The 288358-nt window shown below is 42.3% G+C and overlaps 2 protein-coding genes across 9 annotated transcripts; one reads left to right on the forward strand and one right to left on the reverse strand.

The window, feature by feature from the left end:
* Positions 1-30447: 30447 nt before the first annotated feature.
* Positions 30448-158012, reverse strand: CD109 (CD109 molecule). Of its 4 annotated transcripts, XM_050950611.1 has the most exons (33): positions 157592-158006; positions 151535-151695; positions 113805-113833; positions 107803-108033; positions 107560-107685; positions 90560-90599; positions 89438-89522; positions 86423-86519; positions 84302-84440; positions 83789-83898; positions 81581-81820; positions 79930-80031; positions 79766-79828; positions 78817-78993; positions 75902-76054; positions 75085-75159; positions 74464-74524; positions 72780-72912; positions 71905-72022; positions 69979-70092; positions 69271-69489; positions 67335-67479; positions 66280-66456; positions 63088-63169; positions 57999-58227; positions 57211-57376; positions 56288-56478; positions 51244-51399; positions 51090-51155; positions 45159-45301; positions 39576-39732; positions 39056-39158; positions 30448-35538 (listed from the first exon to the last, which is right to left on the reverse strand). In XM_050950611.1, exons 1-33 carry the CDS (start codon positions 157690-157692, stop codon positions 35333-35335), a joined length of 4395 nt encoding a protein of 1464 aa, XP_050806568.1. In that variant the 5' UTR covers positions 157693-158006; the 3' UTR covers positions 30448-35332. The 4 variants fall into 4 exon arrangements, with proteins under 4 accessions (XP_050806568.1, XP_050806570.1, XP_050806571.1 ...); XM_050950613.1 differs by lacking the exons at positions 113805-113833; positions 157592-158006 and having other exon boundaries at positions 151535-151628; XM_050950614.1 differs by lacking the exons at positions 30448-35538; positions 39056-39158; positions 45159-45301 and having other exon boundaries at positions 39593-39732; positions 157592-158008.
* A 64158-nt stretch (positions 158013-222170) lies between these two features.
* On the forward strand, positions 222171-263939 carry SLC17A5 (solute carrier family 17 member 5). 5 transcript variants are annotated; one of them, XM_050950824.1, is made up of 13 exons: positions 222171-222331; positions 226764-226771; positions 228105-228216; positions 229194-229390; positions 230927-231160; positions 231779-231866; positions 233621-233707; positions 235308-235426; positions 239319-239477; positions 244289-244421; positions 248378-248525; positions 259647-259737; positions 262248-263939. In XM_050950824.1, the coding sequence occupies exons 1-13, from the start codon at positions 222247-222249 to the stop codon at positions 262383-262385; spliced, it is 1599 nt and encodes a 532-aa protein (XP_050806781.1). In that variant the 5' UTR covers positions 222171-222246; the 3' UTR covers positions 262386-263939. The 5 variants fall into 5 exon arrangements, with proteins under 5 accessions (XP_050806781.1, XP_050806778.1, XP_050806779.1 ...); XM_050950821.1 differs by lacking the exons at positions 226764-226771; positions 228105-228216 and having other exon boundaries at positions 222172-222331; XM_050950822.1 differs by lacking the exons at positions 222171-222331; positions 226764-226771; positions 228105-228216 and adding an exon at positions 223265-224060.
* The last annotated feature ends 24419 nt before the right edge of the window (positions 263940-288358 follow it).

Genomic DNA, 288358 nt, shown 5'->3' on the forward strand with positions numbered 1-288358 from the left:
CCCTGGCAAAGATGTCTGTTAGGGCCAGGCACACAGTGTTAGCCCTGGTGTTGCCTAGAGCGACTGCTTCTGGCCATCGGGTAGCAAAGTCCACTAAAGTCAGTACGTACTGCTTTCCTCTGGGCGTCTTTTTTGGGAAAGGGCCCAGAATATCCACAGCTACTCGCTGAAATGGGACCTCAATTATGGGGAGTGGCTGGAGAGGGGCCTTGACCTGGTCTTGAGGCTTTCCCACTCTTTGGCATACCTCACAAGACCGGACATACTTGGCAACGTCCTTGCCCATCCCCTCCCAGTGGAAGGACTTCCCCAACCGGTCTTTGGTTCTGTTCACCCCAGCATGGCCACTTGGATGATCATGGGCTAAGCTTAAGAGCTTCCCCCGGTACTTAGTTGGAACCACCAACTGTTTTTGCGGCTGCCATTCTTCCCGGTGTCCACCAGAAAGAATTTCCTTGTATAAAAGTCCTTGGTCTATAACAAACCGGGATCGATTAGAAGAGCTGAGAGGCGGTGGGGTGCTCCGTGCCGCCGCCCAAGCTTTCTGAAGGCTGTCATCTGCTTCCTGCTCAGTCTGGAACTGTTCCCTTGAGGCTGGGGTCACCAGTTCTTCCTCAGACTGTGGACTTGGGCTTGGTCCCTCTGGAAGCGATGTAGGTGATGGGGTTGTTTCCGTTGCTGGTGAACCGCTCTCCGCTGGTGCACCTGAGGGTATTTCAGGCTCTGGCTGAGCCTTTTGGGTATGGCTGTCTGTTGCTTCTGCCAGTTTTGGCTCGCTGGCGCCCTCTGGCGTTGAGTTTGAAGATGTAGTTGCACTTGCTGGTGCTGGTTGCTGTTCCAGTTCCGGGCCTGGGACTGGAGATGCTGTGGCTGTTTCAGTGGTAGGCATGGAATCCGGGTCCACTACCTCTGTCTGGGTCTCTGGTAACACAGACGGGGCCTCTGTGGACGGCTCAGGAACAGGAATGGGTCTGGAAGCTTGCCTGGTTTGGCTACGTGTAACCATTCCCACTCTCTTGGCCCGCCTCACCTGGTTGGCCAAGTCTTCCCCCAGTAGCATGGGGATAGGATAATTGTCATAGACTGCAAAAGTCCACATTCCTGACCAGCCTTTGTACTGGACAGGCAGTTGAGCTGTAGGCAAGTCTACAGCTTGTGACATGAAGGGGTAAATTGTAACTTTGGCCTTTGGGTTGATGAATTTGGGGTCAACGAAGGATTGGTGGATAGCTGACACTTGTGCCCCCGTGTCTCTCCATGCAGTAACCTTCTTTCCGCCCACTCTCAAATTTTCCCTTCGCTCCAAGGGTATTTGAGAGGCATCCGGGCCTGGGGATCTTTGGTGTGATGGTGGTGTAATGAATTGCACTCGCATGGTGTTCTTGGGACAGTTGGCCTTGATATGTCCCAGTTCATTACACTTAAAGCACCTTCCATCTGATGGATCACTGGGCCGAGGTGAGTTACTGGAGATTGGTGAGGTTGAAGGGTAGGGTATCTGTGGCTTTACTTGGGTGGTATGTGGGGTTTTTGGCTGTCCTCGGTTGTAGGGTTTATGGTCTGTGTGCCCCCTGGGGTAATCGTTCCCCTTGACAGTAGCTTTCTTGCTTTCTGCCAGTTCCATCCATTTGGCTCCAATCTCCCCCGCCTCAGCGATATTCTTGGGTTTTCCATCTTGTATGTACCGTGTGATGTCTTCAGGAACACCATCCAAGAACTGCTCCATTTGTATGAGGAGGTTCAGTTCTTCCAAGGTTTGAATGTTGTTTCCTGTTAGCCAGGCCTCATAGTTTTTTGCAATGTAGTAGGCGTGTTTGGGAAATGACACCTCGGGTTTCCACTTTTGGGTTCTGAAGCGCCGACGGGCATGATCTGGGGTTATCCCCATCCTGTATCTGGCCTTGGTTAGGAAAAGTTTATAGTCATTCATTTGGTGCTTAGGCATTTCAGCTGCCACCTCTGCTAAAGGTCCACTGAGCTGTGACCTCAATTCTACCATGTACTGGTCTTCGGGAATGCTGTACCCAAGACAGGCTCTTTCAAAATTTTCCAAGAAGGCCTCGGTGTCATCACCTGCCTTGTAGGTGGGAAATTTCCTGTGCTGTGGAGCAATAATGGGCGCCGGGTTGTTAGGGTTGGCTGGCACATGCAGCCCAGCTTTTGCCAACTCCAGTTCATGTTTTCTCTGTTTTTCCTTCTCTTCATTCTCTTTTTGTTGTTTTTTCCATTTCTTTTTGTTGTTTTTTCCATTTCTTTTTGGTGCTTTTCCATTTCTCGGCAGTGGGCCAACTCTTCTTCTGCTTGTTTCCTTCGGTAGGCCACCTCTTCTTCTTCTAGTTTTCTTTTGTGTGCTGCCTCCTTGGCTGCCTCTTTGGCTGCCTGTTCTCTTTGGTAGGCTGCCTGTTCTCTTTGGTAGGCTGCCTCTTTGATCTGTTCTTCTCTTTCTTTCATCTCCATCTCTTTTTGTTTTATTTCCAGTTGTCGCCTGTGTTCAGCTTCTTTGATTTGTTCTTCGGCCTCAATTTTTGCCTTAGAAGTCATGGCTCCTGTTTTCTTGTGTTGGGGTGCCCTCCGGTGTTTATCTTCTGAACTGCAGGCTCTGTTCCCTCCTGGAGTCTGCCTAGCAACAGTGCTTTTTTCTTTTTCTCTCTCTAGCTAATGTTCAATGAAGGGAAACCAGAAAAACCACTTTATTTGCATGCATATAAGTGCCGGTACTTGCCTCCTAATGGGAGGGCTATTGCATGACAAAAGACCCTTAACATGCAAGCCACAAACTGCGAGAGAGAGCAGAAAAAAAAAATTCTCTCTGGTTCCCTTTTAAAACCAACCGTTTCTCTCTGCTAAAAAGCCCTTAGCAGAGAAAAGAAAAATATAATATTCCTACTGGCTTCTGGATTCTGTCTATATCCCACCAGCTGCACACCATGACATAACCTTATTCCCAGATTTGGACCTTAGCGTCCAAAATATGGGGGTTAGTATGAAAAACCTCCAAGCTTAGTTACCAGCTTGGACCTGGTACCTGCTGCCACCACCCAAAAAATTAGAGTGTTTTGGGGCACTCTGGTCCCTCTGAAAAACCTTCCCTGGGGACCCCAAGACCCAAATCCCTTGAGTCTCACAACAAAGGGAAATAATCCTTTTTCCCTTCCCCGCTCCAGGTGCTCCTGGAGAGATACACAGACACAAGCTCTGTGAAACTACACAGAGGGAATCTCCCTCTCTGTTCCCAATCCTGGAAACAAAAGTACTTTCCTATTTCCCCAGAGGGAATGCAAAATCAGGCTAGCGATCCAACACACAAATCTCCCCTTGATTTCTTCCTCCCACCAATTCCCTGGTGAGTACAGACTCAATTTCCCTGAAGTAAAGAAAAACTCCAACAGGTCTTAAAAGAAAGCTTTATATAAAAAGAAAGAAAAATAAGTACAAATGTTCTCTCTGTATTAAGATGATACAACACAGGGTCAATTGCTTAAAAGAATATTGAATAAACAGCCTTATTCAAAAAGAATACAAATCAAAGCACTCCAGCACTTATATTCATGCAAATACCAAAGAAAAGAAACCATATAACTTACTATCTGATCTCTTTGTCCTTACACTTAGAAACAGAAGACTAGAAAGTAGAACTACTTCTCCAAAGCTCAGAGAAAGCAGGCAGCCAGAAAACAAAGACTCAGAGACACAATTCCCTCCACCCAAAGTTGAAAAAATCCGGTTTCCTGATTGGTCCTCTGGTCAGGTGCTTCAGGTGAAAGAGACATTAACCCTTAGCTATCTGTTTATGACAAAGTCCATAGAATGAAAGATCTCGGTTAGAAATGGGTCAGTGGCCTCAGGCAAAACTTGTGCTTTTCAGTCTTGAAGGTGTTGTACTTACGTAGTAGCTAGTAAATGTATTTCCACACAGGAGGAATTAGAGCCTTTTATTAACCTTCACTCCCTCAGGAATCAACACACCAACATTTCTCACTCCATCTGAAGCTTATAAATGTCTCTTTTCCACAATTTGTATATAATATTTTATTGACAGGAAGTTGACAGCATTTATGGTTCTAACTATTGTGTGCATTATAATGCAATTCCAATATTAAATACAATAAGAGATCTAAAAGGAAGAAAAAAAATCTCCCTTTCTAACCATGGCAGATTGCTGCTGTCTTCTACCTGGCTGACTGGTGGCTTTTTAAATTTTTACATGAGGGAAATATAAGGAATTAGTCCTGCAATTCTTAAGTAATAAAAGGCCAAAGTGAGAGAAATGAACCTTTGGTTCCATGCCAACCCAGTATTTTCTCCATGGCAACCCAAGCTAGTCTAGCTGCTCAGTAATTCAGCAAAGAAAAGTTACCGCCTTTACAGAATGAAAATTGTAACATCTTCAGGAAGACCTAATGTTTTATCATCTTGCTACTCTAGATGGGTAGCATGATACTGTGGAGACAGGAAAAAATGATGGACATGTATATTGACCTAGAGGGCAGCACAACAGCTGTCTTCTACATCCAGCACATCACTGAATCAGCCTGCAAATAGATTAGATTGTTCTGCAGTGGCACAGATCAAAAGTTTACTCTACAAGAGTCCTACTCTTCAAGGTTCTGAGTTCTTGTAACTCCAGTTGATGTTGCTTGCAGTTGGGGTTGCTTAGCACCTTTCAGAATCAAACCTTCAAGTACAGTAGCATTTAGCTTCATCTTCCCTTGGAGGAAGTACTGGTAGCTTGGTTAAAAGACAAATGCAGCCGGTCTGATATTTAACATGCTGGGACCAGCTGATCTGTTGTGCAAGTTTTATTGCTAGATGCTTTTTAAAGAAAAAAAAATCTGTGAGGCAAAGACTTTCTGTTGTGAGGGTAGTGAAACATTTCAAATGCAGTAAGAAAAAGTAAGAAAGAGGGTGGTTGGCTGACATAACATAGTAGCGTTAACAGATTGGTTTGTACCTCAAAGCTACAAACCATTTATATAATCAAATCTGTGTACAGAAGCCTGAAATACAGACATCGGCATTCAAGCATGATATTTGCTGCCACTGGCATTATATTTAAACATTCTTGATTACTTCATGGTTGCCTTGACCAAGAGAAGTGAGTTACTAGCTTTTATTTTCCAGTGCATACTATCCTGCCTAGGTCTATGTTTTAATCTATAAACTCCTCACAGCAGGTGTCATGTGCATTGTCAACACTTAACAAATGATAAATAATGATGCAGGGATAAGTGAGAGATTCTGCTTTGCCTAAGAAAATACAAGCTGGAGCCAAATTTCCTTAGCTGAATCCTTAGGACCTGCCTTGAAACATGAACTAAGGAATCTTAACATATCCATGAGTCATTGGCTTGGGTGTCTGCTCCACAGCACAAGGGAATTCACTGTCTGGGAATAAGGGTACAAGACTAATCCAGCAAACAAGTAGCTGATTCCTTCTGCAGTAACCTTATTGACAATTGTCTTTCATCAGAATCTACAATTTTACCTGAATTAAAGTGCTTGCTCTTGTAATCTTAACCTGATACTTGTCTTAATCTTTATTAATTAAATTTCCTTGAGGTTTTTAAGGACAAAAGAAAAGCTGTTGGTAACCATGAAGCACCACTTCCAAGCTTTTTTGGCTAGTTAATGGTGGTAACCAGCTAACACCTAGGGCCAGCTCCACAGTTGCTATGAATTGGCATAGCACCGTTAACTTGAATCGGTGCTATGTCGGTAAGGCGTTTGCTGGTGTTAATTACATAGGCACAGAGGGCCTGATCCTGAGAACAAATGAGCACCATCAATGCTTTTGACACTGTGGGCTTTGAGGAGGTGGATTTTGACATCTCCAAAATCAGAGACCTTCTATGTAAGCAATTATCAAGACATTTTGTTTATTCCCATATGTGTGAAGCACAAATTTTCACATATTTCTCTGGTGTCTGATATTATAGAACTCATTTTTTGTGCTATGGAACTAGTGTCCCAAAGAGGAAGCCAGAAAATTACTGGATGTGATTTGTACAGAATAGTTAGTCTGCATATGTGATATCATTCTTCTCTTTGGGGCAATTACTTGTTTATTGTTCCTAGTTAGGTGCCCAGACACCAGCTACACTCTTTATTGGTCATTTCTTCTTACTGAATACTTTTGAAAACATCTTATTGTCTTTTCTTTATTCTCCTGCACCCTCAGGTGCACAAGGTGTCCACCAGATTGTGCAACTTATTTTGGTCTTGTGTTGGCCTATTCAGGCTTCTGAATGTCATGCTGATGGAATTAGCTGGTTTCTCTAGACTGCCCACTTTTTCTCTTTCCAGGTGATGTCCATGTTACCCTTTGAAGTCAGGTTGGTAGTGTGACAATCATGCTACTTTTCCAAATCTTTTCAAGTTTTTGAAAGTTATTTGCTGCTGTTGATATTCATTGCTCGACATCTAGCATGGTGTCACTGTCAGTGCACATCTCACTCCCTAGGTAGGTAAAATGGTTTACTTCTAGTATTTCTCCACCTACTCTTACGGTTGCTTTGAGGACATTGATAGCTATGTGTTTTGTCTTCCCTTTGTTAATGAACAAACAAACTTATTCTGTGGTGTCTGCCAAACCTGGGGCTTTTCTTCCAGTAAGTGATGTGTTGAACTAAGCAGGACAATGCCATAATCAAAAACAAGGTAATCAGATTGTGATTTATTGTTTGTCCATAAAATCCCTTGGTTGCTCTCTGGAGTTTCTTTCCTCATTACATAATCAATAAACAGTGCAAACAATAGAGGGGACATAATACACCCTTGTCCTATCCAATGTTACTGCAAACCATTGGCTGATGGTGTCCCCATCTCTGACTGAATATTTAGCATGATCCTATAGGAAACATATTGATAGACTATTATTGGCATGTTTTTCCTCATTAGCCATCTCCCATTGAGGTCTATTCACAAACAAGTCATACTTGTCTCAGCCTGCAAGTGATTTTTTTTTTAAGAATACCCAGTAAGAAGATACAAATAATACTAAACAATAATATCCTCTCCTATGTAACCCTCTGCAAAATTATGAAATTAACATGTCTTTTGTTGTCATCATCATATGCACACTGCTTGTTATACCTCTTCCCCCCACTCTGTGTCTATCCCGTCTATTTAGATTGCAAGCTCTTTGGGGCTACGGCCATTTACTACTGTCTTTGTACAGTACCTAGCACAATGAGACCCCATTCTTAGGGGGTCCTTAAGCATTACAGTAATAAGCATGGTTAATGTAATAGTCTATGGGCACCTAAACTAGGAGCACCTAGCAGTATGACAGGACATATGCAGGGGACAACTGTCTAACTTAGGTTTCACTTTATCACTGTACTGCTGCTGAACACATCCAAGATCTGAAACACATTGTCCAGAGTGAATTCTGCTCCTCACCTTTCCCAAGTTCTAAGAGTTCTTCTAGGCCTGTGTTCAGTTATTTTAATCTCCCCATGATGTTATTTCTCCATCTTTCATTGAAGTCAGTAAGCCTACTCATTTGTTTAAAATTAAGCAAAGGAGTAGGCCTTTGATGTATTGGGGCAGAGTGCTCATCGCAAAACACTGTTTCCACATCAGATAATGAATTTTCTTCAATATCAGCTGGCAGAGAAGTGGGAGGAACATGGTCCTTTCCATATATGGGGATAAATCGAATTTCTCTATAATCACTTGCATAAAAGTCCCCTATTTTGAAGATTATATCATTTATCTGTTTTCTTGCTTTCCCAGAAGATTAATGCAATGATTACAGAAGACAGCTTCTCTTCACTCCCCTCAGGGAGGGTCACTCCTTTAGAAACTATTTAAAATATTGGTGAAAACTAGAGAGGTGCTGTAAATTTAAGATCCAGAACTGAAGTCAAACCTATCCAAAGTTTGGAGCCTGGGTTTCTGCTTAGGCCAATCCTGAGTTAAAGCAAAAAAGTATTTCTAAACATTTGAAAGCAAAGATGGTCTTCTGGTTATGACATTGCATAGTGAATCTGTGAGGTGAGTTCAATTCCCAGCTGTGACCTTGGGCAAATCACTTAAACAGTGGTGCAAACCCCCGGTGTATATGCACTGTACCAGTGTTAAAAGTGACTTGTACTGAGGCAGCTTTACCCTGGTTTGAAACCAAAAGCCCAAAGATAGACAAGGCCTTAACCTCTCTGTCCTTTAGTTCCCAATTGGCAAAATACTCCCTATCTCCCATGCTTTGACTGTCTTGTCTCCTAAAAGTCAGAGACTGTCTCTTGCTATGCCTACCACAATGGGGCTCTGACCTTAACTGGGGGCTCAAAAAACTTCCGTAATAAAAATAACCCAGGTCCTTCTTTTCTCACAGAAGCATCAGAGTAGTTGAGAGACACTTAAAGATGACCCCCACCCCACCCAAAGTGACAACCAAAACTTCCTAAAGATGCTTCAAAAACTGAATGACTATTGGATTTAAGAGTTTTATTAACTCAGGCTAGGATAATCATTTAGGAAAAATGATCACTGCTCAATGATTCTGGAATGTTTTAATCAAACCCGAACTTTATTATTAAAAGTTCCAACCTTCAGCTGGGTAAGCCAATAAAACCAAAGGTTCTACAATTTATGCATTTTCTGATATTTTCCCTAACTTTATAACAATGTACAGCTTTTACAGAATGAAATCATTGTCATAGAGTACTCTATGATGACACAACAAAGAAATGTAATGCAGTGAAATATTGTCAAAATGGAAACTTTTTAACACTAGTTACATTTGAAAGTTCAGGCTCAGCATCAAAGGTGGAGAAAGAGAGAGAAAGAGAGAGAGAGCTGAAGCTTTTTAGACAAAGGAAACGCAATGCATCTAATTTACCTCGATTTCAGTAAGGCATTTGATACGGTTTCACATGGGGAATTATTAGCTAAATTGGAAAAGATGGGGATCAATATGAAAATTGAAAGGTGGATAAGGAACTGGTTAAAGGGGAGACTACAATGGGTCGTACTGAAAGGTGAACTGTCAGGCTGGAGGGAGGTTACTAGTGGAGTTCTCAGAGGTCGGTTTTGGTGCAGGCTCTGACCCAAGTGTACTTACTAAGTTGTTTACTCTGTTTATTAGCTCAATGGCTTTGTTCACCTTTGTAATTGTACTTTCATTGTCCTGTGCCTGTAATCAAGCCAGTCAGACAGGCAAATTCATATTTCTTTCTCTAGGCTTGGTCAGGCTGGGTGTACTCACTGCCTCACAAACACATTTTAGGGACATATTTCCAGCACACATGCATAACTCTTTGTACCCAACCCAGACAATGATTTTCAGGACTAGTGTGTTACCAGTTTACAAATGATACCTTACAGGACACCTTATAGATACATATTATAACAACAGTTTGCTAGGGGTGACCAGACTGTCAGACTTAGTATGTTTTACAGTATGGTGGGCCGTTTACCAATTGGGATTAAGGGGCTCTTAGGGTCACAGCCAGATAAAATAAAAGGAGTGGATACAGAGTTTTGAATAAATGGTCAGTTTTATATAGATCTTTCTTACCTATAACCAGATGTACTCTTCATCCAGACCCATACATTTCCCAGTATAGTTGGCTGACACAAAGATTTTCCCAGCCCTAAAACACACTTTGTTTCCCAAACCCTTGCAATGAAGTCAATCTCCTGAAGGTATAAAACTGCTGGCATTAATACAGTAGTCAGCAGCTTGTGTGCCTGGGAGCTCCTTAGAATTGACTCTGAATGGAGCTGCTTTACTATCCCTCCCAATGCTGTGAAAAGTCAAGTATTAAACCACTAGAGGAAGTGTACAACACTGACAGAAACTCGGAAACTTTAATGACATTCAGGTTTGATTCAGATGTTCCAATGTTATTAAATCCTGGAATCCTCTCTCTCTTTTTCCCCAAATAGTTCTCTTGGCCCTAGTCTGTTTCTGAATTACCTTTTGCATAGCAGAATGATGCCAAAAGCTAATGGTAATCCATTCTATATATGAGCTGCACACACAGCATTTGCTGAACAGGAAACAGAGCCAACAATTTTAGGGTGTTTTTAATTTCTTTCATTTCTTTGTTTTGTGTCTTGCTTTTCTGCTGAACAGTTCTCCTCATAGAAGGTGGATTAGCAGTCATCTGAAAAGGGAGGAGAGCTAAATGGAAGAGTAGCCATTTTACTTAATCAGCTTATTAAAAGGCACAATGAATACAGCTGCAGATCTTTTACCATGTTATTAAATTAAAAGTATATTATTTTCCTTAGAAAAAAATGAGTAAGATGAAATTTCTCCTGTGGTCAAAATTCCTTTTTGAATATATATTTAATTATTTTATTTACAGAATTAGTTCAGTTCCATGAACAAGTAATACAACAAAGGAAGAAAAGAATTTAAAAATAATCAAACAATCTGGCACCAAACACTCACAACCATTTACAAACTTAAACCATATTTAAATCCAAGATGATTCCTTCCTGAGGGATGATTCCCATCCTTTAAGGGCCCAACTCAAGTCAATTTCAATATTCTTCTATGTGTTTTTAAATTCTGAGGGCCAAATTCATTCCAGTTGCTTTGCACTGCTCCAGCAATGTAAAGCGGCCATAGACCCAGTTTAAACACGCAGTTAAGAAAGGTTTTTGACCACTTTGCTGCCTGGTTAAACTAGGTCACTGAAGTGATGCAAAAGAATGCATCACACTGGTGAATCTGGCCCTGAATTGTTATGTACGCTTGGAGCTTATGACAGACATGTTGCAGAACATACCAAGGCCCTAAACTAAAAAATAATCTCAAAAATGCAACAGGCAAAATTACCGACAAGGCTTTTTAATAATTTACAAGCATGACGCTAAAATTTGAGTAAAAACGTCCCTGAAAACTCATATTTGGAGAAAATAAGAAATGTTGACCTCAAAGGTCTTGATGTTCTCCATTACTCTCCTGCTTAAATAAAAAAAATAAAGGTTAATGAATAATTTAGGCTGGTATACATGATACATGCATACATACATACTGAATTTTGATACTGAAATATAAAGATGAGGAATTGTTTGTTAAAAACAAGGGTTTTGTTATTTTAATCTAATAGTTCATAATTACGGATAGTGAATGAGTTTGGAAAGGATAATACTTGTGCCAGACTTTGGCCTAGCTATTGCCTCACATGAGTGTTGTCTTGCCAATCTTTTTTTCTTATATGGACTAATTTAAATAACACTTAAAGCCGACAGGACAGAGTGATATTTTGTTATTGTACTGGAGGATTGAGAAAAGAGGAAGTTAATTAGTATAATAAAATACACAGAATGTCGTGCTAAAAATCCATATATTGGTAAAAACAGGCGAAAGGTACCATGAAGACATAATGACATGAAAACAGTGTAGACAGCAAAAGTTATGTAAATTAAAGTTTGCACATTCGGACTATACAGGTTACGTAACACTCAATGCTTAACACTGATTGGAAAAAAAGCAAATGAATATATAATATGAAAAGGTATAAAACCTAGTGAAGAAAGGGGCCAACTCAGAGAAATACTGGATCTGAAACTAAAGGAACAAGACTCTAGGACACGATCAAAGACAGAAGCTGAACTGACCCTCATAAAGTGAAGAAGAGCTTCCCTGGAACTTGGCAACCCTACCTGTTCCCTCTTATCTGTTTATTGTCTGGCATAAACATATGTTCAGAAACTGTGTAACAATGATTTTGTTTAAAATTTTAAAAATAAAGGTACAAATTAATTAAGCCCAAATTGGGTGGACTCATAACTCAGTTTCCCACCTTAAAGGTACATACTGGAAATCAAAAGCCATAATTTGATTTTCTCATAGTACTTATTGCATTGTTTCCTTATACTCCCCCATCAGTCTGTCTGTATCCATCTTATGTGTCTCTAGTCTTATGTGCAAGTCTTCACTAGCTACGTTAAAGTGCTTCCACAGCTCTCCCAATGCTATAAAAAAATCACCTCCATGAGGGGAGAAGCTTCCAGCACTGGGAGTGCAGCTCCCAGCACTGTGCACTGTCTATACTGGCACTTTACAGCACTGAAATTTGCAGTGCTCGGGGGGATGTTTTTTTGGGTAGGGACCATCTTTTTGTTCTGTGTTTGTACAGCACCTAGCACTATGGGGATCCTGTCCCTCACGGGGGCTCTTAGGTACTATCATAATACAAATGAATAATAATAATATAATATATGGACCACATCCTGAGATAGATAGAGCCCACGCAACTGCCATTTGTCATTCACTCTACACCTACATATTAAGGAAGTAGATGTGCAGTAAGATCAGATACAAACCTGAGTGAGTGGAGAGATTCTATGACTGGAGTTAGACAAGAGTGTGTGTTATCACCAGCCCTCTTTGCATTAATAACAGACTGGATAATGAAGCAACAAAAGACATCATGTGTGATGTAAAACGGGTTAGCAGAGATGAATTACGTGAGCTTGCCTTTGCTGATGACATTGCTTTACTAAGTATGACATAGACTGGAATGATTTTCCTTACATCAGAAGTAGAACAGGATGCTGTGAAAATTGGATTGAAAGTAAATGAGAAAGTAAAAGAGAAAACCATGATTTTGAAGGTAGGAAACTGGATAACATATGCAAAGGTGTACGTGGATGCAAAAGAAATTAAACAGATAGAAGAGTTCTGCCATGTGAGCACATTTGAAGATGGCTGCAATAAAGATATTCATATAAGATTAGGAAAAGCAATCACCCCTTTTGGAAGATTGAACAACATCTGGTCAAGTAGAGATCTCCCCACCAAACTAAAAAGTCTCTGTACAATCAGATTATACCATGTGATTGTACAGAGCATGATGTTGTATAGAGCAGAGACTTGGCCATGGGCAGTGTCTAACAAAAAAGAAATAGGAGGCTGCTCATAACAGATGGTTGAGGAAGATATTACACATTTCATGGAGAGACCAAATAAGTGCGAGAGCGAGGGAAGTGACAAAGCAGAACATATTAGAAAATATCATCAAGGAAAGAAGGCTCAAGTAGTTTGGACATGTACACTGCATGAAAGATGGGAAACATGCTAAATAAGCATTATATTGGGTACCCAAGGGAGGAAAGAGACAGCAAGGAAGGCATGGAAAAGCCAGTAGAAGACAGTGACAGAGGATACTGAATGTGCTGGCATCACTTGGGAAGAAGTATCACAATTAGTGACTGTAATCAAAGGAGGAACTAGAGTGCCAGATGGGTCAGCAGCACAGGAGGAACTAATGCTGAAGCCGAAGCCTGCGCCTTGCTGCCTAGGGCTGAAGCCCTCAGGCTTTGGCTTCGACCACAGATGGTGGGGCTCTGGCTTCAGCTTCAGCCCCGAGCCAGAGCAAGTCTAACACCAGCTTGGTGACCCCTGCAGCCCACTTTGGGGTCCCAACTCACAGTTTGAGAACCCCTGGTCTAAGGTGCAGGAGTGGGGTCCAGCAGAGGTAATGGTTCTTTTCAGAAAATCTGTACTAAAGACCATCTTGGAAGAGATTTCCACAGGCACAAATGGCAATTGGATACCCATTCACTTCCAGTGTTAGTGAGGGACCAAACTGCTGTTTGTGTCTTTGAAAATATCCTTCTTTAGAAGGTTTTATTGAAATACTAGGAGCACTTGCTGATCTTGCTCTCCACTACCAGCTACCAACAGTATTTATAGCTGCCTTTAAAAGTACAAAACTATATACTACAGTCCTGTCAATGTGACTTTTCGGACAGCTGAATCTCATAAGCATTTTTTTTTAATTCAAGCATCTCCATTTGTTTTCACTTGCCTGCAGGATAATTATTGAAAAACTGGTAGATCATTAGGAACTTGGGGAAAATTTGGTAAATTCCTGTGTGTAGTGGATTTGAGACTCTGTTGCTGGAGGGATTATGGATCCAACAAAAAGGAATCATGAGGTCTATAGATCTAAGTGAAATTTCACATCAAAGCTAAGAAGCAACATGTTCAATCACTAACCACACCTACACCTCTTCTTCCTGATCATCTGCATCATTCACAAAATATTACAGTACACCAGTTTCATTTACTCATCTGTAAGTCATAAAAGGGAAATCAAGCATCATCAAGTATAAATGAAACCTTCTGTGTCCTTTATCTGCTGTGCTTAAATTCCCGTATATTTAGCTCATACAAACAACTAACTAACCACTCCAACTGTCCCCAGGTAATGGCCAGATAAAATCAAGAACACTGCTCCACTGCTTAAAAATAGATTTGCAGCATGCTATTTGTTGGAATCAGGAGAAAGCTGACAAAAACTTTTGGAATCTGGCTGCCAGATTCTTTAAGGGCTCATTTTATGCTGGCCAACCTATATCAATAACTTATGTCTAAATTCTTGTATGGGCCATGATTGTTGTCTAAACTTTTCAAACTTGAGCACGTAAAGTTAGACTACTAAAGCCTTATTTAGGCAGCTATATAGCAGTGGGCTAACTTTCAAAGGAGCAGAACATATATAGCTCTCTGACTCCAGGATTTTCCGAAAAGGGGGCCTGAAGTCAGGCTTCTATGGAGCCTCACTCATCTGTAAAAATTTCATTCTAAATTCTGAAGTATACACACCTAAATCAGGTGGCATGCATCCAGCTGTTTGCTTCATACACCCACATTTGGAAATGTCTGTCTTGATGCCCCAATTTAAAATATTTCCCAGGACAAGCAAAGAAATTCCAAAGCTGGCTTTGTAGACACTCTTTTACTTACAAAGTGGACAGCTTGCTATTTTTCCACAGAAAATTAAAATGAATAAGCAACCCTGATGTTTTTTTTAAAATGTATGTAATCAAACTTTTCCCAGCTTTCAGAAGGTTAAAATGGCTCCAGGGCAGTAACTCCTCTGGCATGTTCTCTAGCTTATGTTTCTTTCAAGGGCATCTGCATCCCAGAACAGTGACAATAAAAAAAATGTAATTGATGAGTTCCCACAACTCATCAAAGCTCATTGGAGCTGCAGCCAGAATACAGAACCCAGAACCATCTGTCATTTCATTTCACTCATGTGGGCTCGGAACAATCTCAAGTGTAAAGTCAGTGTTTATCCATGCAGCTGCAAGCTGTAGCACACAAAAACAACACACTGCTGTGGTGATGTGAAAGCCTCACAGATATGGATATGCATTACTACTGGTAATTTGCAGAGGGCCCAAAGCTTTCCATACAGCTATTGCTGTCAGTGTGTAAGTATGCTGATGTGCTCAGAAAGCGTGGTCTGGATGCTTAGATGCAGTTCAACCCAGCCACAGAATATTCTGAATTATATACCTCCTCTCTCTTTTGCATGGTCTGGAAATGGTATTAACAGGAGCTCATTATACACAGCCTCAGCAAGTTGCTGCGTATCTTCACTTCCCATTATGATTTATGGACTGGCTTTTTCAGATACCCAGAACACTTTCAGGAACTAAAGGGTTTACCTGGAGGTGTTAGCCCAGGGACTCTATCCTTGCTCTGTCTCTCTCTAGGAGAAATGGCTGCAGTATCTGAGATTAAAGTGTTAATTTCAAACATAATTGTAAGGCAATCAGTACACGATGTTGACAGGATCATCCTTATTCACATGCTTGTTCACCTCCTCAAAGAGTTTTAATAGACTGGTGAGGTTTGCTTCCCTTTACAAAAATCATGTTGAATTGTTCCCAACAAATCATGTTTAATTATGTGTCTAATAGTTCTTTACTATAGTTCCTGCCAATTTGCCCACTACTGAATTTAGACTCACCAGCTTGTAATTGCCAGGGTTGCCTCGGGAGCTCTTTTTAAAAATTAGTATTTCATTAGCTACCTTCCAGACATCTGGTTCAGAGGCTGTTTTCAGTGGTAGGTTGCATACTGCAGTTAGTTGCTCTTTACTTTCATTTTTGAGTTTCTTCAGAACTCTTGAGTGAATACCATTTGGTCCTGGTGACTTATTGCAGTTTAGTTTACCAATGTGTTCTAAAAACTCTTCTATTGACTGATCAGACTGGAACAGTACTTCAGATTTGTTGTCCAAAAATAATACATCTGATGAGGGTATCTCCCCCATATCCTCTGCAGTGAAGACTGATGCAAATAATTCATTTAACTTTTTTGCAATGGTCTTGTCTTCCTTGAGTGCTCCTTTAACACCTTCCTGGAAATGGGTGACTTAGCAATCACAAGCTTGTTCGATTATTGTCATTTGTGCACAGTATACACTGTATTATTTTTCTATTGTTGTATATACACCTCTACCCCGATATAATGCAACTCGATATAACACAAATTCAGATATGACGTGTAAACCAGTACTCAGGGGGGAGGAGGTGGGGCGGGACTGCACACTCCAGTGGATCAAAGCAAGTTCGATATAACGCGGTTTGACCTATAACGCGGTAAGATTGTTTGGCTCCCAAGGACATCGTTATATTGGGGCAGATGTACAGTAATCCTCCAGATTTACTCTTGAAAAATAAATCTTGAAAAATCTTGAGTTGTTGGGGAGGAGGAACAGAAAGCGGGAGTGCAGAATGCTTACTAATAACAAAGTTTGGCACGTAGCTGAAAGCCACTAATAAGAATACCCACTGTGCAGTCTGTCCGTACTATGAGTGGCTATTCTGCAGACTGTAATCTCACAGCACAAATATAACCAGCAAGGCCACAAGAGATCATTCAAACAAAGGCATGATGGGGAACTGAACTTTACAGCAATATATGATGTGATTTGCCTTGGTCCTACATATAACCTGGCATCTGGTATATGTTTATATAACTCAGAAAAAGGCTGCACACATTTAAATTGCACACAAATATTCAGTAGGAATGGGTGAACATTGAAAGATTCAGAAAGTCTGTTTGGTTCAGGTCATGCCCTTAGGCGGGTTTCTTATAAGATTTCTGGTACGTCAGGCCTTCTCAGTAATGATTAGATCATTCTTCAAATACTGTGAGACTCTTCACAAACCAGAGTTTGGAAATCTGGTCCAATAATGATTTAAAGAACCAGAACTCATTTACCTTGGGAACCTGAGCCCGATTCGTCTTTCATTTAAACCAGTTTTACCCCGGTGTAACTCCACTGACTTCAGAGGAGTTACTTAACACTTACATCAGTGCAAATCACAGGAGTTTAGGATATGTATGTCTCCTTTAAATATAGCTTTATGTTTTGTTCCTGCAGCAAAGACCATTGACATCTTCAATCTTTATAGGCTTAAACATATACCATACAGCTCTCAAACTTCCAAGAACCAGATGTATGATGCAATGAGAAACCCAATAAACTAATATGAGTGTTGCAGATATATGGGTTTATTTTTTTAACAGACATATACTTTCTATGACAGGGATTGGGAACCTTTGGCACACAGCCCATCAGGGAAATCTGCTGGTGGGCCAGGATGGTTTGTTTACCTGCAGCGTTCACAGATTCAGCCGATTGCAGCTCCTACTGCCCGCAGTTCGCTGTTCCAGGCCAATGGGGGCTGCGAGAAGTGGTGGCCAGCACATCCCTTGGACCACGCCACTTCCTGCAGCCTCCATTGGCCTGGAACGGATATCAGTTTGGATATCAGTTTCCAAATTCAACACTGTTGATAGATAATACAATATATGCGTGAGACAGAGACAAATATTCTTCTGGAGCACAGGATTGGGAGTTGGGTTTTATTCCCAAATTGATATTGATTTGTGTGCCATCTTGTACAAATCATTTAACTTCTTTGTGCCTCATTTTCACTGTCTTTAAACTGGGGACAATATATACTGAACAAGTCATTAGAAACTGATCATTTGCCAACAGTTACCACAAAAGTATTATAGATATTTTCCATTGTATGTTTAGGGGAAACTGTAGTAATTTCAGAAATGTGGCACTCTAACTGTGACTAATACTGATTTTTTAATGGTGCTCCCAGAGTGCTTGAGAATTCAGGCAATAACATTTGTGGAATTTTGACATCTTAGAAGCACATTCAAATATGTGATCACCTACCAGATCAATATTCATAAGATACACTCATTGTGTATTAGTTCCCAAATAAGAAGCAAACTATGATAGAAAATACTTTATTGTCTGTTTCATTCTATGGGTCCATATACAGGAGTGAAGTAGATGCTATCACTTTCCTCCTCAATAAGTGGAAAAGAAGAAAACATCATCTTTGGGGAGCAGCTGAGAAGTATGTACTCTGTCCTGGTGAGTCACCAATATAGAACTAGAGAAACCTTGAGACTGACCTCAAAAAGAAAGTAAATCTGAAAGATAAGTGCAGAATTACACTGATTTTTCTAGACCTAAAAACTTAAACAAATTCCTTTTTTGACTAAATCAGAAAAATAATGTACTATATGAAAAGTGAATCTCATTAACTGATGAACCCAGGAAATTTGGACACACAACTGATATCTGCTGAATTGAAAAACAGAAACAAAGCAACTCTGGAAACAAAAATGACACATGAAGTGTAACATTGGTGCTGTGTATTTATTAATGTCACTGCACTTCTATTTTTTGTAATGTTATATTACTAATGTCACTGTTTAAAATGAACTGAAAAAAGATTGAAAATGGGGAAAAAAGGAGTGATGTATGTAGCTTTTTAACTATGATTTTTTTCAGTGTATTGCCTCTTTAAATTTCTAAACCTCTCCAAGTTAAAGGTGCCATTTTGTGATTCAGAGTTGATGCATCATATTACTGAAGCTGCCTACACTGTACTCTGTTCTAGAACCTTACATTTGGACTTCTTTGTTTTATTGTTTCCTATATCCCATAATAAAAGTCATTCAGACTGATAGCATGTGGTTGCTCTTTGTGTACAGGAAAACACTAGAAAAACTCATAAAAAATCCAGCACCCATTTCTGACTAGAATGAGCAAAATTTTCAATGGCATATTTACTCCTTGCAAAACTCTTTACAACTCACTGATATGTTCAGTCAACCCTTAACATAATTTAATGTCATACTAATGATAAAAAAAATCATGCTTTTTATTTTTCCAAGTTTAACTGAAATCCAATTAAACATAAACTAGAAGAAACAATAGTCTTAAGCTGGAAGTGAAGAGGAAGGCTCATTAATCATAAATGACGCTCAGTTAAAAGTCAGTCAACACATTCTTATTTAATATAATTACCATTACAGCGAATTTAAAATCATATCTGAAATCAAATTACAAAATATAAACTGGAAATCATATGACATCTCAGTTATACATATTTTGTGAGTGTGTTTTCACTGCCAAAAAAAGGGGGGGGGGGGCGTTAGCTAATTCAGTGGTTCTCAAGCAGGAGGTACATCATCTTATCTAGATATTTGCCTCATTTTACAACAGGCTACATAAAAAGCCCTAGCGAAGTCAGTATAAACTAAAATTTCATACAGACAATGGCTTTTCTATACTGCTTTATACAGTGAAATGTAAGTACAATATTTATATTCCAACTGATTTATTTTACAACTGTATGGTAAAAATGAGAAAGTCAGCAATTTTTCAGTAATAGGGTGCCATGACACCTTTTTTTTCATTTTTATGTTTGATTTTGTAAGGAAGTGTTTTTTAAGTGAGATGAAACTTGGGGAAATGCAAGAAAAATCAGACCTCTGAAAGGGGTGCAGTAGCCTGGAAAGGTTGAGAGCCATTGAGCTATCCCACTTTAGCTAACTCAAGTTAAAATAGCAGTGAAAACAAAGTAACGCAGAATTTATTGCTGGTTAGCAGTTTGAGTTCAAGTTTATAAGGAAGCCTGAGGTTGAGCTGACAACCCAAGTTGCCATACCCTCACTGCTATTTTAGCTCACACGGGTTAAAAATACATCTTTATTATGGCAGTGACGCCATCCCCTGATATTGAACCTGAGAACACAATGTACTGTAAAACTTATGGCTTCATTACTATCCCGCTGAGCTAAGGGTGGCTGCCATCTTTTTCCTCATGCAAAACCACAGAGATTTTTCAGTACATTACTTCCACATGTGCACATACTACTATCCTTTCCCTTTTAACTAGATTTTTAACAAGCATTTCTTGGTAAGATATCTATCCTTTTGCATAAAAGTGTCTCTGAACCTGATCCTCCTTTCACACCAGTGTACACCAGTACTGCCTCTGAAGTCACTGAAGTTCCACTTGTGTAAAGTTGTGAATCAGAACAAAATCAGACCCTTTTCCTTAATTTGTTGGTTACCAGATATACAAAGTTCCATTTTCCTCCTCAGTGGTTAATGCCCTTTCTGTCCTAAATAGCAATGACTATTATAGGCCTATTTTCAGGGTATGAGTATTCTGATTGGGTGTGAGGCATGTATGTATTTGTGTGATAAAGGAACAAAGATCATCAGACCTAAAAGTGATTATCACTTAAATTAATTTGATTTGATATAATCTGCAAGTTGTAACAGATCAGAAAGGTGTCATAGATCAAGAAGAATATTGATAGGGAGATTTCTGTCTGTCCTATAGATGAAGGAAATTACTACCACAGTGGATAGTGGGTGAAGATCCCAATACATCATCTTGCCAAAATTACAATCAAACTCCTCCATATATAGATGGTCACCCTGGGAACCGCTGAAGCAAAATCAGGAAGTGTCTTCTAAATAAAATCCATTACCTCTTCAGATGAATTTTATGCCTTATTTTCAATTTTTAAAAAATGGTGGATTTAGTTTGAGCACTGCTTAAAAGGAGCTAGTACCAAATGCCTTCTAGGAAGATGTAAAACTTCCATAATGGAATCTAACACTGTTCAGTGGCTGGAAGAGGAGAGATTAAGAAGACTGGGGCCTGTTCATCTTAAAAAAGATATAACTAAGTGGGGATATGATAGAGGTCTATCTATGCTGTGGAGAAAGTGAATAGGGAAGTGTTATTTACCCGTTCACAAAACAAAATAACTAAGGGTCACCCAATGAAATTTATAGACAACAGGTTTAAAAAAAACATAAGGAAACATTTCTGTACACAACACACCATCAACCTGTGGAACTCATTGCCATGGGATATTGTGAAGGCCAAAAGTACACGGGGTTCAAAAAAGAATTACATAAGTTAATGGAAGATAGGTTCATCAATGGCTAGAGATGCAACCCCATTCTCTAGGCTTCCTGGACTAAACCAGAAGATTGGACTAGATGACAGGGGGTGAATCACTCAAAATTGCTGTGTTCTGTTCATTCTCTCTGAAGCATCTCGCATTGGCCACTGTTAGAGACAGGATACTGAGCTAGATGGACCATTGGTCTGACCTATTATGGTTGTTTTTATGTTCTAATAAATAAATAAGTCATGAGCATAGATGGCATAATGCACCCAGTTCTAGCCTTTTTAATAAACATGCAACAAAAAGGACTTTTTTGGATGGATTGATGGAAGAGCAAAACGTGTCCCATTTTGGAGACATTAGATGGGTCCTACTAACATTTTCTTAATGTGGATCCCATTTAAACAGAGTGCTTATCTTGTGGAATATTCATCTCACCTCCTATTCATGGTCAAACAATTTTTGTGGCAACTATAGTAACTGCTTATATGGAAAAATATTCCTACCTCTTCTTCTGACACCACTGTTCATTCTGATACCAGTGTCACCTCTTTTGCTGAATGATAGCAGATATCCGGGGCCTTGCAAGTTGCTTTCTCAGTGGAAGAGAAATCAGTGATGTTGAGTATGAGAATATTTTTATGTGTACCTTCCTTCATTTACACCCAAACACCAGTCCTGTAATGAGATGATCAAACAGCATGCAGGTCAATCTGTTAGGAATTTCAGCCCAGCACCAATGCCAGGCTCCCAGGAAGCAATTGTGCTTCAACTTGGACTCTGATCGGAACAGAAGAGAGACAACAAGCACTTATGCTGCTCACAGAGCTCCCTTTCTTCCCAGGCTGCTTAGTCTAGATAAAAATCTTGCATAATCCAAAACCAACCACAACGCAGCATGAACGTCTTCTTGAGAGTCAAAATTGGCTCACTCATTAAGAAAAAGGATTTTGAAGACCATATGTAACAGCACCACTACTGATGTACGCAGTAATAGTATGTAGAAATATTTATGCATTTTAAGCTATCTTTTCATGCAATTTAACTGATGGAAATGAAGAGAAGTCAGCACCATGTGACCAGCCAGCTGTCCAGGGAACATAGAGTCTCCAATCACAAATTCTTTCCATTCACTGTTTTCTATGTTTTATTTAATGCATTTTGAAAGAGAATGGTATGGAAATCTCTGTAAAATTGAAAATGAAGGTTACCTGCAAAATAGATACCATAGATATGTTGTTTTAAAGGTGAAAATGGCACCTTGATGTACTTGGAAAATAATGTTTACATAATGGAAGCCATCTCACGGTAGTAATGAAATCTAACCACAACCCCACTCTGCTGCAGAACAACAATCATGTGCAATAACAATAGTGTTTCATTTTTAACACATGTAAGACTTTAAACATTTGACATGTTTGCACTTTGTACTTTAAATGTCCAGAGTTAAAAATGAACCAACGGCAACAGCTGCTGTTTCAGTCCTCTCCTCCAGCCAAGCACAACAACCACTGTGTGAAAAGTAAAGTACTGTGCAGTACTACTCCTGTTCCCACTAAAGCCAATGGGTGAGATCAGGCCCACAGCTGGGAACAAATTGAAAACAAGCCAATGGACATAGTGGTTTCTGAGGGGACCTACTGTGCTCACAATAGAGATTTGAATTGGAATTTGGATTCATCCGGAGGAATTCCCTTTTCTTCTGCTGAATTTTTCCTCAGCCAAAGTCATCGCAACTTGATAGTGGTACGTGCTTTGCTGTAGTGTGATTGGTTTCCCTGTGGGTTTTAGCTACAGAAGTGCAGTAACAGTTTAAAACACTGCACAATCAAGGGCTGTGTCGTGGTGTTGGTGAGCTATGGTTGCATTTTCATGCAAAAATAATAGAACTCCAAGTAATATGGAAGCAGCACTTCAACTCAATAGCAGCTATTTATAGTCTTTCCATTTTCACAATCAAGCTCCACTGGCAATTATGGCATAATCAGTCATTTATAATAATAATAAAATAATAAAATAATAATAATAATATCTTATATTTATATCATGTGACTAATCCAAAGGATTGAAAACCAGGCTAGCAATGTAAACTTTGTGTTGCCGGCTGTACCGGATAGGAGACACTTGAGATGGTTTTAATCAGGCTGCAACTTTATTATTAGATGTCTGGGACTAGCACAGAAAACCCTGTAGAGTGCAGGTAATTCCAAGTTCAGTCAACAGCTAGCCAGGGAGCTTCTGCTAGCCTCTCCTCACATGCATTTTTCCATCCATTTCCCCCAGCCAACCCATTGCTGGGACCTTACCATCCCCCCCATATGAAGGTTGAAGGGGGGCTATAAGGAAGGGGCATTGGCTCACTGCCATGCCAGTCATAGGAGCCCTAACCACTAGCCCCGTTCTGCTCCTTTAACCAACACCTCCTTTTTAAGTCGTTTGCCAAGCAATTTATCTGGTCAGTGTACCCCTTCTCTATGGCATACCTGCCCTGGGTATCCTCCCCACACTTACATAACAAGCTGCGACACCATAGTCTAACTCCCTTTCCTACTCACCATAACAACCCCCATGCTTAAGGGTGCGATGCAGTCATTTATGTTACTAGGAATCTGTTTTCTATGTGTGTCATCCTTAAATGCAAGAAGTGAATACGTTCAAGATGGCAAGAAACACTGTTACTGAATTAGTAACACACAACTTTTGTTTGTTCTCCTTGAGTTCTTTGCTTTTTGTTGCCCACATTCTGAAATGTAAGCCATCCAGGCTGAAAGTATATGTTTTGTTTTGTGTCTGCAATACAAATGAAACTTTACTTTTATCATAACCTAGTCCCAGATTTGGACCTTAGCGTCCAAAATATGGGGGTTAGCATGAAAACCTCCAAGCTTAGTTACCAGCTTGGACCTGGTAAAGCTGCCACCACCCAAAAATTAGAGTGTTTTGGGGCACTCTGGTCCCCCCAAACCTTCCCTGGGGACCCCAAGATCCAAATCCCTTGAGTCTCACAACAAAGGGAAATAAACCTTTTCCCTTCCCCCCTCCAGGTGTTTCTGGAGAGACACACAGAAGCAAGCTCCGTGAATCTAAACAGAGGGATTCCACCCTCCCCGTTTCCAGCCTTGGAAAACAGAAGTATCGAGAGCTAATCTCTCTTTCCCCCTCACCCAGAGGGAATGCAAAGTCAGGCTAGTAAATCTAACACACACAGATTTCCCCCTGACTTCTTCCTCCCACCAATTCCCTGGTGAGCACAGACTCAATTCCCTGGAGTTCCCCACTAAAGAAAAACTCCAACAGGTCTTAAAAAGAAAGCTTTATATAAAAAGAAAGAAAAATACATAAAAATGGTCTCTCTGTATTAAGGTGACAAATACAGGGTCAATTGCTTAAAAGAAATATGAATAAACAGCCTTATTCAAAAAGAATACAATTCAAAGCATTCCAGCAACTATACCATGTAAATACAAAAGAAAAAAACAATAACCCCTATTGTATTATGATCTCTGTACTCACAACTTGGAAACAGAAGATTAGAAAGCAGGAAATAGAGAAATCCTTCCCATAGCCGAGAGGGAGATAGGCACAAGACAAAGAACTCAGACACAACCTTCCCTCCACCCAGACCTGAAAAGTCTTGTTTCCTGATTGGTCCTCTGGTCAGGTGTTTCAGATTACTTCTTTCCAGGTGAAAGAGACGTTAACCCTTAGCTATCTGTTTATGACAACTTTAAAAACTCTTCATTGTACAGCAGTGTGTCTCCAACTTTTGCAAGACGAACCCATCTTGAGGAAAATGATTCCAATCATGCCCCTTCTCAGCCTGCCATATGTTGTTATTTGCACCTCATTTCTAGTCTTCATTTGTCTAGATAAATTTTCCAGCTATTGGCTTTTGTTATGCCTTTGTTTACTAGACTGAAGAGCCGCCCTCTATCTTCTTCCCATGTAAGTACTTATAGACTGTGTGGAACAAGTCATCTGTTACCCCTCTTGTGGCTAAGCTAAATGAGCTTCTTCAGTTGCTCACTGTAAGACCGGTCTTTTAGACTTCAAATCATTCTTGTAGCTCTTTCTTGACTTGTGTCATATTAGGTAACACCCTTTTTAAAGTGTGGATACCAGATCTGGACACAGTATTCCAGTAATGGTTTCACTAATGCTGAATGCAGTATTAATACCATTTCCTTACTTTATTTGATATTCCCGTTTATACATCCAAGGATCGTGTTTGCTCTCTTAGCTACCACATTGCACTGGGGCTCAGGTCTCAGTTGGTTATCCACCTAAGTCTCTTCCACAATCACTGCTTCCCAAAATACAGTCCCCTTCCTGAAAGGGCTGGCCTACATTCAATATGCCTAGATGTCTGGCCTTGCTTTTGGGTCTATGAAAACACATGTTGTTCGAGTGAGCCCAATCACATCAGCCATTTTCAGGTCACCTGAAAATGCTACCAGACATGATTTTATATCTGTGTTCAATCAGGTTATGACAGCTGTATTGAGTTTTTAATAATGGTAAGAAAACATTGTGGCCTAAAGGATACATATTGATATGCTACATAACTTAACCTGGTCAAACATAGCTGAGAGTTTTGATGATATACTGCCATATGAAGTAACCTGTGGATTGCTTTCTCCTGTACAAGTGCCCCCTATATTCAATCACATTCTCTATCCCTTGATGCACACTCAGTTCCAGGAAAAAAGTGACATAGGTCACCAGGAAAACATTGTTTGGTCTGAATATTCCAACCATAGATATTTAGAATTACACTTTCTTAAATGAACACAGCTCTCCACAAAGTACTCAGTCACTGGCCTCAGATCCAACAGTTTAGGGCTGTGAGTTACTTTTAAAGCAGGCTGTGAAATCATATAAAAGTGTTACATAATGGTACAGAGATACTGCCAGTAATGTGTCCTAACTCATGAAGTAGGGGCCCAGTAATTGTAAATATGAGATTATTTACAGCAGTTTCATAAGATGTAAATTGATTAGCAGCTCTCTAATTATTATTTACAGTACCAAAAGTACACTCCCTCCAATACAAGGACACACATAAGTATATGCTTAACTTTAATAGACTAGGAGGGGGAGCTGAGAGAGGGCCTGTTTACCAATGTGGTGAACACATATTTCTTAGGAAAAACATACATTGTTTTCCATTTTTATCTTTCTAATTAGACTGGTATTTTTCTGAGCTGGAAAGTCCATTAAAAGGAAAGGGGACAAGCAAAACACAGACGGATTTAAAAACAGAAAGGGTGATTTATTATTGAATTAGAAACATATAAACAGGGTTAGTCACTCTGATCCTCATACAGATGCAGGCTTGTTTACAAACCCAGAGTGCTGGTTGAAAATATACCAAAAATGGCTGCAGAAAGCTGGCATGCTGGCAGAATAAAACAGGGCTCTTCTGTTGGCTCCTGCGGCAACCACAGGCACTTATTTTAAACCACAAGCCCGTCAACAAAAACAAAGCAAAGGGTCAGAATATGACTTGAAGGCAAAGGCCTGCAATGGGGACGGTGCAGCGATACCTTCTTGCAGATCCTGCTGGGGTGCAATGTGGGCAATAGCTCAAATGCATACAGGAGATTAGAAGTGTGTGCAGCACACATCTCCCTTCTGCAGCCAGCCACCAATCCTGGCCAGCCCAGAGGGGATGAGGCTAAGCCTACAAGATCTCCTTACCATCTCTGGGCTGGTCAGAGCCCCAGTGCAATCCTTCTACTCAAAGGGACTTTAATTCTGCCTGGCTCCTTATACCCTCCTTCCCCATTTCTGCACTGTGCAATGGCCGGGCACATAAGCCCCAATGCTCCTTGTTCTGGAGCACCAAGCTGAGAAGCAATATCTGCTCTAGATTTTTAGGGTACCTTTCACAAATATAATTGCAATTTACAATGGAAAGCAGTGAAGTCTAACGGTTAAAGTCTGATGCAAGGCATCTGGGGCTCTATTTTGGCCCTGCCACTCGCTCGCTCTCTTATCTGGGTCATCTTTCTTTACCTCAGCTTGCTCATCTGTGAAGTAGGTATAGTTATATGGTACAGGAGTGAAATGAGGCATAATAGAACTAATAACAGAACTACAACTAACTAGAATATTAAATCCTTGAAGTCAAACTTGGAAGGAACTAAAAGAATCAGCAATATAGATTTCATAGGTGAGTTAAATTAAACAAAGTGAAGTCAAATGAGGAAAAAACTAGATTCCAAATGCAGCATGCGGTATGTAAAATACAAGATACAAATTAGAAACAAAATGTAAATTGCAAGCATGAACATAAACACAAAGCAAGTTCTGTATATAAATAAATATATATTCCACATTGCCACTGTTTGATCAAATGCTGGCTCTGGCCTGGACCAATGAAATCATACCCAAATATCATGGAATCAGAGGGACTGATGAAAAAAACCTCCTGGGTTTCCTCATGCAGAACTGTCCTCTATTGTCATGGACAGAAGGGATAGTTATGATCAGCTATGTTGACTTTCTGCAAAACTCAGATCAGAGAATTTCACTCCGTAATTTCTGCAGTATAAAAACATAGGCTTTGCCATTTTGGATCAGACTAAAGAACCATGGAGCCCATTTTCTCTGATAGTGGCCAGTACCAGATGCTTCAAAGGGAGATACAGAAACATTCTTCCCCCCACGTTAAATTTTCTCCTGATCTCTGTTAGAGCTTGATTTGGCGCATGAGGTTTAATATCCATTTAATAACATTTGCTATAATTAATTATGATTCACTTGATGGTATGATCAAACCCAGTAACATGTGGTTAAATTAGAGCACATCCTTATGAAAGTCCTGCCTCAGTGTACGGGGCTGGACTTGATGATTTCTCAAGGGCCTTTCCACCTCTGCATTTCCATGATTCTATGAAAAATTCAAAAATTGTCTGTTAGTCTAGAAGGTGCCACAGGATTCTTTGCTGCTTTTACAGATCCAGACTAACACGGCTACCCCTCTGATACATGAAAAATTCACTCTATTTTCTTAGTTCCTTTAATTGTGCATTTGACAGTTTTTTTGTGTATAATCAGTTTCACTGTTTTGTCCTCTATTTTGTGAGTCTTGCATACAGCAATTGGGGAAAGAAAAACATTAAATCAGAACATGCCCATTGTGGCTGCTTTGATAGATACAGCCTGTTTACATGGCTCAACTTTCCTGTTTCTGAAGGCTAAGGGGAAGATTTCCCTAGTGTGGGCACTGTAGAAGACAGCCATAAGTCTGCCTCCTTAGATCCCCAGGTAAGCTCACTGTAGGGTTGTACCATTGTCAAGGTAGGGGCATGTCAAGGGCCAGGGCCACAGCATGCAGCTATGTAGAGATTCCAGGCAGCCCTCGGCCCAGAGGTCAATCCAGGGAGGCTGCCATAATTTATACCATCCCTCAGGACTGTCTAAGCTATACTGAGAGCCTCTCCAGAGTTTGTCTACACTGCAATAATTGCTACGAGGTTCGAAAGCCCAGACTCCAACCTCAGCTATAATATCTAAGCAGCAGTTTTACAGCCCCACGAGCCCAAGTCTGCGGACGTGGGTCAGATACAGGTGTTTAATTGCACTGTAGACACAACCTTTAAGTCAGTTCAGCTCTTCCACCCTCTTCCTCCATTTTACAAGGGTAGCACGGAATGCAGGTCTGCACATTCTAAGTTCTTGTGCCCACACAGTACATGGTGCTTGATAACAAGAAGATCAAAGGCAGTATTCCAAGGAAAAGCTTTTGAATGCTAGTCTTTGGCTCTGAATAGAATGGCAACAAGTTGGAATCCAATGGTGTGATGATGGCATAGGATTAGCAAATGCCTTTAATTATATGTGATCATCTCCCATTGCCCATAAACTGTAGCTGATCAATTAGGCCTTTGTCCTACATGTTGCAGTAGTCATTAGACTATTCTGTTCATGCTAGGATCAAAGCAGTACAACACAGACAGAGAACAAAATCAAAATTACGGGTACACAAACTAAAACAGGAAAAAGATGATTTGCAGAACATGCAGTTTAATGCATAAATATGGTATCCACTGTTTTTATTATTAGAAAATAAACATTCCACAAATTCTTAGATCACTGTCTGCTAAATTTCTCATTGACCTTAAAAATTACCACTGTTTACTTCCCAAAGTACTAGTAATGAGGAATATTTAGGCGGGAGTGGTGGGGGAACTCAAAAGACAGACATTTGGCATTAGAAGGATAGAAAAATACTGTAAAGACAATGGTTCTCTTGGGTTTGATAAAAAAATACTTTTAGGAAACAGAAAACTATGAAACCATCTCCCACTCTGGGGATGTTTCTCTCTGTCATAAGAAACAAATTGGTAAGCATAAGTTATGTGTTAAGGATAAGAACACAACTAAAAAACACATGGGGAAAGGATTAAGCACAATATTTTAATTACTTTATTATTAACTTTCTCATACTGGATGAAAATATCTTCAGCCCTGCAACATTTATACACATGGGATGAAAATGCAAGAAATAATTTTGACATATTCTGAGTTTCTCTAGTCATCTACTGCCATCTGGTGGTAAGTATGTTTTCAGTAAATTGTTAATTATCCCGGTTAATGCTCCAGGCATTGTTTTAAAACCAGCACTCAGGGCCGGCGCTACCATTTAGGCAGCCTAGGCAATGGCCTAGGGCGCCTGGATTATTGAAGGGGCGGCATTTTGCTGGGGGGGCGGCAGGCGGCTCCAGCTGACCTGCCGCAGGCATGCCTGCGGATGGTCAACTGCTCCTGCGGCTCCGGTGGACCTCCCGCAGGCCTGCCTGCAGCAGCTCCACCAGAGCCACAGACCAACGGACCCACCGCAGGAATGCCTGCGGCAGCTGCACCGGAACTGCGGGATCTGCACGGGGGGCAGCGAAATGGCCGTGCGCCTAGGGCGCGAGAAACCCTGGCACCGGTCCTGCCAGCACTGTGTTTTTGAAAGCTTTGAACTGATCTGGTGGATTCACTGATTTTTACCTTCAGTACATTTCAACTTTAACAACCTGAAGTTTTAACTACTTTCAAAACTAAGGACTGTAGTTGTAATTCCCCATGAAAAAAAAATGTTTTCTAAAGCATGGGAAATCTGAAAATTCAGCTGAATTTATTCAATTATTGTTTCATAAAACACTGCAGTACAGTGTAAGGACTGAATTGTGTTCCCTTGCTGCCAGCTTAAGTCTCAGTCTGCAATAAACTCTACATGGGAAAGTCCCTGAACCTACTCAAAGAAATAGTGTCATTCATGAGGCTCATTATGAGCACTTAGATCCATGCATGTGGGTCTGTTTCTATTGAAGACAATGGCAACACTCCCACTAATTTCAGTGTGAGCATGATCACATCCTTGTTGAATCATGTCACCCTACCAGAATGTCTTTGGTTAGAATAATTAGGCAAACAACTTGTCAAAAATTAATGTAATCTTTAATAGAATTTCCAACGGGCATCACAATTTGTATCTGCATAAAAATAAAGCAATTTTAAAATTCTTACATAGACTAGACAATATTTAATCCCTTAACATTCACCATGAAGAACGTATACATTTCAAAACCCAATTGGCCGCAGTCTTTGCACAATAGTTAAAAAAAAGCAAAGATTTTCTTTTAGAAATCTATGATTTAATTAGAAGTGAAAATATGCACATGACCTCAGTCTAGATCAAAGCAGATACTTCCCATATCTCAAAGCAACAAGAATTCTGGAACAATTGGCTATGGCCTCAATACCTAAATCAGTAGAGATGCAATAGACCAGGACTGATGTGTAGTAACAAAGCTGTGAAGAAAAGTATAGTACATCTGCCTATACTCTGCTGCTCTTTATAGTTCCTATAGTGCTTTTATAGTTTCTTATTTACATTAGCATCACTCATCTAAAATATTACAAACCACAATAAAAACTGATCCATAAAAAAATGCCTGACATGAGATCTGAGCATTGTTAATTAAGATTTTGTGAAAGTACTCAGAAATACAGAAATAAATGCATTATGTAAAACTAAAGAGAATTCTTCATTCAGCATCTCTGGTTATACATATATGGTACTCTACAATACAGTTACAAATTAACACTTTACACATCAGAAATCAAATAGCGACAACAAGAAAGAATAAGATATTTGGAATAGTCAGATACACTAAAGTTCTCAGACTTCATTGCATAAAATATTAGTGCAATGATGTTGCAAAATGGCATACAAACTCAGAATAAATTTGCTCTAAGAAATACTGTTGAAATCAAACATATGGAGTCTAATAGCTTTTTTACCCAGGGAGGAACTAACAAGAGAATGGATCAAGTAGACAATAACTGCTGTTGTATTCTCATCCATAAATTACTGGAGATATATAGTCCTTGAAAACTTTGAAATCAGGGCTATGGGTAAATGCTATGTAATTTAATAGGGATTAAAACAATAGGCTTCTATAGAAATTATAAATCTACACAATTAAATTGACGGGCAAGTAAAATCCTTTCCATATGTTTTTGGACCATCCTATATAAATTCTTTAATAGGATATAATTCTCAATTAAATTCTATAGCTTCAAAATGATTATAAGAAGGTCATTATTTTCTTTTAAATTCTATAGCAATTTTCCATAATGCTGTAGTCAATATTATTCTTCTACCATGTTCCAAAACAGGCAGGAGAAAAACATTAACAGTCCCCTGTATAAAGGGAGATGGTATCTACAGAAAATGTAAGGGCTACATCAGAAAAGGATAAATTAGTATGATGGCCAAATTAAACACAATGCAACAAGGGTGCACTTGACCTCTCTCCTCAGTTTGAGATAGAAAAGGGAGCAAAGTAGCCATCAATGACCTTGGTGATTTTAGTTTTTTAGCCAGTGAACCCTTTTCAAACTTAGCTCTCATTTTATGAATTCTGCAAATTAAACCTATTAATATATTACATATTCTTAACAGACTATTCTTTCTACACTGTATTGTAGTTACACTGTATACACATACAGAGTGCTTGGACCTGTTTAAATCCATTTAAGTCAATGGGTTTTGGAACATGCTCCAAGAGCAGAATTTTGAAAAGTGTCTAAAAATGACTGAGGCGGATAAGCTCCATTTTCATAAGTCACTCAGGAGCAAGTCCCATTGGAAGTCAGTTGTAGTTAGGCACTTTTCAAAATTGTACCTTTCAGCTAGATCTCTCTCATGCTATGCATGGTTATGCCCCCTTCAATATGCTTTAGTGTGGAGACAGCTTTGGATTTTTTTTAATGATGTCCCTGCTGTACATAAAAAAGGACTGTCCACTGATCATGCACTTTTCATGACAGAATGCAGCATGACTGATGCTTCTTAGTGTTGTTCATTAGACAGCCAAGAACTGTTTAAAATGTGCATTGTTTCTGAGAAAACAAAGTGAAGTGAACACTAATCCAAGCTATGCTGCACAAAAGTTAGACAAAAGCAATCTGAACCTGTGTTTCTGGGCAGTATTTGGGAAGTTATGATTATCTGCAAAAAATTCAGGGATTTTTTTCCCCACCATCTACTGATAGAAAGTAGTAGTTCATCTCCAGTGCATTTCCACTGGAAAACAAGCCTCTTTCTCATAATACTAACCACATATCAATTTCCTTCTTGACAGCGTTATGTACAGTACAAGCCAAAAGTAGCCTCTTGTGTTCTGGAAATTTAGAATAAATCCGAGGAATATGATCTGTCAACAGTCCTGATGGCTGTCCACCAGAACCAGAGGTGAAAGAAGAAGTGTTCTCAAAGTTCACCAACAAGTCAGTATCTTCTGATACAAAGTGAAAAAATAACTTCCACAGCATACGTTATTTGTGACTGCCTGGGCTCTATACATGGGACCAAAGAACTCACTGATAAACTGGACTTGGTAGGCATGAGAGGAGGAAGGATATCTATAGTGGGGTCTTGGTTTCCTTTTAATTTTGGGCCCCACTAAACCAATGGAACTACTCCCAGAGGGGCAGATTCCAGACCTTTATCCAGGAGCATGGTATTGTATTCAGAAGGAGCCTCACTGATTTTAATAGGTAAGAGACAAGTGAGACACAATCCAGCTCTGAGTAAAATACTGTTCAACTACTCAGTGAGCCAGACACAATACACATCAAAATCAATGGGAAGGCACACCCTGACTACAATGGGCATGCGATCAGACCCAAAATGAGACCCCACATTTATGAAAAAAGATTAAAAAGTTAACTCTCTATATATATTTCTAGATATATCTAGATACACACATACACATGCTTTAGGCAATTTTTGAATATACCTAAGCTACATTTTTATTTTAAAAAAAGAAAAGAAAAACTCTCAGCAGGCAATACCCTGTGCATAAAGTCCTTATATCCCTCTACACAACGTGGCTCTGAACTAATCTCTTTTCTTTAAAAAATATTACAAAAATATACATTTCAAGCAATAGCAAAGCTGGATCAAAACAATACTCAAGAAAGGCAGAATGACTTTGTTAATTAATTATACACACAGAGACAATACACAGGAGTGTGTATGAAGGGCAAATAATAGCAGTAACTTTAACATTTTGTCGTGTCTCTGTTTCTGTCACAACTGCAGTTGCTCTATATTTACAGTAACTGTCATCATTTTGGTTGCTTTAAAAAAACAGTCAAATTCAATACTATGGGCAATTTTAGTAAGGATAGGATGGGAGCATAACTATCCAGCAAACAGGTGCTCACAGTCATTGCAAAAGCAGAAACAGCTCCCGATCCTATCCTCCAACTCTGGCAGAACTTTCAAAGACTACACACTGGATTCTACCTGAGTGTGGAGTGCAGGTTTAGGCCTAAATGCAGGTCCATAATCTGGAATAAGGAGTGGAGTCCCAATCTAATAAAGAACTAAAGCATGGTCTCATATATTTAAAGACAAGCATACACACACACACTCACTCCACTTAATCTATTCCTACAAGCCCTTCCTGCAATCAATAATAGGAATTGTGGTTTACAGGATTAGATCCTAAAACTGTGCAGCAGCATATGTTTCTTTGCATAGCTGCTGCCGACTAAGGATGCCTATATCGTTATCATAAGGAACACAGCTCTGAACCCCCCCACCCCCCGTTCAGTTCACCAATGCTTCCTGTAACTGAGGTCCTCCAGAGTGGCTTTTCTACAAGGCTCCAGGACACCAGAACTGGGTCAAGCCAACTTTGATCCTGGACTCCTGCTGCTAGCCGCAGGTTTGCCAGTCGGCACCTGTGTATCAATCACATTTCTTTGCCGCTTAGAATCATAGAAGATTAGGGTTGGAAGGGACCTCAGGAGGTCATCTAGTCCAACCCCCTGCTCAAAGCAGGACCAATCCCTAACTAAATTCCCAAATCCCTAAATGGCCCCCTCAAGGATTGAATTCACAACCCTGGGTTTAGCAGGCCAATGCTTTCCCAGAGTTCAGTGGCTAGATGATTCACTATGAGGAGGGAAGTTGTGTTTATTATTATTTTTTTAGGATATCCAGAAATAAAGTCCCAGGGATAGAGTCCCTGCTTGCCAAATTTCACTGTAGGAATCAAAGCCATCTTTCAATGTAAAGAGTATTAAAAATTTCTGAAACCTTTGAACAGCTTATTTTTAAAAAATATGTAACTTACAAACTGGCAAAAGCTCACTTCTTTGTAACGATAAAAAGATATGATTTTTTTTATTATCATCCACTTGTGAATGCATCACTTCCTAGCTCCCATAACTGCTTTGAAGTTAGCTCCATTTACTTTTCCTGTTGTCCAATCATGAACGTGTACAATGGAGTTCAGTATTAATGTTAAATAGCCTTAGGTATGCAGAGCAGAACTGAGCAAGGTACTGATACAAACCCACAGTTATACTTACTGAAAGTCAAATAAAAAGGTAGATAATTTTTCAGAATAATTCCATAAACTAACATTATTCCTTAATTTTTAATACCCATCCATAAACCATAAGCAAAACAAAAATAAGGCTGAAAGGAGAAAAAGAACCTTTGGAAAATAGAAAATTAGTCTTAATTGTTTTCTCACTTAATCTAATTCTGTATTTCTTTAGAAAATGTAAATAACTATAGCATGAAAAAAGCATTTAAGAAGTTGTTAAATTTGTCCAGTAGAAATACACAAAATTTTTCTGACCCAACGAGTTAGCCTATAGGCCCAATCCTGCTTCTACTGAACACAATGGGAGGCTAGTCTCGGATATCTCCGGGTGATGTTTCAGCCCTTATTAATATAAAACTTTCTTGGGTGATTTATGGAAATCTCAGAACTGCTACATAAATGTGTCTTCTTACACCATCAAACTCTGCAGCAAACCTGTCTGGATTACAAACAAGAAGCAGAACAGGGAAATCGCTGAAAAGTGCTGGTGCAATCCTGGAGAGCCATCACTGGAGTCTGTGTCTCTTTTGCAAAGACTGCAGTCATTTTCACAGAAGACGCAAGATGACAAGCCTTGCATCACTTCTGAATTGTAGCTTCTCACTGCTCTTCTCCCTGTTCAAAGAGGTTAGTAAACATCAGTTTCTGATCTTAATGGAAATCATTGTCAAACAAACAAACATTTAGTCTACATTTTCACAACCGTTTGAGATATTTTGTTCATGTTTCTTAAAATAAATACTTGGGACGAACCAAGCCACTGAAATGCTATGACTTCTAGTGGAATCTAGAATTCAAGAGGAAAACAATGCTTTTAATTCAAATCCATCACCAGCAGTTGGCCAATGCTTCAGAAAAAAATAATGACTTGCAGCTGTATATTGCAGCTACAAACAATAACAGCAAAAAGATTATTTAATGTCATAGAGAAAATATTTTTGAAAGGATACAACCAAACACTAATGCAGACTGGGGCAAATACTGCAAAAATTAGACATGAATCTTTGCCCCTTTTTATGTTCACTATCTGCCATCCCTGAAGTTTTTGCAACATACTTGCATGAACACTTACAAAAAGGTAGTTTGAATTGCACATGTTCAGGTATCTACAGTCACTGAGAAAACTAGGGTTGACTGCACATCTTCTGAATGAATATTTTTCCATTGGAAAGTGCCAATTTATCAACATTGACACATTCTCCCAGAATGTGTTGATTCCGAGGCAACCCACCTAGCAGGCCACTGAGCTCACAAGCAGGAGCCTCAAAGCCCCAGGACCCCAGCTCCCAAGCGCTCTGGCTCCTTGGCAGCTCTCCTGCTGGGCTGCCAGGCTGCAACCCATGTGATGGGGAGCTTGGGAACCAGGGTTCCCAGGCTCCTTTGCAGCCCATCAGAGCCAGGTCTCACAGGCTCCCGGGGAGCCCAAGGTGCACATTTTGTTTTGAAGACAGCAAACTGTACCTGCTGTGGAACCATTTCAGTAATTCTGAAATGAAATGCTGCAGGATTTCAAGTTTGCAGAAAATGTCAAGGTTTTGTCTTTTCATCCTGATTCAGGATGGAAATTTTTCCAAAGCCTCAAAAAAAATTTTGCAGAAAGGAAATGTAGTTTCATGGCCAGCTGTAGATAAAACACTGCTTGACACAGCCAGGAGATAAGAGCTCTCCAAACTCCTCATCAGAGCCCTGGCATAGAGACAGTTAATCAGATTAGACAAGGTTCTGCTCATACCCTTACAACCAACATGCACATCCAACTTTTTTCTCTCAGCAACTGTGGGTGATGACAGAAAATTCCAGATCACTGATTATTAACACAGCAGGGGGAAAGATTCACAAAACCCCTTGCCAGAGTCCGGGCACAGAGGCCATTGCACTGCCTAAGATACTTGATTAATGAACACTGTGGACAATATTACTTTGATTGTAATTACATGCATGGGCAAAATTTCTGCTTCACTGATTTATATTAGCTATCCTACATAGCACTCAAAATGGCCTGCTTGTAAAATAATATGTGAAGCAATCTTTTTCTTTATTTAGGGTTACAACTATGGAGTATTTGTGTTATATAAAAACTACAGTATAAACCAGCACAAGATGTAATTGCACATTACACCGTCACTTTTTACGCCTCTAAGTGATGCTTTGTTAAACAGTGTGTTCAAACCTAGACTAGAGGATAATAAGCGAAGTAATAGCCAACGTGGATTTGTCAAGAACAAAGCATGGCAAACCAACCTAATTTCCTTCTTTGACAGGGTTACCACATAGGAGGGCAGCAGTAGACATGATACATTTGGGTTTTGTCAAGGTTTTTGACATAGTCCCACATGACATTCATACAAGTAACCTAGGAAAATACAGTGTAGATGACATCAATATAAGGTGGGCACACAGCTGGCTCAAAGGACATATTCAAAGAGCAATTATCAGTGCTATGCTGTCAAACTGGTCAGTCATATCAAATAGGGTCTTGCAGGGCACTGGTCTGTAATATTTCCATTAACAACCTGGAGGACAGAATGGAGAGTATGCTTATGAAATCTGCAGATGACACCAAGATGGGAGGGATTGCAAGCATGTTAAAGAACAGGATTGGGATTCAAAATGATCTTCATAAATTGCAGAACTGGTCTGAAATCAGTAAATACAAGTGCAAAGTATTGCACTTAGGAAGGACAATCAAACGCACAAACATAAAATGAGGAATAACTGGCTAGGAAGCAGTACTGCTGAAAAGGATAGGGATGTGATAGTGGATCACAAATTGAATATGTGTCAACTATGTGATGATGTGGCAAAAAAAGCTAATGTTATTCTGGGACATATTAACAAGAGTGGCATCTGAAGACACAGAAGGTAATTGTTCCACTGAGCATTGGTGAGTCATCAGCTGGAATACTGTGTCCAGTTTGGGGCACCACACTTTAAAAAAGATGTGAACAAACTGGAGTCCAGAGGAAGCAACAAAAAACAGTTTTCGAAAATCTGATCTGTGAAGAAAGGTTCAAGGAATTGGGCATGTTTACTCTGTGGAAGAGAAAGCTGAGATGGACATAACAGAATTCAAATATGTATAAGGTTGTTATAAAGAGAATGGTAATCAATTCTCCATGTTCACTAAGCATAGAAAAAGAAGTTATCAGCTTAGTTTGCAGCAAAGGAGATTTAGGTTAGATATTACGGAAAACATTCTAACTGTAAGGATAGTTAAGCACTGAAACAGGTTACCTAGAGAGGTTTTGGAATCACTGTTATTGCAGGGGTTTAAGAACAGGTTAGACAAACACCTGTCAGGGATGGTCTAGACATACATAATCCTTCCCCAGCATGGGTGGGCAAGAAGCCTTGACATCCTGTTGAGTTGTCATTCAGCCCTACATTTGTATAAGTCTACAATTTATTTATGCATTGCTCTACCATGGAGTATTTGGATTTCCTATGTGTCTACTAAGGGATAGACAATAAAAACTGGATACAATAACTGGCTCAACCTTTTCACCCATTCCTCAAAACAAACCCAAATCTTTATTAATTGTAATAGGAGGACCCAGCCCTCTGCCATGTTCTCTGGCCTATCTTAACCTCTTCTCCCCGTCCCCCTCCCTCTTCCCACCCCCAATGATTCCCCACTGCCTCCAACTTTACCCAAGAGTTTCATACATTGCTGAATTTCTTCAAAACACATGCCACACGAAAAACAGAACCTGGGAAATATTTCTGCATGTACATCTTTTACATAACTATTGTAATCAAAATATTGGCACTCTCCCCTCTAAAGAACTCTGACCTTAAATAAGAAACAGATGGAAGGGCCACCTGAAAGATAACATTAACTTGGTAACTGGTAGTTTTGGAAACACACTAGGCCAGATTTTCAGCTGGTATAAATTGGCTTCAATAAGAGTTATGCTGATCTACACCATCTGAGAACTGCGCCATTAAGACTAAAAGAGAGAACAGTAATTCATTATAACCCTTGACGCATTTTGCAGGTTACTGGACAGTAACCTATGGCATTTATCAAGTGGCTTTTTCTTGATCTTCACATCTCTGCTTTCATGAATACAATAATTGCATATTTTAGCTTGTGAATCACAGTGATCTATCAAGAATGACTGACACTTACTGGGTTCATAGTAATCCACTATAGTCACGGAGGCGCTTTGAGTATTTGCTACTTTGAAGTCTCTCACAGCAGGAATATCCACACAAACCTGTGTTTCATTTAGCTAGAAAAATACAAAAAAAACATTCAGAGAATTCTAGATAGGATTTTGTGAGGGGCAGGATGGGGACTAGATGGTTGGCTAATGTTCTAAAAATTCACCTCTGAAGACCAGAGTTTGAATTTAGGTCATTAAACTGATCTCTTTAGTGGAAATTTAGCCAAATCACAGACCATTTAAGTAAGCAAACAGTTTACTAAGGCTCAATCCAGCAAACCCATACTGATTTAAATAGTCTTTACCTATACATGCAGTCCCATTGACAACAGTATTGTGAGAAATGGTTTAGCCTTACTGACTCCCCAAAGGATGTAATTATGATTTTTATAAAGGTGTCCTTCTGAATTTAACTCAAATAACTGGTGAGTTGAGTTTAGCACCTGCCATTACAAATGTATTTTCTTGGTTTTTTCAACTTACAGAGTCTAAGTATAGGTTGACTTTCCCATTATCCTTTTCCACCTTCTTAACTGGATCATCTAATAAAATGAATTCTGGTGATACAGAAAAGCCACTAAGTAAGTCAACCTCCATGAGGGCCATACCACTCTTGGAAGATGCACCGGACCCCAAGTACCTTTTAAAAAAATGGAGACAGGAAAAATTTTAATAGAAATCAAATATTCTAACACTGAGATAAAATACTCTGCTATTTACATTCCACATTATAATATAGAAAGTATAGTATCTGGGAAATGAAGGAAATAAGATATATTTGAGAACAGATGTTGAATTTCTAAGGTTTTAAGTGAATCATTTAACATACTCTGAAAATTAACGACTTAGACAAACATTTATATCTCAATTCCCCCTAGCAACCTCATGGCCAAGGAGTAGATTTACTTCTGAGCAAAGAAAAGTATTGCAGTTATTTGCAATATACAGGAGCCTAATTCTGATCCCACTGAAGCCAAAGGGAGTTTTGCCATTGGCTGCAGTAAGAGTAGACATGGGCCCCAAAAATGCAGAGTAGTAATATAATTATGTGCAAATTTGAAAGGGGGCCTGCATGAAAAAACAGATTGTACATTTCTAGGATTCTAAAACTATATCATTTGGTGCTACCATTTTCTGGTATTTTTGTGTAAATTTATAGATTGAAGAGTCTATTGAGCTTCCTCCCTATTTCTCCAATAAGGGTCCATAATTCACTTAATGGAATCACTTGATTACCTCTCCAACCTCCAATACAATTTTAAAATGCTCATTCCTTCTGGTTTTGGAAAGGGAAAGTTTAGCAAGTTGAATTTTTCCATTTTTCCCCCCAATATTGCTTATTATAGCATCTTCTGCCAGTTTGAGACTCACACGCTGGATGTGAAAGCTTTTCTCTACAGCAGGACTCTAACATACTGTGGTCCACAATGGAACTATCAAAATATTTGTATGGCTTTATCTTCTACATGTAACACTTCCATGCCCAGCCAAGATGCTTCTTTAAATAAAGTAGGTGGCACAGGTTGTTTCCTTGGGACTGAGGCTAAACCACCATTGTTATCGGGGATGGAACGTGTCTCTAATCTGCATTTTGAATGCCTGACAGTAGTTGAAAGTTACTGAATAAAACTATATCTTTGTAGATTTGGACAGTTTAAAAAAGGAGAAGACTTTCTTTTCAAAGCAATGCTATTAAGCCTGACAGCACGGCTGATTGAACACAGATATGACTGTGAAAGAAATACAGCACCACTGCTGACTTTGGTTGGCTCATGAGATTAGAAACAAATGAAACCATCTGTTGGATGAGGCACTGTGCCAAAGTAGCTGCTATTGAAAACAAATAACTGAATTGGAACTGGATGTAATTAGGTCTGTGTTTATAACTACAGCTGAGAGGATATAGAAACATCCAAGCCATCTAACTAGCCTGGGTACCACTAAAATAACAATGGGTAAACCAACCAACCTGGTACTACCCCCCAAAAAAGTGAGTCAGATCTACCCCCTAACAATTATACATGCACCTTCCTCCAAAAAACAGGAAGGGGCAGGGGATAGTCCCAGCTATTGTCTCCTCTGCAACATGGGCCCTTAAAAAACCACACACACACATATACACAGCTAAGAAAATGGCTAGTGATATAAGGAAAGAAGTGAGAAGAAAAACTTGTCTCTAAATTGAGTTAAGGAGACCCTGAGCTGGAACTTTGGGTTATGAGATCATTTCTCCAGCAGTCTAGAAGCTGTTGCTCTCCTCTGCATCATGCAGCACAGGGCAGCAAATGAGCACAGACATCAAGCATATGTAGCCAATAAGCACAGAGGGCAGAGTGAATAGAGCTAATGGAGCATGCCTTCCTATTCCTTAGAGACAGTAGAAATCCCACTGCATGCTAGGGTGACCAGATGTCCCGATTTATAGGGACAGTCACGATTTTTGGGTCTTTTTCTTATATAGGCTCCTATTACCTCCCACCCCCATCCCGATTTTTCACACTTGCTATCTGGACACCCTACTGCATGCAGAGGCAAGACCATCCAGAATTAGAAACAACTGCACATGCTCATCTACCAATCTTGCAGGTTTTCTAACCAAAAATCCATCATGCTGCTGTCAGAGTTCAGGAAAGCTGCACCTGTATGGTCAAACAAAGGCATCTAATCTCAGGCTTCCGTCACCCCTCTGGGGTGGAGACACAGTTCTCTTTCCTTTCGGACCTGGAGATTGCCAGGCTGAACAGTTTCCTGCCATCACTGTGTTATTCCCAGCAGAGGCAGGCTGCCCAAGGAGGCCTGCTTGCTGTCTATTAAGGGATGGTTAACTGTGGGACTGCCCATATTTATATTTACCATGTGAGCCTATTTTGTTCTTAAGGTAGAAGGACTACAGAAAAAACATATTACAATGAAAGAATCTACACACATGCTAATACAGTTTACCAGAGATCACACAGCACTAACATGGGCTCTGTCAGGAGCAGTCCTTCAACATCCCACCCGCAGGGTTTCCTTGTGGTTACCTATTCATCTCAGCTTCAGCTCAGAACAAGCATCCAGTCTTATGGGGCCTCAGTGGACCCAGTCTTTCCAACTGTTCCCTAAGGATTGGGGCCCTCTGTGGACCACTGTCCATTTGCTGGATTAGAAAGAAGGCAATGAGCCTGTGTAAAACAGGCTATTTATCCAAAAATCCTTTCTTTGTCTCTTGGTCCCTGAGGAATCTACTTTGAACTAATATATGGGCACCCCTCCAGAAGGTGGCTTGAAAGAGTCTGGTAACTGAAAGAATTACATTAGCATCTCTCTCCTCCTTGAGGAGTTACATACAGTGCCATAATAACAGATGCAGTAGCATTTTGAGTACAATAGGCCCTAAAATTTTTGAACCTAATTCAATAAGGTTTAACTTATTTCAATAATTTATCTTAATTCTGTACAGTTAGTCCAGGAGGTTGCAGGATATTGTCAGTCTGGCACAATTTCCACTAGGAGATTTTGTGAGACATCAGAGGCTCAAAGACCAACAGCTTGCAGATGATACATGGTGGGTAAATGTTATTCTGTTAACCTAGTGCTTTTGGCCAATGTCGGCTCAAGAGCTGGTAGAAGCAAGACAGAATTTCTGCTGGTTGGTATTGGAAAAAACTTTGAGGTGTTTGCAGCCGTTGGCCAAAGATGCATACCGGTAACTACTCAAACCAGTCCACAGTTTAGGAATGCTCCTGAACTAACAACCTGCATCTTGCTATTATTTCTAGATTATGCTGAAATGGAAAATCACATCATGTTGTATGGATTCCAAAATGACTAACAGTAAAATTATTCAGGCATTCAGCACGTGTGGCATGAACGTGTCCCATTAATCAGAGAAAAATAGTATGATTATCAGATCCAGGCACAGTTCTATTACTCTAAGGGTTAAATCCTGCCCAAAGTGCATTGGCACTGAGCCACCAGGACTCATGTGGACAACCTTAGGCTCCAGACTGATTGAGCTTGGTCCTGAATGACCATGTACCATTCTGAAGTGACTACACAGAGTAAGATGTCAAAAGTGGCAGTGCCTCTCAGCATCCCAGAAGAGAGGAGAGATGGAGTCCCTCCAGGCTATATCATTGGCCAAAAGCTCTGAATCAGATATGTCAGCCGGAGAAAGAAAATGGGGACATCTAGCTAAGATTACCCTCAAGCCAGAGGTGTAATTTAGCACAGAATTTGTCGCTGAAGTGTCTACAATTTGTGCTGAAGTTCATTTCACAGAAAATTTTGAAAAACATCCTGTTTATAGCCAGCTCTGCTTATACGCTGCAGTGTCCCTGACCCCTATCTGTATCACTGGGGTTTTTACCAGAGACATATACATGTAATCAGGACTTTTGTTTTCAAGATTTTATATGCTCCTGTTGGTTATTACCCAATGAAGTCAGTCGTCTATGCACTGACCTCACATCTGGACATATATATATAATTATTAATTATTATTATTTTATTTGTATTATGGTGAAGAAAGAAGTTCCAACTGTGATCAGGGCCCCATTGTGCTAGGCACTGTACAAACATAGTGACACACAGACATTGCCCTGAAGAGTCTACAGTTTAAATAAATAATATACAAAGGGTGTACGGAGAAGAGATATAAAAAATAAGGAGCGTGAACAATGTGATGGTTTGCAAAGGTCATATTTGCATGGAAATGATTATAATGTCACAAGAAGGGAGCTGCAATTTCAAGGAAGGAAATATTCAACAGGAACAGATAAGCTCTTAAAGACTGTTTTTCTCCCAGTGTCCTTGGTAGTAAAGCACAGAAAAAAAAGGAAAAATGTAAATATATAATATACAAGCACAATGTCCTTCAGGGTTTTCTGTGAAGTATCCGGTACTCTTTAACCACAACAGGATGTGTCTAATGAGAAAACGGCTACAGAAAGATGTTTTCTTAAACGCTTCCCTTTAATATATATATTCAATGTCATTCCAAGTAACAAAGAAAGCCAGCAAAGGAATTAACAACACAATTCTGTTGTCTGACTGGATGGGTCAGAGGTAACTAATGAGATATGGACGTTCTATGTCACCTGTTCACTGCTAATCCAAATATAAAAGCTGATAATATCCAAAGGCTATTCAGTGGCCTATAGGAACGGAGTTTGGTGATCTCAGTCCACTTCTAGCGGACATGTATTCACATCACAAAAAACACAGTCACAGCTGGTACCCTTTGTTCCATATTGGAATGAAAACAAAACCTTTTGATTGTTTTTCCAAGAACAATGTTCATTTTCACACTGGAACCAGAGCACTTTTCAAAATGTGAAGGGGCTGTGTGTGCATCAGTCATGCTCTACAGCCTGGTAGTTAGGGCACTGGACTGTGATGTGGGAGACCTGGGTTTACGTCCTTTCTCTGTCTGACTCAGAGCAGAGAGTTTTTCATCGCAGATCACTCTGAATCAGGCAGAGCAGAGCAGAGACTATTGGGTCTCAGACATATGAGGCTACAGAATATGACAGCCTTGTTCTCCCCTCACCTAACAAAGTTTTTCTCAAAACCAGTCTCCACAAAATGTTTCAGTTTCAACAAAACAGCATATTGTGACGAAATTTCATCCAGTCAAAAATGTTCTGCACCAGCTGTACTTATTCACAAATTGCTCGGTGATAAAACCTGCAGACCTTCTATTGCTGAGCAGCACAGATAACCAGAAACCTTTGAAACGTCAAATGATATTGTTGTGCATATAAACACTTCCATAGATCTCTAACCTTTATGAAACCCTCATACTTAGAAAAAATGAGATGACAAATGGCAGCTTTGCTTTTTATAATTATGTCAGATCTATTATTATATCTGTTCAGATCCAATAAGCTCTCTCTCTTTGGTGGTTTAAATATTTGCTTCTGAATTTAATAATTGGTTCCTTCTATGAAGTCATTCATTTATTTTGTAGTAGATATACATTTAAATCACAGGCATTAAAGAATACATACTTCACACCTCTTAAATAGTATCAATACTGTACAGATCAAGATAAGCAGCAAAATCATCAAATGAGTTACTTACCTTGTACATACATTTACGGTAAAATGGTTTATGTCATTTTTGTCATCTTTTACGACAACATCTAAGTCAAAAGCTTCTTGACTTTGGATAGATCTGCGCTTTCTACCAGTGACTGAATGTTTCACATTGTAAATAATGTTGAGCTATGGAAGTACAAACACAAAACACAGATGACATCTGTACAGCAAAAATGAGTTCAATAAGACATTTGGCTTGATCTCAAAGTCTATAATGGTAGAACTCCAGAGAACAGATCATATTAAGTGTAGCTATTGTCTAAAATCTGGATTCTCAAAAATTCTCTGTTTGTGGTCCAATGTCAGCCATCAGTAGCCACTGAATACCTTTTGTTGACAGATCAGTATGTAATATTCAAAGGAATACAGAATGTGTCAGAAAACTACAAGTGCAACACTCTGAATGTCTTATGATACAGTACCATCCACTAAAACTTTTGCAGAGCCTGACTGAGGAAAATGTGTGAGCTCTGTGAAACGTAGGAATTCTCTAACTAGCTTCCACTGTTTGATAATGAGCACTGCTGCAGATATTCCCTCTCAATTCTGAAATGCAATGAAAGAAAACTCTGGACAATGACACTAACAGAGTTAGAAAGGAAAAACATTCATGTACATGGGAATATGGAAGGAGAGCAAATAGGAATTTTTACTCACAAAATAGTTTTATTTATGGAATTTACCTTGATCCTGTGTGTGAGGTGTGATATATTATAGCAATTCTACATTCAAAATAGATTATGGTTAGCATTTTACTCTAAGCTCAGTACAATAGAGAGAGATATTTATTTAAACCTTAATTATCACATCAGCTAGTTCAGTAACAAAAAGACACCATGACAGTCATCAGCTAAACTCAAATCAGAAATATCAGTGACTGAGCTTTCATCTGCCTGTTCAACAAATGCAGGCCTCTGCCAGATGATCCACACAAGGAAATGTGACAGTGTGTCTAGCAGAGGACAGTGGTATACATATAAAACAAACCAATACACTAGACACCACGGCAGAGGATTCCTGATTTATTTAGTGTTGGAGATGTGCATCAGCAGCTTTAAACACCTGGAGAAGGGTTGTAGAACAAGAATTTCTTCAGGAAGGTCTGACTAATTAGATGATGATCTGATTATCAGAACATTTTAGGAAAGTATAAACGTGAACAGCCAAACCCAAGATGCTGAGGTCAGGATTAAACAACCATGAGCACTTTCTTGTGCCAGTCATTAGAGAACATTCACCAAGGAAGGGAAGCAGCTGGTGTGGCGTAGTGGACCAAACATGCCAGACACAAAGCATTTAGAAGTTGCTGAGAGATAGACATAAATTTCAGAAGCCTTAAGACTGAGAAACTTGCCATGTGATATTGAATTATAATGGCAATATCTTCCCACCGAAACACAGTACACAAGTATGACTGGGTATCTGGAAAGGGACCAGAGGAAGAGTTTATAATTCAGCACCTCAAGGAGAAGAGCTCGTGATACAATGAAAAGCTCAACTCTGAAATTCCTAGAATGACAAAAACAACAACAACAAAAAACTACAAGATGGTGAGAAAATTTACTATTAAGTGCTAATAAACATTGGTTTGACAGACTTATGATTATACCTAACAAAAGGAAAGTCAGCTTTTAGACAGTTTTCATATACAAATCAATACTCCCTCCCTGTCTTCTTAGCCTTTCAGATAAATCTCTGGGGACAGCAGAGAGAACTTTACTTTCTGCTTATTATATGAAAATAGCAGAGAGTTAGTTGTATTTGAAAAGATGAACAAACTGCCATACATCACTATATACCTCACTACAACAGTACAATAGGAGAGGATGTAGGAAATTGTACTCCACTGCCATACAATCATTTAGCATGGTGCCAGGCAAAGAAAATATGTTAGTCTAAATTCAAAGGTACCACAAAGCGTGGTACAAGTAAATCAGTAAAAGCAGAAGACCCTTTAATTTTATGTGAGCTGCTTTTCCTGCTGTATCTTCTGACCCCTTGTGTAAGTTACACCACGTACTCCAACTTACAGATGTTTACTCCTGTCACTCTGTATAGCGCCTCTGAATTTAGCACTCAAGTATAGAGATGGCAAACCACCAATGGCTCCGAAACGAAAACTTCTCTTGAACGATAACGTGTCCCGAGCCAACTGAACAAGTTCAGGAATAACACAGAGGATAGAGTGGTCAGTTTACTGGAGACGTTGTAAGTTTGGTATAATCAAGCTGGAACCCACAAAGCAATTTGTCAGCACAGGAACAAGTTGTTTTAGCTTTTGCCAGGAAAAACAAATGCATGAGAATTTACCACCAGCACATGGACATCTGAAGCAACATACTGAACAGGTCAGTTAGCAAATATTTTACTGGAATGAGTTACTGCTGCTAAGGTCTGACTTTCCCTTCCTCCCTTCTCATGGGTGAGGGGAGTTTCGCACAGGAATGGAAACAGTTCTTAATATAAAAAGGTTAACCAAAGCCACCTTCCTTGGTGCAGACTAACTAAATAGCAGAGAATCAGTTAAAGGCAGATTTGTCCACTCTTCTTGTAACACAGGAATACCAGAGAGAGGCAGGGAGAGGAAACTGAAATGTAATATTCTGCATCCAAAAGAACTTTAAGGAAATAACTTCAATGGTATCACATCCAAAAAATGTGAATTATTTTGAAGGTCTCCATAAAGTCAAGGACAACTTCCTTCCTTTCTTATTCTTAAACTATCACCATAATAAACATGTATTTGGCTGAGGGCATTTGCTGAAGGACGTATTTGCAGCATTTTCTATCTCCAATTAATTTTTTCTCTCTTTTAATTATTTATTATCCTTGGTGAAAACGTGTTGGGAAAATGCACATCTTCAGACAGATCCTCAACTGGTGTAAATCACTGTGGCTCCATTTCAATGGAGATAGGCTGATTTACATCAACTGGGGATCTGGCCCTTTGTCCAAAAGGCTTAAGGAGAGGAAAGATCAATTTCTTTAGGACACGCACACTGTCTGCCCATACCAGGCCAGAGCTACCTTCCTTTTCAAAATGTAGGGATGGACTAATCCTGCTCCTCTCCAAGCCTGGACAATAGCTTGCTATGCAAGTTTATCAACTGCAAGACCAAGAAACTACAAGAAAAATGTCAGCCTCTGCAACTTTCATGGCAACCTAGAGGGTTTGGAGAAGAGCCAGCTGAAACTCATTTACAGCCCATTTAGACCAATGTCAGAGAAGGTTACAAACTAACTAGCAAAGTCATCAAGAATTACACAGTTTTTTCTGAGAAGCTATCTTGTGGAGAACTAAGGCTCTTCCAAGAATGGTCAGCCCTTGAGATCCCAACAGGAGACGGCATAGTACTTTCTGGCATTTAAATGAATCAGTGTGTGACATGCTACATCTGGAGGTAAAGTCAGATCCGCGGAATAGAGTGTCTGACTACTGAACTCGGATAAGGTCTAGGACAGTGGAACCCAGCTGAAGAAATAAGATCATGCTGTCATATGCTATCTGATTTAGCAGAAAAGATCCAGTTCCTGCTAGCAGCTGGGAAAAAGAGAAATCTGATTTGAACAATATCAGAGCTCCTTCCTGAAAAGCAACCCCACCAAGGGAAGCAAGAGGAAAGAGGTGATCCCACCTAAGAATAGTTTTATTTGATGAAATGCCTTACTCCAATGCCTAGTCTTTGCTCTGCCAAGCTGCAAGAAGAAAGGGTAAGGATAAAATTGCAGCATCTCTGCCTCTAAGCTACAAGAAGAAATACAACCAAAGAGTGATTTAGATCAGTGGTTCTCAGCCAGGGGTCCAGGGCCCCCTGGGGAGCCACAAGCAGGTTCCATGGGGTCCGCTAAGCAGGGTCAGAGTTAGATTCACTGGGGCCCAGGGCAGAAAGCTGAAGTCCCACTGCATGGGGCTGAAGCCTGGGGCCCTGAGCAACTTAGCTTTGTAGGAGCCCTGTGGCTTGGGATGCCAGGCAACTGCACTGCTTGCTACCTCCTAACGCTGGCCCTGGCTTTTATATGCAGAAAACCAGTTGTGGCACAGCTGGGCCGTGGAGTTTTTATATCATGTTGAGGGAGACTCAGAAAAAAAAGGGTTGAGAACCCCTGATTTAGATGAAGCAGATGAACTGGATTTAGTAGTGTAGACCGTTGTGCATCTGTTTTGATTTTTAACTTTAGTTATCATAATAGTCTATTAAAAATGTACATTATACAGTATTTCTCATTAATGGTGAAAGTTAAGTAATATCATTGCTTTTGGAAACCATCTCTGCTAAGTTCCCCTCCCCCAGCCCTTTTGATATGATGGATGAGCAAATGTTACCCCACTGAGATATTCATTCTCATCTTGGCCCACTGTGTGGAATCTAAAATTATTCTCTAACATATTGGAACTTTGTTGTAAACACAACTAGCATTTATGTAAATGCATAAAAAAGACTGATGATTTATGAGTCTGCAGTCATTGGAGCTTGATGCTGAATGAACAACATACATATCTTTAACTGCTGTTCATTTGATAATGTCCAGTCATACAAATTTATTTGTAAATGTCACTTATCCAAATATTTATCATTTTAAAAGAACAAGCTCTAAGTTCTCTTTCTTGGTCTCCCAGCTGTGTCAGGACATCAAAGAGAAGGTCAAACAGATTATAAGAAACTGGAATTGGAATTTTTAATGACTTAAAACTTATGGCCAGGATAGATTAAGCTCAATTTTCCTTGAGTAGGCATAGTAATGGTGGAAGCCTTTTCAAGCATTGTGGTAAAATAGGCTATAACTACCAGATATACAGTGATCTCCATTTTTAAATAAAGAATGGGCTTAATCCCAATGCTAGATAAGATCTAGCTTTTCCATACTGTCTGCTACAGGGCTTCTTGCTCCTTCCTCTGAAGCATCTCGCAGTGACTACCATCATCTAAGATACTGGACTAGATGGATGGGAGGCCTGATTCAGAATGGCAATTCCTATATTCCTACTTTTCCCTACATAAATTGCCTCTGAAATTTCACTGAACATAATGAACAAGATTCCCTTTGGCAGCTTGGCTCTGCTAGCTAGGAGACTGAGAAGCATAAGGGAGCCAGTTACTGGTTCCTCTGAGGACCAATTGGTGCCAGCCCTAGTTTAAGACAGAGAAGACAAAAATTAAGTTAGGGCTGCTTGAATTCATACCATAAGGTCCTCTGGATCCGAGCAGAGGTTTGGCAAAGTGAAGTTCTGCTACACTTCTTTTCCTTCCCTCCTCCTCCCTCATATTTCCATTATTCTGGGGTATGGGTGGTTGGTGCAAAGAATTCCCTACTGGCAGATTGCAGGCAGATTCTGACCTCTGTGTTGTCAGAGTAGCACAAAATGGCTAAATCCTGCTAAAGAGAACTTGGCCTTCTTTACAACTGTTTAGGGCAGAAAGGGAAGTGTTGCTGTACAGTATTTAAATAACTGTGACAGTTCAGAAGTGGGAAAGGTAATCTATAAATTACTAAGAGTGTACCCATGTTCTGCACTGATTTACAACCTATCCAATCACACTGGATTCAGAGATTGTGCAGGGGAAAAGTCTGCACAGAATTTGACCCACATCATTTTGGCAATTAGTAGAGTGCCTTGGAGTTCATTTAAGGGGCTATATAAATACAAGTTGTGTGCAATGTTGTTTTGTGCAGTTATATTGGTCCCAGGATATGAGAGAGACACCGTAGGTGAAGTAATGTATTTTATTGGACCAACTTCTGTTGATGAGAGACACAAGTATTACTTCACCTGCTTTGTCTCTTGTCATATAAATACAAAATTCTTCTTATTTATCTAGTTTTAAGAAATTTCCTATTAACATTCTTTCTTCAAAAACCACGTTTAAAAAGGACCTTAAAAAAAAGAGTAAGTATAAAATATCTTCCTGCGTACCTGAAAGATGGCAAACCCGACACCCACTGCTGAAACTGAAATGGCCGTCGGTTGCATAGGTGCAATCTGAAAGAACGACATGGTGATTTAAACATATTAAAAAAACCTTCAAGTGACAGGATTGATTAGAATTCTTCCTCATTTTCTACAGTACCTCTTTGGTCTGAAGAAGAAAACGGTTTTGAGTTTCAACTGAAAATGTTACTGGAGCTTCCAGACCAGGTCCAGTCACTGTTAGATCAATTTCTGTTTTTCTGGAAGTAATAAGAGCTGCAAATATACTCAAGGCTTGCAGGGCCATGATGGTGTCCTGTTGAGAGAAACAAATGCTTTTATATTAAATATAAAAGCCTGCAAACTAGGTGAGTGCCAGGATCTGCCAAACTTTGTCTATACCCAAAAGTTGCATTAAATTAAATGCGACCTCTTAGCATGGACACTCTTAACCTGATTTAAGAGTATATACATAAGGGTTGTATCAATTTAACAAAATAATCAGTTCCTAACTAATTCAGTTAAGTCAGTATGTAGGCTAGGTCTTAGATAATTGGGGCTTTCTGACCCTTACTGTGTAGACCGCACTGTCCATCTAGCTGACAGTTTGTTAATGACAACCATTTCTGCTGGAATATTACTATTGCTTCCTCCACAGATAAAATGAGATATTAGTGATAGTTACAATGGGCCACATCCCAAAGTACTTACTCAGGGCCAGATCAATCCCTCCCATAGTAAACCCAGGAAAGAGGAAAGTCCTGTGAGGATTACCTCACAGTTACTGCAGCAAAGAATCCTGTGGCACCTTATAGACTAACAGACGTTTTGGAGCATGAGCTTTCGTGGGTGAATACCCACTTACTCAAGTGGGTATTCACCCACGAAAGCTCATGCTCCAAAACGTCTGTTAGTCTATAAGGTGCCACAGGATTCTTTGCTGCTTTTACAGATCCAGACTAACACGGCTACCCCTCTGATACTTCACAGTTACTGCCACATCATTTCATCATGGGGGTTGAGATTTCCCCCCCAACTCCAGATCCCCTGAGATATGCAGATAGCCAGGGTCATCCATGGGGAGATCCTGTATTTCTGCTTGGGTTGTAGGTCCCTGGTGCTCCCCTGCCATGTTCTCTGGCATCACAGCTCTACTGAAAGGCCTGATTCCCATCAGATCAAGGGGAGGAGGATCATAATAAAGGCAATTCAGCCCCAGATACTTCTGGAACTTTCTTCTGGGGCTGTCTCTGGACTGCAGTTTGATTTTTTATTTGCAGATGCCATGAAGGTCTGTGGCGTTTTGAACCGTGCTCACATCTTTATAAAGGCCTTGGCCAGTAGGAGGACAAGTTAAGGAGGAAATGAGCCAGCCACAATCTAGCCTAACCAGAAATAATTGTAAATATCAGACATTCTACAGCATTTTTCCACAGTGGCTTGATCAAAAAGCTGTACCTCTGAGAAACTGCAGATGTAAAAAACAAAAAATGTAAAAATAATTTTTGCCCAGTCTTACAGCCAACTTTTCAAAGAGAATTCCCCTCAGCTTCTACAACCAGCATCTACAGACCTTTGGCTCCCAACATTTTGTGCAATCATCTGAACCCAAAAACACAGTATGTGTTTGTACATCAGTATTCTGCAGGCACACAAATTCTCCTTTTTTTGCTTGTGCAAAATATCTGGGTGTGCAAAAGTACACGCCTAAGTTAAAAGGCAGTTTTTCGAAATTTGGCCCTCTTGAGTTTAGTATGGGATCTGAACAAGACAACGACTTAATTTGAGTCTTCACATTGTCACATAATGGATTAAGTTTAAAGCATTTGCTTTTCTCTTTGCAATTACTGCAACAATAACAGATTCATGAACTGTAATGTCCTGTTCTCACTATCATTGTGTCATGATTATTTATGTATTTCTTTGACCTTTTCATAATTCAGTTATTTGATTTATTGTTTATTCTTAGCTGTTGGTAATAGAAACATCGGGCTCTGCGGGTTTGGCACACAGAGGTTTTAATTATTCAGTCTTAGGTCACCTTCTAGTAATAGAAAAATAGTAATATGATAGCAAACATTCATTAACAATGCAAACTCTGACTGTGCCAGTCATAAATATAATAGTACATGCTGACTAGTCAATCAGGTACATCAGAAATCTATATCTTTTTTTGGTCCTAGCCATGTTCTCAAATTATTTACTTCACTGATTCCTTAAAATCTGGAAAATCCAGGCTGAGTGGTGAAGTTGCTGAAGTTCACAGAGGACTGAATCACTACCACTTGGAATTCCAGCCTGAGGACTTAAATGAAATGGTATGGTAGAGAAGATGTAAATTATTCACTACAGAAGAAAATCAATGGTAGGTTGCAACTGGCAGACATTTCTCTGGAGAGGACCAAGATTTACCCTACAAGAATACTGTCTGGTATCTCATACTTAGAGATGATGGTCCCTTTATAGCAGGAGAGAAATCGATAACAAAAAATGAGATAACTGTCACCACTCTATTCAAATTTCAGGTGTTTGGGAATCTGATTGAAGGCCAGATCTTACAAGACCTCTCTCATACTGAAGTGAATGGAACTGCACATCATATTAAGGACTAGAGGATCAAGCCCATAAACTCCATCCTGAATGCAACTGCAAACACATTGTTACTCAAACAAGCCCTCATGTCAACATGGATGAACTGTTATTGTGATGCCTTGCAGATTGAACAAGGATATGAAATATTTGAGGTTACTTGTAAGCAAATGGCTAGGGAAAATAATAGAAGAGAATATTATTCCCTTAACAGAATTTCAGCAATTCATATATCAAACCTGGAGCATGATGTCCACGAGGGATGTTATGAATATATTATTCTTTGGTTGAATTGAGCATTATTCTTTTATAAAATTGTCCACAATACTCTTTAAACACACAAATTAAAAATGTTTTAAAATAAAACTTTCTGATACTTTATGTATTGCAGACATACAAATTAGAAAGTAGTTTATGATATTTTAAGTTAGAAAAGTATGACACAGACAGCCAACAGCTGTTTAACCTCACTGTTTGATAATGACGCAAACTCTCCAATATGGAAATCTCTTACAAGTCAGGGAAACGCTCTAGATAATATAAAATAATTCACTCTTTAAATGTAACAAAGATGCTTTGGGGTCACACATAAAAATTAAGTAAGAACAAACTATAAAAACATTATTTTCTTTGGAGAAATGTCAAAATTAAAATAGATGAATCTAACCTTTATTGTGAGAAACAGTAGATAAAAGGATGGATGAAATTCATTGGTGAGCTTTACCATGATGGTACTACAGTGACATGCTGCTAGATTTTCAAACTCCAAAATAAAAATACCATCTGGAAAATAATCTGAAAGCTATTTGCAACTGAGATATTGCGTTAATCAGTCTTTCAATTAATAATAATAGAAGTAATGTGTTACAAAGAACATCCTGGAATCTGTGGGAAACTGTACTGGTTTCACAAATTTATTCTTTATTTAACAGAACTAATCTCTCTCACATTACTGTCAACATTTGAAAAAATGAATTGAATATGAACCTTGGTAAAAGGCAATGAGAATGACATAAGACATTGTACTTGACTGAAACCACATCTTACAATAAACAGCTAGCTTAAACTAATGCATTCTCAAGTACTATATAGATCCTGTTGGATGCCAACACAACTTGGGTGATGTGATCTCAGTAAAATGGATACCTGCTGGAGGTACAGAAGATCTTCCATATTTACTGGGCATTCAGAAATTCTGACAATACTGGGTATGTACTACAGATGCAGTTGAGAACAACTGTAATTTGACAATGACAACCGGCTATTCTTCGTGACTATTCATTGACTCCAAACATAGTAACAATTTTCAAAGAGAGTTTGGCAGTTGCACTAGTGTGAAATGTCCCTTACTGTTGCTAGTAATTGATAAAAACAATAAAGGATCAGACCATGTCACATTGATTTATACATAAAGTGAGCCCTGCCAGTGGAAAGGTAGAGTCAGCTGATTACCCGGCACCATCTCCTCTGGCCTATTTCCACAGATACCCTGTCCAAGGGTCCAGGACCCCACATACAGAGAGGGGAAGACCAAGGGAGGAAGTATCAGGAGCAAGGTTAAGGTAGACATTCATCAAATCACCCCACAAACCTTGGGGAATCTGCAGGATAGCAAAAGCCACTAGATGCCATACTTTTCAGCAACATTCAAGGGCCAACCCCTTCTCACCATTCAGTGGGCAAATCTCACTTCTATCCCTAAGACGAATACAGAGGAAACCCTGGAAGGGGAGCCTCCATGGGCTCTCCCACATCTTCCCCCCAACTCTCCTCTGTGGCTTTTTCAGTAGGAGGGTTGACCTGGCCTAAAAGCGACCTCTTGCATTTAGAGAACATCTTCCATCTGAGGGTCTCAAACACTTCAATTGAGTTCAGCCTCACAACAACCCTGTGAAATAGGGGAATACTACAATGACCAAAAGAGAGAGATCTCAAAGATGTTACCAACAAAATAGGGTGCAGATATGGTGTGAGATGCAGAATGCAGCACAATATGCAATCATTTAATAAAATAACAGATTTTGTTTCAATATCATCCTCAATAGGAAAGATATATAAATGCAGGTGAGATTTTTTTGTTAGCTGAAAATATCACTTCCTCCCCTTAATTTCAGTTCTTGTTGCTTTCTTTTTAATATTTTCCCTTTAAAAATATTTGAACTGCTCTTCTTTTTCTTTGTTTAATATGTTTATTAGATAAAATGTATAGTCTGCATTTAAGACCTAAGCCAGCAGAGACTTTAAGCGTGTGCTTAATGAGAACTATTCGTTACAGAATAAGAAACAATCAATATATGCTATAGAAACGTTTAAAAACAATTAAAAGTGAAGACCCAGATGTTTAAAGGTATTTAGATGTTGCCATTCTCACGTTGCAGTGACTAACTGAGGCTCCTAAGACTCATTTTCAAAAGTGATTTAGGCACTTCAATCTAAATCCCACTGGCCATCAATGGCATTTAGGATCCTAAGTGCCTAAATCACTTTTGAAATCAGACTTAAGCATTAAAATGCTGAGTGTAGCAACACCTAAACACCTTTAAACATGTGGGAAAGTACGTGTATATTAGGAAAGTACATTTATATATAGCAGAGCATCAAGATGACTGTCTGACCTGAGTCGATGAATAACCTCCAAGATGGTTTCTTTGCTGGCTTAACCATTTCATAATAGGGATCCCCTCGGATAATCTATCTTGCTGAAAGTGAGAAAGCAGAGCATAAGCTGCAAGTTCAATGTCTACGGAGCGTGGCTGCCATGAGTCAGACAGCTGAGGGGCTGGAGACGTCCAGAATCGAATGTCTCCTGGAAAAGAGAACATCACTGATGTCAGAGCCGAAGACATGAATAAATGCTCAAAAGCTGAGGAAAAACCTGCCTGTTTATGTTTACCTGTAGGATCCAGCAAGGCACTTCAGAACATGGTTCAAATTAAGCATGTGCTTAAATGCTTGGCTGAACGCCAGATACAAAACCCACCAAAGTCCACACAATGACTCCTACTGACTTCAAGGGATTTTGGATCAGCCCTTTACGTACAATTACAGAAGGACCCAATTCAGAGAACTCTTACTAAAGAGGCATAGTGCTTAGTACCAGAAAGAATCCCACTGAAGTGAATGGGACTCATCATAGTAGTAAGCATTACGCTTGGTAATAAGAATTTGCTGGGCCAGGCTTTTTTGAGGCTTATCTTCAAAATAATTGACCTGGCTTGACCCTGTTTAGCTAGTGAGATCTGACAGGCACTCATAACAAGGTGGGAAGGCGGAAAGCTCATATTCTGCAATAATATAATCACACTGCACACTACTGAACTCTGTCATTAAGGCTGAAACCCCACCTTCAAAATAAACTTCTATTCAGTTGCATATAGTTTTCATAAGGATTATTGCCCTTTAGGAGTCTATTTTATTCTAAATAGATCCCTATGCTGCACTAACAACCTATGTCTGTATGCAGCCAAATAGGGATTTCTTTTTTTTAAGCTGCAAGAAAATCCATTCATACTACTGCATAAAGAGCTTCTTACAGTACCTTGCCGCTCTGATCTCTGGTTCAGTACATCCAGGGCTTCTTTTGCTTTTGTACTCTTTACCAATGACAATGCATATGTCACAAGTGTCAGTGTATAGTTATCTGAAATTCCTTCTTCTAATTTAGTTTCCAAGAAGTTTGCAGCATTTGCTACAGCAAGGGCATTCTGGGAATAAAGATTGTATTGAACGATGTTAATTTAAAACTACCATGAATTTAAAAAAGCAGTTCACAAAAGAATGAATGTAGACTACAGCAACATTAAATTGCAATATTAGAATGTATAAGAAATATGTATTAAGGAAGAGAAATAACATGTTTTTAATGTAAAAGAAAATACAGAAAATCTCTTTCAGGGTCACAGACATGACCACTAGAGGCATTAAAGCCTCAGCCAACAAAGCACTTACTTAATTTGAAACATGTGAGCCCTCCTGTTGAAGTCATTGGGACTGCTCACACCCTTAAAGTTAAGCACATGCTTATCTGCTGTGAAGGATCTGGGGCCTCAACTATGATATATTTGCCACTTTTCCCCAAACTCTGTTAAGTTTTTGGAAAGGTCAAGTGAGACTGGATGTTCCACAGTTTTAATACAACTCCTAACTACCAGCAGACAGGAAAGATGCCATCAGGCCAAAGTGTAGCAAAGTTTAACCAAATCATGTGTTATTGTCCTTGTTATGATATCCCTCAATTCCTTTAAAAACTGCAAAATGATTAAGAATTAATGTGATAGTTTAGGAGGTATTTTATTAACTACAAACAAAACCAAAGTATTGTAATACCTCATCATTTTGGTACCCAAACAGAGTTGTCATAATGTAAGCTGTGAGAGTGATTGGGCTACTACTGCCTCCTTGAAGTTCACTGTGTATCACTCTTCCAGGTTCCCAGAATTCACCGTTAGGTTTCTGATGTTTGACAATCCAATCAGCTGTTTTCTTCAGTACGTATGGATCAATATCAATGAATGGATGAGCTTGCAGGAAACATCGTAATACAAAAGCTGATAACCTTGGGGGAAAGGTTAACCACATACAAAGAATTAATGATATATTACAACTTCTTCTATTAAACATGTTTTATTATTCAGATTGCTGTAGTGCCCTAAGTGTGCCAAACACTTTCCAAATACAGAGGAAGAAACATACCCTGAAGAGTAAGCATTAATCGGCAAGAAACAGCTAAGAACCACTAACCAAAGAAAAATATAGTTATTTTTCCTGTCCATAAAACAACAACACTTTATCTCTTCAGCATTTCAAAACTAAATACATATTAGAGGCTCCAATTCTGCCAGCACATGCTAACCTTTAGGCAGTTGTTGCTCATAAATTAAACGTATGTACATGTTTGCAGGATTGGGGCCTAAGTTTGTCAAGGAACTTTATAACTATATTATATGATGTAGAACAGCAATACATGTGATTTTAACAAAACACCCTTCCCACAGAATCATAATGTCAGAACAACCTTCTGTGGCTTAACTGTGAACATTTTGAAACTTTTCATTGACCTCTTCTTATGCTATATGTACATCCTGATACTGCACTATTTATGTACCAAGGTTCACAGTCTTGATAGCACCATGCAGATAATCTTATTTTCTCCATTCTATTAATATTAAACCTGATCCAAAGCTCACTGAAATCAGTGAAAAGACTGACTGACTTCAGGGAGTTTTGGATCAGGCCAGTAATTTAAATCATTCTTATTTAGATGACTTAGACTGATAGTGACTGCTTCATGCAGCTCATCTATCAAGGTACTTGTACAGAACCCATCATCTTAGTAGCCAAGCACTTCAAGAGGAAATTCAGTCCCTTGAAGAGGGCTAGAACAAGGCCTATGTACCACTTCAATCCCATTTAAGACCTCAAGAGATAACTGGGATCTAAGTGGATGAGATACGTTGCTGTTAGCAGCTATCAAGAGAGCATTTGGAAGCCAGCACCCTCATCACTTAGCGTATGCAAGGTACAGGGTGTGGTTAGAGCAAGAGTGGGTTTGGTAGGAGAGAAGGGATCACTCACACCTGTAGAGAACCCGATGAGCTAATAAAGTATTTAGCTCCCCAGATGGCTAGCTTGGAGAAGAAGGCAAGCAGTATAAAAGGCTGAGCCCTGGAGCAGGATGGGGGAGGTTCTGGTGGTGGTATACCTGGAGCACAAAGCAGAAAAAAAGTTAAAAAAAAAAAAAACCCCACAAACAATACACAACAACAACCACCTGGTGGGCTGTGTGTGCTCTTTGGTTTGTTCAGATGGGTTACCAGCTAGGGCTTCCAAGTGCTGAAGGGGGCATCTGTTTACAAGCAGGGGCTTGTCTGGAATCTGCTGGTCAGCCAGAGCCAGGAAGGTTGACAGGCAGCCTATGTGAGGATAGGCTGAATCTGGGGGGCAAATGGAGATGCTAATGCTGTGACTGAACAAAAAAAAGGAGAAGCAGAAGATGCTGCAGACATTTCAGCAGACAAAGAAACAACCTCTGTTGGGATGGCAGGTGGAGCAACAGTGAGTGTTTCAGGTATAGTAGCAGTTAGCACACAGTGTGATAAGTCCTGCCACAAGGCATGGAAGTCAAGGGGCTGGGACACTGTAAAATGGGCCCCAAGGATAATCCTGATGCAGTCTTACTGATTTTTGAAAGAACTGCTAATGGTGTAGGCCTCTAATCCTTTATCCTAGCCACAGTTTAGCACCTTATCTGGCAGGAGAAGCCCAAGCCACTTATACAGTATTGAACAAAGAGCAGGCCAAGAATTATGAGATATTAAAAGCTGTTATGCAGGATCAGGTAGGCTTGTCAGCTGAAAAATACAGACAGAAATTTAAGATGGCCAGGTGGACTGCTGAGGTACAGCCCAGAACAGTCATGCAGAAGGCCAAGGGGCAAGATATGGCAGTGGTAATGGAGGTGTGATATTAGAGCAGTTTTTGCAGAACCTCCCAGGTACCACTCAAGTCTGGGTGAGGAGACACCAACCAGAGACAATGGAGGCAGCAGTAAAACCGGCCAAGTGCGTTGAAGCAGATTTTTTTTTTAAAAAAGCGGCATGTCCAACAAAGGTAGGAGAAGGAGGGTAATCATGTGAGATTGCTTAGGCAATAAGACCTGCAGGTGCAAGACAGGATGAAAGGAAGGTCATTTCAGCCAGCCAGGATATCACTTGCTGCCAATGAGACAGAAAAGGACTGCCTGTATTTGGAATGGAGGAATATTGCAGCTGGACTGGGGTGATCTGAAGCTCTCAGAAGGGAGTAAAAACAATTCCTGTGAGCATTAGCCAAAGACCAAAGATGGGTATTTTTGATTTGGCAGCTGACTGCTTGCTCCTGCAGAGCAGGCTAGTTAAATCACAGTATGTTCAGGCAGGGAATGCTCTAGGCATAGAGTGCACACATGGTGGTGCTAGTCCCATTAGAGGTACATGAGAAGTTCTGATGGAAAAGGGTCAGAGTAGGGGGAACTCTGCCTGTAGTCCTAGGGATGGATTGGAACCCATTCCCTTTAAGTAGAAGAAAGGCCCAGGGGAAGGAACCTCATTGGATGGTAGGAAAAAGGGGACCCCAGGCCCACAAGGGCGGATAAGAGTAAACCCTAGATGGGAACCAACAAGACAAGAAAATGGGATCAAGGTAGGAAATACTGGAGTAGAGGAGCAGCAGGAAAAGGGGATGGAGGAGCAGGGCTCACCTGTACCAGGACAACCTAAAGAAAGAGTGGGAGATGAATCCAATGTACCCCAGAGAAAGGGAAGATCCCTGAGAGTTTAACAACTAAGGGGGAGGAGAGGCCATCAGACAGTGGGGTGATGGTGGGGGAGGATGACTGAGAATGCTCTACAAAGGATGGGACAGATCCAGGGCCAAAGTCTGAGTTCATCCCTGTTGCAATGACCTGTGGGATGAAATGGAATTGTGGGGTACACCCCCAGCTAAGGAGTTCTTATTCTGTGGATGGAGAATCCTCACAGCTGGCCCACAGAAAGTCAGACTAAGAGAACTCCAGGGGCAATGAGGCAGAGGCAATCACCCCCATAAGGAACATCAAACATGTCAGAGAGAAAACTGATTACCACTGGAAAAGGCGGCCCTAACTAAGCTAGGAGAAATAAAGGGGGAAGTGTGTGATATGGTGCCATTAGCAGCTATAAAGAGAACTTTTAAAAGCTAGAACCTGGGTCACTTATAACAACCACTGGTGTAATTAGAGTAAGAGCAGGTTTGGATGGTGGAGAAAGAATCACTTGCACTTATAGACAGCCTGATGAGCAAATGCAGTAATTAGTTCACTGGCTGGATAGCTGGGAGAAGGCAAATAGTATAAAAGGCTGAGCCAAGGGGCTGGAACTGCTGCTATGTTGGTGGGACCTGGAACACAAGGCAGAAGACAATAATAAAGACACTTCGTGAAGGTACCCTGGTGAACTGTGTGTGCTGTTCGGTTTGCCCAGAGGGCTTACCAGCAGGGGTCTCCAAGAGCTGAGAGGGGGACCTGTTCACAGTGGGGCATAGCCCTTGTGCTGGCCCTCTGCGCAGGGTCTAATTTCACCCTCAGAGAGACTGTTCATCCTATGGGTCTTCAGTAAAGAAAGATTTAAAAGCTGTTCAGAACTTTGATGACAAATACTCCTAAATGTATCCGAACAGCTTCAAGGCTGATGAGTCACTCAACAGCACAGCTATGATTTATTTGCTGAGCATGGACAGAACAATGCTCAGAGCTAGCCTTAATTTTTGTAATAGCATGAAATTATCTTTACCACAAGACTTTGGGAGGGATTCTCCCTCCTGCTCCAGTTCTTATACACAGCTGCAGGAGCAAACAGGGATCCTAAAAACACTTCAGCCTGCTGGGGTGAACCTCCTCCCCCCAAAGCAAAGGCACTGTGAAGGACAACAGGCTGCAGTGCCCCTCACAAGCCCTGGAGCAGCACTTCTCAACATGTGGGCCGCAGATCACACTGCTGTGGCTCAGATGTGTGCTAATGGTCTGGGTTCCCAGCTGCCTGTCCGCCTCACATGGCAGCCCACAATGATAAATAGGTTGAGAACCATGGCCCTGGAGTATGGCACATATTGGGAATGGAAGAGGGTGGCACCATGGCACGCAGCATTACAGCCATTCTGAACAGCTGTAATTACCAAACAGCTCCTCAGTGTCAGCCCAGTCAGGTCTGCCATAATTTAAAACAGCTCCCTAAATTATGCTGGGGGTTAATCTAGCCCCAAAGCAGCCTGGAACTGAGAGGACGCAATGGTGTCTTTAAGGTCGAGGAAACTCTGGGTTTCACAGCACAAAATTTCACCCTTTGTGTTGTGTCTAGCAGTCAAATGTGCAGTGTACTTCATTGGTTCCATTATAAAATGCTTTCTGTTCTAGTGAGCTATTCTCTGGGATAGAAGAATAACCTCCAAGCATTTCATTCAACAAATCCTCTGATGAAAGTGATTCACTACTCATCTTTTGTGAAGCTAAAAAACTCTGTCCTAATAATGGCCTTAGATCACCTAAGCTAAAAAGACAGTAAATTCTGTCTGGCATGCATCCGATGAAGTGAGTATTCACCCACGAAAGCTTGTGCTCCAATACGTCTGTTAGTCTATAAGGTGCCACAGGACTCTTTGCTGCTCTTTCAGTAAATTCTGTATAAGCTTGAAAGTTTGTCTCTTTCACCAATAAAAGATATTACCTCACCCACCTAGTCTCTTAGAGAATCTTACAAGTTGGCCTAAATACATATCAAAAACCAGACTGAAACCATATCTGGGCATTTTTACCAGTTTCACAAATGTTTTAGTCACAGTGAAATATGCAAATATTTGACAAAATTCCAAACGGAGCATTTTCTTTTCTGGCAAAATTACTTACCATGTGCTCCCAGAGGAGTCACTGTTGCCAAAGGCACTGAAAGAGCCATCATCCCTTTGGTAGTGAAGCTCTCTTTGGTAGCCTGAAGAGACCAAAGCAAAGACAGGTATTGTATAAATTACTCTTGAGTAGATTCAAACTGGAATTTCTTTCTGGGGGCTTCAGGAAAGGAGCTGTCAGACAGCAGAGAAAGAGAAGTCAGACTGCTTCAGCAGAATATATTTATGGAGATTTTAAATCTCATGTTTCAAAATATTTCTGCCAAATGTGCAGGAGTAAATATGAGTGAGAGAATACAAAAAACAAACAAATTAGGTAGCAGTAACATGAAGGATCTGTTTATGGAAACTGAGGAGCATGGCTCCCACCCCATCTTTAATCCTCCTGTCATCAAGGGACGTTAGATTGGTACACAACTGTACATTTTCACATAACTCCACTGCTGCAGTACCTAAACCTAAGAATGAATTCAAGGCACAGTGAGATGTACCATCTTCTGAATAATAGGAAAAAAGAAAAGCAGAAAGGAAAATACCTATCAGCTAGAAAGGCAGAAGATGCAGCAAAAAGTAGTCATAGCTGCTATATAGCTACGTTAGAGCTGCAGCTGCTCGTCTCTGCCAAATTTAAAGGACCAGCTAGCTGTCAGAAAAGCATACTGGAAAAAGTGGTCCTACAATGAGGTGGGTCAGCAGTGACCAGCCAGCCATGAAGAGACGTGCTTCAGAGCAGGGGTTCTCAACCTTTTTCTTTCTGAGGCCCCCGCAACATCCTATAAAATCTCTACGGCCCACCTGAGCCACAACTGTTTTTCTACATGTAAAAGTCAGAGGCAGTGTTAGGGGTAGCAAGCAGGGCAGCTGCCCGGAGCCCCACACCCAGGGAGTCCTGCAAAGCTAAGTTGGTCAGGCTTTGGCTTCAGCTCCAGGTGGCGGGGCTCAGAGCCTCGCGCCTGGGCCTCATTGACTCTAATGTGGTCCTGCTTGGCGGACCCCCTGAAATCTGCTTGCGGCCCCCCAGGAGGCCCCAAACCCCTGGTTGAGAACTGCTGTTTTAGAGGAAGACTCTGGTTGAAAGACATCCCTAGGTTTTCCAAGATATTTCCTGGTGTTTGACACATATATGTCTTTTTGTTGATAATATGTATCTTTAATAAAAACTCAGGTATAGTTTGATATCAACCACTTACTGAGTTTAGTCTACTATCACAACCACTAATAGCAGTACAACATCCTTTTCTTCATATTTTAACTACAATGCAAAATCAATTTACATAGATTTTTTAAAATGAAACGAGTCTTTTAGTTGAACTGTTTTGCTCTCCACTGACCCTTTAGTGTCTCTGAAACCTTTTGTCCTAGATTTCACATGCTAGGAACATTATGCAAAACCCCATCCTGGCTGTCTGCATAGCCACATCAATAATAATATTTATTGCACAGTAAGATTAATAAAAATATGTTATGTTATTGTCACTGCTGCAAATATCTTCCAGAGTTTTGCAAAGAACACAATGGACTGGCACAGTTCTTTCAATGGCACCATGACAACATATATTGTATACAGAGGTCTGGATTCATATATTGGTTCCATTGGGATATGTCCATCAGCTTGAATACATGCTTGGTGAGCTAGCCAAGTATGATATGGTTAGTAAACTATAATATTGACAGCACAATTTTAATAACCAGAAAATAAAACTACCCTCATGGAATACTGCATTTTCTCCAGTGGTGTTCTACAGATTTAAAAATTACTGTGGTGTTTTTTATCACTACCTGTCCATTGACTTAGTGTACGACCTTCAGGAAATCATTTAACCTCCTTTATCCTATCTGTAAAATGGATATAACAGTGCCTCCTTTTCTCTTAGCCCTCTCTGTGGACACTTTTATCCACTATAAGAGTGCCTTTTTCTGTTTTTTGTTTGTTTGTTTGTTTTTAAGAGCACTTCAGGAAATTGCTTACGAACTTGAGAATAGCTGTTAAAATGACAGCTCTCTCTCTTTTCTCCCTCTTCCCCCTCTTATTTTGCAACCAAACTATGTAGTAGAGCTGGTTGAAAATTTTCAATCCAACTTTTGTTTGACAGAAAATTGGGTTTTTAAGAAAACAAAATGTATTGTGAAAAGTGTACTTTCCATGGAAAACTTTCAACTTTTTCATTAAAAAATTGAACACTGGAAAACCACAGAATTTTGGCCAAACACACACACAAAAACAATTACATTTGGAAATGCCACCATGATGCCTTAAGGGAGCTGTAGTACCTCATGCCCCTATTATCCTCTATAGGCCAGGTTCCCCAGGCAGACTACATCTCCCATGATGCACTACAGTGGTTAAACAAGTGAGGACACTGTGGTGCATCCTAGGAGTTGTAACCTGAGCCACAGAGCAGAATGGGAGCATGAGGCACCCAGAGTACAACTTTCACTGCAGTAGCATTTCCAAATTAAAATTATTGGTTTTCAGCTAAAATTTCTCAGTTTTCAATTTAAAAACAAAAACAAAAAAAAGTCCATGAAAAATTTTGCTAAAAACAAAAAACAAACACAAGACTGTCTTCATCTAAACTTTCTGCAGGAAAGAATACTTCTGACAAGCTCTGCTGTGTAGCTCTGGGGTGACCAAAGTCTAATCATCAGGCCAAGAAGAACTCCTGGAAACTACACCGTTGAGAATATTTCTATTCACAGGATTATTTCTCCCTCTAGGGGAGATCAGTCTAGGAAGCAAGATGAAATTCAGACCTGGTATCTACTGTAGTCCAAGGAGTTCTATCAGGGATTAATCTGTGTTTCTAACTAACTTGGAACCCTTTATGATGCAAGGAGCAGTTAGAAAGACTCAGACTTGTACTGCTTTATTGGCAAAAGATAACCAGCTCCAAAAATGATGATATGGGTCACCTTTTACAGGGCAATTTTACCCTGGAAAGTTACTATACACAAATGGCATCTTCATACTCAGCAGATCTTACTTTAGGGACAAATGTAAAATTATCTGACTTTTTAATACTGTCAGCCCTGGAGAACCAACACAGCTACAAATAAGTGGGCTCCTTGTCTAGCTCACATATCATCAAAAGAATAGTGAATCAAATTCCAAATGCAGGGCCACAAATAAAGTATTTTCTACCAGTATGATATTTTTTTTAAAATCTAGGATCTTTCCTGAAAGTTTACAGACCTTCTCTCATAAATGATGTAGCCTTCAGTTTAATATCTTCCTTCAATTGCCTTGTATTGGTCAGGTATTCCAAAACATAAATATTAGGAGCAAAATTTATCATGTTCTGTTCACCACAGCCATAAGGCATCTTAATCAGTGATTCCAAGCCATTGATAGAAGGCCCAAGAATATCACCTGAAAGATAAAATTAAAGTTCAGTGCATATAAATGTATGCATACCACATAGAGGGTGGGGTTACTTACACTGTGGAAGCATGAGATATGTTGCGTTTTTCATGTCCCTTTAGCCATCACATCTGCACACTGCCCACTCACCTATCTGCCCAGGGACTTATTCTAAGATTTCAAACTGCTCAGCAGTCACTATTTTCAAAAACAAAATAGAATCTCCCTCCTGTTTCATTAATTGTACACATTTGCAATTTCTGTCTCAGAATTATACTGGCCTAGAGCTTTCTTATTAAAAGCTGGATTTCTAACCATATAAAAGAGACCCCTACATGACGAAAACACTAACCACCATAATATCCAAGTAAGGTTCAAATTCCTCTGTCTTAAACAGGCTCCACAGAAACCTCATTCTTAGCCCAGTGGATGATGGGAGAGGACTTTGGGAGTTAACCAGGGCAGTATCCATCCCAACAGTCTAACACTAAAATTAAGCCAATATGAGTATAAACACGGTGTCATTAAAACCACAAATCAGCAACCACCTGGGACCAAATCTTGTTCACGTTACTCACACTGACCTCCACATTGGTTTCAGTGAGATTAACCATGTGAGGCAGGAGAGCAGACCTGGGCCAAAGGAAGAACTCTGCTATATGGAGAACCCCTCTGCTAGTTCTGTAGGGGAATTGGGTAGACTGGCATCTCAAAAGCAGTTGTTTGTAATGACACAGTGTCACACCATACCATATCTTGGAAACTATTTGAGTTGACTGTAAATCCAACACAAGCCCAGCAAACAGTTTTATATTTACAGTCTGAAAAGCGTAAGACAGATTGCCAGAAAATAAATGAAGGTGTAAATAGGATAAAATAATCCTTACCAATAACAGTGACTTGTACTCTTTCACTGCCACTTACTACATCAGGAGGGAAGGTGAAATCCAAAGTTTCTGATACTGTTGGTGGGTTATTCCCAGTCAAATCTAAAAGACGTGTCTGTGAATAAGACTGTTCCAGTCCCTCAGCCTATCAAAATAAACAAAAAGGATCACTTTAATCTCAAAAACTTTATGTGCTGTCTTTAGATTTCTCTTTGTGCTAGTACAAAAGTATCTGTCGGACCGCGAGATCTAAACTGCTGCTAACAAATGTTTTCTGCTACTTGCTAACACAGCAAGAAGTAGAGTATTGACTCATCTGAGCTGATGCACATGTATGTGTTTCTTAAAAACAGCAGGCACTTCCCCCTGTAGTAATGGCTTATCTAGACGAATTGTTAATAACAAACAATAATATACAGAGCTTGATACAAAGTCCACAAAAGTCAGTGAGAATCTTTCCATTGACTTCAAAGGGTTTTGGATCAGGACCATGGAGCAGAGCATTCTAGGACAAAGGTTTGTTCTTTCACACAAATGCAACACTGTAATGCTCAAAGAATGAAATTTTGCTCTCAGGGGTAAACTCACCCTGTGTGAAGGACAAAGTAGTGGAAGGAAGGAAAGGAATGGTCCAAGGGTTAAGGAGATGGCCACAGATGCAGGTTCAAGTCCACTACAGACTTCCTATGTGACCTTGGGCAAGTTGTCTAGCCTCTCTGTGCCTCAGTTTCTCACCTGTAAAATGGGGATAATAGTACTCCCCTACCTCTCAGGGTGGTGTGAGGATAAATACATTAAATACTGTGAGGTGCTCAGACATTACAGTAATGGGGGTCATACAAGTACCTTCAGGTACGTCTACACTGCAGTTGCAAGCATGCCTCCCAAACAGACTTGCACTACGTCTGCTCAAGCTACTGCACTAAAAATGGCAATGTGCATGTAGCTGCATGACTGGTGTCACAGGCAAGAGACCTGAGCTTAGACTCAGATGATCAGACAGGCCCAGACTCAAGTGGCTAGTTCCAGCCACTGCTATTTTTAGCATGCAAGTCTGCTTGAGCTAGCATGAGTCTGTCTATCTGGGCTGTGAGGCTGGCTCCCAGCTGCAATGTAGACATATCCTTAGTGCCAGCACAAGTCTGTTTAGAGGATGAAGTGTTTGTCCTCTACATAGCGGTACATTTCACCCTTAGAGTCCAAGTATGAATCCTTACTAAATTTCACTGAATTTAAAGAGACTACTCTTGAGAGCAAACGATATAGGATTGGGCCCTTATACCTAACTTAAATAGAGTCACACTGGTGTAAAACACAGAATTTGGATGGGAATTTTAGTTTCTTTAATTTATTTACAAATAACTTTTGGCTAACTTTCTCTAGGGTGACCAGATGTCCCGATTTTATAGGGACAGTCCCGATTTTTGGGTCTTTTTCTTATATAGGCTCCTATTACCCCTTACCCTCATCCCTATTTTTCACATTTGCTGTCCAGTCACCCTAACTTTCTACCACTCCCACAATTTGTCATATTAAAGCTGTGTTGAAATAAAGTCAATTGTGCAGTTAAACCCATTAAACTTTTTCTCACAACACTATTATTTTACTTTCTTTGGCTGGATTATAATATAGTTGTAGCATCCATGGACCCAGTCCTGAAAACCCACGCTCACCCATGTTCACCCAGTCACACGATCAAGGGTTTGTAAAATTTAGCAATTTTTTTGTTTATATTTCTTAAAAGGCAGTCTAAAACATATTAATGAAGGAGTTCTTTAAAAGATAAACTTTCTGCTAACATTCACCCATTCTGAAAGCTTCAGGTCAAAACAGAAATAAATAAACATTCCTTTGGTTTGCCTTTTCACAACATTCTCCTTTTTAAGGGGATACCATCTCTGAATGCTTGAAACGACCTATGTCTTTGAATATTTACCTTCACTAAAACTTTCTGGAGGATGGCATCAGAAGCAGTGGGCGATATTGCTGTCACTTTAATAGAAATCGCTCCCAGTTGTTTCGGTTTGATTGGGAAATTAACAGTCTTTGCATCTTCACTTGGTACAAACACAGATTGCTGGTTTCCTGTAGCATTTATTTCATTAGATGTGATAAGAATTTCAAATGTGTCACTGAGATCAAGAGTCACCATAACCTATAAAAAGATTGTGATTAATATTTTTAACTGGAAAAAGGGTGTTATTCAAGAATCTCAAGTAGATGTGATCACTATAGTATGTGTAAGCCCTGCAATGTCTGGGCAACATCCAAGAATCAGAGCAAGAAAACATGGACAAGAGGCAAAGAAAGAACTGGAAGTAGATGGGAACTGAAGATCTCAGCACTTCACAGGAACTGCCATTCACCAAATGGTAGGGCTCAGGAACACATTATATGTCATACCAGATCCAACCATCAAACCCAGAATCCTATTTTTGGCCAATCCCATTCAGAGGAAGCCAAAAATATATAGTCCGTTTGACTAATTTGGGTGCAATGATTTACATGTAGGAAACTAGATTTTCCTGACTCCTGTAGCATATAGTTCATATATTAAAAACTGCCTCTAGAAGAGCTGACAAACTTCAGAGCATAGCAAAATGGTAAGGGAAAAATACTAACAAAAAAGTTTGCCTATATTTACCTTGGTTGCTTCTTTCAAATAATTGAAGATGTTTACTTCCAAAATAAACTGCTCTCCTCTGGTAACCGAGTAAGGAAGGTTCAAGGAAATGAAAAAGGGTTGAAAAGCTTCTAACTGGAAAACAAAATCATTATACAACAGTGAACCCCTGTGGTCATATATTAGCTATTAAATTTGCTACAGACAGTTTAGATTCAGATTTGTTCTAATTAGACTTTCCCATTGATAAACCTGGATTAGAGAACAAGGTTACTTGTATTGGACAATTAGCATTAGGGCGATATGCATTGTTTCTGATTTTTGGTTTTAACAAATAAACACCAATAAAACACACAATAAAAAATGAAAACAGTGTTTATCCAAAAATCTCCAGACAAACACCAGAAATAGTTAATTGTAGTTAATGGCTTGTCTATGCAGAGCAGTAATGTGGACTACAGGGGCTTGATTTCTAAAACACACTAATGGGTTTCACATTAATTGGTCTGTGTAGATCCTGCTGATGCACATTAAAGATTCTCTAGTGAGCTTTAACATAGCACTGTTTGAAACAGTGTGACACTACAGCACACTAGGGAACATTACAAAGAGATTACTCAGTACAGTACAAAGAGAGAGCCCCAGAAAAACCCAGTTTTTAGATATCTACATAGAATTCAAAAATTGCTAAAAATAAACCTCAAAAAATGAAATTAACAAACCCAGAAAAACAGAAGCCCTAGTAATATGATAGGACTGAAGCATGAGCTAAAGCAACTATTAGCACAGGGGTTCTCAAACTGGGGGTCAGGACCCCTCAAGGGGTCACGAGGTTATTACATGAGGAGTCATGAGCTGTCAGACTCCACCCCAAGCTCCACTTTGCCTCCAGCATTTATAATAGTGTTAAATATATAAAAAGGTGTTTTTAATTTATAAGGAGGATTCACACACAGAGGCTTGCTATGTGAAAGGTGTCACCAGTACAAAAGTTTGAGAACCACTGTTCAGTACAATAGCAAATGCCTTTTTCTGAGGACTCTCTGGGTATGTTTACACTGCAATAAAACACTGTGGCTAGCCGATGTCAGCTGACTCGGGCTCCCAGGCTCAGGTTGCAGGGCTATAAAATTGCAGTGTAGATGTTCAGGCTCAGGCTAGAGTCTTAGCTCAGACCAGCCACAGGTGTTTTACTGCAGCATAGACATGCTCTCTAGCCTGGTTCACATGCGAGGAGCTGGGCTCTTGGCACTTTTGAAAAGAAAGGCACTTCATATCTTAGGTGCCTAGAATGATTTAAAAGTTTAACTTCAGACATCCAGGTTTGAAAGCTTTGACCTTTCCCATCATTTGGGATCCTGTTAAATAATGATTTTCAACTGTTTTAGATGCTTAAGTAATGGATGATTTTAAAATGTGTCTCTCCATGGCCCTATCTTCATACCAATGGTGAAGGATATAATAAAATGCAAAATAATGGACTCGTTTAATAATCTATTTTTTCTTTTTTATGTATTGCTTTCTGAAAGTGCTGTAATTAGAGGTTTGTATTTTTAAGAATTATCTATATTAGGTATATTTTTGAAAATACAACATATTTTGAACTAAAGCTGTGAAATAAAGAAACAAAAGCAGGCAGCAAGCAGATGCACTTGTATTCCAACAAAGACAGACACCCAAAGGCACAGAATCACTGTATATCATTATGCAGTATTAAAGTTATTATGCATACAGGAGAAGGAGGGATACGGTACCACAGATTTTAAAGGAGAACTCCCCACTGATTTCAGTGTGCAACTCTGCTTAAAATTTGATAGTATTTAATAAGTCTTGTTTTCCTTATTAAAATAATCAGGTTGCTACTGTTCTTTTTACAATATAAAACTGAAAATAATAACCTGGGGTGTTACCGCTAACATAAACTGGAACTATATTGTACTATGTTACCTCAACAGGAGCAGTTGTAATTCCAAGTCCAAGGTTCTCAGATATTACAAAAGCACTGGCTACCCAAGAAGTGATGGTATCAGGTACAGTAACTTCCATTGTTGTGTCTCTGTTGGATCTAATAATAGAAAAGCACATCCGAATTTCAAAAGTGCTAATTTAATGCTCAGTTAATGAAATATTTAAGATAGATCATAAATGTAGTCTGAATTCTTAACAGGAAAGATTGTTGTTTACCTTTTCTTCTTCTCCTAACTTTCTGTAACTATGTTTTTGTTAGGCCCCAAAGTAATAATTAAATGGTGAATTAGAAATTACTCACTGTAAGACAATAAATCCCTGTATATTCTATAGAAATACCCTCCAGATGTCAGCTGTTTTCCTAAAGTTCCTGATACTGATTCTTAGTTAAATGAGTAGCATGTACTGAAGCACAATACAGGTCAGATTGTGCCACCAATTTAGCAATTTTGGATGGTAGCATGGTTAAGACACTGGACTAGGGATCAGTAAAGTAGGATTTAATTTCTGCGTCTACCACAGATTTTAGTGTCACCTGAGGTAAATCATCTAATCTCCCTGTGCCTCATTTACCTATCTGTATAAGGGACATAATACTACTTCCCTTTCCCCAACCTTTCTCTGTGTTGTTTATTTAGATTGTAAGATCTTCAGGCAGTGATTGTCTCTTAAAATGTATTTGTACAATGCCTAGCACAGTGGACCTCCAACCTTAGTAACTGCCTCTAGGTGGTACTGTAATATAAATAGTAATAGGAATCAATGCAGAATACTATTTAGAATGTAATAGTGCAACATGCCCCTAGAAAATAATTAAAATATGTCAGAAATCCAGAGCAAGTAAGTGCATTTACCTAGTGTTGGTGTCAATCCAAAGCCAAGTCTCCGGGAAATTTTTCCTTACATGTGGACTACTGAAAGCAGGAAATCCAGCTGCAGAATCTAGATAGTCAGTGAAATCTGCACTGTGGGGTATCATCTCATCATCTACAAAGTCAAAATTATTGTCAATTATCAGAAAACTCTACATAGCGAAAAAAAATAAAATTAGCAGCTTGTTTTGTGTATAATTATTCACAAACTCACGAGAAGTTTGGTAAGAGTACACATGGTATTTCTGAATTGAATTTAGTGTTATTGCACTGTTATTTTCACTTAAAAACACAAAAGCATTGCACACGAAATTTAAGTTTGGCAGGTCTCTATGTCTATACAGCATTTTGGAGCAAACAGGAGCAAGCCTCCCAGCTAGGTCATCAGACTTGGGCTAGCAGGTCTTGTGCTACACTCCAAACATAGCTGTATAGACAGTACTTTGAAGCTGCAGCTTGGGCTGGCACTCAGGCTCTGAAGTCTAGGGAGGGGGGTCTTCAGACCTCAAGCTCCACTCAAGCCACAACCTCAAAGCGCTGTTTAGAGCACTAGTGTGAGCCCCTCTAGCCCAAGGGCTCACTTCCACTTGCTTCCAAATGCTGTGTAGACATACTCTACTCTTTGGGGGTATATATATACTCCATAGTGTATGAATAGCGCTGTGCCAGGACTGCTGAGCCATTGCTGTTTAAGCCAATGGGAGTTGCAAACACAAAGCACCTCTCAGGTCCAGGCCCCTTACAGCCACTTCATGTCAAGACAGCAGTAGCATGGACAGAAACCAGAGTCCATGGGGGAAAAATGCAAAATAGCCTAAGTCCCATGTTCAGACCAACCTAAGCTGATCAGGAGCCTAAGTCCCATCAACTGATTTAAGTACTTATGAAAGTGTTACCCCATATTTATACCCCAAACTCTCCAAGCATCTCAGGTTGCAATCCTGCAAACACCTATTCATGAGGGTAGTCATTAGGGATGAAGCCAATGGGCCTTGTCACAGTGGTTAAGACTGCTCATGTCAATAAGCATTTACAAGATCAGACTCTTATGGTTTAATCTTGAGCCCAGAATCTGATTTAGCCAGGCTGGGTGCAGCGTAAATGACAGGAATTCTTCTCCCTAGACTGTAAAGTAGCTGCAGAGGTGCTCCACAGAGATTATTCAGTCATATGAAGTAAGGTTTTATGTACCCACACACATAAGACAGAGGGCGAAAGGATCTGTTTAATAGCCCTGCAGGCTCGATGCAATGAGCTCATGAAGAGTGCAACTCACCTCCAGTACATTGCACACAAATCTAGTCACCCAAGGTGCACAGCTGAACCACACTGGTTCTGCTGGATAGGAACCCTCTCCAGCTCTAGAGGAAGGGTCTGTATTTGAAATATCTATTTCAGAATTTGTCTTCAAGCCCCGATGGATCTTTTGTCACCTCAGACAATAACATAATCCTGACAAATACGCAAAATACACAAAGATAAAACATGTAGGCCAAATTCTCCCATATTATACCAGCTTACATACAGGTAAGTCTATGACTTCTGTGGAATGACTCTGGGTTTTTCCTGGTGTAACTAACCAGAATTTGTCCCTGTTTGTTTATCTTTAACTCTCCTGGATCTAGCAGATAACAACGTTTTGGCTATGCCAATTTTTATTACTTACAGAGAACATCATTCTTGTCTTCTGGAAGATTTGCATCAGTCAATACCCAGAGGTTGCACTTCTGGTTAAAAAATAACAAAACAAACGTACAGTCTATCTCAGTACAGGACATGCAAAGTACTCAATATCTTATTTTTTGTTTCTTTCATTCTTTTTAAATTTCTTTCTTTCTTTTTTAAATGCAAGTCAATTTTTAGCAAGTCAAATGCCTGCCACAACAAATGCTATTTTCTGACTTTGAATCCTTACCACACCATCAGACATCACTTAGGGTGGCATGACATTTTAGCGTAAAGAAAAAAAGAATTAAGTACAAAGACTTCAGTGGACTGATAGTTCATCTGCATGCTTTCATTTTGAAATGGGCATATAGTGATGAATTTCACTATTATCTATTAAAATTCTGTGAATACTTTCATTTTTAGACTTTTCTAAAACAAAATTAAATTCTCCCCAAAAACAACTTGATCCCCTCTTGACAAACACAGTAGAAACCATGAAAACAGTGCATTGTCTACAGCTTTCAAACTTTACTAGGAGTATTTAATATATTTTCCTTCTGCAGAGGATGTACAAACAATTAAAGAGAAAAAATCCAACTTCAAGATTTAAAAATGATACCTGAAAGACACTGAGAGGACTTCTCACTGAGTCAAAATATTGTGCTGTGTTGTACAAATGTAGTTCATGGAGCACCTAAGAAAAAGAAGATAATGCAAATTGTTAAAGCAGGATGCAATTCTTTACATAAAATATACTGTACAGGATGTTAATTTGCAGAGCTATCCCTCAAACAGTAGATCTCTTGGCTCTGGAATATTGGAGTTACCAGATGAATGGGGTTAGACAATAATGGCTTATACCAGTGGTGGGTAACCTGCGGCCCATGGGCCACGTGCGGCCCATCAGGGTAAGCTGATTGCAGGCCACGAGACACTTTGTGGACATTGACCGTCCGCAGGCATGGCCCCCGCAGCTTCCAGTGGCCGTTCTCAGGCAATGGGAGCTGCGGGAAGTAGCGGACATGTGTGAAGAGCTTTCCTACGTTATTTGGTTCTAAACAAAAAATTATTTGACTGTGAAAACTGAGCAGTTTGATGGACAAAGTTCAACGTGTTGGAAAAAAATGCTGAGTGGAATATTAGTCCTCTAGCATATCTAAGGAATGATAATTTACAGGACAGAACAAGTAGAATTCCAAATAAAGGGTCTCAACTTACAAATAGTATACTCATAAGCAGCTCACTAATGTTGGTAGACTACTTGAATGAGTAAGAATTGTTCACATAAGTAAAGGTTGCAAGATCAGTCCCAAAGTTGCATTTTATATGTCTATGTAAATATGTCTATGTAAAATAAAACATAAAAACTGTTACGTTTCCATAACCTTATTCTTTTCAGAAATACACTGCATGCAAAGCTTTTTTCTTTTACTTACACTGTCTTCTGTAATGTCATTACTTTCTCCCAGGAGCTTTGTACTTTTGTCAACAACTGAAAGTCCAATTACAGATCTGGGTTCGGTTGCACTGATTTTAAGGGAGACTTTCTCAGATGGATTGACTTTATCTTTATTCCAAGATATTTTGATCTAAGAAAAAGAAGAAAATTATGTTGGTTTAAATTATATAGTAATATTTCAGGGTCAGCCAAGAGCTTTCAATCATGAGCTTTTTATTTTAATTAGTTGTAGCTGAGAATCTGGTTTCACTGGGGAAGGCATGGTTCCCACCAACTCTTGGAAGGGACTAAGGGTTTACATGCTGCTCCCTTAACCCTCAGATTCCTTAGATCTGTAGTTGGTAAGCACCAGCATCCCCATGAACATCCTTTGTTTCTGTGATGGCCACTATCTTGGCCAATAATGAGTACTGAAGGGACCACTAGAGCTAAAAGGACAAGTCTGAGCTAAAGCACCAGGTTCTGTAGCTGAAGCAGTCACACTTACATCTTCTGTGGGTTGGGCACAGAGGGGGTTGTGTAACACACTCTGACCAGTGGGTTATACTTTCAATCTGCAAACCAGCCCCATAGGTTCCAAATGGCCCTTCCACAGCTATTCTCGTACTTGCATAAGGGGTTGAGGAACAGATGCCAGTTCAGTACTCCTGTTTCAGATTAATAATTTTGCCCTTTTCTTAATTAGAAAACCAAATTTTACTCTAAACTCTTGACTGGAAAAATGAATTGAAGGAGAGAAACAGGTCTTCACAGCACTACATTCATTGTGAAAAGTCTGGGCCAGTGGCAAACATACTATCAATGGCTAAAGTAAATGTGATTATCACTGCTTATTATGCTGTAAATAAGACAACAGACTGATTCATGAAAAGAGTTGGGTTTGGATTAAATGACATTTAAAACACAGTTGCTGAGTTATTTATTGAAATAAAAAGCAAGAACAGGCTATAAATTACTCCCAAAAGTAACCAATTACGTTTCTGTTGCACATAGGAAATTTGAATAGCTACTCCTCACAAAGAGAAGTAGAAATAGCCTGGAATTTTTGTAGCTTTGAAGAAGATCAATTCTTTCATTATATCCCATTGGTTTCCAAATCTGAAGGTTTCAGTGGCTCAAATCATGAGGCTAATATTTAATTCCCATTAATTCTTCTTCCCAATTTTCCATTATCTCTGTATTTAAGATTGCCTGGTTTTCTCATCTTTAAATTGCACTTTAATTATATATTTATATTTTGGCCTGTTCCCACAAACCCATGCTCACAAGACTAGTCCTTACTCAAAAGTTTGCAAGAACAGGCCCTAGCTCTGTAATATAAAGTATACTGTAATCTTCACTAGGACCCTAATACAGCACCACTGAAGTCAATGGAAAGATATGCTTTCTTGTTACAAATATCTTCTCCTGTTTCTGATCTTAAACTTCTGAGTTTTAGCTCTCAGCTACGTTACCTTTACTGATTGTTATTTTTAATTTATTGACCTTCTAAAAACACAGATATGCAACACAGCAGGAATGTGTCACATATGGGGTATGAACTGCAGCTTTCTGACCCCCTTGCCACACAACCTGTATATAACACCACAAAAAATCCTCAGCTCCCAAGGATGGTTCCAATGAAAATTGTTCAGCATATTCATAGATTCCAAGGCCAGAAGGGACTATTGTGATCATCTATAACACAGGGCATGGAACTTCCACAGAATAAATTCTAGGACATATCTTTGAGAAAAACATCCAATTCTAATTTTTAAATTGCCAATTTTAAAATTACAACTCTTGATAAAGTATTCCAATGGTTAATTAACCTCATTGTTAAAAATGTACACCTTATTTCAGGTATGAATTTGTCTGGCTTCATCTTCCAGCCGTTGGATTGTATCCTACCTTTATCTACTAGATTGAAGAGCCCATTATCAGATATTTGTTCCCCATGTAGGTACTTACAGATTGTAATTAAGTCATGCCTAAACCTTCTTTTTGTAAGCTAAATATATTGAGCTCCTATGAGGCATGTTTTCTAATCTTTTAATCATTCCCATAGCTCTTCTCTGCCCCTCTACAACATCCTTCTTGAATTCTGGACAACGAACTGGATGCAGTATTCCAAAAGTGGTTGCACCAATGCCAAATACAGAGGTACAATATCCTCCCTACTCCTACTAGAGTTTCTCCCGTTCAAACATCCAAGTATCACATTATCAGAGGAGTAGCCATGTTAGTCTGGATCTGTAAAAAGCAACAAAGAGTCCTGTGGCACCTTATAGACTAACAGATGTATTGGAGCATAAGGATCACATTTTAAGGATCACATTAGCCCTTTTAGCCATAATGCGTTTGACTCCATTGAACAGGAGAAAAATTCCCACTGGCCAACCTTGTCCCAGATGCCACTGCTGTATTGCCACAAAGAGAACTGGCAGTACTCATGGAGAGAGGGATAAACAGTCCCTCTATGCAGTCTCTCCACAGTTCGGTTCCTCTCCACACAGCAGAAACGTCTTCATTTCACTGTGTTTTCTGCCTTCCAGATTCATATCACAGCTGGGAGTATTTCTCCTCTGAGAGGACAACACTTGTATTTTCTGAGTAGGGCCCTTCTGAATCTTTCTCTAGTCCAGTTCTGGGGGAATCATAGTTGAAGAAATTCTCTCCTGGTTTTCTATGATACCAGTATCTTCCCAATGTCTCCTCAAACAGTCTTTCACATACGGCCGGAACCAACTGCCAGTGAAGTCAGTGCAAGTCTTTCCACTGAATTCCGTGAGCTTTGAATCAGACCTACATTGAGGAGGATTTTTATATCTGCAAATCTTCCATTCTAAACTATTACTTGGCATGTAAGACATATAAAGAAAGTCATTGCAAACTCAGTCTTTGATTTACTACCTTGTTTTCAAGAACAGGCTGAATAGACAGAGTCAGGGCATCATTTACAACTTCCCCATTCTCATCAATATAAAAGATACTTATACAAGCCACAGGAGCCCAGGAATTTTCTGGTTTTAAAGTGAACGTTGTCAAAGCCTCTGTGCCTACAGCCACAATCTGTTCTTTAGCTACCACCTGAAAGGGAAAATAAAATGTCCACGTTATAATAAGATACTAATTGTATTGCAATCACAAATTGACACCATTCTTCACTTCAGTGCCGAGAAAGATCACCGAATATACATTTCAGACCTCCAATCCCAACAAAACCAACAAAAGACCATACTTAACATTCTTGTTATTCCTAAGATATAAAAAACAAGGAGAACCACCAGACTTCCAAACTGTTCATTTTTTTCAAAAAAGCAGTCTTCCTTTACATTATAAAAAAGAAAAAAATAGATCTGTGCCCTATTTCAGGTCAAATGTAAGATTCTAAGGTCACACTTGGTCAGCTTGCTGTTAATAGAAATCTATCCATCTAACAGCAAGCATCTTGATCATCAGGGTTAGAATGTGCTGTGACCCCATGTGGCTTCTTGGGGTGGAGGGGTTGGAAATGCACCCCTGCCCAGTAGATGAGCACAATCTAATTGGTGAGAGCTGGCACTGCTGCTAAGGCTCAATAGCTAACAGAGCTGGCCTGACATAGAGAGGAACACACTCCTCCCTTTAAAAGAATGGCAGAGCGGCCTCTCCCATACAGCTCCAAGGGGACAGTGGGACTCCCTCTGAGTAAGGACTGAGCAAATACAAAGTAAGAATTGGATCCACTGTGTTTACCAAGCAAATCAATAATAATCAAATCTCTTAAATATTGAATCACATTTTTTTTTTACTCATTTGACTTTATCTCAGGTTGGTAACAATCACCTCAAGTCATACACATGTAAAATTGGTACGTTACCAAATAACTGATCTCCTTTATTATCTTGTTGCTTGCAACATTCAGCTCAAAAGGAATCCCAGCCTGGAGAAATAACATGATGATAGGACTAAATAGTTGTCCATGATGAATACCTGACAGTAATGTTTTATTGGCAAGTATAGCTTCATATGAACATGTGTTACCTTTACATCTTGTCTTGGTTTTTTTATCTGGAGGTAAGTCATGCTGGGGGAGTTGAATACACCGTGAACTGCTATGTTACTTTCACTATCAAGGAAACTAGCCTGTAAGACAATACAAAAAAGGCTGTTGCTAGAATTATAAAAATCTATTTAATGCTCATGTATATGCTATCATTATATACTGTATGACACAGACTAAAAATGTTATATACATATGGTTTCAACATAGGGTGACCAGATTATCCAAGTGAAAAAACAAGACATGCGGCATGTGGATGGGTGAGTTCATGGTGAAGAGCGTGGGCAGGAAGGTATACTTGGGACTGGCTTGGCAGATTAGAGAGAGGGCATGTAGCAGCTCAGTAGAGCTTGGCACAGCTCTGAAGCAAGTTTACGAAACGGGGAAAGATTTTTTGACAACCTTACTGCAAGCCTAGAACAACCTTAAGAAACCGGGAAATTCCTGATTTTTGGGGACAACCAACCTAAAGTGGTGGGAAGGGGAAAGTGGCATCATGAGACTGGCCTGACATGCATTGATCCATGATCCCCATATGTGCTGTCATTCTCGTCAGTCCAGCTGCCCACAGGCTCTGACTAGGTGGTCAGGTTTTGCAAGGGGGTTACATAACACCATTTTTTTTCACCAAAATTTCAAGGACCCTAGGAACGCCCTTGAAAAAGGACATTTAGGGCCATGTGGTTGCCATTCTCATAGTACTCATGTCTGGCATGTCACTTAAAGTCAATGAGCAACTGAGTGGAGATTAGTTTTCAGATATTTTTAAGGCACTATCATTAATAACATTAGTAATTCCTTGGTTGGTCATATCTCCCATTAGTTTATATCAACTACAGTTATTCTCATTGTGGTCTGTTTCTATTCAGTTCTACTGGTATAAAATCCAGAGCAACTCTACTGAAGCCAATAGAATTATTCTAGATTTACACTGATATGATTTAGAGAGGAACCTGGCCCCATGAATTTCATCTAGAAACAGCAACAGCTGGTGAGAGAGCTCAAACTCAAACCAATAAAATTACAATTTTCCAAAGATCTCAGAATCTTGTCACTACTCATGGCCTTGAACTGAATATGAAACCCACTTCTTATTTTAACCTCCTGTTCTCCCTTACCCTCCTCAGAGGGGATAGCATTCACTGTGCCATTCATCAAGTGAGCTATGAAAACAGACAGGGAATCACCTGAAGTACAACTAGAGTTATACCTTCCCTATTCTTCTTCTAGGGCTAATCATCAATATCTTCAAGCTCCCACATGAGGACCAGAATTCTGACAGCACAGATGAGTAGATAAGGCACTACCCTGCACAACAGAAGACCTGGTTTCTATTTCTGGTTCTGCCACTGACCTAGTGTGTGACACTGGGTGAGCCATTTCAGTTTTCTGTGCTTCTGTTTCCTTTCCCATCCATTGTCTGCCTTGTATACTTAGTGTCAGGCAGTCTCTCTCGCTATGTGGTGTCTAGGACAATGGCCTGGGTGCTACTGTAATGCAAACAAGAAATAATTGCTTCTCACACCAGCTGTTGCATAAGTCAGAGGCAATGTACTGTTGAAAAGCCACTACAGTCTCATTCTTTGAATTGTGCTGGATTAATGCTTTGAGTTTTCATGATGTAAACAATACCTTAATGAGCAGACTCATCGTATTAGTCAGAACCGGGACCTCAAGGTGAATGATTCCATTTTCTGGGACAGTATAATTTAGGATATGCACTGTCTCATTTCTCTGCTGCACAGCTCCATTTTCGTATACAGAGAACACAGCATGGTGAGGAACTGTGTCTGACTGTTCTGCAGTGACTGTGACATAATTTTGTCTCTCTTCGGCCGTCAGCTGATTTTTGTCAGAACGTGTTACTTTTAGCTAATAAGAAAAAACAAGGAAGTAGTCATAAGACAGGCCACAACATAAATCCAGGATTCATGAGATGTAACTATACATTCGTTTTTATGACATGATTATATTTTTCAAACAGCAGTTATCTTCAGGTTTGTAATATGTCTGTCATGACACCTCAATTCCTGCATGTGACACCTCAACATGCAGCAGTGGTTTCACAAGAACACTAGTAATCTTCACAGTTGGAAAGGGGAAGGTTTCCCATTGTGCCTGCTTTGTCTTGCTTCCCATTCCATTTACCAGTCAGAGTCAGTATCATAGAATTGTAGAAACACTGGAAGGGACCTAGAGAAGTCCTCTAATCCAACCCCCTGCCTCAGCACAGGGGTTGGACTAGAAGACTTCTCTAGGTCTCTCCCAGTGTTTCTACAATTCTATGTTACTGACTCTGACTGGTAAATGGAATGGGAAGCAAGACAAAGCAGGCACAATGGGAAACCTTCCCCTTTCCAACTGTGAAGATTACTAGTGTTCTTGTGAAACCACTACAGCATGCCACAGCTAAGTATGCGCATTGAGCACGAGTAGCAACAAGGGTTAGTCCAATGTCTAAGTCACGTGTAGGAGGAACAGAACTGATTCAGACATGGGCTCATCAAAAAGCCTGAGGAAAAGTCCCAAAATGAGCAACCTCCAGTACACAACTTCTCCACTTCAAATCCCTCAGTTACCTTCACAGATTATATCAGTTCTCACATTTCATTAATCCCTTCCCCCGTACCATATCCAGTCTCCTCTCTATCTCACACTCCATAAATTCACCCCCTACACAATTCATCTCTCTCCTTCCCTAATCTAAAGTCTACCCCTTCCACCAGACTGTTAATTCTCCCTCACCCCTCAGTCCACTAATTTGCCTTCTTCTATGTGTATCTCATATTCAGAGCTCCACTTATCAGTAGATGTTCCATATGTGTGGATAGCTGACAATCCCTCTCTTCGCTTGTCAGCTGCTCAACACTGGTACCAGCTTCCTCCAATACCTCCCACTGTGTCTTGCTTTGGAGGATAAAGTGGATGAGGATAAAGAGGGAGCAAGTTGAGAGGACAGCAAGGGAAGGGAGAAGAACCAAAAGCCAAAGACACCAGTTGTGAGGCCACAGTCTTCAGCTAAATGGTAAGGTTAGGCTGGCCTGCTGTGAATGCTCATATTCAGCACTTGCCATTTATCTGTCTGGATCCAAGTTTTTCACAGCATCAGCACACAAAAATTTCACTTGGCTCATTTCAACAGGGTTTTAAGTGTTTCCCTTTTACATGGCGCAATTGTGATTGCCTGTTAAATGATGACATTGTCATAGAGTAGAAACCCTTTTATCTGTCTAAAATTGGGAACATGAGATTTAGTTAGATGACAGGGTTTTAGGTAAAAGGAAAAGGAAAAACACAGAGGACATAACCCATTTTCAAAAACCAGAGGTTTTTACATAAGGTGGTTTTGGATAAACAAGTTTTACAGGATTCTAGAAAACAGCTAAGTAATAAGTGTATGTTAGTAAAAGCACGAGATTCATTAGCTAACAGAGTTATTTAAAAGATCCAGACTAGCTATAGAGTGTTCTGACTGAACAAAAATATGGTATCAAAATGGAAAATAATCAGCCCCGATGCAAATCCTAAAGACTCTGTGAAAAATCTCTTTTCCTCAAGAGCCTTCACCAACCATCTCCAAATATATCCCATGTACCTGAGCCAATATCCATTCTACAACATTTCCCATCGTTTTATAATTTTCTAGTGCTAATGACACTCGTGCTAAAATTGCTGGCACAAATACAATGAAATAAGAGGTGTCCTTAGAATAAATTTGTAAATTCCCCCTAACCCTCAGCAGACATTTTTAGCTAAGCAGAACCAAAAAGGAACACTGATTATTTTTCTTACACAAGAACTATCTTGATGAACAAACCATAATTAAATAGAAGAACTTACAGTAGCTGTGAAGTTCAGAGAAGGCTTTAGAGTTCTAGCATAGTCATAAAAGTCAATGATGTAGTCATTCTGCTTTGGAAATACAGTGGTGCTTGCATTCTGAGTGATTCCTGTTGGAGTAATCATGAGTGTTCAGAAGACATGATTTCATATATAATCCTTTCAAAAGGCTTCTCTCAGCTCTTCACAACACTGAGGAAACTCTCTTGTATTTCAAACATTAATTCCAACCACCCCCATTTCTACTGTTGTCAATATCCTTCCCAGTGGGGACTCCAGTGCCCCGACAATCCAGGCATACGCACTGGTACCCTTTCCCTCAGCACCAGATCCCTGAGGCTGTACAGTGCTTCCATGTGTTACACTGCTCCACTCCACACATTGCCATCCTCCCTATTCTCTCCCATGATTTGAAGGGTACAGCCTTCTGAGCCCTTCTGCATATAAACAAACTGCTAGGATATGGCTCAATCATTTGTTCTCTATAGCAACATCACATTGTAAGTAACATACCTGTAAGTGATTCTGTAACTACAGCTATAATTTCTGTTGGCCCTCTGTAAACTATATCACGCTGATACTGTGCATGTTGGACAGCAGTTACATTTTCAAACTCCAAGTAATTAAAAGTGAAGTTCACAGATCCATTGATCTATAACGAGAAAACAAAGATTTTAATTTGTTTGACTGGATTTTTTCCAATGGAGTCATCGAAACTCAAAGCAGTTAAAATCCGGACAACTTTTTTTATCCATTATTTCTAGTTAAATCAGATAGTTCCCTCAATAAAAAACTACAATTACAGTTCATGAATTAAGATATTAATACTTTGTTTTTGCAATCATCATTCTTGTTTACTATCACTCTATCATCAATAACAGTATTTTAACTGTAAGCAACAATAGGGTCTGATCCTGGCAAATTTTGATGTTTTATTATGAATATTCATTATCTATACACTGCCAGAATATTAGTGCATGGTGTTCTATAGTGAAATACCAAGTCCCTGCCCAGGAAGCTTAGAAGTGGAGAATATGATCCTGTAAAAGGATGTGGTTAATTCTCCATCACTTTAAGTCTTTAAATCAAGACTGGATGTCTTTCTAAAATATATGACCCAGCTCAGCCTGATGCAAGAATTACTAGGTCAAATACTTGTCCTATGTTATACAAGAGGTCGGACTAGATTACTATAATGGTCCCTTCTTGCCTCAAAATCTGTGAATAAAGTACTGAGCATCTACTGAGACATAGCATAGTGAGAGATTATAGTAAACAAAAAGTGAGCAGAGATTACCAGAATGACAAAGGTTAAATTGTGAAAGACTGAGATATGCTTATTAGTTATTAATATCTGTATGATGGAAGTACCTAGCTGTAGGATTATGGCTGGGGCCCCGATGTGCTGGCTGCTGCACATAACGTAATTGACACAAGATACATACATTTTGTTAGTCCCATATAAGGGTGAGGATGTTTCTGTTGGCTTTTTCTTTTCAATTTATTGAATGCATTAAAATGTTGGATGAAAAACAGGCAGGTATGGACACCAGCAATGGAAGATTAACAGGAAGAAGTGAGTTTAGATGAAAGGTGTGAAGAAAAATGTGAGTGATTGGCTTAGAGTCAGGGAAGATGCTTCAAGTACAGAGGGTGATATGAGTGGCTTACCAGAAGAGAACAAGAGAATCAACGAAGAGCAGTGTGTGAGCAACACAATAGGAGGCAACAGAAAAAAAGATTCCCAATGGGGATAGAACAAAGAGTACTTGTGGCATCTTACAGACTAACAAATTTATTTGAGCATAAGCTTTCATCGGCTAAAACCCACTTCATCGGATCCATACAGTGGAAAATACAGTAGGAAGATATATATACACAGAGGACATGAAAAAATGGGTGTTGCCATACTAGCTATAACAATAAATGGACACAAATCAGACATCAAGAATGATAACATTCAAAAACCCGTCAGAGAACACTTCAGCCTCCCTGGTCACTCAATTACAGACCTCAAAGTCACAATACTCCAACAAAAAAACTTCAAAAACAGACTGCAACAAGAAACTGCAGAATCGGAATTAATTTGCAAACTAGACACCGTTAAATTAGGCTTGAATAAAGACTGGGAGAGGATGAGTCATTACACAAAGTAAAACCTATTTCCCCATGTTAATTTTTTCCCCTACTGTTACTCACATCTTCTTGTCAACTGTTGATAATCAGGGATGGCCCATTTCCACTACAAAAGCTTTTTTTTTTCTCCTGCTGATAACAGCCCACCTTAATTGATTACTCTCATTATAGTTAGTATGGCAATACTCATTTTTTCATGTCCTCTGTGTATATATATTTTCCTACTGTATTTTCCACTGCATGCATCCGATGAAGTGGGTTTTAATCCATGAAAGCTTATGCTCAAATAAATTTGTTAGTCTCTAAGGTGTCACAAGTGCTCATCGGTCTTTTTGTTGATACAGACTAACATGGCTGCTACTTTGAAATGGGGATAGAATGTGTGTTTATAATTGTTGATGAGGGTTTATTCTGATAGTTCATCTTGGCAGTGAAGTGGATGCAAAAGTAAAGTTCTTACATTCATAAAGACTCTACAAATTCTCAACAAAGACCCACCTCCAATGTTTTAGTAACATTTCTCCTGCTCCCCCAGTAGGATATAGGAATGCAAGTGACTATTACACTTCCTCTCACTGGCTTTCCATAAGTATACCTGAAACATGACAAGTGAGATCATATGAACCATTATCACATGGCTTTGGATTTCTGAAGAATTTACAAGACCGAAGAATAAATAAAAAATATATCTGATGGCATTCAATAAAACTACGGCACATTTGTACTTTGAAACGATGAGAAGCTTTTAAAGCTGGCATCAGTTGAAATTCATCAAGGGCATGAGCCCACACATTGCAGGTGGGGAATGTGCACAGAAGTGGAAAGTGCTGCTCTTTTCCCCCACAGCCACTCGGAAGTCCATTATTATTATAAAACACTGTTCATCCATCACAAGGTGCTGTACAATCAATATCAAAATAACTGCAGAAAAACAATAATTGGTCAGACTTATTACATTTTATCATTTCATAATAATTATGACATTGACTCACAAGAAATAAGAAAATGTCAAACTTTTAAAATGCTATTGAACAAAATGTGAATGTAGCACAATTTTAGTGCAGTAGAGTTTAAAGGCTGTGAGAGAGGAACTTGTGTGTCCTTTGAGGATTGCACTAATCTTACCAGATGGAGCTAATACAGACCAGGAGACCCCAATTTATTCAGACCTAATTTTTAAAATATGCCTGGCAGAGTACCCATAAAGTAATAAACTGATCTAGCATTCTTCCAAAAAAAAAGGCCCCAGGCATCCTACAATGCAAACATAATTAAAAACAGTAAATAAATCTTTTCAATTTTAATCTGAAAGTTAGAACAAATTCAGGTTTCTGAATGTCATTAGGAAGCTTAGTCCAATTATTGTGAAGCACAGATACTAAACTGTTTTGCGCAAATGCTTCCAGATTATGTTTAAGGAAAACCAATAGCTCATCAGACTCAGACCTCAAACAACAGCAAGGGAAATTAAAAAGAGCAAATCAAAGAGTGACTCTGGACCAATATTGTTAGTAAGCCTGCAAGTAAGCACTTTAAATACTGTACAATTAATATGGAATTACACTGGCAACTGTTACAGAGATTTTAAAACAGAGACACCGGAAAAATATCATCAAATATCTTAGTTCCAGGAAAAACTTTCACAACAGCATTCTGCAGCAACTGCAGTCTTTTAGAGGACAGGCTGGAAGACCTAAAAATACAAGTTACATTAATCAGCTATAATTAAGGCTAAGATTTTGTTATGATTATTTTTAGTAAAAGTCACAGACAGGTAACGAGAAATAAACAAAAATTCACGGAAGCCATGCCCTGTCTGTGACTTTTGCGACTGCAGCTCCCTGATTTCCCCCACCACCATGGTGGCTGGGAGCTGTGGGGTTCCCCTTTCACCCGTGGCAGCTGGAAGTTGCTGAGGGGGTGGCCTCCACCCACAGCAGCTGGGAGCTGCAGAGTGAACATATTTCCCAAAGAGAAAATGGGACACCCCCAGCCGCTTGCCCAAAGCATCCCCACTGCAAGACTGTCACCCGTGGCTGGAACCCTGAGGAGGGCTCCCTCAGGAGTCTGTTCCTGTCGCTGGAACATTGCAGGGAGGGCCCTGTTGCTGCTGTAGCCTGCCACTGGAGCCCTGCCAGGGCTGGCTGTCAGCTCCAGAATCCGCAGCTCCTGGGGCTGAAGCAGAGAATGTCACGGAGGTCTCTGGGAGTCACGGATTCCGTGACTTCCATGACCTCCGTGACATAAACACAGCCTTCGCTATAATCAGTCCTAGAAATTACCAAGTTATTGGCAACATCCCTGTGTCTTTCATATCTCAATCTGGTAATATTACAAACATGATAAAAAGAAACACTGACAAATCTGAAGATAGTGTAAATCTCAATGCTTTTTTATCCAAAGACAGTATACTTGAATTATCATAAAAATATTACTGAGGGGTAAGCCATGCCCAGTATACCAAAAAACTTCAGAACTGCAAGGGATTCAAATTCACAGAATCCTATGACATCCAAACCTGATTGCCTTGCAACCATCAGTCATAACTGTAACCATTCAATCATAGTTAAATGGAAGAGTTAAGTAAACCTATATGCATAACACTGAACCCCAACTCACACTGGCAAATTCTAGACACCAAAGAATCTTTGCCATCTTTCTTATGGGTTTCTAAGTCCACTCAGCTCCGTAGTATGAGAGTGCCTTCCATGTAACATAGACTGGCAACAGCAAAGTCCCTTGTAAACTTCATGGACTCTCTGGTTCATCTGCCTTTGGGGACTGCAGAAAGCTCTATTGGGGATGTTTTAGTATGAGGGTTTTTGAGAGAGATGGGAGGACTAGATATTTTCACTCCCACAGCCCAGTGACACTATCACAGATCAGTGAAAGAGCCTGTCACAGTGCGTAATTGTCCTGGGCTGCCCAACAGTGCACTGTAACAGATTTAAAATAATGAATAATAATAATAACACACACTGCTAAATGCTCTAAAGTAATTAAAAGAGAATCAGCTGCAATTAATAAAACTTTTTAACCTTTAATAGTGACAATACTTAGCACTAATGTAGCAACATGCATCTAAGAATTTCAAAATGCTTTACAAATGTTAATTACATTTCAGTTCCTCCCCGATCACTTGCAATTTTAGTTCTCTTGAAATCCAGACTGAACTGTTTCAAATAAAATGGAGCTATACATGAACATTATTCCTCCTTTAGTCTCCATTTCCCACCATCTTTGGAGAACTAATCTGCCATTTTTAAAAGTAGGTTCTAAATTCTAAATTCTCTGGTCATACACCATGTTTGTGCCACACTAAGCACACTCTCATGTTCAATAAATAATAATATCTAAATTAGAAATGGGATGAAACACTCATTTGTCACCTTTAAAAATCCATATTATGATTGATTTATAATTTTGTAACTACTTTAGAACATAAAGTAACATGAATATATATGAATTATATTAATCCAGTGAGAAAGTTGTGTAAATTTATGATTTACTTACTTTGCAGTGACAATACCAGTAAAGTCCTTGTCTTTCAAAGGATAATATAATGATGCTGTTAGAGTAACTTCAAATTTTGGTAATACTACAAAACAATCAAAAGCTAACATTAAAACATGTCAGAAGTATTACATTCATACTCAGGAGAACAAGTGTCAATCTTAAGTAATAGGAGTATTTCACTGTAATGATGATGGATTCTCCCACCACTCTGATGGACAAGTGATTTCACTGTAATACAGATTGCATTACTACAGCTTCCTAAAGGACGTGAGGTAGGACACATTTAACCAAAACTGGTGTGAATCTAAGGCTGATACTGCACTGGGAACCACACACAGACTGCTGTACCCGTACAGAGTCAAACTGATGAGTCTCCAAGCACACATGGAGGTCCATTTGTGCAGAGACACTTGCAGGACTGAGAACTAATATATCATTCCTTTCTCTCTCAGGTCAGACCAGAAAAAGTAAAACTACTCAATCAATTCAGTCTTTACTATCAGTGAACTTAAAAGACTACACAGATGATGGGGCTTCATTTGCTCTAGTTCAATTCACACTGATCATCATTTCAAAGTTAAGAATGCCTCCTCGCGGCATACTAGTAGTGACTTCAGTTAGAGTTACTGCCTTCGTTCACAGCACAGAGCAGGAATTGTCCATTTAGATAACCAGGGAACATCCCGCACAAACTATATCCTCTAATTGCTGTTGGTGAGATACTGGCAAACCGAAGTCCTCACTGTTTTTTCTACCACTTTTCTAGTTTTATCCAAAATATCATTGATTAAACTGCTAAATGACATCCTGATCCTGCAAGTTGTGGGTCAGTCTCAGAGAGGTAGGAGATTCAAGTGGGGTTTCATGTCCATATGTCTTCAAGTAATTGTTTATCTCCAAGAGTTTAATGCCAGATATTGATACCTGAAGAATCGAATGACTCTCTTCCACAGAAATCAATTTGAAGTATGTGAATTATTGTGATGTGCACTTAAAAAAGACATCCATCAATGTAGTTTTTGAGCTGCATTGTCATCTTGACACAGTATAACACTTTCCCATTCCCAGAAAAGAAGGATTACAATTTTCTGTGTCTGAGTGCACATGGAACTCACTTACCATATTCCGTGACGGTAAATCTTTGATAATGAGTTTGATCCTACAGAAAAACAGAACAAGGTATATAAAATTGTGCTTAGATTACTTGGTTCATTATATCTACTCTGGCCCAGTTCCACACTCAGCTAAGTCAAAAGAAAGCTAGATTTCTGCCTACAAGTTAAGTTATAGTCCTTGAAATTATGTCATTTTAAATAATGACATAACAAAGAACTAAATATTGATTTATTATATCAGTGAAGATAAGTATTATTTATTTATTTACCACAGAGAGACCACCAGTCAAGGATCACAAGCTCCATTACACTAGACCAGGGATCGGCAACTTTTGGCACACGGCTCACCAGGGTAAGCCCCCTGGCGGGCTGGACCAGTTTGTATACCTGCCGCAACGGCAGGTTTGGCCAATCACGGCTCCCATTGGCCATAGTTTGCCACTCCGGGCCAATGGGGGCTGCGGGAAGCGGCGGCCAGCACATGCCTTGGCCCGCGCCGCTTCCCGCAGTCCCCATTGGCCCACAGTGGCAAACTATTGCCAGTGGGAGCTGTGATCAGCCGAACCTGCCAAAGCAGAAGGTAAACAAACTTGGTCAGCCCCCAAGGGGGCTTACCCTGGTGGGCTGCATGCCAAAAGTTGCCAATCCCCGCACTAGACACTGTAAATACACATAATGAAAAGATTATCCCTGCCCCAAAGAGTTTATAAGACAAGACAGCAGAGGTATACAAGTAATCTTAAAGTTCTTCATTAACTCAGTAAATCTGCAAGATTCTGTTAGCCTTGTGTATCCTGAACTGCTTAGTTTCCTTAATAAATAATAATACTTAGATCTTGTATAGCACTGTTCATATTTTGGATCGCAAAGCACTTTACAAAGTAGACCAGTATCATTTTACATCTCCACTGGCTTCAATGGAGATACATCAGGGCTGAACTTAGCTCAATTACTTTTGGTTATTGGATTAAAACAAATGGATGGAAGAACTAAGTTTTCTATAGAATATATAAAATTGCTCAAGGCCTCTTCTTTGTATTTCCCGTCTTTCTAATTCCATCTGTTGCTTCCTGATTTTCTCCAGAATCACAGTTTTAAAAAGTAACCCTTATGTGGCACATTTAGCTATGTGACTGTAATGTTTCAGTTTTCTGTGTACTGCACTTTTAAACTTCTGTTCTGGTATTCAGAATTCAAAAGCCATTTTTGTTCTCACAGACTGGGGCAGACTGTCCAAAGAGACACACAGTCTGTGCTCTCCCTCTGAGACTTTACTTTTGATTTCTTTTATTCTATTGTTCTCTTAATCTAAAATGAAAGTCATTGTGGCTGATAGTACAATGTCTGTTGCCTCTTTGTGCACATAACCCTTAATGGAACTTTTTACTTGTGCACTGTTACGCTAAAAGACACTGCCAACATTGCAATGTCTGACTGCTGATTTACTGCTGGTGACAATCTATAAAGTTCAGGATGACCTGCAAACAAACACGTGGAATAACATGACTAAACTTTCCTTTAAAGCAGATGCATTAATCACTCATATTTCTGTTTGCTCCTTTCTAAACCATATGGGATACATTAATGAGCATTCTTTGGTGACAAACAGCAGATCAATTAAAGAAACATTAAAACAATTGTTACGTTAATATGTCTTGTAGCCTGGATCTCACTGATCCATTAGGCTTACCAGAGCCAATAAACAGATGCAATTGTGGAAGGAGGCTTAAAACATGATGTGTGAAATGAAATATTCCTAATTTGTCTTATCTGAAGCAAAAGTATACCAAAAAGCCATTGGTTAATATACAATAGTAATGCCAGAGTTCATCTGAAAATGTAAAACAAATGTACGTATTTGTTCTGTCCAACTAATTGTCCAAGGCTTGGCTTTGATGGCTTTGAAGTAAGATTTCAAGATAATGTTGATGCCTTATATGAAATCTCAAGAGTCAGTCTCACAGATTCTGAAGCTTAGTTGGAGTTGGAGCCTATCTGAATGGATTCCACAGCGCTTGTCATTTGGTGGAATCTAAAAAGGAAGGTCAGATCTGGACAGAATGGAGCAGTGGTCCCAACAGCTACATGAGTTCCTGCATTCATCTAGAAGTAGTTCACTAAATCCTCATTGTCTGATGGAATATGGGTGAAGATATTGGGCCACAGCAGAGTGGCTGCCTCAAAAGTCTCAAATGCTAAGTAGAGCAGGGGAGGGGACAACTAAAAGGCTCACCTCCAACAGTTTACAGGACTCCATGTGGAAAATCTCGGCTGGGCTGAGGTGGAAGGGTGACAAAAGGAGTTTCCAGCTCTCAATATGGAGGATGGAGGGGACCTGATTTAAAGATCTTACACTCCTACTGCTTAATAGATTCCAGGTGAAATCATGTTATCTTATTGTTAATTTCTTTGTTAATAAAGCCAAGCCCCAGCAAGGAGCAAGCGTCTGGTGTATCTTTATATATAAATACTTACTTTTCCTAGCGAGTTATTTCTAGCACAAGGTAAACTCAGATTGTCTGAATTCTGAGCAATCAATCTTATGTTCAGAGCAATGACCAGTGGAATAATTGCCTTATATCTTACTAACACTCCATGTAAATTTGAAAAGGTACTATCACAGCCTACGATTTCCACTGTATTAGGTAAAGAAGTGATAGATACTGCATTTTACTGTATGTCCGATCTACGTTTATTAAAGGCTCATTCCTATTCTAGGAATTAAATTATATTTTACACAAAAACAGTCCATTTGCTGAGCTAAGCATTAGCAGTTCACTGCTTTCATAGCTGGGAAAGGGGAGGTATTTTCCTTCTTGAAATAAGTTTTCTGTGCACTCCATTGCACGGGACTGAAAGAGTTATTTGCAGCAGAAGACATAGACTAAACTGAATTCAGAGCTTTTGGCAGCAATTTTTTTAAGTTGACAACTTCCCCGGCAATATGAAAAAGTCATAGATTCATAGACTCATGGAATGAAAAAGACCCTACTAGGTCATCTAGTCCATCTGTCTGTCAAAGCAGGATTGTTCCCTAGTGTGCATTTACTAGTGATTTGTCCAATCTAGTTTTAAATATGCCATGCAAAGGCACTTCCATCATTTTCCTTGGGAGACTATTTCATAAACTAATAAAACTTACTGTCAGGAAATTTTCCTCATAATCACATGCATTTTCTCTTAATCTCGCTATTTTACTCCTAGCTAAAACACCTTAAACTATGCTAAAAATTCCTATTCCTTTTTTTATGTTTATGCCTTTTAAATATATCGTATTTAGTAATGCTAGTATAATCTTTCTTTCCAGCCCCAAACCTACTGACTAAAGGATTCCATCCAGCCCACTAGGGATATTTTTAACTCTTCTTCGAATTCCTTCATATTTAATTTGTTTCTAGTAATCAGATGTACAAAAATAAACAATATTCCAGGTGTACTCTCAGCATGGCTAGAGAGAGAAATTATTACTTCCCTCACCCAAAACTGCTTGCCTTGTGCATGCAACCCAAAACTGCATTGGTTTTTTTTTTCTCCCATACCATATTGCAGGCTCATATCTTGTAAATTGTTCAGGGCAAGAACTATCACTTTTGACATATATTTATAGTGTGCCTAGAACAATGGGGCCCTGGACTCTAGGCACTACTATAATACAAATAAATAACAAAACAATCATAGTAATGATGCACTACCAACTGTCATCCCTACTTCTCTTTCAGCATTACAACTTTCAGGTTATTTCGTTCTTCATTGCATAGCTATGTTTTGCTGGAAAACATGCAAGCTAATACATATTGGGAAATATAATTCAAAGTTGAATTCCATTTTGTTATTCTCTGCCTGCAATAGGCTGGCAGTGTTGGCAAGGAATGAACAGGCTAAAGAGAGGTTAAATAAATTAGAGCTGACTGCTAGTGTACCTGATATAAGGGTACACCCCTCAGATAGAGGAAGCCAGGGATTAGAGATCTGTTTAGTGGTAAGGTATTCTCTATACAACCCTAAGGAAAAGTTTCAGGCTGGAAGGGTTTCCTGTAAGTACTGTGGGTTAAATCCTGGCTTCTCTGAAATCAATGAGAGTTTTGACATTGATTTCAATGGTGTCAGGATTTCACTTTGCATGTTGTGCACCAGACTGTAACAGGGATGACTTTACTTTGAGACTGTAGTAGTTGTGTTAAACAAGACTCAGGAGGGCTGAACTGTTTGGATTGGGGTAGGAAAACAGCACCTTACAGCTTGTTTCTAAGTAGGTCCTTTTCTATTATCTGTAGTGTCTGCATCTCCTTTCAATTCAGTAATATCTCCAAATGTCATTAACATTATGTCTGCTCACTTTTCTTGATCATTCATATCTTATTTAATAGGACAGGGCCTAACACAGAACCCTACAGTTCCCTGCTAATCACCTCCTTCCAACCCAATATTTTGCTATTTATCCTAATCCTTATTGTGTGGTCCCTCAGATAGTTTTCTATTTATTATAAAGTGCATATCTTATTTAGATTGAAATAAGTGAGAACATGATTTCAGAAGACAGTATTTCAACTGCTTTGCTGATATCCAATATTACATCTATGGGTTTCCACTAAATTTTTATTCTGTTCCCATACAATTTGTTTTTGTTTTTTTTAATTTATGCTTCTTACTACTGTTCATGTTTGTGTTCCATTGTTTTACTTGAGATAGAAGTTAGAATTGTGGGGAAATAAATGCCAAACATTCTTCTTTTTTTTTTAAACGATGTAACACTTGCCTTTCTCTAATCTTCTGGTGCTTTGGTCACCATTTTAAACTTAGCATTGACCAAAAGTAAAAACTGAATTACTACAGTTATAATCCTTCTCTGAGTAACAATTGTTACACCTCAGAAACCATTATGTGATAACTCTTAGTAAATGTCCTGAGAATTTATAATCTAATTTGAGATAAGATGTAATGAGAGAGTGATAATAAGAGGGAAGGAGGGAGAGAAGTCATCAGTTCTCAAACTGTAGGATGTGTAGCACTAGGAATGTGTAGCACTAGGACTAGCACTAGGAATGTGTAGCACTAGCACTAGGAATGTGTAGCACTAGGAATGTGCAGCCCACAATGAGATGGTACAAGTGTCAATTAAAAGTATAGTGTCAAAACAAGAATCCATTATAACTACATTGATTAAAACCACAAAGATTGGGCACCAAGTACTTTTGAGTCTTAGAGACAGTAGGCTTGGTCTTGAAATCTGAAAACCTCTATTCTAATGGGTAATTTTTGTTAATGGGAGGGGCAGCAGTGGTGGTAAAAAACAACAATAATGTCGGCAGCTATGGCATGCAGGTTCACTCAGGCACCAGGACACCAGCCTGATCTGGACCCTAGAGACTTTTGTTCTTCTGATTGTATGTTTGGTGGTGCTGAGATAAGGGCCTTGTGAACTTCAATAAGATGCTCCTTTCCCAACCTAACACCTAAGAGAAAGGAAGAAAGCCTGCTTGCCTCCTAATGACAATGAAAGATCTAGGCTCTCTGCCAGGTGGAATCAGTTTGGAAGCCTCCTTGAATGGGACATGGATTATTATATTTTCTAAATTTTGGTTTTGGTATTCTCCTTCCATATCCTCTCCACAGATCTTTGACCCATAGCATCTGAGTGGGACTGGGAAATAAAGATTAGTCTTTTCATACAGATCAGTATCCACTAACTCAAGTAGCTATTGTGGCATCACACTCCCACCTCTCTTTCTTAAATCAAATGCAAATCAAACATTAGCCAAAGATAATTAGAATAAAATAATACCACTAATTAATAACATACACAGAAACATCTAGGATATAGGGCATGGTAGAAAATCTGAACACCTATCAGAGAAGACAGCACTGCAGGACTAAAGTGAAATCTAGGTGATTAATTAATTTCTTGATAGATTTTGGCATTAAAAACTTAGAACAAATTTAGGGAAACATGAATAGTTTGACAGCAATGTAATATTTGACTAGACTCCAGAGCGTCGTATTGAAAGGTGAACTGTCGGGCTGGAAGGAGGTCACCAGTGGAGTCCCTCAAGGATCGGTTTTGGGACCGATCTTATTTAACCTTTTTATTACTGACCTTGGCACAAAGAGCGGGAATGTGCTAATAAAGTTCGCGGATGACACGAAGCTGCGGGGTATTGCTAACACGGAGAAGGACAGGGATGCTATTCAGGAAGATCTGAACCACCTTGTAAACTGGAGTAATAGAAATAGGATGAAATACAATAGTGAAAAGTGCAAGGTCATGCATTTAGGAATTAATAATAAGAATTTTGGATATACGTTGGGCGCGCATCAGTTGGAAGCGATGGAGGAAGAGAAGGACCTTGGGGTACTGGTTGATAGCAGGATGACTATGAGTCGCCAATGTGATACGGCTGTTAAAAAAGCAAATGCGATTTTGGGATGCATCAGGCGGGGTATTTCCTGCAAGGATAAGGAGGTGTTAGTACCGTTGTATACGGCGTTGGTGAGACCCCATCTGGAATACTGTGTGCAGTTCTGGTGTCCCATGTTCAAGAAGGATGAATTCAAACTGGAACAGGTTCAGAGACGGGCTACGAGGATGATCCGAGGAATGGAAAAACTGCCTTATGAAAGGAGACTCAAAGAGCTTGGCTTGTTTAGCCTGGCCAAAAGAAGGCTGAGGGGGGATATGCTCGCCCTATATAAATATATCAAGGGGGTTAACGTTAGGGAGGGAGAGGAATTATTTAAGTTTAGTACTAATGTAGCCACGAGGACGAATGGGTATAAACTGGATATTAGGAAGTTTAGACTTGAAATTAGACGAAGGTTTCTGACCATTAGGGGAGTGAAGTTCTGGAATAGCCTTCCGAGGGAAGTAGTAGGGGCAAAAGACTTTCCTGGCTTTAAGACAAAGCTTGATAAGTATATGGAGGGGATGTTATGATAGGATCGTTAATTTGGGCAATTGATCTTGAATTACCACCAGACAGGTCTGCTCAATGGTCTGTGGGGTGATGTTGCATGCGATGGGTACTGAGTTGCTGCGGAGAACTCCTTCTTGGGTGCTGGCTGGTGACTCTTGCCCACATGCTCAGGGTTTAGCTGATCGCCATATTTGGGGTCGGGAAGGAATTTTCCTCCAGGGCGGATTGGCAGGTGCCCTGGAGGTTTTTCACCTTCCCCTGCAGCGTGGGGCACGGGTCGCTTGCTGGTGGTGTCTCTGCAGCTTGAGGTCTTCAAACCATTTTTGAGGATTTCAATAACTCGGTCCTGGGATAGGGGTTGTACAAAATTGGATGGGTGGGGTTCTGTGGCCTGCCTTGTGCAGGAGGTCAGACTAGATGATCAGATTGGTCCCTTCTGACCTATGAGTCTATGAGTCTATGAGACTGTAGATACTGAAGCCAGACGAATGTAATTATACAAACTGTCAGGCATACAAGAGCCTACAACAAAACACAGCAGAATGCCTAGCTGTTCGAAAAGCTTTTTCAGTTAGAAAATGCCATTTCATAACATTGGAGGCCAGAAGGGACCACCAGATTATCTAGTCTGCCCTTCTGTATATCGAGGTCACCAACACCACTCAGTACCTACACACTAAACCCAGCAACCAAAATTAGACCAAAGTATTACAGCCCACAGGTAAACAATAGAAGGGACTGAGGCCCCTACAATCGCAGGGAAATGATTAAGTGAGATATTCCCAGATAATCCTGGGAAGTGGCCCATACCCATACACTGCAGGGGAAGGGGAAAAAAACAACGTTACAGCCAGTCTGTCCTGGGGGGGAAATTCCTCCCCAGCCCACATACAAGAATTAGTTAGGGACCCTGAGCATGTGAGCAAGAACCAGCCAGCCAAGCACCTGAGAGAATACTCAGCCACCTCATAGCCCTGGCCTTCCCTACCCAATGTTTTATCACCACCCATGGCCACAGGCACCAATATTTTTTTTTCTCCAGTGGGTGCCCGTGTCCCCAGCCCTGGCCCCGGCCCCGCCCCAACTCCACCCTGCCCCAAAGTCCCTGCTCTAACTCCACCCCACCCCTCTCCAAATCTCCATCCTGGCCCCACCTCCTCCCCCAAGCATGCTGCGTTCCCTCTCTTCCCCCATCTCTCCCAGGCTTGCCACATGAAACAGCTGTTTTGTGGCACAAGCGCTGGGCAGGGGAGAAGCAGGACATGGCAGCGCGATCAGGGGAGAAGATGGAGCAGAGGCGAGCTAGAACGGAGGGGCGGGGCACGGAGCTGCCCATCGGTTCTCCAGCCTCGGAGCACTCATGGAGTCGGCGCCTATGCCCATGGCCATCCCGGATGCTTCAGAGGAAGGAGATAAAAAATATACCCTCCGAGAACACACTGGGGGGAAGCCCTTTAAGACCCCTGCAAGTGGCCAGCTGAAACTCTGAAGCATGAGGTTTACGAACATAAAACATAATCCAAAAGTTAGCCCCAGGACTGCTGAGCCCTGTCCCCTACCATCACAAGCAACCCCATCATACAACTGCACTCATAAATCTGTCCCGCTCTCTCTCTTAAAACTAATTACGTTGTTTGCCCCCACAACTCCTATTGGGAGGCTGTTACAGAACCTCATCCCTCTCTCCAATGATTAGAATTTGATTTCTAATCAGGCTCTAATTTCCAGCCTTTGTTCATGGCCAGTTTATATCTATTTGTTCTTGTGCCAACATTGTTCTTTAGCCATATCCCCTCTCAGCCTTCTTTTTGCTAAACTAAACAAACCAAACTCTTTCAGTCTCCTCTCATAAGACAGGCCCTCCATTCCCCTGATCATCCTAGCTGCTCTTGTTCCAGTTTAAACTCATCTTTCTTGAATATGGGTGCCCAGAATTGTACATAGTATTCCAAACGAGGTCTTACCAGTGCCTTGTACAATGGCATTAATGCTACGCTATCTCTACCGGAAATACCTCATCTGATACATCTTAGTATCACATTTGCCTTTTTCACAGCCACATGACACTGGTGGCCCGTAGTCATCCTGTGATCAAATCACACACCCTGATCTCTCTTCTCCTTTGCCACTTCCAGCTGATGAGCCCCCAGCTTGTGGCAGAAATTGTTATTATTAATCCTAAATGCATTACTTTGCACTCCTGTACTATTGAATTTCACCCCATTTCTGTCACTCTAGTCTTCAAGGTCATCCGGCTTCTCCAGTATAATATTCTGATCCTCCTCTGTACTGATGATGCTTCCCAACTGTGTATCATCAGCAAACTTCATTAGAACACTCCTACTTTTTGTGTCATGGTCTTTAATAAAAATATTGACTCAGATTGGTCCCAAGACCGATCCTTGAGGAACTCCACTAGTAACCTACCTCCAATGTGATAATTCACCTTTCAGCACAACCCATTGCCTTGTCCCCTTTAGCCAGTTCCTTATTCACCTTACAATGCTTGTACTGATCCCCATCTTCCCTAATTTAATTACTAATTTCCCATGTGGTATTGTGTCAAATGCTTTACTGAAGTCCAAGTATATAAAATCTACTACATGCAATTCCCTTATCTGAAAAAATTAGTTATTTTCTCAAAGAAGGAAATCAGGTTAACCTCACATGATCTACCTCTGGTAAACCCATGGTGCATTACATCGCCTTTACCATTTACCTCTCTGAATATAATTATTCATTCCTTCACAATTTGTTCTAAAACCTTGCATACTGCTGAGGTCAGACTAATGGCTCTGTAATTGCCCAGGTCACTTTTCTTCTCTTTCTTAAATATACGTACAAAGTTAGTTATTTTCCAGTCATATGGTGCTACCCATAAATAGATAGATTTATTAAATATCCTTGCTACCAAATTAGCAATCTTATGTGCTAGCTCTTTCAGTATTCTGGGATAGAAATTACTAAACCCCCCAATTTGAGCGCACTGAACTGAAAGTTTTTCTTTCACCTTGGATGTGCTAATTTCCATTTCTAGATACCCATTCCATCAGTCGTACTGCCAAGGAAAAGTATTCATCTAGGTTTTGGGCCATACGTAGACTATCTTTAATCTCCTTCCCATCTACACTGCCCAATTGCCCATCCTCATCCTTCCGTGTTCTCTTTTTATTTACATAACTAAAAAAACTATTTATTTTAGTTTCCTTGGCAAGAGTTAATTCAGCTTGACTTTTAGCATTTTTCACTTTATTCCTACATTTTCTAACCTACACAATGTAGCTTTTTTGCGGATCAACCCTTTTTTCCATTCCTCATAGGTGCTTTGCTTACTCCTGTTAATATTTTTTTTGAGATAATTATTCATCCAGCTGGGTCCGGAGCTCTTCTCTACCAATTTTTTCCTGTTGCTGGAGATGCAAATTTCAGATAGTTTTTGTATAACTGATTTGAAGAAATTCCAAGCATCTTCCACATTCACATCCTTGAGCTCTTCAGTCTAGTTGATTTAACTAATTTCTTTAAATTTCCCAAAGTCTGCCCTTTAGAAATCAAAAACCATAATTAACTAACTGGTTTGATTATCCTTCATTTAATTTAAACTGAATCATTTAATTGAAATCAAAAATTCCCATGGGAACGTGTTGATTTTGACAATTTCATTTAGAAAAAATAGAAACTAAGCATTTTGGATATGGTTGAAATGTTCTGTTTTGACCTTATTGGAATGGAATGTTTCAACTTTAATGAACATTTCATTTTGATTTTGTTTCTAACCAAATTTCATCAGAATTGACAGGTTCCCGCAGAAATTCAGTTTCAGTAAAGGAGCATTTTCAACGGAAAAATATTTTGCTGAAAAATTTTCAAATCAGCACTATAAGTAAATGAATACAAAATACAATAAATTTGTATATTGTTTCTCCCTGCGGGAATCAAATGTACCCTTAAAATTTTGTCTCTGCTGTCAAGGAGAAATAATGCTAAAGCCCTGCATTAGTGCAAAGAACATCATAGAACTTTTCTGTTGCAATGCCTAAAGCATGCAGGTTTCAGTGATGCTTAGTGCTTTTACCCTAGTTTTGTATTAAGCCTTTTCCTTGGTTTCACTGACATCTAGTGGGCAACATTTTTTTTTAAAAAAGTCCCCTTCTTTTGCATTGCAACTGACTATCCAGCATTTATCTAGACTGAAAAAAGAACAGGAGTACTTGTGGCACCTTAGAGACAGGGCCGACTCCAGGGTTTTTGCTGCACCAAGCAGCGCGCAAAAAAAAAAAAAAAAGCCACGATTGTGATCTGCGGCAGCTCTATCACCGCTGCTTTATTCTTTGGCAACAATTGGGTGGCAGGTCCTTTGCTCCGAGCGGGACTGAGGGACCCACTGCTGAAGAGCCGGACATGCTGCCCCTCTCCATTGGCTGCCCCAAGCACCTGCTTACTGAGCTGGTGCCTAGAACCGGTCCTACTTAGAGACTAACAAATTTATTTGAGCATAAGCTTTCGTGGGATACAGCCCACTTCACTGGATGCATAGTCTGGAACACATAGCAAGAAGATATTTATACATACAGAGAACATGAAAAGGAGAAAGTTGTCATACCAACTGTAAGAGGCCAATCAATTGGGATGAGCTATCATCAGCAGGAGAGAAAAAAAATAAAACCTTTGAAGTGATAATCGAGATGACCCATAGAAGGTGTGAGGATACTTAACATGGGGAAATAGATTAAATTAGTGTAATGGCCCAACCATTCCCAGTCTCTGTTCAAACCTAAGTTAATTGTATCTAATTTGTATATTAATTCAAGTTCAGCAGTCTCTCTTTGGAGTCTGTTTTTGAAGTGTTTTGTTGTAAAATTGCCACCTTCAAGTCTGTCACTGAGTGGTTAGAGAGGTTGAAGTGTTTTCCCATTGGTTTTTGAATGTTATGATTCCTGATGTCAGATTTGTGTCCATTTATTCTTTTGCATAGAGACTGTCCGGTTTGGCCAATGTATATGGCAGAGGGGCATTGCTGGCACATGATGGCATATATCATGTTGGTAGATGTGCAGGTGAATGAGCCCCTGATGGCGTGGCTGATGTGATTAGGTCCTATGATGGTGTCACTTGAATAGATAGGTGGACAGAGTTGGCATCGGGCTTTGTTGCAAGGATAGGTTCCTGGGTTAGTTTTTATGTTGTATGGTGTGCGGTTGCTGGTGAGTATTTGCTTCAGGTTTGGGAGCTGTCTGTAAGCAAGGACTGGTCTGTCTCCCAAGATCTGTGAGAGCGAGAGATGATCTTTCAGGATAGGTTGTAGATCCTTGATGATGCGCTGGAGAGGTTTTAGTTGGGGGCTGTAGGTGATGGCTAGTGGCGTTCTGTTATTTTCTTTGTTGGGCCTGTCCTGTAGTAGGTGACTTCTGGGTACTCTTCTGGCTCTGACAATCTGTTTTTTCACTTCAGCAGCTGGGTATTATAGCTTTTAGAATGCTTGATAGAGATCTTATAGGTGTTTGTCTCTGTCTGAAGGATTGGAGCAAATGCAATTGTATCTTAGGGTACGTCTAGACTACGGGATTATTCCAATTTTACATAAACCGGTTTTGTAAAACAGATTGTATAAAGTCAAGTTCACGTGGCCACACTAAGCACATTAATTCGGCGGTGTGCGTCCATGGTCCGAGGCTAGCATCGATTTCTGGAGCGTTGCACTGTGGGTAGCTATTCCGTAGCTATCCCATAGTTCCTGCAGTCTCCCCCGCCCCTTGGAATTGTGGGTTGAGATCCCAGTGCCTGATGGGGCAAAAATCATTGTCGCGGGTGGTTCTGGGTAAATGTCATCACTCATTCCTTCCTCCTGGAAAACAACGGCAGACAATCATTTCGCGCCCTTTTTCCCTGGATTGCCCTGGCAGACGCCATAGCACGGCAACCATGGAACCCGTTCAGCTTTTTTTTTACTGTCACCGTATGTGTACTGGATGCCGCTGACAGAGGCGTTACTGCAGCGCTACACAGCAGCATACGTTTGCTTTTGCATGATAGCAGAGACGGTTATCAGTTGTTCTGTGCCATCTGCTGTCATTGTAAATTGGCAATAAGATGACCGTTATCTGTCGTTCTGTACTGTCTGCTGCTATCATGGGTGCCACTGGCTGAAGCTGGCCAGGGGCGCAAAGGCAAAACTGGGAATCACTCCCCGAGTCAATCCCTCCTTTATGGTTTCTAAAAATAGTCAGTCCTGTCTAGAATATGGGGCAAGTATACTAGAGAACCAGCGTACCAGAGAGCACAGTTGCTCCGTGTCAGATCCCACAGAAATGACGAGCTGCATGCCATTCACAGGGGTTGCCCCTGCAACAACCCCACCCATTGCTTCCCTCCTCCCCAACCTTCCTGGGCTATCGTGGCAGTGTCCCCCACATTTGTGTCATGAAATTATAAAGAATTCAGGAATAAGAAACAGTGACTTGTTAGTGAGATAAAATGAGGGGGAGGCAGCCTCCCGCTGCTATGACAGTCCAGGTAGAACATTAAGCGGTGCGGGGGAGAGGAGCCCAGCATCCCACTGCTATGATAGTCCAGGCAGTACAGAAGCTTTTCTTTACACAGGAAAGGGAGGGGGCTGATGGAGCTCAGCCCCCAGTTGCTGTGATGAGGATGGTTACCAGCCGTTCTGTACCATCTACTGGGAATGACCAGGAATCATTCCTATTTTTACCCAGGCGCCCCCGGCCAGCCTCACCTGAGGCCAGCCAGGAGCACTCACAGGCTGATGGTGACGACGGATAGCAGTCATATTGTACTGTCTGCCACCGGGGAGGGGAGAAGAGCGGATACTGCTCTTCACTGCTGCAGCATCGCGTCTACCACCAGCATTCAGTAGACGTAGGGTGACACTGAAAAAAGTCAAGAAACGATTTCTTTCCCTTTTCTTTCACATGGTAGAGGGAGGGAGTAAATTGACAAGCTATACCCTGAACCATGCCGGACAGTGTGTTTGAACCTACAGGCACTGGGAGCTCAGCCAAGAATGCAAATAGTTTTTGGAGACTGCTGTGGACTGTGGGATAGCTGGAGCCCTCAGTACCGCCCCCCTCCCTCCATGAGCGTCCATTTGATTCTTTGGCTTTCCATTACGCTTGTCACGCAGCATTGTGTAGCCTGGAGATTTTTTTCAAATGCTTTGGCTTTTCGTCTTCTGTAACGGAGCTCTGATAGAACAGATTTGTCTCCCCATACAGCGATCAGATCCAGTATCTCCCGTACAGTCAATGCTGGAGCTCTTTTTGGATTTGGGACTGCATCGCCACCCGTGCTGATCAGAGCTCCATGCTGGGCAAACAGGAAATGTAATTAAAAAGTTCGCGGGGCTTTTCCTGTTTACCTGGCCCCTGCATCCGAGTACAGATTGCTGTCCAGAGCGGTCACAGTGGTGCACTGTGGGATACCGCCTGGAGGCCAATACCGTTGATTTGCGGCCACACTAACCCTAATCCGATATGGTAATACCGATTTTATCGCTATTCCTCTCGTTGGAGAGGAGTACAGAAACTGATTTAAAGAGCCCTTTATATCGATATAAAGGGCCTCATAGTATGGACGGGTGCACCGTTAAATTGTTTTAACGCTGCTAAAATCAGTTTAAACGTGTAGTGTAGACCAGGCCTTAGAGATTGGCTGTAGATAATGGATCATGTGGTATGTCCTGGATGGAAGCTGGAGGCATGTAGTAAGCATAGTGGTGAGTAGGTTTCCATATAGGGGGGTGGTGTTTATGTGACCATCGTTTATTAGCACAGTAGTGTCTAGGAAATGGACCGCTTGAGTGGATTGGTCTAGGCTGAAGTTGATGGTGGCATGGAAATTGTTAAAATCATGGTGGAATTCTTTGAGGGCTTCTTTTCCATGGGTCCAGATGATGATGTCATCAATGTAGCGCAAGTACAGTAGGGGTGTTAGGGGACGAGAGCTAAGGAAGCATTGTTCTAAGTCAGTCATAAAAATGTTGGTATACTGTGGGGCCATGCAGGTACCCATAGCAGTGCCGCTGACTTGAAGGTATATATTGTCCCCAAATGTGAAATAGTTGTGGGTGAGGACAAAGTCACAAAGTTCAGCCACCAGGTTTGCCATAATATTATTGGGGATACTATTCCTGATGGCTTGTAGTCCATCTTTGTGTGGAATGTTGGTGTTGAGGGCTTCTGCATCCATAGTGGCTAGGATGGTGTTTTCTGGAAGATCACTGATGGATTGTAGTTTCCTCAGGAAGTCAGTGGTGTCTTGAAGATAGCTGGGAGTGCTGGTAGTGTAGGGCCTGAGGAGGGCGTCCACATAGCCAGACAATCCTGCTGTTAGAATGCCAATGCTTGAGATGATGGGGCAGCCAAGATTTCCAGCTTTATGGATCTTGGGTAGAAAACAGAATACCCCTGGTCAGGGTTCTAGGCATGAGTCTGTACAGATCTGTTCCTGTGCTTTTTCAGGGAGTTTCTTGAGCAGATGGTGTAGTTTCTTTTAGTAATCATCAGTGGGATCAGAGGATAATGGCCTGTAGAATATGGAGTTAGAGAGCTGCCTAGCAGCCTCTTGTTCATATTCCAAATTATTCATGATGACAACAGCACCTCCTTTGTCAGCCTTTTTTATTATGGTGTCAGAGTTGTTCCGGAGGCTGTTGATGGCATTGTGTTCAGCACGGCTGAGGTTATGGGGCAAGTGATTCCACTTTTCCACAATTTCAGCCCATGCACGTCGATGGAACCAATCTATGTAGAAGTAGATAGAAGTCTAGTCTGTTGTTTCGACCTTCAGGAGGAGTCCACACAGAATGGGTCATCTCAATTATCACTTCAAAAGTTTTTTTTTATTATTCTTGCTGATGATAGCTATCTCAATTGATTGGCCTCTTACAGTTGGTATGGCTTCCACCACTTCCACCTTTTCATGTTTTCTGTATTTATACATATCTTCTTGATGTATGTTCCAGTCTATGCATCCAATGAAGTGGGCTCTGGCCCACAAAAGCTTATGCTCAAATAAATTTGTTAGTCTCTAAGGTGCCACAAGTACTCCTGTTCTTTTCGCGGATACAGGCTAACACGACTGCTACTCTGAAACCTATCTAGACTGAGTGAATTTATAGTAACATTTTATGATTTTGTAAAGAATCATTTTTGTTTTTATTATAATTATGAAGTATATATTCTCTTAAAGGTGTACTGTAGAAGCTCCCAATCCTGCACTAGAAGCTGCTAGGGGATGAACCCCTGCAGTCATACAGAGTCCTATTAATAGGGCCCTATGAAAATCAACATTTCATGGACTGTGCAGAAATATCGTAAACAGTTAGAAACTCTTATAAATTACAACTTACCAACTAAACAAAGTTTAGTGATACATTTTGAGATGCCTTATCATTGCTTTATTACTCACGTATTTGCTATTGTGCATAACTCAGTCATTTTAATGGCTCTCCCAGTCACTACTGTAAATTTCTGAGCTTCTGATGTAATAAAACTATCCATCCCTTTTTAAAATTATAGCTCCAGTGTTTGAGTCTATGGCCTCTTGAGCCAGAGACTGGCTGCATACCATGTTGATTTTTTGTAAACTTGCCTGTCATTAATAAATTTAAGTGTGCCTCTTTTCAAGACACCAGAACAGTCTGCTTGCAATCTCCCATTACTTCTTTCTTTCATAAAGAAATATTTCTAAAAACCTAAATAATTTTAAACAACGTTAACTGTTGTAAGTTGTAACATTAACTGTGAAAACCAAAACTCAAAGCTCAGGATGAAATATGCACCATAATTTAGAATGTCCAGAATTCTAGTTTGCTACAAAACCATATACTATTAAAACCTTTACCTAGGTTTTGTTCGTTTTCCCAGCCTATAGCCTCAGTCCTGCAATGAGCTCTGTACAGGCAGACTCACACTGGCTTCAAGAAGCCTCAGCCTCATTGCAGAATCAGGGCTTATACTTGTTTCTATTTTGTCTCTTCATTGAAAACTTAAATTTCATTCTTAAACTGTGGAGAATTCCACTATCTGGCAGGAGGAACTAATCTTCTATACAATTCAACAGTGTTAATACTCACATTGACTTGTACTTGTATGGACCAGTCTCCAAGTAGAGGGCTTGTTGATAATTGAAATCTTCTGGAAACCATACCCAAATCACCTTTCTCTGCCAACCACTGCTGAATCAAATTCCCTCGAGGGTCCTAAAGTAAAACCCATGCTGCATGTTAAATGTGAGCATACTCAGGAGCATGACTTGACTGGAAATTCAAATGTCAAGCTGATTCCAGTTTACTGCTACATTTCCAACGTGTACTCACCCGGATGTATATGCTTAGAGAAGTTTTGAAAGGTTTGAGATCAGGATCAACAGTGACAATCCGAAACTTCACTTCTTGGCCTGGTTTATATAGAGACTTGTCAGTCTGGATGAAGACAGAGATACTCTTGTGCTCAAATAACAGGCTGGTGCTGTTAGAGAATAACAGCCGGCCCTCAGCATGGCCTTTCACCAGTAACTCATAACTGCCAGCCCTGCTGTTCAAAGGCAGCTGAAAGAAAAAAAGAGTATCTCTGTTACAGTCTCATGTACTGCAGTTTGTAAACATGAAGGGAAGCTTGTTTCATAAATACATGTCATGTATACCCTGACACCGTCAGGAGCAAGTCAATTGATTTAGTTCACAAAAAGAGAAACATGTTTTTAATGTGAAAACTGTACCATTCTTGTGAATATGTACTTCTCTGAGAGGCCTCCTGTTTTTGGATAGTTTTGCTAGGTGCATTTCCACCCAGATAGTTTGGTCTTTAAATATATCATTTTGGAGAAATCTGCAACAAATGACCCACACCAGGAGAAAGCAACTTGCTCAGTAAGTAGCTCTGCAGATTGCCTGGGATATGCAGCCACTTATACTACTTCTGATTGCACAGAGGTACTTTTCCATTGTGAGCAAAATCATGACATGATGGTGATGAGCACTCTACCGTCATCCCCATCTCTGTGATCTTTCCTCCCCATATGGAAATCCTTAGCTGTTTGGACGCAGAGTTGGTTGTTGGACTTCCATAACAAGCCAACCTATTTCCTGAGTAGCTTGGCCTGTTATGGAACCAACACTCATAGTTTTCCATAAACATGCCCCAGCAGGATGAAGAAACATTGCACTTGGTAGCTAGGAGTCTGACTCTAAAAGTGTCATTCCTGCAATTACCCGCTAGTTGTCTGAGAACTTTCATTCAGATGTGCCTTTCTGAAACATTTTCATCTTATTCCTGCCTATAATCAGACTCACCAAAATGTAAGCAGGGGAGTTTCTATGTATGCACATATATAACTGGAGCACAGAGAAAAATGTATAGTTAAAATTTGCCTAAGTATTTCCACTTAACTTGCCCCACCCTCCTTTTTTTTAATTCAGTTATTTAGCAATTTTGGCAATTTTCACTTTGGGGGCTGAAATTTTCCTGACGTGGTCACTGTCTGCTAATAAATTTTCCTCGAAAGTTTGAACAAAAGGCCTGATAAGGAGAGTACGCAGGATTGGATGGGGGAGGGGGATTAGGCACTTAAATACCTTTGAGGAACTGAGCCATCACTCTAGGAAGAGTGCCTTTCAGGGAAAACTGGGTTTGATTTGGCCATGTTACAGTGGCTTAAGAGTTTGTAAGCAGTGCACACACTATAATTTTTCTAATAATACTTTTCAAAATAATTATCTCCCTCCAGTACTTCAACGAAAAACAATAATAAATGTGAATTTCCAGGCTCTGTCCCCAACTGGCCACCATCATAGCTTTCTACGTGGGTCCAGTGCAGAAAACCTTTCAGCAGTGCCTAGCAGGTATGCAGGCCCTATACAGGGCCTGAGTAGTGTAGAGAGTCAGGTGGTACATAGGGGAGTTTCACCCTGAATAAGACACTGGTGCATACTAAGTGAGCCTGTGGAGTGGGTACTGTGGATCCTTGACCCATGCTAACCCTAATTCTGGGTCGTGTTGTGCCATCAGATTTTTAAACAAAACACCCAGCTGATTTCTGCTAAAAAAAAAAATGATGATGTGACATGGCCTTCTGTTTGCAGTTAGAATGGTGCAAATCTGGAGTAAATCCTCTGAAATCATATCAACTTAAATGCAATAGGTAGACATTTTTCAGTAAAACACATAGGAAATTAAGCACACATCTCAAACTGGTAATGAGAATTGCATCTGTTAATTCACCAGGCCCAGCGCTGAAAAATATTGTACCATATTCTGTAAATAAACTCTCTCTTGCTTTTAAAATTTGTTTTAAGGTCATACAAGTGGATGGAATTTCCAGAGTGGGAAAAATGCCATACAATTACTATACAGATTAAATCATATGTCTATTCAGAATGTGTACTTATACATGTATGCACACAGAAATCAGTGAGAATTTTTATTCTCCTTTGTAAATTTTCTATTTATATAAGCAAGTGAAAAAAGTGAAAATCATTAGTACAGCATACAGGAAAATATCTTAAAATATACAGAAGAACCTCAGAGTTACGAACACCTCGGGAATGGAGGTTGTTCGCAACTCTGAAATGTTGGTAACTAAAAAAAACATTACGGTGGTTCTTTCAAAAGTTTACAGCTGAACATTGACTTAATACACCTTTGAAACTTTACTACGCAGAAGAAAAATGCTGCTTTCCCCTGTTTGTTTGTTTTTTAAGTAGTTCACATTTAACACAGTGCTGTACTGTATTTGCTTTCTCTCTCCCCTCTCTCTCTCTCTTTCTCTCTCTCTCTGCTGCTGCTGCCTATTATGTACTTATGCTTCCAAATGAGGTGTGTGGTTGACTGGTCAGTTCATAATTCTAGTGTTCGTAACTCCGAGGTTCTACTGTCTTCTCTTTTCTCTCTCTAGTTATATCTTTATGTTTCCTATGCCAAATGCACATTTATCACAGAAACCAAGACCATCATTCAAATTAGGACTTACCAAACTAAATCTTTGAGGAGGAATGCCACACTAAACTTGGTGATTTTTATTTAAACTGGAGTCTTTAGTAGAGACACTGCCAAGAACATATGATTCATGTCTTCTAAGCCTGTCACACTTCATGGCTAAATATTCTAGAAAATGTTAACTAAAGGGACACAGCCCCACTTATAACTTCTGTCAAAAAATTTGCTCAATATGTAAAAAAAAATGTAAGTTAAAATTATGAACATTTTAATGTATTTAATTATATGGTATTAGTTGTGGAAACAGCCAACATTCCCTATCAAAAAATCCAAGAAATATTAAGAGCCTTCAAAACAACAGATAAAACAAATAAAGAACTTGTTCCTTTTGATTACAGCAATGGAAAACATTCCTAATAATTATTATATGAGCACACTTGCAAGGATTTGGTTTGATTTTTTTTATGAAAAATCCACATTGATTATTTGCAGTTCTCGAATATACTTTTCATAGATTTTTATTATTATTAATAATGGCAGCCAAAATGGGTTACTCTATCACTTTTTGACTTCCTAATAATGCTAACACGTCCTGAAAAAAAATATTTTGTTCTTCCTGTCACTACTCTGGCTATTTCATCCTTCTTGATGCTGATGTCGGAAATTATCAGGCATGTGAAGTCAGCAATAGGGAAACGAGGCAGCATAACTGTTTTACTAAAAGTAACTTGCATGCTTGCTTACATTTCTCAGCTGACAGAGACCACAAGCTCAGGAAGTCACGGCTAAAATAATGATAGCAATTCACTCCAACTCCTCAGCCCCATTAAAAAAATACTCTAAAAAGGGCATTTCCGGACCAAATAGGAGTTAGTCAACTCTTGAGTGGTGTCTAGTAGGAGCTTATTATGTGCTTTCCCACTTACGCTCTCCATCTTTTTTCATTACTCTCTTCTCCCCCAGCCATGACAAAAATCATTCTCGCTCACAATGGTATTCTTGCCCTCGCTTTCTTTTTCTTAACAATAACAGTAATAATAATAGTTGGGCTATGAATAAAAGAAGTACAGCTGTAAACCACATCAGTTACTGTCGTGAGCTCTCACCTCAGCCCAGGAAAATATGACAACCAAAAATAGTAACTCACAGTAACACTTTATGTAGATTGCATTACCAGACAATTACACTGTAGCCATGCTAATGAAAAAAAAATTCCCCTTGAAAGAATGAATTAGTTATCATTAAGGATACAACTTAGTCATGGAGGTCATGGCAGTCACGGATTCCATGACTTTTCCGGACCTCCGTGACTACCACGCTTCAGGAGGCAGAGGTGAAACTATGCGCCCCTGCCCTGCAACTGAGGCTAGCTGGAACCAGGACCCTGCAGCCTCAGCCTTGCAGCTTCTGCTGGGGGCTGCAGCCAGGGCCACATGCCACAATCGGGACCACATACCCTAGCCCCGCAGCTTCCACCAAGGGCTGCAGCCAGGGCTATGTGCCCCTGCCCAGTGGCTTCTGCTGGGTGCATGTGCTCTAGCCTCACAGCGTCCCAGGCTTGGTGGGGCTGCAGCCAGGGCCACATGCCTCCTTCACAGCTTCCCAGGGCTGTGCATCCCTCTCCGGCTGTGACCAGGGCTTGGCAGGAGCTTCAGTTGGATCTACACATCCCTGTCCCGCAGTTGCGGTCAGCTCTGGAGCATGGGCTGTGTGCCCCCCATGGCTGTGCCCCCCACTGCGGCCGCTGTAGCCGAGCTCGGCCTGTCAGTCCCACCATGGGACTCCAGTCCTGCCCCCATCTAGCCCTGTCCCCTGGTTATTTTTAGCAAAGTCACGAACAGGTCTCGGGTGCCATTAATTTTTGGTTTATTGCCCATGATCTACCCCTGACTTTTATTAAAAATAACTATGACAACAAATTTAGCCTTAGTTATCATAGCTTCAGATAGTAATTAAAAACACTATAAGCTGAACTCTACAGACTCCTCAGGTTGCATCAGAGCCACCTTTAGATCTAACGCTTCCTGGAACTGGCCAGTATACAATTTCAGTCTTCATCACAAATTAGCACAGCCTCGGGGCTGCTCTAAATTGTGCAGGCTTGTACTAGTCTCCTAGAGGCCACTATGGTGGGTGAGGATCACAAGGAACTGATGCGTGCTCTGGTCACATTCGTATCTCCCCCAACAAAACCCAAGCTTCAGCAATAGAGCTTGGAAGGGGCACCCTAGAGTTGCTGTAGGGATTCCCTCACCAGGAAAGACTCCCACTGGTCTGTTAGAACAGCACTGGAGCATCACAAAGCTGCCTTTTCATAGGCAGAATCTGGCTCAAAATCAGTTTTCATCCCTTGCTTTATGTGGTTATTCACTATGTATTAAAATACGTTAGTAATCACAGCAACTACCTCCTTTCAAAGGTTGTGGGAAATAATGGTGTTTAAGATGGGAGTGGTTCTTTAAGAACTGAGCAAATAATTCATAATAATTGATATTAACAGTGAATTAAACTCTTTTCTGTTCATGCAGTATCCATGAATGGGCTGCAATTCTTAGTCTGTTTGCTGAATGAATGTTTTGTGCAAATATATTGCAACCTATGGATTTCTTAAAATTCACAAACTGTTCACTCTGAGTGTTGCTTCAAATATTTTATATTTGTCAGTCCCATTCAATTGTTTTGACTGAATACACGCATTATTTGGAGTCTGAATTTTAAAGATGCTTAGTATCTGCATCTCCCATTGATTTCATTTGGAGTTGCTGATGCTCAGAACCTTTGAAAACTAGCCCTTGGTAAAATGTGTTCCTTGATAGGATAGCATAACTCTTAAGATCAGGTTTCCAATGTGAATACTTATTATTACAAATTCAGAATTCACTTTCCACATACATTCTGCAATATCTGATTAACATATTGTTTTAAATTGGAAAATCTGTTTGCTAGAGAATGCAATTCCAAAAGAGTATTGTGTATGAACACCATCAAGGTGAAATTGTTTAAAATTTTGATCTAATATTTGTGGATGGGGGTTTTGTCACTATTCATCTAGTGTGTTGGGAAGAATGATGTCTACCAATCATAAACTAAGCAGTGTAAAGGCTGTTCAGATGTTAGAGTCCTATGCCAGCTGATGCTGGGACTTGCCTTCTAAACCCTTCAATTATTCTGTAACAAGCTACAAATCATTTGGATTTGGATCTCCCTGGCTCACTGGTCAGCTGGGGCATCCATTCTATGAGTATGAAAATAATTTACATTTTGCACAACACTAAAATATATTGTGTCATCAACCTAAGTCAGTAAAAGAAGCATTGAGAGACTGCAGTCATCCAACATAAACATCTGCTATGAATGTCAAGTAGCACCAGAAAATAATACTTACTGCTGGAAGAACAAGAGTTCCAAAGGAACCTAAATTAAGAAGGGAAGAGAAAAATAAAATAAAGTTCTGCCAGCAAGCCTCATTTTATCAAAAACATCAACATTAAAAAGACTGTAGCTCTTAGTGAGTTGCATTCTCAGCAACAATTAACTAACAATCCTCACAGAGCTTTCACATTCCTGCAGTTCTTACCCCTGAGCCTGACCCGGAATAGGTGGCATTCCAGGCTGGGGAGAAGACGTGTCAGAGTTTGAAGGGGCAGGACCACAAAACCATGCACTGGCCAGTAAAGCAGCTGATTGGGGGCCTATATCTACTATTGCAAGTTAGAGCAGCTTTGTGCCAAGCCAAGTTCAGGCCCTCATAAGTCCCAGGACCAAGAGAGCAGAAAGGTGGCATGTAACCCCCTCTCTTCTCTCCAGATGTTCTGACCACGGCTCTAGCACACCAACGGCTATTGGCCAATATTCTTTCTTCCAAATGCTTCATTTCTTTATTTAGTTCTTGTCTATCAGTTTGGAAAAAAATTGAAAAATTGAACAGCTATTAGTAGGGACAGCCATAGGGTGGTCTAAGAGGCACAAAATCTTACTCTTGGTGTTGCGCTAAATGCGTAGTGCACTTCATTAGTTCCATTACAAAAGTATTTTAAATGCTTTCTATATTGGTGAGCTCTCTCGGATAGAAGAATCGCCTCCAAGCATTTCATTCAACTGATCCCATCATGAAACTAACTTACTACTCATCTTTTGCAAAGCTAAAAAGCTCTGTCCTAATAATGGCCATAGATCATTGAAACTAATAAGACAGTGAGCTCCTTGTAATTTCACAAGCTTGTCTCTCCCACCAACAGAAGTTGGTTCAATAAAAGATATTACATCACCCACTTTGTCTCTCTAACAAAAAGCAAATTAGAGAAACCAACAAATAAAAAACAAATTGCCCAAACTGAGGAGTTGACACATCTTGTCTGCTAAAAAGTAAGCAAAGAAGCATGCTAGTTAAGGGCTAACACACAAAAGGAGGGAAAGGCAGGACGAGATTCCCACCCACATGAACTGTTAGGTAGCATCCCTCTCTAGCATACAGGAATGCACTCAGTGGTACACCAACCTAAGGGGCCATGGCCAGCAGTTCAGAGAACATCAGCATCTAATAAGCATGCACCATGATCCTGCTCAGTGGAGCATCAAAGTGACCCTTACAGAGCATCACCTTGGCCTGGATCCTGGGGAATCCTGCTCCGTCTTGCAGTGGCAGGATTCCTGTGGAAGAGAGTGCAGCAGGAATACCTCTCTGCACCCTCATTGATTCAGCCATTGGTTTGGACCTAAAGCAGTCACAGAGCTTATTGAATTCATCAGATAACAGAGCTCGCTATTTTCTCCCACATTATCATCACCATCTTGTAGTCTCATTACTGCATGGAAATACAGAAGATGATGGAAAGGACTGAGGTCCATCAGCAGCACTCCCTGTAACTTAATTATATAGCACAGGCAAGTCTGAGGAAAATGAGTACAGTTTTGCTTTACGTGATGTGAACAGAACTGGTGTTACCCGCACAAAATTCTGTGTTACTCACACACTCTAGGGGCACCCACCCTTACCCTGTCCCTAAGGCTCAGGAGTACCCCTGTCAATTCAGTTACCCACCCTCACCCTTCTGTGGGCTCAAGCGTAACCTTACACTCTGCAGGTTTGCGGGGTCTTTTACCAGTGAAAGACCCTTACACAATAATATCCTATATAACCTCTATATATTAACAATCACCAAAAAGAGAATGCACATACCACACATACAATGCTCACCACTCCAAATGAAACAGATGAATTTCTCCCTGCTGGCCAGTCAGGATCAAGTCCATCTGGGGGGACTCCCGTTTCTGCACGGTGTCATTGGCAGAGTGTTGAGATCTGGCAACTCTGATCTTTGGGGCTGTGTCCTGGAGTTAGTTCCCAAAGAACTCTCTTTTGGACCCAGTTTATACAGTGAAACTCCAGCCTTGCTTAGCTATACCTTAACCAATCATTATACTAAAATTTTACTAACCAATGCTAACATATTAAAACAAAATTCTCTAACCAATCCTACCCGACCACCTTAATTAATTTACACTTAGCAAAATTAATTATGTAACAGACAGAAATAATCAAAGAACCAGACAGAGATCACACAGCCAAACAATAGAGAAACAGGGATCATAATGACAAAACAATAAAGAAATGAGGGTTTCACAACCACACCTATTGATAAGTGATTTCTTGCAAGACAGGATGCTATTAAACTAAGTTTTCTTTAACCATCTTAAGATCTGTTTCTTTATCTGGTGATAGTGAGTGCTATTAGGACGGGGTCTCCTTCTTAGCAGCCTGATATTACATTGTTTTAATGGAATTTAGATGGAATATTAGGATGTGACTTCCTGCTTCTCAGCTAATGGCTGCTGCTCAGCTGCTCTTTTAATCTGGCTGCAAACAAAAGCCTTAGGCTTTAGGCCTTACAATATGGCTGCAGACAAAGGCCTTCTCCTTACATTGGAGCAGGATTATATCTGTCAAAGATGAACATGCAGTATTTCATTCTAGTCCATTCATGTTTTGTTACACACAGTCCTCTAGGGAGTGTCCCAAATGCACATAATTCTCATGAATGCTAGATTTTTCATTTAGATCTCTAATTTAGTTGACAGATGCACAATGGCACGTGAAGCCAGGCCCCTCCCTAGTGACTAAACAGCTGCAAAAGCTGAACGTTATTTAAGGTAAAGAAACAATTAACTTATGCTTAAAATGATCTCACCAGATCTACTTTTTTCTAATGAAATAACACAATTTAGGACTAGTTCAATCACCTGTGCATTAAAAGGTGCATGTAGCAGAAATCAGCACCAATGTTTCCTAACCAGTAAGGGGGCAGAAATTGCAACTGACTTTTCCCTTAAGTTATTTCTGGATGTATCCCACTAAGTATAATTAAACATGCACCCTGTTACCAAACAGGACTGCTATGACTTATTTAGAACTGCATAATGCATAAATTGTGCTAAAAATAAGGGAATCCCTCCCCCCAAAAGTTTACAGTCTAAAGAATAGCAATTACTGGTCAATCTCTTGATGCTGCATTTTAACCGATTATTATCCTGTCTGTGTTCTTCTCTTTATTTGACACATTTATAGAAAAGCTGAGGTAAAGCCACTTTGGCATCACCTGGAGCCCTCAGATTTCCTGGATCCTTGTCAGTCAGGTTTTAGGCCCAGCTAAGGTATGAAGTCTTCCCTGGTCTTACTACTGATTTCCTTCTGGCAGACAAAAATCAAATGTCCAAGGTAATCTCTCAGCTGCCTTTGATATCACTGAAAATGAGCTACTGTTGAATGACAAGTGTCATTTGGTGGACAATCTCCTTCTAGTGATGGTCAAATCCAGTATTCATATGATACTTTTAGATAACTTAGATGCCATGGTGAGGGTGCCATATAAGAATTTAAACCAGTACACCAACACTATGTCATGGCTGGGTCATGAGCAGCCAGGCCTAGTGGTCAGAGCCAGAGCCCTCAGTCACAAGACAGGAGTTGAGAGTCAGCTGGGTCAGGACACTGGGACATCAGAAGCAAGAGACAAACTTGGGATCAGAACCACAAGTCAGTAACCAAAGTCAGGCCACTCAGTATACCAAGGTCACAGGCAAGAATCAAACGAGATCGGTACCACAAGTCAGACGCCAGGAGTCAAGCCAGGTCAGGATGCCAGGAAGTCAAGGCAGAGGAGTGGGAGCAGGTTGGATCCCAGTTGCTTGGACAGCTTCCCATTCTTGCTGATGGCTTAACTAGGGCCAGTGGGCCAACCAGCTGCCAATAGGACCTCCAGGGAAGAGCCTCAAACTGGATGTACTGAGATGTTCCAAATGTACCAGCCAGATGTGATTAGTTGAGAACTAAACTTCTAAAATTCAGCTTTTGTGCACTGATAAAATAAAAGGCATTTTCATATATACACACACACACACAGAGAGACTTCTGTTTTAGCAGAGATTCTATTTTTACTTCTAGTGCATGAAGTAAGGTATTGGAATGTTTCATGCATACTAGAAAAGAAACATTTAACAAATATGACCTGAAGTGAAACACTGAGCTTCCGGAATTATTGGTGTTCATGTTGCCAGCCAGTATGTGTGTGTTGGGGTCTCCCTGAGACTCTTCCACTCAGTTCCCCAAGAACTCAGTTTGACTCCAGTCTCATCACTCAGTTTCCTTTATTTGGCATACAGCAAAGCTACTCTGAGCTGATTAGACTAAAGCATGGGGAGGCATACCACACATCCAAAGTTACACAGCAGACCTCTCCCTTCCACATACATTTACACATCTCATTGCATTCAGGATACACTGCATAACACATTTTGTGATTGGCTTAGTTACTTTGTAAGAACCAATCCCTGTACAACATGCTCTGTACAGTTCTGCCTCTTATTTTACTAATCTATTTACTTATCTTAGCGCAAATACTCCATTTTCAGCCTGCTAATTAATTTACCCCCGTATTCCTGTCTTCCAAGAAATAAGGCCTCCCCCATGTTTAGTTCAGTCAGTCTACATTCCTACAATGTGTTAGGCATAGTAAACACAACATTAATAGGTACTACATGCATGGTATTAATATAATATACATTATACCCCTAAAGTGTTGGGAAGTTATGCTAAATTAATGTATTATGCTCTTCTCACAATTCCATTCACCATATCCCACTACACTTTGCAAAGCTGAAGTCAGCTTTGGCATTAGAATCATAGAAGTGTAGGACTGGAAGGAACCTTGAGAGGTCATCTAGTCCAGGAACAGAAGGAATGCCTGGTCAAAAAGGGACCTTAGTGGCTCCAGTCGACACTGCCAACCAGGCCATTAAAAGTCCAGCCGGTGGCACAGCAGGGGCCCGGGGCTAGGGCAGGCTCCCAACCTTCCCTGGCTCAGCGCTGCTCCCGGAAGCAGCTGCCAGGTCCCTGCAGCCCCAAGGCACTAGGGCAGCCAAGGACTGGGAGACTCCACATGCTGCCCCTGCACCAAGTACTGTCCCCCACAGACCCCATTGGCTGGGAACCGCAACCAATGGGAGCTGCAAGGCGGGGACAGTGCCTGCAGGCGCAAAGGCAGTGCACACCACGCAGAGCCACCTGGCTGCCCATGCACCTAGAGGCTGAAGGGACCTGGTGGCCACTTCCTTGGAGCCACGGTAAGCACCGCAGGGACTCTGCTCCCCTTCGGACTCCAATCCCCTGGCCCAGCCCAGAGCCCCCTCCTGCACCCCAAATCCCTTATCCCTGGCCCCACCCTAGTGAGAGCCCTCATCCCCCCACACCCCAACCCCCTTCCCCAGACCCCTCCTACACTCCAAACCCCTCATCCAAACCCCACCCCAGTAAGAGTGAGTGAGGGTGAGGAAGAGTGAACGACGGAGGGGGGATGGAGTGAGCAGGGCGGGGCCTCTGCGAAGGCGTGGGAAATGGGCAGGGCCTCAGAGAAGGAGCGTGACAGGAGTGTTCGGTTTTGTGTGATTATAACATTGGCAACACGCTCCGGTCCCCTGCACTCGAAGCAGGACTATGTAATAACTAGACCATTCCTAACAGGTGTATGTCTAACCTGTTCTTAAAAACATCCAATGACAGCAATTCCACAACCACCCTCAGCAATTTGTTCCAGTGCTTAACTACCCTGACAGGAATGTTTTCCTAATGTCTATCCTAAACCTCCCTTGCTGCAGTTTAAGCTCATTGCTTCTTGTCTTATTGTCAGAGTTTAACAGGAACAATATTTCACCCTCCTCCCTGTAACAACCTTTTATGTACTTGAAAACTATCATGTCCCACCTCAATCTTCTCTTCTCCAGATTAAATAAACCAATTTATTTCAAACTTTCCTCATAGTTCATTTTTTCTAGACCTTTTATCATTTTTATTGCTCTCCTCTGGACTTTCTCAAATTTGCCCACATCTTTCCTGAAATGTGGCATCCAGAACTGGACATAATACTGAGACCTTATCAGGAATACTAGCAGGAAACTTGTCAAATCAAAGATGCATGAATTTTTTGCACCAAGTAGAGTTAAGAAGTACTTTATGGCTCATCAACACTTGGAATGTAGTATTCAAAATGAAATATGGGAAAGGGATAGGAAGGTACCCAGGACAAAACTGGCACAAACTAGTGGCTTAAACTTAAAGTTTCAAGAAATATAAACAGAAGTGGATTTGAGTGTGCATCTTTGAAGTACATCTTTAGTGTAAGCTGAACATACTGTGAGATTGTCATAAACAGATAGCTAAGGGTTAATGTCTCTTTCACCTGGAAAGGGGTAACAAACAACACCTGACCAGAGGACCAATCAGGAAACAAGACTTTTTCAAATCTGGGTGGAGGGAAGTTTTGGGTGTGAGTTCTTTGTTCTTTGTCTTGGGTCTGACCCTCTTGGCTCTGAGAGTGATTTTTCTATCTCCTGGCTTTCTAATCTTCTGTTTCCAAGTTGTAAGTACAAGGATAGTAAGACAATAGGTTTATATTGTTTTCTTTTGTATTTACATGTGTGTAGTTGCTGGAATGTTTTAAATTGTATTCTTTTTGGATAAGGCTGTTTATTCATTTTTTTCCTTTAAGCAACTGACCCTGTATATTGTCACCGTAATACAGAGACTATATTTAATGTCTTTTTCTTTCTTTTTTATATAAAGCTTTCTTTTTAAGACCTGTTGGAGTTTTTCTTTAGTGGGGACTCCAGGGAATTGAGTCTGCAGCTCACCAGGGAATTGGTGGGAGGAAGAAGTCAGGGGGAAAATCTCTTTGTGTTAGATTTACTAAGCCTGACTTTGCATACTCTCTGGGTGAGGGGGAAGAGAGATTAGATCTCTCGGTACTTGTGTTTCCAGGACTGGAAGCAGGGAATCTCCTAGGGTCGTCCAGGGAGGGGAGCCTGGGAGGAGGTAACAAGGAAACAAAGGGAGGGAGTTATTTCCCTTTGTTGTAAGACTCAAGGCATCTGAGTCTGGGGGTCCCCCAGGGAAAGTTTTGGGGAGACCACAGTGAGCTAGGCACTGTATAATTCCTAGCTGGTGGCAGCGATACCAGGTCCAAGCTGGTAACTAAGCTTGGAGGTTTTCATGCTAACACCCATATTTTGGACACTAAGGTCCAGATCTGGGAAGAAATGTTATGACAGAGATAAGAATTAGTTCCCAGAAAGAGGGCATGTATGTCTCTTTTCCATATTCTACTGTTTTGTATTTAGGGAATACATTTGGCTAAACTTAGTTAGCTGGTTTCTTGAACATTCTAAATAACAAACCACAAGTGTAGTTCAAAATTGGCTACACTTTTCAACAACAATGTTGAAGTTATGCAAAATATACAGATTTTTAAAAAGTTCTAATTTTTTTTAAATCACATTTGCTTATATGAAAATAATGAAGTCAAAAAAAAATTTATCAGCTTTTGACTAAACAATTTGGTCTATTGGCTTATACTTCACTCTGCATTATTTTTCTTTTTTACACCAAATCACAAGGGGGTATAATAACAAGATTACTTCAGAGGACCAGGGATCTAACACAATCAAGTTGTTGGTCCAGATTCATTGCAGGCTCCTGGCAGCACAAACTCTACCAGGAATAACAACAAAACAGTGCAAACTACCTGTAATCCTTGGTCTGCTCAGAGACCCTGGAGTCAGACAATGTAATCCATAAAAATGGATGAGGTTGAAGAATGTGAAAGACACCAGGCAGTCTTCATTCTCAGGGTTTCTATGGAGCCCCAGATATGTATGTTAAAGCTGAACATCAGAGGTTGTGCAATGGTATGACTGATACCTAGGGAATGAAGCTCTTCTTTGTTGCAGCTGCCTCATGGAACCTAAGAGAGCTACTTTGCAACCCCTACAGATGTGGGGTTAATCTGGGCCATATCTTCTAATTTTTTTTTTCAACATACTGACAGGTCCAGGCAGGAGACAAAAAAGGAGAGCTTAAAACTACATGCCATCTATTCACCAAACAGAGAGGCAAAGGTATAAAAGGCCCTTTAGTCCTCTTTGTTTGATCTAGAGGTTATCTCCTATATGGTGTGTCCACTGCTACAGAAAGAGTAAAAACAGATACAAGAAAACTGGCAGTGTAAACATAAGTCATACATCTAAAGGCTGGTCTAGACTGGGAACTTACTTGGCATAACTACATCTCTAAGGGGTGTGAAAAATCCATACCCCTGATAGACGTAGCTATGTTGGCGAAACCCAGGTACAGCCAGTGCTCCCGCCTCTTGGGGAAGTGGATTACCTATGCTGATGGAGAATCCCTCCTGTCGATGTATGTAGTGTCTACACTGAAGCACTACAGCGGTGCAGCTGAAGTGCTGCAGCTGTGCTACTGAAGTATTTTTGGTGTAGACAGATCCTAAATTGTAACATTAACATTGTAGCATTCTAAAACCTAGTATCCTCTAGGCTTCTACAATCAGCCAGGTGCTAGCCACACAGACCTGCCCCACAGTGCTCCTTGCTTTTGATGTATGGTTGAGGAAGCCTGCATGAGGCTGTTTTCAGGGCCACATAAACTATGGAATATTAATCAACTGTTCACTTCACTCTTAGGCAATGCTAAAGTAATGTCACCCCTTTGCTGAGTGGGAGCAGATGTTGAGTCTGCAGGTCATTTTTGAACAGGAAGAGAAATCACCGCTGTGGAGTCTGGGCATTTTCTTAGTGTAATTAGTTTTATTTACACATTCTAAGGAATGATAGGAGGGAGAACAGCAAAATACAGTAACTCCTCACTTAAAGTCGTCCCAGTTAACGTTGTTCCGTTATTATGTTGCTGATCAATTAGGGAACATGCTCATTTAAAGTTGCGCAATGCTCCCTTATAGCGTCATTTGGCAGCTACCTACTTTGTCCACTACTTGCATGAAGAGCAGCCCAATGGAGCTATCTGGTGGGGGCTTGGAACCAGGGTGGACCAGCAACCCCCCTATCGGCTCCCCTAACTTCCCTGTGTGGCAGCCTCCCAGCAGGCTATCAGTTGCCAGCAGTTCGTCTATCCCTTCCCCCACTGCCATGTGCTGCTCCTTCCCTCTGCCTTGGAGCTGCTCCCCGGAGCCTCCTGCTTGCTGTGCGGGGCAGGGGAAGAGGGAACTAATGTCAGGGTGTCCCCTTCCCCCTGCTCCTGCACCCTGCTTACCCTATCTCCATAGAGCGGAGGGGAACACGACAGGAGTCACGATGGAGGGAGCTTGCTGGTAGCAGCTGCTGTCTCAACTTGCTGATCTACTTTAGAGGGGCAATGCGTTTCTCTCTCTCTCACACACATGGTGCGTATCTCTGTCTCTCTCTGCCATGCTGTCTCCTTCACTCCATTCGTGCTGCCTTGTAGAGTGTGAGGCTAAATTAACATCAATGGGTTACCCCTTGAGGGCTCGGCTGAGTGCTAATTCATCATTTAGCAGTAAGGCATTCCCTGGGAAATATCCCACCCACTGACTTCACCCTCAACCAAGCTTCATAATCATCATTGCTGTGTACCAGTATTAAAATGTTTGTTTAAAACTTATACTGTGTGTGTGTGTGTGTGTGTGTGTGTGTGTGTGTGTGTGTGTGTGTGTGTGTGTGTGTGCGCATAAATTTCCCTGGAACCTAACTCCCGCATATTTACATTAATTCTTATGGGGAAATTGGATTCGCTTAACATTGTTTTGCTTAAAGTCGCATTTTTCAGGAACGACATTAAGCAAGGAGTTACTGTAAAGACAATGGATTTCAAGAAGGCAGACTTTAGCAAACTCAGGGAGTTAAGTAGGTAAGATCCTGTGGGAAACAAGTCTCAGGAAAAAAACATTTGAAGACAGTCGGCAGTTTTTCAAAGTGACATTATTAAGGGCACAAGAGCAAACTATCCCTCTGTGTAGGAAAGATAGGAAGTATGGCAAGAGACCAACCTGGCTTAACCAGAAGATCTTCAATGATCTAAAAATCAAAAAAGAGTCTTACAAAAAGTGGAAACTAGGTCAAATTACAAAGGATGAATATAAACAAATAATACAAATATTGGAAAGGCCAAGGCACAAAACGAGATCAAACCAGCTACATACATAAAAGGTAACAAGAAAACATTCTACAAATACATTAGAAGCAAGAGGACAGGGTAGTACCGTTACTCAATGAGTCAGGAAAAGCAATAACAGAAAATGTGGAAATGGCAGAAGTGCTAAATAACTTCTTTATTTCAGTTTTCACCAGGAAGATTGGTGGTGATTGGACATCTAACATAGTCAATGCCAATGAAAATGAGGTAGGATCGGAGGCTAAAATAGGAAAAGAACAAGTTAAAAATTACTTAGACCTGTTAGATTTCTCAAGTCACCAGGGCCTGATAAAATGCATCCTAGAATACTCAAGGAGCTGGCTGAGGAGATATCTGAGCCATTAGTGATTATCTTTGAAAAGTCATGGAAGATGAGAGAGATTCCAGAAGGCTGGAAAAGGACAAATATCGTGCCAGTCTAGAAAAAGGGAAATAAGAGACAACCTAAGAATTACAGACCACTCATCTTATCTTCTGTATCTGGAAAGCTAATGGAGCAAATAATTAAGCAAACAATTTGCAAACATCTAGAAGATAATAAGGTGATAAGTAACAGTCAGCATGGATTTGTTAAGCATAAATCATGTCAAACCAACCTGATAGCTTTCTTTGACAGGGTAACAAGCCTCGTGGATAGGAGGGAAGTGGTAGACGTGGTATATTTTGACTTTAGTAACACTTTTTATACTGTCTCGCATGACCTTCTCATAAACAAACTAGGGAAATGCAACCTAGATGGAGCTACGATAAGGAGGGTGCAAAACTGGTTGGAAAATAGTTCCCAGAGAATAGTTATCAGTGATTCACAGTCATGCTGGAAGGGCATAATGAGTGGGGCCTCGCAGGGATCAGTTCTGGGTCCAGTTCTGTTCAATATCTTCATCAATGATTTAGATAATGGCATAAAGAGTACACTTATAAAATTTGTGGATGATACCAAGCTGGGAGGGGTTGTAAGTGCTTTGGAGGATAGGATTGTAATTCAAAATGATCTGGACAAACTGGAGAAATGGCCAGAAGTAAATAGGATGAAATTCAATAAAGACAAATGCAAAGTACTCCACTTAGGAAAGAACAATTAGTTGCACACATACAAAATGGGAAATGATTGTCTAGGAAGGAGTACTGCAGAAAGAGATCCGGGGATCATAGTGGTCCACAAGCTAAATATGAGTCAAGAGTGTACCTGCGCACACACGCAGTCTTACATCTTCCTACACTGTTCTTAACAGGAGCAATGCCTGTTATTCAGACATCAGAGTAGGCTAAACCTCTATTAAGAAAAAAAATCCAATTATCCCTGGAAAGAATGTCTCTACATTTTCTAGATTTCTACTTTTTTCAATTCTGTATGTTTTCAAATGTAAGGCCCCTTCTTCATCTCATCCAACGTTGCAGTGGTTAGTCTAAAAAAGTAAAAATTTACCTTATCAAGATACTGACCTTACTGCAATAAATTGAGATCATCATATCAACATTGCTTATGAAAGGAATAAAATCATATTAGAAATGAGTGATCTATACAGAAAGGAAAAAAAATCCATAATCAAAAATATTCTCTACTTTTTTGTTATGCACCCATCTATCACGTGGGCCCTGTCACATAATATCTGAGAGTCTTGCAAATAAGAGTGACTTTGTCCTCACAACACCCAGTGAAGTATTAAAGTGTTGTCTGAATTTTTACAGATGAGGAACTGAGGCACAGAGTGACTCTCCTAAGATTACAAAGAAAGTCTGTTGCAAAGCCAGGAATTGAAGCCAGCTCCTCCTGAGTCCTAGCCCATCATCTTAAGCATAACATTTTCCTCTCTTGACAGGAAATTTCTACTGAAAACCAAATTCTAATCTGTGCAAAATTCTGCTTAGTATCTAATCTTTTACTTAATTTGATTGAAGAAGGTCAGGTAATTGCAATGTGACCACAAAGTGATTATTTCTGGTTCTCAGCATAAATCAGTTAGAAAACAATGAGAATATGTGGGGAATTCAAAGAACACTCGTGCTACTATTGATCCACTTTCATTACTTACTTCCGAATTTTTCTTCAATTAAGTCAGTGACAAATCTCTCACAGATTTCAATGGGAATAGGATCAGGCCCTTATGGAGCTGTTTACACATTCAAATCTAAGTTGTTCACAGACTATGTTATAAAACAATAGTTCCCATCTGTGTTATAAGAGGGTCTAGTCTTGCCTTGTAATTGGGACCGAAACATGTTACTAAATTGTAATACACAGTTGTCTATAATATAATGCAGTAATATGTTTATAACGCAGTTTAGTAATGTGTATGCAAGCAAGACTATTCCACTTTATAGTACAGTTGGGAGATTATTTATGATAGGCTGTGATGGGGTGTACCAACCCCGCACTGGGCCTCCGGGGACGGATCAATCATTGTGGGCCCACGTGGACATGTCCCCTTTCCCCTGCTACGCATGCTCCCGATGAAGAAGCCAGATAAAAGGAGGCTGCCCAGCTGAGTAAGGGTGTGGGAGGGCAATGGAGGAGGACGGACGTACTGTGCCAGTTCCTGTGACGCTCCTGGCAGTAGAGCCCGAATACCCGGACTACGCTCCAGGCGACTCACTGACTGTGGATACTGCCGGAGAAGCCAAGCTGCTGCCCGCTGAGGAAGCTGCTGCCTGTTCTATGTCCCAGCCAGAGGGTAGTAAGGCCTATCGACTGTTTGTTTGTTTTGCCCCACCCAGGGGCCATAGAATGATTGATATTTTGCCTTGCCCAGAGGGCTAATTCCCCCAGGGCAACTGCCTGTCCCAGCCAGGAGGCTGCAGGGCCATAGACTGGTTGGTTGCTTTGCCTTGTCCTGGGGATGCAATCTGCTTACTGCTTTGCCCCTCCAGGGGGCTAATTCCCCACGTGTTGCTGCCTGCCCCACCTAGGAGACTGCAGGGCTCTAGACTGGTTGTTCGTTTTGCCCCAGCCAGGAGGCTCCAGAGCTCCAGACTGTTTGTTTTCCCTGCCCAAAGACTATGGGCTATTTGTCTAAGTGACCCCGCCAGGGGCCAGGACCCACTTGGCCAAAATCACCTGCTTAATGGGGGGACCCCCACGTGATGGGGTGCACCAACTCCCGCACCGGGCTGACGGGGACACCCTAGCTTGACGCAGGGCACCCTGTTGCATAAGCATATTCTTTTAGAAACACTGATAGACATATTATAATGTCATCCAACAAACACAATAAATTTGCCGTTAAGGGCCATAAAAGTTAGTAGATTAAAAATAATTTCCCCTTTGTTATCAAAATTATGAAATATATATTTAATATATATTCTCTTCTCCCTTCTTTCAAAAGACCAATTACATGATTTTCACAAGTCTGATTCCAGCAATCTAGGAAGACCAATTTCTAAGGTCATGGTTGAACTCATCCTCCATTACAACATTACAAAAAGCCTTGCACATTCTCTTTATATACCAGATGGAAGTCCAGTTTTGAAAATAAAGTCATGCAATATTTTAGTACTTATATCCCTTGTCTGAGGGATCTAATAATCTGGATGGACAGTTTGGAAACCAGACCATGAATCTGCCAAAAGAATGATTTTGATGTAACTAAATGTAAGTTAGTTAAAGTAACTAAAACTAATCAAGGCACAGTATAGTTTAAATGTGAGAAACCCTATAGTGGACAACTATAGAATAACCTGTCCAGAGGGAATGTTTCTTCCTAACCTCTGTGAGTTAGTGGTTGGCATGAGCTCTGAAGCAGGAGGTTTATATCCATTCATTTTTAAAATATTGTCCTAAATAATGGGACTATGAATGTTCTTGTGATCCATATAAGCATTCAGTCATTTTACAAATCCTGCTAGGTTCTTGGGCTCAATATATATTGTTGCATTGAGTTCTATATTGTTTCTTTTATCAGTTTTAAATGTGTTGAATATCAATTTCATTGAGCATCTGTTTGTTCTTTGTTATGAACACTGAAAACACAACTTTATAAAACTGGTACCTCCTTCATAACATCTGCATCCTGTGTGTATTGAGTCATAAGGGCTGATTTTAGTGACAAAAGTTTTTAGTACTTTTTTCCTATTAGCAAAGCACAATTTATATCCATTAGAAAGAGAGAGAGAGAAATGGATAACATTTTCATGTACATCAACAGAATTGTTCACTAAATTCTATGCAGTTACACCTGTGTAAACTTATTAAAGACAATGAGTTTGAAGCAGTATCACAAAGGCATAATTTTAGAATAATGTTGTTGCATGGACATAGCTAATGGCTTAATTTGGACTGAATAACCTTTATTAGTTGTGGTGGCCATGAGAAGGGAAAAAACTTAATTTGACTGAATTGTATTTGTTTCTTCTCCCTTCTGAAACATAAATTCAGATCCTGAAGTCTTTACTCAGGCAAATCTGCTTCTCATATCAATGGGAGTTTTGCCAGAAGTAAGTACTTAAGTATTGTGCTTTCTTATATTTCAAAAATTAAATTTTCTCCTTACTGAGCTCCTGGACAAAATGAAAAAAACAAACATTTACCCAAGACCAATAAATATGTATTTTTTTTAAAAGATACAGCGTGAATTCTCCTGATTCTTTTTTTTAAATAAAAAGAAGTCTTCGTGAGGTAAAACCAGAATAACTCAGCTGATCTGGGATGGGCAAAGGAAAAACCCCACCTAATATATGCCACCCGTTAGAATTTAAACATGGGTTCAACCACATGACTCATAACCACAGACTTTCTTGCAGAGAAACACATTCCAAAAGCCAAGTCTTCAAAAGCATCCAGGTTTTAATGGCAGCTGCTTATATGCATCTGTGGGTAGAATTTGGGCTCAAGCAACTTAGAAGTTCTCTGAGTGTTGTGTTCGTTCTACCTTTAGAGTGACAACCTTTTTTTCTTAATGTCTCCAGAGTTCTCATCAGCTGAAAAGTAGTTTATGCAGTTGCTGACACACAGACGCTCCCCTGGTCTCCTAGTTTTCACAGCCACAGAGGCTTCAGAAGTTCCAGGCAATAAGCGAATAAATATTTTTCTTCTCTTTGGCAACTACCGAGCACAGTGTTTTAGCATTCTGGCCCACTTCACTACAGCTGGAAGCCTGCCATTCTCCTTGGTTGCCATATATGGGAGGAACTTCAGGGAGTCCTTCAAAGTACTTGACATGTGAGTGGGCAGCCTCTTTTCTGATTCACTGATATATTCCTTTCTCTCTCTCTCACCAACCGGAGTTGGTCCAATAAAAGATATTACCTCACCCACCTTGCCTTTCTGTTGATCTATTCCTGACATTAGCCATGGAGCTCTATTAAGAGCAGTATATGCTTATCTACAGCAAACCTGCTTTGAGTGATAACTGAGGCAGGTTTTAGAATAACACATGTATTTAACTAACACCAAGAAATAATTTATAAAGTAAACGGCTGTAATGTAGCCTAGCTGTGTCTTCTGTCTCCATCCTTGCGACTCATTCCTGTCTCTGTATGTGAGTGACTTTCTGTAAGTTGACAGGTAGCATAGCACTGCCCAGAGTCAGCAAGGACAGTGCTTCTCCATCACATGCCCAAATACATCCATTATTATAATAACTGCAACGTATGTAGCACCTTTTACAAGAATCTCAAACGCCTTTATAAACATTAATTAATTAAGCCTCATTATACACCCACTTTACATATGTTTTACCTGAAATACAAGGTGGTAAGTGATTCACTGAGGGTCACATCAAATCAGTGTCACATCAAGTCAGGAGCAGAAACTACAGTGGAGCCTTGTCCACACTAAGGAATTTAAACAACAAGTCCTTACTGTTACTAATACCATTTCATCTGCACTGGTGTTGTCAGTTTGAGAGCCCTATTGCAGATGGCTCCCTGGCTCCAGCACCTATTTTCAGCACTATGTTGATTAGCCTCATTAAGCAGGTTTAACAGATTTGACCCAGTCAAGCCATCCACACAATGATCAGAAGCATTGCTAACAATGTTGCAGCTGAACTGGTGTTAGCAAGTGTGAATAATTTTTGTAGAAGTTCTCTAATGTACCCATTGCTTAGGAGTTCTTATTACCAGGACCATTACCCTACTATCCACTATCCAATGTTCCCTCCTACCATAAGGAATACAACTGAAAACGTTAACTTCAAATTTTTCCGAATCAAAACCATAAATAAACCATCTACAGTATTAGGTCACATTTAGATTCTGATCATAGCATAATGATCTTGTTAGGAACTTAACACAGCCAAGTTTGAGACTTTACTTTTAAGTGTTAATGTGAGCTGCCTTGCCAGGAAGATTTTCCCACATTCTCGCTGCTCTAATAGTAATCCCTTCAAACTCCAGCCAAATTTCATCCAGAATGAGCTAATGACTTTCTCAATTGAGATTATGATTCAAAAGTTCTTCTTTATGCTAGCATGTTGCTAAAACATGTATTACACATTTTTTCGGAGCTTTGCTTGTAGACAAAATTTTATTTAATTAAGTAACAACATTCTGCAGACGGAGTTAACAACAATCCCACAGCCACGGCTCTGGTATGAAACTGCAATAGAATTTTGCTGCAGACACATATGATGGCTTTATTTCTGGCTTTAAAAGATTAGTGTGATTTCTTCAAGGGCTTGAACATTTTGGGCCAGATTCTCACCAGGTGTAAATCAGCATATTTCCAATAAAGCTATGCCAGTTTATATCAGTTGAAGACCTGGCCCTTTATGCAACTATGGAGTATGACTAGAGTTATCAGCATTTTCAGTGGCCAAATCTTAAATCTCTTACTCAACCAAATCTCATATTGAAGCCAAGGAAAGTTCTGTAAAAGTAATAATGACTAAAAACTGAGGACCTTGTGCTGTAAACAGGGTGGAACCAAAACTCACAGACACCCAAACCTCTAAGGCAAAACAGTGCACATTACCATAGGTAGAGGGCCTGATTCTCCAGTGCCTTGCACCTTGTGCAGTCACTTACACCTATACAAAAGTTATATAAAATGCTACCATGCTGATATACACAACGTACAAATGAGGCTATGAAAAATCAGGCCCATTGTCTTCAGAAAGCAATACAAGATTCCTCTCTCTTCCATGAGTTCTGAGGCATCAGCATTCAGGAGAGCCCCTGGCAGCATGTTCCCACACCAGCTGATACAAGATGGTACGAAGGTTGGGGGCAAGGTGGAGGGATGGCAATATGGAACAAAGGGTCTCCACACAGCTGTCCTTTACTGCTGGCAGCTTTTAACACCCTACCATGTCTGTAGGGCAGAATGGGGTGGGCAACCTTCTTGTTCTTAGTAGGAGAATTAGGGGCAAGCTCATGGAGTTTCTGTTAGAGCTTATGGAAAGTCATTTTTAGTGCACTTCAGCAGGTTTTATTGGTCTATGACAAATGCAGAGAATGAACGGTGAGCTCCGCACTCTGATTACTTAGATGCTCATGCTCCAAAACGTCTGTTAGTCTATAAGGTGCCACAGGATTCTTTGCTGCTTTTGCTAAAAATAGTCTCTCCCCTCAACTTTCCCTAACAGCTGTCCTCATCTGTTCTTTATTCTATTAGGGAAAGGTAAACATAGGATGCCTGCAGGTTGAAATGACTGAAATTACTTCATTTCTTTCTTTTGGCAGCTGTGTTTACATATTCTTGTTCAGGACATATTTACAAGTTTTTTCTTCAGCGTAATAGATGAAAACTTTTTTCCTGAACAGCATGTTTCAATGCAGCTTAATACTAAAGAAACCAAGAAAATTTGATCTGCAAAGTTCTCCTGGTTTTTGTATTTCCACAAAACCTATATTACTGTTATTGTTACCTCATTGAAAGAATCCTCATCAGTTGCTATGACACATCCCCTATAAAGATTCCACAGTGCAAACAAAGAGCAGGGGCTAAAATAGTCACAAAAAGGAATTAATTTTCCATTGTGAAAGAAAACCTAGACAATTATTTTTGATATGTTGATTTTGTAGTTTTATTTAAAGTATGTTAAAATTCTTATCCTACATAGTAACTGAAATTGTACCAGGCTTATACAACATAACTATAGAATTGTGTTTTCTGCCACTGAGGTTAGGTCATGGAAGAATTAACACCGTGGACCCAAGCCCCAGAGGCTCTGCAAGGATATGGATATGGATATGGATAAGGACTTTTAATATGGAGACCATATCTTTAATATTTTTAATTAAATAAATTCTACAAGGAATTGTGTGATTATGGGAGACTTTAATTTCAAAAGGTATAGATTGGAGGACGGGTGCTACTAATAATGGCAGCACCCAGATATTCCTGGATGTGATAGTTGACAGATTTCTTCACCAAATACAGTAGTCACCAACCAACAAAAGGTTATGCTATTTTAGATTTAGTATTGGTAAGTAGCGAGGACCTCACAGAAGAACTGGTTGTAGAGGACAGCCTTGATTCGAGTGATCATGAGCTAAGTCATTTAAACCAAATGGAAGGATAAAGTAATAAAGGTCTGCAACTAGGGTCCTTGATTTCAAAAGAGAAAACTTTAAAAAATTAAGGGGATTAGTCAAGGAAATGGAGCGGACTGAAGAACTCAAGAATCTGAATGTGAAGGAGGCTTGGAATTACTTTAAGTCAAAGTAGCAGAAGCTATCTGAAGCCTGCATCTCAAACAAGAGGAAAAAAAATTTAGGGAAGAGTTGGAGAACAAACTGGATGAGCAAGCCTCTCCAACAGGTTATTAAGAGAAAGCAGAAAGCCTACAAGGAATGGAAGATAGGAAGGATCAGCAAAGGAAAGCTGCCTCCTGGAAGTCAGAAAGTGTAGGGAAAAGGTAAGAATTTCCAAAAGTCAACCAAAATTGGACCTTGCAAAGGAAATTAAAACCAATAGTAAAAGTTTTGATAGCCATGTAAATAAAAAGAAAACAAGGAAAGAAGTGGGACCACTAAGCACTGAGGATGGGGTTGAGATGAAAAATCATCAAGGAATGGCCCAATGCCTACATGAATACTTTGCCTCAGTTTTTAATAAGTGTAATGAGGAGCTTGGGGGTACAAGCAGAGTGGCTAATGGAAATGAGGATATCAAAGTAGAAATTACCACATCCGAAGTGAAAGTCAAACTCAAATAGCTTAATGGGACGAAACTGGGGGAGGAGAGGGGACGAGAGAGGCTGATAATCTCCATCCAAGAATATTAAAGGAACTGGCACATGAAATTGCAAGACCAATACCAAGGATTTTTAAGGAATCCATAAACTCGGGGGTCGTACCCTATGACTTGAGAATCGCTAATATAGTCCCTATTTTTTAAGAAAGGGAAAAGAACTGATCTTGGAAACTACAGGCCTGTTAGTTTGACCTCAATTGTATACAAAATATTAGAACAAAATTTTGAAAGAGAAAGTAGTTAAGGATTTAGAGGTAAACAATAATTGGGATAAATACAGCATGGTTTTACAAAAGTTAGATCGTGCCAGACCAACCTGATCTCTTTCTGTGAGAAGATAATTTATTTTTTCAGACTAAGGAAATGCAGTAGATCTAATCTATCTATATTTCAGTAAGGCATTCATACAGATCCACATGGGAAATTATTAGTTAAAATGGAGAAGCTGGGGAATAATATGAGAATTGAAAGTTGGATAAGGAACTGGTTAAGGGGGATACTACAGCAGGTCACATTGAAGGTAAACTGTCAGGCTGGAGGGTGATTACAAGTAGAGTTCCTCAGTAATCGGTCTTCGAACCAATCTTATTTAAACATTTTAATTCATGACCTTGGCACAAAAGTGTGCTAATAAAATTTGTGAATGACACAAAGTTGGGAGGTATTGCCAATACAGAGGAGGACTGAAATATCATACAAGAAGATCTGGATGACCTTGAAAACTGGAGTAATAGAAATTGGATTAAATTTAACAGTGCAAAGTGCAAGGTCATGCACTTAGGGACTAATAAGAAGAAATTTTGCTATAAGGTGGGAATTTATCAGTTGGAAATGACAGAGGAGGAGAAAGACCTGGATGTATTGGTTGATCACAGGATGACTATGAACTGCTAATGTGATGCAGCCATGAAAAAGGGCTAATGCATGAGGCAAAATATTTCTAGTAGGGACAGGGAAGTATTAATAACATTATACAAGGCACTGGTGAGACCTCATCTGGAATACTGTGTGCAATTCTGGCCTCTCATGTTTAAGAAAGATTAATTCAAACTGGAACAAGTACAGAGAAGGGCAACAAGGATGATCAGAGAAATGGAAAATCTCAAAGATCCTTGCTTGTTAAGCCTAACCAAAAGAAGGCTGAGGGGAGATATGATTGCTCTCTATAAATACATCAGAGGGATAAATACCAGGGAGGGAGAACATGTATTTAATTTAAACAGCAATGTGGAAACAAGAACAAATGGATATAAAGCCACCAACAAGTTTAGGCTTGAAAGTAGACAAAGGTTTCTGATCATCAGAGGAGTGAAGTTCTGGAATAGCTTTCCAAGGGGAGCAGTGCGGGCAAAAAACCTAACTGGTTTCAAGACTGAGCTTGATAAGTTTATGGAGCAGATGGTATGATGAGATGCCTATAATGGCATATGACCAGTCTTTGACTGCTAGGAGCAAACATCCTCAGTGGCCAGGATTGGGACACTAGATGGAGAGGGAGCTGAACTACTACAGAGAATTCTTTCCCTGGCTGACTAGTGCCTCTTCCTTCAAACTCTTCCCTCCTGCCACCTGTGCTCCTCCCTCCAAGTTCCATGCAGGTTGCTGCAGGATTGGCCCTCCCTGTGCATTACTTTCCTCTATATCCATCTCTCACTGAAATAATGAAACTATCAATTTACAGAGAATGGCCTACAGGCACTGGAAACAGTAGTTTCTTGACACCAGACGTAGATTATGGATCTCACTCCTGCGAGAGATAAGAATCACCAGAGCTCTCATTACTTTCAAAACTCATTTCCTTGACTCACTTTTCCCTCAATGACTAGACAAACATGTGCAAACTTGCACTCAGGCCTTATCTCCAAAGATTTCAGGTACTGGTGACCAGCCATCAGTTTAGCTTCACTAGTGTGAACCCTTAGCATAGACAGGGAAAGCTGCTATTTGCTGTTGAAACTGGAATAAAATGCACTAGTATAAATTACGGCTTAGCCTGTCCATGATTTGCTCTGGTGCAGCTACACAGGTGGCTGGCCAGTGATGGCTGTAATGGGTATATTTCCAGTATAGACAAGTCAACTCACTCCTTAAACTCACTCACTTAAAAAAACAAAGCATCCAAATATTTATTCAAGTTCCTCTTAAAGGTGGTGAAACAAGAGTGTTTTCTTTTGTATCGGTCTTGTTTAATTATTTGGGAGGCACTCAGACACTGCGGAGGTGATGCCATATAATAATCTAGAGATGGTTTAAAAAATTACTGGGAATCCCTTACACAGGTCAACAAAGACTAAGCAATTTCCTGCCCACAGGAAATAAGCACCTGTCACACTACAGCATGACATATTCACAGTATATCTCTACCAAACGGGAAACGGGAGGAAGCAGTTAGGGATAGCCATCATATACCACATTTCCCCATGCCTAATCTAAGATGGAATGCATCATGGCTGAATCAGCACCATCTCCTGATATGCACACTTTAACCCTAACTGAATAGGTCACATGGATGCCTCCACAAGTAAGGAGCCAATGGCAGTAGGGCATGGAAGTCATCCATGCTGCCAAATGCTGGATGTGGTTCTAGGAGTCTCACAAAGGCAGCAAGGACACTCATGTATGTTTGGAGTTCCCTGGGTTTTCTGATGACTTGCTAGCTGTCTAGGTATTTCTGTAGTGCCTAATACTTCAGGATATAAGTGGAAGGATGCGTCTCCTGCCTGTTTTGACCAACCACTAATCCTGTACCTCCAGGGGAAATACACAGTGAAATTAATCTCAAGAAGTCACAGATTTTTCCATTGCAATATGGACACATGCTGGCAAAATCCCTATGCATCTCTTGAGGCAGCGCAAATGCACTCTGCTTCCAAGTAGTGTGTTTCTCAATAGACAGTAAAAGCAACTCTACATTTAGCACATGGTTGCAGAACCAGCTTCACAGCCTGTGTGTGCTGCCTAGGGGATATCTTCATGAGTCAGATAAAAAGGGAGGAGGGTTAGGCAGAAAAGTTGCGGTTCCACATTCACGGCCAGAACAAATGAGGGTGTAGCAGAAGTAGCAGGGATTAGCAGTAACTACTCCAGTCTCAGAGGATGAACAAGAGATTAGAAACAGAGTTGGCTTCAGAATTCTGCTATTTTCTCTCTCATTCGACTGAGCCATGAAGGACATCACACCGGACAGTGATGGGATCCATTCTCACCTCATCTGCATGGGCCAATGTCCAGTTTACTAGAATCAAACAGCTCAACTGCAGCAGCTGAGTCAAAATGCCCAATGCTGTGAACACGCTGGGCCTGAAATATACAGTGTGGTTGATGTCAACCCAGTGTGAGAAGCGTAGTCATTGCAGTGGGTACTGTGTGTTCACCAAGAGTGGGTGTGGAGATGGTGATGCTGGTCACAGAGCTACTGGAAAGCCCTATATATGAGTGCTGTATAACAGCCATTACCATGCTAGTGGTTGTGCCACATCATCATCCCTTCTGCCATAGCTGAATTCCTCTATATTCAGTGCCCTCTCCAGTAGTCTGAGACAACATCCTAGTAACACTTGTAGGACTACATAACTGTTACCAAAGGTGTATGTTAAGCCAGGGAGTGAGGATAGGTTGCCAGCCTGGACAGAGTCATGTGTGATTGGATACTTCTCAGTCATACACTGGTCTCTTCCACTTGAAGCCCCAAACATCACCTTCTTAATATACAGCTGTTGGCAGATAGTGGAAGTGAACAGACCTACACTCTTACCTCCTTGAAGGGAGAACTGTGGGAGGTTCAGCTGTCTGGGACTTCTGACTATTGGGACTCTACCAGACTTGCTGAGGACACAAGACCTCTGGACAATCAAAAAATGTGAGATTTACCGTGGATTTATTTTGTTTATTGTTCACCCTTTCTCCTTGGAGAGAAGTGGTCTGGCAGGAAGCAAACCAGGGAAGTAGCGGTGCAGCACCTTGGGTGCGCATTTACTGTGTAATTATTGCAGCTGCTCAGTGCTGGAGTACACCAACCCCTTAGGTGCCAGTAGCATGCCAGGCGTACCATGACTTGGAGGAAAGCATTGTAGGTGCTTCAGCAGCTAGGCCTTGTAGGCAGCTAGCCCTGGTGGGTCCCAATAACCACTCAGACTTATGGCTATTTTACCAGGTTATTTTACCAGGACTGGCAAGAAATGTTGCAAATACCCTAGATACAGAGATTTAAACAGTTATAGTTTTGAAGCCTTGGCTACACTGGCGCTTTACAGTGCTGCAACTTTCTCGCTCAGGGGTGTGAAAAAACACCCCCCTGAGCGCTGCAAGATACAGCGCTGTAAAGCGCCAGTGTAAACAGTGCCGCAGGGCTGGGAGCGCGGCTTCCAGCGCTGCAAGCTAATCCCCATGAGGAGGTGGAGGACGTGCAGCGCTGGGAGAGCTCTCTCCCAGCGCTGGCGCTGCTGCAGCAGCGCTTTGAAGTTTCGAGTGTAGCCAAGCCCAAAGTGAGCAATAATGGTTCTTGTTTGAGCCCCGGGATCAGTTCAGTCGAGAATTAGGTCTCTTCAGGCCTGGTGCCTGGAGTGCCCTCTCCAATCTAGTCTCTGTTCAAACAGGGGCTTGCAGGTTTCCAGGCTAGACTCTGATAGTGTCTCTTACTGGGGTCCCTCAGTCTGCACTGACTAAGGGAAGATTAAAAAAAACGGTATGTTTAGTCATGAGAAAAGAAAACTGAGAAGGAGACCTAATAACAGGTTTCAAAGATGTTAAAGGCTGTTAAAAGAGGACAATGATCAATTGTTCTCCATGCCCACAGAAGGCTGGATAATAACTAATGGGCTATAGCAAGAGAGATTAAGATATTAAGATATTAAGAAAAAAATGCTAACTAAAAGAGTAGTTAAGCTCTGGAACAGGTTACCAAGGGAGGTTGGGGAATCCCCATTACTGCAAGTTTTAAGAATAGGTTAGAGGTTAAACATATGTCAGGGATGGTCTAGGTGTACTTGGTCCTGCCTCAGCACCAGGGGCTGGACTAGATTATCTCTCGAGGTCCCTTCCTACCCTGCTTTTCTATGATTCTAAGCTACCTGCCTTGTGTTCATGACTGCATGGTAGAAGTTATTCTAATTGCACTGCACAGTTGGAGTGCTGCACAGGGATGTTACCCCTGTCTTTCTGCAAAAAAATCATCAGGGTCTATTATCATTTAGCTTTAGGGTGTTCAACAACTGTATAGTCCCATAGTACTTTTTTTTCTTAAAGAGCTGGAAGTACTTCTCACCTGTTCTATTTTTGTTTTAAACCACAGGCACTCAGAGAACCGAGGCTGTATAAGTCTCACGTCACCCTACCCAGCTGCCGTTGCCTCACAATTTCATAGCAACCACATTTCAGATTTTCAAGTATATCCTCTGCAACCATCAATGAGTCTTAGCACAGCTGAAGATTATTAGCTATACTGAAAAGAAACAGTGTGATATGTTTATGTTAACACAAGGGATTCCGCATATCTAGTATTTTCATCCTTAGTAAATTGTTCTTTTACAGCTTACCATTCATCAGTGTTTTCCAGTGTTTCCCATCAGAGGCATATTATTAAGTATGCAAAACAACTTCTGGCAAAAACAATTTTTCCAGTATTGACATGGATGATCACTGTACTTGTCTGAGCTTGCTAGTGATTCTCACAGCCTCTGTCATGTTTAGCAAATATTCATTTGGAAGATCATTTTTACAGCTCTCTAGTTCAAAGTTAATTCTATTAACAGTTGTTTCTTTCAGCTCTCCAGTTCAAAGTTAATTCTATTAACAGTAGTTTCTTTCACTACAGAGGAGATGTACAATCAATGCATATAAATTAATTTACTATTCCAAGAAATTTACAGTTAACGCATACAAATAATGAAAGCTATTTTCAACCAGATTATAAGAATGGCCATACTGGATCAGACCCGTGGTCCATCTAGCCCAGTGTCCTGTCTTCAAACAGTTGGCTGGTGCCAGATGCTCCAGAGGGAAATAACAGAACAGGTCAATGTATTCAGTGATCCATCCCTTATCATCATCGTATCCCAGCTTCTGGCAGTCAGAGGTTTAGGGACACCCAGAATATGGGGTTGCATCCCTGACCATCTTGGCTAATGTCATCCAATGGACCTGTCCTCCGTGAACATATCTAATCAATTTTTGAACCCAGTTATACTTTTGGCCTTCACAACATCCCTTGGCAACAAGTTCCACAATGTGTTCCACAGTGGCTGTGTGTTGTGTGAAGTATTTCCTTTTGTTTGTTTTAAACCTATTGCCTTTTAATTTCATTTGGTGATACCCGTGTTCTTGTGTCATGCGAAGAAGTAAATAACACTTACCTATTCACTTTCTCCACACATCATAATTTTATAAACCTCTATCATATCCCCCATTAGTCATCTCTTTTTTAAGACGAACAGTCCCAGACTTTTTAACCTCTCCCCATAGAGAAGCTGTTCCTGTTTTTGTTGCCCTTCTCTGTACTTTTTACAATTCTAATATATCTTTTTTGAGATGGGGCAACCAGACATGCATGTAGTATTCAATGTGTGGACACACCATGGATTTATACAGTGGCATTTTGATATTTTCGGTCTTATTAACTATACCTTTCCTAATGGTTCCTAATATTGTTAGCTTTTTTGACTGCCACTGCATTGAGCAGATGTTTTCAAAGAACTATCCACAATGACTCTTTCTTGAGCCGTAACATCCAATTTAGATGCCCCAGTATTTTGTATGCTCCTCGGTCGATAAAATATCAGAGGGGTAGCCATGTTAGTCTGGATCTGTAAAAGCAGCAAAGAAACCTGTGGCACCTTATAGAGTCCAAAACGTCTGTTAGTCTATAAGGTGCCACAGGATTCTTTGCTGCTTTTTCGGTCGATAAAGCAGCTCTACTTCATTTTGGCTTAAATAAATAAAGGTTAACCTAAGTCATATTTTATGAATCAAAATGTTTTTCCAGTTTCCTTAAATTCTAACATATGTTATTACAAGTAAAAGTATTTTTAAAACCCAGCAGAGGTGAAAATGTCATCAAGGTCCCTCTTTCTGGCCCAGCTGGTCAGGACACCTCTTAGGGTCAGAATGACAAAGGCCTAAGGTCCCATGAAATGGTGAGAGTGCAGGCACAATGGGGAAGCTCACTCCAGTAGCCAATTTTTTCCCTTAAAATATCTTTCTTTAAGGACCCAATAAAGCAGTTCGACTCACTGAAGGTGCACCTCCTTTTGTCTGGGTCTGGGAATTAACTTTTGCCCCATCTGGCACCACCTTCTGTCCATCACTCATGCTGTGGCCCCTCTCTCTCTGTAACTCAGGGTGCTCCATCTTCGTAACTCAGTCCTCCAGCCAGGTCACTATATAGTCCCCCCACATTCTGGGGTAACAAAGTCCCATGGGACAAGCTGTCCATACGCCATCTCAAACAACCTTCTATTCCAACTCCAAATCCTGTGCCAGTGGCTGGTAGAGGAACCCAGGCCCACCCACTATTCCAGAATCCAACCCAGAGACACTATGACAATCAACATAGGTCTCCTTAGTCTCAGACCCTATTGCTCTTTCTCTGGGCTCCTTCCTACCCCATCTCTCTATCTCATTGCCTATCTCTGAATTTTCCACCAGAGCTTTCTCCACTCCCTGTGGCTTCTTCATCACTAAGCCTCTTGTCAAATTCCCTGGTGCAGGACTGGACCCATAGCTTATTCTCCCCCTGCATTTCCTCCTTGACTCTAGCCAACCCCCTTTTCCCCTAGAGGGTGTCCGCAGATCTCCTTGTGCTCTCATTTCCTGGCTTTATACTCCTATCTCAACCTCTCCCCCAGCTGGGCTTCATCTGCCATTAAAGCTTATCAAGCCCTGGCTTTACTCCAGGTGCAGCATATAAAGTTAACTGGCCTCTTCTGGCCCATATTAACCTACTCAAAACTTGTGTGGGGTGGACTACCCCATCATAGACCCAAAAGGAAGAGATGGGTTGAATAGCCCATTCTCCCATTATTTTGTCGACCAGTTAGGCCTCATTTCTGACACACCAATTTTGGTTCACTGATTTCTGGTTCCACAATTTTCTTGTTTGCCAAGCATGATCTTAACATGGTCCCTGAATATCGGTAGGCCTTTTTGTTTGGACTGATTCAGTCTGTCTCCCTTTCACACCTTCTCCGATCAACGTTTGTTATTACAGGCCAGAGGTCAGCAACTTTCGGCATGTGGCCCATCAGGGTAACCCACTAGAGGGCTGCTTGACATTTTGTTTATGTTGACTCTCCATAGGCACAGCTCCCAGTGGCCGCAGTTCACCTTTCCCAGCCAATGGAAGCTGTGGGAATGGCGAACTGCAGCCACTGGGAGCAGCGTGGGGCCGTGCCTGCGGATTGTCAAAGTAAACAAAACGTCTTGTGGCCCGCCAGCGGATTCCCCTGATGGGCCGCGTGCCGAAGGTTGCCAATCCCTGTTATAGGCTATTATGACTTCTTATTAACTTAGATGTACTTGTTACAGCTGAGCTCGTAACTTGTAGGCCTGATTATCACAACAATTCTCATGCACTAAAACAGTGGTCCCCAACCTTTTCGTCTGGCGGGTGCCAGACGAAGGACCATGGCGGTGGTTAAGCATCCGCCGAAATGCCACCAAATTTCGGCAGCATTTCAGCGGCGATGCCTCTCGATGATGTCACTTGTCGGCGGCAAGCAGCATCGCCGCCAAATTTCGGCAGCAATTTGGCGGATGCTCGATCGGCGGCCAGGATGCGAGCACATTTAGACGCTCCCATGGGCGCCATGGCGCCTGTGGGCACCGTGTTGGGGACCCCTGCACTAGAATATGTTACAATGTTTGGATGGCAAACCCTGCAAGAGAATGCTTTTGTTTCCAGCTGATTTTTTATTTTCTTTTTTATTTTCTTCTTCTTTAATTAGCATTTAATGGAAGCATTTCTGTTGAGCTTACATTTTGAAAAACTTATTTGGGTCAGTAAAACTCACTAGGCACTGCTATTGTTAGCATTCCCCTGAGATTTTTTCCTCCAACTGCATTTGTAAGTAAGCTTGGCAGGACTCAATTTCAATAAATTTTGCCTGGTAAGGAAGAAAATAAATGTTAACTACGAGGAAGGATAAAGTTCTGCACATAAGACTGGATTTATAGTCACTTTGAAATCACCCCAAATTCTCTTTTAACTTAAGTGCTGGAACAATGGCAGTTGCTCTTTATCTGTGCATGACACAACTCCTGTCTTGACTAGACTTTCCAGATCTGATTTGAAGGTCTGATGGCATATCGTGAGCTCATGTTGTCCTTGTAACATTCAGGTGGGCTGCCCAGCTTATTGGATAGCTTTTACAGTGAAGTATTACATGCTCTCCATTTCTCCTTTGAAAACCAAAGCATGTTCCTGAAATCTGTAGCTATATGGTTTTACTTTACTCCATCAAGTGAGCTTTTTGCCATTTCAGCTGGATCTTTTTGATCCATCACTGGCCTCTCATGTATGGGAATAAAGACCATAATCAGAGACATTGGAGGTCTCTGACCTTGGAGTTTAACCTGCATGTCTATAGTCCCCATCGTTGTCACTTGTTCTCCCATGAATGTCAACAGAGCAATTCATGTAGATTAGAAGATACGCCTTTTCTGATATAAGCAATACTGATGCTTCTATAGTCACTTCCATTCAACGTGAAGGTTTTTCTAATAATGGAGTTACCCAGAACCTGTCACAAGGCCCTAATGTCATGAGGATGTGCATGGTCATATATTCTGCAGAGCTAATCTTTCTATATTCTTTTTAGTTTTACTGCAGAAAATGCAAGCTCTTTCTCTTCCCCTGTCCCAGGGGCATGTTTTTGTCCTGTTTACTGATATAAGTTTTTCCTCTAGCCATGTATTTCTACTTGCAGACATATTCAATGTGTTCCTTTCTACCTCAATACCAGGAAGCTAGGTCTCCAAACAAAAGCAACACTTCTAAATAATCTCACTTGCTGCATCAGTGTCTGATATTTTGCTTCTGGTACTTGAAGCCAGGCTCAGGTTATCAGCACTTCCATATTGTCTCTCTGCATGGATCACAGATCAGTGTGTCATCAGAATATGTGTTTCATTTGTTATATTACTTAGTAAGCAAGGCAAAGATATGAACCTAGTTATACTGCCACAGTATTTATCTCGTGTCTCATCTCAAAAATCCCTAAGGAATCAAAATTTTAATTATAATATACACCTCTACCCCGATATAATGCGACCCAATATAACACAAATTCGGATATAACACGGTAAAGAAGCATTCCAGGGGGGAAGGGCTGCACACTATGGTGGATCAAAGCAAGTTCGATATAACATGATTTCACCTATAACGAGTTAAGATTTTTTGGCTCCTGAGGATACCCTTATATTGGGGTAGAGGTGTATTTAAAATTGCAAACCTGTCAACCATTAGAAAATAGACAACTCTATTCTATTTCTTACATAAAGCAAGAATTATGTTAAATAAGAAACAAATTCTCATGCAAACTGAAGTCCTGATTAAGCAGAGTAATTAGAAATATGCTTACTAAATTAATGCTCAAAGTTAAGCATATGCTTAAGTACCTTGAGGCCCAAATCATTTGAGCACATTCTTAACTTTAAGCATGGGCTTATGTGCTTTGCTGTATAGGAAGTGATTAGTCACACATTTAAAGTTAAGCACATGCTGAAGTTCCTTGCTGAACTGGGGCCTTCAGATTACATTGCACTGATGAATAGGTGGAGAACCACTCCCAGGTTGTGGGATACATAATATGGTCAGTAGCTTCAGGTATCCCACCAATACTTGTCCTGCCCATGGGTAGCATATCAACAGCCGCCAGCCTCACTAGCACTGTGGTAATAGCACCATAGAAACAGTATATCTCAAAATGATGTCACCACATCAGCTGGTTGGCAGGATCCAATGTGTCAACACCATTAACAGAAGCAACAATTTCAGGCCACTAAATTCAGCCGTGACAGAGTTTAACACAAGACTGTTTTGCTGTTCAGAGAGCAGTTGAAGAGATTTAGTCTGATAGGCTATTTTATCTCTGAATCACAATAGTTCCATACTTATAGTTAAGGCCCTACCAAATTTACAGCCATGAAAAAGATGTCACAGATCGTGAAATTCGATCTCCCCCATGAAATCTGGCTCTTGTGGGGGAGGCAGATCTATCATTCACTGGGCTCCAGCTGCTAGTCCTGGCCAGGCTGGGGAGGAACAGGACTTCCTCTTCCCCCAGCTGCAGGAAGCTCCACAGATGTGCTACCTTCAGAGCTAGGCAGCAGTCAGCAGTCGCTGAGCTTCCTGCTGCAGCTTCCAGCTTGCAGTGTGCTGCCCTTACTTCTGTGCTGCCTTCAGAGCTGAGCTGAAAGCAGAGCAGCCACTGAGCTTCCTGCAGCAAGGGGAGGCTCCTTGGGTTGGGGGGGGGCGGGGGGTTTGACCCAGCCCCAAGAACGGCCCCTGCAGGGGAAGAGGAAGTCCTGTCCCAACCCAGCCCAGTCTGGACTAGCAGCTGGACCCCGGTGTACAGTAAGAGCCCCCAGTGTATGAGCATCCCCAGCCCTGTGCCTCCCCAGCTCTGGGCCCAGTGCTTGGGAGTTAAAAGGATCTGGGCAGGCTGTGGGAGGGGACCACGGCATACCCTGACCATGGGGTCCTGGATGGTTGCCCACCTATAAGACCGACCCTGCCTCCCCTCAAAAGTGACAACCCTGCAACCCTCACTTCTGTGCTGGTCCCCCTGCTAGCAGCAGTGCAGAAGTAAGGGTAGCAATCCCACAATCCCCACCCTATTTCCCCCTTTTGGGTCAGAACCCCCCCCATTTACAACGCTGTGAAATTTCAGATGTAAACATCTAAAAGCATGAAACTGACTATTTTTAGACTCATAGACTCATAGACTCATAGGTCAGAAGGGACCAATCTGATCATCTAGTCTGACCTCCTGCACAAGGCAGGCCACAGAACCCCACCCATCCAATTTTATAACAACCCCTATCCCAGGACCGAGTTATTGAAATCCTCAAAAATGGTTTGAAGACCTCAAGCTGCAGAGAAACCACTAGCAAGTGACCCGTGCCCCACGCTGCAGGGGAAGGCGAAAAACCTCCAGGGCACCTGCCAATCTGCCCTGGAGGAAAATTCCTTCCCGACCCCAAATATGGCGATCAGCTAAACCCTGAGCATGTGGGCAAGAGTCACCAGCTAGCACCCAAGAAGGAATTCTCTGCAGCAACTCAGTACCCATCGCATCCAACATCTCCCCGCAGACCATTGAGCAGACCTGTCTGGTGGTAAATCAAGATCAATTGCCCAAATTAATGATCCTATCATAACATCCCCTCCATATACTTATCAAGCTTTGTCTTAAAGCCAGGAAAGTCTTTTGCCCCTACTACTTCCCTCGGAAGGCTATTCCAGAACTTCACTCCCCTAATGGTCAGAAACCTTCGTCTAATTTCAAGTCTAAACTTCCTAATATCCAGTTTATACCCATTCATCCTCGTGGCTACATTAGTACTAAACTTAAATAATTCCTCTCCCTCCCTAACGTTAACCCCCTTGATATATTTATATAGAGCGAGCATATCCCCCCTCAGCCTTCTTTTGGCCAGGCTAAACAAGCCAAGCTCTTTGAGTCTCCTTTCATAAGGCAGTTTTTCCATTCCTCGGATCATCCTTGTAGCCCGTCTCTGAACCTGTTCCAGTTTGAATTCATCCTTCTTGAACATGGGACAACAGAACTGCACACAGTATTCCAGATGGGGTCTCACCAACGCCTTATATAACGGTACTAACACATCCTTATCCTTGCAGGAAATACCCCGCCTGATGCATCCCAAAATCGCATTTGCTTTTTTAACAGCCGTATCACATTGGCGACTCATAGTCATCCTGCTATCAACCAGTACCCCAAGGTCCTTCTCCTCCTCCGTCGCTTCCAACTGATGTGCCCCCAATGTATATCCAAAATTCTTATTATTAATACCTAAATGCATGACCTTGCACTTTTCACTATTGTATTTCATCCTATTTCTATTACTCCAGTTTACAAGGTGGTTCAGATCTTCCTGAATAGTATCCCTGTCCTTCTCCGTGTTAGCAATACCCCCCAGCTTTGTGTCATCCGCAAACTTTATTAGCACATTCCCGCTCTTTGTGCCAAGGTCAGTAATAAAAAGGTTAAATAAGATCGGTCCCAAAACCGATCCTTGAGGGACTCCACTGGTGACCTCCTTCCAGCCCGACAGTTCACCTTTCAATATGACCCTCTGGAGTCTCCCCTTTAACCAGTTCTTTATCCACCTTACAACTTTCATATTCACTCCCATCTTTTCCAATTTAACTAACAGCTCCCTGTGCGGAACCGTGTCGAACACCTTCCTGAAATCTAGGTAAATTATATCTACCGCATTTCCTTTATCTAAGTAATCCGTCACCTTCTCAAAGAAGGAGATCAGATTGGTTTGGCACGATCTACCTTTAGTAAATCCGTGTTGCAATTCGTCCCAATTACCATTGACCTCTATGTCCTTAACTACTTTCTCCCTTAAAATTTTTTCCAAGACCTTACATACTACAGATGTCAAGCTAACAGGCCTATAATTACCCGGATCACTCTTATTCCCTTTCTTAAAAATAGGAACTACATTAGCAATCCTCCAGTCATATGGCACAACCCCCGAGTTTATCGATTGCTTAAAAATTCTCGCTAACGGGCTCGCAATTTCACGCGCCAGTTCCTTTAATATCCTCGGATGGAGATTGTCCGGGCCCTCCGACTTTGTCCCATCGAGCTGTTCAAGTACGGCCTCTACCTCAGTTGCGGCAATATCCACTTCCATATCCACATTCCCGTTTACCATCCCTCCATCATCGCAAGGTTCCTCACTAGTCTTATTAAAAACTGAGGCAAAGTACCTGTTTAGATGTTGGGCCATGCCTAGGTTATCCTTAACCTCCATTCCATCCTCAGTGTATAGTGGCCCCACTTCTTCTTTCTTTGTTTTCTTCTTATTTATGTGGCTGTAGAACCTTTTACTATTGGTTTTGATTCCCTTTCCAAGTTCCAGTTCAATGTGGCTTTTAGCCTTCCTCACTTTATCCCTACATGTTCTGACCTCAGCAAGGTAGCTTTCCTTACTGATCCTGCCTTCCTTCCACTCCCTGTAAGCTCACTTCTTAACTTTAAGCATGGGCTTATGTGCTTTGCTGTATAGGAAGTGATTAGTCACACATTTAAAGTTAAGCACATGCTGAAGTTCCTTGCTGAACTGGGGCCTTCAGATTACATTGCACTGATGAACAGGTGGAGAACCACTCCCAGGTTGTGGGATACATAATATGGTCAGTAGCTTCAGGTATCCCACCAATACTTGTCCTGCCCATGGGTAGCATATCAACAGCTGCCAGCCTCACTAGCACTATGTACTACATTTAAAATCCTATGACTTTGAAATTGACCAAAACGGACCATGAATTTGGTAGGGCCCTACTTATAGTCTTCTGTGCTGCCAGGACAGAACTCCTCCAATTCCCAACAAGCCCTGCTGTGAGAGCAAGAGCTTGGTACAGCTTGCTGGCTTCTGGTCCTGCCACTTTCTCAACCCTTTATCCCCAGTGCCTGGCTCTTTGCCTTTCCACGTATCAAACGGAAAATCAGGAAAAATATAAAATCTGACAAGAAATAGAGGTATATAAGCCAGGGTTAAAATTAAATAGACAATTTTTCAGTGTTGTGTTAAATCTTTTCCGCACTTTTCTCTATGTGGTATTTTTATAGATTCATAGATTCTAAGGCCAGAAGGGTCCATTGTGATCATCTAAGCTGATTTCCTGTTCACATAAGCCATATAATTTTCCCAAAATAATTTCTGTTTGAATTAGATCATATCTTAAATATATATATATGAATTGAGTTGCTATGAGTTGGGTTAAAAGCTCATTGAAACTGATGGGTGTGAATGCACCCGTCATTTAAGATAGCTGCAAGAAACCTTAAGGAGCCGCACCTAAAACAAGGCACAATGGAGTGTGCCCAGAAATTAACATCATAAGTCTGGAGGGTTCCACTGGACATTTTTTTACCAGAGATATTTTGTGGGTGGGTGGGTGAGTGAGTGGGTGTGGGTAGGTGGATGGTGCGGTCCTGGGAGAAGCCCTGTGTTCTGGGAAACAGGACTTTGTATTGTCTCTGTAAATAAACAGAATTGCATCAAACAGATACCCATCATCAATTTCTCCTCCTAACTGGAACAACCTGCTAGACCCTGACCTATGGCTAGCTGTTCAGTCAAAAGAGGTAACAATATGTTGTCTGTTTAGAGCAGAGGTCGGCAACCTTTCAGCAGTGGTGTGCCAAGTCTTCATTTATTCACTCTAATGAAAGGTTTCACGTGCCAGTAATACATTGTAACATTTTTAGAAAGTCTCTTTCTATAAGTCTATAATATATAACTAAACTATTGTTGTATGAAAGTAAATAAGGTTTTTAAAATGTTTAAGAAACTTAATTTAAAATTAAATTAAAATGCAGAGCCCCCCGGACCGGTGGCCAGGACCCAGGCAGTGTGAGTGCCACTGAAAATCAGCTAGCGTGCCGCCTTCGGCACACATGCCATAGGTTGCCTACCCCTGGTTTAGAGCCTGAGTCTGAGCACTCACAGCTCCCACTGACATTAGCACATTGCACAACCAGGTCCTCACACTATAAGCTCTTCAGGGCAGGAACTTGTCTGATCATATGTCAGTAAATTACCTAGTGTCCCCTTAGGCATTAAACAAATGTAAACAATAAAAGCCCATTCCAAGCAAGCTAGCCTTGCTGTCAAGAGAAACAGAGACAGAGGACGATAGGCTGGCAAGTTAAAAGAGAAAGGAAGGGAAGAAGAGAGCAGCTTATACAATAAATGTGCATTCTGTTTTCCTTCCAGGAACAAAATAGCAGAGCATCTGAAGGGACACTGTGAGCCAAAGAATATTCAGCCTCAGACAAAATGAGGAGGGGAAACAAGCTGCTGTACAAGTTGAAATGCAAAGTAGAAAGTGCTGAACTGTCTTAAAGACGTTCTGCATGTATCATCTGTTATTTCAACACTTGCCATGCATTTATTAAAATAGAATGGTTTACTGTGTTAATATAACTATACAGTGTTGTACAAACATTTGTATCATGTCCAATAAATCTTTTCTAAAAGCCTTGTTAGCTGCACTTCCAACAATTTATAGCTGGATGAAGTCTCTAGTGAAGGTAGACAAATTCATACTTTAAATTGTGGCCTCATAAATCATTACTGCACACTTATACATTTCCTCAACTGATTTTTCCAGTGAAGAGAGGGGAGAAAATAGTCAGCCTCCTATTACCCAAACTGAAATATCCCATTTCTCATCATTATACTGTGCAGTTCTGTGTGATTATGTCATATGTCATATTACTCAGAATGAGTTGGTATCTATATCGTAGTGTGTAGGAAATTTTTGAAACAAGAGGAGAATCAGTTACTATAATGAGGGAAGTCAGGGCTATAGTTTTAAGCAAAATGAACTTGGAGAATGGATTGGATGATTTGGGGCCTTCATAGTGGAATAGGGCCTTTCATGTTTGCGGCAGCTATTCTCATCCACCATCTCACTGAATGAGTTTGGGTGTTCAGCCTATTTTCTAATGAATATGTGCCCTGTTCTACATCTTCAAGGTCCTGATCCAAAGACCACTGAAATAAATGGGAGCTTTTCCACTGACTTCAATTAACTTTCAGATCTGGGCCCAAAGGTGAACAATTATAATGTGACAATAATAATGCTCTTTTGGAGCAGATCCAAGGTATGAAGCACCTCAGTGCTCCAGCTATTCCTAGCTGCCAGACTTGCCAGTATGGGCTATAGCCACCTCAGACTACTCTAAATTTACAACATAAACAGGAGCAGTCATCAGCTAGCACCAGAATTCAGGGGTCACAAAGGTGGCCTTCACCCCTTGAGCCGTGCAGCTTGGACTCTGGGCCATAGCCTCAAAACAAAGAGAAACCTTCTCACTCTGCTCTTCTGAGAGATAGCCACCTCATCATGTGATCAGGGCAGCCTCCTCCCCACACTGGCCCCACACTTTTTCTCAGTCTGCCTAATATATATAAAGCAATGGGGCTTGGTTGCTTTATGAGTGGCTTTGACACTTCACATGCTCCTGCCTGGTTTCTGAATCCTCCCAGTAAACATAAGAAAGAAAGGGGGTTTCTGCAGGGACGTCCTTACCCATATACAAAGTATGCAGCTGCACAGGGCACCAGGAAACTTGTGGCACCAAATTTCCTGGTGCCCTGCACAACTGCGTGCTGCTCCAGCCCCTGCCCCGCCTCTTCCCCAGGCCGCCCACCCCTACCCCACCCCAGCCTCACCTATTCCTGCCCCTGCTCCACCCCACTTCCGCCCCCCCACTCCATCCCTTCCCCAAAGCCCCCACCCTGCTCCATCACCACCCTGCCTCTTTCCACCCCTGCTCCGCCCCAGCCCTACCTCTTCCCTCCCCCTAAGGAGTACAGCAGGGCTGGGCCTGCACTCACTGGCAGTGGGAAGTGCAGAGACCAGGTCCTCAGCTGCGCCGCCGGTCAGTGCTGGGGGGTGGTTCCCTCCGCCCCCCAAGCCAGCCCCCCCATGAAGGCCTGGGGCCAGCTACCCCACCCTCATGGAGGCCTGGGGCCCCAAACACACACCCCATGGGGGGGCTGCATAGGGCCCCAGAATAGCTAGGGATGGCCCTAGGTTTCTATATTGGACTCATGCGGCCCCAGTGTCCAGAGTCCTTTTAAGATCCAGACAGCTACCATATCATATGACACTCCCCTACTACACATATTATTTTCAAAGTGCTTATCATGAGTTAATGGGTACACACACATACAAACCACTAACTATTCAGCAAACAGTTCCACCTCTAACTATATTTAGATGGAAACAGAATTTTTCTTCTTTGATTGACCATACTTGGTAAAACAAGTCCAATAAAATTCATGTTTTAATGTATTTTTAACAGCCCTGATATTTCGGGGAGGAGGGGAAGGATAATCTTCATTTAAATTTCTCTAGGCCAGGATTCTCAACCAGGGGTACATGTATCCATGTGGTCACGCAGAGATCTTCCAGGGGGTACATCAATTCATCAGATATTTGCCTAGTTTTACAACAGGCTACATAAAAAGCACTAGCAAAGTCAGTACAAACTAAAATGTCATACAGACAAAATGAGAAAGTAAGCTATTTTGCAATAATATTCAGTAATACACTTATATTTTTTGTCTGATTTTGTAAGAAAGTAGTTTTTAAGTGAGGTGAAACTTGGGGTATGCAAGAAAAATCAGCTTCCTGAAAGGGGTACAGTAGTCTGGAAAGGTTGAGATCCACTGCTCTAGGCTGTTCCTGCCAACTCACCTTTTTCAAAGATAACTTCCCCATGTAGCACGATATCATTCCCTCTGAGCACTTCACCTCTCACTGTGACTTGTGGAGGACTGTCTGTCAGCAGAGCTACCCCAATTGTCACATTCGCACCAGGCCTAATGTTCCGGGGACCTGTCACCAGAAATGTGGGTCTGGAAAACATAAAAAGGGAAGAGGAGTAAATCAAATCTTGTTTTACAAAAGGCAATAACTGTGTTGGTGACAAATTCTGTATTTCTGCTGTTACCCACACACCCTACTGTGCTTATGTACCAATGCTAGAAATCGAAATACAGTAATAAGATGGGTGAACTAGAATGCCTCGTATTAAATGAGGATATTGATAAAATAGGCATCACAGAAACTTGGGGGAATGAGGATAGTCAATGGGACACAGTAATACCAGGGTTCAAAATATATCGGAAGGACAGAACAGGTCATGCTGGTGGGGGAGTGGCACTATATGTGAAAGCGAAGAATTAAATGAACTAAAAATCTTCAATGAACCAAACTGTACCATAGAATCTCTATGGATAGCAATTCCATGCTCGAATACTAAGAATATAGCAGTAGGGACGTATTACCAACCACCTGACCAGTGACTGTGAAATGCTCAGGGAGATTAGAGAGGCTATTAAAATAAAAAACTCCATAATAATGGGGAATTTCAACTATCCCCATATTGACTGGGTACATATCACCTCAGGACGGGATGCAGAGATAAAGTTTCTTGACATCTTAAATGACAGCTTCTTGGAGCAGCTGATTCTGGAACCCACAAGAGGAGAGGAAATTCTTGATTTAGTCCTAAGTGAAGCACAGGATCTGGTCCAAGAGGTGAATATAGCTGGACCACTTGGTAATAGTGACCATAATATAATTAAATTTAACAGCCCTGTGGCAGGGAAAACACTACAGTGGCCCAACACTGTAGCATTTAATTTCAGAAAGGGGAACTACACAAAAATGAGGTTTGTTAAACAGAAATTAAAAGGTACAGCACCAAAAGTAAAATTCCTGCAAGCTGCATGGAAACTTTTTAAATAGATTTTATTTAAATACATTTAATAGAGGCTCAACTTAAATGTATACCACAAATTGAAAAATATAGTAAGAAAACCAAAAAAGAACCGTCATGGCTAAACAACAAAGTAAAAGAAGCAGTGAGAGGCAAAAAGGCATCCTTTAAAAAGTGGAAGCTAATTCCTAGTGAGAAAAATAGAAAGGAGCATAAACTCTGGCAAATGAAGTGTAAAAATATAATTAGAAAGGCCAAAAAATAATTTGAAGAACAGCTAGTCAAAGACTCAAAAAGTAATAACAAAAAAAATTTAAGTACATCAGAAGCAGGAAGCCTGCTAAACAACCAGTGGGGCTACTGGATGATCAAGATGCTAATGGAGCACTCCAGGATGATACAGCCATTGCGGAGAAACTAAATGACTTCTTTGCATCGGTCTTCATGGTTGAGGATGTGAGGAAGATTCCCAAACCTGAGCCATTCTTTTTAGGTGACAAATTTGAGGAACTGTCCCAGATTGAGGTGTCATTAGAGGAGGTTTTGGAACAAATTAATAAACTAAACAGTAATAAGTCACTGGGACCAGATGGTATTTCCCCAAGAGTTCTAAAGGAACTCAAATGTGAAATTGCAGGACTACTAACTGTAGTCAGTAACCTATCATTTAAATCAGCTTCTGTACCAAATGACTGGAGGATAGCTAATGTGATGCCAATTTTTAAACAGGGCTCCAGAGCTGACCCTGCGAATTACAGGCCAGTAAGCCTCACTAATCTACTAGAATTCTTTGGAGGAGGTCAATAAGCACCTGGACAAGGGGGATCCAGTGGATATAGTGTACTTAGATTTTCAGAAAGCCTTTGACAATGTCTCTCACCAAAGGCTCTTAAGCAAAGTAAGCAATCGTGGGATAAAAGGGAAGGTTCTCTCATGGATTGGTAACTGGTTAAAAGATAGGAAACAAAGGGCAGGAATAAATGGTCAGTTTTCAGAATGGAGAGAGGTAAATAGTGGTGTCCCCAAGGGTCTGTACTGAATCCTATTTAACATATTCATAAATGATCTGGAAAAAGGGGTGAAGAGTGAGGTGGCAAAATTTGCAGATGATACAAAACTATTCAAAATAGTTAAGTCCCAGGCAGACTGCAAAGAGTTACAAAGAGTTCTCACAAAACTGGATGATTGGGCAACAAAATGGCAGATGAAATTCAATGTTGATAAATGCAAAGTAATGCACATTGGAAAACAATCTCAACCATATACACAAAAAGGGGGGGGAGGGATAGCTCAGTGGTTTGAGCATTGGCCTGCTAAACCCAGGGTTATGAGTTCAATCATTGAGGGGACCATTTAGGGATCTGGGGCAAAAATCTGTCTGGGGATTAGTCCTGCTTTGAGCATGGGGGTTGGACTAGATGACCTCCTGAGGTCCCTTCTAACCCTAATATTCTTAAAAAAAAAAAAAGATGGAGTCTGAATTAGCTGTTAACACTCAAGAGAGAGATCTTGGAGTCCTCATGGATAGTTCTCTGAAAACATCCACTCAATGTGCAGCAGCAGCCAAAATAGCAAACAGAATGTTGGGAATCATTAAGAAAGCAATAGATAATAAGACAGAAAATATCATATTGCCTCTATATAAATCCATGATATGCCCACATCTTGAATACTGCATGCAGATGTGGTCTCCCCATTTCAAAAAAGATATATTGGCATTGGAAAAGGTTCAGAAAAGGACAACAAAAATTATTAGGGGTATGGAGAGACTTCCGTATGAGGAGAGATTAATAAAACTGGATCTTTTCAGCTTGGAAAAGAGACAACTAAGGGGGGACATGATAGAGGTCTATAAAATCGTGACTGGTGTGGAGAAAGTAAAAAAGGAACTGTATTTACTCCTTCTCATAACACATGAACTAGGAGTCACCAAATGAAATTAATAGGCAGCAGATTTAAAACAAACAAAAGGAAGTATTTTTTAACACAATGCACAGTCAACCTGTGGAACTCCTTGCAAGAGGATGTTGTGAAGGCCAAGACTATAACAGGGTTCAAAAAAGATCTAGGTAAATTAATAGAAGATAGTTCCATCAATGGCTATTAGCCAAGATGGGCAGGGATGGTGTCCCTAGCCTCTGTTTGCCAGAAGCTGGGAATGGGTGCCGGGGATGGATCACTTGATGATTACCTGTTCTGTTCATTCCCTTTGGGGCACCTGGCATTGGCCACAGTTGGAAGAATACTGGGCTAGATGGACCTTTGTTCTGACTCAGTATGGCTGTTCTTATGTTCACCCTACTGCATGTTGGAGCAGAGGCTTATAAAAACAATGTAGGCCGAAAGCCTAATTGGGAGAAATTGTCTTGAGTAAGTTGTAATCCATTTTGCTTATTTTGCTTTATACTCCATTTTGCTAGCCTTGAATTAGTAGGAAGAAATTGTTCTGAGTTTATTCTTTGCTGAATGTGTTAGTGATTGTTCTTAGAAAGACAGAAGTTTTATGGCTGTAATTATTGTCTTATTTACTGATTGGTGTGTGAGTGAAGAAGGTATGATATACTAATTAACTGACAAAAGACAGCTAGGCCAAATGGTTAAGGGGGAGGGGAGGAGTCGAAAGGCGTCAACTTTATTATCAGAATCACCCAGATGGCAGACTGACAAACCTAAAGCAAAGACATACACTCCAAGGACAAGATATAAGGAGTTGAGCAAGAGGGATGAGATAAGAAACAGCTGCAGATCCTCCTGGTAACAATTCAAAATAATGATGATTAAGAATAACCTTGAATACCTGCCCCTGGATATTTCCATTACATGCATCTGAGAAAGTGGGTATTCACCCACGAAAGCTCATGCTCCAAAACGTCTGTTAGTCTATAAGGTGCCACAGGATTCTTTGTTGCTTTTACAGATCCAGACTAACACGGCTACCCTCTGATACTTGAATACCTTGTGACTGACAGATGTGTCACAGCAAGGTCCATAGGTTTGTATGGGAACTTATTACTATAAAGGAAGGATGTATTGCCATGGGACCTTGGGTTCGTTCTGCATCAACATTGGAGCTTCGAACGCGTTTGCCAGAGACCCAACTCCTCTCCCTCGTGTGCAGTTTCAGCAGGCCACTGGAACTGACCGAGCAACATTATAAGATCCGGCTGCAGAACCTTTTGGGGTGGGTGTGTGTGAGAGCAAATGGAAGCATATGCTGATTTTAATGCTTAAATTATACTCTCAATAAACACGGCAGATTGCCTTATCCCCTTTAAAAAGATTCCGTGTACTTCTTATAAGCATAACAGCATTACTGTACAAGCCCAATCATTTCATCTCCCTCTAACAGAGGGAAAACACACTAAAGATACTTTATTGATAAGGTAGTGTCAGTACCAGTGTCCAATTTAACTCATTCGTTCTTTCCCATTTTGGTAGATAGTAATCAAGTCCAGAAGCAAACTTACAGATTAATTTCTGGTGACATACAAGTTACTCCATGCAGACAAAACTCAGTGCCAGGGCAGAGACCCATTAATGTCAATGGAACCCTAGCCAGAATCAAGGCCTGTTGTGCCTCATCTTCCTCCACCAACTTCAGTGAGAGGAGACTAAGGCCCCAAGCTTAATAAATGCAACTTAAATCCCAAAGGAGTATCTAACTGCTGTGGTTGGTCTGTGAAACTCCTAGAAAATAAACAAGAAAGAAAACAGGGGAAACCACATGCCATCTCAATGTTGCAGGGTAAGGTAATTTTGTGTCACAATATATTTAGCATGTGAGAGGGCAAATCACAGTAAAACATAGGGTATGGCTACACTTGCAGCTGTACAGCGCTGGGAGTTAAACCTGTCTTCGAATAGCCGAGCAGGTAAAGCGCTGCAGTCCAGCCACACTGACAGCTACCAGCGCACTGTCGTGGCCACATTTGCACCATCTGCAGCCGCACTGGGAGCGGTGCATTATGGGCAGCTATCCCAGCATTCAAGTGGCTGCAACATGCTTTTCAAAAAGGAGGGTGGGGTGGAGTGTGACAGGGAGCATGGGGGAGAGAGAGAGAGAGAGAGAGTGGATTTTTGGAGCTGACACTGTCTCAGCTCCCTGCCTTGCAAGTTCTGATCCCCTCCCCCACCATTCTCTCACTCACTGAAAGCAAATACCGTTTTTCCCCTCACAGACCAGATAAGCAGCTGCTCCGAAATGGACCCTCCCCCCTGCCCAGTCACAGCAAACAGTTGCTGTGTTTGTTTTTTTAGATAAGCAGCTCTGGGAGCCTGGAGTTGACAATAAAATGAAGAGAAGCATCACAACAAAACAAAGAGTGTTATCTTTACTTAAAAGCATTATGGGAAGCTTCCAGAGGTCAGTTACAGCATACTACTGCTTACACTAAAAGCAGCAAAGAGTCCTGTGGCACCTTTGCTGCTTTTACAGATCCAGACAAACACGCCTACCCCTCTGATACCTGTTTACACTGGCGCCCCAGTGAGAGGAATAAAGAGGAGGTGGAGTACAAGCAGCACTGTAGCCAGATACAGCGCTGTATGCGCCTGCCAGTGTGGACGGGGAGTGAGTTACAGCGCTATAAAGCTGCCACCAGCGCTGCAACTCTCAAGTGTAGCCAAGGCCTATTAGAGTCGATCTAAAAACGCATTCCCAAGCTGGGACGTTATTGAACAAGCGCACTAGTACAGAAAAGCAGTGGGATTTCTCTGGTTCCTCCTACCCATGACTCGCTGCCTGGGGTTGGGGGGGATTAACTTTTTCCCGCAGTGCATGTTAAATGCAGCAGGCTATAAAGTTTCTCCAGTTATTGGCAGTGCTATGATCATCCTGGGAGAAAACGCCAAAGCGGGCCCCAGCTGAGGCCAGCGCTTTCCGCGGACTGAGGCCCCGATCCTGTTCCACTGGAAGCGGGAGGCTCCAGCCGCTGCAGCACCGCGTTCAGGCCGGAGTGGGGCACAGCGCGCACTCCGCCTGGCCTCCAGCCAGCTCCCCTCTGCCCCCCGCGGCTCGCCCTCGCTCATACCCTGCCGCAGCGGCAGCCGACGCCGCCAGGAGACACGAGACGAGATGAACGAAGGAGAGCGGAGGGGAGCCGCTCGGTGCAGCCCGGCCTGGGAACAGCATCCTGCTCTGGGAGTGCACAAAGCGGCTCGCGGGATGCTGCTGGCCTCCTCGCCCGGCGCCCGTCCCGCTGGAGCTGGCCGCAGGGAGGGGCGAGCCCGCTCGGGGAGTGACAGAGGCTCCTTATTGCGGCTCCACCCCGCCCTCTCGCTTTACACGGGGCTCTTCAAAACCTTCCTCCCCGCTGCGGCGGCTGAGGGCTCCAAAATAGCCAGACCTGCTCCCCGACACAGCCTCTGGCCCTTCCCTGCCAGCAGGGGCGGCTGCACAGCGCGGGGAGGGGATGTGGCGGCGTTTGAAGCCTGCCAGTCGACGTGCGCTATTCTTAGCGGGTCACACCACCGCCAGGGCGCCCCTGATAGCCAGCCCCACCTCCACACGCTCCCTGTCGAAGCAGCCCCAGCCACCCACTGCTAGAGACGAGTTCAAGCTTGGAAGGAACTCGGCTGAGTGGAAAACATGTAATCATTGTCCTAGACCGTGAGTCAGACTTTCAGAGAGACGGGCAACCAAGCAGGCATTTCGCAGGGGCGTTTCCTAAAGGCTTGTGTCAGATATAGCTGATCTCTCTTTCTTCAGAGAGGTCTATTCTAAGGGGCTGTGTTCTGATCTACAGTTCCCACCTCTTGCCCTGTATTCGTGGTATTCTCATACACTCCAGTGTGAATGTAAAAACCAAGGAGAATTGTGATCGATATGTTAAACAGATAACTGTGACTGGCAACTTAACCTGGTTTATTTGGGAAGCTGTGAATTGGGCTTGGATCCCTTCAGGTCCAGCCCAGCTGCGCTTGGGGCAGGATTCAAGTGGGATCCAAAGGACTGGAAGTCATGTTTCCACACTCCCAGCCCCGATCCTGGATCTGGCCATGGGGACAGTGCGGCCCTTGCAGGGCCGGTGCAACCATTTAGGCAGACTAGGCGGTTGCCTAGGGCACCAAGATTTGAGGGCGCCAAAAAGCGCCCTCAAATTTTTTTTTAATGGTTGAGCAGCCGCTGCTGCTGGGACAGAGAGGGAGTCTGAGCTGCTGCAGTCGTGCCTGCGGACGGTCGGCTGCTCGCGCGGCTCCGGTGGACCGCCTGCAGGCGCCACTTATCATTGTTTGGAACTTTCAGTGTCCCCCTTAGAAATGCTAACAAGCTTATTCAGCGAAGTTTTGATGTACTTGATGCATGCAATTAGATCGTCAGTTAGGCATCAACGAGATAATTTAAGAGTAAATGTCTTTTTGTTTGAAGTACCACTGAACACTAATCTGTCCATTGCCCTCTCCCTCCTGTGTTACTGCTTGAAGCAGAATCCTGGGTAACAGTAGTGGGGATGCTGGTAAAACCTTTTAAAATATTTCCCCTTTATAATGCCACTTTTTTAATACAATTTTAAAATTAGATCCCATAATTTCAAGGCATCCATTTCCCCATTGGGACAATTAAATTGCAGTTGTTGGCATGAACATCATTTTAAAGCTGGGTTTTGAAAATCTAATTTAACTTCAAAAATTAATGACCAAAAGATGGGCATGTGAAGTAAGGTAAAAGTAATTAACCGAGGGTCTAGCATTCACTCCCAACACCGCAAAAGAGCTGAGGGATTTCCAAAGAACTCCGACACCACTGCAGTGTATCATTCAAACGTGAGAACATAGTTACTACAGATAATAAATAATAAGTTACCTGGGTTGGAAATAGATCTTTGTGGAAGGGAAAGCAGGAAACTTGTTGTCATAAACAGATAGCTAAGGGTTAATGTCTCTTTCATCTGGAAAGGAGTAACCTGAAACACCTGACCAGAGGACCAATCAGGAAACAAGACTTTTTCAAATCTGGGTGGAGGGAAGTTTGTGTCTGAGTCCTGTGTTCTTTGTCTTGTGTCTGTCCCTCTCGGCTATGAGAAGTGATTTTTCTACCTCCTGTTTCTAATCTTCTGTTTCCCAGTTGTAAGTACAGAAAGGACAGTGGTTTATATATTTTTTTTGTATTTACATGTGTGTAGTTGCTGGAGTGTTCTGAATTGTGTTCTTTTGAATAAGGCTGTTTATTCATATTTCTTTTAAGCAATTGACCCTGTATTTGTCACCTTAATACAGAAAGACCATTTTTATGTATTTTTCTTTCTTTCTACATAAAGCTTTCTTTTTAAGACCTGTTGGAGTTTTTCTTTAGTGGGGAACTCCAGGGAATTGAGTCTGTGCTCACCAGGGAATTGGTGGGAGGAAGAAGTCAGGGGGAAATCTGTGTGTGTTAGATTTACTAGGCTGACTTTGCATTCCCTCTGGGAGAGGGGGGAAGAGAGATTAGCTCTCGATACTTCTGTTTTCCAAGGCTGGAAACGGGGAGGGTGGAATCCCTCTGTTTAGATTCACGGAGCTTGCTTCTGTGTATCTCTCCAGGAACCCAGGGAAGGAGCACCTGGAAGGAGGAGGGGGAAGGGAAATGGTTTATTCCCCTTTGTTATAAGACTCAAGGAATTTGGGTCTTGGGGTCCCCAGGGAAGGTTTTTGGGGGGACCAGAGTGCCCCAAAACACTCTAATTTTTTGGGTGGTGGCAGCTTTACCAGGTCCAAGCTGGTAACTAAGCTTGGAGGTTTTCATGCTAACCCCCATATTTTGGACGCTAAGGTCCAAATCTGGGAATAGGTTATGACACTTGTCTTTTTGATTACAGAATTATTTTGCTTCTGGATCCATTAAAATCATAACCGATTTTTTGGGGGAGGGGATGTGGGGAAGAAACTCTTTTCTCTACTAGGTTTCTTTATAGACAGCTGAAAAGAAAAGTTAACCGGCTTTGCACAGAACTGAAACCTAAAGGTCTCTCTTCCCTCCTTCTCTACGCTGACCCCTCTGGGCTATTCCAAGTAAATTGTCATCTAATTGCCCAGCAAAGAAAGAGATAGTGGTAGCAATAGGCATAGCCCCCACCAGTTCAGGAGTCATTAACACAGTACAAAGATGTGCTGCATGCTTTACAGGCACCCAGGCCTAATGAGGGTCTGGGGGAAAGAGGAGCAGGGCTGAGCCCCAAGGGAGTGAGCCACAGAGAGCCAGTGCCCAGGAGGCTGAGAGGGCAAGGGGCTGCAGAGGCGTCCCCACTGCTATTTAAAATGCAGATCCCGCAGTGGTACCTCTCCATGGGACAGAGCTGGTTCCTCATAGAAGCTTCTGTCCAACAGCTCTTCCTTCTGCAGCTGCTCTTTGTGCTCCAGCTCCATTCATGGCAGCTGAACCCCCTATCCTGACTGCAGCCAACCCCTCATCCCCTGCCCTGCCTCCAGTCAGCCCCACACCCCTTCCCCTGCCTCCAGCCAGCCCCTCAACCCCTGCCCTACCCGCAGCCACCCCTGCTGCACCCCCTGCCCTGCCCACAGCCAGCCTCAAACCCCCTGCCCTGTCTTTAGCCAGCCCCACACCCCTGTATCCAGCCAGCCCCTCACCCCCTGCCCGCATCCAGCCCTGCACCCCCTTCCCTGCCTCAACCAGCCCCTGCTGCACCCCCTGCCCTGCCCACAGCCAGCCCCACACCTCCTGTCTCCAGCCACCCACACCCCCTGCCCTGCCCACAGCTAGCCCCTCACTCCCTGCCCTGCATGCAGCCAGCCCCTGCTGCACTCCTTGCCCTGTCCATAGCCAGCCCCACACCACCTGTCTCCATCCAGCCCCTGCTGCAGCCCCTGCCCTGCCTGCAGCCAGCCCCACACCCCCTCTCCTGCACGCAGCCAGTCCCGCACCCCCTGTCTCCAGCCAACCCCACACCCCATCTCCAATCAGCTTCGCATCCCCTGCCCTGCCCAGAGCCAGCCAGCCCCACACCCTGTCAGGTTATTCAATTATTTTCATTAAATATGTAGGCTAAATAATGAAATTAATAAATTTTCAAGCCGAATATGTATTAATTCTAATGAACAATGCCACATTATGCAGTATTCATTTTTGAAAGTTTATAATAAGCAATGCTCTGGGGGGAGGGGTGGGGGCAGAGGGTGCAAGGTGGAAGTTTTGCCTATCCTTGCACCGGCCCTGGGCCCTTAGCATGAATTAGAGCCATTTTACGGCTAATTTAACTTGTGTTGATTCATAAACTCTGGAAACAGTAGTGCAATTAGGGTGGTACCCTCCAGTATGCAGTCCTGGCAAGAGATTTTTAGCAGGTGCAGGGTACCAGAAAGACTTGGGACTAGCCCTCCTCCTCCTTTCCGAGGGGTGCGGTGGGGCTGTGCTCTGCTCCTTAAAGGAGAAGAACATGACTAGGGAGGGCATTCATTCTATGGCTTTAACAGAACAAGACATATGCTAACAAACTTAAACAAAACCTTTGTGCTGTTACCTTGGTCAGGAGACCTCAAGAGGGAAGGAGAGGGTGGATGGAAGATGTTTAAACAGTGTTTTTGATTCTGTTTCTCCCCATTGGTCTGAATTATCCATGACATCCATACTGCATCACATCAAGTCCAAATCATTAGAGGAATGCCTCTGCTTGCACTGACAAAAGGAGTTTGGATTCTGAAGTCAGCCCAGTTCTGCGGCCTGACAGGAAACACATGTTGTCCCCAGTGTGCCTAGAATTCTTCTTTGCAGCCAAACTAGTCTAACATGAATTTTGTTTATTGGAACTGGAGCAGAAAAACAAAGAAAACACATGCCTCATTTTCCAGCTTTGTGGGTGAGAGAACTATAAGTGAAGATTATAATGCCAGACACTGATGGCCTTAAACCAGCTGCCTCAGGAATCTGCCAAGAACTTTGCTGAAAATAGGTTCCTCATCTTAGCAACAGAGCTAAGACCTATCACACATCTGCCCACCTTTATTCAAATGAAGCTCCTTCTGATCTGACAGCTCAGGCATTGTCAGTTTCATCCAGAACAATTTACAAACTTGGAACCTAATCCTGTAAACCCTTAATCATTTGATCAATCCCATTGAAGACAATGGGACTATTTGCATGACTATGGTAAGAGTTTCAAGAGTCTGTTCTGCTCCTATAAAGGAAGTTGAATCTCCCATTGAAATGCAGTGTTTGGGGTACAATACCATAATGCTGTTTAGGATACAGTTCGACTTAAAATTGTCTTTTAATAAGTTATATATATTCTGAAATGGCTCATCACCCAACTCCCATATTCCATATAAACAAACAGAAATACTACATATTTGGAGGGAAAGTGAGTAGTTAAGCATGTTGATGTTCATATATACAAACACCCATTTCATCACTGTACTGGAAAATATAGTCAAACTTTCTTCAAATTCCATAGATAATTAAGTTTAACAGCTCCAATTGTTTTCTGTGTCAATCAGTGTGTATCTGAAAAAATTACATGCCTTCTAAGAGAAAATAAATCAGTCCACACTTATTGAAAAAAAATTCCTTCCAACTGGTGTTCAGAAGAGTACTGCAAGACACATACATAACCTGATGAGCAGAGAGCGGGGAGGATACCCTCCCACATTATGACCAGCAACAAAAATAAATAAATAAATAGATAATAAAATCACTAGGATTTGAAAATGTGTTATGCTTTAAATCACCTCAGCCCATACCAGGTTTATGAACATTAAAAAGTTAACTGCAAAGGAGCACTGAAGTCCATTAACCCGAATGTATGCCAACCAGTATGCCCTCACTGAGGCTATGTCTACACTACAGCATAAAATTGAAATTACTAAAACCGGTTTTATAAAACCGATATTATAAAATCGATTTTATGCGTCCACACTAGGGCACATTAATTCGGTGGTGTGCGTCCATGGTCCTACGCTACCATCGATTTCCGGAGCGGTGCACTCTGGGTAGCTACATTAAAGGAATGAGACCAATAACTTCGATTTCCGTCCACACTAACCCTAAATCGATATAGTAATATCGATTTTAGGGTTACTCCTCTCGTTGGGGAGGAGTACAGAAATCGATTTTAAGAGCCCTTAAAATCGATTTAAAGTGCCTTGTAGTGTGGACGGGTACAGAGTTAAATCGATTTAATGCTGTTTAAATCGATTTAACTGTGTAGTGTGGACCAGGCCTGACTAAAGGCTCAGTCACACCTGAACAGCTAAAAATTAACTTTGCCCAGAGTTATGTCACTGGCTCCATCTCTGTTGTTACATAACAGATAACAAAACTCCTATGGGGCATGGTGCTGGCACATAGGGTCTCAGATACATGGTTTGATTATTCAGAATCTATTTTGGGAATAGCCATGTACGTGAAATCGCTGGTACTTATGATTATGCTATTTCTATGCATGTATCATCTTGGTATCTGAAGTTATGAATATTAGCTATGTTTACTACATGTTTGCTCCTGTGGTAATACCCAGAAGGTATTTAGCCAGCATATGAAGGGATAAGTCAAGTTGAATGGCCCATAAAGGAACACTTAGCTCACAGTGGATCCTGGAAAATGCCTGTCTACACTTGTGAGAGGGGTACCCATGTTAGCCTGGATCTCTAAAAAGCAACAAAGAGTCCTGTGGCACCTTATAGACTAACAGACGTATTGGAGCATGAGCTTTTGGGGATAAATATCCACTTTGTCAGACACATGTCTACACTTAATGGACTTTTCCTGTGAACGCTCTAACTAGAATATGGATGTGGGTGATGGACATGTAACTTGCCCACGTGACTCCAAACACCATCTTTCACAGTGAGAACAGATTTCCCTTCACTTGGCAGAAGGTGAGGCCCCGGCAGGGCAGGTGGAAGCACTAGACAAGTTAGGCAGCCCTAGAGCGCGGAGATCTGGGGGGCGCTGAAAAGCCGGTGCCTAAAAATAGACGCAGGCAGCAGGGAGGACTTAGGACTTGGCTACACTGGAGAGTTGCAGCGCTGGTGGTGGGTTTACAGCGCTGCAACTTAGTAACTGTCCACACCTGCAAGGCACATCCAGCACTGCAACTCCCTGGCTGCAGCACTGGCTGTACACCTGGTCTGCTTGGGGTGTAACGATTGCAGCGCTGGTGATGCAGCGCTGCTCATCAAGTATGGCCACCAAAAGCGCTGTTATTGGCCTCCAGGGTATTAGGAGGGATCCCAGAATTCCTGCTCACAACAAACCAGAAGAATGGCTGAACTCCGAGCTCCCCCGAGCTGCTTATCTAAAAAACAAACACAGCTCCTGTTTGCTCCAGCGAGCGGAGGCAGGCAGGGGAATTGCTTTGGAAGGTTCACAGCTGTTGGCTTGAAGAGAGAAGTCACACGGCAGAGGGGGAGGGGGGAGTCCGTGTTGAGCAGCTGCTTATGTGGTCTGAAGGCTATTTAGGAGTGCATAATTTGCATTTAGTGAATAAGAGAGGGGTGGGGGAAGGGCTCGAAACTTTTTAATTGATTGCAGGTTGGTGATGTTATGTCCCAGTCCTTAGAACTTACAAGGCAGGGAGCTGACAGATGCAAAAATCCACTCTCTCTCTCTCCCCCACGTTCCGCCTCACCCTCCTCTTTTGAAAAGCACGTTGCAGCCACTTGAACGCTGGGATAGCTGCCCACAATGCACCACTCCCAACAGCGCTGCAAATGCTGCAGATGTGGCCACACTGCAGCGCTGGTAGCTGTCAATGTGGCCACACTGCAGCGCTTTCCCTACACAGCTGTACGAAGATAGCTGTAACTCCCAGCGCTGTACAACTGTAAGTGTAGCCATACCCTTAGATAAGAACTATGCTCACAATGAATTGCTCCCCTGCCATTTACAAAGCCAGCGGATAGGGAAGTCCTTTGATTAGATCGCAGACTATAGGGAGGTAATAAGAATCACGCCCCTAATGAATTGCTCTCCGACTACTGCCATTTAGAAAGCCAGCGAAATCCTTTGGCTACGCTAGATCGCAGACTATAGGGAGGAGGAGGTGATAAGAACCACGCTCCCAGTGACTTGCTCTCAAACTCCTGTCTCCTGCCATTTAGGAAGCCAGCAAAGTCCCAATTGCTCTCTGACTCCTGCCATGTGAAGTCCTTTGATTGTGAATCAATAATTGTACAGATTGCTGTGTTGGTAGGTACATTAGTACAGTACTAGCTCCTCTGTCTTGTAGTAGATTGCACAGCAACAGCCAGAAGGAGAGTGGAGCAGCCTGTGGGGAGCGGGAAAAGGGGTGTGTGCAAGACATACTTGAGCTGTGCTGTCAGAGAGATGCAGCCGGGGCCCGCTTGCACGTGGCATGTTCCTCAGAGAGTGGGCTGCAGATTTTCCAGGGCAGAGGCTCTGCTCCCTTGGGAGAGAAGGGAGGGAAGCCACGGCTGGCAGCTCTGTGGGCTCTCTTGCGTGGAGGGATAGCTAAGCCACTTTAACCCACCTCCCTGTGCCCCAGCTTTCTACCCTTCCAACCCTGCTTTGGTGTGAGGGCCGTGCACTCTCTGCCTCACAGTGCTGCCTGCCCCACACCCCCCCTGCCAAAGCAAGAGCCCAGCATTCAACTCCCCAGCCCGGGCGCAGGATGGACTGGTGACACACTCCTGTTGCAATTGCACTGCGACTTGGCCCACTCCTGCATGCCAGGGACTGGAGAGGAGAGCGCCCATTTCATCTTGCGGCTCTTTGAATCCTACCCTGTCCACCACTCCCCTCCACACCCAAACCCGGTCTGCTCCCCTTGCACTCCCCAGCCAAACCCGAGTCCCCACTGACCAAACCTGGTCTGCTTCCCTCCCCCACCTAACCCAATACCCCACTGACCCAACCCCAGTCTGCTCCCCTCCCCCACCTAACCCGATACCCCACTGACCCGAACCCAGTCTGCTTCTCTTCCCCACCTAACTCAATACCCCCGTATGATGGCGTATCTGCCATTCTAATTTTATAAATTTTATTAATAACAATAATTCAATATTATAAAGATAGAATAAAATGCAGTAGATTTTGATATGAAAGAAGGAAGGAAGGAAGGAAGGAAGTATAAGTGACCAAAAAGGGTGTATTTCTCAGCTTCTACACATAGCTGGGAAGTTCTAACACAACACATATCTAATCTCATAGTTAAACCATTGAGTGAAACAAGATAGGAAAGTCAACTGATGCCTTGAAACCTATTCACTATCAGCTTGGTTACATCTATGATGCTCTGATAGAGATCTATGATGACAGAGATCTAACAGGATCATCTGGCAATACGTCACCAGTGGATGCAAAGGATCTTGCAAAAGCCATTTCTAGTTTAAAGTTGCTTGTTTCTCTTATTGTGTGGTATGACATATTGTTTGAGATCAACATGACTAGTAAACAACTTCAGGTGAAAGAATTCGACATAAGTGACTCCTTTAATCAACTTGGAGAAACCAGGAAGTTTCTTGTAGGCTGCAGAAGTGACGCAGACTTTGAGAAAACATTGATAGATGCAGGTGAACTTGTGGAGGATTTGGATGTACCGGCACTTTTTGAACCAGATCTAATCTGTATTCGAAAAAAGAGGAAGCAGTTCACATATAAAGCAGATGACGACCCTATTTACAATCTGAAAGAAAAATTCAAAGTGAACTTTTACTTTGCAGTAATCGACACAGCAATACATTCAGTTAAAGAAAGATTCACATTGATGCAGCATATTAGTTCAGTATTTGGCTTCTTATATGATGTTTACAGTTTGCAAAATACAACTCCAAAGCAAATTATGGAACATTGCTTGAATCTGGAGCAAGCTTTGCAACATGGTGAATCCAAAGATATTGATGCCTTTGACTTGTGCAATGAATTGCAAGCTATTGCACAATGAGTCCAAAAGAGTGCATCACCACAAGTTGTATTGAACTTCATATGCACAAATAAACGGACACAATTATTGCTCTACGCATCCTCTTGACTCTCCCAGTTTCTGGGGCCAGTGGTGAGCAAAGCTTCTCAAAGCTCAAGTTGATAAAAACATACATGCGAACATCAATGTTGCAACAAAGATTTGTTGGGCTATCTACCTTGTCAACAGAACATGACATTGCTCGCAGCATTGACTTGGAGGAACTTGTTTCTAAATTTGCTAAACTGAAAGCGTGGAAAAATAAATTATAACATGTTACTCTGTGACAGTGTATTGTGTATAATGTATGTGATTTATTTTAAGATCCATGCTATGTTGTGCAAAGTGAAAACAATAACAATGTCAACACTGTCAGGTTATTCATTAAGTATGTAGACTAAATAATTAAATAAATTATCAAGATGAAAATGTATTAATTCTAATGAACACATTATGCAGCATTCATTCTTGAAAGTTTTTAATAAGTGATGCTCGGGGAGTGAGTGGGGGGCACAAGGTGGAAGTTTCACCTAGGGAGCAAAATATCCTGCACCGGCCCTGGGCCCTGGGCTGGAGTCACATGGAGGGTCACATGAGGAGATCATGTGCCCCCTCTTGTGTCCCTCCCATGAGTGCAGTCCCGGCAAGAAATGATTTCTACTTGCACCACTGACTGGAAGGGACCTCGAGAGATCATCTAGTCCAGTCCCTTGCACTCATGGCAGGACTAAGGGCATGTCTACACTTACCTCCAGAGCGATTGATCCAGCGGGGCTCAATTTATTGCATCTAGCGAAGACAAGATAAATCAACTGCTGAACACTCTCCAGTCAACTCAGGTACTCCACCGAAGCGAGAAGTATAAGCGTAGTCGACGGGGAAGCGTCAGCAGTCGACCTACCACAGTGAAGACACCGCAATAAGTAGCTCTAAGTACATCGACTTCAGCTACGTTATTTTCATAGCTAGAGTTACATAACTTAGACCGACTTAGCTCGCCCCTTCCCCGCCCCTCTTCCCCCCCAGTGTAGACCAGGCCTTAGTATTATTAGACCATCCCTAACAGGTGTTTGTCTAGCCTGCTTTTAAAAATCTCCAATGATGGAGATTCCACAACCTCCCTAAGCAATTTATTCCAGTGCTTAATCACCTGACAGTTAGGAAGTTTTCTCTTCCTAATTCTTTCTCTTTCTCTCTTTTTTCCTTAACCTGCCATGATACTGAATGCTTTTCTATTCACATTTTTACCATGTGCTTACTAAACAGGCTCTGCCTGCTTCTCTCTCTCTCTCTTGTTCTCTCATTCTGATTCAACCATTTGCTGTCTATCTTTGCCCTTTGCAAAGGGGGCTTTCTTTTCCCTTTTTTTCATCCTGTTCTTTCTTTTAACCTCTCTTTTTCCTTAACCCACACTGGTATTGAATAGTTTAATGGTTTTCTATTCACTTTTTTACCATGTGCTTACAAAACAGGCTTTGCCTTAGTAAATTCCCTTTTTAAACCTAGTTTTTAATGTTTTTAAAAGCTTTTTTCTTAACCTACATTGGTATTGAATAGTTTAAATGCTTTTTATTCACTTTTTTACCGTTTGCTTATCAAACAGGTTTTGCCTTAGTAAATTCCCTTTTTAAACCTAGTTTTCAATATTATTTAACTTTTTTCTTAAACTAACCCTTTAAAAACAAAAAATTCCTTTTTTCTTTAAGTTCTATCCTTCTATTCTTGAATAACCTACCAAACTAGGTCTTTATCATCCTCTCTCCTTACTCAGTCGAATCCTTTTTTTTCTAAACCTTACTCAAACTTTCTTTTCTCATCTTTAAACTCTCTCACTCTCTTCTTTCAACCTTTTTCTCTCAATGTACCCAAGCACAAACACACACAATACTTCCCCTAGTCAAACACACACACACACACTTTTTTTTCCAAAATGGCTGACGGCACCAAACTTCTGCATCAACGGAAACGAGGTGGGAAGGTGGGACATAAGCCCCAAATCAGGTGTGGAAACCTGTCAAAAATGCATGGTGATGAATACTATCAAGTGGTATACTACTAGCGTGTATACAACTCCAGAACACAAAAAAAACAGCAATGGATTTTTCCACTGGTTGTGCTGGCTGGCAGTCCTACTGCTCTGAATGCAGTGATGATTTCTTATACCTCACAAATGCAGCTCTCGGTGTGTGCACTTTGTTGGGATGAAGCAGCTGAGGATTATTAAATCCTTTCATGTTGCATGCTGTGCTTTCAAAATTATTCTAAAAGTACAGAGTTCTGGCCCAGGACAACTTTCCTCAGAGAGTGATCTCAGTAACTTGCTGTGCAGTGCCCAGCTTCTAGCTGCATGCACATATTAATCTTGAGGTGTTGCTAGAAGCCAAGCATTTAAAATTGGCTTATAGATGGACACTTTTCCAAATGGGTATTTCTATCGTCTTGGAAACTAGCTAAGACATTTTTCTTGGGTGAGCACAAATCTCTTAGCAGTTTAAGGCCATTATAATCAGTTACATCAGATTATTGCCATGAGAACAATTAGCACAGTGGAAGTTTTCACAAAGGCCAAGTCTACACTACACACTTACTTCAGTATAACTGCATCACCAGAAGCACTACAGTGGCACCGCTGCATCAGTGTAGCTGCGCTCATGCACGTTTGTAGTGTGGACCTGCCCAGAGTGAATGAAGGCTGATCTCACTTATGTGGGTGCAGACCTGGCTAGTCAATACACAGCAAGATTTACTTTAGCACTGGTTAAGATGTTTGAGTTAAAGACTCGGTTCCCATCTAAGGTTTAATTTGACCCGTTTAGCACAAGCTTTGCTTTGACTAGAGTTTTTGAAAATGTTAGATTGAGATAGATCAAGTTAACTAAGGCCTTTTCTACACTACAAAATTAAGTTGATGTAAGTTAGGACGATGTACAGGCCATGTCCACGCTATTACCCCTCTGTCAGTGGTGCGTATCCTTTCCAGGAGCTTCCATCGACTTAACTGTGCTGACAGCCAACAGACAAAATAAGTAACACAGACATTGCATTACCAACAGGCAATGTAAGTAATGCAGACACTGCATCGCCATAAATACATCAACCTAGGCACTATTCCTGTCATGGAGGTGCAATTATCAGGTCACTGTAGTGAGCAACTAACATCAGCAAGAGCAACATTGTAATGTAGACACTTACCGAGTTAGGTCTACATAAGCTGCCTTACATTGACCTAACTCTCTAGTGTTGACCAAGCATAACACAATTCAACAACACACCTTTAAATCCTAGTCTAAACAAAACCTAACTGCAAGGTAAAAATAGACATGAGCAGATGAGAGAGTGCAGAGGAACTTGATAGTGCTCTAATTCAGCAATTCTCAAATGCGGCCACCAGGGGCTTTTTATACAGCCACGACAGCCTCCTGGGCAGAGATTGAGGGGAAGCAAAACTGCAGCACCCTCCCACGTTGCTCCTGGATGAACCATCCTGCACCGCCTTTGGAGATAAGTGGGGCACAATGCTGCAACAGCAAGGAGAGTTCTCAATTCATCTGTGGGGGGGTCAAGGGGCTCAGGCTTCAGCCCTGGGTTGGTTGGGCTGCAAACTACAGTGGTGGAACTTTGGGTGCCGATCCCCAGATCTGCTGCGGTAGGGCTCATCACCCTTCCCATCACTCCAGGCAGGGCCGGCTCCAGGCTTTTTGCCGCCCCAAGCAACAACAACAACAACAACAAAAGAGGGATGGAGTGCTGCCAATGAAGCAAAAAAAAAACTGGAGTGCCACCCCTTCAAAAGTGCCGCCAGCAAAGGGCTGGAATGCCGCCCCTTGATAAGGGCCTCCCCAAGCACATGCTTGGAATGCTGGTGCCTAGAGCCGGCCCTGACTCCAGGCCCCCACTCCATCCCCCTCAAAGCCCCCCATCCAAGACTTGATTAGTCCTGGGTCTTGTTGAGTAAAGTGATATTAACAAAGATGCAAGTATCACTTTTCACAGCACACTTTGTAGCTAACTGTGAGGCTGTGATAAGTGATATTAACAAACATACAAATGTCACTTTTCACAGCATTATTTTTATTATTGAGTCTGCAACCCCTCCCCAAAAACCCCTAATTAAATAAATTGCAATGATTTGGATATGTATATTTGTTTTTCCTAAAGTTAATTAAGTATTTTAGGAAAAAGTCTCAGTGTGGCCATGAGCAAGAGTTGGTGGCCGCACTCCGAGATTTGTTGTGAGAACTCCTGGTAACTTACTCTTACCCACAGCAGAAATTAAATCTAACAGAATACATAATTTTGTACCTCATTAGCATAATGGGGACAGTGGTTAAACCCTAATGTCCTGGACTTGCACATTTTCCACCACATATCCTGAATCATTTTTGCCATGTGCACTTGCAAATAAGGGAGAGAACGCACAGGAGGTTTGCAACTTATTGCTGCTCAGTGTGGAAGACTATGCTTAGGGACAGATTTTCAAATGAACTCAGCTCCATTAGCCCACCAAAACAGGAGCCAGGTTTTCAAAACAAAAAGCAAGCATGTCAGACACTGAGGTTTTTTTGCAAATCCAAGCAAGTGTCACAATGGGACTGAGGACTTTTGAAAATCAGGCCATTATTTAGGTGCCTAAATAAAAGATGAGCAGTTGAAAAGCTCCCAGTGGGACTGCTTAAAGTTAGGTACATGCTTAAGTCTCCTGCTGAACTAGGGCTTTCAATTCCTAGCTACTGCTGGGCAGCTCCAGTACATTTGACTTTTAATAATGCAAACCCATGGATAAAAGATAACCTATTTATCTACCGTTGCCCCCTCTGTAAAATCTGGATGATGATAGTGACCTCCTTTGTAAAGTGCTTTGAAGTCTACCGTTGACAAGCCCTGTATAAATGCTAGGTGTTATTATTACTACAGAGGACAAGATCTTCATCTCCAATATGGAGAGGTGCAAAGGGCCCATGAAGCTGTCCTACAAAGGCACCTCAACTTAGTGGAAACACTGTAGGAACACATAGTAGGTGTGTGCCCAAGGAAGGGTGCATGGGCAGAAAACAGTGCTCCAGAGGTCCTCAGATGATAGAAGAATAAATAAAGGACTATTGTATTTAATAGTTATACTGCAGTATATCTAGAGTTCAACCAGGTCAGGCCAACACCACCAATCCATGCTGATTAGACCTCAGCTGGAGTATTGTGTCCATTTCTGGGTGCCACATTTCAGGAAAAATGTAGACAAATTGAAGAAAGTCCAGAGGAGAGCAACAAACATGATTAAAGGTCTAGAAAACATGCCTGGATTTGTTTAGTCTGGAAAAGAGAAGACTGAGGGGGGACATGATAACAGTTTTCAAGTACATAAAAGGTTGTTACAAGGAGGGAGAAAATTTGTTTTTCTTAACCTCTGAGGATAGGACAAGAAGCAATGGGATTAAATTGTAGCAAGGGAGGTTTAGGTTGGACATCAGGAAAAACTTCCTAACTGTCAGGGTGGTCAAGCACTGGAATAAATTGCTTAGGGAATCTCCATCATTGGAGATTTTTAGAGCAGGTTAAACAAACACCTGTTAGGGATGGTCTAATAATACTAAGGCCTGGTCTACACTGAGGGGGAGGGGGAGGGTTGAGCTAAGTCGGTCTAAGTTAGGCATCTTTAGCTATGAAAATAGCGTAGCTGAAGTCGACATACTTAGAGCTACTTACTGTAGTGTCTTCACTGCGGTAGGTCGACTGCTGACGCTTCCCCATTGACTCCGCTTGTGCTTCTCGCTCTGGTGGAGTACTGGAGTTGACTGGAGAGTGCTCGGCAGTCGATTTATCGTGTTTTCATTAGAAGTGATAAATCTACCCCCGCTGGATCAATCGCTCTGGAGGTAAGTGTAGACATGCCCTTAGTTCTGCCATGAGTGCAGGGGACTGGACTAGATGACTCTCGAGGTCCCTTCCAGTCAGTGGTGCAAGTAGAAATCATTTCTTGCCAGGACTGCACTCAAGGGAAGGACACAAGAGGGGGCACATGATCTCCCCAGCCCGGGGCCCCACCTTCTGCCAAGTGAAGGGAAATCTGTTCTCACTGTGAAAGATGGTGTTTGGAGTCACTTGGGCAAGTTACATGTCCATCACCCACACCCATATTCTAGTTAGAGCATTCACAGGAAAAGTCCATTAAGTGTAGACATGTGTCTGACAAAGAGGGTATTCTCCCACAAAAGCTCATACTCCAATACATCTGTTAGTCTATAAGGTGCCACAGGACTCTTTGTTGCTTTTTAGAGATCCAGGCTAACACGGCTACCCCTCTCATAAGTGTAGACAGGCATTTTCCAGGGTCCACTGTGAGCTAAGTGTTCCTTAATGGGCCATTCAACTTGACTTATCCCTTCATATGCTGGCTAAATACCTTCTGGGTATTATCACAGGAGCAAACATGTAATAAACATAGCTAATATTCATAACTTCAGATACCAAGATGATACATGCATAGAAATAGCATAATCATAAGTACCAGCTTTTTCACAAACATGACTATTCCCAAAAGAGATTCTGAAAAATCAGACCATGAACCTGAGACCCTATGTGCCAGCACCATGCCCCCATTGGAGTTTTGTTATCTGTTATGTAACAACAGAGATGGAGCCAGTGACATCACTCTGGGCAAGGTTAATTTTTAGCTGTTCAAGTGTGACTGAGCCTTTAGTCAGTGAGGGCATACTGGCTGGCACACATTCAGGTTAATAGGCTTCAGTGTTCCTTTGCAGTTAACTTTTTAATGTTCATAAACCTGGTATGGGCTGAAGTGAACCTGAAACAAATTATAGAAACTGAAAACCCTGTGGATTTAAATGAATACAGCTTGTGAACTAAATGCTGCTCACTTTCCTCTGGCAAGCTGTCCGATTGACATCAATGGCATGAGTAAGGTTTGTGAACATCGAAAGCCATAATACCTGGTAAAGCTGAATTACTATGGTGCAAAGACTAGACTGGAGCTTCAAGATAGTATAGCAGGAACATCTATTTTTCTGTAAAATAGTAGAAGCTGAAATAAAGAAAATTTAAGTTTGAACACAGTACAGTAATTCTAAAAACATGTTTGCCACAACAGTCAGAATTCCTGGGGGAAATGCTAGCAAAAGTGAAATATTGTAAGGATTCAAACGGTCAATACACTTGGCATAACTGCCAACTATCCTGATTTCATGACAAAAAATTAATTCTGGAAGCTGAATTTAGGCTGATTAGGTATTAACCAAATTACTGACCCATTAGAAGTATTGTGTTCTGTGTTCAAAAGTTTGGGTTCAATTAAAGGGAATGAGATAGATGAGGGAAGCTCTTGGCCTGTGCTATGCAGGAAATCAGACAGATGATCATAGTGGTCTGTTCTGGCCTTTTAATCTAAGAATGTATTAAAACTATTCAGCAAAATAAAAGTTTAAAGTTCATTTTATTTGAGTTTACTGTTTTATTCTGTTTGCAAAATATTTAATTGTTCCAACAGTGAAATATTAAATCATATGAAAGTGAACTATTTTGATCAGGGTGAGAGATTTTAGAGATTTTACTAATGGCATCAGGTTGTCATAAAAAATGTGCCATTGAAATTTATTCTTAAAACAACAACAACAACAATTGTTTATTTTTATTTCCTTTCAATTGTACTTTATAAAATTCCATTTACACCAAGTTATATTAACATATTCATTTTAGCTTAAATTCTGTTCCCTTTGTTGTAGTGGTTTTCATAAGATCATTTCTTACCTCTTTTGTTGTGAACACCATAGAAAGAGCCAAGAAAAGCCCATTTTCATTAAACTCTTTAGTGTGCATTAGTATTGATTCATCATAAAGGATGTGACTTCTCTGAGAATTCAGTGACATCAGACTTTATCTCACAATTAAAGTGTTCATTTAGATTTCAGTGTTAAAAAGAAACTTCAAAGCCAATGTTTCCATAATATCATAAAATACATTATTACCTTCTGCAGTACATGCATTCATATGTTATTACTTCACTTTCAATTAAACACGTTAAAAAACTGGTGGAAATATTTTTTATGAAAACATGTTTTTCTAACAACTACTATTAGATTTGGACAGATCAGATGTTTATCAGTAAATGTTGGTCAACGTCTATTTCACTATACACGTACAAACTGATGAAAAAATATTTCCATAATCACAATTTACAGATAGGCAAAGAAAGAAAAATGCTCTGGATAAGTTATTAGAATTTGATTTAAGGATATTTGCTTTGAATATTTTGACATGTGATGGTGACAACTTGTATTTCAATTTATAAAGCTTTAACTTTTTTGAATCTCAACATTTAATATCATTAAGTAGTTTTTGTTCGACCCCTCTTTTGTCTGACCGCTCCAAAATTTCCTGCAATTGTAAAAATATTGATTGATAAAATTAGAAAAAATGCTTCCAAACCTGTAATTATGCACAACTGTGAAAATTTAAATCAATAAAACTTGAAAAAATGCCTACAAATAAATATATTATACATCAAAATTATTTTAAAAAATCAAATTCTGCCAAGCCTATTTATTAGATTATTTCATACAGAAATAAGGGCAAGTTTTATAAGACAGCCTGTTTTATAGCTCTGTATGTCCTTATAACATAGTACAGCCAGGTATAACTCATTATCTATCTATTATATATGGTATTTCTAAAGCACCTACTATCTTACAAAATTAAGAAGGATCAGACTCCTTAAAAAAACAATGCTATTACTCTCCATCAAACTGAATGTCTGAATTTGGGTTTGAGGTTTATTCATTTATAATTAATAGGAGGGAGACGTCTTTCGGATATTGTTCAGAGACACTATTCCTGGTGGAAAGGCTCTCCTGAAAAAGCAATCTAGACCTAATTACTGGTAGGTTAGGGCTTAATTTGATCTCTTCGGGCAAAAAATTCCATAAACATAAGTCAGACATCCATGTGATAGTACTGATCACTTAAAATAGTTTTCATCCATAGATCTTAAAGCATTTTATATAGGCAAGTAAGCATTAACACCCACATTTCATAGATAGGTGAACTGAAGTAGAGAGGTTAATACCAAAATTGTAAAATGTCTGTCATTTTGCTGTATATCTAAGGATGCAAGCAAGAAAGGGGCGGCTAGGGAATTCTGAATGCACACAAGTTTTCTGAATGCCCTGGTGCTTGAGAACTCCAAAGGTACGTCTACGCTGCAACTAAAAACCTGGGGCTGGCCCATGCCAGCTGCTTTGGGCTCACGGGGCCCCAGCTAAGGGGCTGTTGAGCCTGAAGGTTGACACTGCAATTAAATAGCTGGAGCCCAAGTCAGCTGGCACAGGCCAGCTGCAGGTGTCTAACTGCAGTGTAAACATACTTCAAGTGTCTAGTTGGGGTATAATCTAGGTGATAGGCAGCCAAACAGAATTTTCTAAATAAAGTGGTGCAGGATCAGCTGCCCAAAGCAGCAAGCCCTCACTGGTTGCTTGACAGTCTCTACATGCTTAAAACCAACAGTTTTCAGGGTAAAGATTCCCAGACACAGCCACATGAGAGAAAGAGACAGACAGGATTTTCTGAAGGTTGCTAGAGTTAGTTTAGTGAAATATGGAGAGTCAGAGGAGCAGGATAGAGGTTGGCATGGGTCGGGAGATTCTGCTTCCCAGTCTGGACCCTATACTCGAGGGCCATAAAAAGCCCACAAAGGATCAGGGGAGAATTGCCTGGCATAGGCACTGTGTTGGGCTGCCATATCAGGGGCAGCATAGACTCTGACACACTGTGCTTTGACACCACTAAGGACTGACATTGTATCTAGCTCCCATTACACTGGTCTACAATTTTTGAGAAGTCGTCTGCTTCAGAGATAAAATGTGATATTTATTATGTATTTTGGTGTGCTGAATTCAAATATGACAATTAAAACAACTGATTGGCTACTGTTTCTAAGATATTTAAGTTTTTACATTTTATGTCTATATATATTATGTAGAGTTCTAATCATAAATTGTAAACCTAGGTCTTTTCATGTGTTTATGGTTGCTTTACATGATAATATTTCACCTGTCCTGTTTATGTAACACTTTAAAAATCAGCAGAAGGGTTATATAAATAACATATATTATGAAACAAAAGGCAAAAAACTATTATGTACATAGTTTAGTCCTATTCAGTGTCTACTCAGCGCTTCTTGGCTTGTCTCTTGTATTCATTAAATGGAGCATCTCTTGTCACTGTCCAGCAATAGTCTGCAAGCATTGCTGGGCTCCATTTGTCCTGATAGCCTGCCAGGAGATTCCACTGCTGTAGTCTGGAGCTCAACAGCTCTGCCTTACTCTTGGGTAGTTCCAAATCCCTGACAAGGTCATTCAATTCACATTGTGTTATGAGGTGTGGTTCAGAGGAGGAGGATGGGAGAAAATGTGGGTCCTGTGACATTGATGGTTCAGGACCAGAAGTTTCATCCTCTTCCTCTTCCTCTTCCTCATCTGACTCAAATGAGAATGATTCTGGTGCATCAGGAACCTGCAGTCCTTCTCCTTGGGGTACTGGGCGTATAACTGATGGAATGTTTGGATAATGCACAGTCCACTTTTTCTTCTTTGACACACCTTTCCCAACTGGAGGCACCATGCAGAAGTAACAATTGCTGGTATGATCTGTTGGCTCTCTCCAAATCATTGGCACTGCAAAAGGCATAGGTTTCCTTTTCCTGTTCAACCACTGGTGAAGATTTGTTGCACAAGTGTTGCAGCATATGTGTGGGGCCCACCTCTTGTCCTGATCTCCAATTTTGCAGCCAAAATAAAGGGGATAGGCTTTCTTAACCATAGTGGTTATACTGCGCTTTTGTGATGCAAAAGTCACTTCACCACAAACATAGCAGAAGTTATCTGCACTCTTCACACAAGTACGAGGCATCTCTGCTCATTTTGGCTAAACAGAAATGTGTCCCTTTGCAAAATCAAACACTGACATATAAGAGAGCACGACACTGTGTGATTTCTAGAGCTGATATAGGGCAATTTGTTCAGCAGCATGATGTAAGCTTCGTTATGATTGCATCATCCATGACTTCTAGGAATAACATGATGCAATTCATATCATGTATGACACAATACCAGCTTCAGATTGCATCATTCATTGTTTTGCCTAAAAAGCAAGTACTGTCCAAACCCAGTCATAGATTTATTCATAGATCCAGTTGTGACGTTATTGATATAAACTGGGACCATATAGAACATGGTTTGCAACCAAGGTTCTGTAGTGGCACCAAATCTTATGTAAAGGGGGTCATATAAGGTGTCTAAGACCAAGTTATGAGTTACTGGTTATGATTATGCTGTCTGTATGTCTGTATCATTTTGGCAGTTGAAGTTATGAATATTGGCTGTATGCTGTCTATATTTCAAACTTGTGCTGTGTTACTGGGAAAGATCCCAGACAAGTTGGGGTCAGCTCTGTTTAGCCTGCTTGATGGCCCATTAAGGACCATCACCTACACAATTGTCCCATCGAGAGAAGGCAGTTACGCCCTGTGACTCAGCAGGGTGTGCAGAAACTGGCCCATGTGACTGCAAACTCCATTTTGCTGTAACTTTCCACAGCAGGAACAAAGGAGTGTTCTTACACCTGGAAAAGCCTATATAAGGTGGAGGCCTCATCTCCATTTGGTCTTCAGTCCTGCTTCTTACCTCTGGAGGGACTTTGCTATGAACAGAAGCTCTGCACAAAGGACTGAATGACCCATCCCAGCAGGGGATGTTCTCCAGAGACTTGATTTGAACCTGCAGTTTACTCCCTCACTGCTACAAGCCTGAACTAAGAACTTTGCCATTACTGTATGTAATTGATTCCATTTAACCAATTCTAGCTCTCATCTCTATCTTTTTCCCTTTATGAATAAACCTTTAGATTTTAGATTCTAAAGGATTGGCAACAGCGTGATTTGTGGGTAAGATCTAATGTGTATATTGACCTGGGTCTGGGGCTTGGTCCTTTGGGATCGAAAGAACCTTTTACTTTTACTGGGGTGTTGGTTTTCATAACCATTCATCCCCAGGACGAGTGGCACTGGTGGTGACACTAGGAGACTGGAGTGTCTAAGGAAATTGCTTGTGTGACTTGTGGTTAGCCAGTGGGGTAAAACTGAAGTCCTTTTTGTCTGGCTGGTTTGGTTTGCCTTAGAGGTGGAAAAACCCAGCCTTGGGCTGTGACTGCCCTGTTTGAGCAATTGGTCCTGAATTGGCACTCTCAGTTGGGTCCCGCCAGAACCACAATGTCACACCAGTCAAAGATGTATTTTAGTCATTTCTGGTTTAAATTGAGATCCCTTCCCTTTATAACTCACTTATCCTCCGCCATTCCCAAGTCAAGGGTCGTATATACTGACCCAATAGCATATCTTGAAAACTAGAGCCAATCAACAATTTTAAGCATCATTTTCATTCTCAGTGACCCAGAATTAGTAAAGTTGGACTACATTTATTTCAGAAGCATTTTGGCTGTAGAGCAGTGTTATACAAAAAATGACATAAAGCAGATCAATAACACCCCAGTCTATAAACTCACTCCCCACATATATGCACGTAGTATTGCCTAACACAACAAGGTACTGAACAAGTGCAACCCTTTCTATTAGTATCTGCATTTCCCCACCAAAATACATTTATTAGGTTCTGAAGAAGAGAGTCCCTGAATGGGAGGCTCTCTGAGAGAGGTGCTGACATTATATTTTAGTTTAGGTGGGTGATTTTGTAATAGCCTACATGACTCAAGTGTCTTCTGATCAGATAGCTGGGAAAGCTCAGAACTCCAATGAAATTAACTGAGTTATAGAAACTCAGTTCCTGTAGGATTATTGGTATTACAAGCTTACAACACTTTTGACTTTGTAATTTTCCCCAAAACATCCACAATTAAATAAGCAGACGTACATGTCATTTTATTACCTCATAGCTTGATCCGTGCAGATCAAGGCATACTAGGCATATGTTATGCATTGGTGCATAATATACGTAATTATGTTTCTCCCATTCTCAAAGTGGCTGGTCTCTGGAGCGGAGGGAAAAAAAGCCATAATAATTACTTCAGCCATTCAGATATTAATGTGGTCATTGTTGAATTTATTGTTATTAAGATTAAAGTTTAAAGTACTGCAGTAAAGCATAGATAAGTAAAGCACAGTTGGGACATTGTAACATGCTGTATTTCAAAAATAGTAAGGAACATAACTATAGACTCCAGAGGTCTGGTTCATCTAACCCCATTTCAGGAGGAAAGAAATATACTTCCTCTGTATTCAGTAGAAACCACCATTTATCTGGACCATGAGTAAACTATGGGTAAAGAAGAAAGCAGAGGAAAGAAAAAGGATAAGCTCCCAGACATATGCCTAGAGGCCAGGTAAGCCAGATAGAGTGAGCCCATACCGACAGCAGGGTCTATAATGCCTCTGGATTTTCTGACACAGAAAATAATAATCCACAGGTACTAAATCAGCTCCAAACATTCTGCTCCTCTGTGATGTTTTACAACAGGGTTTGACAAGCCAGAGAAACAGAATCTATTATCTCCCCAGGTTGGTCAAAGTGGCCATCGCTCCGGAGTTCCTAGCAATGGAACAGATATTCCAGAATGTTTCAGTTTGACCGGAACCAAAAACTTATTAATTTTTTGCAATTGTCAGTAAACCAAAAAAACATTTTTTGGTCTGCTCTACTGCAATCAAATTAGTTGCTGAAATACTTAATTGCTTACAAAAGAAAATGATGGGGCTGATTCTGCTCTCAAATCTGTGTAACTCCTCTTACTTCACTGGAGTTTTTCCTGATTTACACTGGTGTAAGTGAAGTCAAAATCAGATCCACAGTCTCTCTCCCAATGCACCTGTAGTACAAAAGTGCCATCTTAAGTTCTAGAAGTTTATAAAGGAAATAAATAATCATCTAAACATAATTATCAGTGCAATAGTAAAAATCTTAAACAAAGGAAACTTAAGATAATGCAAATCTTATCAAGATATAAAAGAGTGGGAACAAAGCTAAAGACCCTCTGGTGTGGAGCGAAAGTTGGCTTTTAAAAGTGGGTTGGGCTCAGCATCTTTTGTGACTAGTTACCAACACCCAGGAGTTGGATTTGGGTTTAGGCCTAGGCCCAACCTGTGGTTGGGTTAGATGACCAGATGTCACATAATAGCCTGGGCAGGGTCTTCCACAAGAGGGAGTCTGCGCTCAGAGCGAGAGGGAGCCCCAGGACTAGGAAAGGTCCAAAACCTAGCATTTGACTGCCACAGTTTTCCTTAGAGTGGGCTCTGCAGACTAGAGAGAAACCTGGACCCTGATGCCCTGAAACTGGGGGGGGAAGGACAGAAATGTGTGGGGAATCCAGATGGCACCTGGAGTGAAGAAGGACTGGTGAAGAAGCTCTCTCTGCCAGCTAGAGGAAAAGACCTGGCTGCAGAGGTGAAAGTAAGCCGGCAAGAGCCAGTACGCTGTGCCGGACCAGAGTGGCTACCCCAGGCTGGCGATTTAAAGGGCCTGGGGCTCCCTGCAGCGGCTGGAGCCCAGGCCCTTTAAATTGCCTCCTGAGCCCCGCTGCCAGAGCCCCAGGGTAGTGGTGGCAGGGTTCCGGCAGTGATTTAAAAGGCCTTGAGAGCCACTGCAGTAGTGGCAGCCAGAGCCACAGACCCTTTAAATAACCCCGGGCTCCCAGCCACCTCTGCAACTGGTAGCTCCGGAGTGATTTAAATGCCCCAGGGCTCCCAGCTGCAGATGGAGCCCTGAGGCCTTTAAATCTTGATTTAAAGGCCCCGCCTCTTCCAGTTGAGGCAACGCCCCTGCTCAGGACTCAGGTGTACTGGTGAGTCCTTTAATTATTTTCACCCCTGCCAGGCTGGAACTACCTGCACCAAGAGGTGGAGCAAAAACATTTACAAGGGAATTAGGAGCCCATGAGGGGCTTGATGGATTGCCGGCCTGTATAAGGAGGCTGGTAATTTCCAGTTCAGAGTTGAATTGTTCCCTTTGTTAGTAAACCAGTCATTGCACAGCACCGGTTGTGACCGTTTTGTTTGCCTCTGGAAAGCTGTAACCTGAGGCTGTGGCAGGCTCTGATGCTGAATGAAGTAAGACTGAGCCACAGGTCCTAAGTAAAAACATTCCCAGCAGAGTTCATGTATCAGGCTGTGTCAAAGGCTAAACTTTCAAGCAGTGATTCTGAAATGGATTCCAACTTCCTCATGGTTGCCCAGAAAACCCCTCTGACTCTAATGTGGTCTAGTGCAGTGGTCTCCAAAGTGGGGTGTGCACACCCCAGGGGGTGCGCAAGACGATCCATTGGGGGGCACAGCAGGAGGAGTGCTGCTGTGCAGGGGAAGGGCAGCTGGAGGAAGGAGGCAATGAGCAAGCGGGGAAGCTGCCCCACCCCCTGCAGGCAGGGCCACTTGGAACACAGGGGCTTTAGGGGCTGCAGGGCCCTGGGCTAAGGGGGCCTGGTCTGCAGCTCTAAAGCCCCTTTCGGAATGCGGCCCTGAGTCCTCTGGCCCGTGGACAAGCAGGGGCAGCCGCACAGCCAGCAGCAGGAAAGAAGCGGCGCTTTCCCCTTCAAAGCCGGCTGGAGAGAAGCAGCGTTTTAAAGGGGAAAGCAGCGCTTCTCTTGGCCGCTGGCTCTGCGGCTGCCCATGCTCCTGAGTCCTCCAGCCCATGCTCGCAGGGCCACATTCCGAAAGAGGCTTTAGAGCTGCAGGCCAGAGCCCCAGGGCCCCCTTAGCCCAGGGCCCTGCAGCGCCTAAAGCCCCTGCATTCTGGGTGGCCCGGGGGGGGGGGGGAGGAGGGAAGATGCTCCCAGAATCGTGGCTCCCAGAATCGTGGCCATGGGAGTGGTGCTGTGCTGCACAGAGCCACCTGCACACCCCCTGCACCAAACAGGAGCTGCCCCAGGTAAGTGCTCTGCACCTCCTGCCTGCCCCAGCCCTGAGCCTCCTTCCACACCTAATTCCCTCCCAGACCCCGCACCCCCTCCCTGAGCCGCCTCCCGCACCCTAACCCTAATCCAGACCTTTGAATTGCTGTATCACAAAGTGTTAAACCAAGATTTTCAGAAATAATGAAGCATATTCAACCACATTGCTCTCACTAAAAATATTATTATTAATAATTTTTGTGAGAGCAAAAAGGTTTTTTGTACCATTAATAAATAAAATACAATAAAAATTATTTTAAAAATATTGTTTATTTCATCTTTATCTCATCCTTTTTTAATTTCTATTTTTGTATGTTTTATAATGTACATAATATATTAGAATAGTAGTACTTGTATATAATTTATACATAAATAAATATACATATATTGGGGGGGTGCTCAAAAAAATTTTACTGATAGGGGTGCATGATCAAAAAAGTTTGGAGACCACTGGTCTAGTGGGTAGAACACTGGACTGAAAGTCAGGAAAGGTGGGTTTTATCCAAAGGCTTGCTATGTAACCTTGAGCAGATCAGTTACCTGTCTGTCTGTTTTCCCATTTGTAAAAAGGGGGTGATAACTATCTACATTTGCAACGTGGTTTGAAATCTATGGATCAAAAGTGCTATACAAAAGCTAAGTATTATTACCAGAAACCATGCTTAAGTTCTGAGTACAACATGCTAAACTGGAATTGTAAGTCTTGCCAGGGCCAATCAGGGGGCGGCCAGGAGGGCCACTTGACCTGGGCCTCAAGTTCAAAAGGGGCCTCAAATTTAAACACTTGTTAATTTTTTGGCATTTGATAAGTTTCGCAATTTGCCTTAGCATCCCTATCAGACCAAAATGTGACACACTCTCTCAGCTTAGAGCTGCAAATTTAAGCAAATAAGAGATGTAATTTGGTAAAACACATAATTTTTTTGTTAACTGATATAGATTTCATCATATTAAAGAGTTTAAAATGTTCATAAATATTAATAAAAATATATCCGTTCTGATGGCACAAGAATAGACCATGTGTCGTCATTTTTTATTTTTATTATGCCTGCGGGCCTCAAAAGCTGGAAGTGGGCCAGGCCTCTCTGTACCTGTGAAAGGGCCTGAGATTTGCATCTGTTGTAAAAGCCTTTACATCTCTTAACTAAAAGTGCAGAATATTCAGGGTAAATCCCAATTTTGAAAGAAAAATAATCAAATGAGTAATCTCTTTTACAATTGAAAGAAGATTGTTTCTGCTTGCTGGACCCTTGCAGATGATTATAGGATCTTCAAATCTGAAAATTTTCTCCCTGGAAGTCTCCTGGTAGAGATTAAAGAGGTTTCCATTCCTCCAGCCAGTTTGAGATCCTGACACCACTGCACTAAGACTTCAAGTTTTCTGGATTCAGCATTGTCTAGGAGTGTAACAGTGCTGAGATTCCTAATTCACAAGTTAATCCTTCATATACAGCATTGTTTTGCCTTCCTTGAGATAGTTAGATGTGCCAGCCTGCCCTGTGGGGCAGATTTACAGCTATCATCTTTTATTCATCCTTCTGTAGTTTCTGCAAAAAGGATTCTTCTTAGCAATAGCAGACACAGAGTCTCACCTCTTCTACACTATGGCCATACTCTACATAACAGCTCTTTTGAGATTAAACAGAACTGTCTCTCAGCTGGGAGAATTCAAAATAGCAACAGCCACTCCCACTGAAGATTCTAACTTCAGCAGAGCTTCTTTTTTAGGAGCAAAATAAGTGTCCTAAGTGGCAGCTGCAACTTGTTGTTGGGCATTTTTAGTCCTTGGCATCTTCACTTTTCTATCCCAGCTTCCATCAGGCTTTCCCAGCAAGAAGAAAGAGAAAATCTATTCAGATACCTTGTGAGGTGCTCCGCAGCACGTCAGTGCTCCAGAACTTGCAGGGCTGCCCCACTGTCCCCACACTCTTGTTTTTAATTATAATAAAATGTATTCTACTGTGACTTACTCTTATTTTGTTTTGCCAAAGACTTGCAGTGACATCAATATGTTACGTAGTAGGTTCAAATAAGGCACTAATGCATTGGGGATAGTTAGGAGATGCAGTGCTTCAGTGGTAACTCCTGAAAGAGTGCTTCAGGTAGCACAATGTCTCCAGGGACCCCAAGGGAGCACTGCTGCTGCGCTATCTTGGAGAGGGTGCTATGTATGTTCCTCTATCCCCCATCCCAGCATTGCTGACTGGGGTAAGGGCAGGGGGCTCTTTTCCAAGCTTTCTGACACCCCAAGCAATGCCACTAACGTTTCTGCCACTCCCTGCATGAAGAGGAATGCAAGGAGTGCCATTAAAATGAGCTGTAGAGAGTACCAGAAGCACAAAAAAGTAGGCACACCATGATGGCCACATAACTTCTGAGTCAGGCTTCCTTCTAATGAGCTGTTGGAAGAACCAGGTGACTCTGCCTCAGCACGTTATAGAAGACAACATTGACACAGAACCCATGGGAGCCCTGTGCATCTGCAATCAAAGAGCAGAGAGAGTGGGTTTGGGGGCATCCTCTCCCTTCCCAGCCTAGATCCACAAGTAGCAAAATCTATGGTGACAGGGAGCCCTGAGTCATCTGGAGCAGACAGAATGCCTCCAGACAGCTGGAAAACACATTGTACTGCCAGAGCCACATAAGCCAATTCTAACTTGGTCAGCATTACCTTATGCATGATTTAGTAATATTTTGTATGCTGCTTTCTGAGTGAGCAGGCTGCACTGGACAATTGCTTTCAGACTCTGCTTTCCTTTTGATTGCCTCTGCTCTTCCTTCCCCTTAACCCCACCATCACTGTTGAAGCACAGGGACTGCTGGCACCTACACAGGGAACATGCTTCATAACTAGGGCCGGACTGACACCTAAGGTGCCCCTAGGCACAGCATCTTCAGTGCCGCCCCCCCTCCCACCGCTGCCTCCCATAGAGCCTTGCCTGGAGCATCTCCCCACTCCCCCCCCCAGCAGCCCGGCGTGGCCTGCTCTGCCTCCTAACCTAGTTCCAAGAAGGGTGCTGTGATTTTTTTCACTTGAGGAAAAAATGCATCTGCGACCCTCCTGCTTGCCACTGCCAACCACGCGAATCAGCCTCACCTAGCTCAGGCTGATCTGGCTCTACAGCGGCCTCTGGTGGGTAAAATGCAGAACTGTAGCACATTTTCTGCAGAAAAAAAAAATCTTGACTTCTGCGCGTGCTGTAAATGTCTCATAATGGGAGCAGGGCACGTGGAGCCGATCAGGAGGCTTCCTCCCTCCCAAGAACTCCCAAGCAGCGAAGCCAGCAGCAGCAGGGCAGCAGAATAGCCCAAAATACCGCAACTCGCAACTGCTAAAAAAAACCAAACCTGGCAACTGACAGCTAAAAATAGTCCAAATGCACTAGAATCATATACATTGCAATTTCTGAGCACACCCAGTGCCCGTAGGCATGTGCCTGCTGTGCCTTCTTGGAAATTCAGTCTTGCTCATATTCATGAAATTCATGTCTTTCTTCGTCTAATGATCTTACTATCTTGACTCTTCCCTCCCCACCCCCTATGCTGCCCAAAGGAGGTAACTGTCTGTCTACTCTGCAAAACTGTATAATCGTTCTAACATGAGGTATATTAAAATAGTCTTACTAGCAGATATACTTATCTTTATTTGGTCTCATATCTTTTCACTATTTATCTGGTTCTTCTGAGATGCCTGGCTGTTTCCATTACTGCGAAGTCATAAGTTTTGTAACTTTATTCAAATACACAATGTTTTCCTGTCCCTTTCTTCTGTTTTCCTTGATTAAATCTGACCCCAAAAGTTAAGCTCTCTCTAAGGACATAGTAAACATGACTGTTCTGTAATATGAGTGCCTGAAGATCAAAATAAAGAGACTTGTGGCTACATGGAAAATCCTAAGAGACTGACCATTTTAAATTGTGTCCTCATAAAACTCCAGTGCCTGAGCAAAAGCTATTACAGTACTATATACAATTTTTAAATTAGATTGACACTGCATGTCCCTGATAAGAAATCCTCCCTGGCCTGTAGTTGAAATTTTACCCACTTCTGCACCATCTGTACAATACACTGTAGTTAAAACAGGCAGTGCCTAACATGTTTTTTGAAAAAGAAAAGCACTCATCTGCCTATAACAGATCAATGCTATGGAGCCTTGTTCATGATGTGTAATACACAACTGCACAGAACTCTTCTTAAGGTGAGACCAACAGGATACAAGACAACACAGCAACAATTTCACTTTTTCTCTTGCCCAGGAAAGACTCAAACATGCAATCTTTTTTTCCAATTAGAACTTTAAATGAAACAGTGCCACCTGCTTCTCTATCTATGGTATGTCAATAAAGTATGTCTTTTTAGTCTTATGTAGAAGTATAATGCAATTGTGATAGGAAACCTTAAATATGAATGATGTTAAATAATCTTCACAGCATTACAAATAAATAGACAGAAAAATGTGGAAACTAAAATATCTTGTGCCAACACTGGATCCAGGTGTACCTAACCAGGAGTGACAAAAGACCTGAAGAAGAGCTGTACATGGCTAAAAAGCCCATCTCTCTCACCAAGAGAAGTTGGTCCAATAAAAGATATTACCTCACCCACCTTGTCTCTCTAATATCCTGAGACTGACACAGCTATAACTATACTGCATATGTAACACTGACAGACTCCCTTCGTCGGCAGGCAGGATCAAGCCTCTGGAGCTAAATACACGATCCTCTACTGAATAAGCTAAAAGCCAACTGCTTCTTAGCTAAGGCTGTAGAGCAGACTCATTTAACTCTCTCTAAGTGCTCTCGGTGCCACTAGATGAGACAGAACACGACATCCAGAAGATGTGTGGTTACATACTTCCCCTAGCTGAGGAAGCACGTCCCAAACTTCAGAGACTTCCCAGATAAGCCCCCACTTGTAACACTGACAGACCCCGGTAGTCAGCAGGAGAGATTGAAATTGGGACCTCTGGAGCTAAATACGAGTCTCTATTGCATAAGCTAAAAGCCAACTGGCTCTTAACTAAGGCTGTAAAGCAGACTTATTTAACTGTCTTTAAGGCCTGTACTACACTGGGGGGTGGGCCGGTGATATTCGATCTAAGTTACACAACTTCAGCTATGTGAATAATGTAACTGAAGTCGATGTACTTAAATCTACTTACTGCGGTGTCTTCACTGTGGTAAGTCGACGGCTGACACTCTCCCGTCAACTCCGCCTGCACCTCTCACCCTGGTGGAGTACCAGAGTCGATGGGAGAGTGCTCGGCGGTGGATTTATCGCTTCTAGACTAGAGGCGATACATCGACCCCCACAGGATCGATCACTGCTCGTTGATCCAGCGGATTATGCAGACATTCCCTAAGTGGTCTCGATGCCACTAGGTGGGACAGAACACCTGTCATAAACAGATAGTTAAGGGTTAATGTCTCTTTTACCTGTAAAGGGTTAAGAAGCTCAGTAAACCTGGTTGACCCCTGACCAGAGGACCAATAGGGGGACAAGATACTTTCAAATCATGGTGGAGAGAAGTCTTTTGTTTGTGCTCTTTGTGTTGTTGTTTGCTCTTGGGACTAAGAGGGACCAGACGTCCATCCAGGCTCTCCAAATCTTTCTGAATCAGTCTCTCATGTTTCAAACTTGTAAGTAATTAGCCAGGCAAGGTGTGTTAGTCTTAGGTTTGTTTCCTCAACTTGTAAATGTTTATTTTTGCTGGACGGATTTTAACTCTGTTTGCTGTAACTTTGAACCTAAGACTAGGCGGGGCCCCTCTGGTCTATAGGAATCTGATTACCCTGTAAGCATTTCCCATCCTGATTTTACAGAGATAATTTTTAGCTTTTCTTTCTTTAATTAAAAGCTTTCTTTTTAAGAACCTGATTGATTTTTCCTTGTTTTAAGATCCAAGGGGATTGGATCTGGACTCACCAGGGATTGGTGGGGGGAAAGGAGGGGGTTGATAAATTTCTCCTTGTTTTAAGATCCAAGGGGTTTGGATCTGTATTCACCAGGGAATTGGTGAAGTCCCTCAAGGCAACCCAGGGAGGGGACGAAGTTTTGAGGGAACAGAGAGTGCCCTAGACACTGGAATTCTGGGTGGTGGCAGTATACCGGAGCTAAGCTAGTAATTAGGCTTAGAAGTGTCCATGCAGGTCCCCACATTTGAACCCTAAAGTACAAAGTGGGGTAAAAAACCTTGACATGGTGAGCAGCAGTGTGGGATTTTTTTAGGAACCAAAAGCCAGTAGGATTTTTTTTCTCTCCTTTCTAGCTGCTTGGAAAGCAGCCTGAGGGCAGAGGTGTTAAGTTTTTTTAACAAGGGTCTTTGTTAAGAGGAGGCTTCAAGCTGTGAGCAAGCAGCCAGCAAAAGGAATTTACAAGCTGAATTGTTTTCTTTCTTTCTACCTCTCGGGTATAGCTAGTTAGAAAGTCTCTGTAAACCAAGCAGCCCTGCTGAGTGCATCCCAAGTTCAGTGGCCAGCACAAGAAAGCAGGAAAATGAGTACCAGTGAAACAGTTAACAAATTAGAACTGGCTAGGCTGGACGCAGAAGAGAAAGCCAAAGAGGCTGACCACAGGAGAGCTATGGAGATGAGAGAAAGAGAAGAGAAAGCCAAAGAGGCTGATCACAGGAGAGCTATGGAGATAAAACAAAAAGAGATGGAGATCCAGAGGGAGGCCCACCAGCAGGCCCTGGAATTAGCAAAGGCTAAGCCAGATGTACCAGCCAGCCCTAACAACCCTTCTCCAGGTACTGTTTCCCATCCCAGAAAATTCCCCACCTACAAGGCAGGTGATGATACTGAGGCCTTCTTAGAAAATTTTGAAAGGGCCTGCCATGGGTACAGCATCTCTGCAGACCAGTACATGATAGAGCTGAGGCCACAGCTGAGTGGACCCTTAGCAGAGGTGTCGGCTGAAATCCCCAAGGAACACATGAACGATGTTGGAGAAAACCTCAGTTCTCACTTTTTGTTTGGGTGCAGCAAAATCAAATACTTTATTCTAACTCCAGCAATTGCAATAGAGGGAGGGAGTGCCCTAGGACACTGGGTCACCCCAGTCCTGGACAGGTCTCTCAACAGGTAAACAATTACAGCAAGCATTTATACCTTTGTTACAGACAATAACAAGCAATAATACAGACAATAATGAGCAACAGCTGCATTTTGTTTGTACATAGGCTATCCTGCTATCTTATTTGCCCCATATTGGGCGCCAGTCTACGTATTTAATTATCAGTGCAAGGTCGTGATAACTTTTTACACAGTTCTTTCCTGCTCGCCTTACACAATTCTCGCTTCTACAAATCTCACGTCATTAGGGTTACAATTAGCCTAACTCTTGCTAACAGACTGACATGCATTAAGATCCCGTACAAATCCATGTCAATTCTTTTTCTTCTTCCACACTCCCCCCTTTTGTACTTCTAGTACAACAGATATTCTCAGATCTCTATTTGCATTGAGCCATGGATTTTTGATTTTACATCAGATGTTTCAACCTTAGGGGTTTTCACTGGATGTAATGACAATTCATGATTAGCATGGACATGAAAGGTATTACTATTATTATGTCTTTTACAACAGCAATGACATAATTTTAAACTAACTAACAACAATGCAAGCAATAATATTCCCACAGCAATAATATGATGAGGTTGTTGTACAGTTTTGGTTACAAATCATAATACATTATACTTAGTACACAAAGTAGACACTCTATAAGCTATATGAAAGGCATTCTTTTTAGCTTGATATATATTCTGAAGCACGTGAATTTGCCCTTGCAATTCAGAGATTCTTTGAACCTTTGGTAACAATGAAAGCAAATTTTGAAATCGATTAGGTACTAAGCTGGTCCAATTAAACTAAGGGCTACTTGCAAAATTCTATCTGCAGGCCAATAAACAATATGATTGTCTGCAGTGGTGATGAGATTAAAATGTATATCTTGCAATGTGGTGGTTTTAACATACATACAGCTATCATTAGCTTGAAAAGTAATTGTCTTGTCAGGATAGTTCCTTGTCCTCTACCCTCCCAGCAAATGTTATCATAAACAGTGACAACTTCCCTTGGCTTCAGTTTATGGATACACTGAAGCTGCAGGGGTTCTAACAGCCAAATGTCTCATAGACTCATAGACTCATAGGTCAGAAGGGACCAATCTGATCATCTAGTCTGACCTCCTGCACAAGGCAGGCCACAGAACCCCACCCATCCAATTTTATACAACCCCTATCCCAGGACCGAGTTATTGAAATCCTCAAAAATGGTTTGAAGACCTCAAGCTGCAGAGACACCACCAGCAAGCGACCCGTGCCCCACGCTGCAGGGGAAGGCGAAAAACCTCCAGGGCACCTGCCAATCCGCCCTGGAGGAAAATTCCTTCCCGACCCCAAATATGGCGATCAGCTAAACCCTGAGCATGTGGGCAAGAGTCACCAGCCAGCACCCAAGAAGGAGTTCTCCGCAGCAACTCAGTACCCATCGCATGCAACATCTCCCCGCAGACCATTGAGCAGACCTGTCTGGTGGTAATTCAAGATCAATTGCCCAAATTAACGATCCTATCATAACATCCCCTCCATATACTTATCAAGCTTTGTCTTAAAGCCAGGAAAGTCTTTTGCCCCTACTACTTCCCTCGGAAGGCTATTCCAGAACTTCACTCCCCTAATGGTCAGAAACCTTCGTCTAATTTCAAGTCTAAACTTCCTAATATCCAGTTTATACCCATTCGTCCTCGTGGCTACATTAGTACTAAACTTAAATAATTCCTCTCCCTCCCTAACGTTAACCCCCTTGATATATTTATATAGGGCGAGCATATCCCCCCTCAGCCTTCTTTTGGCCAGGCTAAACAAGCCAAGCTCTTTGAGTCTCCTTTCATAAGGCAGTTTTTCCATTCCTCGGATCATCCTCGTAGCCCGTCTCTGAACCTGTTCCAGTTTGAATTCATCCTTCTTGAACATGGGACACCAGAACTGCACACAGTATTCCAGATGGGGTCTCACCAATGCCGTATACAACGGTACTAACACCTCCTTATCCTTGCAGGAAATACCCCGCCTGATGCATCCCAAAATCGCATTTGCTTTTTTAACAGCCGTATCACATTGGCGACTCATAGTCATCCTGCTATCAACCAGTACCCCAAGGTCCTTCTCTTCCTCCGTCGCTTCCAACTGATGCGCCCCCAACGTATATCCAAAATTCTTATTATTAATTCCTAAATGCATGACCTTGCACTTTTCACTATTGTATTTCATCCTATTTCTATTACTCCAGTTTACAAGGTGGTTCAGATCTTCTTGAATAGTATCCCTGTCCTTCTCCGTGTTAGCAATACCCCCCAGCTTCGTGTCATCCGCGAACTTTATTAGCACATTCCCGCTCTTTGTGCCAAGGTCAGTAATAAAAAGGTTAAATAAGATCGGTCCCAAAACCGATCCTTGAGGGACTCCACTGGTGACCTCCTTCCAGTCCGACAGTTCACCTTTCAATACGACCCTCTGGAGTCTCCCCTTTAACCAGTTCCTTATCCACCTTACAACTTTCATATTCACTCCCAGCTTTTCCAATTTAACTAACAGCTCCCCGTGCGGAACCGTGTCGAACGCCTTACTGAAATCTAGGTAAATTATATCTACCGCATTTCCTTTATCTAAGTAATCCGTCACCTTCTCAAAGAAGGAGATCAGATTGGTTTGGCACGATCTACCTTTAGTAAATCCGTGTTGCAATTCGTCCCAATTACCATTGACCTCTATGTCCTTAACTACTTTCTCTCTTAAAATTTTTTCCAAGACCTTACATACTACAGACGTCAAGCTAACAGGCCTATAATTACCCGGATCACTCTTTTTCCCTTTCTTAAAAATAGGAACTACATTAGCAATCCTCCAGTCATACGGCACAACACCCGAGATTATCGATTGCTTAAAAATTCTCGCTAACGGGCTCGCAATTTCACGTGCCAGTTCCTTTAATATCCTCGGGTGGAGATTGTCCGGGCCCTCCGACTTCGACCCATCGAGCTGTTCAAGTACGGCCTCTACCTCAGTTGCAGTAATATCCACTTCCATATCCACATTCCCGTTTATCATCCCTCCATCATCGCAAGGTTCCTCACTAGTCTTATTAAAAACCGAGGCAAAGTACTTGTTTAGATGTTGGGCCATGCCTAGGTTATCCTTAACCTCCATTCCATCCTCAGTGTATAGCGGCCCCACTTCTTCTTTCTTTGTTTTCTTCTTATTTATGTGGCTGTAGAACCTTTTACTATTGGTTTTGATTCCCTTTGCAAGTTCCAGTTCAATGCGGCTTTTAGCCTTCCTTACTTTATCCCTACATGTTCTGACCTCAGCAAGGTAGCTTTCTTTACTGATCCTGCCTTCCTTCCACTCCCTGTAAGCTTTCTGCTTTTGTCTAATCCCCTCTCTGAGTTGCTTGCTCATCCAGTTTGGCCTGCAACTCCTGCCCATGGTTCTTTTCCCCTTTCTCGGGATGCAGGCTTCCGACAGTCTCCGCAGCTGCGACTTAAAGTAATTCCAGGCCTCCTCCACATTTAAATCCACTAATTCCTCCGTCCAATCCACTTCCCTAACTAATTTCCTTAACTCTTTAAAATTAGCCCTCGAGAAGTCAAAAACCGTAATCGCAGATCTACATTTGTTTATCCTTCCATCTAGTTTGAACTGAATCAGCTCATGATCACTCGAACCAAGGTTGTCCCCTACAACCATTTCTTCTACGAGGTCCTCACTGCTCACCAACACCAAGTCTAAAATGGCATTCCCTCTCGTAGGTGCTTCAACTACTTGATGAAGAAATCCATCCGCTATCACATCCAGAAAAATCTGACCCCTATTATTCGTGCAAGTACTCGTCCTCCAGTCTATATCCGGGAAGTTGAAGTCCCCCATAATCACACATTTCCCCTTTGTGTTTACTTCATTAAAGACATTAAAGAGGTCTCTATCCATATCCCAATCCGATCCCGGCGGTCTGTAGCACACCCCAAGCACTATCTCAGGGGAAGCTCTAGTTGCTTTTTTACCCAGCGTGATTTTTGCCCAGACGGACTCCGTCTTATCCATTCCATCGCATCTTATTTCGCTACATTTAATTTCATCATTGATGTACAAGGCTACTCCCCCACCTTTGCCTTTCTTCCTGTCTTTTCTGAACAGCACATAGCCTTCAATACCCGTGCTCCAGTCATGAGTACTATTCCACCAGGTTTCGGTAATCCCTATAATATCCGGCTTCACTTCCTGCACGAGTAACTCCAGTTCCTCCATCTTGTTACCTAGGCTCCTCGCATTAGTGTACAAACCTTTTAATTTTCGGCGTTTGGCGTCAGTGACATTCTTTCCCCCGTCGTGCACAAACTTTCTACCACCAGCATCACCCGTTACTCTGGTTTCTACTCCACTATTCCTCCTTGGATCAAATCTTGGGGCCGCAAGGGTATCCCCGCTCACTTTGTTTACTTCCCTCTCCAGGTTATGTTCTGGCGTGGAGATCTCCTGAACATTTCCCAACCATCTCCCCCAACTTTCTAGTTTAAAGCCCTCTTGATGAGGTCGGCGAGCCTCCATCCTAGAATCCTATTTCCCTCCTTGCTGAGATGAAGTCCATCCTGAGCAAACAGTTGTCTATCCGTAAATGCGTCCCAGTGACCGTACATCCCAAAGCCCTCCTTATAACACCACTCCCTGAGCCATCTGTTGATCGCCATAATCTTGTCCCTCCTTCGTCGCCCCGCTCTAGGAACCGGCAGAATCCCACTGAAGATCACCTGAGCCTCGATGTCTTTAAGCCTCTTCCCCAGTCTGAAATAGTCCTCCTTGATACAGTCCAGTGAGTAACTAGCTGTATCGTTCGTTCCCACATGAAGGATAATCAACGGATTTTTTCCCGCTCCCGCTAAGATCGTATTCAGGCTCAAGTCCACATCCTGTATCTTAGCCCCCGGCAGACAGCACACTCTTCTGTTCTCCCGATCCGGTCTAGTTACAGGCCTGTCTACTCTTCTCAGTAGAGAGTCTCCAATCACGTAGACTTGCCTTTTCCTGGTGACAATGCGATTCTCCGGTCTATCCCCCACAGCAGCTGGCCGTGATTCCTCCTGATTTGTATTCGACCTCACAATCCTCCTAGGGCTCGTACTTGATGTTGCCTCCACTGACTGCTCCCCTCCATCTGCAGGACTAACTGCTTGCCTCTTCTTCCTTGCCGTTACTCCTTCAGCAGCCCGCTGTGTTCCATCTTCATTTCCCAACTCAGCAAACCTATTCCTGAGTTCTATTTGTCCATCGCTGGCCCGTCTTATCCTCTGTCTGGTTCTCCTAGTGACATGCTTCCACCGTCCACTTTCCTCACCCAGCAGTCCCTCCTCAGAGTCCTTAGGTCCTGCTTTTGTCCGCTCGCCTGAGCTTGTCCCCTGTGCCTCATCATGTCTGTGTTCCATCATCTGCTCAAATCCCCTTCTAAACTCAGCCAGAGTTTCCACTTGCATCTCCAGTCCCCTTACCTTTTCCTCCAGCAGCTCTATCAGACGACACTTCATGCAGATGAAACTCCTTTCAGGTGCTCCCTCTAGGACCATGTACATGCCGCAGCTGCCGCACCCAGTCATCCTCAGTGTGTCTGCACCTGCTGCCTCTGCCTCCATCGTAGCGCTGCAACTCTGTGCCTGGCAATCCACAGCTCACACCGCACCGCAGGCCACCGACCAGCGCAGGGCTGCCTCTTCCCTGGTCTGTCCATTGACTTCCTATTCCTATACAAAATATCAGGTGTTTTTTTAGAGGTACTGACTATAAATCAGTTAAGTATACCAGGTGGTCTAATTTCCCAGATGTCTCGGTGGATAATCCAGTCCCATATGCATCCTTCCCATGGACCCGTCAGGATTTGGTATGTGGGAGCCAAATCTTCCCATCCGGTTCAAATGCTTGGAAGGAGCACTGTGAATGTCCACACTTCCACTCAGAAAGTGTCCAGATATGTTTCCATGACCACAGATCAGATGGTACTTCTGATGTGTCTGTAAGGGCAATGGGCCAAGTCTGATGCTCAAGATCACTCTGAATGGCCATCAGCCGGTCATTCAGGAAATCCTGAATTTCCAGACGTGCTAGATCCCACTGCAATGCCTTCCCAGCCTCGGTGATATTCAATACCATCTTTGTTAGTAACTTCTGGGTCATAGAACTAAGGGTGGAAATAACATGTAACTCACCAACTCTAGCCTGTACTTGGGTTAGCTGAGCTCCAGAAATAAGGCTAGTGGCCTTTTCTAGTTGGCCTGATTTCTCATCATGTTCTTGGCTTTTAAAAATATTCCAAATGGCTGCTGCGCTATTGGCCCCATCCCACAGGGATCCAGTCAAGTCCCTCTTCTTCCAGAGGAAATAACCCAGGCCCTCTGTTGTGCTAATCTAATGGCAGCCCCTAGTATTGTATTAGTCACAATCCATTGATATCCTAATACATATCTGTTTGGTGTAGTACTATATCACATCTGTTGGTTATATACCTTTAACTAATCTCAGGTACTTTCAAGAGGCATTGACATTAATAGCATAGGAGGGGGTGTATTGCAATAAGGTACAGGTTACATTATTCGTCACTGGAATGGTTTCAATATAAGTAAAATTTCCAGTTGCAGAACAAACTCTTTGGGTATTCATTTGATTATTTACTAATTGGGTAACCAAATAACAATAAGGGCTTCTTTCATGTAACACAGTACAAATTCCAGGTATAGACATCATATCTACTTCACTATGGAACCCATCAATTCCAATTATAAATTTTTGGAGTTCATTTGCAGTAATATTATGGATCTTTATTTCCACTGATCCATTTGTTCTCCACTCAATTGTTCACTTATATGGGATATCCTGAACTTTAAAAATATTTTTCCTTTTTTTTTTCTTTTTCTTTTTTTTTTCCCAAACAATCTTTAAATAAATCAGTAAAGTGTGAAGGCCTTGGTCATTGGTTTTATCAAATATATGGCATTGTCTGTATTTGGATGTATTACAGCGGTAATAGTGTAATGGAGGAGGTGGCAGAGACAGTGCAACAAAGTGCCTTTAGTACTTATCATTTAAAAATCCAATTAGAGAGAGCAATACATACTGAAGTATTTATCCAAAACACAGGGCACAGCCTGTACAATAAACCCCAAAATCCAATCAATACCACATTCCCAAGCAGGGTCCCACAAATTTCTTCCTGCCAGTGTATAATTCTTTGTTTCTTCACCAGGATCAGTTCTTAATGTCCTTTCTAGTCAGGAATTCCTGGACTTTGGCAATTTCAGTGGAGTGAGTGTTCCTTCTTCTTTCCCAAAACAGTCGTGGTTCAGCATCCTACAGGGAAGAGGTTACCAGCACATTACCCTGTAATGGTTTTGATTCTTCTAGAAAAATTCAAAGGCACAGTAGATCTGTCAGTGGATAAGGGAGAGGTTACTAGCACTTCACCTTGTACTTTTTACCTACTGTCCAGAAGGCACCGTGGAGCTAGAAGGAGAAATGGCTAATCATCAGTAGGAGAATTCTCCTGAGGTGGAGGGGTCTTTTTGCAGTGAGAATCATGGGTCCAGGCAGTTAGTCTTTGGCACTTCACAGTGGTGTTGGTAGTCAGCAGGACTTTCCAGCGTGGAGCCAGAGCAGTCTTTCGTTGGTGGACCTTTACATTGATCCAGTCTCCTGATTCCAAGGAGTGGCAGGGCTGCTAGGGTTTTTGGGTAGCGCTTCTTTACCTGTGAGAAAAGAAACCTAACACATTTCATTAGTGCCTGGCAGTGTTTTGCAGCTCTCATAGCTACTTGGGCACATTCAAGCCCCCCTTCCTTTTCTTGGTTGTCAGCCAAGTCTTAGCTGTGAGCAGTGTCCTTGAATGGAGTCAGTGTCTTATCTTTACCTTGAGCACACTAGCTATATTTTCCCAGTTAACTCATTCTGCTCTTTTTCCTTCTCCCCTTCTTGGCTTCTTTTAACCTACAAAGGAAACTTCTACTCTTCACTCATACACCTTTTTCCAAACCATGAACACATAAACATTACCTTTATACAGTACATTAGTCTTAATATTCAACGTATGCCACATATACCCTTCCACTACAATAACTTTATACAGAGCTTTGGAGCAACAAGCCAGGACAAGCACACCCACTTTGAGGAGTTCACTCAATACAACCTCTAGTCCAATAGCTTCCCACCATCCCCAGCCCTCTGGCTAGAAATCTGAGGTAGCCAGAAGGATCCCATGTACAATATGGGGAGTGGGTTAACTTTTCATGTCCTTGCTTCCAAAGACTGTTTGTAGGCAAATTTTAACAACAATTTTTTAATTAACAATCTGGCCAATGAAATTTCTTTTTCTTACTTAAGGAAATGTATTAAACTTTAGTTTATCACATTCTCCTGATTTATCCAAACACTTTATATTCCAAAATTGAATAAAACAAGTATCTGCATTTAACCCTTCTATTTGATTTTAACTAGACTATCCTATGAAACTATTAAACACAACAATTTTGGCCACAAGACAAACACCACAAGACAGGATATAGAGCAGAAAACATAATTCCTGTTGTGCCAGTAAATGCACGATACGTTGAATGCTGTTCAGCTGGCACCAGTTTTCTCTGATTATCTGAAAGACAAAAAAAAACAGAGGTCTACCCCTTCTGGGCAGTCAATCATCACTTAAAATATACAAATACCCTTGTTGATTTCAGGCAAAACAGAGGAATTACCCCATATTTCCTTGTATTTGTTTCATAGGCAGCCCAGGTTTCAGTGGCTTCTACCTTATCAGTTAGATAATTTGCATTAATACAGATGCTTTCTGGCTTGCTTCTGGATCCAAAGCTATCCACAGCTTAAAGATTTTTACCTTAAAAGGGACATAATTAACTTTACCAGAATTTTGATTGCTTTTTACTTTTAACTCCTGCTTTCAAACACTGAAAAAAAAATCACTACTTAAAGTGCCCCTTCGAGCCTAATAAAATTTCAATTACATAGCACTGTATATATTTCTTTAGCTAATTCAGCTAAATTGTTTATAACCAAATGATTGCAATCTAATCATTTCTTTGCCTGAATTTATTTACAAACATTTCAAAGACACCAAGAATTTTCCTCTTTAGCATTTTACAAAGTTCAACTGCTGTTCCCTCCAGCAACTACAGAGTTAACTTCTCACTCTCCCTTAAATCACTTGCTTGTCTCCCAACAGCCACTTTTATCAACTCAAATCACCATTTCAAGTATTGTCCTGGGTATTTGAAATCCCCATGCTTACACTTACTTACTCCTTTCTTCCACTACACCCTCAAAATTCTCCAACCTGTTTTGCAATCTTTCTGTCTGTTGCCTGCCCGCTTGGGCCCGATCCTGCTTTCCTTGCTGAACCATCCCTTCCATGGGCACCAACTTGTTCCACTACCAGTTTAGCTAGGAGGGTGGGCTTCTCAACTAGCCCCCACCCCTCCTGGTCTCTTCCCTTAAACATTCTTACCCATAAGACTACCTGAGTCCTCCCTCGTGAGGCTTGCCACCTGGGCAGAAACGCATGGCCCATTGGTGTTTAACTATTCAATTTCCTCTTGTAGCAAACACACTGCTGTTATGGTGTATGCTGAGCACAAATGGATACATTTTGACAAGTCCCTGAAGGACCGGTACTTGCTTAGCCAGGGCTTCCTTTTCTACCTGGAAGTCTTATCTCAAGGCTTGCAACTTGCCCTGGGCGTAGGTTTGAGTTGCTGCCTGGTTCAGGATCTATGCTCTTAATTGCTCAATTCTAGTTATCAAGTACACATCTCTTCTCTTTTCTCCAACTTCTCTATTGCCCAGTCCTGCTACAACTGGGGTAGATCCACCTGCCACCTTTCCCGGTCAACCAGAGTGGACAGAGGAATGCTAAACCCCTCTCCAGTTCTCAGACTTACTGCGGCTGAGAGTGGGCACTCCTTTAATCATGCAATCCTTAACATATAACATCAACAATACCAAGCAAAGCAAACATAAAAATAACAAGGGTAAAACAAATAGATGGTGTAAATTCTGCAGGGCTCCCCCCCTCTCAATTGCTCACCAAACTGTGACAAATTTCTGTTACCAGTCTATCCCTTGTGTCAGGTGATCAGGCTGACACTGCAGGACGTTGGGGGAAGATAAAGAAAACACATCATATAACTGAATTTTAAAGCTTCATTAATAAAATAATAAAACAACAATGGAGAATGTTGGGAACGCTCCCACATCACTCAGGAAAAACATTAATGCCCCAAGCCCTGCGCCATTTTCATACTCACACATGTCCAGACTGGCCACGTCTGTGTATAACGTTCAGAGAAGGGAGAGAGGTGGACGGGAGATTATCCTGTATACAGCTTGTCCAGAATTTCCAACATGCTTTCGCTCTTGGGAGGGCTGTTCTTTTACACCCTGGAATCTCCTGCGGCATTTCTTTTAGAGATTCCAGTCCAGGTCGGCTGCCTGTGGCTTCTTCGGTGTCACCAAGCCACACCGGCTCCGGGGTCACAAAGACACTCTGTTGGATCTCACTCTATTGTGGCGCCATGGGGTTCAAAGGGGAACGATCCGTAGCAGCTGCCTGTGGGTCCGTGGGTGTTGCCATCCCGGATGAGCCCCCACATTGTCGGAGAAAAACTCAGTTCTCGCTTTTTGTTTGGGTGCAGCAAAATCAAATACTGTATTCTAACTCCAGCAATTGCAATAGAGGGAGGGAGTGCCCTAGGACACTGGGTCACCCCAGTCCCGGACAGGTCTCTCAACAGGTAAACAATTACAGCAAGCATTTATACCTTTGTTACAGACAATAACAAGCAATAATACAGACAATAATGAGCAACAGCTGCATTTTGTTTATACAAAGGCTATCCTGCTATCTTATTTGCCCCATATTGGGCGCCAGTCTACGTATTTAATTATCAGTGCAAGGTCGTGATAACTTTTTACACAGTTCTTTCCTACTCGCCTTACACAATTCTCACTTCTACAAATCTCACGTCATTAGGGTTACAATTGCCTAACTCTTGCTAACAGACTGACATGCATTAAGATCCCCTACAAATCCTTGTCAATTCTTTTTCTTCTTCCACAACGATTATAACCTTTTTCAAACCAAGGCCAGAATCAGAATGGGGCTAACACCTGAGCATGCCCATCGGCGGTTCAGAGCTCTAAGGTGGAAACCAGATGTGTCATTTGCCAGACATGCCTACCAATTGGAAAGAATTGGGAGGCCTGGATATCAGGAGCAAATGCTAAATCTCTGGAAGAGCTGTCCTTCCTAATGCAAATGGATCAGTTCTTAGAGGATGTTCCTGAGGAAATAGAAAGGTACATCCTAGATGGGAAACCCAAAACTGTAACCGAGGCGGGGGAGATTGGAGCCAGATGGGTGGAAGTGGCAGAAAAGAAAAAAACTACTAGCAAGGGGAGCGAATATCAGAGGGGGCAAACCGAAAATAAACCTTCTCACCGGGGGCAACCCAAGACCCCACCTACAACCCAAGGAAAGTCCCAGACACCCTATTGTCCCACCTCACCAGTCTCCAGCAACCCACCTCGGCCCAGTGACCAGTCAGCTGGGCGATGTTTTAAATGTAATGAACTGGGACATATAAAGGCCAACTGCCCCAAGAACCCCAACCGAGTACAGTTCATTACACCACCATCACACCAAAGATCCCCAGGCCCAGATGCCTCTCAAATACCCTTGGAGTGAAGGGAAACCTTGAGAGTGGGCGAAAAGAAGGTTATTGCATGGAGAGACACCGGGGCACAAGTGTCAGCTATCCACCAATCCTTAGTGAACCCCAAATTCATCAACCCAAAGGCGCAAGTGACAATTCACCTATTCATGTCAAAATCTGTAAACTTACCTACAGTTGAATTGCCTGTCCAGTACAAGGGCTGGTCAGGAACGTGGACTTTTGCCATCTATGACAATTATCCCATCCCCATGCTACTAGGGGAAGACTTGGCCAAGCATGTGAAGCTGGCCAAGAGGGTGGGAATGGTCACCCGCAGCCAGGCCAAGCAAGCTTCCACACCCATCCCTGTTCCTGAGCTGTCCACAATGGCCCCATCTGTGTTACCAGAGACCCAGACAGAGGTGGTAGAACTGGATCCCCTGCCAACAACTGCAACAGCCCTAGTGCATCCAGTCACAGAACCGGAACTGGAAAAGCAATCAGCCCCAGAACCGTTGCCAGCACTGATGCCAGCACTTGCAAATCCATCTACCACTCCAACACCAGAAGGCACCAAGCAGGCCTGAACTGGCAGAAGCAGCAGACAACCCTACCCAAGAGGCTCAGCCAGAGCCTGAAATATCACATAGTGCACCAGCAGACAGCGGTTCACAATCAACGAAAACAACCCCACCACCTACATCGCTTCCAGAGGGACCAAGCCCAAGTCCACAGTCCAAGGAGGAACTGGTGTCTCCAGCCTCAAGGGAACAGTTCCAGGCTGAGCAGGAAGCAGATGACAGCCTTCAGAAAGCTTGGGCGGCGGCACAGAGCACCCAGCCGCCTCTCAGCTCTTCTAACCGATCCCAGTTTGTTGTAGAACAAGGACTTTTATACAAGGAGACTCTTTCTGGTGGACACCAGGAAGACTGGCATCCTCAAAGACAGTTGGTAGTTCCAACTAAGTACCGGGTAAAGCTCAAGCTTAGCCCATGATCATCCCAGTGGCCATTCTGGGGTAGACAGAACCAAAGACGTGTTGGGGAAGTCCTTCCAGTGGGAGGGAATGGGCAAGGATGTTGCTAATTATGTCCGGTCTTGTGAGGTGTGCCAAAGAGTGGGAAAGTCCCAAGACCAGGTCAAAGCCCCTCTCCAGCCACTCCCCATAATTGAGTTCCCATTTCAGCAAGTAGCTGTGGATATTCTGGATCCTTTCCCAAAAGAGACACCCAGAGGAAAGCAGTATATGTACTAACTTTCATGGATTTTGCTACCCAATGGCCGGAAGCAGTAGCTCTAAGCAACACCAGGGCTAAAACTGTGTGCCAGGCCTTAGCAGACATTTTTGCCGGGGTAGGTTGGCCCGCCGACATCCTTACAGATTCAGGAACTAATTTCCTGGCAGGGACCATGAAAAATCTGTGGGAAGCTCATGAGGTGAATCATTTGGTTGCCACCCCTTACCACCATCAAACCAATGGCCTGGTGGAGAGGTTTAATGGAACTTTGGGGGCCATGATACATAAATTCATCAATGAACACTCCAATGATTGGGATCTAGTGTTGCAGCAGTTGCTTTTTGCCTACAGGGCTGTACCACATCCCAGTTTAGGGTTTTCACCATTCAAACTTGTGTATGGCCACAAGGTTAAGGGACCATTACAGTTGGTGAAGCAGCAACGGGAGGGGTTTACGCCTTCTCCAGGAACTAACATTCTAGACTTTGTAAGCAACCTACAAAGCATCCTCCGACACTCTTTAGCTCTTGCTAAATAAAACCTAAAGGATGCTCAGGAAGAGCAAAAGGCCTGGTATGATAAACATACCAGAGAGCGTTCCTTCAAAGTAGGGGACCAGGTTATGGTCTTGAAGGTGCAATAGGCCCATAAAATGGAAGCGTCATGGGAAGGGCCATTCACAGTCCAAAAGCGCCTAGGAGCTGTTAACTATCTCATAGCATTCCCCACCTCCACCCTAAAGCCTAAAGTGTACCATGTTAATTCTCTAAAGCCCTTTTATTCCAGAGAATTAAAGGTTTGTCAGTTTACAGCCCAGGGAGGAGATGACGCTGAGTGGCCTGAAGGTGTCTACTATGAAGGAAAGAGTGACAGCGGTGTGAAAGAGGTGAACCTCTCCACAACCCTGGAATGTCTGCAGTGGCAACGGATCAAGGAGCTGTGCACTAGCTTCGCGCCAGTGTTCTCAGCCACCCCAGGACAGACTGAACGGACATACCACTCCATTGACACAGGTAATGCTCACCCAATTAGAACCCCACCCTACCGGGTGTCTCCTCATGCCCAAGCTGCTATAGAATGGGAGATCCAAAGCATGCTACGGATGGGTATAATCCGCCCCTCTAACAGTGCATGAGCATCTCCAGTGGTTCTAGTTGCCAAACCAAATGAGGAAATACACTTTTGTGTGGACTACTGTAAGCTAAATGCTGTAACTCATCCCAACAACTATCTAACGCCACGCACCGATGAGCTATTGGAGAAATGGGGACATGCCCAGTTCATCTCTACATTAGACTTAACCAAGGGCTACTGGCAAGTACCACTAGATGAACCCGCCAAAGAAAGGTCAGCCTTCATCACCCATGCAGGGGTGTATGAATTTAATGTGCTTCCCTTTGGGCTGCGAAATGCACCTGCCACCTTCCAAAGACTTTTAGATGGTCTCCTAGCAGGATTGTGAGAATATGCAGTTGCCTACCTCAATGATGTGGCCATTTTTTCTGATTCATGGGCAGAACACCTGGAACACTTGGAAAAAAGTCTTTGAGCACATCAGGCAGGCAGAACTAACTGTTAAGGCCAAAAAGTGTCAAATAGGCCAAAACAGGGAGACTTACCTTGGACACCAGGTGGGTCAAGGAACGATAACTCCCCTACAGGCCAAGGTGGATGCTATCCAAAAGTGGCCTGTCCCAAAGTCAAAGAAACAGGTCCAATCCTTCTTAGGCTTGGCCGGATATTACAGGCGGTTTGTACCACACTACAGCCAAATCGCTGCCCCACTAACAGACCTGACCAGAAAGACACAGCTAAATGCAGTTAAGTGGACTGATGAGTGTCAGAAGGCCTTTACCCAGTTTAAGGCAACACTCATGTCTGACCCTGTGTTAAGGGCCCCAGACTTTAACAAACCATTCCTAGTAACCACAGATGCGTCTGAGCATGGTGTAGGAGCAGTTTTAATGCAGGACCAGATCAAGAATTTCATCTGTTGTGTTTTTCAACAAAAAACTGTCTGAGAGGGAAAGCCGCTGGTCAGTCAGTGAATAAGAATGCTACGCCATTGTGTATGCCCTGGAAAAGCTACGCCCATACGTTTGGGGACGGCGTTTCCAGCTACAAACCGACCATGCTGCTCTAAAGTGGCTTCATACTGCCAAGGGAAACAACAAAAAACTGCTTCGATGGAGTTTAGCTCTCCAAGATTTTGATTATGAAATTCAACACATTTCAGGAGCTTCTAACAAAGTAGCTGATGCACTCTCCCGTGAAAGTTTCCCAGAATCAACTGGTTAAAAATTGTCCTTGAAATGTGGAAAATCTTGTAGTTTTACATAATTAGTAGTATATGTAAAGGTGCATGTGTTTTATTAATCTGTTTATTCTAAAGTTCTAGGAAGAAATTACCGCCAGTGTGGTTCCACACTGTCTGAGATTTGGGGGGCGTGTCATAAATAGATAGTTAAGGGCTAATGTCTCTTTTACCTGTAAAGGGTTAAGAAGCTTAGTAAACCTGGCTGACACCTGACCAGAGGACCAATAGGGGGACAAGATACTTTCAAATCTTGGTGGAGGGAAGTCTTTTGTTTGTGCTCTTTGTGTTGTTGTTTGCTCTTGGGACTAAGAGGGACCAGACGTCCATCCAGGCTCTCCAAATCTTTCTGAATCAGTCTCTCATGTTTCAAACTTGTAAGTAATTAGCCAGGCGAGGCGTGTTAGTCTTAGGTTTGTTTCCTCAACTTGTAAATGTTTATTTTTGCTGGAAGGATTTTACCTCTGTTTGCTGTAACTTAGAACCTAAAACTAGGGGGGGCCTCTCTGGTCTATAGGAATCTGATTACCCTGTAAGCATTTCCCATCCTGATTTTACAGAGATAATTTTTAGCTTTTCTTTCTTTAATTAAAAGCTTTCTTTTTAAGAACCTGATTGATTTTTCCTTGTTTTAAGATCCAAGGGGATTGGATCTGGACTCACCAGGGATTGGTGGGGGGAAAGGATGGGGATGGTAAATTTCTCCTTGTTTTAAGATCCAAGGGGTTTGGATCTGTATTCACCAGGGAATTTGTGAAGTCCCTCAAGGCAACCCAGGGAGGGGATGAAGTTTTGAGGGAACAGAGAGTGCCCCAGACACTGGAATTCTGGGTGGTGGCAGTATACCAGAGCTAAGCTAGTAATTAGGCTTAGAAGTGTCCATGCAGGTCCCCACATTTGTACCCTAAAGTTTAAAGTGGGGGAAAAAACCTTGACAACACCATATCCAGAAGGTGTGTGGGTTACACATACATGGGAGATAGATGTTAGTCATGTTGCTTAATTCATTACTGGAGAGCAGTCACATACTATGGTGATGAAGGCAGTATAAGAATCTGAATAGAATAGAAACCTTCCCACTGTCTTTGAATTTATTTTCTTGACTGGCACACAATAGGGTCTCATGAGATACTATTATATTTACGTATTTGAGTTTGTAAATGGTGCCCAACCCAGTGGTCCAATAATAATTAGAGGTCTTCAATAATAAAAAAAAAGTGTTAATATGTTATGTAAACAGCTGTAGTGGTTATTCATGAATCAACCAAGTACCTACCCAGATAAAAGTCTCTTACTTTGACCTTAAACTCATCAAACTCAGGTTCTGGCAGGCCACTAGTAAGAGTGCTAATGGGAATGCCCTGCCACTGCTCCTGGAGAATTCAGCTCAAGCAACTCACAATAGGAAACAAGTCAGTCTCAGATGCAATGAATGCACATAGTGGGGTCATATAGGTGTGTCTCGGACCTTTTAGGGCTTTTTAGAGCATAACCAATATTTTGAACTGCATCCAGAAGCAAATGAGAAGCCTTTACAGATCACTGATACAGTGTGTTCATAACTTGTTCCTGCTTAGGAGGTGAGCACTATATACAAGTGCATACTACGGCAACAATGTGGACTTGTCACGGGTTGCAGGCCCCTTTAGGGGAGTCTGGGCTCAAGCTACCCATGTTGAGCTAACTTAAGGGGAAGGAGCTTATTTAGGCAGCTAACTGAATAACAAGCTCCTGGGCCTGCTAAAAGGCCATTGGGGCTCAGTTGGAGGATAGTGGTGCTGCTCACAGAAAGAGAAGCTCTGTAAAGGAAGAGGAGCTCCAGAAACCAAAGGCTCCAAGAATGAGAGCTGTGCAGCTCTTGAGCCCAAGGGGAGAGATTGGTTTTTTCTTCAAGTTTATCTGTATTTATTAAAGTACAACCCCAGCAATGGAATTTTGTCTTATAGGCTATTGTACTGTGGCAGCACTATGGCACCAGGGGGTGCTACAGGGCAGGCATGCATTATGACAGGAACAATCAACAGCATCTTATGCTTTCATAGCATGGTGATTGGTCTCCCTAAATAAACTGACAGGAAGGATTCTATAACTATAGAAATATAATTTCTCCTCTTGTCCTAAGCACAAGATCAAGAACAAATCGCAAATCTGTTTCTAGTTTGCTTCATGCTCTTGAACTACTCTAACACCAATGTGGAACAGAATTGTTGTTATTCCACTGATGCTTGTAAGCTCAACTTTGTATGTGATGATGCAGTTGGCAGCAATATCAGGATTGTTCTGATTCAACCTGCACTTGCTAGTGCTGCAGATCTTCCAGGCAGTTATTTTTTACATAGCTATGAAGGTAAGGGCATTGGACAGCCGGCAGAGCAGGATGTTCTAAAAGGATTACCAATGGGGTCATTAGTCTGACTCAGCAGCACTCCAGCCTTGCAAAGGGCACAGAAGAACAGATGTGGTCTCATCAGCTTCCTCTTGCAATCTGCAGTCTTGTGTGATGTATTCAGCCACAGATTTCTGAGCAAGCTCTTTTTCGCTTCCGAAGGGGAGAAGTGTGGCTCATCTATTTTCATGATCTCATGCTATTTTCTTATCCATTTGAAATTGTGCAACTTTGGCAAGAAAAGTGACTTGCTCTTGTCAGATTTTTATAAAGCTTGAGAGGTTTGGGGCATAGCCCTCTAAAAGGTTTTTTGGGTTGTGTTGGTGGTTGTTTCAGGGTTGTCTACCCTGAAATTTAAATCTTAATAGTCACAATTTTTCTTCAATAAGGATTACTCTCATATTTGCATACATATTTCAGTTCACAAAGAGCCTAATTTTCTGACGTGCTGATCACCCACAACTCCCATTGGGCTATATACACCCCTGGAATGAATATACTGAAATCAATGGAATTGTGCAGGTTTATGCCATTGATGTATTTTGCCCCTGGTCTTCAGTGGGAGCTGTGGATGCTAAACATCTTTCAGGATAAAGCCCACTGCTCTAAAAAAATAAAAGAAAGAAATGACAGCACCAGATTATGTTTCCTTTACTCATGTGAAATAGTAATTTACGGTGTACATAGTCCCAGTGATTTCAGTGTGATTACTTGCATACTCACTTACTGAGGCCCCATAAGATTGTGCTGAGAAGAGGGAGATATAAAGAACTTTTCTCACCCAGTTAGATCTTTCAAAGCTGAACAAGGTATCAGGTATCTATACCATTGGGTTGCCAACCGTGGGCAGCGGATATAATAGGCCTGCGGAGGTTAAGCCTCCCAAACAGGATGTGGCACACCTCCCTTTAGAGATGTGCAGCCGGGCTGCTGCCTTTGGTTCCACCTCGAGGTCCCACTCCCGTGTCCTGCTTTTACCCCATCGCCCCACCCACACTGCTCCTCTTCCCATCCCCACTCTGCCTCTTCCCCAAAGAGCCATTCCCTGCCCAAGACTTGCACTTCTCCACCCCTTTCCCCCACAGCCCCACCACGTACCTCTTGCACCTCTTCACCCTCTGAGAGGCCTAGGCATTGGCAGAGGAGTCTTGGGAGGGGTGAGCAGGGACTGGCCTTGGGGCAGAACAGGGGGTGGGGAGCCACAGTCCAGGCGCCAGTGCCCCCTACACACTTCTAGGTGCTTCTGGTGCTGAGGCCCAGCCTCCCCAAATCTGGGAGTCATGCACCTGTGTTGCCAACAGTACCTATTAGAACAGGGGTGGGCAAACTACTCATCAGGTCTTTGGATCCGGCCAGCGGAATTGCCACCCCCATGGCCTGCGGGTCCTGCACTGCTCCTGGAAGCAGTCGGCACCACGTCTCTGCAGCCCCTGGGGCAGGGGAGGTGAGGCAGAGGGTTCCACGTGCTGCCCTCACCTGCAGGCACTGCCCTCCGCAGCTCTCATTGCCAGGAATGGGGAACCGTGGCCAATGGGAGCTTCAGGGGAGGTACCCACAAGCGAGGGCAACGTGCAGAGCCCTGTGTCTCCCGTCCCCCAGGGTCCACAGAGGTGTGGTGCCAGTCACTTCCAGGAGTGACGCAGGGCCAGGGCAGGCACAGAGCCTGCCCTGGCCCTGCTGCGAACCACTGCCACCCTGGAGCTGCTCCAGGTAAGCGGTGCCAAGCCGGAGCCCACACCCTGAACTCCTCCTGCACCCTATCCCCCTGCCCCAGCCCTACATTCATGGCCCAGCATGCAATATCCCCACCCAGATGTTGCCCTCGGGCCAAAAAGTTTGTCCATCCCTGTATTAGAAGGGACTTCTTTATTTCTTCATCTCTGTACAACAAGATTGGGAGTTGCTGAGTGCTGCAAAAAAGCAACAAGAAATACGCCCTGGTGAATGTAGAGGAGTACTGCTTATTATTATTAATTATGATGACAATAATAACAATTAATGTTGGGAGGAGGGATGGGTGTGCTAAGAAAACAGTCCCTTATTTTTTAAATTAATGTTGAAGCCCTATCTACAAAACACATTCCTTAGTGCAGCCAAATTCTGACTCAAAAGGTATTCTGCGGGGGAGTGAGTAGATGATATGGAGAGTCAGAAGAAGCTGCCACAGAAGGAGGAAGGTAGCAGTGCGACCTGCCTTTCCCTCGACTTATGGAAAGAGATTGAAGGCCACAGCAGGGCTGTGCTAAGGGAGGTTCAAGCAGTTCCAGTGGAACAAACTGTCATAAACAGATGGTTAAGGGTTAATGTCTCTTTTACCTGTAACGGGTTAACTAGCTCAGTAAACCTGGAACACCTGACCAGAGGACCAATCAGGAGACAAGATACTTTCAAATCTCGGTGGAGGGAAGCCTTTGTCTGTGCTTTTTGGGTTTTTTCTTTGTTCTCTCTGGGTTCTGAGAGGGACCAGACGTATACAGACTCTCCAATTTTCTGAAACAGCCTCTTCTGTTCAATTTAGTAAGTACCAGTTAGAAAGGCGGTTTAGTCTTTTGATTGTTTTATTTGCAAATGTGTATTTTGCTGGAAGGATTGTATCTCTGTTTGCTGTAACTTGTATTTGTGCTGGGGGGAGGATTCTCTCTAGTGTCTATAAGCTGAAAAACCCTGTAACATTTTCCATCTTGATTTTACAGAGACAATTTTTACTTTTTTTCTTTCTTTTATTAAAAGCTTTTCTTTTTAAGAACCTGACTGATTTTTATTTATTTCTTGTGTAAGACCCAAGGGGAGGGGGTCTGCACTCACCAGGGAATTGGTGAGAGAAAGGAGAGAAGGCGGGAGGAAAAGCCTGATTTCTCTCTCTATTAGGATCACTGTCTCTCTCGCAGGGAGAGTCTGGGAGGGGGAGAGAAGGGGGGAAGATGAATTTCCTCTCTGTTTTAAGATTCAAGGAGTTGAATCACAGGGCTCTCCCAGTGTTACCCTGGGAGGGGAGAATCTGGGAGGAAGAAAGGAGGGGGGAATGTTTTATTTCCCTTTGTTGTGAGACCCAAGGGGTTTTGGGGTCCCCAGGGAAGGGTTTGAGGGCCAAAAAGTGTCCCAAAACACTATATTTTTGGGTGGTGGCAACTCTATCATTTCTAAGCTAGTAATTAAGCTTAGAGGGGTTCATGCAGGTATCCCATCTTTTGGACGCTAAGGTTCAGAATGGGGAATCATACCTTGACACAAGCCCTGGGCCCATATAGGACCCTTTTGGAGGGGAGGGTTATTTCTTGCTATTTCCTTCTGCCATGGGGCCCTAGCCTTCTCTATTTAGTGCCACAAATGGACCATTTGGAAGCTCCCACTTAGTACCCTGAATGATGTATTCAGCAGCCTCTGCTTAGTGCTTTATAGATGTCACTGATATTCACCCCAAAACAGCAGTGTCTCTCTGCAGATGGAACTACAGTGAGATTCAGTGAGGCTGGAGTCTCTCTGGGACTAGAGGCACACTGACAGCTGGGATGAGGAAGGGGGTCTCTCTGAATCCCTGGGCCTGTGCCAAGTAGGGTGACCAGTTGTGCGGTTTTCAACCAGAACACCCGGTTGAAAAGGGATCCTGGTGGCTCCAGTCAGCACCACTGACTGGGCCATTGCCTGTCCGATTGGCAGCACTGTACAGTGGGGCTGGCAGGCTCCCTGCTAGCCTCCACACCACATAGCTCCCAGGAAGCAGTTGGCATGTTCCCCCTCCGGCTCCTACATATACTGGCAGCCATAGGGCTCCATGCCCTGCCCCCGCCCCAAGCACCACGACCGCAGTTCCCATTAGCCAGGAACCACAGCCAATGGGAGCTGAGGGGGCAGCGCCTGCAGATAAGGCAGCGTACAGAGCCCCCTGGCTGAACCTCTGCCTAGGAGCCAAAGTGGGGACATGCCAACTGGTTCCAGAAGCTGCTTGAGGTAAGCGCCGCCCGGAGCCTGCACCCCTGACCCTCTATCGGGCCTCATCTCCATGGCCCAATCCCAGATCTGATCCCACTCCTACCCTCTGAACCCCTCAATCCCAGCCCAGAGCACCCTCCTATACCCCAAGCCCCTCATCACCAGCCCCAACCCAGAGTCTGCACCCCCAGCCAGAGCCTGCACATACCCCTGCTCTGCAACCCCTTGCCCCAGCCCAGAGCCCCCTCCTGCACTCCAAACCAGTCAGCCCCAGCTCGGAGCCCTCTCCTGCACCCCAAATCCCTCATCCCTGGCCCCACACCAGAGCCCACACCCCCAAATGGAGCCCTCACCCACACCCACACCCCAGGTCCCTGAGCCAGCCAGGCAAAAATGAGCAAGTGAGTGAGAGTGGGGAGAGCGAGTGACGCGGAGGGGATGGAGTGAGTGGGGGGGGGCTCCAAGAAGGGGTGGAGCATGGCCAAGGTCTCTCAGGAGGGGCGGGGCAAGGGCAGGCAAGGGTGTTTGGTTTTGTGTGAGTAGGAAGTTGGCAACCCTAGTGCCAAGCAGGTGTCCAACACTGTGTTCCAAAATTAAGAGACTGTTTTCTTTATACCCCTGCACCACTCCTTCTCCCAATAGTATTATTATCATTATTATTAATAATAATACTAATAATAAATAATAAAAAACAGTACTTACCTACCTTCACCAGGGCATATTTCTTGTTGCTTTTTTCAGCACTCAGCAACTTCCGGTCTTGTTGTACAGAGATGAAGAAATAAGGGATGTCCCTTGTCATTCAGGATTCTTGGTAACCCTGTCATTGCTCTCCTGGCTCTTTCCCTCTGTGCTGGCCTCGTACATGCTGGCATTGCTCAGGGCCTGGCTCAGAGACTGTCCCCTGGTGCTGGGCAGCTGTCACAGGAGGGTCAGTGTCCCCTGCAGCTTCTACTGGCCCCTCCCCAGCTTTTAGGCTGCATTGCGCCCCCACCCCCACTCCAAGCTGCTACCTCTGTTGCTTCACAGGCATCACCCATTCCCTATGTGCGGAGTAATGGGCCAATGATTGAGCAGTGGAGCAGGAACCTAGGGAGTTGTATGAGGCAACAGCTCTAGAAGAAGTTCTGTATGGGCTTCAGCAACCCTTCTTGCGCTTAAAAAAAATAAATAATTGGTGGGGGGGTCATCACTCTCCCACACTTGGCCTTCTCACTTTAAGCACCGGCTATGGCTCTGAATTTCACTGAGATATTATGACCTTTCATCTGATTTCTCTCAGTTTCCAGGACTTATTAGTTAGTTCTTCCACATGCTACCATCGTCATTCCAAACCTTTGTGAAGAACTTTGTAGGTGAATTTTTGTAGTCAACTGTGACTTCCACCCTAAGTGCCTACAAGCACGAGTGGTGCTCAAAAGTGCAAGCTGCAGAAAGCCCACAAAAAACAGGATCAGAAAAATGTAGTTTATAAAGTGTGTGTATAAAGTTTCTTGAAAATGAGAAATTTGACCATGTTCCTAGTGAACAACCTGCAGATGGTTCTGCTACTCACACTTCTGAGCCTTCCTTAGCAAGTGAGGATGTTGATTTGGGTTTGTCAGTCTTGTTGGGTGCCAAAATCTGATTTTGGCACAAAACTTGGTGCTGAATTGTTGGGTCCTGGTGTCTCTGATTCCAGGACAGAGAGTGGTCTGATGGGTGCTAGTGCAATTGTCATGGACATGCATCCAAAAAAACTTCAAAAACAGATTCCAGCGAGAGACTGCTGAATTGGAATTAATTTGCAGAAAGGACACCATTAAATTAGACTTGAATAAAGACTAGGAGTGGATGGGTCATTACACAAAGTAAAACTATTTCCCCATGTTTATTTCTCCCCTCCCCACACACACACACTATTCCTCACAACTTCCTGTCAACTGCTGCAAATGGACCATTTTGATTACCACTACAAAAAGTATTTTTCTCTTTTGGTAATAGCACACTTTAACTGATCACTCTCCTTAGAATGTGTATGGTAACACCCATTGTTTCATGTTCTCTGTGTGTATGTATATATCTTCCTACTGTATTTTCCACAGCATGCATCCGATGAAGTGGGCTGTAGCCCACAAAAGCTAATGCTCAAATAAATTTGTTAATCTCTAAGGTGCCACAAGTACTCCTGTTCTTTTTGCAGATACAGACTACCATGGCTGCTACTATGAAACCTATTGAAAGTATGTGGCAAATTTTGACTTAGACAAAACAGATCTGGCTACCTGACCACAAATGACGGATTCTGTTTTCTTGGTTTTTGCTAGAAAACAATCTAAGGCTATGTCTACACTACCACTTTTGTTGGTATATCTTATGTTGCTTGGGGTGTGAAAAAAAATACCCCCTGAGCAACATATAAGTTACACCGACAGAAGCGCTGGTGTGGACAGCACTATATTGGGAGCAGAGCGTCTCCCGCTGACATGGCTACTGCTGCTTACTGCGGTGGTTTAATTATGTTGATGGGAGAGCTCTCTCCCATCGGCATAGAGCAGTTACACGAGAGATCTTACAGCGGTGCAGCTGCATTGGTATAGCTGTGCCACTGTAAGCTCTCTAGTGCAGACATGGCCCTATTGTTAATTTAGAACAAGACTTTAGCCTCGCAAATGCAACAGAAGGCAAATATTAAAATCATGGTTCTTTGTCAGCTGAAGACTGAGGAGTTACACCAACAATCTCAGTTAAAGTACAGTTCAACTCTTGCCTTCAGCTTAACTTGTTTGCTTTTCTATCCAAATTCCTCATCCGCCATTGCAAACCATAACACTTGGTGTCATAAACAGATAGTTAAGGGTTAATATCTCTTTTACCTGTAAAGGGTTAACAAACAGGGACCCAAACACCTGACCAGAGGACCAATCAGGAAACAAGATACTTTCAAATCTGGGTTGAGGGAAGCCTTTGTTTGTGGGTTTGGGGTTTGTGCGTTGTTCTCTCTGGGTCCTGGACGGGACTAGAGGTGTAACCAGGTTTCTGCCAATCTCCCTGCTACAGTCTCTTATCTATTCAGAATAGTTAGTAAGTAAAAAAGGCGGTTATAGTCTTTTAACTTGTTTTCTTATTTGCAGATGTGTATTGCTGGAAGTAGCTTAAATTGTGTTTCTGCTGGAGAAAGCTTCTTTCTATTGTCTATAAGCTATAAAAACTCTGTATATTTACCATCTTGATTACAGAGACAATTTTTATGTTTTTCCTTCTTTATTAAAGTTTTCCTCTTTTTTTTAGAATCTAATTGATTTTTTTTGGTTATCTTTTGTAAGACTCCAGGGAAGGGAGTCTGCACTCACCAGGGAATTGGTCGGAGAAAGGAAAGGGAGGAGGGAAGAAAAACCTGCTCTCTGCGTTTATCTCTGTGTCTCTCTCCGGGGAAGAAGGGAGGGGGAAGGGGTGATTCAAGGAATTGAATCACGGTGGTCTCCTAGTGTACCCAGGGCGGGAAAGAGCTGGGAGGAAGAAAGGAGGGGGAAGGGAAATGGTTCATTCCCCTTTGTTGTGAGACTCAAGGAATCTGGGTCTTGGGGGTCCCCAGGGAAGGGTTTCGGGGGACCAGAGGGTATCAGGCCCTGGAAATTCCTAATTGGTGACAGCACTACAGAATCTAAGCTGGTAATTAAGCTTATAGGACTTTATGCTAGTACCCATATCCTGGACACTAAGATCCAGATTTGGGAATTATACTATGACGCTTGGGTCACCCTCTCTTTCCACTTTCGTGTTGGCATACTTGCATATTAATGTTCAAAGGAACACATGGAGGAAATTGCTTGCTGGATGGAACTTGCATAATAATTGGAAAAGCGTTGCTCAGTTGACAGGTAAGCAAATGTAGGAGCAGGATTTTACAATGTCCCATAAGAATTAATGTATGATTTGATTTCAACCTGTCAGCCGCCCTTTTTGAATAGCAGAAAGGAAGGACAGACCAGAACAATCCTTATGACTCATTATGGTCATTTTTTTGTTTTAGGATAAGTTATAATGTCTACTATGGTTTCATATATGTATTACAAATTAGGCATTCTAGTTAAATATACATTTCTTTGTTTTAAGGTTTTAGTAAGAAAGAGAGAGGATCTTGCATTTATCTATGTTAAGGAGATTAGAGGAACGTTGAGGGCCTGAAGCCCCAATGTGAATTGTTTTAGTTATAAGATTTAGCAAGGCTTGATTTACAATGTATTCTGATAAATATAAAATACTGCTGTCTGTATATCTTTGAAAGTTTCTGTAAGATATTGTTTGTGTGAATGAGTAATGCATGCATCAGGAAAATATAAGGTGTGAAGGCCATCACAAATGTCCAGATGGTCAAGAAGAAGTGAGAAACTTGGAAAGACCAGAAGGCAATCAGAAAACATCCATTGTATCCAATGCTAAACATGTTAGTAGCATTGGCGACCTCAGATGTGAGGCAGGCACCCTCGAAGGTGAGACAACAAATAGGAGATAACGATGGGAAGCCCGACAATAACCATCAAATGATAACACCACTTAAGAACTAATGATTACAGGATGACATTGCAAAATGCATGGACTCAAATTGAAATTTACAACTATAAAGCTGGGGTGTTTTGCTATGGAACTCTGGGTTCAGTCCTGCAAAGTCCTGAAGCATAGAATCATGACCAACAAGAGCCCAGCTCTACATTTGTGCACAATCTAACTGGCCATTAGATTGACTCGAGCTACAACAGACTAGTAACTATAAACATCACTGGCAGGACTGTGTGTGTGTGTGTATGTGTGTGACTGAAAAGCATATGCTAACTGTTTTACTTTCAATAAATGCTATGTATTGCCTTCCTCTTTAAAGATCCCATGTGCTTTGTATGAGCATAACATAAACCTGCTATCAGATGCAGAACTACCCTGGGTAGTTCTCATAATGGTAATTTTTTTTTAGATTTATTTGAATTACTTGCAAGGTATAAAAAGATAGGCTTGTCTACACCTACAGCACTACACTGGCACAACTGCATTGCTTACTTAAGAAGCTACCTAAACTGATAGGAGAGCTTCTCCCGTTGGCACAGGTAATCCACCTCCCTGAGAGGCAGTAGCTATGTTGACTAGAGAACTGCTTCCGTCGACATTGCACTGTCTGCACCGAGGGTTTAGTTGGTAAAACTACATCACTCATGGCTGTAGATTTTCCACAACCCTGAGCAATGTAGTTATACCAATATACTTTTGTAATGTAGACCAAACCACTGTCTATGCTTAAAATGCTCCAGCTGCACCAGTGGCGTAGCCAGGTGGAGGGAACGGGGTGCAATAAAAAAAAGGCTCCACCTGCTGTGGCACTTTTACTCACCCGGCGGCGCTCTGGGTCTTTGGCGGCAGCCCTTCACTCGCTCCGGGTGTCTGAAGGTCCTGCCGCCGAAATGCCACTGAAGACCTGGAGTGAGTGAAGGTCCCACCAAAATGCCGCCACCAAAGTGCTGCTGAAGACCCGGAGAGCCGCCAGGTTAGTAAAATAAAGGTGCCGCAGTGGATGGCACCTTTTTTTTTAATCACTCCCCCGGGTGAGTACAAAAGCGCCAGGACATTGACAACTGTAGCATTTTAAGTATAGACACTACTTATCCTGACTGGAGAGCAGTTCTCCCATTAACGTATGTAAGCCATCTGCCCCCGAGAGGTGGTAACTAGGTCAACAGAAGAATTCTATCTACACCAGTGGTAAGGTCAGTATAGCTGTCTCTCCTGGGAGGTGGATTTTTCACACTCCTGAGCAACATAGCTATACCAGTGTAAATTCCTAGTGTAGACTAGGCCATGTTGTGAGATCATGTGGAAGCTATTAAGACTGGTAACACAAAGGTAATCATAAAAAGATTAGGGTTGGAAGAGACCTCAGGAGTTCATCTAATCTAACCCCCTGCTCAAAGCAGGACCAACACCAAATAAATCATCCCAGCCAGGGCTTTGTCAAGCTGGACCTTAAAAACTTCTAAGGATGGAGATTCCACCACCTCCCTAGGTAACCCATTCCAGTGCTTCATCACCCTCCTAGTGAAATGTTTCCTTGTATCCAACTTCCGCCTCCTGCACTGCAACTTGAGAACATTGCTCCTTGTTTTGTCATCTGCCACCACTGAGAATAGCCGAGCTCCGTCTTCTTTGGAACCCCCTTTCAGATAGTTGAAGGCTCCTATCAAATCCTCCCTCACTCTTCTCTTCTGCAAACTAAACAAGCCCAGTTCCCTCAGCCTCTCCTTGTAAGTCATGTGCCACAGGCCACTGATCATTTTTATTGCTCTCCACTTAACTCTCTCCAATTCGTCCACGTCCTTTCTGTAGTACGGGGCCCAAACCTGGACGCAATACTCCAGGTGTGGCCTCACCAGTGCCAAATAGAGGTGAATAGTCACTTCCCTCGATCTGCTGGCAATGCTTCTACTAATGCTGCCCAATATGCCATTGACCTTCTTGGCAACAAGGACACACTGCTGACTCATATCCAGCTTCTCCTCCACTGTAATCCCGAGGTACTTTTCTGCAGAACTGCTGCTTAGCCCGTCGGTCCCCAGCCTATAGTGCTGGATGGGATTCTTCCGTCTTAAGTGCAGAACTCTGCACTTGTCCTTGTTGAATCTTATCAGATTTCTTTTGGCCCAATCCTCCAATTTGTCTAGGACACTCTGGACCCTTTCCCTACCCTCCAGCATGTCTACCTCTCTCCCTAGTTTAGTGTCATCCATGAACCTGCTGAGGGTGCAATCTATCCCATTGTCCAGATCATTAATAAAGATGTTGAACAAAACCAGCCCCCAGGACCGACCCCTGGGGCACTCCGCTTGATACTGGCTGACAATTAGATATCAAGCCATTGATCATTACCCATTGAGCCCAACAATCTAATCAGCTTTCAATCCACCTTATAGTCCATTAATCCAATCCATGCTTTTTTAATTTGCTGGCAAGAATACTGTGGGAGACCATATCAAAAGCTTTTGCTAAAGTCAAGATATATAACATCCATCACTTTCCCCATATCCACAGAGCCAGTTATTTCATCATTGAAGGCAATTAGGTTGGTCAGGCATGACTTGCCCTTGGTGAATCCATGTTGACTGTTCCTGATCACCTTCCTCTCCTCCAAGTACTTCAAAATGGTTTCCTTGAGGACCTGCTCCATGATTTTTCCAGGGACTGAGGTGATGCTGACCAGTCTGTAGTTTCCCAGGTTCTCCTTCTTCCTTTTTCTAAAGATGGGCACTATATTTGCCTTTTTCCAATCGTCCAGGACCTCCTCCGATCGCCACAAGTTTCAAAAGATAACGGCCAATGACTCTGCAATCACATAAGCCAATTCCCTCAGCACCCTCGGATGCATTAGATCTGGACCCATGGATTAGTGCATGTCCAGCTTTTCTAAATAGTCCTTAATCAGTTCTTTCACCACTTAGGGCTGCTCACCTCCTCCCCATACTTTGTTACCCAGGACAGCAGTCTGGGAGCTGACCTTCTCTGTGAAGATCAAGCCCAAAAAAGCATTGAGTACTTCAATTTTTTCCACATCATCTGTCACTAGGTTACCTCTCCCATTCATTAAGGGTCTCACACTTTCTCTGACCTTTTTCTTGTTGCTAAAATACCTGGAGAAACCCTGCTTGTTACCCTTCACATCCCTTATGAGCTGCAACTCCAGTTGCATTTTGGCCTTCCTGATTACACCCCTGCATGCTCAAGCAATATTTTTATACTCCTCCCTAGCCATCCCTGACCAAGTTTCCATGTCTTGTAAGCTTTCTTTTTGTATTTAAACTCACTGAAGATTTCACTGTTAAGCCAAGCTGGTCATCTGCCATATTTACTATTCCAGGGGTCGGCAACCTCTGGCACATGGCTCGCCAGGGTAAGCACCCTGGTGGGCCTGGCCAGTTTATCTGCCGCGTCCGCAGGTTCAGCCGATCGCAGCTCCCACTGGCCGCAGTTCACTGCTCCAGGCCCACGTGAAAGTGGTGTCTGTTGCGGGGGATTAGGCTGAAATTTCTAAGATACCCTTACATTTACATGACTGTACCAGGACTTCCAATTCTTCCTGCTTGTTTCCTTGGCTTTTTGCTTTCATGTACAAGCACCTAAGATAACTGCCCAATTGCCCTGCTTTCTCAGTATGAATCAGGAGGCCTCCCCTGTTGCACCCTCCTCCTTGTGTTTCTTCCTGGTATCCCAATTCCGCACTTACCTCAGTACTTAGGTCACCGTCCCTTGGTGAACCTAGTTTAAAGCCCTCCTCAATAGGTTAGCAAGTCTGCCTGCAAAGATACTCTTCCCTCTCTTCCTTATGTCGATCTCATTTCTTCCTAGCATGGGTGGCAGGTTTGTAGAAATTTTGGTGGTGCCCAGAACCTGCCACTCCAACTCTGCCCCCCCCCCAAAACTCTGCCCTCCACTTGCCTAAGGCTCTGGGAGGGAGTTAGGTTGGGGGAGGAGGTCTGGGATGCAGGTCCTGGACTGGGGATTAGGGTGCAGGGTCCAGACTCTGGGATGGAGTTTGGGTTGGGGAGGGGGTCTGGAGTGCAGGCTCTGGGATGGAGTTTGGCTGCTGGATGCAGGCTCCAGGCTGGGGCAGGGGGTGGGTGTGCAGGAGGGGGTGAGGGGTGCAGACTCTGGGACGGAGTTTGGGGGTGGGAGGTGGTGCAGAGGGAGCGGGTGCAGGCTCTGGGAGGGAGTTTAGGGGCAGGAGGGGGTGTGTGGGAAGGGAGAGCGTGTGCAGACTCTGGAAGGGAGTTTGGGGATAGGAGGGGATGCAGGGGTGAGAACTGAGGATGAGGAGTTTGGGGTGTAGGAGGAAGCTCAAGGCTAGGGCAGAGGGTTTGGGTGTGGGGTGAGGGCTGTGGGGCTGAAGATAAGGGGTTCATGATGCAGGAGGGGGCTCAGAACTACGGCAGAGGATTAGGGTGCGAGGGGATGAGGTCTCTGGCTGGGGATGAGGGTTTCATGTTGCAGGTGGGGGCTCAGAGCTAGGGCAAAGGATTTGGGTGCGGGGGGATGAGGGCTGGGAAAGAGGCATTTGGGGTGTTGGAGAGGCTCAGGAGTAGGGCAGAAGGGCAGGGTAAGAGGGGCACTAGGACCCTGGGGCAGCAGACACCAGTTGATGCTGGGAGCCAGTGTAGTGTAGGATACTGCTGGGCGTAGGGATGTGCTACACCGGCAGCACAAGCAGGCACGGGAGAGGCACATGCCACTTTCTTTCAGGGAGGGACGTGGCGGGACACGGGGGCTGGGGCCCTCTCCAGGCAGGGCTGCGGGAGAGACCCAGCTCCAAATATTGGTGGAGCAGGGCCCCTAGTCCTGAATATTCGTGGAGCCCAGGCACCACAAAAGAATATAACTTGTCACCTATGTCCTAGCACTCCTTCTTTCTGGAACATCTAATGGTCAAGGAATCCAAAGCCCTCTCTCCCACACCACCTGCGTAACCACGCATTTACCTCCACAATTCGACGGTCCCTAACTGTACTTATCAAACCTAATGCAAAATGAATTTATCAGTAGGAGTGCAAGAAAAATATAGCAGACTATTTTTGACAAAGCTGAGAAAGTTGAATACTGCTAGCATTTATTTTGCTGGAGGAAATGCTTTCCACTAGCTGCTTAGTGGATATAAATTGTGGTAATTAAGGTCTAAATAAGAAGCATCTCTTACAAGTAAGTTTTGTCTATTAGTTTTCACATGCTTGTCCTTTATCTCCCTGAATTGGGTATTTTAGTTATTTATGAATCCAAAGCAATAAAATAGAGAAGTTAAATGTCTGTCTGCAACTGAACTCAAATGGGGGAGCTATGATCTGTGTGTGCAGGTCAGAAGGGACTGGGATTTGGGCCCCTTGGTGCATGTAAATGTAGGGGTATCTTAGAAATTTCAGCCTAATGCCCTGCAACAGACACCACTTTCACGTGGGTCTGAAGAGGAGACCTGGAAATGGTTATGTGTGAGATGGATGCAGCACAATGCCCCCCACGCCCAGAGAGAGAGATACTGTGAGCACCAAACCGAGTCGCTGCCAGCACCAAAGATGGCGGCTGAGGCCTAGCTCAGGGCTGGGCGGTGCCACGACGGAGGCAGCTTCCGCCCGGCTGTAGTCACGTGGCCGCTGCCACCCACCCCGGCCCTTCTGGCCGCGCCGGGCTGGCTGCAGAGCCCTGGCCGGGACTTGGGTCCGCTTCGCGGTGGCTACGGGCGGGGTGACGCTGGGCGCGATGCGGGCCCCGGCGAGTCGCGAGGCGGAGCCCGAAGACGGGGCGGACCGCACCCCGCTGCTGGGCGAGTCCCAGCCCGGCACAGGTAAAGAGCCTGCGTGGGCCAGCAGCTGCCCCGGGCGAGCGGCCTCCGCGCGTTGCTATGGAGCGGGCGTGCGGGGTGCGGGGGTCAGGGCGCCCCGGCAAGGCTGTGGCAGCGGGCGCAGCTTGGCCCAGCGGGGCTGCGAGCCCAGCTCCCGTGGTAGGGACTGAGGGGTCCCCCTGAGCCTGCTGTGCCGGCCCCTGCTCCCCTGAGAACCGCCGCTGGGATGCCCCTTCCCCTCTCCCAGCCCCAGTGCACCGGGACCGGGCATCCTCTCGCGGCTGGCCCGGGTGTCCAGGGCTGGGCGCTGCCCGGATCAGGTGTCTTTGTGGAGAGTGGTGCCTCTTCTAAATCTCCCCACGGCTACACGGATGATCACGGGGATAGGTGGCCGTCCTGGATCGCGCGGGGTGTGTGCTCTGTTACCCAGCAGACTGCTGATAAAAGCCACTTCCAGGGAACTGAAATTTTCCACAGTGTCCCAAATCTTTATGAAGGTTTGAGCATTTCTCCACTCGGTATTTTAATCTTCATCTGAATCTCTGGTCCTTTATGCACTGTTAACTAGTTGCTAGGGGAGCATTGTGTTGTGAGTTGTGCATACAGGTGAAGAAAAATCAATAGGGCAGAGGAAACTCTAAAACACAGGTCATTTTAAAGAATGAGGCAGGAGAAATAAATCAGTTCTGACCCTTTGAGCAGCATTCTCATTATTATTTCTCATTTTATTTAAAATGAATATTACCATAGCATACTAGAGGTCCCAGCCTTTGTGTTATGTATTATACCGGTCTATGGTACAAGACAGTCTCTACACCAAAGAGTATACAATCTTGGACCCTGATCCTGTAAAGACTTACACGTGCATAATTTTAAGTACAAGGGTGGTCTTGTTGATTTAAAGTTAAGTCTTTGCAGGATCAACTCGTGACCTAAACACTAACTAGTGGGAAAAGCAAACAAATGGATTTCAAGAGAAGAGGAAGTTAACAGAACTGGACAAAAAAATAGATTTTTCAGTTTGTTGGCAGTTTCAGAAAGTAGAAGAAAAATTGTTATGAGTTGAACAAAATGTTTAGGTTTGACAAAAATCAATGTTTCAGTTTTGAACATTTTTTAAATGTCTTTGATTTTTAAAACAAACTAAAGGGATTTTTGAAAACAGTTACAGTAATACTAATACAGCCATGTCTTTCAATAGCTGAGTGGTATAGACAAGCTGTAGATATATAGGTGGGGGAGGCATAGGTTTGCTTACTGAGTCCTAACATTTTTCTGCCTAAACTATTATCAGCTGACAGTGTTCCACAGGAGTCATGGTAGAAGTTAGTTGTAAGGAGGAATGGTAGTTGCTTTACAGCTTTTGGGGAACAAAGGGTGATGGTGGTTCCACCATAGGGGTGTGAGGAAGAAGGCATGATGGCGTTCCTGGGAGCACCAGACATTGTGGCTTTCTATTTGTCAGTTGTTAAAGCAATACATTCTTAAGCTTGCACAATGTGCCATGCTCTAGTTTGAGTGGCTCACCTCACCCACAAGAACAAATACAAGAGAACAACATCCTTAAACTGCAAAAGGACGGCATCAGGGAACTTTCAATACAGACTTTCTCTTAAAAAAAAAAATAAGAAGAAGAAAGAGGGGCAGGGCAGACTATTTACAGTTCTAATTGAAAGACAGGAAAGCATGTTTTTGAAAGCAACAGAAGTAGGAGCAGAAGACACTGTTCAAGGTAAGGAATTAAACTCTGTGTCTGACTGTGTTGGACCCTGCAGTGGCCTTCTTCCTATTCATAATCATTTTAAAAGGTGGGAGGAGAGCGAGATTTATCTTAGAAAAGTAAATCTGGAGCTTTCTGTGCTTTGACTGATCAAGCATTCTCAAATAACATCTAGATCAATATTTAGATGCATTAAGCAAAATATATGGTGAGAAGTTTACAACTTAACTGTATGCTGGAGTCATGTGTTTTTATTAGATTTTTGTATAGTGCATTCATTTTCCAGACTTTATTTCTAAAGGAACAGTAATAGAAATTCCAGTTAATCTACATTTCCAAGGGAGTGTTAGATCATAAAAATGTGAAGCTTCATTTGTTTAACCTTTCTATTAATCATGATGTCTAAACAGATTTAGTCATAATTGTACTCTTTCTTTGGAAACTGTCATGATCAATCAATTTGTATTAAGGACCTATTGCTTCCAAAGCAACTTGAGAGCGGATAAAGCTGGTTGACTAGTTTTGCACACTGAGGACTTCCTGAAGAATTATTTTTTAAACACCCAGTACATCTCAATTGTTCCCCTTGATCTCACTTAAAAATGAGATGTGCCTCTTTCAAATACTGTTTAAAAACAAGATTTTCAGAATTATCACATCCTGGTAAAGATGGCTCTGTGTTTATCTTTTGCACTGAAGTTTTAGATTTTTCTTTTGTATTTAATTTTTTAATATATGCAGAAAAAGATGTGATCAGTATACACTGTCACAGCATTTTGAGGTGGTGGTCACCAATCTACACTTACTTTTCATGTGCACTGTTGGTAAAATTTCTATTAGCTCCAGACTTAGCTCAGTAGTGGAAATCCCATTGTCCTGCAACCTTTTGCAATTTCAGCATAATTCTTTTTTTTTTTTTAACTCCTTGAAACTTCTATCTATAAATATTGGGCATCAGTTCATATTCCTCTAGCAAAGTAGCATTATATTTCCCTGGTGTGTGTTCAGATTTCTTTGATGAGCCTGTCTTATAATACTAAACGCTGCCCATGAAGCAGTGTACGCTCTGGTATGTCTGCAGAAAAGATTATTTTCTCCTTGTGTCATGCTCATTGTATAATTTTAGTTATTCACTACTATAATCCATTGCTTTTGAGTAAGCAGGTGTGCAGTTCCTGATCTTCCTCTGTTACCTTTAATTCTGTAAATGTTGCTTTGAAGGTCTAGCAAACAGTTGATTTTTCAACTCTTACTTGTATTCCCCATTCTTTCTATGATTGATCAGTCCATGTTCTGGCCTAATGGCCATGATTTTGAATGTTAGTGATTTTGGCAGGAGGCATAAGTTTAACTTACTTTTAAAGATGTATATCTTAGAATTCATTCTTAACATTTATTGTATCCTGTATCAGAGATGTTTTTAATTGGTCCATAATTCAGTCGTTCATAAACGTGTCTTCTGGATTTCTTACCAAAAAATACTTGTTTGAATGTATTTTCTTGTCATGGGAATGCTTTAAATTGTATTTATTATTGTCTTTTATCTCAACATTTATCAGCTGTTTAGTTTCTAACACTGTTATTACTGTAGTTATCCAGTTCATAAATTGGGAGATTATTTTTGTTGCATTATGTGGAGTCTTAAAATCTTATTTCTCTAACTACAACTTGTCCATGTTCAGGAATCAAACTATGTAGAACAGGTATTGCTTTCACCTTAAAATAAAACACAAATTGGGAAATACGGATTGGATTTTATATAGCTTGAATAGCCAGGAGTTAGGTGTAGGGCCAACTCCAGAAGTCCAAAGATTCAGTATTTGCTTTTAAGAATCTCTGTAATTTCCACACGTTCCCACTTTTTTTTTTTTTTAGGACTCATCTACCCTAGAGCCGCAGCTTGCCCTAGTACAGTTTATTGCAGATTAATATATATGCTCAGGCTTCAGAGCTGCTTCTCAACTGCTATCCCACCCCTGAAGCTTCACTAACACGTCCACTACTAATGTTCTGCCTTCCAGTGTGGGAAGGATCCACATCACAGGGAATCCTATGGGTTGCCCGCTACCAGGCATGGAATCCTCACAAAGCAAGGCTCCACGGTGTGTAGCAGGCTTGAATTAACCATTATACACTGGTTGCACTTGCACAGGGCACCTGACTATCTGGCCAGTTTTCTGCGTTGCCAGTTTCAGGGTGCTGGTGATTTTTTTTAAATTTGTAAGCTACAAATGGAACAAAAAAAACCTGGCAGGTCAGACTAGTGGTGGTGCTGGGGAACCTGGGAGGGGAAAGGAGTGATTCTGGCTGATGGTGGTGCTGGGATTGCTGGGAAGAGAAGTGTCAGGCTGTTAGGTGGGGTGGTGGGGGGCACCTGGATAGGGAAGAGAGGGATTGGGTTGGAGTGGGGCTTCTGGGAGAGGCTTGGCTTCTCAGGTTTCTTTTTGGGGTTCAGCTCATCTTTGGTCATTCTGCTACCTCGCTGGTATTGGTGTCATGAACTGTCAGAGCCACGGTGTCCTCTTCAGGGTCCTAGTAGTTGACCATAATGGTATCCAAGTCCACCAGTCTTCCCACAGGGACAAGAACCAGCTTTCCTGCTGGCTTGGCTGCTGATTCCAAATGCTGGAATTGGTGTCTCAGTATCAGTCCCTTAATTCAGCTCAAATTTGTGTCCAGATCCATCTAAGACTCGGTGCCCTTTTCCCTTAGGAGCTGGTAAAGTTCCTTTCTTAGCCCTGCCTATTTTTCGAAAGGCAGCAAAGCATCTCTGGCTCAAATATCCAATGCATTAATGCACTTGCTGTTTTCTGATATGTGTGATCTCCAGCAAGTTCTGCTTTCATCCAGAACCCTTTCCACTAGAGCTGGGGAGCCAGATGGACTTGTTCAAGTTCATTTCTAAGTTACATATCATAAATATGCCCAGGCAATTAGCCTACTTAGCAAATGCTTCTCAGAACAAAATGAGAGCGTAAATATTAGATTTATTTTAAAAATCAAATTGCCATGTATATTGAAATTAAATATTCTAGCTTTATTAGTATATACTTAGTATAATAAAATATATTTCATATTATATTTTAAAGTATTCAATCTAATAAATAATTGGAGTTGTTCTCATATTTATAACTGTATATCATTTGGTCTGTCTACTTCGGGGGGAATTCTGCGCTGCCAAAAAAATAAAAATTCTGCACACTATTTTAGAATTTTGCATATTTTGTTTGTCAAAATAATACCATATAATCACACCAGTTTCAATTATTTTGGTCATTTATTTCAAAATATCTGTGAACAAGTATGTCTGTAACAACAAAAAAGATTCAGGAACAATTTTTTGACAAATAGATTCCTTACTAGGCATATTTATTCAAAACTCTGAGTAATAATTCATTTAAACTACAATACAGAGCCGTATTTCCCGCACCTCTCAGAAGCAGTGCAAAGACTTGAAGGAGTAGGGGTAATGGAGGAGCTGAGGGAGAGGGAAGTAAATTGCTGGGAAAGAGCCTGGGGTATGAACTTGTAGGGTTGTTGGGTTTGGATTGGAAAAATATGGAACAGGTTTTTGTGGGGGCAGGGAAGGATTGTTAGGGAGCTTCCCCCATACTGTCTGACCGCTAGCCTCTCCCATTCAGTCAGGTACATCAGTTCCTGCACCTCCATGTGTCCTTGTACCACCTGTCCACGTGTCCCTCCGCCCCACTCAGACACCCCTGCATCCTCATGTGGCTCTGAACCCCTTCCTCATGTGTCTCTGTGCCCCTACTCAGCTACACTGTCCCTGTACCCCCTCCCTTTGTCCCCATGTGTCTCTGTTCCCCCACTTAGCCACCCTGTCTTTATGTAGCTCTGCATTCCTTCCTCTGTCACCATGTGGCCCTGCACCTCCATACCCATTCAGCCCCTGGCCAGTCTGTCCTCCCCCACTAGCCCTTATAAGCCCCTGTCTGACACACACCCCCAGCACCCCACACTGTCTATCTCCCTATCTCTTGACCTGGCCTGACAGGTGCTGTGATGAAGGCAGACTCTTTCTCTTCCCTAGCCTAGGAGTTGCTGCTCTGTTCTGTCACCACAGTGCCCTCAGATGGGCAAAGGGCAGAACTGCAGAAGTTATTTTCTGCTGGGAGCTGCTACTGTTCTTGCGCCACAGCACCCTCAGGTGAGCATAAGGCCAAACTGCATTAACGTTTCAGCAGATGCTTTTTTCTGCACAAAAAAATAAAAATATGCACTGCTCGTTAATTGTATGTGTGTGCAGTAGTTCAGAATTCCCCTAACAGTATCTGTCTGGCATAAGGAAGGTGAGTAGTTCCCAATTTCCATAGTGTACAGAGCCAAAAAATTCTTTTATCTGACGCTGAGTGTCCAAGAGTTGCACTATTTGAGCTGCTGGAGATGTCTCTCTGGCTGTAAAGGAGAGGGTAAGATTTTTTTTTTCCTAGGTGTAGCAAACAGATCTAGTCACTTTACTGATCCAAAAGATACATTTTTACTGCTCTTCAGTCCCATCAGCATTGAGATCATGAGCTGGACTTTCATGGCTCACATTTTCAATTCTGTTGATGATGCCACGTTCTATCTACAGAATCTATATTAGTGCTGGTGATGTGAAACACAGAACCCACTTGACTTCCAGATCCAAGGCTGAGTTCATTGGAGAGTTAGAAATCTCTTAAGTCACAAAGGGAAACAAGCTACTGCACACATTTTCAAGTGTATAACATACTTGCCACTAATCTTAGTTTTTGTTTTTTTTATTGTGAAGTTTCATTTTGAATCACTATGTTTCAGAAGACCTCTTGAAACCTTTGTAACCATACTGTTAAATCCCCTTTGTAAAAATCATGCTCTACATTTATGCTTGAGGATCAGCCGTTTGACCAATAGGTATATATGCTCTTAACTGCCAATATGTTTGGGAGAGTTGCTACACTTGTATGGTTTGCATGTCAGCAGGGAACTAGATCAAAAACTTTTCTTCCCACTCCCACTGAGTCACTCAATATCTAAAATATGTTTTTCAGGGTAAATAAACTTGTTTTCTCACTTTTTATACATAAATATCTAAATTATACTGACCAAAGTGCTTTTTATCCTTTTTTGTAGCATCTAACTTTTAAAAATCTCTTGTTTCAGTGCCTACATGCTGCTCTGCTCGCTACAATTTAGCGTTACTGGCCTTTTTTGGATTCTTCCTGTTGTATGCATTACGTGTGAATCTAAGTGTTGCTCTTGTAGACATGATAGAACCTAATACAAGTTTAGCAAAGAATACAACTTCCAAAGTGTGTCCAGAACATTCTTCTGTCCTAAACGTACCTCGGAATACAACGGTAGGATTTAATATATATTTTCTAAAATATGTGATGTTATTTTCAACAGCATGCTGCGATTGAGTTTGGTGTTTCATGTTTAACTGCTCTGTTAACAGTAGAGGAGTGGTGCACTGTTTTGTTTGTTTGTTTACCAGCAGACCTTTTCAGAGGATAGATTGGCTCTTTTAGAGCTATTCTGAGACCTTAGGTGAATAATGTTTTGTCCTAAAGGACAGACTGTATTATATCCTTTCTAAACTGTACTTAGCAAAATGGCTACACTGACCTTGTAGGTCTAATATGATTCACTCTGAATTGTATGTGTGAAGTGGACATTTCCTGTTGTATCTGCGTCAGAGCAATTGAGATCTCCATGTCTCTGCCATATTATTAAGCTACATCTGTTTTTCGTAGTCTTGACTTTGTATGAAATTTTGTTTTAATGAAAGAGACAAGTTTCATTACGTCTTTATTGCATACATAATATTCTTTATCTCCTCACTTGTGATCTCTCTCACAGTTCTGGGTGGTCCTTCATATTCATCCTCTTTCTTTCCTTCCCTCTCTCTGACCTTTGAAACTACCTTCTCTGATCTATTTCTAGCAAACACATTGATTTTTCCTTTCTGTTTCCTACTCTTTTCCATATCAGTGCTTATTTCCATTCTCTCCTGGAACACTGATTTGCCAAGCCATCTCTCTTCACTGAAGCTCTTCCTGGAATCTTTGTCATATTGCCTATGAAAAATGAGTTGATGATTTAAAAAAATAAAAAAGTTGAGGGCCCATATAAATGTGTGCATGTCTTAACTGACAACTGTGCATCCTATTAATGTAAAACTCATCCTGGCTCACCTTTTTGGCTCATTTAGGACTTGCTTGTTGAGTCGTGTCTGAATTTAGACCAGAAGCTGTTTGGGGCAGGGACCAGATCCCTCCTTGTTCTTGTGAAGTGTCCGACACACACATGGATTCTCAAAAAATAATTAATGATGATTCAGAACTTCTGTGTCTCATGCTCTCCAAAACCACCACCTCTGCATCTGTCAGTGCCCTTCTATCTCTTGACTTTATAATTGAAAACTTCGCCTCTCTGGTTTCTTGTTTTACCATTCTGTCCTCCAGTCGTCTTCAAAGGTTGTCTGCCCATGCCATTACTCTGATCTCTCACACACACTAGTGTATCCCTGTCTATTCTTGAATTTAGTGTAATCACAACATTCTCTTTTCCATAACCTTGCTGCTCCCGTATACATTTGTCTGCTTTTCCATCTGCTGCTTATCCTGCCCCATATAATCTTTTCTTCTCACCTCTACTTTCCTTTCCTTTCTCTTTGCATTTTGGCTTGCATCAGGCTATACCTATTCCAAAAACTGTCTGCCTAAGTAAAGGCTAAGTGAGTAAAAGCCAAAATGAAATGCAGTGAGACCCTCAAAGTTTAGTCATCAGGACTAAATAATGAACCATGGTTTAATTACATTCTTTGTCTGATATTAGTATTGCATGATGCAGAAAGAGTCCTAGTTAAGCCCTTTTCTATTTTCCTTCCTCAGGGGAAAAAGTATTCTTGGGATGCGGATACTCAAGGATGGATCCTTGGTTCCTTTTTCTACGGCTACATCATTACTCAGATTCCTGGTGGATATTTTGCACGTAAAATAGGAGGAAAGCTGTTGCTGGGGTTTGGCATCCTGGGTACCGCTGTCTTCACTCTGTTCACCCCCTTAGCTGCGGACTTGGGGGTTGGATACCTCATAGCAGTCAGAGCCTTGGAGGGGCTCGGAGAGGTACACCACGTTGTCTTGTATTACCCTTAATCCCAATTGGAGTCATTTCCTGTATCAAAATAGTTTTGTTCTTCTAGCACAGCAGTTCTCAAACTGTGGGTCAGGACCCTGTTTTAATGGGGTCGCCAGGCCTAGTATTAGCCTTGCTGGGCTCTGGGGCTGAAGCCTGAGGGCTTCAGGTTACAGGCCTCCTGCCTCGGGTTGAAGCTCTTGGGATTTGGATTTGGCACCCCCTGCCCGGGAGGCAGGGCTTGGGCAGGCTTAGGCTTCAGCCCCCCCCTTGTGGGGTTGTGTAGTAATTTTTGTTGTCAGAAGGCGGTTGCAGTACAATGAAGTTTGAGAACCCCTGTCTAGCATATGGGAAACCAAGAGTTAAAAAGAGAGTTATTTTACTTGTACTTTTGCATCCTCTTAATGCACAAGGCATATTCACAAGCAAAAGATTAATTCTGCCTAACTGCCTGTGTGCATTTTTTGTCAAACTGCTTCTCGTTGATTCATGAGACTAATAAGTTGTGCTGCTGTTCTGAAGTATATGATTTAATTGACGCATGAAAGTTTGAGTAGATAATTCTGGAATTACCATATATTTCAACAAAATGCAAAATTGTTTTCCAGGGCGTCACCTTTCCTGCTATGCATGCCATGTGGTCGTCTTGGGCTCCACCACTGGAACGCAGCAAGCTCCTTAGCATTTCATATGCAGGTGAAAGAGAATGAAATGTCCAGATTGATAACGGGATTATAAATGTTTAGTCTGTTAACACTTTTAAAAACTATTCATGTATCTAGTTAAAAACATAATTTGCCCTCATTATGCAAGCTATTGTTTACTGTTTCAGTGTCTGTTCTCAGATGTCTCTTCAGGATAATGACTTAGGAAAATAGCCCATAATAACAAGAGAGAGACTCTCCTTTCTATCTGCTCCACATGTGAAAGTACAGTGCAGTACAACTTATCTCTGTGGTCCTAAAACATTTTGACAGAGTTGTGTTATATACGATGGTGCAACAAATTACTGAAAATTATGCTGCAAAGATGCTGTATAGTAAATAAACTAAAACATTTAGGAACCAAGGAGGAAAGATAGTCATAGGCAAGAGTAAAAAAGAGAATTTTTGAGACTTCATAGAGTCCAAAGAAGTTAACAAAGTTACAGTGGCATAAGCTAGGTATAGAAGTGAGAGGAGAATCAGTCTATCAGTTCCAAACCCTGTTCAATGCTAAATAAGATACCTTAAATGTAAATTCAGAGAACAGTCTTTTTATTCTTTGTTCATGTTTTCATTCTTGGCAGTACTGTGATTTTTGGGCTTATTTTCTTTTGTCAACACTTAATGTTAAAGTAATGTATAGTTCCTATTTAAATATCCATGGAATTATTATTTTGATGTGTGTTTTACATGAACATTGTGTTTTGTTTAATTAACCATTTGTGGTTGAAGCTGTCTCCCAAATTGCATGTGATCACGTCTTCATATTGCCCTATTTCAGCCAGAGCACAGTTCAGACACCTTAGTCTGTTCTTACTTTTTGAACCTGTCTGACCAACAAATCAACACAGTGATATCTGCTGGTTTTAGACTAGGTTTTGAAAGTGATTTTGTAAAATGGCATTTTGAGATTCTGTACTGATTGTGTTTAATCTAAGCTGGGAATCATTTTTCTTAGTTTACAAGCACTACGATGGCTTTTTTCCCCTTAACTGCCGACTCTTCGACTTGAATCTTGGATTGGAAAGTCAAGAAAGGTTCTTTCCTGCTTATGAAGCATCACCAGTAATAGCTTTGCACATGAAATTCTTCTGTTACCTATACAGTCCCACAGACGTTAATAGGATTTGCCTCTCATAACTGAGAGCAGACGGTGGCCCTACAAATGGAACCTAGTTAACAGTTCTGTTGATTATGAGAATACTATCCAGCTTTCACATTCATAGCTGTGCTGCCTTTGCGTGGCTATCCGCCATTAAGAGCAGTAAAAACTGAGTGAGGGAGTCAGTAGGTGTGACTCAGAAGATTTGTAGGGAACAGATCTTTGACCTAAGAAAAGTTCCCTTTTTTTGCTGTCACTTTTCAGAGTCAAACTGTGTTTTTAGTGTGCCTCCATTTCACATTTGGAGCCCGCCAGTTTATCGGAGATCGGTAATAGGCCAAGAACTCTTTCATAGATCTTTCATTGGTAGCGTTCAATGCTATGAGACTTTGCAATTCCTTTTTTCCATTTTATCAAAGCAGTTACAGTACTACTGTTGAACTTCACTGTTGTTCCCGGTAGCTAAAATGACAGCCCTCTAGTGGTGGTGAAAATGTTTATCTGCACACTTCTATAGTAAATCAGCAATAGCAGCAACAACAAAATCCAAGTGGTAATTCCAGCCATTGTATGTTTTCTTGGATCAATCCATATGCTATTTAAATGTGCATTGGTAAATTGAAAAACAAACTGTTTTCTTCTAGGTGCACAGTTAGGAACAGTTGTGTCTCTTCCATTGTCTGGCTTAATTTGCTACTACGTTAATTGGATTTATGTATTCTACATATTTGGTAAGTATTTGGGTTTTTTTAATTCCAAACGTACTCCTCTAGTGAAGATTTCCTTTTGCATTTCTATGACACCTCTTGCCATAGGATTGCAAATAAGTGATCAGATACTTCTAAAGATGTGCTTGTCCATATTCTGAAGCTGCTGATGCAGTGACATCTTCTGTCGTGGAAAATCTAGAGGCACTTTCCCCTGCTTTACAAGAACAGTGATTCACAAGAACTTCCTGAGGGAAAATATAATTATATTATTATATATTTCCCAGGAGAAATACAAGGTTTATTGTTTTATTCTGATCCAGACTTCCAAAAACATTAAAACATTGCTTCCATTGTTGCTTGATTCTTCAGTGAAACTGATGCCTTTAATATAAGGCAGATTCCTGTAGGAGGTTGTAAACTATGCCTTCAGTAAGCAAATTTGTCCTTAAATTGGGCTAAATGCTGTTACCTATCAAATATTCTGAGGTCAATCAATGTAGAAAAACCTAGGACTTGAATTTCTTGTTTGCTGTGTGAAATTGAGTTAACTTTAATCCCTGGAATAAACATGCTCTTCTTATCTGAAGACCTTCTCAGATGTAACTTGCATGTGTTCTCCATTTACAATGTGAAACTCAGTGTTTCACTAGCAAAGCCACAGGAGTTGAGCTAGGGATTCACTAAAGAGTGCGTTGAAAAGAGGGATGTAGTCGTCTTACCGAGAATCACATCCTAAAAGCTGATAGCAGCTCAGTGCACACACCTCAAGGAAAGAGAGAATGTATTTGAAATGACCACCACAGGTTCAACTGCTGCTTTCAACAACCCTTCCCCTGCGTCTGGCCTACTTCCAAGTCTACCTTATTTGAGAGAGGAGACCCGGAATAAATTATGAAGTATTAAACAGCTCCTGGTTTCATGTTCCTAAAAGACAAAACCAAGCCTAACCTCCAAGCAAAACAAAGGGTTAAAAGCAGAAAAACATGGATAAACTAGTGGAAAAAGAAGACTGTTTTTATTATATAAAACAAACACAATTGAGTAGTACTGCTGTGATCTGGTATTCCACCACAGAAACTGTTTTCCATAATTTATAGTGCAGTATTTATTGCTGCTACTGCCAATTTTATTATTGTTGTTAAATAACATTTTTAACACAGCCGTAGTTTATTATTTTTATATTTAAAAAATAGATTACACTACAATCACTTGGGCTTTTCATAACTGTGCATCTTGTGAATTTTTTAGATTAAAATTTTGTATATGTTACTTCCTTCCTGTGTCATCCAGACACCTTGTCCTGTAGCTGTTCCATGTAGTGGACTGACGACAGATTCATTATTTACCATTATTGCAAATAAGGTCACTTTAAAGATGTCTCCATGCTAGGTCCTGCATATGAATCCTTGCCCGCACTAAATGTTAAGGTCCATTCTCTGTCCTCACCAACAGGGACTGTTGGTATGAGGGTAGAGTTTGGCCCAAATATTCTAATACCATTTTTATTTGCTTGAGAGAATCATTTTCCCCTTTTGTGGTTCTAAGTGTTTGTATCTGTGTAGTACCTGAGGGCTTTCTTAAGTTTAATGTGCAGCTTTTATTTATTTATTTTCAATGGAAGGTGCACTTGGAGTATTCTGGTTCCTCTTCTGGATCTGGTTGGTGAGTGATACTCCGGAAACTCACAGAAGAATCTCTCCCACTGAAAGGGAATATATTCTTTCTTCCCTCAAAGATCAGGTATGTAGCTTTGATGCAGCTTTTCTTATTTAAATAAGAGCAGGAGCTACTGAGGGACAAACTCGCCATAATGTTGAAGGAAAAATTGAAGCTTAGATCAACATTCTTAATTTGAAGCAACTGAGTAAACTTTAATAAAAAAAATCAAATAAAAAAAAGGATGTTAAGATACTGGACTGTTAGATCAGTGAGAAACAATCATTAGTCATGAAAAGAGAGATACCTGGCAAAAAGAAAGCAAGTTTTGCCCTTGAATATGTTTAATCAAAAAGTAATGTGAATGCATGTTAATTTTGTAAATATCCCCAAAAGGTGAATGCAGTATGACAACATACACAGGTGCATGCCATCCACATTTTCTAGCAACATGGGTTGCCTGTTAATGCATTGATTTGCATTACAACATACCTTTTTCTGCCTTGACAGTGTAGAGATATGTAATTAAAGGAGAGTAATTGGGGAAATGCAGACTCTAGACCGGGTTCGGCAACCTTTCAGAAGTGATGTGCCGAGTCTTCATTTATTCACTTTAATTTAAGGTTTCACGTGCTGGTAATACATTTTAATGTTTTTTAGAAGGTCTCGCTCTATAAGTATATATATTGTGTAATTAAACTAGTGTTGTATTGTAAAATAAACAAGGTTCTCAAAATGTTTAAGAAGTATAATTTAAAGTTTAAATTAAAATGTTGATCTTACGCTGCCGGCCTGCTCAGCACTCTGCTGGTCTGGGGTTCTGTTCACCTAGGCCGGCAGTGAGCTGAGCAGGGCCTGCAGCCGGGACCCTGGCTGGCAAGGGTCCCAGCAGCCAGAACCCCAGACCGGCAGCAGGCTGTGCGGGGCCAGCGGCTGGGACCCCAGACCCGCTCAGCCCACTGCCGGTCTGGGGTCCTGGCCCTGCCCACATACAGTGGGTACCTACCTTCTCCCTGGTTTGGGGGTGCAAGAGTCAGGGCAGAGGGCTGGGGGCATGTGAAGGGGGTGCAGGTGTCAGGGCGGGGGGTGGGTATGTGTGGGGGTGCCAAAGTCAGGGCTAGGGTTGTCGGGGGGAGGTGAAGGAGTCAAGCAGAGGTCTGAGTGTGTATGAGCAGGGTACGGGGCTCAGGGCAGGGACCTGGGGGGTGTGCGGGGCTCAGGGCAGAGGGCTGGAGGGGGGTGTGGGGAGGTCAGGGCAGGGGGCTGCATGGGATATGCCCCTATTCCACCCACGCACCCCCTTCCCCAAGGCCCTGCCCCTGCTTCTTCTCTGCAGACCCCAGGACTCCCATGCCCCATACAACCCCACCTACTCCCTCCAGAGACCATCCCGGGATCCCACCCCCTATCCAACCCACCCTGCTCCCTGTCCCCTGACTGCCCCCCTTATCCAACCCTGCTGGCCCCGGACCCCTTACCATGAGGCTCCTAGCAGCATGTTGTGCTCTGCGCAGAGCCAGACATGCTGCCCCATGGGAACAGGCAGCCTCGCCCCTCAGAGCACTGCAGGCGCGGCGGCATGGCTCCAGGGGAGAGAGGAGTGTGTCTGCCTCACCGCAGAGCCCCAGCCCCAGGAGCGCTGTGCGCACGGTGGCATGGCTCCAGGACGGGGGGAAGGCGGGGGAGGGGCTGGCGGCTTGCTGTGCTCGGCTAGGCACTCCAGCGTGGGAGCGCGGACCTCATGGCTTGCCACACTGAGAGAGTGGGGCTATTTGCCCACCCCTGCATTAGGGTGTGCCTGGGTAAACCCTGTGTGCATACCTATGCTTCCGCCCTCTGCCCCTGCGGGATGGGAGGAGGGCGGAGAAGAGCGGGCTGAGCTGGGCAGGCTTTTTAGTGGCACGCTGCACCGGCAAGCAGCAGCATGCCATTAAAAATCGTCTCGTGTGCCATCCTTGGCACGCATGCCATAGGTTGCCGACCCCTGCTCTAGACATTGATTTTTGCTTCTGTGTCTAATTTTGCATAAAAGATACTGTGATTGACAAAAATACTTCATACTAAAATGGATTCAAAAAAAGAAAAGTGGAGCTCTTATTTGCAGATCATTAAACTGAGACATGGGAGTCAAAATGTTTTGCATTTTAGAAAAAGGTTCGTTTGGCCTGTGGGCATATGTCACATTTTGATAAGTGATTTGGGTGCATACAGGAACACTTACATAATTCAGAAATGAATGGACTCAAATGATTATTAACTACAAGACATGCAAGCATTATATGTTGAGAGTCTATGGTGCTCTCAATGCTCAAGATCTCAAATAGGAGATTCAGTTCACATGTGTTTGAGGAGTGATTTTAAGTCTCTAATTGTTGATAGTAGTAAGGAGGAGGTAATTGAGTTGTTAAGGAGGACAAACATTCAGAAATTTTTTTTTATTTCAAGCCTACTTGAAATCATTGTCCGTTTGCAACATATCAAATAGAGGAACATTTTTGCTTGTCCTGTGTTTTTAGTGCTTTTTCAATGAAGCCTGAACACATCAAAAAATAAGAGTTTTGCCTACCGTAATCGGGCCTTTGTGGGTCACAACTGAGAATACCAAATTCAGGACAAACTGCTAAGAAATAGGGCAGACATACCCCAAAACTGGTGGTTATTCTCCCATAGGATACACCAAACCAGCAACAAAAGTAAACTTTTGTTTCACCACGCTGACTGACAAGAAGTCAGAAAAGCAGCTTCCTTAGGCATTCCAGTCCTTGTATCGCCATCAAAAACACTAAACTTAGAGATGAGTGGTTCTTTAAAACCAATTTCATCAAATAAAAGGTTCTTCTGATCCCAAAGGACCAGCCACACACCCAGGTCAATATATAACTCAGATCTTACGCAATAATCACACTGTTGCCAATCCTTTTAGTATCTAAAATCTAAATGTTTATTTATAAAAAGAAAGGTGAAAGTTAAATTTGGTTAAAGGAATCAAATACATACATTAATTGCAAAGTTCTTCTTTCAGGCATATAGCAGTGATGGAATAAACTGTTGGCTTAAGTCAAGTCTCTGGTTGCTTCCAAATCATTGGAAGGTTCTCAGTTCCTTGGTTAGAATGCTCCCATTTGTATAAGACCAAAGGCTTGAGCAGGAAAGAGGCAAAATTGAGATGTTTCCAGTGCCTTTTGTAACTTCTCTCAAGGGAAGGGAATCCCGTTCTCACTGTGGAAAATTACAGGTAAAAGATGGAGTTTGGAGTCACATGGGCCAGTCACATGTCCATGCATGACTTCACTTAGAGATGGGGGTAGAGGAGGAGTCCATTAATAGTAGATGGACATCTTCCATTGTAAGTTAAGTGTTCTTTAATGGGCCATTCTACTTGAATAGTTCCTTCACAATGTTCTGGGTAAACACCTTGTTGGTGTTACCCAGAAGCAAACCCCTCAGAAATACAGGTAATAGTTAATATTCCTAACTTCAGCAACAAAAATGATACATGCATACAAATAGCATAATCATATTCAGTGAATCATAACATTTCCGTAGACCTCTTATGTGCCACATTTTAAACAAGTTTTGTTGCAATTGTATAACAGTGGTAGCAACGATCTACGTGGTCGTAGTTTAATCAGATAATGTCACACCTACATACCAAAGTAATTGAGGGAATAAACCCACGTTTGTGTTATTGGTTTCAGTAGGGTTTCAGCTGCAATAGCTTTTTAAATTAAAAGGCAAAAAATATGGCATAATAATTGACTCCATGATAGATTTCTAACTTTCCATTTGCTTCCTGATTTGTCAAGTTTTGTTTAGTTCAGTTACTATAATTAACAATAAACAATACACATCTAAGGATTCAGGTTGACTTTGACTGTGCTCTTCAGAATGCAAAATCAGATTTAGGTAAGGTTCAAAATATCTAGAATAAATATTCCTAGGAGTTATCCTGATTATTCCCCTCCATTTTTTCTAGCTTTCTACTCAGAAGTCTGTACCATGGGAACCCATGCTGAAATCCCTTCCACTCTGGGCTATTGTAGTGGCACACTTTTCTTATAACTGGACTTTCTACACTCTTCTCACACTATTGCCTACGTACATGAAGGAGATCTTGCGGTTTGATGCACAAGAGGTGAGATAAAATGAAAATATTCCAATCCATTTCCTGTTATAGTTCATGACTTAGTTTCCTCTGTGTAGTAGAGTGGTGATATGGTCTAGTGTGTAGAACAGGGTACTCAGTCGGGAAGCTCCGATTCTACCCCAGATTGTCATTGACATGTCATCACCAGTCTCCACGTATTGAGTTTTTCCTGCTGATGTCCATTAAATTATTCCATAGCTACTAACATTGTTTGATTGCCCTGTGTTCTCTCTCCAATGTTTTTTTTATTTGTGTTCTGGCAAAGATTGTCCTTTTCTATAATAATAATAACCATAAAAAGTAGGAGCACAGTGGAACAGGGAAGGGGAGAAAATAGAATTCCTAAATAAATACTTCTCAGAAGAAAGAAGAATCAGTGTACTGAAAGCGGCATGAATTTGAGGAACAAGAGGAAGCTACAAGTGCAGTTAGAAAATAATAAAGTATTAGCTAATAAAATGTGTATCTCCAGGACTAAATGGATACGTCTGAGATCCTATCTACACTGTAATATTTTCTGTGCCAAGGGACTTAGTTCAAGGGGCATCTGTAGGCCCTTACCAAATTCACGGCCATGAAAAACACATCACAGATCTTGGAATCTGGTCTCTTATGTGCTTTTACCCTACACTATACAGATTTCACAGGGGAGACCAGCGTTTCTCAAATTGGGGATCCTGACCCAAAAGGGAGTTGCAGGGAGGTTGCAAGGTTATTTCAGGGGGTTGCGATATTTCCACCCTTATTTCTGCACTGCCTTCAGAGCTGGGCTCCAGGCCAGCAGTCACCATTTTCCAGCTGCCCAGCTCTGAAGGCAACGCCGCTGCCAGCAGAAGTACCGAATCCCCCACTACAATAACCTTGCAGGCCCCAAAACATCTCTTTTTCAGGTTAGGGCCCCTACAATTACAACACTGAAATTTCAGTTTAAATAGCTGAAATCATGAAACTGAGAATTTTTAAAATCCTATGACTGTGAAATTGACCACAATGGATTGTGAATTTGGTAGGACCTTAGGCACCTGCTACCAAATCACTTATTCTGTTGGAATTTTTTACCTGTTATTAGATCATCTAAGATTACTTTAACTGAAAGATTAGGTGGGAAATTGTTTTGAGTTTATTTTTGTTGTGCATTTGTTAATGCTTTGTGTGCAATCAGGTTCATAGGTTCTCTGGCATAGTCAGTTTCTCTTTGAGGTGGGATTGGGTTTTTTTGTTTGCCTAGTTGGCAGGTTTGGGGGGGGGGGGGGCGCGTCGGAGGGAAGAGGTATTGATGGGTATTCCACCTGGCAACAACAACAACAACAAAAAAGGAAGAGAAATGATCAAACCAAAAACATTGGGGGTTGATGTGCAGATATAGTATTTGAAACTGTTCATTCCTTCTGAAGCACCTGGCACTGGCAACTGTTGGAAGACAAAATACAAGGCTAGATGAACCATTAATCTGGCCCAGTACAGCCATTTTTATAATCTTAAATTAGTTTTAACTCTTTTATTTGAAATCTAGGCAACGTTTTTTAATCTGATGGGATCCCTTTTAAAACATGGTATTCCTTTTTCTTTTTTCCTTCTTCTCAGCAGAAGTAAAATACAAATCGTTGTTGTAATACAGGATTTAGTTGTGCTGCAGCCCAGCTGAAGTCCAAAAATGTAGCATAATTCAGGAATATGACGACAGGACATAAGAGAAAATGATAAAGTAATTGAAATTATTTATCCTGAAAGGGGGAAACATGCTTATGCTGTGTAAATACCTAAATGAGGATGATGTGAGAGGAAAAACATTAGCCATTTCTTAAAAAAAGATTGACTGGCTGCAGTTGAACAAAAGGAAAATTATAATTTAGATCAGTGGTCAGATCAACTAGGGGTCCGGGACATGTGGGGGGCTCCCAAGCAGGGCTAGTGTTAGACTTGCTGGAGCCCAGGGTAGAAAGCCAAACCCCCACCGCATGACGCTGAATCCCAGGGCCCTGAGCCCCCCACCTGAGGCTGAAGGCGAAGCCTGAGCAGCTTAGTTTCACAGGGCCCCCTGTGGTGTGCGGCCCCATGCAATTGCCCTGCTTGCTACCCCCAACTGCCGGCTCTGGCTTTTATATGCAAAAAATGAGTTGTTGTGGCACAGGCAGACCATGGAGTTTTTATAGCATGTTGTGGAGGGCCTCAGAAAGAAAAAGATTGAGAACCTTTGATTTAGATTTCATTTATTTGTATTACAGTAGCACCTAAAGGTTTCAGTTGTGATTGAGGCCTACTTTGCTTACAGAGGAAAATTTTCGAAGCCACAAATGAGAGCCTAGCACCTTTTGAAAAAGTCTATCAGAATCTGAACAGATGAGACAGACCAAGGGAAACAGGTGAAGTGGCCTGCCCATATTCATGCAGCAGGTCAGTGACTGAGCTCAGCACCCAGGTGTCCTGATTCCTAGGCAGGTGCCCAAGCCACTTGACTGCGATGCTTATATTAAGAAGAAAGTTCCAACATCACTGTTGAAATAGTTTGCCAGGAGAAGTAAGCAAGGAACAAATTCAGAGGCGCTCAAAGTTAAATAAGAGCTTGGAAAGCATAGCTTAGTGTCTTTCCTATTTAACACAGGCAGTTGACTCGGGAGCTGTTCAGGCAAGCCCATGACAGAGGTGTCTGCCACCACAGCCTTTAATTTTGCTACTTTGTATAAAATAGTTGCTTAAATGTTATCAGGTACTGTGTTGAGTGCACCTTTCCTGTATCCCTGGCGTTTTTAAAGCAAGTTGACTTCAGACTGCCACATGTTTGACATTTTAAAAAAAATACTTACATAAGAGTGCAGTTTTAGCCTATTGCCACACTTTCAGTTGGAAATTACATTAACATTTAAAATGCAAAGCTGCCACACAGTGTCAACACTATTCCGGTATCAGATTAGTTGTCTAACCCATAAAAAGGAATTTGTTAAAATGCTTATAGAGATTTGAAAAGCACTTCACAAGGGGGATCTTTATTGCTGAGACTGTCTCTTCATTTTAGGTGTTTTTACTTATTCCTCTTCTGAAAAGCAGAAGTTTAAAAAACAACAAGTAGCATCTCTGAGTGTTGATTGGGAGGAATCCTGTTGGGATGAGACTTGTGCTTTAGTTTTCAAATATAGCAATAAGCTCTGATTTAAAATTAAATGTCATACAGAAATTTCTCTTGTTCCCTGCTTTATTTTACATTTAATGAGTAACATAATATTTTTGGCCTATCATTTTGTTAATGGCTAAGAGATGTACCCCATCTAGTGAACATCCAAACACTTCTTGAAGTCTACATTGGATACTTGCAAATTACCCTGCCACTGCAGATAATCAGCCCTCAAGTTAAATGCAAAGGCAAAAAGATTGAGTTAATTTGGGAACCATATATCACAGTTCAGTAGTTTAGATTTCCTACATCAGATGAACCACTTGGAATAGTACAAGGGCACACTAAGGACCCAATCCTGCTTCTGTGAAAGTCAGTATGTGTGTGTTGCAGTTTATTTAGTGGCAACACTAAGGGCCTATAAGGATGTAGAAATTGCCATTGGATAAGAAACCCCACAAAAGGCAGATTTGCGATAATCTGACTCGCCCACATTAGGTCTCAAGTGGATCTCTAATAGATATTAGATTAAACTCTGAATCATGAGGTTTAATTTAACTATCAAAATTTTGTTAGCCTTAAGAATTGTGACTTGGCCATATGGTGTATGTATCCTGACTATATAGAGTTTTTCTACTCCTTTTCTCTTTTGTCCTTTAAACTGAGTTGTTGGCTTTCATCTGACAATCATTTCCAAACCCATTTTTGTTAAACGGAATACTTATCAGACTGACTGTATGTGGTGGCCTCCAAGCAGTTGTCATAGGTCTCGCTTCCACTCTGAACTTTAGGGTACAGATGTGGGGACCTGCATGGACACTTCTAAATTAATTACCAGCTTAGATCTGGTCTCGTTGCCACCATCCAGATTTCTGAGTACCTGGAACACTCTTTCCCCCCAAAACCTTTTCCCTCCCTGGGTAGCCTTGAGAGACTCCTCCACCAATTCCCTGGTGAGTCCAGATCCAATTCCCTTGGATCTAAAAAACAGGGGGAAAAAAATCAGTCAGGTTCTTAAAAAGAAGGCTTTTAATTAAAGAAAAGAAAGATAAAAGAAAGAAAAGAAAAAAAAAACCTGGGAAACAGCATATCTCACAGACAATAGATAGAAAACAAAGGATGTTTCCCCGGGCAAAAACCTTAATGCACACAAGAATACCCAATTTGATAATTCCCCTAATTGCACCAAGACAAGTTACAAAAGATAATAAACATAAACCTGCTTATCCCTTTCTAAAACTTACTAGTCTGATAAGAGGCTGGTTTCTTGATCTTTTTCACTCCTGCTGAAACTGAAACTGACTAAACAAAGGAAACTTCCCTCCATCCTTTTGAAACATCTTGTTCCCCCATTGGTTCCTCTGGTCAGGTGTCAGCTAGGCTAGGTGAACTTTTTAACCCTTTACAGGTACAGGAGGCATTAACCCTTAACTATCTGTTTATGACAGCAGTATTCATGCACTCATGCGGTCTGAAATATAATAAAGTAATTGTGTAAAAAAATGTAATGATCTGCCTACCTTATCACCAGATACCTCATTGTCTTATGAAACAGATGGCTATCCTGTTGGCTCACTTGACATTTTTAGTAGAGCAAAGTATCTTCTTATCGCTGCAGCATAAGTGCTTTTTCAGAATATTTTGTTTATTTCAGTATTTTAACTTAGCCACCTTTTTGTCTCTTCTCCAGAATGGATTTTTATCTGCACTGCCTTATTTTGGGTGCTGGCTGTTTATAATCATGTCTGGTCAAATTGCTGATTACTTAAGGGAAAAGCAGAACTTGTCCACTGTGTGCGTGCGCAAAACATTTACCCTAATAGGTAGGTAAATTAGGTGAATAATGTGCATGCTTTTTCTTCAGGTTAGAATGCTTAGTGGTGCCTAGTTAGGGATAACGTAGGCATCATGAGTTTGACTCCTTACAAACGGTCTGCCATCAGTCCAAGTATATGTCGGGGGGGGGGGTGCTGTTACTTAATGCTAGTAATCATGGTGCTCCCCAAGAGTTGTGGGGCACATGCAGAAGTTGTACAAAAATGTATGGGTTTGCTTGCTGGACTGAACATCAGTATTACACTATTTCCTAGGTTTCCTTTGGACCTATATGTCTTAAGTTTGACTGGTTTGATATGGACCAACAGGGCCATCCCTACCCATACGCAAACTACGCAGCTGCATAGGGCACCAGAAATGTGGGGCACCAAATTGCCCCAGATTTCCTGGTGCCCTACACAGCTGTGTCCAGCTCCAGCAGCCAGCCCAATCGCCCAGATGGCTGAGCCGGCCCCTTATGGGCTGCGCACAGCAGGGCCCAGGAAAGCTGCCTCTGCCCCTGCCCCACCCCTTCCCCTCTGACCCTGCTCCGCCCCCAGCCCTACCCCACTCTGCCCTTCCCCCCTGCCCCCAAACCCCATCCCCTGAGCTATACATCCTAGGGGGACTGCAGCAGAGGTCGGGCCTGCCCTGAATTCACTGGGCGGCGGGAAGTGGAGCTACCCAGCCTGCTCCACTACCCCACGCCGGCTCACAGCCGCGCCGCTGGTGAGTGCTGGGGGGCGGTTCCCCTCCTTCCCCCAAGCTTGACAGTCAGAGGAGCAGAGCTCTTAAAAGGTGAGCTGCAAATGTTTTTACAAATTCCTTCAACTATTAAATTATTGTTCTCAGCAATGAATGGGTTAAGAAGTGTATTTGGCACATTTTAAGTTTAGAAATCTTCTAAACTCTTGTCTGCCGCACTGTTGAGGGTATGTTATGTATACATGACTGAAGAAATTCAGTGTCAGACTTTTTTTCTAAATAATAATAAACCTGCTGTTTTTTCCCACTGATCTGCACTGAAATGTCTTCTGGGAAAAATGTTTATCATTCCACTATGTTGTCCTCTAACAAGCAAAGATGAAAATACCTATTTAAAGCAACTTTTGTCATCTGATTTCTCAGAAAAACAGATTCTGCTGGAGTAGAAATTTCTTTTACAGTGCTTGCATCAAAGGGTGAAATTTTCAGTCACCTAAGTGACTGAGGAAATCATTAAAAGTCAGTGAAACTCAGGGCCGGCTCCAGGGGTTTTTCCGCCCCAAGCAGCCAAAAAATACAAAAGCTGATCTGCGGCAATTCAGCGGGAGGTCCTTCACTCCAAGCAGGAGTGAGGGACCCCCGCCGAATTGCCACCGAATACCTGGATGTGCCACCCTTTTCCGGAGTGGCCGCCCCAAGCACCTGCTTGCTAAGTTGGTGCCTGGAGACGGCCCTGGTGAGACTAAGCACAGGCACCAACTTTTTTCTGCGCCCATGGGTTCTTGCGCCCCTGCCCCAATTCCACCACTGCCCCAAAGTCCCTGCCCCAACTCTGCCCCTCCCTGCCCCTATTGGACCCCCTCCTCAAATCCCCACCCTGGCCCCGCCTCCTCCCCCAAGCATGCCACATTCCCCCTTCTCCCCCTCCCTCCCAGGCTTGCCACACGAAACAGCTGTTTCGCAGCGCAAGCACTGGGAGGCAGGAGGGAGAAGCAGGACATGGCTGCATGCTCAAGGGAGGAGGCAAGGCGGAGGTAAGCTGGGGTGGGGAGCTGCCGGTGGATGCAGAGCACCCACCAGTTTTTCCCCATGGGCCCTGGATTTTTCAGCCCTGGAGCACTCACGGAGTCGGTGCCTATGAGACTAAGGGCTTGTCTACACTGACACTTTACAGCGCTGCAATTTTCTCTCTCAGGGCTGTGAAAAAGTACCCCCTTGAGCATTGCAAGTTTCAGTGCTGTAAAGTGCCAGTGTAAACAGTACACCAGCACTGGAAGCTATTCCCCTCTTAGAGGTGGGTTTTTTATAGTGCTTTAACATTGCTAGTGAAGACATGCCCTTAACCCTGGTCTACAGTACGAGCTTACATGAGTATAACTACATTGCTCAAGGATATAGAAAATCCACACCCCTGAGTTATGCAATTTCACCAGCCAAACTCCTGGGATAGACAGCACTATGTTGATGGGAGGGCTTCTCCCATCAACATAGCTACCGCCTCTCGGGAAGGTGGAGTGCCTGTAGGTAGCATCTTCACTAAGCTAAGCTGCAACACTGAGGTGCTATAAATGTAAACCAGCCTTTAGACCCATAAAGTACTATCTGTAATTCAATGCACTTTAAAATGTTATTAAGTGGTTGTCACAGAATAATCTTGGTATCTTCCAGGTTGCAGTACCTGGCTGATTTTAGTCACCCATGCCCAAGAAAATCTGTAATTGTTTCAATTTTTGTACATGCCTGTAAATTAGAGGAAAAACAGCTAACTAACAAATCTGAGGAAGGGGTAAAAATTCTGACAGGACATTTTTAAATCCAGGCTAGCAAAACTCAAAATGAAAAATTCAGAAATATGCATTTTAAAAAGAAATTCTCTGCTTTCCCTAGGACTCCTTAACAAGATACGTTTAGCTTGAAAAAGACGATATTAAGACAAGTCTTCATCCTTTTATGCAACCACATCTATCTGTGGTAAAGAGGGCAAGGAAGGATTCATAGTTTCCAAATGTATTGCTGGAGCATATGTTTTTAACTTATTTACAACTGACTGCCATCTTTTCAGTATCCAAGTGTTGTGGCATATCAGTATATTGATAAAACTCACATAAATCCAAAACTTGTGATTTGGTTGCATGCTTGTATGTCTCAAGATGCTCCAGAACTTACCTATTGTAAAGAGCCCACTGGAAAGAACTATGACAAAATACTGCATCAGAATTTTCTGAAGCTAACGCTTTTGAGGAACATACGGAACCATTTGAAACTAACTATCTAAAGTAATGTCTGGTGATAGCAAACTGTTCCATTAGAGTGTACTTATAGATAGTATAATGTCTGGATCCCACTACAGAATTCATAATCTCTTGTTCCTGCTTGGTTTCTCATGGTTTGCAAAGCTCAGACTATTTTGACTAATTACATATAGAGTTGCCTGAAGACCAGAATGTATTTGAAGACATTCCTTTGAATTCAAATGGTGGTTTGGTTCACTTATACCCACCCTTATTTCTATTTGCAAATATTCATGCAAATGAGTTTCTGGTCACTCAAATGGTTGGGGAATGGCTGTTCTCCACATGAAGAGAACAATGCTATATTGGCATTTGAATGGGGGTATTTATGCCCAAACATCAGTATTCATTATTCACCTGTCTTAAAATGTTTGTCACCCCTGAGGGAGCAGAAACAATACATGTGACTTAAGTGACCAGTCAAACTAAACAGCTGACAAACACCCAGAGGCTGAAAGTGGGTCAAATCATCTGTTTACACAATTACAGATAATGAATACACTTTTAGAAGTCAGGATCAGTTCATCAAAAAGAAAGTGTTCAATTTAGATAACTTATTCATCATATATAATTCACACAGCTCTAGTCTTCCTCCATTTTATCTGCTATTGCAGCCTCTGTTAATTTTATCATAGTATATACATAAAATTGACCTGATCTGATAAGACTAGACTGCTCAGTGTCATTTCTGATAACCTTTCATCCAATTTTCTCTTCTATCTGGACTTCAGTGGGTTCATGCAATACAGACATCCTGGATTCTCTTCTAACGGAGCCATAAAATTGCAAATCTCCATTTTAATTTAAATAGTACCATGCTGTGTTTTGTGCACTAGGTGGCAGTAGTAATATAGAAAATACACCTAAGTACATAACTTAGTTTTAGGTTCTTGGTGTGATAAATAACATTGAAGCATCTCTGTGGCGGTAAGAGTCTAGAGGTTTCTAAATGATGTTGTTGTTTTTAGGAATGATTGGACCTGCAGTATTTTTAGTAGCAGCTGGATTCATAGGCTGTGACTACACACTGGCTGTTGCATTCCTAACCATATCAACAGCATTAGGAGGCTTTTGTACATCCGGTTTTGGCATCAACCACCTGGACATAGCACCATCGTAAGTATTGCTAAAGCTGGTTTTAATACAGATGACATTTTGATGAGCTTCCTCGTGAATTAACACTAAAGCTGAGTGATGTGTTCCATTTAGTGTTAAATGTTAACAATGGTGAAGCATTATAACCTTTTAGAAAGGTTATTTGCATTTGAAAAACATGCTGTATAAATTGGTCAGATGTTACTGTGTCATAAGCAGGCAGTATATAGTCACTGGCTATGAGCAGATCAGTCCTGCAGATCTCTTGCCCTGAATCATAGGCCTAGTATTTATTCACACACACACACACACACACACTCTTACACCACCATCTTTCTAGATGGCTGGCTGCCATATATATACACCAAAAAACGTCATTAAAAATATTAGGACTGCAGACAAGTCCGGCTCCAGGTTTTCTGCCTTCCCAAGTGGCAGTTAAAAAAAAAGCTGATCCCCAGCACTTCGGTGGCAGCTCAATCATGCCACTTCATTCTTCGGTGGCAGTTCAGCGACAGATCTTTCACTCCCTCTCTTCCTCTTCAGTGGCAGCTCAAAGAGGAAGAGAGGGACTGAGGGAACCGCCACCGAATTCCCGCCAAAGACCTGGACGTGCCGCCCCAATAGCGGACGGAGTGCAGCCCCTTTGTATTGGCTGCCAGCCCTGATTGCAAAGTAAGGCACTCAAGATAGGCAATGACAGAATTAAGGTTGTCTGTACAGCCATAGTGCAAGCCTCTTGTATTATATATAATCATGTCATTAAAGACTATACTGTCTTTTCCACAGGACCCCTGCCTCATTCGTTCCACAGAATGGACAGTGTTCACTTAATGAGCAGCTATTCAATATTTTGTTTTGTCCCCACTGTTCAGATCCCAGGTCTTATATTCAGCACAACATTCAAACCCTGCTCCAAAGACAGAATTATTAATTTATTCATGGGCTTTTCTGTGGTGCTCATCACTACAGTTTCTGAATTTTTCACATACGCTAATGACTTTATCTTCGCAAAACTCCTGTGAGGTAAGGGCATGATATTCCTCCATTTTACAGATGGAGACGTGAGGCACAGAGATTTAAGGTCTAAAGTATTTAAAAATGTTGAGGAGTCTGGACTCCTTGTTGTTTTTGTGGATACAGACTAACACGGATACCTCCTGATACTTAAAAATTTTGAGTATCCAATTAGAGGTACCTACGATCTGATTTTACAAAGAACTTGTCATTATATAGCATTTTGTATGTGGAAAGCACAATTCCTGTTGACTTAAATGTCAGTGCACAGCACTTCTGCAAATCGGATCCCAGGGATACCCAGAAAATGGGGAATTAAAATCACAGTGAGTGACTGTGTGGAAAGTTTAGCTTAAGTGACTTGCCCAGCATCACACAGGTACTCTGTGGAAGAGGCAGGGATAGAATCCATGTATTAGGTGCAGCATTTAACTGCTTTAACCATGAGCCATTCTTTCTGTTTCTGCAATCCCCTTCCACAGTCACTACACACCTTCCAATTTCTGCAACAAGTGAGGCTAGGGTCCTGGAGGCCAATCTCCTTCCCTACCCAATCCTGATTTATCCCCAGAGCAGCTCCATCCTGTGCAGTGAATAAGTCACAAGTCCTTTGCAAAAAATATTATGTAATCATATAATGAGAGACTGTATTATAGTGCACACAAGAGGGCCGAATTAAGGTTACACGGATATTCTTAATTCTGGCTTTGTCTAAGTTTTGAATGTTTGACTTAGTAATTTAATGTTTTTTAACCTAGCTTTTGTATGTGTGACTTCCTAAGTTTTTTTTTAAAAAAAAGCAAACTTAAAAAAAAAAAAAAGTACCATCATATTGACCCCCACCTGGGCCATCAGCAGGATTGGAACTCTTAGATCAATCACACAGATATCGGCCATTTGAGCTAATGGTGTAACAGAGAGTAATAGTAGTTTGTCATCCTCTGCATAACCAGCCCTAGAGGGGGATGCCTGTAGATTTCACAGATATCTGCTGGGAGCAGAGGAATTATTAGATTTAAGATACCTTGGGTTCCATTCTAGGCTCAGTGGAGGGAGTGGTACTAATGAGTACAGAATCTTCTGTTCATTTTCCCCCCAAGCATGACCCTTTTCACCCTATCCCCTCCAACTTGTGTCTTTCTACTCCTGAATTCTTGTCCCAATCTCACTTCCTCACTTAGCCAGCCCCAGTCAAAGCAGCAAAGAATCCTGTGGCACCTTATAGATTAACAGACGTTTTGGAACATGAGCTTTCGTGGGTGAATACCCACTTCCTCAGATGCATGTAGTGGAAATTTCCAGGGGTAGGTATATATATGCTAGCAAGCAAGCTAGAGATAACAAGGTCAGTTCAATCAGGGAGGATGAGGCCCTGTTCTAGCAGTTGAGGTGTGAAAACCAAGAGAGGAGAAACTGGCTCTGTAGTTGGCAAGCCATTCACAGTCTTTGTTCAGTCCTGAGCTGATGGTGTCAAATTTGCAGATGAACAGAAGCTCAGCAGTTTCTCTTTGAAGTCTGGTCCTGAAGTTTTTTTGCTGCAGGATGGCCACCTTAAGGTCTGCTATAGTGTGGCCAGTGAGGTTGAAGTGCTCTCCTACAGGTTTTTGTATATTGCCATTCCTAATGTCTGATTTGTGTCCATTTATCCTTTTCCGTAGAAACTGTCCAGTTTGGCCGATGTACATAGCAGAGGGGCATTGCTGGCATATGATGGCGTATATTACATTGGTGGATGTGCAGGTGAATGAACCGGTGATGGTGTGGCTGATCTGGTTAGGTCCTGTGATGGTGTCACCGGTGTAGATATGTGGGCAGAGTTGGCATCGAGGTTTGTTGCATGGATTGGTTCCTGAGCTAGAGTTATTATGGTGCGGTGTGCAGTTACTGGTGAGAATATGTTTCAGGTTGGCTGGTTGTCTGTGAGCAAGGACTGGCCTGCCACCCAAGGCCTGTGAAAGTGTGGGATCATTGTCCAGGATGGGTTGTAGATCCTTGATGATGCGTTGGAGGGGTTTTAGCTGGGGGCTGTATGTGATGGCTAGTGGAGTTCTGTTGGTTTCTTTCTTGGGTTTGTCTTGCAGTAATAGGCTTCTGGGTACACGTCTGGCTCTGTTGATCTGTTTCCTTATTTCCTCGTGCGGGTATTGTAGTTTTGAGAATGCTTGGTGGAGATTTTGTAGGTGTTGGTCTCTGTCTGAGGGGTTAGAGCAGATGCGGTTGTACCTCAGTGCTTGGCTGTAGACAATGGATCGTGTGATGTGTCCGGGATGGAAGCTGGAGGCATGAAGGTAGGCATAGCGGTCGGTAGGTTTTCGATATAAGGTGGTGTTAATGTGACCATCACTTATTTGCACCGTGGTGTCTAGAAAGTGGACCTCCCGTGTAGATTGGTCCAGGCTGAGGTTGATGGTGGGGTGGAAGCTGTTGAAATCGTGGTGGAATTTTTCCAGAGTCTCCTTCCCATGGGTCCAGATGATGAAAATGTCATCAATGTAGCTTAGGTAGAGAAGGGGCATGAGTGGACGAGAGCTGAGGAAGCGTTGTTCCAGGTCAGCCATAAAGATATTGGCATATTGTGGGGCCATGCGGGTGCCCATAGCAGTGTCACTGATCTGGAGATATATATTGTCATCAAATTTGAAATAGTTGTGTGTGAGGATAAAGGCACAGAGCTCAGCAGCCAGTTGTGCTGTGGCATCGTCAGGGATACTGTTCCTGACAGCTTGTATTCCATCTGTGTGTGGGATGTTTGGGTAGAGAACCTCTACGTCCATGGTGGCTAGGATGGTGTTTTCTGGGAGGTGACCAATGTATTGTAGTTTCCTCAGGAAATCAGTGGTGTCACCGAGATAGCTGGGAGTGCTGGTGGCATAGGGTCTGAGTAGAGAGTCCATATATCCAGACAGTCCTTCAGTGAGAGTGCCAATGCCCGAGATGATGGGGCGTCCAGGATTTCCGGGTTTGTGGAACTTGGGTAGTAGATAGAATAACCCTGGTCGGGGCTCTAGGGGTATGTTGATTTCTTCTGGTGTTAGTGTAGGGAGTGTCCTGAGTAGATGCTGTAGTTTCTTAGTGTATTCCTCAGTGGGATCTGAGGGAAGTGGCCTGTAGAATTTGGTATTGGAGAGTTGTCTGGCTGCCTCCTTTTGGTAGTCAGACCTGTTCATGATGACAACGGCACCTCCTTTATCAGCCTCTTTGATGATAATGTCAGGGTGGTTTCTGAGACTGTGGATGGCATTGCGTTCTGCACGACTTAGGTTGTGAGGCAAGCGATGTTGTTGTTCCACGATTTCTGCCTGTGCACGCCGGCGGAAGCATTCAATGTATAGGTCCAGGCTGTCATTTCGACCCTCAGGAGGAGTCCATGTGGAGTTCTTCTTGTGCTGTTGGTGGGAGGGCACCTGTGTATCAGTGCACTGTTCAGTGTTGTCCTGGAAGTATTCTTTGAGTCCGAGACGGCGAAAGTAGGCTTCCAGATCGCCACAGAACTGTATCATGTTGGTGGGGGTGGCAGGGCAGAAAGAGAGTCCCCGAGATAGGACAGACTTTTCTTCTGGGCTGAGTGTGTAGTTGGATAGATTGACGATATTGCTGGGTGGGTTGGGGGTACCACAGTTGTGGCCCCATGTGGCAGGTAGGAGTTTAGACAGCTTACAGTCCTTTTTCCTTTGTAGAGAGGTGAAGTGAGTAATGTAGATCTCCTGTCTTATTTTAGTGAAGTCCGTTTGTATAGAAGTTTGGTTATTAATGAGAGTCTCCAGGTTAGAGAGCTCTTTTTTGATGTTTTCCTGTTTGCTGTATAGGATGCAGATCAGGTGGTTCCTCAGTTTTTTTGATAGAGTATGGCATAATCTCTCACTGTGGTCTGTGTAGTATGTAGATAGCATTGGATTTTTTACCTTTAGTCCATTTGGTATGATGTCCATCCGTTTGCATTTGGAAAGGAAGATGATATCTGTCTGTATTTGTGCAAGTTTCTTCATGAGGTTGATGGATTTCCACTCCATACGGCTAAATGCAGTGCCTTGCATTCCTCAGGCTTCTGTTCCCAACCTCTTTGCCCAGCACATCCTATTCTCAGTTCTCCGGACTCTCCATTACAGGTGTCTTTGCCCACTCAGTCCTACTTTTCTCCCACTCCCCATCCTGCTGAATATGCCCAATGTAGATGGAATCTTCAGGAAATTTAGCTGCTATCTAAGAAGCCTTTAGTGAACATGTGAAAACTGCTCTTTTTACCCAAAGGTTATATTTGGTCAGATATTCCTAGGGGTGGCAAAATGATCAGTCCAGAAGCAACAGCTCCTCCACCCCTGTTCACACACACTCTCGCTCTCTCTCTCTCTGGCACATTTCAATACCCTGCTCCAAAGCAGGGAAGCCCTAGCACTTTTCAAAGAAAAGTTTGCCAGAATTTTTTGACATGGGCAAAATGAGACCCAGTAAAAACAAGTCATGCTTGGAGACAGCTGAACCATTTTGACTGAAATCTTCCAGAAAAAACTTCAGACTGAGGCAGACACTCGCCATAGAAGGGGGAGAAAATGAATTGTGGAATTACTGTGGGCATATAAAAGAACATAGTGATGAGCTTGTTGGCTATTACCAAAGGGCCTTTTACTATTCAAAAAATTGTAACACACTAGAGCAGGAATTTGTATAATAAATTTTAAGTTGCAGGAAATATTTCCATAAATGAACAAAAATGTTCATACCCAAGTAGAAAACATGAATTATAATATACAAATGTAGGTGCGTCTCTTCCCAGGATGTTGTAAACATTCGAAATTATTGGGGAAGGGGAAAAATTGTCAGTGTGGGGAAAATATATTCACTTCTGGCTTCTTTCCTGAAGTGTTGGCTAATTCAACCAATTACAGTAATATATTTCCTTAATGATGATGATTTCTTAATATCTCGCTCATCATAGATCCCTCGTCTTGTTCCCATGGCTCTCTGATGCGCTGAACACACATATCTTGCCCTGTCTCCTCATTTTGCCCCTTACTTAATCCGTGAGTCCATTGTATTCATGCATCCCCCTACTATGTTATAGAAGATCTTAGTCATATGAACTGTTTTGCTTTGCAGATTTGTCATATTTAGCTTCCTCTTTCATGTTAGATTCTTCACATTGTACAGGGAGTTGCACCACGGTTATGTGCATCAGACTATGTGTTATCAAGTACACAACCCATGTCAGAAACACTAAAAATGAAAGACATTTAGCCAGGAATGAGTTGCAAATGCTTCTCTGGGGCCTAGATGAGCTTTGAAATTGCATATTAATATTGTTGCACTGCTTAAATGTTGTAAGGAAGAAATACTGCACGTTGGTCCATTAAGGGCTTCATAGTGTCTTGTTATCAGGGCCGGTGCAAGGAAGTTTCACGCCCTAGGCGAAACTTCCACCTTGCGCCCCCCCAGCCTTGCTGAAGTGCCCCGAAGACCCGTGGTGGGGGCCCTCCGCCGGCGAATTACCTCCGAAGCGGGACCCGCCGCCGAAGTGCAGCCCGCTCTTCGGCGGTAATTCGGTGGCGGGGGACCCCTGCCGCGGGTATTCGGGGCACTTTGGCGGCGGGTCCTGGAACAGAAGGGCCCCCCACCACTGAATTACCACTGAAGACCGGGTTGCACTGCAGCGGCAAGTCCCGCTTCGGCGGTAATTCGCTGGCGGTGGGTCCTTCCCCCTCAGAGCAGAAGGACCCCCCCCCCGCCGGCAGAGACCGGGAGCGGAAGAAGCTCTGGGGCCCGGCCCCGCAAGAGTTTTCCGGGCCCCCTGGAGCAAGTGAAGGATCCTGCTCCAGGGCCCCTGAAAAACTCTCGTGGGGGCCCCTGCGGAGCCCGGGGCCTAGGGCAAATTGCCCCTCTTGCCCCCCCCCCACTGTGGGCGGCCCTGGCTGGCGGCTGCCGGCAGCGGCGTGCTGACCCAGGGGACCTCCCTGGGTTGCCAGCTGCGCACCAGGGCAGCCCAGAGGATTCCTGGGGTCTTCGGCGGCAGGGGGCCCCTGGTTTGGTGGTAATTTGGCGGCGGGGGGCCCTTCCGCTCCGGGACCTGCCGCCAGGGCCGTCCTTAGGCATAGGCAACATAGGCAGCTGCATAGGGCACCTGAAAATTTGGGGCACTACTGGGTCTTAGTGTCCACCCTCTTGTTTTCCTATCCCTGTTCTGACCCTTCCTGCAGGCTCCCACAGATGGCTGCTCTAGCCTAGTGAGTCTTCCTTGGGAGGGAATCTAGTAGTTAAAAGTGAAAAAACCTCCAGCCTGCCAGACCTATTAGCACAACATTGAAACTGTTAAAGAGACATTCAAGGGGTAATAAAGCCATTTAACAGGCATTTGCCAACCCCAAGGTATATACTGACAGGTTTCAGAGTGGTAGTCCTGTTAGTCTGTATCAGCAAAAACAAGGACACGTCCTTGTGTCACCTCAAAGACTAACAAATTATTTGGGCATAAGCTTTTGTGGACTAGAACCCATTTCATCAGATGTCCACGAAAGCTTATGCCCAAATAAATTTTTATACTGTCAGTTTCTGACTTTACTGACAAAAACAGTTGTGCATTAATGTAATATTTACACAGAACATGTCAGTCTACAGGACCTTAGTTTAAAATTTGCTTTAAAAATATTTCATTAGTGAGCTGGTGAAGATTATAAAATCACATTTCTAAAAAATGCTTGCATAGAGTTTTAGATGCACAATCATCTTTAGCCTTAAATGTGTGGATCTTCACACATAGTTTTTTAAATAAATCCTTCAAAAGACCTCCCTTATCTAAAATACACATTTTAATTACTATAGTTTAAAAAAAAAAAAAAAGTGCTTCCAAGTCTTCCTGTCCTTTCTGTCCATCCCTTCACCACCTCTCCCCCCACTCCCCACTGAAGAGAGCCCTTAAAGGGACAACAGTCCTTCCCTTCCAGATGGCTGGACAAAGAGTTCCCTTTCTTTACTTCTGACTAGCCGACAAACTAGTTTTAAAAGAACCCTCCAGCAAAATCAGTACCTTAGTAAGACAAAATCCTTGTTATACCTAAAATCTTTGGAAACATATTTTTTTAAAGTTGGTGAAATTTCATAACCATGTCTCTTGTTATGGAGATCACACAAAGTAAATTACTGTTCCCTTTTTCTAAAAGCAATGAACATTGTTCTGAACACACTAAACCTCTCTGATTAATTTAAAAGAATGTCTTTGTTTCAGTGAGTTAAATATGTAGTAATCTGGAATGCTGGCTTAAGATTTGAGTACATTTAAAATATAAATTCAACTTAGAAATACTGATGAAGAAAATGTAAAACAGAGAAGAGCTGCATCATGTATTCCATTACATGTAATATTGTATTCAGCAGGACAGCTGACTCACCCTTACTATGAAGTTTTTGCAGATAAATCTCTGACAAACTTCAGGGCATATCAAAAAACCTGTGACTGACATTTTTTATTCCCAAATTTTAGTGCTTTTAATTAGGTACTTTCTTCATGTCCATTCTGCATGAGGGAGAGTGCATGGAAGTCTCTGCGGGGAACTGTGACTCTCCGCCACCATGAGGCAGGCTGGGCATCTCATTATCCTTTGCTGTCAAGTCCCTCCTCCCCCTCCCCCACCAGGCTGTGAGCTTGGGCTGCCATCCGGCATAGGGGCACCAGTTTAATAATACTGCGTAGGGCCCCATAAATCCTAAGGACGGCCCTGCCTGCCGCCGAAGTGCCCCGGAGACCCGCTGCGGGGCCCCCCCACTGCCGAAGCAGGACCAGCTGCCGAAGTGCAGCTGGGTCTTCAGCGGTAATTCTGTGGCAGAGGGCCCCCGCTGCGGGTCTCCGGAGCACTTCGGTGACTGGTCCCAGAGCGGAAGGGCCACCCTGCCGCCGAATTACCGCCGAAGACCGGGCTGCATGTCGGCACCGGGTCCCGCTTTGGTGGTAATTCATCGGCGGGAGGTCCTTCCGCCCCGGAGCGGAAGGACCCACCCGCCAGCGAGAACCGGGAGCAGAAGAAGCTCCAGGGGCCTCAAAAAACTCTCGTGAGGGCCCCTGCGGGGCCTGGGGCAAATTGCCCCTCTTGCCCCCCCTCTCTGGGCGACCCTGCTGGCGCGCTAACCCAGAGGAAGCCCTGGGCTGCTGGCTGCCGCGGCGGTGCCCTGACCCAGAGGAAGCCCTGGGCTGCCGGCTGCCGCAGCGGCGCCCTGACCCGGGGGGGACCCGCTGGGCTGCTGGCTGCTGCCAGCAGCTCAGACTCCCTCTCTGTCCCAGCAGCAGCGGCTGCTCAACCACTTTAAAAAAAAAAATTGGGGGCGCTTTTTGGCGCCCCCAAATCTCGGCGCCCTAGGCAACCGCCTAGTCCGCCTAAATGGTTGCACCGGCCCTGCTTGTTATATACACTTATCTGCCTCTAGAGGCTTTTACCCTTGGGCTCTGTGAAGCTGAATGCCATATTAATTTTTATGCACTTTCAGGTTACCAAAGGAATATGAATACATACCTTATTTAAAAGAAATAAATATCACTTTATTCAAAATTTCAAAGTTTGAAGTAAAATACAGTGCACTGCCTTAATAAAGCTTGGTAAGTGTGTTGACTTTAAATAAAAATCAGCCAATAGGCTCGATGCTTGAATGTGAAGCTCCCTTGTAAATGCTATATTGAGAACACACACACACATATGCTGCTAACCCCATCTGATTGTACGCATAGGTGCTGGAACAAGGGGTGCTTGGCGGGTGCGGGGCAGCTTGAAGTGGTTTCCATTATATACAGAGTTTACAGTTTGGTTCAATGGCTGTGAGCACCCCCACTATACAAAATGTTCCGACACCCCTATTGTACATATGCATCATCGCCTTTTATCTCCAGTGTGAGATTCCTTCTGGATTCTCCTATTTCGGTAGGTAAAATGCCAGGGCTGTGCGTATCTCTTTAGGAAGGCTATTGGTTCCATGGGGTGAAATACTGAAGTGAACAGGAATTCTGCCATTGTACTCAGGGAGGCCAGGATTTCATCCCATTTGTGTTAAATGGTGAGTTAAACCAGTACAACTATTAGGAATATCTCCTTTTCCTTTTATTAGCTCTTGGCCGACTTTAGTTATTGGTTTTTATGTGGCTTCTGGGGGCAGCAAATCCAGCCTGCAGATCTTGCCGTGTTACCTCTTTCTGCTTGTGTGATCCCTTGAGCTCTGAACTGGAAGAATAAAATTTTTAGTTCTAGTCTCACTTCTGCCACTGACTTGCTTTAATGTTCTTCACTGGTAGAGCATTTTGCAAACATGGTATCCATATGCCTTGCAGCATCCCTTTAAGAGGTAAATATATTCATTTTACAGGCACAGGGAGGAGAAATTGAGGCTCAAAGAGGTTAAATGAGTTTCTTGAGATTACAGAACAAGTCTCCATCTAAGTAAGACTGCTGCTGTGTGTGTTGAGAGCAGCACACCCTGGAATTCCAGAGCGATCCAAATGTCTGCAAATGGACTTGGAAAAAGTAGGTGTGGCAACCAGAAAGATGGGTGGCGTAAGTTAAACCCACCCACCAGTTGTGTGCCATGACCCATACAAATCTGAAGGGAACAAATGGAGCATGTGTTCGAAAGCCCTTCGTTGGTGGAACTTATGCTTTGCAATAAAAGATAAATGGAGAAATCCTTAATGCCTCCTGTCTTATTCGCAATGGCATCTGGATCTTCTTTGTTTATCCCACATCACCCTGTCATGCGCCACACACTACCCACCTCCACCTTCCAACCCCTTTTTCTCCTCACCTCTCCAATGGATCCATCCTAGACAAATGGTTGGGGCTTATCAAAGAGTGCATGGCTTGGTGTAAGAGGTTGGATGAGACTCTGCAGTTCACTGGTTTTGGCCTAGCTGAAAGGTGGCAACCCTGTAACTGGCCAGCATGAAGCACCTAAGCCAGTAACTCGTTTTAAGGTGACACTGAATTGCTCTTAAAATAAATAAATGGGAGCCATTCCCATGCAAGGACTAACTTGCCTTGGCTTTGTTTAGCTCATGTGATCTGACGAGACTACAGCTGAAGGTGGTTTGGCTCCTATAATAAACAGTTTCATCAAATACGGGAATAAGTTAATAAGCAGTGTGAACAATTTCTTCTACAGATATGCTGGGATCCTGCTCGGAATCACAAATTCATTTGCCACTATCCCAGGAATGGTGGGGCCAGTCATTGCGAAAAGCCTGACTCATCATGTAAGACTGCTAGTTTGTTATTTCACTGATAAAATTTCATCTTCCTTCTTCTAATGGACACTCTCCATTCTGAGATGCTGTTTTATATAGGGATAAAACATGATGTATATGCTAGTCTTACTCTTAAGTTGTGATAAAGCTCTATGCCCTGGCTTTTATCTTGATGGCTGTTATACTAGCAGTAAAATGTGAAGTTGCATTTCAAAGAGCCACATAGGGCGTTAGCTATTTGGCTGTCAATGACTTTGGCCTTGTCTTCATTAAGGGGAAAAAAAAAGGTGGGTGTATTTTAACATGTGTTAATAGGTTGAGGTAAACACTGCCTTGGTTAGTTATGGAAGAATGAGGGCGTTTGAATCCTGAATTAAAAACTTGTCAGATAAACAAGGAAGGAACTCCTTTCAATTGTATTTATTTGTAATTTGTATCCTGGGATTTTAATGTATATTATAAAACACTTTACAGGTCCTCAGAGACATGATTTAGATACCCAATCTGAGACTTTTTATTCCCAGCACTACTTAGTCATAAAATAAGAAGCAATCATGTACAGTAAAAGTTGTGTTATCTGGCACTTTACCAGCCGGAAAGCTCTATTAACTGGCATTTCTGATCTTCATTGAAAGTCTGGTTTACAGTCCAGTTGTCTCAGCTCCCTACCTGGGTCTGCACAGCTCCCTGGAAGCAGCAACATGTCCCTGCCGCTTCTAGGCGGAGGAATGGCTGGGAGGGGTTCTGAGTGCAGGAGGGGCTGTGGAGTGCTGGTTCTGGGCAGCGCTCACCTCTGGCAGCTCCCTGCCAGTGGCAAGAAGTCCCTGGTGCTCCTAAGTAGAGGCTCAGCCAGGCGGCTCTGTGCACTGCCCTGGCTCCACAACTGCAGGGGCAGCGCCCAGGACCAGCGCTAGGGGTTTGAGCACCCTAGGCGGACAGCAATTTTGCCACCCTGCGCACTGGTCCCGCGGCTCCGCTGAAGCTGCCGCAGTGGTGCCTGCGGAGGGTCCGGTGCTCCGTGGCTCCGGTGGTGATGCCTGCGGGCTGTCCACCGACCATTCGCAGGCACGACTGCGGCAGCTCCACCGGAGGCACAGAGCACCGGACCCTCCGCAGGCACCACTGCGGCAGCTCCACCGGAGCCGCCTGCCGCCCCCTCTGGCAAAACGGCGCCCACCAATTATTCTGGCGCCCTGGGCGATTGCCTAGGCTGCCTAAATGCTAGCGCCGGCCCTGGCGGCACCTGCAGGTGGAGGCAACACACTGAGCCACCTAGTCATGCCTCCGCCTAGGAGCAGCAAGGACTTGTCGCTGCTTGCAGGGAGCCTCCCAAGGTGAACGCTGCCCAGATCTGGCATCCTGAAACCCCTCCCGCACCCCAACTCCCTGCCCAGAGCTCCTTCCTGCGCCCCAACTCCCAGAGCCTGCACCCCCGCCCACACCTCAACCCCTAGCCCTGAGCCCCCTGCCACACCCAAACTCCCTCCCTCTTAATTAACTGGAATTTTTCACTTACTGGCACCTCCCATTCTCCCAATGTGCCAGATAACAAAGCTTTTACTGTACATAACCAAAATGCTTTTCTTTTAAAATTATTGATAGAATTATTTAAGAATACTTTAGGGAGAGAGTGGGATGAGTGACTTTACTAGTACAATTGGTGAATTGAGTAACCTAGTAATAAATCACTCCAACCGTTGCTTTGAAAAACACTGAAGTATTATTTAATGCTGTGGGTCCAAACAGATCAGCTTTGTCTGGACAGCTTAACAAAAATTCTCTTTTATACTGTTTAGTCTGGTGTTAATACAGTCTCGTTCAGCTGCCCTTTTCCTTTCTTTACCAATAAAGACACTTTGCAAGCTTGTTTGAATAGTCACCTGCTATTTTAAAGGTGGCTTTTTAACCTTAAAACGTCTACATATATGTAAACCTCAGTATTTATTTTTATTTTCTTAGAAAAGTATTAGCCAATGTCATTAATGCATCCTAGACTTTTTTTAGACTATAAACCTCCATCCTTGTTTCAGTGACATCGCTTCACAGCCAATAGTTAACTTCTCTGTGGGCCAAAATCTATCCAGGGCTGAAATGTTGATGTAAAGCCCATGGCTGGAATAGTAATATAGTAACAAATAATAAAACTGATTACCCATAAAGCATAGGAAAGATTTGTGCTGCTCTGAAAACTGAATAGTCTTTTCCATTAGAATCATTTTCCATGCACTGGTTTAGCCCAAATACAATTTTGAGACAATACATTTGGACTTTGTTTCACTTTAAATGACAAACTGGATGGAACAGCCCTTATCTCAATGTTAAATTGCATGGTTTTAAAATGCATTTGACTCATACTGCTATTTAAGTTAACCTTTTGTGTTTGTAATGCTTTTGATGTCAATGTGAAAGTGCACTGTGTACAATTTCCATTTGACAAGAAAGAGCATGTCTTTTTAGCAACTCTTCATTCGAAGATATGATGCTGTAAACTGATTGCTTTTATTTTTTTCTCTTGGCAGAATACTGTGGGAGAATGGCAGACTGTTTTCTATATTGCTGCTTCTATTAATTTATTTGGAGCAATTTTCTTTGCATTATTTGGCAGTGGAGAAGTGCAGGACTGGGCAGTCAATGGCCGCCACTTGCATGGAAACTGAAGGAGTATTGAGATATCAAGGCTATACTGAATCACTGTACTAAAGTCATGTGACCTGAAAAGTGCCTTTCATATTGATGCCCAGAAAGCTACAAAAGCTTTTCAGTTTAACCATTTTATCTGTGTACTGTTTGTACTGGAAGTCACATGACAGTGCATGTATGTTATTTCTGTAACAAGAAACTACTTAGCTCTAGTATAATAGCCTCATGCTAGGACTTTATCAGATACTTGATCTAAAACCTAGAATTTTAAATCAGTGTGCTAGGCACTATTTTCTGCCACCTCTTAATATTTTCTGAATTAAAACGGGTAGGAAGATGTCTATCATTGACAGGGCATAAGGGAGAGAAGGGATTATGTGTGGTGTTGGGAGGAGGAGGAATGGTATGTAATAAGGAACCTTTTTTTAATTTTTATGATGAAGTTGACATGCTTCTACAATTTTAATGTCCAGGAACTTCCTGGTTTTCTAGAGGTTTTTATTGTATTTTAATTTTTCTTTTTACCAATATTTTAATTGGTGTTATCGGACTCTGTTCTACTATACACGTTTCCAATATGTAAATGTTTCATGTTCAAGAACATGGTTTCACAATTAATACAGAGTAATTAGAGAGCAAATTTACAACAAGCAGCTTACATGTGAGACAGACAGAAGGAGTCTTCCCCACTGAGAAAGGGGGGCGGGGAGAGGGGAAAGATATTGCCATACCATACATTCAGTGTCCTGTGCATCGACAAAGAAGTACGTTGCTATGGTTTGAATTCTAAGCAATGTGAAGATTGCACTTGAAGTGGAATGGCTGGGTGTATGTATTAAAATGATTTTCAATCTGACAACCTTTTTTTATGACCTTAAGCATTCAAAGCGATGGAACTCTCAAATTCTGCTCATGTTGTAAATTTGCCAGTAGAAATGTACTAAAATGAGGCCAGTGCAGAGAGTAAGGATAATACTTTTTAGTTCTCTTCTACGGTTACTCTAGCCCTGTTCACAGGTTAAAAATCAGTGATATCGGGAAAAGAACCAGAGCAACTTCATTTTTGGAAGTTGCCCCAGGCGCCTGAGTCTGAGAGAATTGTGCTGTTAGTACAGAATTCACACTTGGAGCTTTCTTTTACTATAAATGTACACTTGGCTGCTACACACCCGATTAAACCCAATTATGAGTGAAAATTATAGTCTAGAAGGAATGGGTGATTGAAAATCAGAGGGACCCAACTTAGAGTATTCATCATGTAGTGCAGGTAAAAATCCCCTTTCCAAACATTCCTGGAGAGGAGCAGGTTGGTGAAGGACACTTTGCTTTGTTTTTTCCACCTAACCAACACTACAAAAAGAGAAGCCTGGCACACCTGCCTACTGGTGCTCCGGGGGAGTCTGGCTGACTTCATTTCTAGGAAATGGCTACTGCTTCTCTTTACCAGCTTTAAGAACTGTTGTGTTTTCTCCTGCATTGAAGTGTCATGTTGTCTTACTATGGAAGTATGTTAAAGCTGTGCTGCATCATCAATTTGTTTCTACAATAAATGGTGCCAGATTCATATGGAATTAATATTTGCACGTGTGACTTACTGGAAATGATCACTTCCCACAAATTAGAATTGTAGCCTCCAGTTAAACAGAGAATGTCCCAGCTGTGGGTGGTGGATGGATTAGGGGATTGTGAATGGGCTTCTGAACCTTTAACCACTGCAGCAGTTTCAAATCTAACAGAGATGGGTGAGTACTGTCTGTATGAAAAGCGGTGGCTGCATTTTCTGTTCACAAAGTAATTGGGCTTTTTTACTGGTCTCAGCAAAAATGGTGCCAAATAGTCCAAAGGATTGTTTGGACATAGACTGAACTAGCCGCTTCCCCTGCCGCCTTGGTACCGTGTTCCCGGTCAGAGGTGCGACAGGATGAGGAGAGGCTTGCGTGGCCACTATGTTTTTTTTTTTGTTTGTTTGTTTTTTAATTAACTGTTCTGTAGACAGAGCTTTAGATTCCAGTGTTGTCAGTCTGGTACCTTGGTGACCACTAACACTGAATTTCCAGAAGAGAAATGGAATCAGAGTATTATTTTGATTGTTTATCTGTGAGTTAGGACAGTAAACATTAAATAGATCCAATGTCACTGATTCTATTTGAGTTATCCAGACCGGACTGAGGAGTTTTGGAATTTCTGATTTTCATGCCTATTTTTTTCCTTTAATCTCATACATAATTGACATAGGTCCTCTGTGTTCCATTTATTTTTAAGTGAAAAGCTTGGCTGGAAAGCAGGGACAAAAAATTACAGTAGGTCTCATGTTTATTTCTAGAAAGCAGACCAAGACTAGCTGGGATTCTTATTCTGAAGGAACCAGAACATTTGATGATAAGAGTTTGATCCACAAGGCGTTAAGTACTCTGGTCCCAATCGAGCAAAGCATTTCAGCATATGCTTAACTTTATTTTACAGGATCAAGCCCATAAAATAGAAAAACTATATTAAAATGTCAAAAATAATTCAAATAATTATTGCATTTCTGCCTCTCCATCTGCTGCTGCTCGCTCTCCTGTCTCAATTTATCTGTTTACTTACTTGCTTGTATTGTTTCAGAATGTTTTGGGTGCCCAGCTTGATACCTTAAAGGGTCTTCCGGTGTCCAGCACTTTCTGAAACATCCAATCAGGCCCTGTTAAGAAGTTTCAAGTTGGACACCCAAAATTTAAGAATTAGTTTAAAAAAAAATTATATCTGTTTACATTTTGTATTTATTCATTTTCCTCCTTATCCTGTGTAACTGGTTCCTTACTTCGTTTGGTCAGCTTCTATTTTTAATACAAGTGATGGTGTTCTATGCTTCCCTGGGCCACACCTTACTTAGCCTGGTGACTAGCTATCAGGGGATCTTCCCCACAGGGGCTGAGCTGTTACTCCCAGGCTGTAGCTTCTGTTCTCAAAAGATTTTTTTTTCCTTCCCCGTGGGTGTTTTATACAACTTTAGATACAGGAATGAGATGGGAAAAAAAAAATAGTTCTTACCATGTTTAAAACAATGGGTCAGGTCTAATACAACACTCAGTAACCTTCCCCCCACTAACACTCCTACATGCCTGGCTAATTCAATCTTCAAAGGGTTGTAACTTGGTACAATCAAATTTCATTGGGAGAATTAGTTCCATGGTGAATTTCAATTGTTTATCTCTAGCCATTTCAACAGAAGGGCTGCTTAAAAAAAAGTCATAAGAATTACTTTATAATGAGAAACATATTTCCCCCTTACTCTTCTGGAACTTAAAAATTGCTGAATTGTTTGCTTAAATTTTCGCACAAGTGTAGGCGCACAAAAAATATTCACATTGGTAGTGTCCAAGCCTGGAAAACTTCAGCCTGAAAGGTGAAAAATCAAGTAGGTGTGAATTACTGAAAGCAGGGTTAATGCAAGCATATGACCTTAGCTTTAATGGTAATGGCAGTTCCTACTATATGTATGGGAGGAATTGGGCTGCTGGAATATGCCTATCATCAGAGCAGCACTTGCTGTGTCACCCCAGGAGCATCTCTGGAAATGAAGTGTGATTTCAAAAGCCAGATTTCCTTCCTGCCCCCACCTTCCTCCAAGGGACAGTAATTTGCTGCTGACTAGAATAGTGCAAAGGATATAAGTTCCGTTTTGGGAAAGGTTTTGAAATTTGGCTTCGCTCCAAATTGGAACAAAAACTAAAAATGTTTAAAATCTTTTGGTAAAGGAAATATAAAAAAAAAAATAGGTCAGTTGAAATGTTTTGGTTTGATTTTGAGGTTGGGGTTTTTTTTGTTTTGGTAAGTTTCTTCTGTATGATAGAAGCAACAGTAAAACAACTGGAGTAATTAAAAACAATACCTTTTGTTCCAACAATGATGAAAGGGAACATTGTTGGAATTTGAGGGTGGGGGATTCCTGCCAAAATGAAATTCTGGCCCAAACAACCCGATGTCATAAAGGATTTCAGTTTTGGTGGAACTGTGCACCCCAATAGAACATGGTTCCATCAAAGGCTTCAGCCAGCTGTTCTGCTGATCTGTACCAGAAACAAATCACAACCTACCCCTGCTGGCTCAGCTCTTCTGGCCAGTGCCTATTGGGCAGAACTAGGACTCTGCTCATTCCCCATCCCCCTGACAGCCATAGGGACTAGTCAGTGAATAGTACCTACTTACCTCTGCAAGCCCAGCCCCAAAGTCTATGTGAAGTGTAAGGAAGGGCATGGGGGCTTACCCATCTATGTGAAGGTGTGAGGCCAAGGGACCATCCTGCTTTAAGTGATAAGCCAATAATTACTAAATGTTTCCTTCATTGCTGTGCTACAGTTCACATCCGAAAGGACAACAGGCAAAGAATTGCTGCTATGGTGAACTCTGTTTATAAACTGCATATTTAAAAGGAAAATGAAATGAAGCGCTTTTGAGTACTTGTTTGAATTCCAGGCCTCATTCTGCCGTTCTCACTCAAACCGCCTAAGTGATCCAATGGTGCTTTTTTTTTGTTTTGTTTTGAAAGATTAAGCAAAAACACTTCAGCTATTTTGAGTAAAGGGGACTAGGAGTTTCTTTTTGTATCATTTAAAAAGTTCTTTTTTTGAACAGCTCTAAAGGGAAAATGGCTAGGAGTACAAACTGAGATTTGGTACAGAAAGAACTCAAGTAAAATTTGGTTTTTATCTGACCAATGTCTGACCCTTTTAAATTTGTATGTGCAGTACACTTTGCACAGGTTGTTTTGTGTTTGCTCGGCTGGGAAAGTACATACCTTACAGAGTTACATTCACCAAAGGAAATATTCAGAGTAGGGCACTACTTGACATAAGTAAGGCAGCCCAAATCAGCCCCTGGACTAATGAGAAATTGGTTATTTACTAGAATCCAATTTCCTCTTGGTTTACGTCAAGTCTCTGTCACTCACTGCCTTTCATCACTACTGTCAGTAACAGTTTTTGTACATTTAGGCCCTGATCCTCCAGTGGGCAGACCCTTATGTACACCCAGTGTCCCATTAAAGTCTGAAGAAGTGGGGTTTTCACCCATGAAAGGTTATGCCCAAATAACTCTGTTGGTCTTTAAGGTGCCACCAGACTCCTTGTTGTTTTTGTGGATACAGACTAACACGGCTACCCCCTAATAATTAAAGTCAGTGGAGTTCTGCATACGGTCTTCCTGTGCACACAACTGAGGATTTAGACTAAAAAGAGGATTTAGACTCTCAGTCTGTAATTTGCTCTATAAATCCTTTGGAAATGTTCATGAAAATGCATAAGTCACTTTCCAGAATATTTTTGTTAGTGTTTTTTGGCTTTTGTATCATGAAGTTTAGTTACATAATGTGGGTATTTTTACATAATCTTTATTAATATTCCATTCATGGTTATACAAGCCTACAAAAAACCCTGTTTCTGTTTTTAAAAAAAAACCTCTACAGGTAAAGAGTGGGAGAGTAAAATATATCAAGCAATTGCTTTCATCTATATGATTACATAGCAGATGGGATTGCTGAATACTTTTGGTGGAGAAGCAGGGAATGAAGCACAGGAAATGTACAAGTGCCAATACAGAACTGAAGAAATATTAGTAGAAAAGAGTCAAATGTAGAGAAATATTCACACGGGGTGATAACTATCAAATGTATGTAAGTCTGCAGTGTTGTGGATGAAGTAATATCTTTTACTGGACCAACTTGTGTTGGTGAGAGAGACCAGCTTTCAAGCTTATGCAGACCTGAAGAAGAGCTCTGTGTAAGCTTGAAAGCTTGTCTCTCTCAACAACAGAAGTTGGTCCAATAAAAATTACCTCACTCACCTTGTCTCTTTAAACTGTGGAAGGACAAGTATGACTCAGTAGTCCCAAAGTGCTTTAAGGATCATCAGCTATAGGTAAGCCAGTCTCTCTAGCTACTTGTGCAGCCCCCTCCTGCGCCTCAGAGCCCTTCACAAAAAATAAAGGCATGGCTTCACTGAACCAACGCAGCAGCACCGCTGTAAGCTCTTTAATGTAGCTGCTCTAAGCCAATGGAAGAGAGCTGTCCCATTGGCTTAACTACTCACTCCAGCCCCATAAGGAAAGGTCACATAGGAAATTATGGAAGAGCTGGAAATCAGACCCAGATCTCATGAATCCTAGGCCTTGTCTAAACAGGAAAGTTGCATCAGTTTAACTTAAATCAGTTTTTATTTGAATGTAGTTTACTTGGTGCACACCCCTGTGTGGACACCCCTGCATCAGTTTCAAAGAGGCATTTTTGGTTTAGCTTAAACCTGCTCCAAAGCAACATAAATTAAACTACGTAAGACTCTCTTAAACTGAAATAAGACTGTCCACAAAGGGATTTGCACCAGTTTAATTAAATCAGTTTAAAATCATACATTAGCTTAAACCAGTGCAACTTTCTCATGTAAACAAGCCCAAGCCTACTTGCTTAGCCATTGACTCCTATGGTACTGCTCATGTGAATACATTTATTCATGTGGTTAAGTGCTTACTGACCCTGCCAGCAGGTAGGGGATCTTGGGGGACAACTACTGCACTGGTGGGGTGCAAAATAAACTTTATTAAGAAAATGCAAAAACAGGGAAAATTCAATAGTGAGGGGTATGGGGTTTGTTAAGGTAGACAATTGGGGAGGGGTTTCTTTTAGTAAATAGTATAGGGGGTTTCAAAAGTGGGGTACAATACAGTGGGATACAATACAGTTGGTAACCAATTAACACTGAAGTATAAATGTAACAGGTAGCTAACGATTTTTATGTAAAGGGTGGGTCACAGCAGCATATAACCAACTAACAGTTATGGGTAAAATGTGTTAAATAACCAACAACTCTAGGTAAAAATGTGTCACAGTGGTGTAAATGTAAAATGTGAGGTGTGTCAGAGTATAAAAGGGTAACCAATGGGGTTTTATGCTAGACTTCGGTAATACAATTGAGATTTGGCAGCAGTAGGAGCAGGGTGAACACGTGGGGGAAGGGATTAAAAGAGAGAGAGAGAGAGAGAAAGGCAGTGGTAGAGGAATGAGGTTGGGGGATGGGGGAAGAGGACCCCCCCCCCGATGGCACATCTTATGGAAGAGAGGTCCTTGACACTTCCTTTGGGGATTTGGATCCCTTGAAGGAAGTACTGTAAATGGAGGAAGGCCAGGGCTGGAGCAGTTAGGGGCCATGCGGTGTTAGATATTACCAGGCTCCCTGTGAGACCCCGGGACCAGCTACTGGTCCTGGCTAACACTATGCCCTCTTCCCTATCTACTAGCTCCTGTCCATGTTCCAGGGCCAAGTGGCCCAACCACAGTAATGGCGGCTCATTGGCTCCCCTAGCGGTGTCTGAGATGAACTCCTTCATCTCAGCTTTGGAGCGGAGCCAGAATTCTGTGACCTGTGTGGCGTTGCCCTGACCATCAATCTTTATTCAACTGATGGATATAGGCAGGGCTTCACTGGAGGTCACAGTGGGTGGGGGTGTATGGGCTTGGGCATTTGGTGGGGCTGAGGGTAGGGTGGGGTATAGCGGGGTTTTTTCAAGGGGAAGTGGGGCCTCTGGGTGAACATATGGGGGTGGGTGTTCGAGGGTTCTGTTGGGACTGGGCTGGCTAGCAGTAGGTGGTGGCGGCCCTCCCTGGCTAGGTTGGCTAACGGCCTCCTTGGCCGAGGCCGTTAGGGCCCCATAAAAAATAGTTAACTTATCGAGGGCCTGGGCCAGGATTTCATAGGCGACTGTGGCCACCTTTTGGGGTTTGTATACATCAGGCCACAGTTTCTTGGGCTTCCGAACCCCCTCCAGTTTTTGTACCAGGTCCGTTAGTATTTGGTGGGCGGGGGACCCCGGCAAAATTCAGGGTTCAGGGATGAGTCTAGATGGGGTCCCCCCGCAGGCTTTCGTGACCCTCCCCACCTCCCTCCAGAGGCGGGTGGGATCTGAATCTGCAGCTGGCTCTCCTGCCTTAGTGCATGTTAGCCAGAGGCTGGAATCAGCAGGGCTGGCCCTGAATGTGGGGTGACAAGTTAAAAGGCACCCCATATCAGTGAGCCCCAGGTGAGTAGTGTACACCCTGGAGCTCTGGCCTTTGCCGATCGTGCAGACCCACTCTAGGGCCTCAGGCTGCTGTTTACTTTGCAGCGAGTGGTACTGCAGGTGGTTAGTTTGATCCTCATCTGTCCCAGAGGTCTTGGCCTCCTTCCAGGGACAAGGGAGGCAGCAATTGTTACCCCAAGATCCTGTTCGTGACGCCATGACCCTACCTGCTGGCAGGGTCACTTACAAAATCAGAACTGTCAGGCTTTGCTCTTTATCAGGTTTCAGATAAAATATCACATGCAACAACAGTTGTGTAGTTATATTGAAAGTATTGTGATGTTTGGTATTTTTCTCAAAGTCCCAGTTCCTGGAATCCTTGGATTATCTGAGTATATCAGTTTTAAAAGTTTCTAGCCCTTGTGGTTGTGAAGGAAATCATCAATATTAATGCTATAATATCACCCAGCTCTTACAGAGTGCTGTTCATCAGTAGAGCTCAAAGCACTTTACTAAGGAAGTCCATATCATTATGCACATTTTACAGATGGGGAAACTGAGGCACAGAGCCCTGGATGACTTGCCCAAGTTCACTCAGCAAGCCGGTAGAATAAAAATGGGGTGTTCTGATCACCTGTCCAGTTTTTATCACTGTAATGGTTCAAAAATCAAAGAAGCCAGAAAAATAAAAGGCCCAAATATTAGTTTTTAAAAGCTCGTGATTTTTAGCCAATCTCATGGTTTTTGAATGTTTGCAGTACTGATAGCAATAGCAATATCAGTAAGGAAGCTAGCAGTATGCTGCCAGAAACTGCTCCATTCCTCACTCCTTGAAAAAAAATCTTGGTTTTATGAGTCATGGAGCAGCAAAAATGGCATGAAATGCTGTTAGCTCATGTAAGCAGAGTCAGGATAAGCTCTACCCTGACATCTGGTGGAAAGAATTTCAGAGAGTGTATTTGCATAGGCACGCCTACCCTATCCCAGACTGCTGAGCTGTGGGACTGCTTGGTGACAAATGACTCACCCTCAGTTGGGTGGTACTTGCTAGACAAGGGACATGGGTTCCAAAAGCCAGTGAATTGAGAGAGGCTGGGGACAGGTATCTGTGCCTGGTGGTGCAGTCTCCTTGTGGAGCCAGATGCACCAGTTCCACCCCCTCCTCTCTCCACGGTGGAATGTCAGAGTTGATTTTTATTCCCTCAAGAATCTAAATACAGGTTACTGAGCTGAATTCACTTTGGGCTATTGGTGCACTAGCACTGGGGCTCCCCCACTAAGAGCTGAGATCACTAAGAGTTGAAATCACTAAAGAGCTGAAATAACTGAGCTGAGAGCACTGAGTACTGTGCTAACTAGTGGGGGAGCCTGAAGATATACTGTGGAACAGAGCAGCTGGTGGAATGGAGCAGTTGCGGGGACGGCTGGAGCGGATCATGGGACAGCTGGTGGCAGCAGAGCGGCTGGCAGAGCGGAGTAGCTGTGGGACGGGTGGAGCGGCCCACAGAGCGAGCAGAGCAGAGCCGAGCAGTTTGCAGAGCAGCTCATGGAGCAGAGCAGCTGGTGGAGCGGAGCAGTTCCTGAGGACGACTGGAGGAGCAGAGTGGAGCAGCTGGTAAAGCGGAGCAGTTCGTGGAGAAGGCAGAAGCAGAACCCACGGAGAGGCAGGGCAGTTGGCCCCGGACCACGTAAGGTGCCCCTTTCTATCCAGGCTGGGGGGAGGGACCTCTACAGATAAACTCTCGAACTCTGGGGTGGCATTGACCAGAGACTTTTGGGTTGTTGGACTTTGGGGTGTTTGGACTTAAAACCCTAAGGGGAAAAAGGACAGTGCCAAACGTACTTGGAGGTGGGCTTTTGTTTATGGTTTGTGTTATAACCCAGTTTGTGGTGTTTCTCCAATGGGATGCTGCATTGATTCCTCCCTTTATTAAAAAGATTTTGCTACACTCAGACTCCGTGCTTGCGAGAGGGGAAGTATTGCCTCCTAGAGGCACCCAGGGAAGTGTGGTATGTGAGTGTCCCAGGTCACTGGGTGGGGGCTCGAGCCGGTTATGCATTGTGTTACTGAAACAGAACCCCTGGGTACTGAACCTGGCCCTTGTTGCTGCCAACTCAGAGGGGCAGAAGGGATACACTCAGATTAAGACACAATCAAAACAAATAGTTTTTGCGGATGTTGGCTACATTCTGCAGGTTCATCATTTTCATTCTACAAGTGCTTAGGGTACCTTCTTGTTGCAAAAATAGAAAATCAATGCACATCAGTCCTGTTTCAGCTACGTAAGAACAGACTGAAACCACAAGGACACTGAACAGTGGTTTCCCGCCCCATACTCCTCCTTCACAGGATGCTAACTTCAAAACTTCCTCTTGGCCATTGAAAGGCCAACTCTGTTAAGCAAGTGGTCAAACCACCAACATCCAGTTTAAGTAACTGACATTTCATTATAAGGAGCAGCTGGCTTCACTTCTGACTGAGGGCCTATTGGAAAAACACAAACAAGCCAAACAGATACCACGGTTAATGTGCAGCTCCTGTTTCTCTCAGGAGAGTTCCGTTTGATTTGTATCTTTTTAGCTGAGTCATGAGTCATAACTATGTAGTTGTACTTTTCTTTGTCTCAGTGCACTAGGCAAGGAAGTTACTGTTTAGAGCCGCTGTCCCTGTTCACTGGAAAACACAAAGGAAGGGATTTAGAATGACTGAAACCACATTGCTGAGCTGGTGCATGCCTGTAGAACAATAGAGAGAGCTGGCCGGTGCCCCATGCTATATAGAAAAGCTTGCAGTACATTGAGTGTCCCTTCTCCCTCCCTCAGAATGGCATTATATTATGATAGATTGACAGAGGCAAAGAAGAAGGTGTATGGTGGAGAATTATAGGAATTTCAGGCATGCAGTTATTCAAGGTACAAAACACTTGAACCTAATTACAAGGGCTGTTAAAACACTGATCCATTAAAGGATTTTTGGATCTGAGTCAAAATGAAACAGCAGAACGGATCATACATTAGTTCAATAATAACAGTGTATTATTAGTTGTGGCGCATGATGTGTATAGCACCATAACAGCACTTGATTTTCATTTCAGTGCTATCCTTAAAAGAATGTTCAGGACTTCCAAACCGGTCTCAGTCCTCTCCTTGGGAGGGCCCCTGTATCCACATGCAGCCCATTGCATGATTAACACCTTACACTGTTAGGTTTTAAAGCGTAATGGCTTCAGGCTGAATTTTAACACCCTTTCTTCAAATCAAAGTGGGAAAGGCTATGACAAAAGACTTGACAAAAAAAACCTTTGAGCCTGGCCTGCAAAGGGTTTGACTAAATGCTACTTGATTCTCTGAAAAAGGCAATGATCGAGAATGTAAGTGTAGGTAAAGTATAACTCTTATTAATGATGTGATGATAAAGCATGAATAGCCCTACCTTACACTCATCTAGTGCTTTCTGTCTGAGGGTCTTAAAGCAAGTTACAAACATCCAGGCTGACATCACTTCTGTTAGGAAGGGAAGTTAGTGTATGTCTACACGGCAATCTGACACCTGCCAGCTGACTCGGGCTTGGGTGAAGAATCTGTTTAATTGCAGTGTAGATGTTTGGGCTTGGGCTGAAGCTTGGACTCCAGGACTCCGCAAGGGTTGAGGGTCCCCAAGCGTGGGCTGCAACCTGAGCAGGGGCAGGCTGGGAGTGGGCAACAGGAGATGGATCACTTGGCGATAGCCTGTTCTGGTCATTCTGTCTGGGGCACCTGGCATTAGCCACTGTAGGAAGACAGGATACTGGGCTAGATGGACCTTTGGTCTGACTCAGTATGGCAAGTCTTAAATATCCCCTTACCCCAAGCCCTGTGAGCCTGAGTCCGCTGGCTAGGGCCAACTGCCGGTGTCTAACTACAGTGCAGGCATACCCTTACTGGCAAGGCTGTCCTTTGGAGTTTGGGGAAGGCTAATATGATAATTATTTAACACCCCTCTAAATGCAAACACAGCCCAACAAAATGGTGGATCAGTAGCTTCTGATTCCTTGCCCCAAAAATCTTTAGGAAGGACTGTGACCAGTTCCTGATTATCAGAAGGCATGTATGTTTCTGGTTTCAGCCATCTGCTCAGGTTCTGAAGATAGTCTGTGCAGTGAAAACTGTTAGAAGCTTTCCACTTTTTCAGAGCTATGGTAAGTATGGACACTAAAGGGTTCTACAGCTTGGAAAACTTGTGTACCGCAAAGGCTGAATAGTGAACCCATTTTATAGAGAGGAAAACTGAGGCACACAGACACAAAAGGATCTGCTCGAAACTAAGTCAGTGACTGAGCTGGAAGTAGACCGCAGGTTCAAACCACCAGACAACGCTGTCTCCTCAACAAAGGTTGTGATAATTTGCAACGCTATTTGAAGTGCCAAAGTTAAAATTACTTCACACTCTTTGTAGCTGAGCTAAAGAAGATGAATTAGTGAAGATACCAGTATAACATTTAAAAAAGAGAGAGAAAAATTGGCAACTATTGAATCCCTAATATAGTCTAGTTCTGCTTTGAAAAAGACAAATATTTAAGTATGTGGAGCAACTCTTTGGCAAAAGGCATCTGTATAATAACTCTCACAGTTGCAACTGAGAATTTTACTAGATTTTCCTTTTTAAAGACAGGTTTGTAAAGGCAAGGTCCTGAGGGGCAGTCTCTGGAACAGATTCATGCTGGGTGCAGACTTCATAATGAAGTTCGGAGATCAAAGGCAAGGAGGTTTAGAAAAAGCCAGGTACAGTTGTGGTAGGCTGAACTTTCTCATTAACAAGGAGGGAAAAAAAGGACACTGGTGAGAGTGTGCATTACACTGACTGTAGGCTGAATTGCTCCAAATGTAGAAACCACCTACACAGTCAATGCATGATGAGTTGCTTGAGGAGTTTGTGTAGATTTCTGAATTCGAGAGCTGAGGAATGAGTTTCTCTTGCATATTTATCTCATTTCATCTTCTTTTGCTATCTAGTCCCAGTGATCAAACCTGCTGTCAGTCCAATTCAGGCAGAGCTACTAATTTGAGAAACTTCATGACACCACACCTGCAGCTGGCTCTATTTTTTATTCTCTCCCTTTGATCTCACATTCACTGAAATGAATGACTTTCTGGCAGCCCATGCTTCCCACATTGCTCTGCATTCTTTTCTTTTTTTTTCTCTAATGGAAGAGACATGTTCAGAATGTCTGGTTATTCAGTTTTCTTAGCCAAATAAAGAAGGTTCTATAACTCTGTTGCTTTTATGTACACGACAAACATGATTACCACTTCGGTGTTCTATATAGACTGCAAATTAACAAAAGAAGGCAAATGTTCTGCACTTCTATAGATGAAGCATTTGTAGAACCTCAGCTGCTATAGTGTGTGGTCTGCTTATTTTATCCACTGGGAATTTTGTTTATTTCAAAATAATTAGAAGAGAAACAAGAATGGTGCAGCACACTTGTTAGACTCGTTAGACTAGTAAAGACAGGGAGGGGTTCACTTTCCAAAGAAGGTGAGCTCTTTGAGGCAGAGCTGGGTGTGGACTGTGACTATTACTCGTGATCCAATATTTCATTAACAAGCCCTGGAAGCCTGACCTGTGAGTGCCTGAGTGCTGTAAGGTAGCTGAAGTGGAAGTGGTTCAGATATGTTGAGTGGATTGATATGCGAGGATGCATATGCAGAGCTACAGTGCCCTGCATGTCATAGAGTGGTGCCTCAGGGAAGATGGTCCTAAGAAAGTCTAACTCAGCAGAGCCACTAGCCAAATCCCCTAGACTCTGCTGTGCAGACGGACACTGCCAGCAATAGCCTCTGCAGATAGTGGGCTGTAGTAACTGCTATGGAGTTACTTTGCTGGAGTTCCATGGCCAGAGTTCCCCTACACAAAAGGTTGATTTTTTCTGTCTTTGCCAAAGGAGAGATGATTTGGATGCAAGGTAGTAAGCACTTTGGTGATAACTTCTTGGTATCATGGTACACTTGGCAATACAACAGAGTCGTCTTAATTGACATACGCTGGTGGATGGTGAGTCAAGCTGCTACCCTTTTTCATAAAGAGGTGGAAGGATTTTCTTGCAGTTAAAGCGCTGGACTAGGTCTCAGGAGACCTGTGTTCAGTTCTGGTATTGTATGTCCTGTTGGTGTCTCTGTGCCTCAGTTCCCCACCTGTAATATAAGAATAAATACATTCGTGTCTGGAAGATACTCAAATACCATGGTGATGAGGGAGGAGGAGCTTCTAAATAGATGCCCTTAAATATAAAAAAAAAATTAAAAGGACATTAAAATTGTACTGCATAACATGCTGATATTATAATGGTCACTGCCTTTTACCTTGTTTGTTCCTCTTATCTCTAGCAGCTTCTGTATTAATATACAGAATTTAGAAAGACATACCTCTTTAATAACTGGTTAAGTGCCTCTTAACCCTTTGGCACTGGTTCAATGCATCCCTGTTAAGCAAAACTTGTGTTAATCATGTGCTGAATTAGCAGAAATTCTTGTTATTCGTTCTCTTGGAGAATTGATTTAGTCTAAAGACAATGTCTGTTCCTGTTAAATGGATTAGACTACATTATCATATGTGCAGTTATTAGTCACCATTAAGCAGAGATTTCAGTACAATCACATGAAACAAAACACTTTCAAATTGTGCACTTGTTTGGAGAGAGGTGTATTCAGAGCAGAGACTAGGAGCTAGAAACTTCTTCCTTCCAATCCCCGTTTTCACACTAATTCTGTGGCTTTGGTAGAGTCACTAGCCTCTCTGCCTTCCCATATTTCAAACAAGAATGGTAGTTTTCTAGTTCACGGGCTCCTGTAGTTTTGAAGTTGAAAATAACACTTTGTGCTTCCACAGCACTTTACAAACAGTAACAATTAGTGTGACTATCCATTATCCTCATTTGAAAACTGAAGTGAAGATGGGTGGCTTGCCCAAGGACATGTAGGAAGCCTATGGTAGTCTGGAATAAGACCCTGGTTCTTACTGTTACCAGTCTTACAGTTTTAATCACAAACGCATCTTTCTACTCTATGGCGTACTCCCTCTCTATACTATAAAAAGCATTTCCCTTGTCCACACTGGAAAAAATTGCAGGGATTTCCCACTGTAGCTCATACTGGCTCAACGCAACTGGATTTGACAATTCTGGGAGCCCTTGCATAAATGGGCCACTAACTGCTGTCATTAGGGTGACCAAACAGCAAGTGTGAAACAGCCAGAAAGGGTGTGGGGTGTGTTAGGCACCTATGTAAGACAGTGCCCCAAATATCAGGACTGTCACTATAAAATTGGGACATTTGGTCACCCTAACTGGCATTGTTTAAAGCACTGAGTCAATTAGACCTGCGCTGAGCACACTTAGATGACTGTGCTTGAAATGCCAGCATTTGTAATGTTGCTTACACTGGAGGAACTGGAGTGGTACTAGTACTACTGTGAAATTATTGCAAAATTTCCCTGTAATAGACAAGGCTTTGAAAGGCCATGTGTTTTAATTAGGCATTTTCACATCGTGTTTTAAAATAGCCCGAAGCTCCGGTGGTGGTGTCCAGAGCCATCACTGCTATATTCTTCCATGCAGTCATTCTCCAGCTTATTTTAGGCACTGTTGTTTGGCCTCAAAATATATCCATCTGGACAATGCACTCAATAAGGTAAGGAAACTAAAACTGGGGCTAAGACTTACATAGCCAGCCATTGCTTGTGAAGCACATTGAAAACTTTGTATCCAAACTGCTTCCTTTTAGACCTCAGGCAACAACAGCCCTGCTAGAATACTGGCCATAACCATAATAATCTGGTTATTGTCTAACTTCAGTATGTTCTTTGGTCAGTTTCATTAAGATTATTGCATAAGGTCTTCAGAGGTTAAGTGAGGAATAATTGATTAACTAAGGACAGTCTTAATCTTCATGCCTCAGAAAGAGGGGACAAGGCAATCAGTTCTTTCACTTTTCAAGCTCTGGTGTGTGTGTTTGAGGACGAGGATGGAATTTCCTTGCCAAGATTCTCTACTGGCCTTGCATATCAAACCATCTCCTATGACACAGAGAGAGACTAATCATGGGGAAAGGAGCAACTTTCAAAAGAAAAGAGGATGATGTGGCTGGGTGGTAGCTGATGTAATTAATACTCTCTTCTAAGACAATGAATGTATTGCTTCATGGATACATAAATGATTAGCTCTGTCTCTTTGCAACCCCAAAGCCTACTCTCATTATTCAAGAATTCTGTATACAGACACCTTATAGCATGTGGGTAACACTTTCAAAAGCCCCTAAGTGAAATGTAGTGGGACTTAGGGCTAGATTCACAAAGGGGCTTATGCATTGCAAAGCTCAGCATTTAAACTGCTTAACTCTTAGGTGCCCTGCGGTCTAGTGAAATTCCTTCCTCAGAGCTAGGCGGGCTCCCCATGTGTTATATGGGGAGAGTTAGAAGGTCTCTGATTGACTGGCTGGAAGGTGGCACCTCTCTCTGCTTGGGTTTCTCAACTGTAACCCATCTCCTGGAATTAGGCTACTCAGTCAGGTCAGCCTTTTCTTGCGAAAAACTGGAGTAGGAGCTGTCCCATAACTAACTCCATTATAGCCAATAGCCCAGTATAAATGTATAAATATCTCCTGTCTGTGTGTTCCATTCTATGCATCCGAAGAAGTGAGCTGTAGCTCACGAAAGCTCATGCTGAAATAAATTTGTTAGTCTCTAAGGTGCCACAAGTACTCCTGTTCTTTTTGCGGATACAGACTAACACAGCTGCTACTCTAAAACATCCCATTTCTAGTACTCCAGTTTTCAAGGTGTCCAGATCATCTTGTATGATGCTCTGATTTCCCTCTGTATTGCCAATACCTTTGTGTCCTCCAAAAATTTTATTAACCCACTCCCACTTTTTGTGCCAAGGTCATTAAGAAAAATGTTAAATAAGATTGGTCCCAAGACTGATCCTTGAGGAAATCTACTAGGAACCTCCTTCCAGCCTGACAGTTCACCTTTCAGTATGACCCGTTGTGGTTGCCCCTTTAACCAGTTCCTTGTCCACCTTTCAATTGTCATATTAATCCCCATCTTATCCATTATCACTAATAGTTTCCCATGTGAAACTTTATCAGGTGCCTTACTGAAATCCAGTAGATTAGATCTACGGCATTTCCTTTGTCTAAAAAATCAGTTATCTTCCTAAAGAAAGAGATCATGGCAGACCAACCTGATCTATCTTTTGTAAAACCATGTTGCATTTTATTCTAATTTCCATTTTCCTTTGTCCTTAGTGGACAGGACTAACAGACAGGACTGTAGTTCCCCAGATCAAGTTTTTTCCTTTTCCCTTTGCTCCATGTTTTATAAGCAAAGAAGATGAGTTTTTGCCCTGCAGAATTTACACAGTAAATGATATTCATTAAATTAAGTAGTTCATAGTATGTAATCTGTTGCTAAGAGATCCCTTTTTGCAAACTATAAGAGTAACTGCAGGATCAGTACAGTGGAAATTCAGCCAAACCCATCATCCTTGAGGCAGTCGCAGGGCTAGTCTACACTACACCTAGGCAGCTGCACCACCGTAGCATGTCTGGTGAAGATGCTCTATGCTTTAACATAACCTGTAGAGTTTACATGCCCTTACTCTTTCAGAAAAACACAAACAAAACACACCCCAAATAGCACTGTCACTTTTCCTTTTGCTAATTCTGCTGTCTTTCCTCTTTGTATTGGCTTACAGTTGCCACACTATACTAATCCTGAGAGATATAGCCAATACCAAGACAAGTGACACTTGAGTGATGTGTTTATACAACAGCTCCTGCCCCATAGCTGAAAACGGGAATCATCTACTACAACTTTTATTGAATGTGGTGTTAATGGTTGGGGAAGAGAGTGGTTGATAGTATTCCTTTGACGGGGTGAAAGTAATTAATTACAAATTGTTTTACATAATCTTTGCAACTAGTTTCACGTCTATAGAGTACTTCATTGGGACTATCTTTATTCTGAGCTATTGCTGGCCAACACTGCTCCCCAGAAAGTTTCCGCCCTCTTTTTATGATGGCAAGTGAGAAACGGTTTCCACTGCACTATCTGATTTAGGAGTGAAAGCATAGCTAGGCTAGGTGACTCTCTGTACAGCACTATGAAGTAAATGTTTGTGAATGCAGTAGCCTACAAATTAAATATAAGCCATTTCCTTTCAGATCACCTTTTGTGACTCAGAAATGTTGAACTTAGTGATAAAGTCTAAAGTATCTTAAAATGGTATGTAGGGCAGTGGTCACCAACCTGTCGATCTTAGAGGATCTCCCTGTCGATTGCGATCTCCGGCAGTGCAGCGGAGCTGCTGCTATGACAGGCTCCTTGCCTGCCCCAGCCCCACGCAGCTTTGGAAGTGGCCAGCACACCCTGAGGGCAGGGGACAGGGGTATCCCGCTGCACACTGCTCCTGCCTGCAAGCACCACCCCTGCAGCTCCCATTGGCCAGGTGGTGCTTGCAGAGATGGGCAGTATACGGACGCACATACCACTCGTGCCCCCCCCCGAGGCCACAGGGGCGCATTGGCCCCTTCTGGGAGCGACGTGGGGTCAGGGTAGGCAGGGAATCTTCCTTAGCAGCGGCCATGCTGCACTGCCAACCAGGAGCCACCAGAAGTAAGTGCTGTCTGGCAGGAGGCCGCACCCTAGACCTGATCCCACTCCCAGAGCTAGCACCTCCACCCCCTCCTATACCCCAACCCCCTGCCCCAGCCTGCACCCCCATCCCAGAGCCAGCACCCTGTACCCTCTCCTGCACTCCTGCCCCAGTCCGGAGCCCCTCCTAGAACCAGCACCCTGTACCCCCTCCTGTACCCCAACTCCCTGCCCCGGCCCAGAGCCCCCTCCTGCACCCAAACTCCCTCCCCGAGCCCACACCCCCTCCTGCACCCCATCCCCCTGCCGCAGGCTCACTCCGGAGCCCCCTCCCACACTGCGAACCCCTCAGCCCCAGCCCAGAGGTCGCACCCCGTCCTGAACTCCAAGCCCCTACTCCAGCCTGATGAAAGTGAGGGAGGGTGGGGTAGAGCGAGTGATGGGGGGTGGAGTGAGTGGGAAGGGACGGGATGGCGCCTTGGGGAAGGCTCAGGGTAGATCGCGCTGGGTTGCCCTTAAATTCAAAAAGATCTTGGGCATAAAAAGGTTGGAGACCACTGATGTAAGGTAACATTTTGTATCAAAATATTCACTTTACTGTATCAGTTTCTCCCTTTTTTCACACCAAAGAACCATTCTAATTTTAGTGCATATGTAATAAAAAATAGTGCAATCTTTGGGTTTAAAGCTGAACTGCAAAACATGTCTAAAGTTTAAATTTTTTATGCTTCTAAATCAGTCGAGATTTGTATAACTTAAAATTTCTAAATGTATTTGACACTTTGGTACATCCTACATTTTTTTTCTAAGTTTCAATGTGCTCTGTGATCTTAAATAGAGCAGATCAGGAAATGTTGTTTTCCCGCCCCTCTTCCCTCCCCACCGCTACCCCCCCCCCCCCAATAATTTTGACAAAAACTTTATAAAAGAGTTTTTGCTGAAATCTTTTCAACTATTTGTTTTAATCCAAAAATGAAACATTTTTCAGCAAGCAAAATACTTTTGCCCATCTGGTAAAAGTTTTGGGTTTACTGAAACCTTACAGCACACAAGATGAAATTTTTCAGTTGCCAAAAACTGACAATTTTTGGAGTGTTTTGGCTTCTCAATATAACCTCTTACCTCAAAATAAATAAATAAATAAAAAGTCCTGTTTTAATTAACGGGCAGTGGGAGTTTTGAATAAAAGAGTTCAATCAGTTCTAAGCCTACCCATTTGCAGTCAGTCACCTTTAAAAATGAAGTACTGGAACAAAGTATTATTTTGATTACTAATTATTTGTACCTCGGAAGCTTCAACAATATGCATCAAGGAGCTTAAAGCTATGATCGCTTTAGGACTTCAGTTTTCACTGTGGTGCAGAAAGTGTCACATCTGAGAATCCAGCAAGGATAGAACTTATAACCTCCTGCTGTCCCTACCATTTACACTAAAGTAGAACCTTGATTCTAGGTAGCAGTATTAGTACTATACACAGCGGAATAGTTCCAATTCCAGCCAGTAGAGGGTAATAACACATGACTCACAAGGCAGTTTATTGCCAGCTGGCATCTTTCTAAACCACTGCCCTTGGGTATGTTTGATTTGTGTAACGATTCCGTGTCTCTCTCAGCACTGCTCATTTCTCCCACTTCCTCCTTCACCCAACTTCTAAATCCTCCCTCCCTGTGGCATTAGAGCTTGGCAGAGTCTGACAGTTCAGCATGTCAAGCTTGGCTGACGTTCATTCTGGAATTCTGCTTGAATGCCATGGAGCTGACTCACATGATTTCACAGTTTAAAGCAGCTGAAGTCTACTTTTTGCAACCTTTAATACAGGCTTTTTACGTCTGAAGTGCCATTCCTCCATGCAAGCATGACTGTTATTGTCCACGAGTATTAAAACCAAATAGACCAGGAAGCAGGGATTTCCCTGCACACACACCCCAAATTTCCTCAACACCCCCTCTTCCCCCCCAGTTTTGTGAACTAGTTACATGCAGTGTTGCCAGTTTAGTGATTGTTTGGAAATTTGAATTGAAATTGAAACATTAATACACATTTTAAAAGCATATAAAGTGTATGATAAAATACGTGTATCTGAAAGAGTAGAACAGATTTGAAAAGTATGAACATGGATTAGCTTCCTTATATAGCTTTTGTTTTTATGACGATGTCAGTGCATTCATTTCGGTGATGTTGGCCAACCTAATAATTTCAAATTACGATTTCTAAGCAAAGTCTAAATGAGCTCTCCCTGACAGCTAGTGATGATTTGGGAGCTGAGGGGAAAGTCTTCAGGACCAGGTTGTATTTACATTAACACCTAACCTACCTAGGTATCCAGCAAACAGAGCTGTGTTGCCCAAGTGATAGATTTTGGCTGGGGTTGGGTTAGAAATCACCTGAATGCGGGGGGGAATGTAAATGTTATTGTCTGAGTAAAGGGCAGTAGAACTGTACTTAGCCTGTGCTGACTGAGGGCATCAAGAGAAAGGGTGGGAACAGGTGTTTTGCTTGATGGTCTGCCTGAGTCACAAGTACTATTTGGCCTGCCCCTCTCCACTGTTTAAAGACAGAGCTGATTAGGCTCCATAGATAGTCTTTTGTTTTGTTAAGTGACTACTACATCTGAAATCACTGACGGTATGTCTACACTACGAAATTAGGTGGAATTTATAGAAGGCAATTTTTTAGCAATCGATTTTATACAGTTGATTGTGTGTGTCCCCACTCGGCAGAGTGCATCCACAGTATCAAGGCAAGCATTGACTTCCACAGCGTTGCACTGTGGTAGCTATCCCATAGTTCCCACAGTTTCCGCCGCCCATTGGAATTCTGGGTTGAGATCCCAATGCCTGATGGGGCAAAACATTGTTGCAGGTGGTTCTGGGTATATGTTGTCAGCCCCCCTCCCTCACCCACACACACACTCCATGAAAGCAATGGCAAACAATCATTTCTCGCCTTTTTTCCTGGGTTACCCGTGCAGACGCCATACCACAGCGAGTATGGAGCCCGCTCAGCTCACTGTCACCGTATGTCTCCTGGGTGCTGGCAGACGTGGTACTGCATTGCTACACAGCAGCAGCTCATTGCCTTTTGGCAGCAGATGGTGAATTATGATTGGTAGCGATCGTCGTCATCTCCTGGATGCTCTTTTAGCCGACCTTGGTGAGGTTGGTCAGGGGCGCCTGGGCAGACATGGGTGCTCCTGGCAGATCTCAGTGAGGTCTGCCAGGGGCACCTGGATGTAAATGAAAGTGACTCCAGGTCATTCTCTTTTTAAGTTTCGTCTCCTGCAGATTCAGTCCTGCCTGCAGTCATACTGCACTGTCTTTTGGCGAGCAGCCAGGAGATGATGGCTAGCAGTCGTACTGCACCATCTGCTGCCAGCCTAAGATGTATAAGAGAGTTGGAGTGGATCAAAACAAGAGACTAGATTTGTTTGTATTCATTTGCTCCCCACTCCTTCCCTTCGTGAAATCAACGGCTGACAATCATTTCGGTGAGGTCTGTCAGGGGCACCTTGAAAAGTTTAATGGAGATTCAGTATTGTGCTTTCCTGGACTCTGACATTGTCTGCCTCCACTCATTCTGCTGTGTCATGGCTCATGAAGCCATCCACAGGCAGCCTGGACAGTAGTCAGGAGCTGTTCAACTATAGGCTGAGCAAGTGCAGAATGAAGGTAGAATGTTTTAAAGCACTCTGGTGCCGTTTACTGACTCGGATACACTTCAGCAAAACCAATATTCCCATTGTTATTACTGCTTGCTGTGCGCTCCACAATATCTGTGAGAGTAAGGGGGAGACGTTTATGGTGGGGTGGGAGGTTGATGCAAATGACTTGGCTGCTGATTACGCTCAGTCAGTCACCAGGGCGATTAGAAGAGTGCAGCAGAGCATGCTGCGCATCACAGAAGCTTTGAAAACCAGTTACATGACTGGCCAGGCTATGGTGTGAAAGTTCTGTTTGTTTCTCCGTGATGACCCCCCCCGATTTGGTTCACTCTACTTCCCTGTAAGCTAACGACCCAACCCTCCCCCCTTTGATCACCGCTTGCAGAAGCAATAAAGTCATTGATGCTTCACATTCATGCATTCTTTATTAATTCATGACACAAATGGGGTATAACTGCCAAGGTAGCCCGGGAGGGGTGGGGAAGGAGGGAATGACAAGGCCACACTGCACTTTAAAACTTATTGAATGCCAGCTTTCTGTTGCTTGGGCAGTCCTCTGGGGTGGAGTGGTTCGGTGCCCGGAGTCCCCCCCACCGCATTCTTGGGTGTCTGGGTGGGGAGGCTATGGAACTTGGGGAGGAGAGTGGTTGGTTAAACGGGCTGTAGCGGCAGTCTGTGCTCATGCTGCCTTTCCTGAACCTCAACCATACGCCAGAGCATATCAGTTTGTTCCTCCAGTAGCCTCAGCATTGCCTCTTGCCTTCTGTCAGCAAGCTGATGCCCCCTATCATCTTCAGCCCGCCACTTATTATCTTCAGCCTGCCACCTGTCCTCGCGTTCATATTGTGCTTTCCTGGACTCTGACTTTGTCTGCCTCTACTCCTTCTGCTGTGCTCTTTCAGTGTGGGAGGACTGCATGAGCTCAGAGAACATTTCATCGCGAGTGCGTTTTTTTCACTTTCTAATCTTCAATAGCCTTTGGGAAGGAGAAGATAGTGTGAGCATTGAAACATTTGCAGCTGATGGAGAAAAAAAAGCGGGGAGTGGTAGTTAAAAAGATGCATTTTAGAGAACAATGGGTAGACTCTTTCACGGTAAACCTTGCTGTTAACGTTAAATAGCACATGTGCTTTTGATACAAGGTCACATTTTGCTTCTTATTGAGGGTATGCTGGTTTGGTGTGAGAGATCACTCACGCAGGGCCAGGCAACAGAATTTGTCTTTCAGGCAGCCACGGTAAGCCATAGTCTTTTGGCTTCTTTAACCTTCATAACATGTGGGAATGGTTTCAAACAGCAGTGCCCTCATTTCCCATACCAAGCAGTCATTGGGTTGGTCATTTAAAATGGGTTGGCAATTTAAAAGAAGGGGCTGCAGTTTTCGAGTTAACATGCAGTACAAACCCAACTAACGCTCCCCCATACACCCAATTCTCTGGGATGATTGCTTCACCCCTCCCCCCACCACGTGGCTAACAGCAGGGAACATTTCTGTTCAGCCACAGGCAAATAGCCCAGCCGGAACAGGAACCTCTGAATGTCCCCTTAATAAAATCACCCTATTTCAACCAGGTGACCATGAATGATTTCACTTTCCTGAGGATAACACAGAGAGATAAAGAACAGATGTTGTTTGAATGCCCACAAACACCCGGACCATACGCTGTGTTATACAATGATTCCAGACTACGTGCTACTGGCCTGGCGTAGTAAAGTGTCCTACCATGGAGAACAGAATAAGGCAGCCCTCCCCAGAAACCTTTTGCGAAGGCTTTGGGAGTACAGCCTGGAAAGCTTTATGGAGATGTCCCTGGAGGATTTCCACTCCATCCCCAGACACGTTAACAGACTTTTCCTGTACTGGCTGCGAATGCCAGGGAAAATGAATCATTAAACACTCTTGCTTTTAAACCATGTATAATATTTACAAAGGTACACTCACCGGAGGTCCCTTCTCCACCTGGCAGGTCCGGGAGGTAGCTTTGGGTGGATTCGGGGGGTACTGGCTCCAGGTCCAGGGTGAGAAACAGTTCCTGGCTGTTGGAGAAAATAGTTTCTCTGCTTGCTTGCTGAGAGCTATCTTCCGCGTCCCCAAAACCCACATCCCTGTTGCATGCTACTCCATTGACTGAGTCAAAGCACAGGGTTGGGGTAGTGGTGGCTACACCTACCAGAATGGCATGCAGCTCATCATAGAAGCGGCATGTCTGGGACTCTGACATGGAGCAGCTGTTTGTCTCTCTGGTTTTTTGGTAGGCTTGCCTCAGCTCCTTAAGTTTCATGCAGCACTGCTGCAGGTCCCTGTTATAGCCTCTGTCCTTCGTGCCCTTTGAGATTTTTTCAAATGTTTGGGCATTTCATCTTTTGGAACAAAGTTCTGATAGCATGGATTCGTCTCCCCATACAGCAATCAGATCCCATGCCTCTCATTTGGTCCATGCTGGAGTTCTTGCAATTCTGGGACTCCATCATGGTCACCTCTGCTGATGAGATCTGCACTCACCTGCAAATTGCCATGCTGGCCAAACAGGAAATGAGATTCAAAAGTTTGCAGGCCTTTTCTTGTCGACCTGGCCAGTGCATCTGAGTTGAGAGCGCTGTCCAGAGCAGTCACAATGGAGCACTCTGGGATGGCTCCCGGAAGCCAATACCATCGAATTGCAACCACACTACCCCAAATTTGACCCAGCAAATTCGATTTCAGCGCTAATCCCCTTGTTGGGGGAGGAGTATAGAAATCAATTTTAAGAGCCCTATAAGTAAAAATAAAAATGGCTTTGTTGTGTGGATGGGTGCAGGATTAAATTGATGTAATGCTGCTAAATTTGACCTAAACTCTTAGTGTAGGCCAAGGCTGATAACCAGGTCTTAGTGCTTAGACCTGCTGTGGGACAGTGTTTCTGTGGAAGAGATGGCACAGTCTGCACTAGAAGCAAGGTTCCCCCACTGAGAGCTCAGCTGAACTAGAATATCAGGGTTAAAAGGGACCTCAGGAGATCCTTTAGTCCAGTGCTGTGCTCAAAGCAGGACCAATCCCCAGACAGATTTTTGCTCAGATCCCTAAAAGGCCCCCTCAAGGATTGAGCGCATAACCCTGGGTTTAGCAGGCCAATGCTCAAACCACTGAGCTGTCCCTCCCCCCACCAACGATGAATGTGTTGCATTCAAGAAGTTCATTAACAGAGTTGTGCAGAATTATAACAAGAAACCAAGAAGGATGTAGATGTTGTGCTTCACAGAAGGCTTGAGTAGCCAACTTTAATTTGGGTGATGATTTTAAAACAGGAGTTAAATCTAATAAAATGGTCATGAAACATTTTTTCAGTTTTTACTATGGTGCCATACAGCCCACCTTCACCCTAACGGTCTCACCCCTCATTGGCCCTGGCCCTCCCCCCCCATAAATTCAAACACCACCACCCCCATTTCAATTCTGGGGGAAAACACTGCCAGGCAGGCAAGTAGTATATATGAATCCACTCCCGTGATTCGTTATTTAACAGTTCAAAATACTTTGCCAACAGTTATGTCTATTTACTACCTTCTGTGGGAAATCACACATGTTGTTGTGAACACATTTTTGATTCTCAGGAACATAGGAATTGCCAGATGAGTTATCATGTATTATTGTAGCTGTTCACCTAGTCCAGCATCCCTTTCTTCAGAGTGA

This window comes from Gopherus flavomarginatus, chromosome 4 (assembly GCF_025201925.1).
Source record: "Gopherus flavomarginatus isolate rGopFla2 chromosome 4, rGopFla2.mat.asm, whole genome shotgun sequence".
NCBI classification, from domain to species: Eukaryota; Metazoa; Chordata; order Testudines; family Testudinidae; genus Gopherus; species Gopherus flavomarginatus.

Coding starts and splice junctions, on each gene's coding strand:
- SLC17A5 (XM_050950824.1), top strand. CDS start 222,247: ATGCGGGCCCCGGCGAGTCGCGAGGCGGAGCCCGAAGACGGGGCGGAC. Junction 228,217..229,193: donor TTGCGCCACAGCACCCTCAG/GTGAGCATAAGG, acceptor CTCTTGTTTCAG/TGCCTACATGCTGCTCTGCT. Junction 229,391..230,926: donor ACGTACCTCGGAATACAACG/GTAGGATTTAAT, acceptor TTCCTTCCTCAG/GGGAAAAAGTATTCTTGGGA.
- CD109 (XM_050950611.1), bottom strand. CDS start 157,692: ATGCTGTTCCCAGGCCGGGCTGCACCGAGCGGCTCCCCTCCGCTCTCC. Junction 151,696..157,591: donor TCGGCTGCCGCTGCGGCAGG/GTATGAGCGAGG, acceptor TATGTTTTCCAG/ACCCACATTTCTGGTGACAG. Junction 80,032..81,580: donor CGATGAGTCTGCTCATTAAG/GTATTGTTTACA, acceptor ATTGTCTTACAG/GCTAGTTTCCTTGATAGTGA.